At 32.1% G+C, this 288,358-nt stretch overlaps 5 protein-coding genes across 8 annotated transcripts; 2 read left to right on the top strand and 3 right to left on the bottom strand.

Annotated features, from left to right (window-relative positions):
• Positions 1 to 14,607: 14,607 nt before the first annotated feature.
• Positions 14,608 to 19,064, bottom strand: LOC143198345 (uncharacterized). Its single transcript, XM_076407502.1, has 11 exons — positions 18,948 to 19,064; positions 17,385 to 17,472; positions 17,155 to 17,331; positions 16,507 to 16,680; positions 16,298 to 16,435; positions 16,152 to 16,244; positions 16,023 to 16,097; positions 15,821 to 15,964; positions 15,641 to 15,762; positions 15,396 to 15,585; positions 14,608 to 15,334 (listed from the first exon to the last, which is right to left on the bottom strand). Exons 1-11 carry the CDS (start codon positions 18,954 to 18,956, stop codon positions 15,111 to 15,113), a joined length of 1,434 nt encoding a protein of 477 aa, XP_076263617.1. The 5' UTR covers positions 18,957 to 19,064; the 3' UTR covers positions 14,608 to 15,110.
• Positions 19,065 to 40,702: 21,638 nt separating this feature from the next.
• LOC143198343 (trypsin-1) lies at positions 40,703 to 46,215 on the bottom strand. The gene is made up of 6 exons (XM_076407500.1): positions 46,030 to 46,215; positions 45,381 to 45,561; positions 43,173 to 43,367; positions 41,844 to 41,956; positions 41,640 to 41,791; positions 40,703 to 41,033 (listed from the first exon to the last, which is right to left on the bottom strand). The coding sequence occupies exons 1-6, from the start codon at positions 46,091 to 46,093 to the stop codon at positions 40,875 to 40,877; spliced, it is 864 nt and encodes a 287-aa protein (XP_076263615.1). The 5' UTR covers positions 46,094 to 46,215; the 3' UTR covers positions 40,703 to 40,874.
• Positions 46,216 to 49,272: 3,057 nt separating this feature from the next.
• On the bottom strand, positions 49,273 to 259,111 carry sns (sticks and stones). Of its 3 annotated transcripts, none has more exons than XM_076407495.1 (19): positions 258,707 to 259,111; positions 156,879 to 157,043; positions 151,023 to 151,202; positions 70,811 to 70,963; positions 68,188 to 68,447; positions 65,119 to 65,344; positions 64,952 to 65,064; positions 62,718 to 62,904; positions 62,373 to 62,663; positions 62,017 to 62,319; positions 61,668 to 61,958; positions 61,323 to 61,610; positions 61,059 to 61,234; positions 60,669 to 60,920; positions 60,444 to 60,609; positions 56,004 to 56,174; positions 53,683 to 53,828; positions 51,701 to 51,938; positions 49,273 to 50,605 (listed from the first exon to the last, which is right to left on the bottom strand). In XM_076407495.1, exons 1-19 carry the CDS (start codon positions 258,729 to 258,731, stop codon positions 50,259 to 50,261), a joined length of 3,978 nt encoding a protein of 1,325 aa, XP_076263610.1. In that variant the 5' UTR covers positions 258,732 to 259,111; the 3' UTR covers positions 49,273 to 50,258. The 3 variants fall into 3 exon arrangements, with proteins under 3 accessions (XP_076263610.1, XP_076263612.1, XP_076263611.1); XM_076407497.1 differs by having other exon boundaries at positions 51,866 to 51,938; XM_076407496.1 differs by lacking the exon at positions 56,004 to 56,174 and adding an exon at positions 56,227 to 56,394 and having other exon boundaries at positions 50,116 to 50,605.
• Positions 78,862 to 80,471, top strand: LOC143198341 (uncharacterized). 2 transcript variants are annotated; one of them, XM_076407499.1, is made up of 3 exons: positions 78,862 to 79,151; positions 79,209 to 79,376; positions 79,466 to 80,471. In XM_076407499.1, exons 1-3 carry the CDS (start codon positions 78,962 to 78,964, stop codon positions 80,329 to 80,331), a joined length of 1,224 nt encoding a protein of 407 aa, XP_076263614.1. In that variant the 5' UTR covers positions 78,862 to 78,961; the 3' UTR covers positions 80,332 to 80,471. The 2 variants fall into 2 exon arrangements, with proteins under 2 accessions (XP_076263614.1, XP_076263613.1); XM_076407498.1 differs by having other exon boundaries at positions 78,862 to 79,376.
• On the top strand, positions 81,350 to 82,336 carry LOC143198344 (ATP-dependent DNA helicase Pif1-like). The gene is made up of 2 exons (XM_076407501.1): positions 81,350 to 81,446; positions 81,509 to 82,336. Exons 1-2 carry the CDS (start codon positions 81,434 to 81,436, stop codon positions 82,141 to 82,143), a joined length of 648 nt encoding a protein of 215 aa, XP_076263616.1. The 5' UTR covers positions 81,350 to 81,433; the 3' UTR covers positions 82,144 to 82,336.
• Positions 259,112 to 288,358: the final 29,247 nt, after the last annotated feature.

Genomic DNA, 288,358 nt, shown 5'->3' with positions numbered 1-288,358 from the left:
TTTTAATTACTAAATAATATCTCAATAATATTACTAAAAATTATAATTTGAACAATATTTGTTCAGTGTAATAGATCAATTTAACAGTTCTCGGCCTACCATAGTAAAACGCATTTTTTGGCAAAATTATTTTTTTTTATTCAACATAATTTTTCACACCTTTTCGATACCATTTTTGTAGTACGATTTGTCCTTTGCTTCAAAATAGACCTCCGTTTCGGGAATCATTTCTTCATTCGACGAAAATTTCTTCCCAGCGAGCATTATTTTGAGATCTGAGAATAAGAAAAGTCGCTGGGGGCCAGAGCTGGAGAAAACGATGGATCAGGAAGCAATTCGAAGGCAAATTCATGGATTTTTGCCATCGTTTTCACTGACTTGTGACACGGTGCGTTGTCTTGGTGAAGCAGCACTCTCTTTTTCTTCAAAGGCGGCCGTTTTTCAAATACAGACGCCATAACCTTGCCAGTCGACTGTTGTGTTTTCCCACGCTTTGTAGCAGGTTCATGGTGTGCAGACCACTCGGATGACTATCGATTAGACTTTGGAGAGAAATGATGTAGCAAAGTTTCATCTATTGTCACATATCGACGCAAAAACTCGGGTTTATTGCGCTTGATCATCTTCAAACACTGATCCGAATCATCAACTCTTCGTTATTTTTGGTCAAAAGTAAGCGAGCGCAGCACCCACTTAGCACAGAGCTTTCTCATACCCAAATATTCGTGAATGATATGATGTACACGTTCAGTTAATATCTTTATAGTATATAGAGTATCTGCTATTTTATTTAATTTCAATTTACGGTCATTCAAAATCATTTTGATTTTTTAAATGTTTTCGTCGGTATCAACCTCCACTCCGTCTTCGGTGCTCATTTCACCACGTCTGAACTTAGCATACCAATCCTTGATGGTTGATTTTCCTTGGGGCAGTGTCCGGAAACTCGGCATCAAGCCAAATTTTAGCTTCAACTGTATTTTTTCCCTTCAAAAAGCAATATTTTATCAACATGCGAAATTTCTTTTTATCCATTTTTTCACAATAACAAAACATGCTTCACTCAAAATGCTATAATTCACAAACTAATGATCCGACAGCTGTCAAATTTATACACGCATCTTTTGAGGCTTAGAGCTAATTAAAAAACATACGGATTTAATTTTAGTAGCACCATCTACGTGTCAGGCCGGGGACTTTTTAATTGACCTGTTATGATATTGTTTTATTCTAAATTATTTACAAAAAAAAACTAAATATTTTCACATCAAAATTTGTTAGGTTCTATCAATTTGTTCATACTAATATTAATGTGTTCACTAGCACTGTGCTCTGCTTTTGTACTAACACCACAATATCTCAAAAAGCTTAATCTTCTTGAATGGTTTTGTTGAGACCAGACTGCTTCAACATTGATATGGTAAACATGTTTTTGTTTATAACATTGAACAAGTTTATTATTAGTCTTGTTAGTGGTGTCCATTTTTAAGTACCAGGTCCATTTCTTGATGAGCTCTTTCAAACACCCGCGCGGCACTCTCCTGCCCCCGTAACCGTCTAAACGCTATAATACAAGGCCTCTTTAAGTGGACATTCTGCCGTATTTAGTGCAGCGCCGTATGGCGCGTTGTGATATCGGTTATCTGTACATCGGGTATCAATAGAGACATCACCGATCTAGAGCACTTAAGTTTTGAAAATAAAAAGACATGAAAACTCTAAAATCCATCTTAATAATTGTATGAAAGTTGTATTACTAGGGGTCAACTAATATTATCGTTCAGTTAGATTCTGCGTATTGTATAAATATACAGAGGCATGATGAAAATGTGTTAAAGAATAGGTATGTTTTATTAAAAATTATAAAAATATAAAAAAATTATAAATTGCATTAAATTTTGTGTAGCGCTTAGTTTTCGTCAATTGATCATTTTTGGAACTACTTAATTCCCGAAAGATATTAAGCAGAAACACTTAGTAAAACAATTGACGAATTTATCTTCATTAGTCAAATATAATAAGATATGGATAAGATAATAAGATATAATCTTCATCAGATATAATAAGTTATGGGCCACCAGAAAATAAATGCAACCGTTCAGGCAACAGTAAATTTGATCACCGAATTTTTGCTTCAGATGTTGTTCAGATAATAAATTGTGTAAAAGATAGATTTCATTTTAAAGAGCATCTGTGGTTGCATCACTTTTCTTTTCAGAATACTTTAAAGAGTATTAAGGTAAATTTCTTGAGGATAAACTCACTTTCGTATGTTCCTTTTGTCTCACACTTGATTAAGGGCTATTACAAACTGATCTGTCAGCTATTTATTCAAGAAATGATTGCAGAACATTGATTAGTGCGTTTTAGACCTCTTCTAAAATGTTTAGTAGCAAACAATCTAAGAGACATGTTGAAGGAGACTAGATAATTATTAGAAATCGTAGTAAAAACTCCCGTGGCAACATTATAAGCCGAAAGCTATTTCAACTTAATTTTAATTTAATTTAAACACTTTCCATGATATCGATTGAAAAGCAGTTTATCTCCGAAATAGACAATTTTAATGAAAACATAATTTTGTGGACAGAAACGAACGTGTGATGGGCTTAATATATATAAAAAGTAAGATTTTTTCGCAAAAATTCGCAGAATACCTTAACATTTTTTTCAGGAGCCGCCTGGGAAATTGTCCCAGAAGTAATAACACCGTCAAAACCTGACATTTTATTCACTGTATAATATTTTGCAAGCACTATTTCCATAGGCTGTTTACTAAAAAATACATATTTGAAATGTCACTAGTGTTGATTTGCTAGATGTGGATAAAAAGTTCTATGAATGTTCCAAAACGTTAATTAGTTTGATACAGTTAAAAAAAGAGTAAAATAGTTTCAATTGTTTCTGTTGTTATTTCAATTATTTATTAGCTCGAACTCTATTATGTAATATTATTTTATAGTCACTATACATCGAGTAATATGAATTATTTTTATTTTGTCTGCATTACAAGTAAATAAAAACGTTTCTTCACTCGCAACTGTAACAGATCGTGATGATGCGAAATATAAAAATAGTCTTGTCTCTTATGCCTCGATGGCCTTACGCAAACCGACGGCATCCAAATAATCATAACAAGAGTATTAACAAGATTTCCCCATTTTGTATGCCTGGTCATCGCTTTTACGAAAAGATGGTCGCCGATGATATACTTGGAGAAGGTAAAAGTCATGTTAATCGCTAACAACCTCACCGATTACGTCTTGTAACAATGTTTCCCAATTCCCCCGCGAATTTGCATACTAAACATTTTTTAGAGCAGAATATGATAGCGTAGATGTTTCTTCAGCTTTATTTATTTGGTTTTGTGCTGGACAACTGATCAACAATAAAGTTAAACGTGTAGAACTTTTTACTTGTTATATAAGTACATATGCAATATAACATATACATATATACATATAGTCTATTCAAAGTTATTTTGTACGTACATCATCTAAATTTGTGACGTCAAAACGTCGCAATGTTACCACAACTCTGAGTGTCAGTTCAGTTTGGCTTTAACATACAACAAAATTCTAATCCAAATAAAATAATTGAACAAAAATGTTATCAAATATAATTTATTTTAACATTATAGTACATCTAAAACTACAGTTAATTATACAGCCACAATAGTTTATAGGTTAGAATTATAACCACTTATCACTATTGCTTTCAAGAATTTTGCACACGTCCGACAACCGGACGACTTTGACAGGCTCATTCGTTTACCCATTCGAACTAATCAGACAGCATTATGTCTCCCTTTAATTGGAATAAAATGACAAGGAAGATATTGTCTGATTCTGAAATGAATTTACAAATTGCGGAAGGAATACATTAAATATCTTGATGACGTATGTACAAAAAATTTGAATAGATTATATATAAGTTATAATAAGTAAAAGGGTTTAGAATATAAAAACTGTTAATATCTGAAATCACCACTTTTGAATTTTTGATAGTACGCTTCACAGTATTTAAGATTAGGCCATGTTTATTATAAGTTTCACAACTTGGCCTTCTTTGATGCACGTTGAATTGAAGAAACCTACTGTTTTGATTATTTCTTGGTCTCGGTTGCTCGGCGATGGGCCCATCGTTCAAGACGGCGCAAAAATTCTTTCGAATTGACGCTGAATATTGCCAAGTAACAGGTCTATTGAAATTTCCCCGGCCTGACATATAAATGGCGCTAAGAGAATTAAATCCATATGTTTTTTAGTTAGCCCTAACCATTCAAAGATGCGTGTAATAAATTTGATAGTGTCGGATCATTAGTTTGTGAATTATAGCATTTTGAGCGAAGAAACTTATTTTGAAATTGTATTATTGTGTTATTGTGAAATTTATTGTGAAAAAATGGATAAAAAAGAATTTCGCGTGTTGATAAAATATTGTTTTTTGAAGAGAAAAAATACAATTGAATTAACTTGGCTTGATTCCGAGTTTTTGGACACTGCCTCAGGAAGGATCAAGAATTGGTTTGCTAAGTTTAGACGTGGTGAAATGAGCACCGAATACGGTGAACGCAGTGGACGCCCAAAAGAGGTTGTTACCGACGAAAACATTAAAAATATCCACAAAATGATTCTGAATGACCATAAATTGAAATTGAATGAAATAGCAGACACTCTAAGGATATCAACTGAACGTGTACATCATATCATTCACGAATATTTGGGTATGAGAAAGCTCCGTGCAAACCGCGCGAGATCACTTTTGACTAAAAACATCGACGAGTTGACGATTCGGAGTAGTGCTTCAATGATGATCAATCGTAATAAACTCGCGTTTTTGCACCGATATGTGACAATGGATGAAACATGGCTCCATCATTTCACTCCGAAGTCCAATCGACAGTTATCCGAGTGGACTGCCCGCGATGAACCCGCTCCAAAGCGTGGGAAAACGCACCGGTTGGCTGGCAAGGTTATGGCGTCTGTATTTTATGTGGTTGGTTATGAAATCTTTCTGACAAGTCTTTTATAAAGGCTTTCCTAGGCTTCAGCACAAGACAATCAATTTTGTACGAAGCTAGTGAGTTTATTTTTTTAATTAATTATTTAGTCGTAAACATTTAAATAAAAAAATCTTTAATTTATTATTACGAGAATTTAAATTCCATGTTCTGATAACCTTAACACTGACTGAAACGCTGTATTATATATAAATATACGTTTTTTTAATCATTTAACAGCATGATATATCTGAGTAAAAGCAGATACCCGATTAAGAAATTACAAAATGTTAGTAACAACTGCAATTGGAATTTAATGTCCATTCTTCAGTGCCATCAACCTTTCATCTTTGCTTAAACTGTGTTGCCCCCTGAGAACAATTAGATATATTGCATTCAGAATTGGAGTAACTACATCCATTAGCAGTCCCATTTAAACCTAAAAAAAACGCACATTGAGATTATAAAATAACAATTTTTAAGCTGGCGGATATGACGAAATTGTACGGTTCCTAAAGGTCTTGGTTTTGTTTAAAATAATTAATAGTTCCTATTCTTCGATCATACCATAATTAATCAAATCGAACTTCACCGATGACGAAATAAACACACAAACTAACCCTTTGATTCGACGATTGTTCGGATGATCTTTGTATTAACTAATTAATGCCATTCTCGATTTACAAGTGGTTCGAGAACCTAATTGAACTGTCTACTAAATAGCCGTCGATTTCGTTTACGCGTCACCCGTGGACCAATTAATGAATGGAATACGTCGGTGATAATAAATCGATTCAACCTAGTGCCGATTTCTTTTGGGTTAATTAAGAATAGGCGTGTGAAATTCCACGTAGTTATGTAATTGTATTGTACTGATTACGGTTGTTTTTTTTTATAAGATCGTTTATTTTTAAAGGTAAATGACTGAATGATTTATGGATTGATTGGTGATGTACCGATGAAATAAGTTTAGAAGTAAAGAAACATGATAAAACTCAATCGGTTGGAATATTTATCGTGCATGGAGAACGTAAAGACAATATGCTAAGCAAGGTTGGAGAGGAGAAAAATAAGAGGCCGACCTAATCGAACCTAAGATGCATGTAACAGGTCAATTGAAAATTATCCGGCCTGACACATAGATGGCGCTACTAGAATTAAATCAATATGTTTCTTAGGTTAGCCCTAACCAAAAGATGCGTGTATAAATTTGACAGCTGTCGGATCATTAATATGTGAATTATAGCAGTTTGAGTAAAGCAACTATTTTTATAAAATAATAAAATATTGCTTTTTGAAGGAAAAAATACAGTTGAAGTAAAATCTTGGCTTGATGTCGAGTTTTCGGACACCTCAGGAAAGGAAAATGAACCATCAGGCATTGGTATGCTAAGTTTAGACATAATGAAATGAGCACCGAAGACGGTGAATGCACTTGACGCCCAAAAGGGGTTGTTACCGACAAAAACGTTTAAATAATCCACAAAATGATTTTTAATGACCGTAAATTCAAATTGAATGAAATAGTAGACACATCATATCATTCACGAATATTTCTCTATGAAAATGCTCTCTGTGCCTCTGTGCAAAGTGGGGGCCCACTCGAGCGGTGCGAGCTTACTTTTGACCAAAAACAATGACGAGTAGATGATTCGGGGCAGTGTTTGAAGATGGTCAAGCGTAATAAACCCGAGTATTTACATCGATATGTGGCAATGGATGACGTGGGTCCATCATTTCACTCTAATCCATTTCAATCATTTCAGTCCAATCGACAGTCTTCCGAGTGCACGCGATGAACCCACTCCAAAGCGTGGGAAAACGCAACAGTCGACTGGCAAGGTTATGGCGTCTGTATTTTCGGATGCGCATGGAATAATTTTCATTGACTACCTTGAAAATGGAAGGACTATCAACAGCGACTATTACATAGCGTTATTGAACCGCTTGAAGGACAAAATCGCCCAAAAACGACCGCATTTGAAGAAAAAGGAAGTGCTGCTTCACCAAGACAATGCACTGTGTCACAAGTCAGTGGAAACGATGGCAAAAATCCATGAATTGGAAATTTTCGACGAATGAACAGGTGACTGCCGAAACTGGAAATCGAATGAAAAAGAACAAATCGAACTACAAAAATGGTATCGAAAAGTTGGAGGGTCGCTAAAATCAGTGTATCACCCTTGAAGGGAATTACGTTGAATAAAAGAAATTTGCAAACTAATTGTGTCAACAAAAATTGTTTTACTATGGTAGGCCGGGGATATGGATACTCTTGATCCAGTGATTTAAAAATGTTATATAGTCTATTCAAAATAGCAGTGAACCTCTGAGTTTTAGTGCATGTTGAGTTTGACATATAACAAAATTCTGATCTAAATAAAATAATGAAATAATAATGTTATCTAATATAATTTATTTTAACATTGCAGTACATCTAATGCATATATTATCGACAAACTTAAAACTACAATTAATTATACAGTCACAACATGTTATTAGAGTTGTTTTATTGTATTTACAATTAACTTTTTTCCACACTAGTATAGGTAGAGTTCTAGGCATTTTTTTTTATTTAGTGGTATCTCCCAAAGGTCTAACCTAATTAACAATTGTGTATCTGAGTAATGTATTTTACTTTTATTAGAGAGCATATTTAACTTTAATACTTAGTTCTTGTTTCCTTCGGTGTAATGTTTCCTTGTAAAGTTATTTTAGTATTACTGTATTTCTACTTAGTTTGTTCTGTTACTACTTGTTCATTAAAAAGCGCGGCGGTTTGAAATTTATTAAAACAAAGCTTTGCCGGTTTATAACCCGTAATTATAACATTTTGAAGAATTTTGTAGACGTTTGACAAACGGACGACTTTCGGACAAACGGATCTCTTTTTAACTAGAATAAAATGAAAAGGAAAATATTGTCTGACTGTAAAACGAATTTACAACTTTTGACAGGCACATATTGATGATGTGCGTCATTACTGTTTTGAATAGACTGAGCAAAGGCAGAATAAATGGACGAAATTGGTACATATAGCAAGAGAATAGACATTAAACATAACAAACCTTTACCACTATATGGTACAAAAGGCATTTTTTGATCATATCTTTATATATATTAACAAAAAGCCGATATTCGGAAGGAACAACTCTATTGGGTCTGGTAGTATATTTATGTGAAAATAATTTTAAAATACTGATTTCTTGAGTCATAAAAATCTTAAGACAGAAGAAGACATATTCGAGAGGGATTTTCAAAGAGGTTTAAAAGGATTTTGCGTATGGTTTCTGACTATATATGAGAATTGTGCCTTGAACTAAAACAAGGGGTTACAGTATAATACTTTCTACTTGAGTGCAAGTCGAATTAGTTTATAGAAATGGACCAAGATACCATTACCATCAGCTATTTTGGAGCATAAAGAGGAATTTTGTTTGTAGATTACCTTTAAATTACTAAAATAACTCAGATTATCATTATAACATTTTGGAACTATAGATTGAAACAGTTCATGAAATCATACACTAATATTTATAAATGTCTAAATAAGTGAATAAGTGTATTAAAAGAAGTGAAATAGCATATATCTCTATATTAGACTTGTTTGTTTCCATACTCATAGCTTTTTGGTTATGTACGTTGTTTCTTACGGCCAAAGCCATTCCCGAAAGTATTCTTTTCATCTCTCCATTATTTTCTCATCTTCAGTTATTGTCCTCCTATTTTTACGTGTCTATATTTATATGTGTTTTCTCTTCTTCAAGTTTTTAAAATTCTATAAAAATATGAATATAGTGTAAATACACTGCAAAATATTTTCTGCAAATTCTTTTTTTTTTAATTTCTGAATTTTTGTTTCCGAAAATGTTCATTTAATAACTTATTAAATAGACTAATAAACAATTAAGTAAAATTGAGTTTAGAATAACACTTTTTTAATAAAGTAAACAAATATTTTGATAAATTACCAGTTCTTTCGTTTAAGAACTTAATTTGAACCACTCCAGTATAATTTATAACGTTACGAATTAACTCATAATAATGACCTCAAAACAAAAAAGTGCTTCCTACAGTTGATTGATGTTAGTTCATCATCGATGCTCTAGTCTTAGGATTTATCCTTGCGAACGTATTTTGAAATAAATATTCCATTATTTAATCGAACTAATCTAGCTTAGAGACTGACGATCTTGCTTCTATTATACACGGATAATAATTATAATCTCAATGGAATTGGGTTAAATCATTTATAATGTTTTTTCTCTTTTATTGATGAGTAGCGAGTTTGATTTATATTATCTACAATAGTTTAGTCGTAAATAATAAGTTCAAATTAATTGAATGTAATGATCAATCAGCATTGTATTATACTTTTTATATGGCTTGTATATACCTTTACATTTATCATTATTTGTTTGCATAAACTAATAAATAACAAATGAGAAGATATTCTGAAATAAGTTTAATTATGTAATTTTTTTTCGATATATTTTACTTATATTTTATCTTATAACAATAGATTTGTTTGTTTGAAAGTTAATCCTGTTAACTTGGACAGTAAAAGTTAAATGAAATTATATGTATACAATTCATATATTTAACGTAATAATTAAATTACTAAATCTATATAAATAAAATTACAGTTGTTGAATTGTAAAAAATTGCTCCGAAAGCTTCACTAATAGATATGATATTTTGATCGTTGTTAGGGCAGTAGCTTATCTCAGACATTACGAGAACATTAAGAACTTTTGTATTTTGGGCTTCGTACACTCACTTTAACTTTCTTATTTTCTTTTAACTTTTTTATGTTTAAGATCTAAGTTTGATTATGTTTCAATTTTTAGTGAGTTCTTTACTTATTTTTTGAATATTGTAATTTGTAATTCGTATTTCAAACACCTGACGCTCAGGTAGTTATTTTGTTGTTTTTTGTTATTTTGTAGTTAGTATTTCAAATACTTATGGGTTCAAAATATATTTAAACATCAATATATTACTGATACTTTAGATTTTGTGTAAGTAAAATGGTGACCGCTAAATATATTATTATTTAAAAAGTAAAATTGTAGTGGCCGTAGAATAATTACCATTTGTTTCTCATGTTTTTTAAGCAGATATATTGTTACTATTAAATATAATAGAAGGTAAAAATAGCGAGATAGAGTTATATTTGTCTGGGCACTTCAAATGTGCTAGCAGACTTGAACAATTTCACCAATAATTCTCGTATTAGTAGGGTTTACTATATAGCAATTGCTAAATGTACTTTGTTATAGAATATTTGTAAGCAAAAAGCAATAAAAATCCACGAAATCTATGAAAATATATACAATGTGTTATAATATAACACATATGTGCATACTATATAACACAAGGTTGTACTAATCATGATCTGTAGAAAAATTGTTTTCTTTAGCAAGTTTTATTCGTTCACCAACACATGTCTGTTTGTCTGATAGAACTTTTAAAAATCGATTGTTCAAGAAAGGAACTTCTTCTTCTACTCATTGAGAGTAAACAACACTTGACTGTATTTCGTAATTTGTATTTTGTATTTTTATTAAAGAAAAGCATGTATTTTCCTTCTCCTTGACCACTGCGTCAACCAAGCCGTTTTGAATGAGTTCAATTTTGATGTTTGTATGAATTCAGAGCTTGGATTTAATTTTTAATCTTTGCTCAAAGGTTGCAGTAAATAAACGCCTGTGTGACATTGGAAATGTTTTGTCCTAAGATTTTGGAGAGCTATATTATCTGTTATAAAATGTATATTAAACCTGTTATACATTGAAGCATCCTTGTATGTTACATAAGTCCAATCATATAACGTAATAAATAAGAGACTGTCTACAACATTTTCCTGTTTAGATCTGGCTCATATGCCTGTTGTAAAATTTTCTCCAACTGCACAAAAATGTTTCTAATAAGTGAATGTTGTACATTTTATTGTGGTAGTTGGATGTTTGTTTTTTATTTAAAGTCCACGATAGGCAACATTTTCCTATTTTTGTCTTGTGTCATTTAAAAAGATATACATGATGTCTAATATAATCTTGATAGAACGAATAAATTCTTTAGCAATTTTTCAGCATATATCAGAATTCTGATCTTACGTTTCTTCGATATTTGTAGTTAATTTGTGAAGTATTTTTGAAAGGAAAATTGGCTATTTTAATTCTTTTTCTTTTCGTAAAATGTATATTAAGTAACATATTGCTTGAAAATATCAAAGGGATATTCATTAAGATTTTAATATAGGTAAATTCACATATATGTTTCTAATTGAATCTCATGGTATATGTAAATTGTTTTAACTTTTACTTAACAATACAATTGCGTAATAAACAAAATAAATGTTCCATTAAAAATTAATACAATGGATCGTTTGTTGAAATCTTTGCATACGTTTAGGAAATGTATACTATTTATAACATATATTCCTGCTAATTTACAACATACAAAGTTATTTATAATGTTCATTAAAATGTAAATATATTTCGTAGAGTATCATTCGAAACTAGATGATAATCATGTTCTAATTTAAGATGCTTATGCTCGTATATCCTTATTTATACAACTACAAACATTAATTGTTTATTCGCTATTGTCTGAAGCACCGACATTTATTTTATATAGTTTACTAGCGACCCGCCCCGGCTTCGCACGGGTGCAATGCTGATACTAAATTAAATACACTACAGAAAAAATATGAACGTTGTATATAAAAACATAGCGACCCGCTCCGACTTTGCACGGGCATAAAATATATATGCCTATGTCACTCAATGAAAACATGATTAAAATCGATCCAGTATTTTTGGTTCATTCATTACTGCCCTTGGCCTGCACGCATTAAATTTGTAGTAAAACAATTCCTCTTCCCCTATACTTACTATGAAGATTTCCTGCTATCTTTGGAATATCTAAATTCATACAATTTTTATTACATTACACATTTTTAAACGCAAATTTTAAATTTGTAATATCTCCGAAAATATTTGTTTAATTTACATGCTGTAAGGAACCATATTGATCTATATTAATTACACACTGTATTTAAGGTACTTAATTCGATAAGGATTAATGCCGTATTGCTTAAAATAGCTTCGTAAATAAGCCATTTTCTCACGTAAAAAGTAAACAATAAAAATGGTTAATGTGGGTTATCCCTAAAAGATAAACATATACCATCGCGGACTTTTTTGTAGATCTTTTTATGGTGTACAATACTGTAGTACATTAATTTGATCTAACTCGTAGGGTTAGGCAGCGTTTTTGCTAATTGTTAAATAAGCCTAAAATATAGGTTAATTTACGACATCACGTTAGAAACCTCTAAAATTAGCTATGTTGCCTTAGTATATTATGCATGTATTATACATATAAACCTTCCTCTTGAATCACTCTATCTATTGAAAAAAACCGCATCAAAATCCGTTGCGTAGTTTTAAAGATTTAAGCGCACATAGGGATATAGGGACAGAAAAGGCGACTTTGTTTTATACTATGTAGTGATATTTCTTTTGGGTATGCAGCGAAATCTAGTATCGAGAAACTGAATCAAATATAGTTAGAAGAATCGTTGAACGATAGATGGCGCATGAAACAATTTTTAAAAAATAATTTTTAGGAAGTTAAAACATTAAAGACAGTTTCTTGAAACTAAGTTTTGGTTAACAATTGAACATGCATCGCAGTTCAGTCATATTTCATCTGAATGACTTATGTGAATGGGGTTTTTAAGATTAGTAAGCAATAAGTAAGCATCAATGTTTTTTTATTGCCAAATCTGACAAAATATATTATCAAACTATTGGCAGTTCGAGAATGTTCAAACAGTTTATACCCCTGGGTTGTTACACAAAAAATTAATATAAAAGTCGACTTTTTGTTCTAAATACTGTGCAAAATCGCAATAATGAATGTCATTTTGTATTTTAAATGCATTATAAATATATATATATATATATATATATATATATATATATATTTTTTTTTTTTTAACATATACTTTCACATATTAAATCTCCAAATTTAAACAGCCTCTATATGATACATTTATATACTTTTACCCCACTATTAAAATTCCTGAAGATTTTAATTACACTAAAACCATCATTATTTAAACTAGAACTAGAAGGTACAACTGTTTTCAGCATTCTTATGGAAGAAGATTCTTATTAAGAAGTACTCTAGCTTTATAAATTTGACAACCAAAAATTACCAGTTTATTCTTGCAGGACCTTGGGACTACACCAATATTGCTCGAAATCATTGTTTTAGTAGAAGTTCATCTTCATCAGAGATTACGAAAATTATAAGATTTTTTTGCATTTGGGATTTTGGAAAATCACTTAAAATGGTAGGAAAATAATAGTGTCTTGAAGAAATTAGACGTATTTTGGAATGGTTACATTTGCTTTAGAGTTGTAGATATTTTACAGTGTCCTTTTTCCACCAACAAGGGTTTATCTGAACTCAACATATTCTGAACGTGGTCTTCGAATCATTCGTTTTTGCCTTTATCTTGTCTACTGACAGGCGAGTGACTAACTCAGAATCTACCACTGACAATATTATGTTGTACCCAGCCTGGTTACTGGTACGATTGGAACTATTATATTAACATAAACTATACCTACGTCCTAGTAGGATTCAAACCCACGACTATTGAAGTAGTAGGAAGTCCGTTTTGTAACCTAGATTACTGCGATTGAGTGTTTTGGAATTCACTACAGATATTTACTAATTTATTTTTGTGGAAGTTATTAAACAATTTATCAGCTACCAAGTTATTAAATAAGCGCATCTTTGAATTTTTTAAAACATATTTATTACATTGTTACTAGAGGTTACCGACTAACCAATAATTTGTCTTTACAATAACTTAAATCTTGATATATATGTGTATCTAGGAAGACCCATCGGCCCTATCTTAGCCTCTGGTGTAATAATGTTTTATGCATTTACGCTGCTGTTTTTTTTATTAAATGTACCTCACTATACTACTCTATAAAAGATCAAATGGTTTAATTATTTTGAGTCTGTATCCTATTCTGGTGTTATCCAAGAATTGTAATACTTCGGTATTGATATGATTCTCTTGATTTTCTGATTGATAGTCGTTATCTGAAGGTCTTGGTGTACGTAATAAATCTTATATTATTTGGGTGCGCCTACAATACTTCTTTGGACTTTGTTTTGGAAAACTTGTATCGTGTTTATATTACTATAGGTTTCAATACTTGTATCATAGCAATTTATTGTATTCTGATAATTGTGATTTTCTTTCAATTAACCAATACATTATCCTATATTTGAACTACAAAACTGAATTGATTATTTTTAAGAAAAATAGTTTAGTAGTCATTAGAGTTGTATGCTATTTTGAATCACTGACTACTTTTAATAAAGCGGAAATGCCTAATGTTTGATAGGAATAGTTCGGACTAATTAGTAGTCCAATAGCAATCTTTAATAGGAGCAATATTCTTTTAATATATTCATATATTAAAAGTATTAACTTTTAATACACTATGATGTATTAAATATTATTAATTAATAAAGATAATTAAGTAAAACAATACATATATTCCGAACGACATTTATTTAAAAAGTAAATACAAAATATCCATTTTTACACAGTATGTACAGCATTGAAAAACTGAACACAGTTGTGGATCATTTCCTTAACATAGCAGTCGTCGTCATCAGTCAATGTATTTATACATATATATAAAAAATGATTACATAAATGAAAATAAATACTGAAAGAAATGGTCGATAATAAAAAAGTTAAACTATAGATACATATAAAAAATGCTTGTAATATACAATAATAAGGAATTAAAGCTCGTAGATTATAACATACATTCCAGGCTAGAATTATAGGAAGTGACAACTGTTTCGGGTATTAAGGGGAGTTTTTGAACAAAAACTTGGAAGATATGTATCAAGATTTTTGTTCAAAAATAACGATGTGGGACTAGTTATTAAAAAAGAATATTAAGTTAAATAAATAGTCGTCAATTCTTATAATTTTACTGAACAAAAACCCGAATTCTTTCCAATATTCATTATGATTAGAGAAAATAAGCTACAATCAATAAGGACCCGATGGGTAACCGTTGCCGTTACTCCCGGGATAACCGTTCCCATTTCCGTTTCCGTTACCGTTACCGTTACCATTTCCATTACCATTTGGGTAAGAGTAACCATTGCCGTTACCATTACCATTACCATTTGGATAAGAGTAACCATTGCCGTTACCATTACCATTGCCATTTGGATAAGAGTAACCGTTTCCATTTCCATTACCATTTCCACCTAATGAAGAAATAATAAAAGGTATTTTTTAGGAATATAAGTTAAATGGATATTAGGTTACCTTCGTATGTTATGGTTGGTTTGTAACCTTCCAAATCGGCTTCATATTGGACAATTTGCTTCCTGCCGTCGGGTAACAAAACGTTATATTCCCCAGTCGTGAAGTCACCATCACGTTCTTCTTTATGTCCAAATTCGTTTCCGGATTCCGGATCGTTCACTTCGTATTCGAACTGGTATTTTGCTGGTTCCTGTTTGATATATCGAGATAATAATTATATTTATTTCGTGTTATTTGCCACTCACAGTGCTTTCTTCAGTGCCATAACCGTAACCGTTGCCGTTGCCGTTGCCGTTGCCGTTGCCGTTACCGTTTCCATTGCCATTACCATTGGGAGCACCGTATGTCGGAGATGGTTTGCCATTACCTGTTTATGATTAGTTTGTTGAAATATAAACTCAACATTTTGATATTTTTTATTTTACCGTTTCCATTACCGTTGCCGTAACCGTTAGTAGGTGGACCGTATATCGGTTTTATGCCATTTCCGTTACCGTTGCCGTTGCCATTGCCGTTTCCATTACCATTTCCATTACCGTTTGGTGCCCCATACACAGGTTTAGGTTTTCCTAAAATTTATATAGGATATAGAATTCCCAATTTCGCTAATTTGTTGATTACCGTTACCATTGCCATTGCCGTTGCCATTACCATTACCATTTCCATTACCGTTTGGTGCCCCATACACAGGTTTAGGCTTTCCTGAAATTTATATAGGATATACAATTTATAATTTTCCCATAATATGTTGGTTACCGTTGCCATTGCCATTGCCATTACCGTTACCATTGCCATTACCGTTACCATTACCATTACCGTTTGGTGCCCCATACACAGGTTTAGGTTTTCCTAAAATTTATATAGGATATACAATTTACAATTTTCCCTAATATGTTGATTACCGTTTCCATTGCCGTTGCCATTACCATTTCCGTTACCATATCCATTACCATTACCATTACCATTGGGAGGTAGGTATTTTCTTCCATTTCCATTACCATTACCGTTTCCGTTTCCGTTTCCATTGCCGTTACCATTACCTGCGTATTGAATGATACGGTGTATTATATAATAATAAAAATATTGATATTTTAATAATAATTGGTACTACCATTTGGTGTGCCGTAGACTGGAGATGGAGGTCCATAGACTGGGCCTGGACCCCCGTTACCGTTCCCATTTCCGTTTCCGTTTCCGTTACCATTCCCATTTCCATTTGGTGGGAGATAACTGGTACCCGGTCTTTGATCGCTATTTGGGTCGTAGCCATTACCATTTCCATTACCTATCAAACGATAAAGATAGATTATATGTAGTTTGTCTCTTGGAGCTTAAAGTGTTATGTTTAGAATAGAAATATTTTCACGTTTTTTCAATTCATCTTTTCTCAATATGTTTTCTAAAGTACTTCTATTATCTTCATTTGAAAAACTTTCTTGATTTTGATCTTAATGCTTTAAAGAGACTTGTCAGTTTGGAGGTGAAGAATTTCAAGCTCTACAGGTTCAAGACAAGAGCTTGCAATTCGGAGCCATTAATTCTTATTCCTATTCTCTATTAACCTAAACAGTAAATATTGCTATATAGCCGACTAAGTAGAATATCCACTTAGAAAATGTTTTCCTGCTTCTTTCATGGATACTTTGTTACGAACTCCTGTAAGCTCGTCACGTATCACACCCAACAACAAAAAAACGAACTCAATCAGAAAAAAACATTTACTGGATAGAGAGCTTGATAATAAATTTGTTCATATTACCATTTCCATTTCCTGGAGGTCCATAAACTGGTGCTGGGGGACCTCCATTGTAGCCATTTCCATTTCCATTGCTATGTCCGTTGCCATTACCATTACCATTACCGTTACCATTACCGTTGCCTATTGGAATACCTGGTTGATAGCCTGGTGGCCCATATCGTGAGCTGGGGCCACCATCTAAAATTGCGCCATATTAACCCAAGCTGCATCGAATAATTAATATTACTTACTTCCATTACCATTTGGTGGTAAGTATCCATTCACTGGTGGTTCCGCCCTAATGGCTGCGATACATACCAAGATAAGACAAGAAATTATCTGAAATAATTTAATTTATATAATATTATTTACCACAAAAAGTATACAATAATAAATTGGAATGTTGAGTTGTCAAGAAAGTACTTTTAGTTATTGTAGTAATATTGGACAGTGATGACTTATTTTGTTATTTTGTGTTATTAATAAGCTGTTAATTTTAGATTTATTTTTACTAGTTATTTTACTAGCCTAGATGGCAATACCTCATATCATTCCAACTTTTAGCTTACAAGTAAAAGCGAATTTAAGTTTAATATTGCTTTTGAATGGGTAAAATAACAAGCTGAAGTCATATATTGGATTCATAAGCTCTATGAATATTCTGATCCAGAAAAAATAACTTTTATTAACTGGAATGTCGAATTAAAAGTTAGTCGAAATCCCGATGATGTTGAACTCTGTTTTACTTGACAATGTGGTATATTAAATATTCTTGGAAAACCGTGAAGTGAAGTTGAGCATGCCGAAGTTGTTTTTTTGTTAGGTCGGAGCAAAAATAACAATACTTCGACAGCCTAAAGCGCGGTTTGATCAATGGGCGACAATGGATGGTATATGAATCTATAACTAAATACCTGTATTCCAAAAAACTTTATATGTGAGTGAATAGCAGTGGTTGAAAGACCATTTAAGTAATAAAAAACAAATATCTATGTAAAAAAGCTTAGAGGAGCGTTGATTTTTTGAAGGTCTGGCGCATGGATAAGTTGAACTCGCCGCTAGAGGTGGTCAAACTGGACATACTGTTCGATAATGCAAGCAACTGAATCTATTACTGAAGGAATATCAGTTCGTGAAAAAGATAATATGTTGAAAAATAAAGTCCAGTTTTTATTTAATTAAAGTAAATGACCTTTTGCACTGTAAATTATTTTCTTGTGAGATTTGATATCTAGTGTTGCTTGGTTGAATGCTATTGAATTTTCTGGGTACAAATGACATTTATTAGGTATCGTATTACCAGCGTGCATATCACATCTTAATATGAACTCGCATTTACCATCATCCACCAAGGATATTCAAATTGAGTCATAGGGGGTAGAATTGAGCAATTTTATCAATTACGTAACTGATTTTTTTTGGAGTACTGTGTAAATTAATGAATGAAATATTCTGCTTATGAATTTAAGAATTGACTTAAGTCGATAATATTTTAAAGTTATTTTATAACAGAAATAACAGACAATGACAATTTTATAACAGAAATCTTATAAAATCTATGTTTTATAAGAAAAATCAAAGAATATGCATGTATTTTAAATAGTTATTATTGTATATATCTAAAAATGTGATAAAGAAATATTTAAAATGTATTTTTATATATATCAAGAAATACATTTGAGTATAAAATAAAATTAATGAGTAGAAGAAACATTATTTTTAAACTGTTATTAGACGTTCAAAATTATTCAGTTTTTATATAAAGATTGTTAAAAGCTCGATATATTGAGATAAGTAATGCGAGTAAAACATACCTTTTCCATTTTCTCGATTTTATTTGCACTATACCAAAACTAACTTAAGAACCTTTATATCAATCAATATACACTATTCCCATACACTGTAACTGGACTACTGTGTATGTATCTGTGTAATTGTCAACTGCTGAATGAATCTGCTGAAGATGAGCTCTCCTTTTATACAAGTTCGATCGTGATTCACAATCATGTATTTAGATCAGAAGACGTTGTCGATCTTTTTTTTTGTGCAATAATTTTTGTCGTTAGTCGATTCTGCGGGGGAAAGAATTCAGCGTATCCTTTGAGAATTTCGCGTGTATGGATGGTACCTTAACGTACCTATACGGTTCCAGTGGAATCGCTTTTGCTTTCACACGCTATAGTGCGGTAAATTTACGGACCAGATATTAATCGAGTTTGACGATGAGCCATATAAATGATTTATTGATGATTATGCTTAAATGTTAATTGTTTTCATGCGAAATATATCTGACGTTTTATTTGACATGTTTGAAATTTATCTACATCGAATATTTTCGAAGGTTGTATTGGCGATTACCTATTCATTTAATAAATATGGTTATTATCATTCACTTTTTACATGCAAATCCACTATTATTAGTCGTTCAGTAAGTTTGCAAAATGCATGTATCAATATATTCGCATTCTAGAAGCTTATTTATTTCTTTTGGTTTTAGAAAATTATTTTTGATTATCGTGGAATTATTACACATTAAATCTTTTCGTTAAAGAGATCCATTTGCTATATTCGAAAGACCTCAAGCTTAAGTCTCTAGTCTTGGAGGCATGCAGAAGGATTACTAAGATAAGTGTTCGAAAATTAGTGCAAATTTTAGTCGGTGTTGTAATATTTCCCATTATCCACAGGCATCTTCTTAAAAGCTCTTACAACTTGACCGATTTATCTTCTGTACTGATCCCAAGTAATTGAATTCCTGCACTTGCTCTAGATCCCGTTAATATTTAAAATAGCAGGCGATGACGCCTGCTATATGATGGGCATATGACTCTGCAGTTCCAACTAGATCATGAAGGATACTAGAAAACTCAATATGTTTATCAGTGAATATAGTACTATCATCAGCGAACATCAGAATTTGTCAAGGAGTTTCTAGTATGATATCATGACTTGATGGCTGTTTTTAAAAATTTATATTTTTCGGTTCTATGAAAATTGCTTTCTACCAAAAGAAAAAGTGAGGTATACCCTTGAAACTATCCATAGTATAATTTACTGAATTTTAGCAATAATTTTTTGAGCTGCGTAAGTAAGTGAAGACGTAAAAGCTGACGTGAAGTATGCTAAGCTTAGCTAAACGTGACAGCTGTTATGAAGCTGTAAGTAAGTGAGTTTTGTGAATATCTTGATGCTCTAAAAACTTCTTAAACGCCTGGTATCTCATCTAGACCCAAATTCTTTCTTTGCCCTCTTTCTCTTCATACTCTCTTTTTCCAGGAAATTTATTTCTATAGCAAAAATTCAAGTCGCTTAAATTCTTTTAATGAATTTTTCTGCTTTCCTTCTTTTTGAATCACTTCTGTGACTCTTAAATATTTAAGTGTAGCCCCTAGATAATAATAACCCAATAATTTGCTCATTATTTGGTGCAAGTACAGTTTAAGTCCAATGGATGACATCACTATTGAGAAACCTAACTTGACGAGCATTACTGTACGTTACATTTTAACTTGTACTTATTTGTTGATATTAAGATACACATGTTCGATGAAAAATAGGTAAAAATGGTAAGGTCAAAGTTCTATTATACTAGAAAGAGAGGGAGATACTTAATTATTCTCGTTCAAAGGGTATAAACCTTTATCGGTATGGTAATATATGAATATGTAGCTGCTTATTATATTTTGGTGATACCCACCATACATGTCAACATTTGAATTTCATTTCAACAATAAGTTTATAAATTGATGTGCGTTTTTTTTAAACAACTGTTATTTGAAGCCAAACAGTGACTTACATTTGGTAGACCAGAAATTTTAAGAAAGTCCACAAAATTATATTGGAAAATATTATAGAGGAATCAATATCAGAAAGAAGGATCAGAAGCAATGTGTTTATAATTAAAAACGAAAAATCGAGCAAGCGTGAACTCTATTTGAGTCGGATGTCACATTTGTTCACATCTGAGTAGAAAACAGCTGTCAGCAAGCTTTAATCGATGTTTTCACTGTCAGAAAGGTGCCAAAAACAAAAAGGCGTACAACAAAACACCAAAAATATCATGTTGATGTATAAGAGATGGACAAACATTCTAAAAACTGATTTTCTTCACCGAAAAATTGATATTAAAAAGTTAAAATTATATATGAATAATAAATAAATAAAATTAAACTTGTTTTTAGTATAATTTATAACTAATATGTAGATTTTAGTTTTAATTGTAATTGGAACAAGATAGTTAATATATGATTGACATTAAATGAATAATTAATCTACTGAATGAAATATTTTTCGGTTAGGATTCATATTTTCGGAAAAGTATGTTTTCATAAACCATTTCGAGTGTAAAACACTACATTTTAGTCTAAGCTTACCGGCCTACAGCTGCAATCTAATTTTTATTCCAAGGCATCTAATAAAAATGGATCTTCTTCTTGCCGCAACTTTAGCGATATACGGCATATACGGCATTATTTCAATCGCGCTAGAAATGGTATGGTCAATGTCTATGAATGTGTCGCACTCTATTCGTTATCGAAATGTCAAAAAACGCGTTTCTTCTGTAATTGCCGTTTGATATTCTCTAATTACATAGAAATGTGTTAATTGCCCGTGGATATCAGATTGCGTACGGTCAATTACGTTTAGGAACAATCTTTAATTAAATTTATTTCTCATTATAGGTGTATTGTTTATATTTATTTTAACAGGTAATTCCTATGTAGCATGTGGACGATGTTATATTTTAAATTATGAGAATATTAATTAATATGACAATAATCCTAGTTAATTTTAGAAGACCAGAAACTCGTCATTATGATTTTGAACTAAAAAAAAAAGAAGGGTAAGATATTAAACTAGCTGACCCTGTGAACTTTGTGCCTCCTAACAATCAATGAATGTCGTGTTACCTGTTGATTATTACTCTTCAGTGAAGTTATTTGTAATATATGATATTTTTCTGTTTTGTTATCAGGCATAAGAAAATCCGCTTTAATGGTTTGTCGACATGTGTTGAACATGATACCACGTATAATTGGTCATGATAAAAATATTTATTTTCCAGGTACAGATCACAAAGACACAAGGACTGGCCTTATGAATAGTTAATCCCAATGGCGAATACAAGACAAATTGGAAATGGAATTTGCTTAAAATAAAGGGGCACATCGTTTGGGACATCAGAAACTTCGTAACCTTCGGAACGAAAACTTACTCACCTTTGAGTATCGTCGAGTGAATCATGTTAACCAATAATGTGGAATGATTGATACTAATCGATTTAGCGGTTATTGTCACCAGTTCTCTATATTTTTGTTATGTATTTTTTTGGTTTCGGGTACCTCTATTAATATTATTTTCGCTCTAAATTCTTTTTACCAAAATAATTTCTTTTTTTCCTTGATTGGATTTGTGGCTAAAATGTACAGTCAGTACAATTTCACTAGTCAGTCAGTCATGTGTAGTATGTTACTGATTTGCAGTGACAATTGCAGAAGATGGTGGGGCTTTAAAACAATTTTTTATATACATATATAGATATACATAGAAAATTATTTATATACTAGAATGAAAGGTATGAAAAAATGAAATAGAAACATTAATTGTTATATAAAACTTCCTTGTTTCATTCATCTCTGTTTGGAAACATGTAGGATGAGTTCTATATAGGGGTCATAGTTTAGAATTACAAGTTAGTTCAAGTTCAGCTACTGCAACTATTCAACTTAAATATATAGAGTTCAATTTTTCCCTATAAGTCACGTTTTATTAACGGTTTTGAAAAAAACAAAAGTCATGACTTCTTGACCGTCGATGGTCCGAAAACAATTACAAACAATCAATATTTTCATCTAATAACTAATGCTTTCAATATTCCAATGTATTACTCTAATTGTATAAGACAAGTGCGAGAGAGACAAGAGAGATAAAAAAAGAGTAGAAATGAAATAACTCAGAAGAGTCAGGCCTTAAGATTCAATCAGTGGAAGCAGAAAGGAGTTAAGACAATACGAGAAAAGAGGACGAAGAGAAGAAAAATCAAAGGTTTTAACTATCCGGCCATCAGAGTAAAAGTACGTGAATGGTGAACGAGGGAAACTGACGGGTTTGTTTTCTAATAGATAAGAACCCTCAGTGTCACTTTGTATCACCGTTCAACAAGTCGACTCTTCTTTCCATTAAATAAAATCATATTTCAATATAAGCAAATTAATAGATTTGTTTTCTAAGCTATTTCACACATTATAACTAGTACCGCAGTTGGTAGGATTCAGTGGCGATCATAAAATTATCCTCTTTTAAATTCAATTCAATTCAATTCACCGGAATCAAATTAGTTATAAAGAAATGAAGAGAGGTTGACGTTGGATTGACAATCGTTCCGCAGTTACTCGAAGCGTTTCTTGGCGTAGTTAAATGGAGCTCGGGTAAAACTATCTCAGCTGGAGCTGTAAGGTCATAAAAAGTAGATTGAAGGTGCTCAACGACCCCTAGTTATAAACTACTCTTAGTAAGAAATATTCAAGCTTTGAAAAACACTTCTATTAGTCCGGGGATTCTTGGAAAATACATCACAGTTTATGGTGTAAGGTCACCAAAGATGGGCTGAAATTGCTATGAATTAACATACTCTACTGGAATTTGGACAGTTAGGGTAAAAGGTTACCAAAGGCGGATTGCAGTAGCTCAGGGCCTGAGCCGTAGATTATTGGAATCTGGAGTCGTCAAAATTTGGAAGTCCATTCCGTAGAGGGGTACCATGGACATTTAGGTAGAAACAGTGTCATTTCGAAGAACTTCAAAGGCAAACTTTTTTTTGATAACATATTGATATGCTTAGTACAATCTTAATTATAATTAAATTAATTTATTACTGCATTTCATTTGAACTTGGTTTAATTCACAAGCAAGACGAGTGCGAGAAAATACATTAATATGTATTCCTCAATTATAAAATTGTAATAACTTAAGCTATAGTTTGCACTAAAGGTATACACTTTATACAAGTTTATATGGTTTGGTTCGCTTCAATCTTCTGATATCCTGCGCGTTGTCCAGTACTTCTATTGCTTCCACGTTAGTATGATTTAATAATCTTTTTTCGTGCTTCAAGACGAAATCTTGGATAACTTCTCAAATCCATTTGATTTTCAGGTCATCGTGCAGTTCTTCGTTGGTTACGTAGCGATAGGTATTGGTAATGAAACGAGCAATTTTGTTTTGACAGCAAGTCACAGTCTGACAATTTAGTGCGGCCCCATATTTGCACCCCAAAGGTCCAAATTGGCTTTATGATTGTATGATAAATCAATTTCTTTGATTTTAGATCAAGTTGAGAGTATCTTCAGACTAACCAGTATAGTTGTTTTATTTTGGTTCTAATGTGTTTTGGTTTTTGTCTAACATGAAGTTTCAGGGAGGAAAACTGGCGGGTGAAAATATAGGAGATACTTAAACATAATTTTACAATAACTATATCAGATGTCCAGACGGAATAACGGCCATGTGCATACTTGTGGTCGTTTCTTTAAGAGTGAAGTATTATATAATGACTCTCAGGCCATATCTGTAAAAACTACCTGAATGTCGAACAAGTGATAGGGAGGGGTCTGTTTTCTAATAGATAAGAACATTCAGTCTCGCTCTGTAAGGCCATTCAAGATTGCCTTTTATTTCCTTTAAATAAAATAATATTTTCGCATAAATTAATAGTTTTCCTTTTCCAAACCCTTTCACATATTATAGCTTTAAAAAGTTAACCTAAACAACTAAATGGTATAAAAGGGGTTTTTGATCGAATTGTTTAGTAACGTTTATCGTAACACATATAATACATATCCAAATGCGATGTCAACGTGAGAAATTATTCTTATTAAAGAAATATTTATTTCTAATTAGCTCTTTGTGGTTGACAGTAAACCCGAGCCATAAAAGGAACTTGTCCGCATAAAAAATGGTTTCTCTTTGAAAAAAATGCAGTAATTAGTGGGTCAGTGTTATCAGAGATACTCGACTGCCTAAACTTTAGCGTTTACAGGTGCACAACCTGAAATAACCATTACGAAACACCGATGACTTTACATAATAACTCCAATAATAGACCGGTAACTCATTCTGGCCGCGCTCGAAACAAACGATGTCATAGACCTTGTAAATATTACCCTTTTCAACAAAACAAAATGCCTATGATGCAAATTAATTACGAGGTGATCAGTATAAAGGACTCGGTGGAGTCATGTATTAATAATGGGAACAATTCGAATGGAATACACGTCGGTTCGTCAACGCTATGGGGAAAAAATCGTTCGGGAATGGATGGTGTTACGCACGGCTCGTGATCCTTCGCCATTCAGTCATTACTTCATCGATTTATTCGTGTTACAGTACGATGCAGTTTTTTTTTCGATGCGTTACAAAGCAAGGTCCATAGCTATCAGATCTTGTGCGATCTACTAGGTTGTTCAATCAGTTTCATCCTTTACAGAAACATAATTGAAATTACAGCGGTTGGCCAAATTATTAGTGAAAATATTGGGTTATTTAATTTTCTAGTTTAATTCGATTTCTGTAACAAATCATTAGTTGGGTGTCTCTTACATATTTTTTAAATGTATCTGTAATCTATTGGGACCATAAAAACTACAAAAACATATACAAAACAGATTTATAATCTTCGTTTTAATTATGTATTTATTTATATTTTTATTTTAATAATATTAATGATGCTACCCTTTTCAGTAATAAAAGCTTCAAAATAAAAATGTCTTGGGGCATGCTCTCAATACATGTTTTCGCAGCTTTCTGGAGTTTGGAGTTGTGACGCCATTCTCTGATAAGAGTTTGAATTAACTGTGGCTTGATGGTAATCACTCCTTTTGCTATCGCCCATTTGGCCATTTCCCGCATGTTATCAATCGGGTTCATGTCTGGTGAATTTCCAGGTAACAGGCATGATTTTTTTTCGCCAAGTATGCAGTAATACTTCTGGCTTTGTGATATGGTGCCGAATCATGGATAAATATGTAGTTGTTTCTAGTACTCGGTTCTATTGGTCTTGTTTCACTGTCCTTTCTACAATATTCGTCGCATGTCTTTGGCTGAGATAACAGACCACACCATGACACCAACTGGGTGTTTAACCTTCCCTACAAGGCAATCGGCGTGGAATTGTTCAACAGGGTAATGGAATGGATGATGTTCATGATGTCGCACGGCTCGTGATCCTTCGCCATTCAGTCAATACTTCATCGATTTATTCGTTCGTCGTAGTATGATGTTTTTTTTTTCGATGCGTTAAAGAGCAAGGTCCTTACTTATCCGATCTTATGTAATCTACTAAGTTGTTCAATAAGTTGCATCCTTTATAGAACTATAAATGAAATTATAGTGGGTAGCAAAATTATTAAGCATGTCCAGGTACTTGGATTGGACCAGTTGCTCTAATGACCTTTGCATCCCGAGCTGCTGTCTTAGTATTTCAAGCTTTTTACAATCCAGAAGAAAGTGCTTGACGCTCTGTTGTATTTACGAGCAATGGTTATTCAATTACGTGGACATCCAACTTAATAAGAAGACTCATGAGTTAGTGAAACAGAGTTAGTGCAAATCAGAGTATTATCCGGGTCATGCTACATGTTAACTTTAGTGTTACTAAATTATTGTTCTAGTAATAGGGCAAACTAATGATAAATCACCTTAGTTTAAGTGTCACATATTAACTTAAGTTAGAATAAACTTGTCCACTGATCTATACAAAAGTCAGATTATAATTGAATTTAAAGACTTGTTATAGTTGCTTTATTTAAAAATCCCTTAATTTCATTAATCATTTTATGTCTCTTTCAACCTCCTAGAGCCTTTGTTCTTCACAATTATTGATTTTAGTCCCCTACAAAACATATTTCATTCTTTAATACTTCTGAATCAACCTTAAAAGCCTACGAGGCTAATGATTTGAAAATTGTTATAAATAAATACTTTTTTCTCCTTATTTTGTTTACATGAACATTCCAACGCCACAAAACTTCTTGCAGAAAATGGTACGTATGTTATTTTATTGTTGTCGACATGAACGATCTCTCTGTTGCATCTTCGCAGTAGAGAGACATAATTGAGTAAAACGTTCTATATCCATATCATTACGATCATTTGGGTCAGGCGATGTTATGATGTCGTAAGGTTTTACCTAATTTTGTTTCGTTTTCAAAAGAAAGTCCTTCTGTCGGGTGAATCATTGTAATAGTTACGATATTCCTATCACGGTGGTTTTGCGTTATAAATATAATCGTGAACAATTTATGAGGGTCTTGATATGATAAATAAAATTTATATTGTTTTGTTGCAATTTGAAACATGTGAAAAATGCAAAATAGTAGAATCCTTTTGTCAGAATATATATATATATATATATATATATATATATATATATATATATATATATATAAATATATATATAAATATATATATAAATATATATATAAATATATATATAATATATATTTTTTTTAAAATTAATATTAATATTATCAATAATTTTAAGTCCCATTTGTTTCTTCTTTCTTCTTCTTTTTTACAACTTCGGTCAACTTACTGAATGCAAAATTATTTTTAATAATTAAAACATAGAATGAATAACAAGTGGTTGTGCATTCTAGCTTTGGAAAAGGTGATTATTTGTATCAATATTTATAATCTGGCATTGATATGTTAAATATGTATTTGCAAGGTAGATAAACATATTGATACATAGTTTGGTTTTTGTTAATGATTTTTAAGCTAAAAATATTAACATAAAATATTGGATTTTGATATTATTTTGAACTCAGCTGGTATAATCACAATACATTCTTGAAAGAATTTATTTAGAATTAAACAATCATGTTGATTGTGCGATTTATATAATTATAAACTGAGTTACAAAATAAAGAAAAAGGTATTCTATTCTGTTAGTTATGACAAGATGCTATAGTAGAAATTTATAAAATAATGAAAGTAAATCACGTTTATAAAAATAAGATATTTAATGATATACATTGGAATGATTTTGTCATTATAATGTATTGAACAGAAAAAACTGAATCATTATAAAATAATTTGCATTTTTACTACTAATCAATATGCAATACAAGTGCAGTAAGCTTGGCTCTTTTTTGGCAGTGTGACCTGGTGAATAATATATCATTAACCTCAGTTAAAAAAGATCATGACCTAACTATGATGAACCGGTGCAAACCACACGTTTTTCAAACTGCATCAAGAGAAAGGTCATATTCTTAGTTTCATTGGCTATAGAGAGGTTGTGCATTATGAACCCTCATTAAATGGGTTGGATCATTATTTTTTCGCCACATTTCTACCGTGAATGGTTTATAACGACATTGGAAGGCCCCATATATATTTTATAATTCTTGGAAGATTATTGGAATTTGGAACATCCTTCATACTTTCATAATTTGGCGCCATTTGATTACCGATTATTATTAATTTTTAAGATAATTATTCACCTTCATCATTTTTTATTTAAGAGCATACTATTAATACTAAAATTATTTTATGTACATTTAATAGAACCACTGTTGGTAATCAGATAAATTAAGTAATTTACTTCGATTGAATTGCTTTCTATTGCTTCTTTAATGCAACGCATACTTAACCATACTTATGAAATATTTATGTAGTTTCTCCTTCAATGTTTGGTTTAACCCAAAATATTGCTGGGTTGACGCAGAATTTGATATATTTAACGTGTTAAAACCAGAGGTTTTAAATATAATTCAAAGCAATAAAAGTTGGAATATTATCAGAATATAATATATCTCACTATAAACCATTACTGATTACTTTCAGTTAAACAGTGTCAGTAGTCGGTTAATTTCGGCAGTTCGCGCAGGTATCGAAGAACTTAAAAAGATAATTAATTATACAACCACAATAATTTATAGGTTAGAGCTGTTTTATCATATTTACATGGAACTATTTTCCAAACTAGTATAGGTAGAGTTTTAGGCACGTTTTTTATATGTAGTATGTAGTGGTATCCCCCGAAGGCCGAATCCACCTAATTAACAATTGTATATCTGAGTAATGTATTTTACTTTCATTAGAGAGCAAATTTACCTTTTATGCTTAGTTCTTGTTTCCTTCGATGCAACGCTTCCTTGTAAAATCATTTTGATATTACTATATTTCTCCTTAGTTTGCTCAGTTACTATCTGTATACAAATTTCTTGATAAAACTACGGTTAATGTACTACCATATCCGCAAAACAGTTAGTATTTTTTTTTTCTCATACATTTTAACCAAAAGTTCATGTATATTCTGAGCAATAACGCATATACTCATAAAGCTTTGACACTCTATAATATTATTTCCTACAGTTAAAGTATATTAATTATATACTGGCCTTTGGTTGTTTCCTCTTTCTTCACCATGTCTTGGTAATTGCAAGTATTGAATTATAAAAAAACATTCATAAAGTTTTATTCAATCACTGTAATTTTCAGAGACACTAATCAAGTAAATAATTAAGCTATTTATTTTCAATCTAAAATTCTACCATTTACATTTAGCAATTTCTTGTTCAATGCGTCTGATCGAGCTCATCCAAGCCGAAGGTATTATTGTCGACAGTGCCTTATTCCATAAATCCAGACAGTTCTGGTTTGAATATCCTCCTCGGCCTGAATGTCTATTGTAATAATTCCTTGCAATACCCCATACCTATACAAATGGATTAAATATGAAGTGATAGGGAGGAAGATTTAATATTCTATCACCATAACATTCAGTAATCTGATCTACCATATATCTTTTATCAGGCTTATTTGTAAAAAAGTAAATTACATAAAATGCAATTAAATATTTCATTTATATTTACCGAGTAACAATTTGAAATAGTCCATTCTTCTAACAAGGTTTGCTCGAAATTTATTTTATATACGTTAAGCCATTCCTTAATTGCAGCCTATGTTGTTGCATCTTCTCCATCAGCATTATGATATGGTACATTGTCCTCAACAATAACTGATGGTTTATTCAAGTTCTTTAAAAGCTGATGTTCAAACCACTGCAAAAATAAGTTATGGTTCATTTCTCCATGATAGTTATCCTTGGACTTAGAGGAAAACACTAATTCTACACCAGCAATTAAACCAGTTTCCACCATGAAGAACTATATGTCTGCAATGAATTATTATGACTAACAAAGCCTAATCTATAGTTATTCCAATATTTACCATCTTCCATCAACTTTTGTCGTCTTTACACTATATTTATTATCATCTTGCCATGAGTGACCTAATGTACCATTCTGTACCTAATATCCATGTCTCATCTAAATATACAAATTGATATAATTCATCCTGGATTTTGTTGTATGTTCTTGAAAACTGTATTATTTTAAAAGCAATGTTTGAAGGTTCCATTAAACCCCCTCATGGCTTATCTTTATACCACTTAAATTCTATATTACCCAATAGTGAATGAAGGGATGTTCTACATCCCTCAAATAGCTGCATATCTCTTGGAATTTTATGGATACTTTCCAGATTAACAATTTTCTCTGAAATAATTGTATTAGATTATGTCTCAATTGAAAAAAACTACTTACAGTTTTTATATATTTTGTATATTTGATCTCTGATACAGCTAACATCAAGCTGATCTTGATTCGTCACATGTTTCGCATAAAGACTGTTTCTTTTTGGTGAATTTAAGGTTATATTGTTTTTTATTTCTTGCGATATTTTAGACACGGTACTAATATTCAGTACAGCGCGCAAAAAATGTTTTCAATAAAATCTGCAGCGATTTGACATGTATTAAAACAAAGCGTTAAATAACGTTTGGCAGTTTATAATCCGTAATTATAAAATTATGAAGAATTTTGAAGACGTTTGACAAACGGACAACTTTTTCACATTCGATTATATGTTTAAACTTCTCAAACAGCATTCTATCTCTTTTTAAATAGAATAAAATTAGAAGGAAAATAGTGTTTGACCTTTCGACAGCCACATATAGTGACGTGCGTCGCTACCGTTTTGAATAGATTATATACTTTAGACAACACTTTTTAGTTTGTTTGTGAACATTTTATGTTAATTTGGGAATCCAAGAAAATATATTATATTCTCGAAATATACAAATAATTTACAAGAATTGGCAATGTGGCAAAATAAAATTTTAATGCTCATGTCATACCTCCTTATGAATTTACTGTTTTGTCATCTTTTGATGGCGGGTGGAACTGATCCAAAATATAATACTTCACCTGGCTGTTAGCAACTAATGCATTTGTCATTATGATTTTTGTTATTACTATATTTACTTATTATATCGTTAACAAATAATAAACTTTAAAGAAACTATGCGAAAAAAAATCACTTTATTCAAAAAATAAATGTATCTGCTATCGTATATCATTCCATTATCTCGCATAATATCTCAATGACTTCGATTTATAGCAAATAAGATTTATTTTTATGGGATGGACATTAATATCAGTGGTAAAACCGTAAACCTAGGCCGATATCATCTTTTACTTTAAGCGAAAAAGGTGTTAACTGTCAATTGGTGTAATACCAGAAGGATTTATATTGAAATACTATTTAGCGTCCCACATCAAGAAGAGAATGTTTGTTTTATAAATGATATCGACGCTAATGGGTTAGCTAAGATACACGTTAGATGTAGACACGCATTTCTAAAACGATTATATTATTCGGTTTAATTGAATATAAATTTGCAGAAATGCATAAACGACTTTACATCATCTATAATATTTCTTGAAACCGAATTACTCATATCAGTTGCAAGATTACGATAGAAAATTTGTTGTTAGTAACAAGTCCTATTAAAATATCGTCAGCTTTTAAGTAAAATATATAATTTTCAGTTGTTCTTCTTTAGTCGTCGAAACTTTTTTCATATAGTCATCAGTTTTAGTATAGTTCCAGTTTCATGCGGCGTCAAGATGGGCTAAGTTTGGTAAATATGACGACGAAATTGGCTCTTCTATGATGTTAATTCAATTCACAATCACTGGTTTATGAAATATTATCAACATTCAACTTTATTTTTCAGTGTTTGTTTGATATTGGATTGCCCTGTATTTTTTTCTCGTAAAAATTTCAGATCCATGTCTCAGTAGCAACTAAATTATCTTCTACCATTATATAATAAAAAATAATGATGTCCAAAGAGACTTCTCATTGATAAAAATATAGTTAACTAAAATTAAAAAGGAGCTAGGTTATAATTTAATAAATATGTACTATCATGACGAGTTAGTTTAACACGCGAAATTCCTTTTTATTCATTTTTTTCACAATAATAAAAGTTGCTTCACTCAAAATGTTATAATTCACAAACTAATGATCGGACAGCTTCTGCAAATTTATAAACGCATCTTTTGAGGGTTAGGTCTAACTGAAAAATACATGGATTTAATTATAGTAGCGCCATCTATGTGTCAGGCCGATGATTTTTCAATTAACCTGTTATGTCGAATTATAATAAATAATTCACGGAATGCTGGAGATTGGTTTATTAGTCAGTCATAAAGCCAATTTGGACCTATGGAGTACAAATATGGGGTTGCACTAAAACATCAATTCAACAAATTCAACGTAGCCTAACCAAAGTTCTACGATTAATTACCACTGCGAACCGTTACGGAACCAATGAAGAGCAGCACGATGACCTTGAAATCAAATGGATATACGAAGTGATCCAAGATTTTGCCTTAAAACTTTAAATAAGTTTGTTAAATTACAGAAACGTGGAAGCAATACAGCTACTGAACAACACGCAGGAAATCAAGATTGAAGCGAATCAAACCACTCGGATTTGTATAGTGTATAAGTGTATTCTTAACTTTAGCTTAAGATGTAGTAATACTAATGTAAGATGTGATTAACTAAAAACAAATCATAAGTTATTACCACTTATGGCAATAACTTCTGAATTAAGTAATAACTTATTAACAGTTTATTTACCATTGATCGGAATAAATGGTATCCGCACGGAGCAATATCTGGACAATATGGCAGGTAGGGAGAACTTCCTATTAGATGATTTCCAAATATATTTAACAGGTTTTAATGCATGCTGATAGGTATTGTCGTGCCGGCAGATAATTTTCTTCTGACTCTCGGAATATTAAGGCTATTTTTCTTGCATTAACACTCATATTGGATTTTGTACTCTCGGAAGTGTTTTAATAAATTTCAAAACTGACTGAAATGCCTTTCCTAGTAGTTTAATAGAAATAATACATTCCTTTCACTATTCTTGCTGCTCAGTTTATAAAAGAATCAATGTCCTTTGTTTATTAAGGATGTTAAATGTGAGGTTACTATTGATAGACCAACACTTAATGAGTACATTGAGAGTCGAAGATGTCACTTATCTTGAAAATCGTAAATTCAAATATGTACTTTTAAAACCCCTTTAAGATATTTAACATTATTTGGGTAAAATTTACTGTATTACTTCATTAATAAACAGATTGGCAACGTTTGAGAGCATTAGCAATATTTAAAAGCAAGTAAGCCGTACGAGTTGAAGTCAGGAGATGTCAAACGATGTCTTCTCGTGTGTAAACATCTTCAATGACAGAAAAGGAAAATACTACATGATCCGGTTCAGCAACATTAGCGTTCTTATGAAGAAATCCAAAAATGGGTCTTCAGACAAAATAGGGTCAAAGACGTGTCGTCAAAATATGTTTGTTACAACGTTTTAAACTAGGTAGCGAAATTCGTAATAATAGACTTTAGAGAATAACATGAAAATGATACGTTAGTATTACTAAAACTTGTTTTAACAATATTTTCAATATAAAATCCAAGATATATTTGATATATATCACTACTATAAATATATAACATAATTACAGTAACAAATGTCTCTATATTAAAATACAGGCAAAAAAATCTCAAGAACTACAACTCACTAACCACTTTTAAAAGGCATTTAATTAATTCTAATTTCCATTAAGTTCCAATAATCAAAAAAGTATTAATAAATTAAAAGTACTACATCACTGAACATTATAACAAAAGTATCATGAATAAGATTATTTTCAGGACTGAGCAACCTTAGAGCATCAAATATAAGTATATATGATTATTATTTAGTTTTATGTAGTACGATTTGTCCTTTGCATCAAAATAGGCCTCAGTTTCGGCAATCACTTCTTCATTCGACGAAAATTTCTTCCCAGCGAGCATTCTTTTGAGATCTGAGAACAAGAAATAGATGAGGAAGCAATTAATGGATTTTTGCCATCGTTTTCACTGACTTGTCACACGGTGCATTATTTGCTGAAACAGCACTAGCTTTTTCTTCAAATGCGACCGTTTTTCGGCGAGTCCTTCAAACGGTCCCATAACGCTATGTAATAGTCGTTATTAATGGTCCTTCCTTTTTCAAGGTAGTCAATGAAAATTATTCTATGCGCATCCCAAAATACAGACGCCATAACCATGGCAGCCAACTGTTGCGTTTTCCCACGGGTTCATCGTATGCAGTCCACTCGGATGACCGTCGATTGGACTTCGGAGTGAAATGATGGAGCTATGGTTCGTCCATTGTCACATATCGAAGCAAAAACTCGGGTTTATTACCATTGATCATCTTCAAACACTGCTCCGAATCAACAACTCGTCGTTGTTTTTGGTCAAAAGTGAGCTCGCGCGACACTCGTATCACTTTGCACAGTGGTTTCTTATACCCAAATATTCGTGAATGATGTGATGTACACGTTCAGTTGATATCCTTAGAGTGTCTGCTATTTCATTCAATTTCAATTTACGGTTATTCGAAATCATTTTGTTGATTTTTTAAATCTTTTCGTAGGTAACCTCTTTTGGGCGTCCACTGCGTTCCCCGTCTTCGGTGCTCATTTCGCCATGTCTAAACTTAGCGTATCAATCCTTGATGGTTGATTTTCCTGGGGCAGTATTCGGAAACTCGGCATCAAGCCAAATTTTTGCTCCAACTGTATTTTTCCCTTCAAAAAGCAATATTTTATCAATACGTGAAATTCCTTTTTATCCATTTTTTTCATAATAACAAACGTTGTTTCTCTCAAAATGCTATAATACACAAACTAATGATCCGACAGCTGTTAAATTTATACACGCATCTTTTGAGTGTTACGGCTAATTAAAAAATATTTGGATTTAATTCTAGTAGCGCCATCTATGTGTCAGGCCAGGGACTGTTCAATTAACCTATTATTCTGTACCGATCTGACGTTAGTCTCGTTTTGTCGGTATTCCCGTTTTCCTCAAAAAGGGAAGGCATAATTTTCACTTAGCCGATTAACATGTAGAAGAAAATAATTCATATTAATACTTTTATATAATATTTCAGATACTATAAGATGCAACAAAATCGATGAAAACCAATTAAAATATATTCCAACGGTCCACTGATTGTTTCTATTTAACTGGACGCTGTTACGGCTACCATAACCATCTTCACTATATTTAACTACATTCTGAACATACCCGATGAGAAAAAAAAAACAGTTCCAAGAAGAAAAACATAATTATATAATCCAGATTCGTAGCCACATCCTCGCAGAAGGCTGTTTAATTGAATTTTTTCGACGTTTATAGATATTAAGTAATTATTCCGAACGGACAAGAAGTACTGGGTTGATGGTTTAATCATTTAATTAACTTAACGATCGGTAGTTGACCTAAAGAAAATCAATTCGCGCTCATTTAGATAACAATTTACTTTGGATGATTCGAGATAATAACATTTTTTACTGGCGTAGTGTAGTAAAGCCATGTTTCGATTAAATGATTTATTTTGTTATATTTAATTAAATTATTGAAATTACTCAACGACATGTTGGTCGGTACGAAGAAGTGTTCTTGATCATCATTGTCGTCAAACCAGTGAGAAACTAGTCGTTATTACCTTGTGAGATGGTTTCTAGTTTGTGATAAAAAATACTGTGTTTCAGATAATTTCCAAATAAAGGGTGAAAATATAACTTACGTAAGATAATTTTGGAACTAACCGGCTATGTGAATTGTCAACTGTTTGTGCGAGTAAACATACACTGTTTCAGATTCATTCATGTAGGTTCATTCAATACAATTTTAAATAGTTTGTTGAGATAACATACAATAATTGTTTATTATTTAACAGAGAAAGTTATCCGCAAATAGATAATAATACAAAAATACGTGTGTATGATATGAATCATCAGTAAAATTATATAATACCAATTTGATGGATACCAGTAGGTCGCTAATGATATGATGTCAAATAATATTAAAATAGAACTTTTTTGAAGATGATATTAAAGGTGTCCATATTTGGGTTATATTATTAGGTTATATTATATTTATAGTAAGCTATTGTGTTATAGAACATTTTATTAATTTTTTTTATATATTTAAAAGTCTCCTGTTTACCAACGAAGGTTTATCTGGACTGGACCTACAACTTGTGTTCTGAAACACGGTCTACCGACTTGGATATCCAGTCTTACTCAGCCTGGTTACTGGCGTAACTGGGATCATTTTCCTTGTCGGCTTTTACACTTTTCCCTAGGTTCGTCACAAATATTAAACAATCACAAGCAGAAATTTACGACCATGCCAATAGTAGTCGTGGCACTACAGTAGGAACACCTGTCGTTTTAACCACTGTGCCACTTCAGTTCAATCACTGTGTGTGGACTTTGCCAGCTTTTTTAATTTTTAGTAGATACGTTATGTTAAATAAGATTTAATAGTAGAAATGGGGACCAATTTTTTTCAAAGAAGGAATCAAAGAGTGATATAAAATGTTTTTTCTAGTAAATGAAGAGTTATCAAATTATAGTACTCTAATAAAAATATTTTATAAAATTTTAAACACAAAAATGAATTAGAAATATGAGAATATAAAAAACAAACGGTTGAAAATGTAAAACACTTTTTTTATTTTTCGGAACATCCCGTAAAATATGTCGGAACATCCCGTAAAATATGTCTTAGGTGATTATATACCTTTTTTACTCAAGCAAAATAAGTTTACTATTTTTCTTCAGCTGTCTTCTTTCATACATAAAAACATTGAAGTACTACAACTAGTTCACTACAGTGGATTTAATCGAAGTTCGGAGAGACAAGTACCCTTTTGAACTTATGTAGTTACGTGGGAAAAGTAAGAGTACATCCATCAAATGCTAATTAGGTTTTTGCCATGTCAATTTTAAATTTAAAAATCATTGATTTTAATAAATCTTCTTGTCTCGTTATTATCAGAGCTACCCATACATTGTTTGAAAAAGTAAAACTACGTTATGATATGTGAGTAGTGCTAAAACACATTGGCCAATTACCCTTTATATTCTGGGGGCTTCTTTTTGTATGCAAACGTTGTACTGAGTACTAAAATTACGAGGGAATACACCGTAAGAATTGCAACTTTCAAAAGATCTCAAACCTAAAAAACTCATTTAACTCTTCCTGCACGTAGAGAGCCATGATTAAGATTATTCTTTCACCATCCTTCATGAAGAACCATACAATCGAAATTTCATTAGGAAATTTCTGAATTTTCACCCTCTATTTGATTAAGAATTTGGTTTCTTGACACTATAGACATTTAGATTTAAACAAAAGCATTCTATTTACAATTAATCACCACTTAATTTTGGTATATTTGCTGACATTTTTCAATTATTTTGAAGTACAACTGGGCCAGAGGATAAAACAAGTAACTTATGTCTTCTGATGATATCCTGAGTTCAAGTTCATCATCCTCTCATTTCGAATATTTGCATTAAGAACTTAATATGTAAAACTCTTTTAAGTGGATGTAAAATTTGTATGGATTGTATTTCAAACTATAAAAAACATTTGCGAAACGATTAATAAAACATCATTGAATCTTTTAAGGTATTGTTTGTATAATAATACCTTAGCTATATCATGCCTTTAGCTGTAAGATTTTCTGATTCATTTAAATTTATAGATGTTGACATTTTAGAACAATACAATATTTTACTACCAATTGCCTTTGTGTGGTGTATTATGTTTTTCGAATAGAAAATATATCAAGTGTGGTTTATACAGGATGAGAACATATATTATTATATGTATATAATAACGATAATACAACTATTCAAATTATTAATATATTATATACTATTTTCAATATTTTTTTAGTTTATCATCATCAATTAGATATTTTATAAAAAATTAATACTTTCGATGTGCCCTTCTAAATAATAACGCATAGTATCTTGATAATTTAAATCACCCTGTAAGTTAAGATGAATCCAAAATGGTTACGAAGCGCGACGAAGGGGTCACCACGCAAGTGACTGGTGACCAATCAACACGAATTATATTTGCAACCTTTTTGTCACGTTCTGCGAGTTAAGGAATAATGGCTTTATCGCAGATGCTGCGAAAGATCAATTTCCATGTAAAGTCGGTTACGCACTTTTGAGGTTAGACCTTTAGACATACGTAAGTGTACTGACAATTTGTTTGTGACTTATGCATGTTTTATACAACAAAGGTCCGGGTATAATGATTGTCCGACTATGGAATAATAACAGACGGAGTGTTTTATGGTATTATAATTGTTTTTCGAAAGTATTCTCTTAATATTTACTCGATAGCGGTATATTTATAACCACGTCTCCTGTTTGGTGTTGATTGAATATTTTGTAACAGCATATTAAACAAAATTTGATTATATGATTTAATTTAACCAATTATATGACATAACCTGCTGTTATAATACAATATAGTGGTGTATAAAGATACCTTAGAATATACCCCCGCAATAACAAGAAATATCGACTGTAAAGTAGAATAGTAATAAGAAGTTTATCTAATATGTTATTTTTTTGTTTAATATTAATGATTTTGGTGCGCAATGATGGGGCTGCACAAAGAAAAGTCATATGATCCAAACTTAGCATAATAAAATTCATAAAAATATAAAAAATTGAAGTACTACAACTGGATTTACACTACAGTGGTTTTACTCGAAGTTATTTTTAACTCGCAATTTTTAAATCAGACAGAAGAATATTTTCCTTCTCATTTTATTCTGGTTAAAAAGAGACAGAATGGAAGGAGAAAGAGATAAATAGTCTGATTAGTTCGAACACGCAAAGGAATGAGCCTATCAAAGTCATCCGGTTGTCAGACGTATGCTAAATTATTGAAAGCAATCGTGATAAGAGGTTATAACTCTAACTTATAAACTATTGTGGATGTATAATTATCCGTAGTAGTTTTAGATGTTTAATGTTAAAATAAATTATATTTGATAACATTTTTGTTCAATTATTTTGTTTAGATTAGAATTTTCTTGTATGTCAAAGCCAAACTGAACTAAAACTCAGAGTCGGTGCGGCAACATTGTGACGTTTTGACATCGCAAATTTAAATGACGTATATATAAAATAACTTTGAACTGTCTATACTTAAATTATGCGTGAAAAGTGGGAGTAAATCCATCAAATCTTAATCAACTTTTGGTCTAAAATCTTAGATTTTACCAAATAATTACATATAACATAATAACACAACATAATAGTACATAATAACTAGTTGTAATAACAGTGCTATGTGAATTTTAAATTTTAAAAAATCAATGATTTTAAGAAATCTTCTTTCTTGTATGTTCGTTGATACGTTAGTTTATTTTATATGAAAATAAAATCATTTTTGACAGGTTTGTACGACACGTATAAACAAGTCCGCGTATAATGAATGTCCGATTATGGAATAATAATAGACGGGGTGTGTTGTCGTATTATAATTGTTTTTCGAAAGTAATCTCTCAATATTTACTCGATAGCGGTATATTTATAAACACGTGTTTAGCTTGGAGTTGATTGATTATTTTGTAACAGCGTATTCAACAAAATTTGATTACATGATTTAATTAAAACCAATTATGTGTCATAACCTGCTGTTATAACACAATACAGAGGTACAACATATTTTAAAACCCATATTAACAAGGAATTTTGTGTTTAACTTCGAACTATATTTATCTAAAATTGTTTATTACTCTCATAATGTTCCTTTTATTTTGTTTTAACATCAAAGATCTTGGTGCAAATTCGGACATCTACAAACATCAGGGTGCTAATGTCCAGCGAAGAAATTAAAAGTCTGCGAAAATACATCAAGAGAGATTGCATAATAACAGCTCGAGTACAGTGGATTTACCCGGAAATCGAAGAGATAAATGCCCTTTGAACTTATGGTGTTAAATTCTGTGTGAAAAGTGGGGGTACATCCAGAAAATGCTAATCAAGTTTTGGTCTGAAACCTTAGACCTTACTAGATAATTGAAGGTAATAAGTAGTTGTAATATATGTGCCAAGTGCTTTTTAAGTTTAAAAAACTCAGATCTAATTTTTATGTAGAATCTGGTATATGTGGGATTATATGTTATGACTTATCTTTTCAAGATGTTTTACATGAAATGTTTCTCTATTCAACTCTTTTTTCACTTTTTCATTTATATTTCAAAAGTTTTCATAACTCTACTTTTTCCCAATTATAAAAAAAAAACATATTTTTAGTAAGCAACCTTTATCTTTATTTAATCAGAGTCAATGTGACTCAATGCAATATTTTGAAAACAAAAATGATGTGACTAGACTTTTTAAATAAATAATAATTTAAATAAATTAAATAAATTAATGGCAATAAACGACGTTGTTTCTTCTTATTTTTTGGCATATTTCTTATTGCTGTATCATTTGTCTTATCCAGGGTATATATTCAGATACTCTGGTGTAGATTCCTGGTAGGTATGGTCTTGCACAGCCAATTCCTGTGGATACAACTCCTACCACCATCATTTGGTCTCTTGATTCAATCATCAGTGGGCCTCCACTATCAGCCTGAAATGAAAACATCTGTAATGTTAGATGATACTAAGTGTTTATTACAATATGTCTTGTATTTGATTCAACAGTTATAATAATATATTCTAAATAAATATGCAGGATTTTGTACTGAATAAAGTTTTTCTGAGTTCCATGTAACTATTTTAATATTGAAATAAATTCTACCGCAAGTCATCTTATTTTGACACCCTACTGTTCTATCAAAAGTGGTTGGGAGTTACAGACCTACAAACACTATTCAAAATCGTAAAAGAGTAGAGAATAATAAACAATAAAAGATACTTTTTTTACGGAATGGTACCCAGAGAAGTTTTGTTTCAATGAACGCAGAACATATTTGTAATGTATTTGGTAGGATGAATTGGGTTTGAACAACGTAAACTGATATGAAATACCAAAACCCATTGAAATCTTTAACTGTGAATATTTAAAGTAAAACTACCAACAAACACAACATCATTCCTCATTTTTCTTTTAGAGAACTAATTACTACAACTTACTACTAATAGCTTTTCACCACCTTATCATACATAACTTATATCTGTTATGATATTTATTACCATATATCTTTGTATATATTCGTGATATAGCAATACTTACCCAACAAGCATCAATACCACCCTGTTCATGTCCAGCGCAAATTTGACTTTCCTGAATTTTCGTTTTCTTTCCTTGAGACTTGTACCAGCTCCTGCATTTTTCCGTGTCGATCACGTTCACCTTCGCTTTCTGAAGGGTTTTGGCCCGACCGCCTAGTAAATTTCCATAGTAATCAACCCTTAATGCAAACATTGTGTACTTTACCTTTTCCTCTATCTTCGCTGGTCCAACCCCATCCAGCAACCGTGGCTAAGGTGTTTTCGTATGTAGAATAACTATTTTCGTTACTATCGGCCGGTAAACAAGCTGGAGTTACACTAAAATATGAAAAATAAATAACTAATTAATACAAAAATAATAAATGTTTTATAGATTTGAGCGCAGTTTTTTATAACAGGAAATGTTAAGAAACAAAATAATAATAACACTTTACTAAGCAGGTAGTAATAAAAGATGGTTATGCTAGTTTGCTTGTTCAAAACACTTGAATACAAATGCAAAATTTACAAATTGCCAACTAAAATAATAATAAGTAATATAATCTAATTATTGTTCATATAAATTATTAATACATTTTATTTAATAATATATAATTGTTTCCGAATATTATATAAGTTTTTATAAGTTCCGAATATATTAGAGTTGTTACGTTCTTAGCAAAGATATACTATCAATATTAGGATAACATTCAAGTAAGCTGTGGGCTAATGTTGGCAGCTGTTATTTTACTGGCAAAAAGCGAATATTTTCATCACACTTTGTTTTTTATTTCCGTAAATTAAGATATATGTGAAGCTTACCATTTAAATTGGCAAAATTAGGTAAACAATTAGTACATATAATTGAAACAAAAAATGCTTCTGTCAATGGCAACCTAACAGATGCTGAATTTAAAACACTATTGTTAATAACTCTGATACACTATTGTATAATTATAATTTAACTGCCAAGTCATTTAAATATAATAAGTTCTGTAATTTATATTAAATTATTATTGTTTAAATTATTATTGTTCTGCAACAAAGTACAATATTTGTTATTAAAGTGTTGAAGCGGTTAATTTAAAAAAAATGATGGTATCAAAACAAAGTTCGTCTGATGTATAAGCATTTTTGACGAAGACGAAGAAGAAGATTCCAGATTATTGAAATAAGGTTATAGTTGAGCAAATTGTTGATGATTTAGTTGAAGGGGTATATAATATTTTAAGAATCCTTTTTAGCTTCAAATATTTTTACTTAATACAATCTACAATTAATGGCAATAAATAAATGTATTACAGCACGTTAAAGTTAATTAGTTTCAGTATTTGAATTAATTAATAGTTAATTTAGGTTTGCATTTTAGATATTAAATTTAGATATTTTAGATACTAAAAGCTCTAAATGATCGTGAATGGTCGTTTAAGATCATGTTAGGTTAAATCTGAGAATTCTTTCTAACAAGTAGTAATTTTAAATAATAATTTGAGAAATAATGGTGATCAACTATCAATAAAATGAGTCATAGGAGTAAAATATTATTGATACTCACGTTTGTGACCAGGATACTTCTTTATCCAATTCCAAGATAGCAATGTCGTTCCTGACCTTCGAGCAGAGATATCCAGGATGAACGATTATGGATCTAACGTCCCGAACGTAGGCATCACTGTTTTCTTTAGTGAGATCATGCTGTGATACCGTAACTTTCATACTAGCTGCGGACAATTGGTCGTTGCCACTACCACTAAAACAATAACAACAACAATCAAAACCCGACACAATTTTCGACAGAACGACACCATTGTACCGTCGTACTGCAACCGTCCATTGTGAAACGGTTAGTACGATGTACCATCCGCGAAGACAATGCGGGTGTGACGGCGATTGTTTATTGAAATCGTATTCCGAATTAATGGACAAGTTTAATGTCAATGTCGAATGCTAATCAGTTCGCGGTAAGACAATGAAATGCAGTTACAACGAACCGGAAGGAAGGAGGAAAAGGCTGAACTTTACTCCGAATAGTTGTAGGAAGTTCTTTTTAATATCGTTTCCTATAATTTGCATCTTTATCGGCGCAAAAAATCGCCATTATATCACCTTGGCGTGTCTCCAAGTCAATATTGTTTTATTAATAAAGCAAATATAGTTGTTTGATGGTCGTAGGTTAATGGACTTGGTCAATGCTATTGCCGGCCATTTGACATTTGTTTAAACATTTCCTATACGAGAATAGTTCGCGATATATGTTTTAGATTATGAGTCACAATGACTTCCGAGAAATATATTCTGAGACAATATGTTAAGGAAAAGTCTTGATGATTTAAATAAATGAGTTAAGTTTTACTTGGTTAATGTTAATGGTTAATATATGTCAATAGTATCTTCCGTATTGTTTTTCATATTCTCTTCATCTACCTTGCGTCGTCTACAATGCGCTGTAAGTGTCCCAACCAACCGAGTTTTCTCCTATTTATGTACTCTTGTACCAATTTAATATTAAGGTTTTTTCTTATTTTTTACTTCTCATTTTGTTCAATTTTGTTACACGCCTTTATCGCCTTTACATCTCCTTGGTACCAACCCAACCAACCATCCAATACCAACAACCCATACCAACCTCCAACCGAATTGATAGAATATTGATCTATAAATCGCTTTTTACACTTTCATTTTAGTTTTGCTTGATATTTCCTTTTTGCGAATTTATTTTAAATTCTTCTGAATTGTTTGAATGAAATTATAGCGAAGTGCCAATTTATTTTTTCTTTTCAATATTGGTATTCATTTCCTTTTCCTGTCATCCATTGTTTTGGTACATAATTTTAGTATATAGCAGATAAAAAAATAAAAATCCTTTTTGGGCAATTTGCTTGGCTTTGGTATTTAAAAAAGTAAAATTAAAGTACTGCTAAAGTTATGGACTAAAATGTGAAATACACATTTAAATTTTATATTATAAATGGTTTTTCCAAGTTTGTATAATCCGTAAACTACTTACAATTTTTTTTAACATATATTCAAATTCAATTAAAATATTTCAATGTGTTTGTTATTCACGAAAAAGCACTATTTTAACATTTCTCAATCTCATTTAGCATTGTCAATATTAGAAATTTTGGTATTGTTATTTTGTTACTTTATATTAAATTTAATATAGAAGTAAAATCTCATTAGACGTACAAATAAATTTTCGCCATTCAAATAAATAGAACAACACCAATAAGTTATATTGAAATTATTTGATGTAAAACATCATAGAATCGTAAGATTGGAAATCTATTAATAACGTTGGAGGATGGCTTTTATTTTTCATATTTAAATATAAAAATATGCAGTTGAGACTCATCTGTATGTTATATGCTATCTTATACATTGAAAAAGCAGTCGGACATTGAATTTTTTCATTATTACTTGTCTGAAATGATGATGCATGTCTGCTCAGGGAAAGGCGGGAAAATTAATGGTCAATTTGTATTTGCTCGTTGGTATAAAACTCCGTATATATAAATTAAATATAACATACTGACTTACTTGTTATTTTGGTGTTAGTCAAAAGAAGTTATTTTAGAAATATTTTAAACCAATAATATTTGACACTCCAGTAATCAATTTAGTATTCTGGTTTTACCTCATCGAATTATTGTAATTAGTTCTATTAATTAATATGCACAAGAACTATTCAAGATAGACAAGAAGTGTTGACAAAAGTATTTAGAGACTACTCACTTCTAATAATAATAAATGTCATACATACGTGCATAAACAATGACCAGCAGTCATGACGTATTTCTTGTTGATCAGCGTGCCTCCACAGAAATGATTGCCTCTTCTTGTGATTGATACAATCCATGGAAATTCAGCCTTTTCTGCATCACTCCCACCAACTACTCTAGTTTTGCGTTGATTGGCTCGTTGGCCACATGGAATATCAGCAACTAGACAAAATTACCAAAAATATAATTATATATGGGATAAATTCCTTAATTGTATTAATAGCAGGGAATATAGCACAGTTATGTGAAACTCTATTCTTATGATTCTGTAATTTATATGACATTTGTATGGCTTTATATACCACATATATTTTAGACACTAAATAACGCTAATGTGAGAAAACAAATAAATACAATAATAGTAAGTGATAATTGCTGATTATTTAATAGTTTTCTAAAACAAATCTCTTTTGGTGAATGTTTCAAAACATAATAACAATATAAAAATTGCATCTAGAAACTATTATTGTTGTATCATTAATAATTTGGTGAAAATAAATTATATAATATTATAATATGTTGAATCAATAAAATAATAATTACATAGTAACGTAAATTCATGAAAAAATACATTTTTAATTTGTAATTTGTATTAAGTGTTGTAATGAACTGAATTAAAATTTAACTTACAATTATTCATTGCAAATATTCCAGTTATAATGGGGTTCATGACAAGAAAAATGAGGAAAAACATCTTGAACGACTCTTCTTCTCTCGCTTTGTCTTGGGGTTGATTATTATTTATGCTTTGTTAATTTATTAATGATTGTATTCCTTTGATGCTGAACTTTTCCCGTAGGCCCAGTTAGTCTACTGGAAAAGCTGTGTGGAATACGAATGAAGATCCCGTAAAAATCATTAGCATTATATACAGAATGTGATCTCGGCTACGAAACGTTGTCCCTACCACGAATAGGTGCGAATTGGCACCAAGGGTGCAATATTCAAATATTTTTCAATAACCAGTAGCATTTAAAATTCAGTATTGATTTCGATGGTGGTAATGAATAAGTTTCAGCGATAACCTTGTCTCTTCCGCAAGGTTTATATTGTTTAAAGACGGAAACGCGAACCGGCAAGGCTTTATATAATTGAACTTTTAACTTTATCTTGCTCTTTTGGGTGATTTGTTGGTAGAAAGTACCGAGAAAATGACCTTATTTATTAATGTTACCTTGCTAATTTTTCACTCGATATACCTGTATGATTTTTACAGGTATCTTTGAATAATTTCGTCTGCATTGATGGTTTTATGCAGGTTTTTTTAAGCTTTTCGTCTTTTTTAAATGTTATATCTCGTATTTAGATTGACTTGGTGAGAAGTACATGTTTATATCAGGCATGTTCTACAATGTGTGAAGAAATAAAATATATGTTGTGCAGTCCCATGTAATGTTTCCACGATTGATGTCGTTAAGGTAGGTAATATTGAGATAGACTGGACTGTGGATATTTTGTTTGGTAGCAATGGTTAATACGGAGTAGTGGGGAGAGGTGGCAAATTTACGGTGAGATTTAGTTAATGAAGATACAAGGTATTCTCTATGCAAATATTCAGAAATTTTTTATTTCAATCCATACAAAATTCAGGGAGTGCATACTCTAAAGGAACATTATCATGTTTGAAGAAAAAACTGTGTTAAAAGAAGGTTATGTAAACAGCGGGTATTGGTTCGAAAATAAACCAAAAGAGAGACCAATATTTTTACACAGCCTATAGGTAACTGTTTGGTCTGATCCACGTGTTTATTCTTTATGATCAGGGTTGAGCAGTATTTAAATTACTGTAATACGTAAATAAAATACAAATAAATATTTGGTATTTGTTCAATTACTTCCTAAAAATTCAATTAAGTATTTCAAATACTTATGGCCTCTAAATAAATTTGAACATAAATTCAGTCCAAGTTGGTTTAAGTTGTTGTGTTGTTTAAGTAAGTATATCCCGCAAGATGGAACTCTATTTAAACCGACTTCGAAAAAGGAGAAGGTTCTATGTTTGGCTGTATATATATATTTTTTTTATGTATGTTCGCCGATTTCTCTGTCGATTGTGGGCCGATTTTCAAAATACTTTTTTATTCGAAAGAGTGTACTTCCGAGGTGGTCCCATTGAATCCCAATCAGGGTCTATTGGGAGGGAAAAGGGAAATTGAGATAAACGCTCAATTTCCAAGTTCACGTACAAAATTTTCACATATCTTTTATTTAAAATAATCAGATATTTGTGTATAATGTTACTGCTGAGCTGTATATGATAAATCAATATATTTAATCTTAGGTAAATTATGTAAAATTTTCCAAACTCACCAGTACAGTTTTTGCAGTATTTTTTTTCTATCATAACAGTTTCAATTTAATCTACCATCAAATTAGATACCGAGGTATTTCACTGATTTTGTTTGACGATTTGGGTGATATAATTAGGTTTCAGCCTTTTGACGGTGGCGCAAAATTGACATGGAGAGGTTTCGAACTGACCTAACATACTCCAGTCCATTTTTTATTGACCGTTGTTTGTAGTTTTTCTACAATTCTGTGCATACGTAACTTCTGCTTTATTGACATGTATCCAGAATGCTACAAATTTTCAAAAAAAAATCATCAACATTATTGGTCAGTTTTAGTCATCAATTATTATTCTGTATATATACCGAAACATAACATAAAGAAAACAACAGATTATTAGTAGCATGTAATTCGTATAATTAACAATATACAATATGGAGATAAACATACATACAAGTTTTGTTTATTGACTGGACATTTTAACATTTTTTTACAATGAGCACTCATTCATTATTCATTATGTAGTAATAACAATTAAAATTCGAGATTCTAAAACGGAGACTATACCGACAGCGGCTTCAGATCCAGTAACATCGTCAATAATAAACATTTTAAATACATAACATAGAATCCGTTTCAAAACTCATCATCAGAAACGGAAATAGGTTCGTCCGATTCGGTTCGTATCGTCGAGCAAATAAACTTACCTCCGTTTCTTGATTGTTTCGTTTATTATTAATAGACACCATATTATATTAAGTATTTTATTTGAATATGTACATATCTCAAAAACAACTGAAGTGGTATCGAAATCATCAGAAGGTTTTTCGGTTTCGTTCATCGATTGGACCGAGGATACAAGACGACTTTACCAATAGTTAATGCTTTGATTCTTTTCCTTTGAGATTAGTAGTTTAGTCAGTCTTATTTCCACTTTACAAAAAAATTAATGCACTTTATTCGGATTAGTGATAAACGTTGATGAGTATCACTAATCTATTTTGAATTACGGTATTGTAAGTTAACGCTAAGGTTGTATGAGTGTAAAAGACGAATAATGATGAAACAAATCGAGTTTTCTTTAGGAACCACATCGACAGAAATGTTTGATTTTCAATAAACTTTGATTGATCATTTTGCTTTCAAGTTTCCTATGTTGATCTACGTCAAATATAGAGTCCACAACATCACTATCTACGCATATGTTGGCAGATTTTTCAAAAATTTAAAGGCACTTTTTACATTTATTAATATCAAATTATTAGATTTGGCAAACATGGAAGGTTTTGTTTCACATACTGTTGCGAGTGCGAGAATCGGTTCTCGATATCATAAAACACTCACTATAATTGAGTATAGATATAGAGTACAAATTCCCTATTATAATACATATATTTACAAAGTTGTAGCATGTTTTAAATAAAAACGCTATTCATTTTAATCGAGTGATTATGATTACGATTAGGAATAATTGATTAAAATCGATGGAATGAATGATATATCTATTCTACTCCTATTCAATATATTACCCTATTTGCCCGATTCGAAAAGAACAGAAACAATAAAATAAAAAAACTCGTAATTATAAAATAAAACATTTATTTTCCTATAGAATAAAAAAAATACACAAGAGCCTTACGACGAAAACGATATTAGAAAGGAAAGTAAGTGAAACGTAATTACAGAAGTGACGACAACTAAAACGAATTAGATTTATACAAAAAAAAAAGATAAACTACAAAAAAAATACAGAAAAACGTTTTTTCCGTGTCAAAATAAAAAGAACGTAATGTTTATAAACTTTGGTTGTTCCATTGGACTAGTTAAATAACAATTTATTACTTTGTAGTGTTAAAAATACTTTTTTTACTATATACATCAAACAATTGAAAAACGTATCTACACAAAATTCAGAGGAGAGGGGAGAGAGAGAGAGAAAAGAACGAAATAAAATAATTTTAAAACTAACATTATCTGCAAACAAATAACAAGTCTATTAATTTGTTTACTATCTAGGGATCACATAGATATTTTATATCTCAACAACTGATTATCAGTTAGCATTATGTATAGACAATGTCAATTTTCGAAATTGACGGTATTAAGTAATATTTTTTTAAAATAGAAGAAAACATATATGTATTCGTATTCTTTTGCTTTTGTCTCGGTGTTATTCTATCTACACGTATTCGTTCTTCAATTGATGCGAGTCTATTTATTAGCGATATTAGTACATTTTTTTTTGTTTAAATAAATAACTTAATAAAAATATATTTTCTTCTAAGACATCGGGTACTGCTGCTCTACACGTTATCCTGTGGTTATCGTCGAAGTTAAGTCGCTTTGATTGTACAAAGTTCGTTCATACTGTCGTCGAGAAGGTGCTTCAAGAGATTGCACTTATGTAGAACAGCAACCACTTACAGCACTATGACTTAACTCTGATAGTACGGTTAGCATGCAAACGTCCCAACTTACAGTTTATTTGAGCTATCTGATCGCGCACTACTCATCAAACACTCCGACACTTCTTTTTACAAAACGTACAAAATATCGAAACCGTCCTTATCTCAGACAAGATGTCCCTCCTGTTCATTCACGCCATAGCCATTACCGAAACTGCTCATCTCGCGCTTTTGGGTCAGGGTTTGCGCCTGTAAAATTTGCGCGTTCTGACTGGTGTTGTGCAAGACGTCCGGTGGTGGTACGTGACGTTGATGACGTAACAAGGATCCATTGGATGGCAGTGGCGGTGTGGCCGGAGTCACCGTGTGCGCCAAGTGGGGATGAGCGGGTACCGGAGGCGGGTTCTGGAAGTCTAATGGCGGGGGGTACGACAAGTAACGATCCGAGACGTTGTAGTAGCTGCCGTCCGCTGGTGGTGTTGGTGTAGGTGCGCTGACATATGACGATTTAGCTGCAAGTAAACAAAAGTGAGTTTTTCGATAACAACACCCTTCTGATTAAAGAAACCTATCACGTACTAAAATTTTTACAGTTTTTCTGTGAAGAAATCATTAAGAAATTCGATAGCGATGCTTTTAAAGACGTTTATAAAATCGTGACAGATAACGAATCATGGATATATTCGTATGAGCCCGAAAGTAAGCAGTAGTCGACTGTATGGGTGTTCCAAAATGAACCAAATCTAACAAAAGTTGTTTGCGCACGAAACACTTCAAAGAAAATGGTGGCCTGTTTCTTCGGGAAAACTGCTGGTCATATTGCATCAGTGCCTCTAGAGGATCGTAGAACAGTAAATTCTCATTGGTACACAACCATTTTTTGCCAGTAGTCTTCGGTGAAATAAGGAAAACAAACAAGAGACGCCAGATTGTTCTTCATCACAACAATGCGAGCTCTCACACATCAGCTCAAATAAGAGACTATTTGAGCATCAAAAACATCAAATTCATGGGTCATCCGCCGTACATCCCTAATTTGGCACCCAATGAAATCATGTTTTGAAGATACCTGTTTCGGAATGGAATAAATGCTTTGAAACTTTTAAGCGTATGCAAAAGTGTTTGTTTTTTTTCCTATTCCCGAAATATAAATAGTGAGCCTCGTATCAACTTTACCAATGGTTCACTGCAAAAATGATAAATAAATACAGATGATCATGAAAAAACTACTTTAAAGACTTACTTGTCCCGTTACTGATAAGAGAAAAAAAGAAATCAGAAAACAACAACTTTCCAATATCTAGATTGTTATGGCAAAGCTGAAACTGCTTTTAAAAATGGACTATAACTAACGAAGCAAGGCTCCAGCGGAAAGGAGCAATGTCATACATATCTAGCACGTCTCTGTTACGAGCTTATAAATATGTTCTAATAGCGGAGCATCAACTATTCTTCTGACTTAGAGGAGATTTTTTGCCGAATAAGCATTTTTAACCGTAAAATTTCACTACGTATCAATCAGTTAGTAGTTTTAATACGAACTCCACATGTTAAATGATGAAGTTAGTAAGCCTTGAGCGGGTAAATTAGTAGTTTAGTTCACACACCTGACATGCCAGTACCCGGTCCATACTGGCCCAGACTCTGATCGTCACGTGATCTGGGTCTGGTGTCGTGCATGTGATGGTGGTGATGATGGGGGTGCGGCAGGGTGTGAGTCTTATGAGCCATGGACATGGATCCCATCTGCATTTCGTACACTGGGTACGCACCTGGTGGATAGTCTACTGGCGGTGGTTGTTCGATCAGGTACGAGTTCGGCGCCTGTTTGCTACGGCTGTCATCCTATAAGAAAATATAATTTTAGTAAATGCCATTTATTAGCATTCGAATAATTACTGCTAAAACGTTTTAAATTCAGTTAAAAAGAGACATAATTCTGTCTGATACGTCAGAACATGTAACCAAATCAATCTGTAAAATTCGTGTTAGTAGTACCGGTTGACAGCGTTGTCAAATGTCTATAAAATTCTTCAAAACATTAGTGACGTCATTTAAATGTTGGTGACGTGCATTGGCTGTTTTTTTGGATAGAATATATAGTCTATTTAGAGTTTTTTGTGACGTCGAAACATTACAATGTTACCGCATCAACTCTGAGTTTTAGTTCAGTTTAGCTTTGATATACAAAAAATTCTAATCTAAATAAAATAATTGAACAAAAATGTTATCAAATATAATTTATTTTAACATTATAGTATATAGGTAAAAGTTAAAACTTCTTATCAGTATTGCTTTCAAGAATTTTGCGTACGTCTGATAGCTGGTCACCGTCCGGTTGTCAGATGTATGCTAAATTATTCAAAATATTAGTTATATATAATTGCTACAGGTTATAAACCGGTAAACATTGTTTTAGCCCTTTGTTTATTTTGATAAATTTTAAGTTGATTCGTAATATATCATATAACTTTGTTTGAAAATGCCGAAAACAATAGATATTCAGGGTCACAAATTGATTGCGGCTTTAATAGATTATTTTGAAAAGGAACCAGATAATGGAGGCCCTCTTTTGCCGGTAAATTCCGTTAGAGAGGTAATTATTGATGATATTAAATAATATAAGTCCCTATAATTCTATTGAAAATGTTTTTAGTGGGTTGCTGTCGTGCTAAATATTACTGTGAGTACTGTGGACAATACGCTTACAAAATGAAGAATAATACGTTAGATTCACCCAAGAAAACCCGTCTACATACAAAGTGGGTGACGAATCTTAACCATATTGATATTGGTTCTATTCGAGACCAAATATACAAAATGTATAAGAACAGTAAGTACACAAACTATTTTATCGATATATACAAAATTTAATAAAACTATTTTAGAGAAAATTGTCTGTTTGGAAGGTATACATAAAATAATTACGGACATGCAGTTCTTTGAGGGATGTAATTATCCTTTCATACACTCTTACAGGGTATAGGATTTAAATGGTGTAAAGATAACCCTCGGACAGGTTTAATGGAACTTACAGACATTACCTTTAAAAACATTCAAATTTTAAAGGCATAAAATAAGACCAAGGAAGATAAACTATTTGAATTTGTGTATCTTGATGAAACCTGAATATTCCAAATGGTTTATTGTGGCACTCTTGGCAAGACAGTAACAAAAAAGTGTAAAGACAACAAAAATTGATGGAAAAAGGTCAAAGTTACATTAAGTCAACTTGTGAATTCAATATAATTTATTGTATTTATATTATAATCTTTAAATATACGAATAATTTTCAACAACTGGCAACGTTACAAACTCAAATCCTTGTTAACTCTTGTTAACTTTTTGTATTTTTAGCTAATAAAAAAATAGATAGCAAAATTTTTATTATTATAGTATTATATATAAAGTAACCACTATATATATTCACGATATTTTCACGGAACAGACTGATGGAAATAAAATTTAAAAGGAAACCAACTATTCCATTTTCCGTCACTGTTCTGACTATGAACCTCGATTTAAATGAGAGGGTCTCTTCCCTTTGTCCGCGACATTTGTCCGATGGTGGTGTTTTAATTTTACTTACCACGTATTCGTTGTTGCTACCCTCGTTAGAGTACGTTTCGCTTTTTTCACTGACTGAAGATAAGGTTTCGCCCGTCATTGTGTCGTTGTAACTGCTCGGAGCGTACATCTCTATTGTTGCGGATTTGCTTGTTTGGTTGTTTTGTTCTGGGAAAAGAAAAAAATGTGCACGCTTAAGTACCATCGTCGACTATTGTTTTCCCGCAAAAGGCTAACCGCTAATTAAAAGCGGAAAAATTATTTTCAGTCGCCTAAGGAATATATTTTTCGCGTTTTTTACTTGCTAGCTTTACTATCACTATTTCTATTAAGTTAAAATGGGTCTTCAATAAGCCTCCGATCTATAAGCCTCATCTTTCGTGTAAAATTGTGAACAGGTCACCCTTTATTACCTTCAAGATGTCTGTTATCTGGCGCAACGATTGGATGGAATGTTTAAAATGCTTTTTGTATTTGTTTGACTATGTTTGTTTACCTAGAGTAGTTTTCCCAAAGCTGTAATAATAATTTCTCCGTCAAATAATAACCTTTAGTCAAGACACGACATATAAAATAATAAAGACACACTTAAAGTTGTTAAGTAATAGAATTATTTTTTACGTGCTAGATCGGATACTTATTGAGACACATATGTATTAGAATGTTAGTATATAGTAACAAGTTTAATTGAAATAGCGACTTTATTAATTAATTTAAATTAAAATGCAATCAAAAATATTATCGATAGGATACTTTTGAAATAAGAAATTCGCTGTGATGTTAAATTTTTACCAGAGTACCATACAATTTTGAAGGGAATAACCGTGAACAAAACAAACCTAGGGACAACATTTTAAAATAATGCATGTGGGTTTTAACGATTTGCCATGAACAAATATTTCTAAAAAATATTATGGCTCCTATTTCTACATATCTGAGTCATAATAATAACATTATTTCAAGGCAAATGAAACAGTTAAACTTGGACTAGTTTTAGTTTATGCAGCTTATATCCTTAGAAAAACTGTTTCAACATTTTATAATTTAATGTTATATGGTAAAACTGTATTTCATAGAATTGTATCAAATTAAAAAAAAAAAAGAAATATGGCGCACTTCCTATTATATATATGGAATTATTTTAAAAAGCATCGATAATTTTGTAAAACCGTTTCTAATAATTAAATGTTGGAAGTACAAAACATTTGATTGCTGTATTTGTTTCTGTCAACTATCGATCAAGTGCGAGTAACAGCGATTTTTATAAATGCATTCGAAGAAAAGAAATACTACCCTGCAATATTCCTGGACGCTTCACCAACTAACTGGGTAAAGCATTTGGGATTAATCTACAAAATGAACAAATTGCTACCGTGGAATTACTGTCGATTGCTGGAATCATATTTTTTTCGATAGACAATGTCTCGGATGAAAGGGCATTCTCAACGCTTAAACCAATTTCTGCTCTATACTGTTGATATCCCAACAACAAAAGAAACGGTACTTGGAACATTTGCCGATGACACAATTATCATGGCAATTTGTATCTCTATTTAAGGCTGTAGGAAAAGTACAAGTAGCGATCAACAAGATCAACAAATGGATTAGAGACTGGAAAACACAGCTCAATAGTTCCAAATCTGTTCATTAGACAAAAATCTAATTTTATCACTTGACGGATGTTCGATTCCTCAAGCAGAATCAGCTAAATACCTCGGAATACATCTCGATGGTAGGTTAAATTGGGAACATCGTGTTAGACAAAAAACAGAACAGATTAGACTCAAAGTCAATCGACTGTACTGGTTAGTGGGAAGATACTCTCAACTTGACTTAAAATCAAAGGGATTGGTTTACCAGCCAATCATAAAGCCAATTTAGACCTATGGGCTTAAAATATGTGCTTCATACCATACAAAATTGTTTAGTGTTTAAGTGTATCTTACTTTTAGCTTAAGTAGTTTAGTTTTATATATATCTTATTTTATATATATGCCTCTTGTGTAACCACTAGTTATACTGAAAGCTCCTATTGTCTTTGATTTTGATCATCATTGTTATGCGTACAGTTATTTGACTTTGAATATACTTCACTCTTCAAAATCGTTATTTCTGTGTGATTTGATAAATAATGTGACCATAAATTTCCACAATAATTTGATGGGTTTCAGTTGGATTCCTCCCTCAATGATATGATCAATGATAACAAATTGAATTAAAAAATAATAATAGTCAATGAAAAACAGTTTTACTATATCATAAAGTAATCAGTAAACAAAAAAACGTAACAAAAATTCGAAGAAATAACCTGAAAAATAATTTTAAAAAATTAACCAAACAAACCTCTGATTCTCTTCGCTCGCCTTTTCAGCATACACCCGGCAACTAAAGCGATATTGATAAATAGCAAAATAACACCAATCACGGACACGCTAATAATCACGATCCTCGGCAAATCCTGCTTCTCGAGCAAATCCTCCGGCAGGACTTTTTCTACGTGGTCGCCCTCGTAAACTGACGGGAAAGAGAACAAAAAAAAAAAGATAGAAATCTAGAAATTAATTACCTGTGGGGCGTTTTTTGGATCGACGGTGCAGACAGCAACCGATTAGCAGGACGTTCATGAGGATGAGCAGGGTGCCGACTATAGTTCCGACGATGATCAGGAAGCCGGGGAAGTTTTTCAGGTTGCGCTCGTCCAGGCTCGGACTGGAGTAGGATGGCGGTATCTTGTCTGGTTAGTCGTATTAGTTGGAGAGAGAAAGCGTGCAAAAGAGGGGGTGAGGTATTTGCGTTAGTTGGGGTGGTGTTAGTTAACATTTTATATTAATAAAATTGAACGGTCTCATAAACTACGTTCTTAAACACGCCATGTGATAATTATGGAGCGTGGAATTCATTTAGTTATATTGGTGTCTATTATTTTCAATATAATTTTAATACCAATTGTACCGAAAAGTAATTACCGGGTTTTAAAAAAATTATATAAGTTTCAAGAAAATGGCCAATGAGATGCTGGTCCTTGGAGCAAAAATTTTTCTTCGAAATTGGCGAAGTGCTTATCCGCAAGCGTGTTGCCCATTGATACGAAAAGTTGATAGTCGGGCGGGGAAAGGCCTGAAGAGTACGGCGGGTGCAATAATATGTCCCTATGTCCCATACAAATGCTTTCAACGTTTCCTTGACCGGTTTTACTTTATGAGATGGCCCGTTATCGTGGTGTAAAATTAATTTACCACGTCTTCGGGCCCATTATGGATGTTTTTCAATCAACGCATGGTTCAAATTGATCATTTGTTGTCGGTAGCGATCACTATTAAATATTTCACCAGGTTTCAATAGTTCGTAATGCACCACGCCACTCTGGTCCCATCAAATACAGAGCAACTTGACACAGATCTTACGACCAAAACAATTTGACCTTGGAGTCGATCTGCTGGTATCAGCAAGTGATAATCATAACTCTCTGCAATTAGTCCCATCGTCCATTCGAATCCCCTTCCCATTCGATGTAGAAATGATTACCGATCATACATTCGAAGCAGTATTTCACAAAAGATTTTGCGATTTTCCATTTGCTGTCTGTCATTCAATTGATGTGGCCCATCTTCCAATCTTATGGATTTTCCCCCTTTGCTCGTAATCGGCCCCTAATCGTTTCTTGGGTCACATTTAACGTTTCTGCCAATTGTTTTCGAGTTTGGGCTAGATCTTCATGCCATAACCCTTGCAGTTTCGAATCTTCAAACTTTTTCGGTCAACCAGAACGTTCTCTATCTTGCACATCGAAATAATCAATTTTTGTATTTTCGAAACCACGCCTCACGTGTTTTTAAGGCCAACTATTGCTGCTAACCGTAAGTTTCTACCAGCAAACGATGATTTTCAGTGGCTATGACGATATTACTCTTGCAACATAACCTTTGAAACTTGATGTTAATAGAATAAAAATTCAATAAATACAGCTGGACTTGTATTTAACAGCTTTATCAAGGACTCATAGTAGAACCATGGATCCAGTTATTTGTAACAGATGTTTACAGTTTGGGCTCTTTTCATATTTTAATAACCAATAATAAATAAAATAGGGCCGGAACGAAAAAGCTGTTTGAGCATCTTCATTCCATTTCCATTTTGTGTGCTGCAAACGAAAATATCCCAGGATATCAATCAGGGTTTGCGCAATATTTCCATAGATTCATTAAAATCATACGTTGTTTTTCTCTCGTCTGTGATTTAATATATTATCCCCCTGGAGTTCAGCAAAGAACTATGGAACTTATAAAAAAAGACCAAGAGTATTTTTAGAAGTCATTAATTTCATCCAAAATATTTTTCCTGTACTCCTATAGCGGTTTATTCCATTTAATATTCTTAAGAACGTCAATACGAAGTCAATATAAAAAAAATCATAAATAATTGGTAATATATGGGAGTAACTTTTTATATATACAGTAGAATTGCAGAAAGTGCAAAGCATGCTTTGATAAATTTTATTCTGAAAAAATATTTAATTAGTATTTATTTTCAGTTAGTCATAAATATGATTGTCTGTTATTTCTCTTTATTTTAAAATACGTATACTATTAAAATTTTATATTTTTTATGTATTTTATTAAATTAACGACCTACTTGTAAAAAAACTGTTTAAAGTTGTAAAAAGGTACTAAAATATTTGCGCAGAATTCCAAAAAAATTCAGACGAAATACGTATTTCTGAGGGTCTGCGTTATGTTTTAGAATTATACATTATTTTATTTAATTTACTCTAGAACAAACACTGTATTTTCTTTAATAATATGACGGCATACCTTCGCATTACTATAAAGAAAAAAACTAAATTACTCCTTGGCTTATCTAATAGAACTGCTAAATGAACAAAGAGAAGGACCGAGATGTTTGCATATTAAGGTCTCTAAAATTAAATCGTTTTTACTGGTAGCGTTGGGCTGTTTAGTCTGGTCGTTTGAATCGTCGAGAGTAGGCAGCGAACTTATTTTCATCAACAAAGCCGGCGAAACTCTTTTTTTCTTACATCTATTGTTTATTTTAAGGCCTAAATTACTGTTTTCACTGAAAACGTCTGACTTTAGTGTCGAAAAAAAAAACCAGCAGACCAGAAAGGCTTTTTGAATCCATGAGAGGGCTTTTTAGATATAAGTGGAATAAGCTGGGGTAGAAATAGAATAATAATATAATTTTTCATTGCCTTTGGGTAATCATATTTCAAGCCTTGATTAAACGTTCGTTATTATTATATATAGTCTATTCAAATTTTTTTTTTGGACATACGTCATCAAGAGGTTTAATGTATTGCCTGTCGCAATTTATAAATTCGTTTTAGAATCAGACAATATTTTCCTTATCATTTCATTCTAGTTAAACAAAGACACGATGCTGTCTGGTTAGTAGAAAGTGTAAACGAAAGAGACGTATAAGACGTATGCAAAATTATTGAAAGCAAAAGTGACAAGAGGTTAGAACTCTAACCTATAAACTATTGTGGCTGTATAATTAAATATAGTTTTTAGATGTACTATAATGTTAAAATAAATTATATTTGATAAAATGTTTGTTTAATTACTTTATTTAGATTAAAATTTTGTTGTGTGTCAAAGTCAAACTGAACTAAAACTCAGAGTTGACATTGCGACGTTTTGACGTCACAAATTTAGATGACGTATGTACATAATAACTTTAAATAGTCTATTTATTCATCATTATTAGGCCTATACATTAGTTTTAAAGGATTTTTTAAATTTGAAGCGTCTTTGGGAAACATCGATATAATATATTTTATTCAAATTATTGTCCATCAATACTTTATTTTTCAGGTATTTTACGGTTCCCATCTCCAAAGAACCATGTGTACTTTGAATGGAACGTTGTTCAGACAAGTCATAACTAAAATATCAGAATAAGTAGCAATCAGAAGGAACAAACAACACCTAGCTAATTCCACCAAATACAGAACATTAGCTTGAAGCCATGGATATTTAGATTTGATGTTGATTGACCAAGTGGTTCATCCAGCATTTCACACATGACCAAACGCCAAATGCCATTCATACTGTAAAAAATATTCTAGCTTTTACATAATTTCCATGTTCCTCAAGCGATTGGAAATGGCTTCTTGTGTTACTTCTAACAATTCTGCATATTCTTCTAGTATTTTATAGAGACCATCGACTAATTCCTTAAAATCTTCGTCTTCAATTTTTTTTTGACCATCCAGAATGCTGCTTGCCTTCGATGTCAAAATCACTACTTTTAAAACGTCGAAACCAACATTCACATATTGAAGTCGATGAAGCATGGTTGTCATAAACCTCACAAAGCTTTTGATAAGTTTAAGTAAAAAAGTAAAATTTCCTTCGAATGTGATTTACTCGGTACGAACATTTTTGTTCACACTTCAATGAAAAGATATATACTGAAAGATGAAGTCTGTCAGTGAGGCTTCAACATGAAGTTAGTTACACATGTATCCCGTGTGATTAATACCATCGGTTGGAAATTCGTTAAAATTATTGTATAGGCCCAAATATAAATATTCCTTATTAAATAATATGGGTTGGTTTTTTCCATAAGTTTCTTTCGTGTTTTTAAAAGTTTTTAAAAGTTCAAGAGTAGTTTTCAGGAAATATGAGTGAAAAAACTCTACGCAATTGAATAATCAAAGGAGAAACCCCAATATTAAAATATTCATTGCTATATAACATATTTACCGAGACCATTCAATTTTATTATTAATCTTTATATATAAACAAGTAATATTCTTACTTGAGGTCTTTGCTGACAATAAATCTGGCATGTATTTACTACTTCCCAACTTGTTCGACGCCATTATCGAAAATATGTACTGCGTATCGATGCTCAAACCTTTCACGGTGTAGGTGGTGGCATTATTACCAGTAACATCTTCATACTTGTATCCATCCTCATTTATCTAGAACATAGAGAAGTCTGTTACGTGTCTAGATCTAAAAGCATCGAGTTTTGACGTACCTGTCGGTATCTGATTCGATATGTCGGCTTCATCCCTCCGTCAAACCCTGGCGTCCAGCCTAGTGTTACTGAATCGTGAGTGGCATTCAACACGATGAGTAGAGTGGGTGTGTCAGGTGAAGACGTAACCTCCAGGCGTGGGGATATGGTGGAGAAACCTAACTCATTCCTGGCAACGCATTCGTAGCTTCCATAGTCAGCAGAGGTAACGTGCGATATGTACAAGACGGATTCTGATGTTAGTTGATCCACCTTAATACAGGACATGAAAGTTTAGATATATAAATTGATATAAGTTCAATCGAGAAAAAAGTATTGTATAGCATCAAAAGTGTCTTAGGAAAACGATATTATTTTTTTCTAGATAGAATTAAATTTTATATCTTTTACCTGTCTGTATGTGGTATAATATTTTCCTGTGGTGTTAGCACTAATTGGATTTCCATTTCTCGCCCAAGTATAACGAGCTAATGGAGAGGCTTGACTTCTACAAGTCAGCTTTCCCGTATCACCAGCATCGCTCGCAAATTTTAAGAAAGCTGGTTGTTCATCAATCTCTGGTTTATCTAGATTATATACATATATATTCAATTACAATTATTACAACTATACAATTATTAAAATACAAAACATTTGAAACATGATGATAATTACGTTTTACGATTAACATGACTTCTCTGGTTGTAATATTGCCAACGCCATTATTAGCGATACACTGAAAATGTCCCAGATCCTCTCTGGTGACTTGGGTGATTCTCAAGTACGACGTTCCATTCTTATCGTACATTACGGACGTTCTGGCGTCGAAATCCGGGAAATCGTCCCTTTTCCACGTTATCGTGTCGTCAGCTATGGGGTTACTGTCGACTGTGCATGACAACGTGGCATCTTCTTTCGGATTTACAATTACCGTCTCACTTGTTTGAGTTATAGTAGCCGAGTCTATAAGCATAAACGAGAATCATAACATTGAAAATTATGAATTATTATAAAACTTACACTGCACTGTTACGTTTACAGTAGCTAAATTGCTGCCTTGCGAGTTTAATGCTTCACAGCTATAAGTACCTGCATCGTGTCGACTTAGACGCGTTATATTCAATGTCGGACCATCAGATAAAATCCTCTCCATACCGTTGGAGGAAGAAGCCTGAGTTATAGGCAGTCCGTCCTTGGTCCAAGTGTACGCGATGTTGTTTGGATTACCATCAGCTTTTAGTGATATTATAAGCGGTTCGTTCTCGATTCCTGTGATGGAATCCTCGTTATTCTTGTCAAAAACAGGTTTGTCTGTTGAAATAATGAATAATTATAAATGAAATTCATTAAAATATCAATTAAAACCTACATAAAACTTGTAAAGTCACGGAATCGTGAGTACTTCTTTGTAAAGCCTCATTTTGTGCTTGACATGCATATTGTATTCCGTTCATGTCTTCAGACACATTCACTTTCAACTCAATGGAGGATACGGTTCCTCCATGCAGGCCAGGCTTGGAGTAGTTCTGTACACCGTGAACAGGAATACCCTCCCGCCACCAGGATAATTTCGCGGGGGGGTTGCTCGAACTTGAGTCACAAATCAAAGTAGCTTCTTCATTGGGTTTCAACTCTGGTGGTTCCTGTCGAATTCTTACCGTCTCTGGGGGAACTGAAAATATATTTTTAGTTGACAGGGAAGGGTTTTATGGGGATTCAACTTACAGTAAACACTCATGGTGATTGTTTCAAACAGTGGTATCTCTGTAGCTGAATTAGCAGCCTCACAGCGATACCGAGCTTCATTATCCGTCACGTTGGTGAGAATGGTAATTTCTGCTGTGACCGATTTGTCTGTAGTCTTCACGGTTGAGTGAATCTTTTTGTCGTTCTTGTACCAAGTGAGTGTGGCTAACGGGTTACCTCCTGACGATGTACATGATATTTTCTGTACTGTTCCGGCAGGTACATGAGTTCCTTCGACGTATCCATGAACGAACGGTTGGCTAGGTGGATCTAAAAAGACGTAGGTGATAAAATAACTCTTTTAGGTTAGACCGAAGAACTTACATAAAACATTGATGGTATGTGTCGAAACTACATTTTCGGTTAGTTGCATGTTTAGACCGTGACAAATGACTACGAGGCTTCTTCTATTGGGCTCTACCACGGCGGTTATATTAGAGGTGGTAATCCATCCACCTTCAGGAGAAACGACAGTTCTTGATGTTGCATTTCTCACTTGACGCCCAGCAACCTAAATATATATAAAAATTTGTATATTAGATTTGATGATTAGAGAAAGTTTGAGAAATATAACACAGGAAGAGTAATTTGAATCAGCTGTAAAGTATATAAAATAGATCATATAAAATCAATACAGAGGAAACAAAATTAAAATAACGGAATTGAAAACGAAATAATAAAACAGAAAAAAGGAAATAATTAAAAAAACAAATACAGGGTCACAAAACGATAATCATATTTAGAATGAAAAAGCAAGACATGGAAAAAATTAAATTACTATGAAACTAAATGTTGGAAATTGCAAAACAGATGAAAGTAATATTGGCAAAGAGTAAGATAAATATCATGAGAATGGAAAAAAAGCACGAGAGAGGAGGAAAGATCAATTGCCTTAAAAGCTAATTACAAAAGTTTGAACAAGCGAAATACTTAAAAAGTAGAAAATAATTTAAAATACGAATTCAGGAATATCTTGGCAGAAAAACTTAGTAGATCTAGAGAGAGAGACACAAATCAAAAAATAAATAAAGAAGACAAAAAAGAAGGGTCTAAAAACAAAAGTTTTAAAGAACAAGGCAGGCTAACAGCAAAACAAGATAATCTAAGACATAGTAAATAGAACAAATTTTCAAGAGAATACCAATAGTAAGGATATTAACTGAAAACCAAGTTAATTGAGCTTATTGAACTTAAAATAATGAATAGAATGACCACACAAAGAAATAATGAATGCGAAGAACAATAGAACAATACGGAAGAGAAAAACTAACAAAGGGAAATGGAAAAAATCAGTTATTGCTATAAAAAACTTTTATTGGTAAGCGTCATTTATTATAACGTATATATGTAAATCTGCAATGTTTATAACAGGTCAATTGAAAATTCCCCGGCATACGTTCATAAAACACATTTTTTGGCAAAATTAGATTTTTTTCATTCAATATAATTCCCTTCAAGTGTGATATACTGATTATAGCGACCCTCCAACTTTTCGATGCCGTTTTTGTGCTACGATTTGTCCTTTGCTTCAAAATAGGCCTCAGTTTCGGTGATCACCTCTTCATTCGTCGAAAATTTCTTCCCAGCAAGCATTTTTTTGAGATATGAGAACAGGAAATAGTCGCTGGGGGCCAGATCTGGAGAATATGGTGGATGAGGAAGCAATTCGAACTCCAATTCATGGATTTTCGACACGGTGTATTGTCTTGGTGAAGCAGCACTTCCTTTTTCTTCAAATGCGGGCGTTTTTCGGCGATTTCGTCCTTCAAACGGTCCAATAACGCTATGTAATAGTCGCTGTTGATGGTCCTTGCTTTTTCAAGGCAGTCAATAAAATTTATTCCATGCGAATCCCAGAGTACAGAAGCCATAACCTTGCCAGCCGACTGTTGCGTTTTCCCACGCTTTGGAGCGGGTGAATCACTCGGATGAGTGAGCCATGTTTCATCTATTGTCACAAATCGACGCAAAAACTCGGGTTTATTACACTTGATCATCTTCAAACACTGCTTCGAATCATCAATTCGTCGTTGTTTTTGGTCAAAAGTGAGCTCGCGCGGTACCCACTTTGCACATAGCTTTCTCATACCCAATATGTTCGTGAATGATATGATGTACACGTTCACTTGATATCGTTAGAGCGTCTTCTATTTCACTCAATTTCAATTTACGATCATTCAAAATCATTTTGTGGATTTCTTAATTATTTCGTCGGTAACAACTCCCTTTGGGCGTCCACTGCATTCACCGCCTTCGGTACTCATTTCACCATGTCTAAACTTAGCATACCAATCCTTGATGGTTGATTTTCCTAGAACAGTATCCGGAAACTTGGCATCAAGCTAAGTCTTGGTTCAAATGAATTTTTTTCTTCAAAAAACAATATTTTATCAACACGCGAATGATCCGGCAGCTGTCAAATTTATACACGCACCTTTTGAGGGTTAGGGCTAATTAAAAAACATATGAATATAATTCCAGTAGCGCCATCTATGTGTCAGGCCGGGGACTTTTCAATTGAACTTTTATTATTTTATTGATTTTATATAGATTCCTACCATCCATTTAATTTCAGCTGGTGGATTAGAATTGGCAGTGGTACAAGTTAATGGTACTGGGTCTCCGACACGTGCTTCTGTTGGTCCAGATATGGTGACATGGGATGGTGAAACTGGAAAAGAAAGAAATTAATATTTTGTTGGAAAAACGTTGAGAATTTATTTACATAGAACTGTCATGTCCAACTCAGCTTTAAGGGGACTCTTCGACATAATATTGCTGGCTTCACATTTGTATCTGGCTTTGTTGTCGCTAGCATCAGCCGTGAACGTATAGACATTCTCCGATACGCGTCCTGCCGTTCTGTACGCCATCCTTATTTGTTCCCCGTTCTTGTACCAGATAAGTTGAGCGGGAGGATTGCCGCCGCGACTTCTGCAGACCAGCTCCACCTGAAAATCATATTGAATATTAATACACAAACATCTCGTTGTTTTGTTGGGTTCCGCCGTTTCCAGACTTCACAAATTCAATTTAAAACGACAACACTGGGCGTGTCCTCACAAAAAATTATGCTAATGCGTCTCACTCCATCCCTATCCACCCCCATGCCCACTTATGGAATTCCCGCGAGGACAAAAGTTTAATTTTACCCTTCCTGCTGTTTTGCATAAGGTTAGTTAGGTCTTACGCATGCCGCCCCCTTTATCAATAATTCAAACTTCATTATTATCGAGCTAGTTTATCTTTCGGTGAACGATATTCAATGAGCTGCCTGAAGAATATTCAACGTTTGAATGTAGATAGCAGATCTGTTCGGCATGGGTTGGTTTGAAAGGGTGAAAGAGCGACAGGTCCGTTTTGTTTCTCTTTTACGTTGTAGGCCCGTGTTGCTACATAATACGTAGTAGTTAGATAAGGAATAAATTGCGATGAAATATATTAAAGATTTCCATCGTTGTATCTAAATCACCACCCTCTAGCGTTATTACAGTACGACGGGTTATTAAGGTTATATATTTGCATTATTATGATCTCTAATGAGAGTCTTGGGGGTATGCCGGAAGGGCTAAGGGTGTGATATTAATTGTCGTGCATTATTACGTTTATTATTTGCTTTTCAGGCTAATCTATTATAAACTTTTGACACTTGAAGATGGAATTTTACTAACACTACAAATTCATTTGGGATAGAACAAGAGTTTATTGTATCTGATATTTTTAACTAATATTCATGTCAGAACCTGAGTTTTAACTCAGGAGATTCCCGAAAATTTTAGATTTTCTATTTAATTTAATGAAAAATGACACTAAAAATCATTGATCGCTCTTAAGATCACGCCAAATGATATCGTGGCCAAGGCAAAATGTCTAAAGATGAGAAATTAGAAATTCATATCAATCGAAAGAATGGTTAATTCAAAGGATTACAAAAAATCTTCGTTATACAAGCAGAAAAGTGGTAGAGTTCTTGCATCATGATAAAGATATGAACGTGTCTTAAATAAGATGTGTACTATTCGATATTTATCCTAAACAAGACTAGATGATTTAGCTGAGAAGGCCTTACATTTTAATGAAGATATTTATTAATATTCTATTTCGGATGGTCTTTACTTTATCATTTTAACAAAATGGTAGTAAGTTATAAATAATAATATAAACTATTTTTAAAATTTAATTCAACTCTGATCTAAAAAATTATTCGAAATTAAATTTAGTTTCTATGATATTACTATGAAAGAAATAATAAGAAATACTGAATACTTGAAACATTTATAACCAAATATTACAACAAATAATCATTTGCCGTTAAAATTTTGTAGATATTATTAATATACTATAATAAGCATCATAATTAATTCGAAGAATCTCATTTATTTAATTAATTTGAATAATTCATTATCAGTTTATCTCCATTTCTATAGTTTTTAGTTAAATCTGCTCCTTCCATTTCTTATAATTGAGTGTACTGTAACTTTACATGTTATATAATAGTTATACTGGGGATAGTCAAAATAATATAAACACCATGCAATAGAGTATATCTTGTTGTATGTTGGCAATCTGTGTCAATAATTTGAAGCGTATGTACATACTCAGTCTGGTAGATTATTTTTGAGTATATTGTTCTGGCTTTGATCTATGTCGGCTAAAATAAGCAACTGGTGAATTGTGTTTCCACAAAACATGGTATAACATCATCGGCAAAGAGGAGTAGTGTTTAATTAAGTGTAATTAGTAAGTTTAATGAACAGAAGCCGACGAACATTAAGGAGGATTGAGGTCAGATAACAAAACTGCCGCGGCAAAAATGACAGAAATCAACACAGAGCTCCAAAAAAGCTATTCATGGAAGAGCTGCAATTGTAACAACTTTTATAATCTCGACATCATCAATGCTGTTATAGAGTGTAATGTTCCAAGAGAATGATTCGCCTCTATAGATAGCTAAAAAAGGTTCAGTCTTGGTTTTTGGTATAAGTACCATATATCACCAAACATCCTCCGTGAGCAGCACAATTGCCAGGCCTTAACATAATTGAAGCTATTGGCGTTTTGTTTTGATTTTGGCCCAAGAATTTGACAACATTCTATTGGAAACTATTCAGAAACTATTCGGAGAAGAATTTCAGCTGTTGGAAATGGTGCCTCATCACCTTGAAAAATTTAAAAACAACCAAAAAATCAACTTTTAATAAAAAAACCTTATAAACTTTAATAAACAAATGTTGTCAATATAATAATTGCAAAACTTTACTACATTTGTTCTCCCTGATAATTTAAAAGAGACTATTAATTCTTTATTATACTGTTCATGTTTATGTTCATGATATTGTATAATATGTTAATATATGATAACCATTTTGTTGTTATTAACAAAAAATACTTTGGCGTGTGATAAAAATTAAAATATCAGTATCCAGCTTTAGCCGGATTACTACTGTTAAATGCTATTGGATTTGGTTAATGTTTTGGATCAAGAATAGGTCAACCGTTGGAGACTGGTTTTGAAAGAAAATAAGCCCGTCAATATCTTATTAATAAATAAATATTGTGTATATGTCATGGGTTCATATTATTTTGTCCATCTCCTGTATATTCATAATAAACTTTGTGAAGTTTGTAATTTTACTATAAATATTTGTTTTCTTGATAATTAGAAGATATTACTAACATTTTATTATATTGTTCATATTCTTGATATTGCATAATGTGTTAATACACGATAACCATTTTCTCTTTTTCTTAAAGAAAAATTGCGTTGGCGTGCGATAAACTTAAAATATCTTACCGTCTGTCCCCTCTTGATCGTCTCGCCCTCAGTGTACCCTTCGATGTAGGGAAGACCTGGCGGATAGAGCACACTGAGCTGAACTGTTGCTCTCATTGGAATATCAGGCGATAAAGCTTCATGACGGGCTTCGCACGTGTACTCCGCGTAATCGTCTTCTGCGGTGGGTTTGAGCGAAATCCGCGAATGCGTGTCGTAGCGTGTGACTCGCTTGTCTCCGTTCTTCCCCGGAATTTCAATGGTCTGATCCTCCCTGCTGGCTGCGGATAGACATGCGAAAAAAAAAAAACAAACGATAAATTTTGAAATATGGCTCCCGTACACGAATAAAATGGAAACTACTCAAGAAGTCTCCATCCATTCGGCGACGGTAAAGGTGAAAAGCGTAAAATAAAAAATCCCATCACGTTTCCAAGCTCGGAGATCCGTTTTCGACGCGGTACCGTGGGCGAATTGCCATGCAAATAATTGTAAATGCTTCCTTATTTACCATATTTTGTGTTTGAATGGCTGAGACTTCTAATAAAACTCGTAAAAGTTGCTAGTTTGCGGTTAGAATTTCAAAACGGTCTCGGCTTCGGGAGAACGTTTACCTCTGCGAGGACAGCATCGGTTCGAATTGCCTTTGTGGTGGAACGTTGCTTCGTGTCATTGAAGCCGTTCAAACTCCGCTATAGCGGCAAGTGTGGACTTTAAGCAAGTTGGACTGTCGTACGTTAAAACGCACAAATTACAACTTCAGAGGCTAATTAACCGTTATGTCAGATTACGGTAATGAATAGAAATAGGAAGTAATTTGTGGAAGCTTTTAATGGATTGTTAAATGGGCAGTATCTTTTCTACTACTATAGATAAAAAAACAAAAAAAAAGGTCAAATTCAATGAGCTTATTTGTTGGTGCAACATTATCAATGATACGACTATAATAACATTTTCATTAATAATAAGCGGTAGGATTTTATTCATAGCTTAGGTAGCTGAGTGCTAAATATTAAGCATCAATTTCAGTAAATTTTTATTGCACTTAAGAAAGAATGTTAAAAAACTATTGCTCGATGGTCTCTAGATGTTCCTCTCTCTGACTACAACTTACTTTAATCAAAAACATATTTTATCCAAAATAAGGGTTTATCCAAAATAACAGTGAACTCATGTCATCAAAAAATAGCAAGAATTTCCTATCGCAATATGTAAATTCGTTTTAATATCAGGCAGTAGTTTCCTTCTTATTTCATTCTATTTAAAAAGAGGCATAATGATGTCTCATGCGCCCGAACATGTAACCGAATAAAGCTATAAAGTTCGGCTAGTAGAATGCGTCTACATACCTTGATGTTCTACTCGACATGAATTAATGAACCCTTACTATCCAAATATGCAGGTTTTTTGAAGGATATAAGTCATCCCACCACACATTGTTAAGAAATATAGGATTTAAATAGAGAAAAGATAACCCATGAAGACGTTTGTTAGAATTTCTAGACACTGCTTTTAAAGAAAATAATTTTTAGAAGCATATACTAAAATTAAGTAAGATTTAATAAAAGAGTATAAAGAGTAAGATAAAGATAACAAAAATGGACGGAAAAGAGTTAAAATATTGAATAAAAATATGAAAGTAATAAATACAAAATTATTATACAGTATGTGGTGTGGGAAAGTGGAAATTTCGAGATGCATAAGCATTTATCATCGAAAGTCCATCCAGAACAGAAGATATTAAGGAAAAATACAGTGATATCAGAATGACATGACACGGAAATATAATAACTAAAGAAAGAAGAATTTAATAAAAAAGGTAACTATGGCCTCTAATGAAACTAAAATACATTACTTGGTTTTAACTATTAATTAGTTGGACTAGATCTTCAGTATATACTGTCACAATAGTATCAAAAATGCGCCTAGAACTCTACTTCATAGGTGATGTGGAAAAAAGTTAACAGTTAACAGAGAGAAAAGAGTCTAACCTACAAACTATTGTGACTGTATAATTAACTAATAAGGTCCTTTAATAATGCTGCTTTTGTTTCATTATGTTATTTCCAATAGAATTTTGTTATAGGTCTAAGCCAAAGTAAACTAACACCGAAGTTCATGCGACGTTTTAACAACATATATTTAGATGACGTGAGTTCACTGTTTTATTGAATATACTATATGCTGGCTTTTCCAGTTTCAATTGTGCCAAATATTATTAAAATGGCTTCATCAGTGAATAAAATTATTAGCTATTTGATTTCCTGAGCTAGGTATTATCAATTTACACCAAATATCTTCATAATCCTTTAGTTTCTTCTACATCAGGTATAGAGTAAGTAACATTTAAATAAAAATGTTTTTAATGTAGCGAATGAAGTTTCGAAACCAGTGAACAACGTATGTTAATAAACACACTTTAATTTACTGTCTAATGTATCTCTGTGAGTTCGTGTTAAATGAAACCATAAACTAAAGGAGGTTTAAACTTTAGCATCATCAGGTAATGGCGGGGTTTTAATAACATTCTAATGGAGCCTACTTAGTGAGCAAAATCGGGCGAGTTGTAAATAAAATGCGAGTGAAAAGTTCATTTTACGGCAAACGTCTTCAGGCCGGTTAAGCTGTCGAGCACTAAACTTACGTATATTAATTTCGACGTTGCCTCTGTACCAGACAATCTTCGCTGCCGGCTTGGCGTTGCGGACACGACATTCCAAATGGAACTCCTGATTCTCCTTTATTTCTATTTTGGAATTATGTCGGTGGTCGAGGATTTCCACCGAGGACGGAGGAGCTGAAACAGAAAAACTCACGTCAGTCCGATTATTTTACGGATTCTTTTGGGTCGACGATCGTCAACCAAGCAACCGCATTTATTTTCACCGACCTAAAATTGTCCCGGTTTGGCCAGCAAACCCACAGGCAGATCTCCATAATATCAGACAGATATCTAATAAATAACGATGTTAATAACTTGTAGCGTTTCTTTTTTATGTCTAAATATTTAGTTATTATGACTTACATCTTCAGTATTCTTGAGAAATATTTAGTCATCGTACTAAAACGTAAGTACTAAAACGAATTATACAGTATGTTCAATGGATAAATGCAAATTTCGAAATATAATTGAATAAAGTATAATTGTAAAAATTTATTTAATTGCTAAAATTTTCCTAATCTTTGTGGATTTTATTAAGTGTTTTCTATCTTGTTGTTCTCTCAAGAAACTGTTTAAGAAATATTAAAAGAAAATATTTATCAACAATAAACTAATGGAAAAGAACTGTAGTACTCTTTAGAACTATTTAGTTATTATCAAATTGCTAAAACGAATTATACAGTGTACTTAGTGGAAAATTGCAAATTAAGAAATTATTGTAAAAAGTATTTGGTGGATTTTCTTTATGTATAAAGTTAACCTCTAAATATTTTCCATATTGCTTTTACGGACTCCAAATATCTTTAGTACTCCTTAGAACTATTTAGTTATTATTAAATTACTGTAAAGAATTTTACAGAGTGCTCGGTGGAAAAATGCAGAGTTATGTAAATTTGGGAGTATCTTTTATCTAGAACAGTTCCTTGATTTTGTGTCTGATCTGCGATGCATCTTATTTAACGTAATGTTATTTGCATTAACTGAATATATAGCAATGCTAATGGTATTCATAATTCGTTTCACAAAAAAAGAAAAAATAGTTAAAAATATAAATAGCTTGTTATTGTTAAACTCTTAAAATAAATTGGAGTATTCTAATACTAGTAGGCGTTTTAGCACACAAAAAAAGTGACAATAGCAAGGATGGATTTTATTGAGTTATAAATTTAAGACCTTTATTTAGGGATAACCCTCCCACACTTTCCAATATAAGGAAACTGTTGGAAATGATTCTTAAAAGAAAATATTTATCAACAATAAACTGATGAAAAACCTACGATTTTTTTTGCTTTATTTAGTGAGCTTGTATTTTTCTTTCGGTGTGATAAATAATTATTAATAGAGAAGACTTAAAGCCATGAATTATTAATTTTAATTTTAAGAAATAGATATAGTGAGCGTATTATAAGTATATTCGAAAAATTCCAGCAGATACAAAGAAAATGTCTGGATTTTTCAGTTAGATTAATACAATTTTTTTCAATGTGGAGACGTGGTTGGGACTGATAACTAAAATGGGTCTTTGATTTATTGATTTTAAGGGTACAAAATGAGAGGTGTGATTTAATGTTCACACATTCTTTTCCCGACTAGGTTATATTATTATTTCATTACTCTATTTCACATGTGATTCATTTCAGTCATTATATGAGCTTCTAAAGAGAATTAATGTATTTGGTCTACAGGTTTCTTTACATTAAAGAATCAAATTAAAAGTTCTTTGCAAATAAAAGTTTACTTGGCTCAAGATTCAAATGGAAAATTCAAATGTTTTTGGTGAAAATTTCGGAAAGTGTGACAATAAAAATTGTTTGTTGCTAAAATATATTTTCTTTTGGATTTGGTGAATTAATATAAAACTTGCAAATCATTTAAAAGGATTTTTATGATTCGCACATATTCTGAGTTGCAATAATATAATAATATACATTTCATTAAACAAAACAGTCAAAAATTGGACAGTAAAGGCTACGATGGTCTTGGAGAGAAATAGGAAAATCAAAGTTGAAATTCACATTAACATTTTATCAGTATGATAATTGTTGTTTTATCCTAGTGACCACTTTATTTTTTCAAATTACAAAATGTTCCATCGATGAAAGATGACAATCAGTTAGTTATTTTCTTCCTTTATTAAGTAAATTACTAATTGAAATGAAAAAATAAGTAGTTTTTACGGTTCCACCACGCCATACACAACAAATTGTATACGTTTGTTGCTGTTTTTTCTCATTATTGAGAGGCTATGGAAACGAAACGATTATTTTCAGTTGCCTTTGCGAGGTTTCCTCGATCTCAATCAAGTAAATAACAAAGGGAGAAAAAAACCGCAAACAGAATTGAAGCCGTTAAAATTTCCGACTGAAACCGTTTCCATTAACTGTAACGTTCTAGTCGAAAATTCAATTGACTTAATGAAACACACATAGCGTTAATTAAAGGCGGCAGCCCGGCCAAAAATAATAATTACATGAAACAAATATTCATTAACGTTTTCTTGGTCGTCGTCGTCGTTTGACGCGGAATTGAAATTGAAATTGGTCCGCAGGCTAATAAGAGTTTTCCGGTTTTATTAAGATCGTCGTAGATACCTTAACTAAATATTTCGACTTTACGGCGCTTTTATGGACCAAATTAATTCGGGCGAACGTGTACGGACCGGGTTTATGATTTTTGGCGGTCCTCGCGAGACGATCGCTATCACCTGACGTCTTGTTTGGTTATAAAACTCGATTGGTGTACCATAAAAACGGGCAATACGGCTTTAGACTATTCGTTTTCGTGCAATTCGTTTCACGAGATAGTATACTAGTTATATATTTGTACAAAATGTCGTAAAAATTAATATATAAATACATATTTATATCACGGACTATGTAAAACTGAATAACTGTTCGTTAGTCTCGCTAAAACTCGAGAACGGTTGGACCGTTTCGACTAATTTTGGTTTTAAAATATATGAGGGAGTCCAAGAAATGTTTATATAAACTATATGACTTTTCATCATAACAATAGTTTAATGGAAATGTTCAAAATAGCATTGGATTGGTTGCCATCTAATATCTGATTGATCTGAAGCCATAATATTGTCATCAGACCTGACAAAACAATATAATAAAAATAGTAAAACCATAAAAAATGTTCTTTCCCTCAGCTACCACGTATTTATGTCAATTTTTCACCAGTTTTCGTTATTGAGATCTGGAACGACTGGAACACTGTTTCTAAACTCACAATTTGACCTAATAACCAGAAGTCTGACGAAGCTAAATCAGGTGAATAATACGGTTTATGAATGGTATGAGTTCAATTTACTATGAAAAGGTCTAATGCAGCGTGACAAAGGTCATGTTATTGAAGAAAAACCAAGAGTTATTATTAGTAGATGGATATGTTAATAAAAACTACCTATATTATATCTGCCTTAATGCTAAAAATACTTTCGTACCAACCCACTGTATCTGTCAGATGACTTGATAAAAAAATAAAAAATAACCTAATCTCAACGAAGACAAAATAACTTACTGCGGACCTACGTCATTCCATGCGGCCAATCCCCGCCCTTTAATTACAAAACATTAAATTTGCCCCGAGAAAAAAAATCCGGCTCCGCGCGATAGACCACAAAGAGCTCCAACGAAGCGGACTTCTCTCTGCACCGCTCTATATTTACCACTAGATCTACGAAAAAGGATTTAATTCCGGAGATGAAATTTTACATTTGAACGTTTTTCTTTCCGATTTTTTCCTCCTAGCCTCCTTGTCTGGATTAAGGTTAAATAAGTGAAACGAGTGGCCGTGTTTGTTGTGCGGGCCCGGCTTCGTTACAGATTCATTTATTATGCTTTCGGAGCGTACGTGACTAAATTAAATGGTTCCGAATTACTTTGTTCCGAATTCAATATTAGATACTGTTATAACGAAGAAGATTCGCCTTTACGTATACATATTTGAAGCTTATAAGGTATAAATTCTCCTAAAATGGTGAAGGTGAACTTTGATTAAAATGGTGAATACGCCCTATTTAATATAATGATAACATATATGTAACCTCAATAAAATTGATAAATAAGAGCGTAAAATATATCGACGGAACTATCCATACCTCGATCTGCACAATTTTAGCCCCGTAGGGTAGCTGATTTGTGTCGGAACATGTAAAAGGGCCTTTAGAAAACCGCAACTGCAAAAACTGCCCTCTTAAATCTTCCAAAAACTCTTTTGTTCGCATGCAAATGATTCTAATATAGGCAATTGTGTATTCGGCCCACGTAGAAGACGCGCGGGATACGTTACACAGGATAAATATAATTCATAAGTGCCTTCGAGGGGTCTACGCACGTAAGCTTACACAGAATAAATCTGCATGTGAAAGGTTTTGTCGTATTAGAATATACGGCGTTTGCTGGACTTTGCTGCCCACTATACGAATAAACTTCATCTTACTGTTAAAGATATAATTATATGTCGTTAAAATACCCTCTTATTATATTATTAATGTAATATATTCATTAAGAATACAAATTTGTATTAAAACAGTTTTTAACGGAAATTTTTATTTTATTATTTATATTTAATAACATGATAATGCTGTACTACTAATTTTAAGGTATGCAGAATAGTCAATATTGATGTTAAAGAGGTGCATTCTATATTAGCTTAGAAGCAATTAGTGTATTTGAGAACCAGTTTAACTATTAAGAAACATATAGAATTTAAACTTTACTGTAAAATATAGTAAAATCATAATTCATAAAATAATGATGAATCATATTCTTGTATTATGAGACAAAGAAAATTAAAAACTGGTACCAAGATCCATATTATTTTTAAAACCTACACAACTATGAACTTGCGTATTTAATTATTTAATATTAACATTTTTTAGTTAACTTATAAAATGAAATAAAGTAATAATTTATAAAATAATGAAGAAATGCCAATCATATATTCTTATATTGTGAGCCACGCGAAAATAAAGAAAACTAGTAACAACGAACATACTGTCTTGAAACATAATACTAGTGTATTTAACATACTTTTCAGTAAACTTATAAAATTTAATAAAGAAATGATTAATAAAATAATGAAGAAATGCAAATCATATATTCTTGTATTATGAGAAAAAGAATTCTGGTAAGATAACATACTTTTTTTATCCCACTTAACTATGTACTGGTTATTTCACATACTTTTGACTTAATTCATAAAACGTAATAAAGTTATGAAGAAATGCAAATAATATAGTTTAGAATTATGAGACAAAAGAAAAATAAAAACTCGTACAAAAGCACGGACTGTTTTGAAACCTACTCAAATATATACTGGTGTATTTAACATATTTACTAGTTAACTTTACGAATAAACAACGTGTCCAATTGGACAAATAGAAAACAATGTAAATGGTTTTAACAAAAACGAAAAACTTAAGAAGTTCTTGCTATCGACAACTAGAGGAAAATAAAATTATAAAGTGCAAGCGAGTAGCAGTTGTAAAACTTATCTTTCTCCTTTATTTTCTTCTCCATTTCCCGGGCACTGAAACTCGATTTTATAGTTTTTTTTTTCGTTTCAGTTATAGAAAGTTTCCGGTGTCATCGCTGTAATATTAAATGCTCTCTTGGATTATTAATTACAAATTGTCTCAGGACTGGAATAATTATAGTAACATTGCGAGAAGTATTGCTGAAAAGGGGAAGAGAAGAAATAAAACAAGCAGTGTCAAAGCTTACGACTAGACAATCTATCGAAATTAATAGTTTCTTTCTATATTTTGAACATTTCAAGTGTTTGGTCTATTTTCTAAAATATAAAATCCTGAATCTCGTTTTGTATCGCCGTTCAACAAGTCGCTTCTTTCTTTTAAATACAAAAGTTTTTCAATTAAATTAATAGTTTTTTTACTATTACCTTTGCCATTTTATAATTATAAATAATAATTAATAAATTATAAAATATATTAGAATTAAATAATATTTCGATTATAATCTAACAATCTAACGGAAACATTTTAGGAGGATTCTTAAGCTCATATGCGTATTCAGGGAAAAACCTATTAAAATACATATATGATATATTACATACACAATATTGGCCTTCATCTCACATAAAATATAAGGTTTTAAGTGAAAGCTGCTCATGGAAAGTTGCGATGTCATCCGAGTCGAAATAATTAAAATTATATCACTAAGAATAGCGCGAAGTACGAGAAAAAGAAGTTCTCTAGAACTTCTGACTCGACGAGATTCCTCGTTCATTTACATTGTTGTCATTTTATATTTCGTTTCCAGAAATAACAAAACTCCTAAAGTCTAGAGAGCTATTAATCTTTTACGACGTCTCAAAAATTAAATAGGGGACTAAATATTTGGCGATTGTGAATTATGTTGAAATTGAAATTTCGACGTTATTAATCAATTTAGGGATTTGTGTTCGTTAAATACATAAAATGTCTCAACATTTTAGGAACTGAAACATAATTTACTTTGGAAAGTATTATTCTTGGGTCTAAGGTCATCCTTGTACCTCTTGTGATGTTCAGAGTAAGTTTTTTCTATTTTTTTTATTGCTTTGACTGCTAATTGATTCCGGTTTGCCATAATAAGTTTAAGATCATGAATAAATGTGAGATATTTATACTTATTCTTATGATTATAATATTACATCATAAAACTCTGGTATATTCTCATGTGATTTATTATCTTATATATAAAAATGAATCGCAAAATATGTTCCTAAGCGCATAACTCAACAACGCCTGGACCAATTTGGCCAAATCTTTTTTTAAAATGTTCGTTGAAGTTCAGGGATGGTTTTTACGGCGAGAAAAATTAGAATTATTGCTGGAAAAACCCTAAAAATAGCCCTTTTTGTTTGAATTTGTTTCGTGTATCAGTTGACAATTCATCTGTCATCTGTCAAAAGTCATCTGTAACAGACAACTTTTTTTTTTTAAATTTGATATGACTTGAACTCAAATCCTTTTAATCCGTACGAATTGTTTTATTTATTTAAAATTTTTTATTTGTTTAAAATTTAATTCAAATTTTAAATAAATAAAACAATTCGTACGGCTTAAAAGGATTTGAGTTCAAGTCATATCAAATTTAAAAAAAAAAGTTGTCTGTTACAGATGACTTTTGACAGATGACAGATGAATTGTCAAGTGATACACGAAACAAATTCGTATATCGTGTTTTGTGCAGAGTGTTTAGTTAGTTAGTGTTTGTTTAGTTCGTGATTAGTGAAAAAATAATTTATATTTGATATGCCTCCTATAAGACGAAGCAATTTAGGTAGAAGAACCAGAAATGCTATAAACCAAGCTAATTACCGATCTAATCGTACTGCACAAGAACGTGACGACGGAAATGAACGTGAAAGAATTCGGATATCACAAACGCGTGAAGCGCGAGCGCGACATTCAACTAATAATCGCGCAAGTTTGAATCCAGCTGCTTTCAGTTACGATGTGTCAATTGACTACAGTAACTACCAATGTGTTGTTATTGGTTCTATGAACTTGGTTTGCTCACACTGTAAGGCATTAAAATACAAAAACGATGCCAATGGATTGTGTTGCGCAAATGGTAAAGTGAAATTGATACAATTGGATCCACCACCAGAACCATTGTACTCATTGGTTTCAGGAATAGGAACAGATTCTATACACTTTTTGACACATATTCAACAATATAACAATTGCTTTCAAATGACTTCATTTGGGGCAACAAATGCAGTTCGGGAAAATTTTATGCCAACTTTCAAGGTATGTATTATAGCAGTTACTCATAATTATTTTAGCGAACAAAATTTTCTGTCACCAAAGTTAAGATGTGTTACTAATCTTCAATTTCTTAATCATTACGAAATATATCACTTAGTCATCATATTATATGGTGATTCAGTTTCAGTGACACTTTTATTATATTTTATATTTGATAGATATTAGTTAAAACTAAATATATACTTTTTAAGATCAAATATTATTTAAGTTTGATCATTGACAATCCATTAATTTATACCACACCATAATATTTTTTTTATTTACAGATACAAGGGCAAATATATCACAGAGCAGGTTCACTGTTACCAGTGTCAGATAGCGACAACAAATTCCTGCAAATTTATTTTATGGGCAATTCACCACAAGAAATTGATCTGCGTTGTGCACATAACAATTTAGTAAAAAGGTCTATTGTAGAACAATTACAAACTTTATTTCATCAACACAATCAATTGATTATATTGTTTAAAACTGCCCTGGATCTGATGCCATCCGATAATCACAAAATTGTAATCAGAGCTGATAAAACACCTGCAGGTCAACATACAAGACGTTTTAATGCACCAACTATTGATGAAGTTGCTATCGTTGTAGTTGGAGAAAACTTGGAATCCCGTGATATTGTTTTACATCGTCGGAATTTTCAATTACAACCTATAAAGGAAACACACCGCTCATATGATGCACTGCAATATCCCATTATATTTTGGCAAGGTGAAGATGGCTACGATTTATCAATAAAAATGATAAATCCCATTACAGGTAACTAAAATATTAGTTTAGCTATGGCGATAATATCTCAGTCACTATATTATGTATTTGAATGTTATTAAAACAAAATCTGTTTACAGGTTCTGAAACCAACAAAAAAGTCAGTTCAATGAACTATTATTCATACCGCCTAATGATTCGGGAAAATGCAGATAATCACATATTGAAATGTCGGCGATTATATCACAAATATGTTGATGACATGTATGTTAAAATTGAAACGGAGAGATTAACATTCATCAGGTTGAATCAAACCAAACTCCGATCTGAAGAGTATATTCACCTTCGAGATGCGATTAATACTGATGGAAATGCACAGAATGTCGGTCGGATGACTATTCTTCCAGCAACATACATCGGAAGCCCTCGGCATATGCACGAATATGCTCAAGATGCCATGTCGTATGTTCGTCATTATGGTACAGCAGATTTGTTCATCACATTTACATTCAATCCGCAATGGATAGAAATTAAGCAGGAGTTATTACCTGGGAAATCATCCATTGATCGTCATGATATTACAGCCAGAGTCTTTAGACAAAAGTTGAAATCTTTAATGAATTTCATCGTAAAACATAATGTGTTTGGTGAGACACGCTGCTGGATGTATTCTGTGGAGTGGCAGAAACGAGGATTGCCACATGCACACATTTTGATTTGGTTGGTTGAAAAGATAAGGCCAAATGAACTTGATGCAGTGATATCAGCTGAAATCCCTAATGTACAAGTAGATCCTGGATTGCATGAGGTAGTTATCAAAAACATGATACATGGTCCCTGTGGAACTCTTAATCAAAATTCACCGTGTATGATGGATGGTAAATGTTCAAAACGATATCCACGGACATTAATATCGGAAACAATTACTGGTAATGACGGTTATCCATTGTATCGTCGCAGATCGACAGCAGACAATGGAAAATCAACAATTGTCAAATTAAATTAACAAGATATTGAAATAGATAATCGTTGGATTGTTCCATATTCACCCATTTTATCAAAGACATTCAAAGCACACATCAACGTTGAATCTTGCCATTCAGTGAAATCGATTAAATACATTTGCAAATATGTAACCAAAGGGAGTGATATGGCTGTGATTGGAATTGGTGCAGAGAATTCTAATGATGAAGTTACCCAATACCAAATGGGCCGCTATGTCAGTAGTAATGAAGCAGTTTGGCGAATATTTTCTTTTCCTATTCATGAGAGACACCCTTCTGTTGTTCACTTAGCTGTGCATTTAGAAAATGGACAAAGAGTGTATTTTACAGCACAGAACGCAGTACAAAGAGCTGCTCAGCCACCATCTACTACATTAACCAGTTTTTTTGAGACATGCCAAAACGATGATTTCGCACAAACATTGCTATATTCTGAAATGCCAAAATATTATACCTGGAATCAATCCTCAAGGAGATTTATACGACGGAAACAAGGAAAACCAGTTCCAGGATATACAGATGTATATTCCACCGATGCGATTGGCCGGATTTATTCAGTACATCCAAGCAATGATGAATGTTTTTATTTACGACTGCTATTAGTCAATGTACGTGGCCCAACATCATTCTAATAGTTAGGAAATGTTGATGATGAATTGTGTGGATCCTACAGAGAAGCCTGTCAACGTTTGCAATTGCTTGAAAATAACGCTCATTGGGATCAAACTCTCAATGATGCTGTAATATCATCACACGCTCATCAAGTACGAACATTGTTTTCTATAATCATATCTACATGCTTCCCATCAAACCCAATTGATTTGTGGATGAAGTACAAAGATTATATGTGTGATGATATTTTGTATCAAATACGGAATAGAATGGGAAATCCAAATATACAAATCAGTGAAGAAATTTACAATGAAGCATTGATTTCAATTGAGGACATGTGCTTGATAATGTCAAACAAACTATTAATTCAATTAGGCCTGACCGCGCCCAATCGTCCAATGCATGACGCTTTTAACCAAGAGTTGCATCGAGAAAGACTGTATGATCTCAACGCTTTGAAAGAATAAATTCAAACAAATCTTCCACTGTTAAATGAACAACAGAAGTATGTATTTGAAACTCTTATGAAAGTAACAAATGATGAAACTGGAGGGATTTATTTCTTAGATGCACCTGGTGGTACAGGAAAAACTTTTTTTATTTCATTAATATTAGCAACAATTCGCTCACAAAATAAAATTGCACTTGCACTCGCTTCGTCGGGAATCGCAGCAACTTTGCTTGAAGGTGGTCGAACAGCCCATTCAGCACTAAAATTGCCATTAAATATGCAAAGCAATGAAACTCCAACCTGCAACGTTTCGAAGAACTCTGCAATGGCAAAGGTTTTGCAGCAATGTAAATTGATTGTTTGGGATGAATGCACGATGGCACATAAAAAATCTTTGGAGGCTTTAGACAGAACCTTAAAAGATCTACGTAGCAATAATAACCGATTTGGTGGTGCAATGATTTTATTAGCAGGAGATTTTCGTCAAACATTGCCAGTGATTCCACGATCAACGCCAGCTGATGAACTCAATGCATGTCTAAAGTCCTCCAATTTGTGGAAACATGTTAAAGTACTTCATTTAAGCAAGAATATGCGTGTCGAGTTGCAAAATGACCAATCTGGAAACATATTCTCTAAACAACTCATTGACATTGGTAATGGCAAATTTCCTATAGACATGTTGACGGCTTGCTTTTGCTATGACTATAAACAAGTCCCAGGGGCAATCATTAAGTGTTTGTGGTATTAATCTAGAAAACCCATGTTTCTCACATGGTCAATTGTATGTTGCCTGTTCCCGTGTTGGAAAACCATCAGATTTGTTTATCTATGCGCCAGGTAATCAAACAAAAAACATCGTATACCACAAAGCAATATAATGATAATAATAATAATAATTATGATTCACATGATTAACAATAAAGCGATTACTTACTTTTCAATCCTTATATATGTTTTATTTAATTATTTTTTATTCACAACGCCCTATCACCAGGGTGATGGTTCTGTTCAGGAGAATTTTTTAAAATACGTAGGCACAAAAACTGCCACATTACAAATCTTTTTGACAGGACGAAGTCTGTCGGGTCAGCTAGTATTATTATATAATTTCAGCGTACTTTAAAATTAACATATTATGTATTTGAAGTATGTTTCTAATCTTATGGGGTTCTAGAAATTTTAGTCAAGAAATTTGGAACCAAAAAAATTAACTCTATGAATATGTCCTTAAATTATTTTTCGAGTTCTAGTTGTTTTAGAGAAGTAGCATCTCTAAGCCAGTGTTAAGGATGTCAGAGGGATAAATGAGTAAAATTGTTAATTATGTTTATAAAATTCTAATAGTTATTTCCCAAAATAGCATTTTTATAATATCTGCATTTTTATAGCTTTATGGTGGTATTTTGAGTCTTCCTGGCAGATTTTCGTCTAGTGTTTAATCACGTTTTGTTACCGCTACCTGGTCTCTGGCTTTTTGGAATATGGAAAAACCTTCATAAATTGCCATTGGTTGGAAGACATAAAAGGGTTCTAATTCATTCAATAAATTCACAATTCTTGATTCACGGTCGAGAAGTCTAGTTAAAAAGACACAAATGAAGTATCTGGTTCAATGAAGCCTTGGTTCACTTAATTGTAATTAGCGCAAAGTAAAGTGCTTCATTAATTCCCAAGAATTTCTAGTTGTGTCAGTCAGTTGTGAGCAACCAGGGTACAAAATGAATCAACAAAAACAATCAAATAAAAGGACTCTAAAGGCAGTTTGCTACAATAACTAGCGAAGAAGTACTCCTACGACGACGAGAGAACTAGTTTTTATTAACTAACAGCCGGTTCGTAACTAACTCGATGCTCTTAAGAGAATTTTACAAAATTTAAATTACTTTCGACTATATATCAAGTTGTACTAAACATATTTATTTGAAATATAAGCTATATATTATTTATTGTATCAAAGTAAAACTATAAAGAGAGATTTCGTCATCTTTAAAATTTTTTGAAAGGTTGGAGTAGAAAAAAATGATAACTAAAATTGTCGTTTATTCGAATAACTGTAATTTGACGGAAAAAAGTTATATGACTATCAAAAATATTTCAATAAAGAAAGCATTCTTGTGTTCATAGTTTCTTCTGAAATTAGACCTGAGGCTACAGAAGATTGTTTGCAAACATTATTTACTTCGTTGTTTTGGCCATCGGAAACTTCTAAATGACATAGTTTGTCTATTAAATGTCCGTCCGGGTAATTAATTACAAATTTACGAATTATGTCTCGCCCGAAATGAGTTATTTGTCTGCGACTGTTGACAAAAAGCGAACTTCGCCCTGACAATGCCGTACCAGCATTTCGTTTTCTTTGTTTGCGACGTTTTTATCTGGGAACATCATAAATATAAGAAAACTAATAACTTTTTCGAGTTACAGAATAAATAAAAGAGTAAATATTAGTCGATGTCTCTGATTTTGATATTAAAATTTTAGTGCGCTTTAAAGTTCATTTAATTTTGAACTAGAGACAAGTTTTTACTGTTATTGACTTACGAAGTATTTCACTGTACTGGCATTTTTTGCAGCAATGAAAAAGTTAGCTGGAAAACTAGTAAAATAAAGTTAATTGAATAGCCTGGAAGAATGAAACTTTTATATTATGGAAGGAGATTCGACATTCTCATTATATTATGTGATATATTGCTGTCTTCAGTAACTTTGCAGAGTTTCATTTACTAGTCAGCAGTATATTAATCTTCAATACAATAAAATTATAAAAATGAAACATTTATGGGTATAAAAATATAAATTTGCTTATTCCCCAAATTTAACTTTAAAAATACATTTTTAGTGTAGAGAGAAATGTGGTCTTCATATTTTAAATAAATAGAACCAAACTTGAAGGATAGAAAGTAACAAAATGTGTTATATCTGATAATAAAATAAAAGTTTCGGAATAAATATAAAGAATTCGCCTATAGAACCATTTTACATTAATTTATTTCAAAATAACAATTGTGTTAATGATAAATGTCAATAAAATAGGGTAGTCAACAATATCACTTAAGAAATACCCATCAAGTTCATTAAGAATCTACCTTATATGATGGTAAGATAAGTACCAAGCATTCTAGACTATTCTAAATATGTTCTGTGACTTGCAAATATATTGTTAGGAATAATATTATAATAGCTGTAGATAAAGATACTAGAAGCTATCAATGTAACACTGATATTCAACAGTAATGGGCTTCCTTAATGGCTGAGAATATCGCCATAATTCAAAATTGTGTAGAGATAATGAAACTGCTCAAAGAATAAAAATAATGAAAAGATTATCAGAGATCATTCTGACAACACTGTAGGATTAACTAAAGTTCTGATCAATTTTCAATGCTCAATATTTTTACGGCTTTTTTATATTAAAAAAAAGAGAACACATTTCACCAGTTTTGAATCTACACCAACCTCGTTGTGAAATCTTCTTATAACCATTAACGGATTATACTCAATCTAAACTATAAACTCGAATCGCCATCTGTCCGCTTTATTGATTTTACTTGTCTTCGGAATGAGACTGTTTTTGCTGATATTAATCATCGTGTAATCCCAGATATCCGGAACAAGCAACAGCAAAAAAAAAAGACCGAGACAGGCAAATACATTATTTACCATAAAAAGCCTGGAAAGAAGGCGGAAATTAAACGGAACAAAATGAAACCTAAACCAACATTATATGGGAGGATTTTTTTCGATTAATACAAAATTGGATTTATAAAACGGGACGGTGTAATATCGCACAGAGGTTAATCGCTAGTAAAAACGATATAGTTTCAATACATTATCTTACATTGTGCTAACTTAATTCTTTTGCCTAGAAAAATGAATAAAATTTTAGAATAAAAACGTTCCTGGATGTTTTAAGATGGAACGTGAAGATGAAAAGGAAAAATAAACATGTGAAATTGACTGTCAAAGGTAATCTTGACTATCTGAATGTAATTTTGAGTTTTGATATACAATTTACTATAAACAAAAAGGTCTTCCCACACATCATTCTACTATCATTATCACAACATATCTACAGAAGTATATTTCTGACACATCTTAGAGGCCCACAGAAAACATAGGAATATATAGTCTATTCAAGTTTTTTTAGTAATGCGTCGTGGATATTTGTGACGCCGAAACATTACAATGTTGCCACATCAACTCTGAGTTTTAATTCAGTTTGGCTTTGACATACAAAAAAATTCTAATCTAAATAAAATAATTGAACAAAAATGTTACCAAATATAATTCATTTTAACATTATACTATATCTAAAAAGTACAATTAATTATACAGCCACAATAATTTACAGGTAAGAGTTAAAACCTCTTATCACTATTGCTTTCAAGAATTTTGCATACGTCTGACAGCTGGTCGCCGTCCGGTTGTCAGATGTACGCTAAATTATTCAAAATATTAGTTATAATTATTACAGGTTATAAACCGGCAAACATTATTTAGCCCTTATCATATTACTTTGTTTGAAAATGCCGAAAATAATACATACCCAAGGTCACAAATTGATTGCGGCTTTAATAGATTATTTCGAAAACGAACGAGATACGAGATAAAGAAGGCCCCCTTTTGCCGGTGAAGTCCTACAATTTTATTGAAAATGTTTTTTAGCGGGTTGTTGGCGTGCTAAATATTACTGTGGGTACTGTGAATAACATCGCTTACTAAATGAGGAATAATAATACGTTAGATTAATCCAATAAAACCCGTCTACACAAAGTGGGTGACGAATCTTGATCATATTGATATTGGCGCTCTATTCGAGACCAAATATACCAAATATATAAGAACTGTAAGTACACAAAATATTTTATCGATATAAACATAATTTAATAAAATTATTTTAGAGAAAATTGTTTCTCTGGAAAGTATACATAAAAGAACTAAGGACATGTAGCTTTTTGAGGGATGTAAGATCCTTTCATACACTCTTACAGGGCATATGGTTCAAATGGTGTAAAGATAACCCTCGGAGAGGTTTAATAGAACTTCTAGACATTACCTTAAAAACAATTCAATTAAAGGCATAAAATAATATAAGGAACTTGAATATTTCAAAATGATTCATTGTGGCACTCTTGGCAAGACAGTAACAAAAAAAGTGTAAAGACAATAAAAATTGATGGAAAAAGGTAAAAGTTATAATAGCATTCAGTTGGATTTTGTTGGTCATTATATTTATTAATTCGGTTTGGATGAACTCGATAAGACATACAAAGGAAGTAATTGATAAATGGTGAAATAGTGAACATATTTTAGACAGATTAGAAATTAACAGTTTAGTGATTGAATTGTACAGTGAAAGTGATTGAAGAAAACTTTCAGGATATGTAATAATACTGTGCAATGCTGGAAATTCCTGAGATAGAGTGATGAGAGTAGAAACAACTAAAGTTATGCACATAATTAATTGAATATAACTATAGAAAATGGTATTGTAGGGCGTCAAAGATTTGTGTGCACAGATATGATTGTAATTGTTCAAAATTAAACATAAGCATTAGGTTAGAACGTATGAGGAGAGAATGAATACTAACTGTTTTGTAGATATGGTAAATGCATTAGACAGAATTCAGTGATTAATTTTATCAAGAATGGTGTACACAGGTAGTAGCAGAAGAAATTAAAATATAGTGATACCAAGATGACTTGCCAAGTAAACACACCATCGAAGGAAACAAGAACTAAACGTAATAAGTAAATATGCTCTCGAAAGAAAGTAAAATACGTTTCTCAGATTTACAATTGTTAATTAGGTGGATTAGGCCTCTAGGGGATAACACTACATAAAATAACGCACCTAGAAACTCTACCTCATGGGTGGCGTGGAAAAGAGTTAAATGTAAACAAAACAAATCTAACCTACAAACTATTATACATGTGCCTAAGACTGAAATATTTAGTGCTGAATAAAATTATGTTGTTGTAATATTTTTAAAGCGAAAATATATATATGGTAAAATATTTAGCCAATTTATGAGCATGTATTAGAAAAATACATTAGAATAGTTAGAAATATAGTAGCTATATAAAATAGAGATAAATAACTCAAACTAAATATATTTTAATAAAATGCCTTGTTTTAGATAATTCTATAATTTAGAAGCAATAAAAATTAATGTAAAAGAAAATGCCTACATTTAGTTTCATAAGAAAATAAAAACAAAGACAAGTGTGTTGGTTTGCGTCTGATCATCAGCTAGTTGAAATGCTAAGAATGTTTTGAACAAAAATCGCTTAACATAAATTTAAATAGGGAGTTTCTTCGTTTCGTGTTGCCGCAATTTCCGAACTAACGCACTTTATTCCACCGGGGATGGATCTTTGCGCACTTAAAATTATTCACTTTCCTTTTCGGTCTAGAATTCGACTTTGCTAAGAGGATAAAGTTACTCTGAGACTGGCAGAAAGTTTTAAATTATACATGAGTTCAAATATTGACTAACCTTTAAATTTTAATACGGCATTACTTCGACCAGAACTGCTGTAAGCTTTCGAACATTTATGGTGTCAGTGGAAACGCTCCAGCCCAAGAAAATTCTGTTTCCCTTTCTCGACTATACGATAATATGTCGATGTTTTGGTTATTTTACATTGTTGATGTGTCTTTCTTTACAAAATAATTAAAATCAACATCATATAGAGGCATTTCAGGTTTTATATTAAGTTTAAAGTTCGTAAACTTATGTTTGTAATATTTTACCAACTAGGGGTTATCTGGACCACTGGAAAACCTTGACTCTGAACCACGATCTGCATTAGGCCTACATACTGGCGAGTGACCGACTTAGAAATTATTCCACAAGACATAACACACAGCCTGGTAACTGCAACTTGTCGAATTTACAGCCTTGTCTAATGGATAAACACAAATATTAATTTATAACCATGTCCCAGCGGGGCTCGAACTCGCGACTGTCGCTGTACTATAAATGAAACTGGAAATAACTAACATTGTCTTTTATTTTCAATATAAATCTACTCTACTTCTTGTATCACTCCATTGATAGAAGCATATTGAAAATAGAAGAAAATAACTCGAATAAAATAATCGAAAACCATCAGTAGTCATTATAGTTCCATACTAAGTTGCTGATGTGTAAGTGTTAGGATAAAGTATTATAATGCTATAGGAATGATTATCTAGAGCAAGGCCTTGGGGTATATAACTATCACTCAGAAAATCAAAAGGATCGCTAGGAGAAGTGAGGGAAGACTGTCAATACTGAATTTGTCGATAATACTCCAGTGAGACACGGATTCAAAAGAATAAAACACTTAGGTTTTGTCTAGTGAGCTGAAGTATGTTCAAGAGAAGAACTACTTGTTTTACTATATATCACAAGATATTCAAGTTAAAGGTAATTACAACTAATTACGGACCCAAGTCTCATTGAAATGAATAACCACATAAATACAAGAAGCAAATATTAAGCAGAAATAAACGTTTTGACGACAAATCTCAATATCGGTATAATACGTCCTTATTTGACAATTTTATATTGATGGAAGACGGTTGGAAATTTAACTGTTTGTGATTTTCGTCCTTTAAAACTATTTCCCGCACGAGTGTCACAAAAAAAGAAAAGCAATTTGCCATATAGCCGAGACAACGTTCAGGCTCATTGTTTTATTTGTCTTCGATCCCAGCCAGAAAAAGTTTGCTTCAAGGTGCACACATGATGTTTCCTTTTTTTCGGGCTTCCGCATCGCAATCGAAACTTGCCTCCTCTTCGGTAAAGTTTAAATCAAATCTCGTTTGACAGCAAATTTGTCTTATATAAAAGTCAACACTAATATTTGAACTTTGCGATCGTATTAACTCTTCGGTATATATGGCCGTACCGTATTTTTAAGCGAAGAAGAGGGTTTCGAGTGTGTCCACCATTTTCCATATTAAGGCGTTTTCGATTTTATTGTTAAACTTTTTCATACGTTCATAAAAATTGTCAGTGTCTACATAAGATTTTTAAATATATTTTGTATATCTATATTAAATATATTGTTTTATAATATATGCAATCGTTCAAAAGTTTGGAAATAATGATGTAATTAAAAAAAGATTATAACGCAGGTAAGTTATAGTCCCTTCAGTAAAACAACGAATCATGTCATCTAAATGTATGACGTGAAAACGTCACAATGTTGCGGCATCAGCCTTGATGCTTGAACCTTTTTAAAAGAATTTCACTGCTTTTATATGTAGTGGTGGCTTGTTTATTTGGTTTTAACTATATTGGCTGGGTTTGATCTAAACGATTTTGGTCTTTTTTATGATAATGTTTATTTCTATGATTCTTGGAGTTCTTGTTAATTGTTCAAGTATGTAAATTAATATAAATATGGTGTTTTTATAAAAATAGAAAGGCATATAGAAATGATTTTTATTATTTCATTTTATTCAATCATTTTTTTCATATGAATCAATGAATCAAAAAAATCTAAAATCAATCACATGCATCATAAAATGTGTTATTTCAAAAAATGTTCAATGTTTATTTCCCTCTTTATATATAGTTTCAACATTGATCAAATTTGTGTATAATCTATACATAGTATAAAACAAAGTCGCCTTTTCTGTCCCTATATCCCTATGTGCGCTTAAATCTTTAAAACTACGCAACGGATTTTGATGCGGTTTTTTTCAATAGATAGAGTGATTCAAGAGGAAGGTTTATATGTATAATACATGCATAATATACTAAGGCAACATTGCTAATTTTAGAGGTTTCTAACGTGATGTCGTAAATTAACCTATTTTTTAGGCTTATTTAGCAATTAGCAAAAACGCTGCCTAACCCTACGAGTTAGATCAAATTAATGTACTACAGTATTGTACACCATAAAAAGGTCTACAAAAAAGTCCGCGATGGTATATGTTTATCTTTTAGGGATAACCCACATTAACCATTTTTATTGTTTACTTTTTACGTGAGAAAATGGCTTATTTACGAAGCTATTTTAAGCAATACGGCATTAATCCTTATCGAATTAAGTACCTTAAATACAGTGTGCAATTAATATAGATCAATATGGTTCCTTACAGCATGTAAATTAAACAAATATTTTCGGAGATATTACAAATTTAAAATTTGCGTTTAAAAATGTGTAATGTAATAAAAATTGTATGAATTTAGATATTCCAAAGATAGCAGGAAATCTTCATAGTAAGTATAGGGGAAGAGGAATTGTTTTACTCCAAATTTAATGCGTGCAGGCCAAGGGCAGTAATGAATGAACCAAAAATACTGGATCGATTTTAATCATGTTTTCATTGAGTGACATAGGCATATATATTTTATGCTCGTGCAAAGTCGGAGCGGGCCGCTATGTTTTTATATACAACGTTCATATTTTTTCTGTAGTGTATTTAATTTAGTCGCTAGTTATTTATAAAAAAATAATGATGTGTAATATGATGTTTTTATAAAAATAGAATGGCTGGACATATATTAATTATATTTTTATTATTTCGTTTTATTCAATACTTTTTAAATAAAATATTTCCAAAATTTTACCATTTTTATTTACCTTCTGAACCCATTTACCTACGTTGATTTCCTTTCCATAGCTTTATAACAAACTTATATTCATGCTTTGTGTTAGATTTGGGATGTTCAGATATATTTCGGTCTTAATTTCTGTATCTCGTTTCCTGACACTAAACGCCCAGCATTTTTTGAAGATCTGGCAGTGAGATATTGTTTGCATTGTTAGAAAACGTGGGACATGAAATGCTTGATTTAGCTTGAAGTGCTAATTTCTCTGTGAGTCTTAACACTTCTGTCAAACCATGGGGCCCTGCGAGACTTATTTTGGAAAACTTGAACCCATCCCACCTGGTTGGGTATTACAAACTTGAAATAGAAATAGAAAAATGTTAGAACTGAGATAAAAGCGGAATGTAAAAACATCTTACATAACAGGCTTTTGATGGAGATTGGGAGTCTGCTATATATATTCTGGTATATTTGCAGAGCAGAGGAGATAGCAGCTATGCTATACCCGAACGTTTCTGGATTTGAAAAAGTGGATCCAAATTTAAAATTTTTTATTTGAAAAGAGTACACTGAGTTGTGAAAAACGCAGTGTAAAACGCTTCTTATGGAAATGATGGCCTGGGTTTTCTGAGGGTTGATTCACAAGGTATAAAAGCAATAACTAAAACCACAAATTCTATTAAATAAACAATTGGCACTGTAAAAACTTTTGTGGTCTTAAAAGACCTGTCTGTTTTCAAATAGGAGACAGATAAAAATAATAAACTATAATACTAATAAGATTTATTGCAGATTTTTTATGTAAACTAAAAATAAAGTAAAAACTGTTGAACGGCAGTGTATAACAATCCCCAATGTATGTATGTGTAAGTGTGCGTGTTTGTACTTATTCTATCTGATATATTTTTAGAGCTGAAACATCTTGGGATAGGAGGAAAATGTATTTCGAATCTCATTTGCATTTTATATGCAGACGTTATTGAAGGGAGCGAAACAGCCATCATTATAACCTATGAGCTGGCTGCCTTGCGAATCCGGGAAAACAGGAAATGAGAAAATTCATTCCCGGCAAAATCCCCCAGCTATATATTGGTCAAAAGGCTCCTTGAGTTAATCAGGACCGCTAACCTCCGGATTTACTTTGAGAGTTGGAATAAGCTATGGGGCACCGTGCAAAAGTCTTTCCATTTCCTTAAAGTTTTCCAAAATTAAATGTTTTAGGCATAAGTGATGGGAGTAGAGAGGCGTAGGAGGACCGAGAAAAGGTAATAGGGTGGTAATGATATTATTAAAAGTTGTCGGAAAGGGTTTATTGATGTTTTATGGTATATACGACGTTTCTTGTAGATTTTCAGTTTCTATTTTAATCTATATCTATATAGCAATAATTTTATGAGAAAAGCTACCTAATAAAATTTCATGTGGTTTAATTTTTGATACAGTGAATAGCACGTAATTATATTTCAGGTATTACAGCACTAAATAACACATACAGTTGAAAAAAAATTGTTGAACGTAACTTACTTAAAAACATTTTGCAATTTGAGTGGAAACACAAATTAAAACAATTCTTTTCCATTAAATGACAGTTTCTCGAAAAGAGAAGAGATATTTTTTTAAACAGTAAGAATCCAAATTTTGTTTAGTACATATATTGAAACGTTTTTATATTACTGGTCTTGCAGAACTAAATCACATACATTGGAAGCTTGGCATTGTTGAACGTCAGAAAACATGGATAAACAATTCTTTTTCTCCAAATTATGGCTTCTTGAAACTATTTTTTTTTCTAAATAGTAAGAATCCAAATTTTGTTACAGTTTTACTTTAATGTGATAGAAAAATGTATAGGGTAGACTCACACATAATTTCAATGAAATTGGTTCAGTAAAACTTCAGGTACCATGTCAACTATCTTGAGAAAATTACTTTAGGGTAAAAAGTTTCGTTTTTAGATGACGCGTCACTAAATATAGCTCTCTTCAGTTCAATTTTGAAAAATCCTATTAGGGGTATGTTTTTAAAGGATAATCCTTTGAAAATCTGAAAAAAATAAATTTTTAAAATTCCTAGGCTCTAAGGTACACATATAAATAGTAACTCTGCTCATTTTATTTAATTTTAAGCCAATAATAGCACTTGAGCTGGATAATTTCATCCAATTGCACCATCGCGCCGACAATTCTCGTCTCTCTTGCGACCATTCGCCAGACAAAACCTTTGGATAAATTTTTAATTAGTCCCGTTATTCTTTTTGATGATGATTTCAGGATGAGTTGGTTCAGGCCTAGCAGAAAATAATGCCTTTAACAAATTAAAGGAAAAAAGGCATCGCGCGTCAAAATAAGAATTTAATTAAGAACAGCCCTCATTAGCTAAAATATGGAATTTTAAAAAACAGGAACGAGTTGAATGTTCGGAAAGCTTCCGAGAAAGAAAAAAAATCTTTTCAAACAACTTTAATTAAAAACCTGTTCGTTATACTAGAGGAAAAAAAATCCAAACGAAAATATTCTGGAGGAGTATCGGAACATTTTTTTTCTGTTCGATTTGGACCGTTTAAACTTCGGTAAAATATTGCTAGATATAGCTAAACAGTTTGATTTTTGTTTTCGCCGTTTTTTTCATCGACAAAGTTCGGATCTTCGATGTTTCGTAATAAAACGTTTGTTTTTTCGTGTTACTTTGTAATATTCTTCAATAATAAGTCGATATTATTTACACATTGTTGTTTTCAAACATCGGCAGCTTTTTTTTGATAATAATATCGTGAAAATCAAAACAAAAATATTGGTGTATATGATATTACGTTTATAAATTAAGTGTGAACAAGTTTTCTTTACAATTATTAAAAGTTTTTAAAGAATATATAGTAATATAAATATAACAACTTATTTTGAAATCGTTGGTAGTGAAATGATCTCATCACGTGGCAATCAGAAGACGCTCTGCCTGATGGGCATACTGGGTGTGGCAGTCCTAGCAACAGTAGAACATTGTCATGCAAAAAGATGACTTTGTGTCTGTTACTATCTATTGCTGGTCCTTTCTACAACAGTATCTCGTTCAATTAGTTTTAATTGATATCGGCAGATATTCATTCAATAGTTTCATTTAGTTTTAGCACTAGAACAGCAATACTATATGACAATGAATAGTTCGCTCCTGTGTCGATGTGAATAGCTCTGCCGGACTCACACATGACTTTTTATGCTTGTGATTATCGCAGTAGATCAACTTTTCACCACCAGTTCCAGTACGCCACAGAAAATATTTTCTGTATATATCCCAATACACACAATTGATTCATCAACTGCTAAGCTGTCTGAAAGTTCTTTGATATTCTGACGAAGCAGCATTATCGTAATTTTCTTAAAGTGTTGATCAATATGTGAATACCGCTGATCAAAATACATGTAGTAAGCACCATCAAGTAACTGTACGAAGACTAAACTGTCAGTGAAATGAACTGGTTAAATGTTACACACAGGACACATCAATTTACCAATATATATAAATTCGTTGGGAAGTGAATTCAGCTATTGGGCTTCTCAGCAATACGCTATCCAATGCTTCGGGTTATATCCAGTAAGGTGTGTTACATTGGTGAGATTAGGACTGATGAATATGCTATGTGAGAGAGAATTTCCTCAGGGGAGTTATTTGGACGATATACAGTTAAGCATTGCTGCGGTATCTGCCCCGCAATATTCCTGGACGTATCATAAGCTTTTCACCGGACGTGGAAATTAGGATTAATCTACAAAATGGACAAACTGCTACAGCGAAATTACTGTCGACTGCTGGAATAATATCTTTTCGAAGGAAAATTTAGTCTCCTATGAAGGGGCATTCTCAACACAACTTATTTCAGCTGGAGTTCCACAGGCTAGTGCCTTGTGACAACTCCCGTATCTGAACTATACTGCTGATAAAGTTCATGGAAGAAAATGTAAGACCTGTAAGACTGTAGAAAAAGTACAAGTAGCCGTCAACAATATCTAGAAATGGACTAGATATAGTTTAATAGCTCCAAATCAATCCATATACTGGTTAGTCGGAAGATACTCTCAACTTGATCTAAAATCATGAGATCGGTTTCACAGTCAATCATAAAGCCAATTTGGACCTATATGTAAATATGGGGTTGCACTAGAACATTAAATAAACTAGTAATCCAACGCACCCAAAACAAACTTCTGCGATGACCTTGAAATCAAATGAATATAAGAAATGATCCAAGATTTCGCATGAAAACATGAAATGAGGTTGCTAAATCACAGTAATGTGGAAATAATACAGTTACTGGACAAGACACAGGAAATCAGAAGGTTGAAGCGAACCAAACCACACGAACTTGTTTAAGGTATAAGTGTATTCTTAACATTAGCTTAATACGTAAGTAGTTTAGTTTTATTTTAATTTAGCAAATACCTAATGTATTAATCCCGTACCCGATTTACATGTGTATTAATGTAAGTACAACAGAACAGTAGTAGCCGGCTTGGTTGGTAAACTCTCGTTGGTAAAAGGAGACTTTATAATATATTTAAAAAATAAGAGTAGTAATAAATTAATGTTTAAATTAAGATTGTACAAAGAATATCCAATGTAAGATCTAAGATGCAACTAAGACTTGCTGCTTGATATGCCATTAAATGGTTCTTTTGATCAAGTTATTTCATTAGTTTGTTCAATTGTTCGGTTCGTAAGGTGAACACCACCTTCATGACCCACCAGATATATAGAAGAACTTTATTTAAGTGGAATTCTATTGTTCATTGCAGAACAAATATAGTTTTATAAAAAATTACGAGAAAGAAGCTCGAATAGAAAATCTGTAAAAACTAAGTCATATCCCTAACATCATCTTCGGAAAGATCATGACGAATCGCATTCAAAACCGGAAATATTTATCCTACATAGAATTTTTTATAGTCCAAGAACGCCGCGGAAAACAAGCAAAAAAGAAGCGATCATTAGCAAGTGTCACGAGTTCAAGTCAATCTCGGCGAGTGACTGAAAGTTGCCCGACCGAACTAGCTCGGAACCTCGAAACGGCCGAGATTGATGACCGATTTTATTGAGGCCCTCGCCATCCTCTGCGGTCGGAGTGAAGGTTACAGAATTGATTAGGAATTTAAAATCCAAACGGTTATTCATGTCATTAGAGGATAGATTGTTCCACATTCCGATAAGACTCCCTCGCTCGGGCCCTTCTTAAGGAAGATCTTTTTATTTTTATTATTGATTTGTCCTTCTTTACGTCGCTCTTCCTTTGTCGTTCGAAAACGACGAATTATCGTGTAATCAAGTTTTAATTCAGTGATGGAAAACATGGAATGAAACGGTTTCGAAGTGAACAAATGAGTTAAAAATTTATTATTAGATTTTAACTATCGAATAATTTTATTTGTCATTATATATGTGTGTGTGTGTGTTTTTATGGTAACATGATATGTTCTAATACTATTTTAAAATATTATTCATAAATTTAATTGACGTAAAATAGCAAGTAGACAATGTTAAATATCTGGGAATGCAATTTGATCGTCGTTTGACATGGAAAAACATATAGTGACAAAACGCAAATGTACAATGGTACGCAAATGGCTTACAGGGCGTATATCTAAATTATCATTAGATAACAAGGTTTTGCTGTATAAGTTAATACTTAAGCTCATTTAGGCTTATGGTATTGAACTAGCAAATCTAACATAAGGGTCCTCCAGAGGTTCCAGAACAAAGTGTTGCGAGTCATCGTCGATGTCCCATATTACGTCTCCAATAAACTGATTCAGCGCGTTATCCCCTTGGAACCCATGACGAGTGTAATTCGAAGTGTTAGTGCAAAGTACTCTGAAAAATTTATTAGTGCATCCCAATGGACCCGCCAAACTGTTAAATGTTCGCGATGACACTGAAGTGCGTAGGCTCAAACGCAAACTACCATACGAACTGATTAATAGACATATAGTGAGATTTAATCGTCTCTAGAATAAATTAGAATAGTCTGTAGAAAAGTCAGGGTAGACTTGGATAAGATTTGGATTATAAGTTGTACGTTGTTGTGTATAAAATAATTAAACCATATAATTTTTAAAACTATAATACTACATGGAATATTGTACTTCTTGGATTCAGTTTTGAGAAATATGGAATGAAAATGATTATTTTATTTACCATTAGATTTTAACTATCGAATCTGATAATAATTATTTATTAATTAAATTAAGTTATATAATTATTAAAACTATATTCTATTAATATTACATAGAATATTGTACCTGTTAGATTCAATTTTGAGAAATATGAAACAAAAAGGATTATTTTATTTACTATTAGATTTAAACTATCGAATCTTTCAATAATTATCCTTTAATTAAATTACGTAACATATTTTTTTTAATTAAGATTTATCATTAATACAATCGTAATTTCCAAATATTGTTAAAGTACTACCAAAAATTGTAGTATTATTATTTTGTATTTTCTAAAGAATCTTAATTGATCCCTTTAGTAATGAGCTTTAAGTAAATCAGTCTCTGGCCAATTTTTATTTTATTTGTTGAAACATTTTCCTGCAAGCTGACTATTCATATTTATAAGAAATTATTATTAATTTGAACTTGGTTTCCTGCTCTCACTTTTTCAATTATCACACTGATCCTGCCATTATATTTGTAATGTCCTACTCATTTTACTTTCTACTATATTTTATCGTTATGTCTATTTACATCTGATGGTTTTATTCAATATTCTTTTGCTTTCTGCTACTGTTGTTGATTTAGGTTTTTTTTCATTGTCATTGCCTTATACTAGTGTTGTGTTCTGTATCTTAGATATATTTGTATCAATTCCCAATCCTTTGCTTACTTTTTCTGCTATATAGTTGACATCACTTGCCCAATACCTCAATGGTCAGATATATAAATTGGTGTAAAACCTCTTATATATCCTCTAATTCTTGGTTTATAATTTTTCATTAGCTCTCATTTTGTATTCGTTTCCAATTACCATTATTTTAAACTTTTCCTTGTTCATTTCCAGTCGCAGTTTTTATTTTTCTCCTATTAAAACTTCTATCACGAATTTTTAAGTTCTTCCTTGCTCCAGTATATAATCAAAAATGTGACCATGTGATCATCTCACTATTTTAATCATTTTTTATTGAATATTATGAAGAAACAAAATAAATTTAAAAAAATAAATAAAATAACTGCGTTTTAACTCAAAATACTCAGTACATCATTACTTTTTTATCAGAGTGGTGTAACAAGGTTTTATTAATTAATTATCTTATTTCTATAACTATATCAGTTCATCCAATTAGAATATCAAGATCATGTCAAAAATGATGAAACAAACATTGACTATTTAAAGCAAACTTTATCACACCGAATATTATTGGTATGACTACCTATTGGTTAATACAGCTATTAAAACAGTAAAACGAATAGAAAGAAAACCCTCAAGTTTGGAGTCTATTTATTTCTGAATTATCCGCAGACAAAGAGCTTTTCAATTTTAATTAGTTCAGATATTCTTTTCAGGAGATTTTCCGAGTTAGTTCCATTCAAACGCGACAGAAAAACAAACTGAAGGGGAAATTAAAACGCCTAGCTAAATAAGAAACCAGAATGGTTCTTTATTAATTAAAAATATGGAATATTTGCGTATGGTAGCGAATGAAGCAGTCGACGAGCTCTAATAGGGAAATATCCCTCCCAAGCTTTTTATTAATTAAAAATCTTTTCGATGTATTTAAAGTTCATGTTACGAACTATGATCTGTAATAATTTTAGCAGTGAATTTTTGAAATACGTTTATATGACGTCAGGTCTACAAACAACGTTCAATTTTCATTATAACTTCATTAGCAGCAACATATTGAGGGTATTCGTTTGATGTAACAGAATTGGACCATTCGTCCTGCGCGTGCCTTAGTGCCAGATCGTGTCATTTTGATAATTAACACTTCTTTTTTTTTTCTTTCTTTCCAGTAGCGATAACAGTATGATATCAAAATGGCAATTATCTAATTGTGTTTCGTGTCAGACAGCGTCTTATTCTCTTGCTTTTTCTCGCTCTATGCCACTATAAAAGGTTTTTCGACATAACTGGGTAAAAGAAGAAGATAGAAAGGGACAAGTAATTTAGTAGCGGCATTTCGAAATTGAGGAAATAATATGAGAATATATTTTCTGAATAGTAATAACTATATTTAAATATTTTTTTAATGTATTAATATAATTTCGAAATGTTTGTGAGTGTTTTTAATTGAAAGAAATTATTAAAACCGATAAATCATTTTAAGATTTCTTCTTAAATTAAAATGAGCCTTTTGCAGCCTCATTTTTAACCGACTTCAAAAAGGAGCAGGTTCTATGTTCGGCTGTATATATATATATATATATATATTAAATGTATGGTCGCCGATTTCTCCGTCAATTATGAACCGATTTTCAAAATTTCTTCTTAATTCGAAAGAGTCCATTGGAACCAAGTCAGAATCTGTTGGGGTCAAAGGGGAGAAATTGTGGGAATCCCTCAAATTCAAGGCACGTATAATGTTTTTACATATTTATTATGTGAAATGATAAAATATTTGTATATAATGTTATTTCTGAACTGATGTGACGGAAATTCGGAAGTAGTTCAGTGTAAAAGCCATTCAGTTTGTTTTTTACAAGCAACTGCTTCTTTAATGTAATGGTTAGAGCGATCAGCTCTTACGCGGATGTCAAGGGTTTGATTCTCGACGGGGGCAACAACTTTTTGTTGTTATTATTTGGTTAGAATATTTGTCAAATTAACTAAGCTAGGTAGCGGGCCCAGGGGCCTGAAGCGGCCCTTATTTTCAATAAATGTTTCTTTGTTCCTATATTTCCTCATACGGATTAGACCTTTACGTAAAAATTGGTTGAAGTCGGTGCCGAGCCCAAACAATACAAAAATAATAATATAATTTTGTGACATATAAACAAAATTAAATTACGAACTAAAGAAATCTAATTTGTTACCGTCGGCACCGACTTCAAGTGATCTCTTGGTGGTAGTTAAAATAATATTACAAATAGATAAGTAGGTATAGGTAGGTATTAAGCTAAAATATGTGTATATAGTAGAATATAAAATACGTGTAGTAGATAGATTAAATAAGTTTTTGTTTAGTTATTACAACGATTATTAGGTACATATTTTATATCAAAACGTTCTTTTTCATGTTAAAAATCTAATTTTCATTATTTTTTACTTTTTGGTAAGTTTCTTATTTATTTTTTAAAGTCGGTCCAACATTTTTATAAAGAATAAAAATATAATATATAGAATAAAGAAATAATGATTGAAAATAAGAAACGTTTCAAGCCCTGGGGTCCGCTATCTACTCTAGGTGATTGGACAAATTCTTCAATCAAACTAGAACCAAAAAAATGAAATCATAGAAACAGTTGCCCTTTGCGGTACCGACTTTAAGTGATCTGTTGGCAGTAGTTAAAATAATATTACAAATAGATAAGTAGGTATAGGTAGGTATTAAGCTAAATTATGTGTATATAGTAGAATATAAAATACGTGTAGTAGATAGGTTAAATACGGTTTTTATTTAGTTTTATTTAATTATTATAACGATTATTATGTACTACTATTATGTAATTTTGATTATATTTGTACTTTCTAGTGACTTCTTCATTTATTTTTTGAAGTCCGTTGATTATTTTGTTAAAAATATTTTATGTTGTAACCAAGTACAAAATAAATATCGATCGCCAAGCTTTAATATTATGATGTTATATTTATAGATAAAGTTAAACTATTTATAAATATTAATCAGGCCCGAGTACAGGAGTTGTATAACTTAGATGACTCTATACCCGGGATATAAATGGGATTATTTCCGTACATGTTGTCTCGCTTGGTTTCATACTTGGATAGTAAATCCACAGATTCGTGCGTCAGCTAAATCTCATCTGATAGAATCGAACAAAATAATAATAGATCGCAACAGAGAGAGAGACAGAGGAAGATAGAGGCGGAGGAAAAAAACTAAAACACTGAATTGTCAGTTTTCGGGCAAACTTTGGAACGTTTAAAATGGCCATAAATTCGTCAGATCTAATAGAAAAAGAAATATGTCTACGTGTCACTTGTAAATTGTTTGCGCAATATATTTTTGTTGGCACAGCTCGAGCCAACGAGATAGCGGCGCGATATTAAACGTCTTCCATCTTTGTTTTTCAGCTTTTTAAAACTTTTTCCCAGCTGAGATTAAATCAAATAAATTGCCGTTAAATTATTTGTAAAATGGATAATACAATGATTACACAACTATTCACGGTTTTGTACTTTAGCATACAAAAACCCTTTATAAGGTACCAATTAGATAAAATATTTTCTTTCGATTCACGTGCGGATTAAACAATTTCTGCGAATAAATACATATTATGTATTGCACTTTAATACAATTCTATTACAGTTAGAAATTTAAATTTTGGTTAATCAAAGCACTTCCAATTTGGCTCTAGAGCCACCTATATTTACGTAAAACCCCATAAAAGATTCGCATACGTTTATTATTGTTTTAGAAACAATTTCTATTTGATCTCTTATATTTAAACTAACTATTTTTACCTTAAATGTTATATTGATATTATATAACATATATTATTTATACTTATAAAAATATATAATTTTAAACGTATTTGTTTAAAATTATGAAGAAAAATAATATTTCAGACCAAAGCCCAGGACCAAACAAAGTATATCTGTCATTTGTTCTTGTTTGTACATGTTCGGCTGTCCGATGACCACGATATACAGCAAGAGTATGTTTTCGATTTAATTTAATTCCCCATTCAATATCTCGTTTTAATGCCAGATAATATTTTCCTTTTCATTTTATTCTAGTTAAAAAAAGACAATGACGTGTGAAGCGTTCGAACATGTAACCGAAACAACTTATAAGATTCGTCTAGTTGTTAAATGTCTACAAAATTCTTTAAAACATTAGTAATATGAAATATAAGTGGTTATAAACTGTTTGAATTTGAATTTGCTTATTGACTTGAATAATGGCTTAAATTTAATGATAATTAGGGAGAATGCAGTAATTAAATATAATTTTATGAAAAAAATTGTATATAGATAGTAACAGAAGAAAGTAAGGAGGAATAGAGTAATATCAAAATGACTTTACAAGGAAATATTGCATCGAAGGAAACAAGAACTAAACAAAAAAATGTAAATAAGCCCTAAAATAAAAGTAAAATATAATAGTTGGATTGTTATCTGGGTAGCTTAGGCTTCGAGGGAATACTACAGGTGGTTTGAAAGAGTTCAATGAAAATATAATAAAACAATCCTAACCTACACAGTATTGTGATTGTTTAATTCATTTAGTTTAAGTCTTTCGATAATCTATATATTAAATGTACTATAATGTTAAAATAAATTATATTTTATAACATTTTTGATTATTATTGTATTATATCAAAACCAAAATAAACTAAAAACCAAAGTTAACAGCATTGCGACGTTTTCATGTCATTAATTTAGATGATGAGTTGACTTTTTTATAGGATGTACTATATAGATAATATATGTGACCTAATTAAAGAACTTATAATTATATCTTCAAATAAATCCCAATATAGCAACAACATTCAGTTCTGCGTATTGTTGATTAGGTCGTTTTTCGCGACGGTACATCATCAAGACCTTAGATTACAGCTTCACCCCCTTGAAGATGACATTACACTTGACAATACGACGCGGCCACAATAAAAACATTATTTAGGAGCTTGTTTTTCAGCGGAAACTAGCGCAATATCAGCGTCCTATTTCAAATCCCGAATAAAAATAATAATAAGCAATAAAGGAAAGGAAAAATAACCTTGTTCCACAACAAGGCGATGGTCCTCTCACGTCTCGGGCCCGATCCTTTTCAGGAACGAAAACTTTATTAAATTTTACTTTTACGAGCACGTTTTGTTCTGGTTTGTGTTACGTTTTTCCCAGTTTTCCACGGCTAATGAAAGTGTTACCGGCTCCATTTATTTCTCCCGAGCCATTCTTGCACGGGAATGTCGTAATTTTTATGGATAATTTGTTTTGAGGGTCGAAGCGAATTATAACGAATATTTTACGGTCCCGACGTAAGAAAAAATTGTTTCGTTTCCGACCACCGAACACATTTTCATAATTTTTCTTCGTTTAATTGTAGGCGAAGGTCCTCAGACTCTATGTTTTATATCTTTCGATGATATATTTGATGCTAACAATATTTTGTTTCCGTTTTATCTCCTTAAAATGTTTCCTTAATACAATTTGTTTAATGAAAAACACTTTTTTAGTGTTAGGTCTTCGATAACACATTACCACTTTTTGGATGTTTCCAGTGATTATAGCTCCATTTTTTCAACTCTTCAACAAAATCATGTGCTGGGGAAACATATCGATATTTTTGGTCTATGTATGACATTTTTCTTGATCAAATTTACAAAAATATTCACATATTTTCAAATTTTTAAAAAATATCGACATTTTCTTGGACCGACATAATATTTTTGTTTTCCGATATTTTTTTATTTTATAAGATATTTTAAGGCAAACCAGCTGACTGATGACAAAGAAAATTTATATATTTAAAAAGAAATAACAATATTTTTTAAAGAATATTGTCATGCCAAAGCATTATTTTGCATCTGTTACTCACTAGTACCTATCTTTTTTACAACATGTTCAATTTCTTCAACTGACGTCGGTAGATCTATGGTAGCAGTTTCGTTCGATGTTATAAGCTTTTAATACACCATCCCTTGTTGATCCCCGCCTATGCATAGCCATGATTTATGGCCACAAATATTCCTCTTCAATGTTGATGGGGATAGCTCTCCTGAACAATCCATAATTTTTTGCATTTGGGATAATCTCATACAAGCTTCTATAAAAATTAATTCTCTGACAGTTTGTCTTTTCTACTGTTTTGGTATTCCAGGCCGTTCTTTGTCACCGGCATCGTTATCAATTTTAAATAGATAATTGGGATATCAGGAAGTAGCATCACTATAAGTTTCTAAAAGAGCTCGTTGGGCTTCAGCAGCAAATATCTCTAAGACAAATAACAAATTCCGTAAATAACGTAATGCCAAAAATACAAATGTCAAAACTATGAATTGAACGGTGATAGAACCCAACTGATAGAGTGTTGTAGCAAATGCCGTCTCTATTTGTGTGTTCTTAATAGAAGACCAATACTTCTTCTGTTACAAAGGCCTGTGGGTTTCATCAAGAAGATCAGCCTATATTCTAAGATAAATTTTTATCTATATTTAGATACCCTCTTTTTGTACTTTAACTTGGATCATATATTCGTCATATATCTCTTTGTATTACATCTCATTGCAAATAATGGTTTTCTCATCCTCTACAACTCACCTGATGATCGTTTCAGATGATAATATCTTCAAAAATATGTTAATCCGTTTGATTGAATATAAACTAGATATAAACCAATCATCCAATTAGAGATTCCGAAGAAATATCATTACGTCGATTTTTTTTATATAAAAAAAGATATTTCCTAAACATTTTAAAAACCTTTTAATCATTTTTAACAAATCTTTATTAGAAATATCGGTACTTTTTAAAATGTTTGGAGAATACTGATATTTTTTGGCCTAATGTATTAATATTTTTAATTTTTCTTTTCTTTTAATTTTTTAATTTTTAAAACAATTTCGATATTTTTTCTCCGATATATCGATATATTGATATTTTTTAAAATACATATTAAAATATCCATTAAGATATATTTGAAAATATTAATTGTTACCTTTATAATTTAGGTTCATATCCAATTTTATTTAAATATGGTAAAAAAAACAAACCGAAATATATAAAATCCACACAAAAAATAAAACGAAGAACATCCTATATAAACCGGAATACGGAATATTTAAATACAGCCACGAGTGATCCGACGAGCTTTCGTGGAGAAAAATCCCTTCAAACAGCTTTAATTAAAAATCTTTTCGCTTTTTTTTCATCGAAGAACCAATAAAAAAACACATTTCTGGAATTGGGAGTCCCTAATTTGGACTCCGATCCTATTCAACAATTCTTTTCAAAATATTTATGTATTAGGCGGAATTTTTAAATACAATTTTCAAAGTTCTTTCTCTCTTTTGTTTTTACGTGATTAAAATACCTAAAAAAATGAGAAAAGAACGAGTAATATATGGATTACACTTGGACAAAACTTTAAACTTAGACAAAACGTCAAAATGAACATCCTTATACCAGTCAGTGGAAACAACTAAAGGTGAGTATATCATTAATCTAGAGTAATTGTAGAAGGTCGTACTGTAGAGTGGGAAATATTTATATGCATATATATGTGAGTAATTTAGTTAAAATGTTGACTATGAAAAATGAATACTAACACTTTTGCTGATATAGCAAATATATTAAGGAGGATGCAGTGATTAAATCTATTTTTATCATAAATATGTATGGAAGAATGATTTAAACTTGAAATAAACTTAAAATACCTAAAAAAATGAGAAAAGAACGAGTAACATATAGATTACACTTTGACAAAACTTTAAAGTTAGACAAAACGTCAAAATGAACATCCTTATACCAGTCAGTGGAAACAACTAAAGGTGAGTATATCATTAATCTAGAGTAATTGTAGAAGGTCGTACTGTAGAGTGGGAAATATTTATATGCATATATATGTGAGTAATTTAGTTAAAATGTTGACTATGAAAAATGAATACTAACTCTTTTGCTGATATAGCAAATATATTAAGGAGGATGCAGTGATTAAATCTATTTTTATCATAAATATGTATGGAAGAATGATTTAAACTTGAGATAATATATTCAGTTGTTAATTAGATGGATTAGGCCTCCCCCAGAAGATAATATAGGTGGTTTAAAAAAGAGTTGAATGTAAATATAATAAAATATCTGTAACCTACAAACTACTGTAGCTGTATAATTAACTGAGGTTCCTTTGATGATAAATGCATTAGATGTAGTATAATGTTAAAATAAATTATATTTGATAGCATTATGTTGCTTTCTAATGAAAATAAATTTTATTTAGTTTAGAATTTTGTTATACATTAAAACCAAAATGAACTAAAACTTAAAGTTTATGTCAACGTTTTGACGTCATAAATTTAGATGATGTGAGTTCAATGTAGTATTGGATAGAGTGCATGTTATCCTGATCGAAATCGGTCTTCAACACAATTAGTTGATCCAAAAGGTTACACTAATAATCTGAGATCGCGGGTTTAGTTCTTCATCTTCTGGCTTGTTTGTATCACAAAAATGAAGAAATTTGATTCAACTCTAAAAAAATTAAATTATTTATCAAACGAGAAGGAAACGTAGGGAATTTTCGCGAATTTTGTGACAAGATCTTCGCCGTCCCGTTTTAATCTCTATTTAAATGAACGATCCAATATAATAAACGCCAATTTTTAACTACAGACAGCGTTCCGCTCCACTTCCCCCATCTCCAGACACTTTTGCTCCGGCTCCATAGTCCCCATTCCGTGCCAGTGCGTCTTATAAATTATAGAATGCGTGCCATTTCTTGATTCATAAAACTTTAAAACATCGCCCTGTGACGCTCTTTTTATTATTCAGCACCAAATTTTTAGATAGGTTTAGCGCCCCCTGGTAGTCAAATGTTAAATATAAAAGTTGCGAACTGGATACCCTCCCTTTCGAAAGCTTCGACCCGCCAGTCTGAGGAGGAGCTCGCCACGACTACGTCTTGAATAATTCTACGAAATTACCGTAAACTAATGTCCGATTTGTATACTGTCAAAATGTTTGTCTTCGCGAAGTTCGTATTGATACTATTGTCATTGAAAAAATATTCACGGGCGTTGTGGCATGAATCTTTTATCATAACATCAATATATTCGACTTAAAATTTTTCAGTAAGAAACTCTACGTATATATTTTGCAGCTATAACATGTAAGACAATTTTCTTTTTGTCTTATATATCTCGCTATGTTTACAGAGGATGTCAGATAGATATATTAGTAAAATTTCTAATCACATTTATAAAATTCTAATATTTATTTCCCAAAATACCGTTTTTTAAAATGTCTGCATTTTATATTTATATATTTTGGGTCTCACTGGCAGATTGTCGCTCTGGCTTATTTGGAACATGGAAAAAACCTTCTAATTGGCTATTGGTTAGAAGAGAAGATGATTGGCAGATACAGTATGAATTCAGAGTGGGTGCGTCCTACACGCCACCTTAAATAGGGTGAACCAAAGTAGTTCTGATTTATTCACAATTCGCATTCACATTTATATTCACAATACGTATATTCACGCCAAGTAATTATTCAAATAAGACGGATATGAACCAAGATAGTTTGGGTATTTTATACTAGATATAGAGTTACTTTTATTTGAAGCTAAATAGTGAATAACCAAGAAACTAATTGATATAAGTTTCTTGAGTCACCGATATCCTTCAGGGTGATTCATTAATTAACCCTCCTGAACTGATGTTCGATTATTATTTAGTGAATTACACCAAGTAATTCAACATGACCCTTCGAACTATATATACGGGTTATGACTTTGAAAAATTGTCGGTTCAGTGTTTCATGTTAAATCATTATTTTCGGTGAGTTTGCTATGGATAATACAAAAGTTTGCGATTTCAAAATGATCTAGTTATCAAGTTATCCTACTTATCTAACAAGTTATCCTAGAACATCAAGAACCAATAAAAAATGGAGTTATGATTAGGTAAATAATTGTTGATACGACTCACTGGGTAGAGTTAATTATATTTTTCCATTTCATAATTACTAGACGTAACCTCGTGTGCCTTCCTCGTCTTAGGTAAGTATTAACCTAAATTGTGTGTATCTAGTAGATTATAAAATATGTGTAGTAGATAGTTGTCGTTAGTTCGACGATTATTATATACCTAGTTTATTTTAAAATGTTTTTTTCTTGTGTTAAAAATCTAAGTTTGATTTTTTAAAATTTTTAGTGAGTTCATTATTTATTTTTTGACGTCGGTTCTATTTTTTTGTTAAATATATTTTACTTTTCTCTTTTTAGTATTAGATATTTATTCAATAAATGCTGCAGTTATTTTATTTAATAATAGAATGGGTCAACCAAATAAAGATGTGTCTTTGAAATTTGAGCGTTTTCATTGTTTTTACCCTCTTACATATCCCACATATCTTACCCCAGCATATCCTAACTTCCAATGGGACCACATTGGAAGTGCATTCTTTCGAATAAAAAAAAAATTTGAAAATCGGTCCGTAATTGACGTAGAAATCGGCGAACATACATTAAAATACATAATATATATATATATATATATATAATTACTAGTATATATATACTAGTAATATTATATTAATATATAATATTACTAGCAAATAAAAAACCATGTGTTTGGAGAATAAAATCGATACAAGCTATTGATAAAAACGAAATCGCATCGAATGAAATACAATGACGGTGAGTATCAACGTACTAGAGCCTAATATCGCACATAGTAAATGCAGCCCGAATCGTTGTTACCCATTGGAAATAACCCTTTAATTATGATCCATTAACTTTCTACCCATTGCGGTATTATGTTACGTCGACGGGTAAATATGTATAACCTTTTAGCGATATCGGGTTCTCGTGAGAATTCAGGTTCCATTAATCCGTCCGATATAATATTCAAGTTTAAATGCGATATTCGGCATTTACATAAATTATAAATGGACTGGCGTTACGCCTGACGGTGTTTTGTGTGTTTTCGGCTAATTTCTCCGAATGCGATGCGGTCTTTTCGTACTTAACTGGATTAAAGACGACCGAGGCCCGATCTGGCTTATTCAGCCGGAAACAATGCCGTTTTATCTACTGATTCCCTGTGCTAGAGTCGTGATTAGGCTTTGATTCTTCAGATGAAACGTATTTTCACTTAGCATGTAGATAAAGCAGAACAATGTTGTCATCGTCGTCTATTTTATAGCCTCAAGATTAATATTTTGTTCATATTAATTTTTTTTTATTACATCCTACATTATATATGCTCGGTACAATCTTAATGTATAAATTGATTTATTACTATTGTTGTGTTATATTTGCACCAATACACAAGAAAGGCGAGTACGGGATGTATTTCATACATTAAAATTAAATTAGTACAGTGATTAAATACTAAGTAAACACTTAATAAGATTTCGTGACTGTTGCCCAGTAGCTATTTTACTTCTACGTTGCTCTGATTTAGTAATATTTCTTCATGTTTTAACGTTAATGTTTTTTAATTAATCGAAAAACTTTGTTATGGTAGTAAATAAGCCTTATAGTTCATAATATATTTAATATTAAATCGTGTTGGTGTTTCTTTAGACTCTTAGTATATATTTGCCATTTTGAGTTCGGTCTGCTCTGCTTTTTATCTAACATGCTGTTAAATGTGCGTATAAAGAGCTTTTTTATTGTTTGAATATTAGTGGCTGTTATAGCGTCGTTTGATTTAGGAAACTGTTCGTTTAATTCATTTGATCATGATGGGAGCCATCGGCCTGTGTCTAATATACATGGTATCACTTTAATGTATATGAAATAGTTCCCCACAAACGGTATTTAATGCACAAATTTTGTATGCCTTTGCAAGATGCCTTTTAGTTCAAGTTTAAAGCAACATTGATATAAGCTACTTAAATAGGGATACTAAAATCTAAACTCTCTTGTGAGTCTAAATTTATTACAATTAGCTAATTATGTGATTTAACATTTTTAATATCCACAAAATTGTTTCAAACGCCTGCCGAATTTCTTCAAAAGCTATTGTAATATTTTTGTCAATAACAAATTCATCTTTATCTTCACTTTTCACTTTCCAAATAACCAATATTAGGAAAAGATACAATATCGATAAGATAGATCCGATAGATCCGTTAGGTCTAGATGTCTATTTTAAACGTTTTATTTTAACTTGTTTTGTTAACTAGAAGTTAGAATTTAGTGGTTAATTAGTTTCTAAAACAATCATTATGTTTCTGGCAGTCAGTACGTAAGATATTTTCATCAGTAGTAATATATATCTCTTTTGATTATTTTGCCTGTTATGAGTACTATATTATGAGTATACTTTTTGATACTCACTAATACTTGACTAAAACGTTTTTTTTTTAAATTTTGAATAGCCAGCTAACGTTAATTGGTTTTAAATGAAGGTTGTTGTGAAATAATTTGAGATGAATTTTTGGTGAAAAGGTCACAAATAATCAAAGTTTTACATATAATTAAAAAACGACTCATCCACAATCATTTCGGTTACTAGAGTCGAGTAAAACAATTTATATTCCTCTTTAACAGTTTGTTCCAATGGAAGGAATACTTAATGAATAACATAACAATATTTTTTGATAACGGAGTGTCAAAATACAGCTAAAAATGTCCAAATCATAAGAACCTAATTATATCACTTGGCCGACGCTCTATAGCTCAAGCAGAATGAATTTTATATTGGAACCAACAACTTCAAAAAAGCAGAACATTCGAAACTGAAAATCAAAGAATTAATTAAACGCAAGATCACACAAATTCACTTATACTCAAAGAGGTTGCTTGAACAGTCTATTATGAAAGCTATTTGGACTTAAATGGTTGAAATATGGGGCCGTACCAAACCATCGAACCAACTAGCGATCTAATGATGCCAAAATATAATTTTTCCATTAAATTATCAACTTTTATCGCTGCGTAACCGACGAAGAATTACACAATTAAAACATGAAACAAGGTTCAAATCATAACAACGCACAAGCAATGCAACTAATGGAATGCAGGATATCAAAAGATTGGAGTGAACCAAACTACATGAACTTGAATAGAGTTTTTGTTTGATTTTAGCTTTAGCTTAAGTAGTCTAATTAATTTTAATTTGGGAAATATATAGTGATGCATTGGTGTCACACTCATCTTGCTTGTATAAGTGTAACAGAACAATAATATGTATATCAATTTTGTAAATTAAGATTATACTAAACATAAATAGTATATACTCTGCTCTATTATGTCCCAGATTTTTATTAGAAATGGCGCTTAAGGAGAGATTAGGCTAAAATAGAACTTGTGACGTTTGACTGTGTTATAAAAACAGCTTATTTAGTGTATAAGAACAAACAATAAATTACTTGAATTAAATTGTTGCCCGTCACGTTTTTCATGCTTAATTACGTTAACGACTAAGCCCAATACGGTGCCTAACTTTCATTAAACCAGAATGCAAGACGTACAGAGCAACAACCGGGCATAAAGAGCGCAAACTTCCAATAAAATTAAAGTCAATTTGCGTTAGCGAAGGTTCCTCTCCTTTTAAATGGGCGGACGAGGAGAGAGGATTCTACGCGCGCTACTGTATTTAATAAAAGGCGTCGTTTCCAAGGGCCCAAAAGTTTGACATTAAATATCTTTGCTCTCACATATTTTACTCTATTTTCCTCATATTACATGGATTTTAAATACAAAGTTTCGCGAACAGAATACAAAATTATTTTATAAATGAGGCAAATTTAACTTGGTTCCGATGCAGACGTTGCCGCGCGAAATTCGATAGCAGGTTAGTTTCCTATTCAAGGGAGATTCCTCGGATTCATTCCCATAGGCAATTAGTCAAGTAAAAACCACCTCGTTTTAGTTTTGAAAATCTATTGATAATATTTTCTACCCAGCAAATTAAAAAGGTTTGCTCTTCAATATTATTAGCAATATAATAATATAAATTTTCATTAACGATACATATTCTCAAGATTTATTTCAGAATTGTAGCAAAGTTTTCGGATCTTACTATTTGTATCACCCTTGAAGGGAATTATGCTGAATAAAAACCAATTTTACCAAAAAAAAGTGTTTTATTATGGTAGGCCGGGGACTTTTCAATTGACCTGTTGAGTACTATGGGAATTCTGCACAATCAGCTTCTTTGGTTAATCAGTGATTTACTGAGTTTCGTTATAGTCGTACTAACATAAACGAAGCCTAGGATCGCTCAGAAATGGTTATCATGCCAGAAATCATAGGTAAAATCCATGAATTACATACACATTTGACTATATCATAAGCGGAACCATGAGGTCTACTTTAAACCTTTAATCACTTTAAAGCAGTGCTTGATGATGTTCACTGGCAATTCGAAAGAGTTTTTGCACCCTTTCGCAAAATGGATAAATCACAAAACGGCAAATGCCGAAACACTGTCCTTCTCTGGGTGAACGTGTACCAAAGAAGCACAAGTTGTGTCTGTCTGTCAGTTTTTCGGATGCAAGCGATGTCATACCTATCGATTATCTTGAAACGATTACGGCGAATATTGTTCAAAGCTTTTGGAGATATTTGGTATTGATTTCTAGCAAAAAACAACCTCATTTGGCGAAGAAAAAAGTGTGTTTCATTAAAACAATATTCAGCTGCACACGTGTGCAAAAAAACGACGACAAAAATCCATAAATTTACCTACAAACTGCTATCCCATACAGCATATTGTCCAGATTTATCACCTTGGGCGCTGAAAAATTTAAGTCGAATTAACACTGTAAATTTAACAATTATTTAGAAAGGATAAAAATATTGGAAAAGAACCGGAATAAATGTGTTGAGTTAAAAGGGATAACGTCGAGTAATAAGACATGTTTAGGCGATAATATATCTTTCATTTGAAAAGTAACTGACCTATCAAACTACTATTGCAGTGCAGATATTCAGCATTTAATCAAGCAGCAAAGCAAAACGTTTGACTTTCAACCCGGTGAAGCATTAAAATCTTGAAATAAGAAAATATATGAAATTCTCTATAAATAAATAAATATATCTTTAAAACTAAACTCTCCTTTTTGAACTTTCCGTATCATGTATGATGAAAGATATTGGATTTACTTAACAATGATGGGAAAATGTGTTAACAGATGAAGAGTGAAATAACTTGAAGCATATATAAATATATTTCACTTGATTTTGAATGTATACGAATACATGTTTTTCGGTAAGGCTTTGTGTGATTAAATGCATTTTTGCATCGCACATTAGTCTTAAAAGATCGTTCATAGAGTTCATAGAATGGTAATAAATGTGAATGAAGAAGCACGAAGCTACAGAACATCGAAAAAAGTTTAAAAAACACGAAAATTTCAAAAAAAATACCAGAGTAAAATCTTCTTAATTTAATAAGACGAATCAGTAACCAATTGATAAATCGACACTAACAAAATAATCATCATGATATGGAGTGTCATAGAACACATAATGATTAACTACTAACTGCAAATGGTTGTATAGATTTTATTAAAAAAATATAATAAAACAAACATACATTTTTCAGTCTTAATTTAAAAATGTATTTATTACTGCCGTTCTGTTACAGATACATATTGCATTAATAGATTAGTAAGGCGAGATTAATACATCAGTATGTATTTCCCAAATGGTATCTAAATGGTATCAAAATAAATTATTTTTATTGCAAACCAAAAAATTTTGAATTTGGCGATGCGAACCAAATATAAACTAATAGTAGTATAATATAACTATATTTTTGGAATGATAAAGCAATGCTATGCTTATATTTACTGATGTTTTCAGCAATATCTTCGACTAAACAATGAAAAACGAACAATTTTTCTGATTAGTTTATCTGAGATACCTGACGTAAACAAAACATGAAAATTAAATATAATTTCATGCTATTTCAGCCATTATTAGTTCTCCTTCTACAGAATAGCGAGTAGTAATAACAGCAACATACAATATATAATAACAGTCACACATTATATCTGTTATTAACATTTACTATTATGGATAGTCGTAAAAATTTCAATTTCAATTTCGTCCACACACAAAGTCCCATTCGCTCGCGATTGTTTCTTAAATCGTTGACACACACACACATAAACACGAACCGTGCACACGACCTATTTCTATTGATATTTTCTGTAAAATTACCACTCCAGTTTGAACCATTAAACCCCCATACAAAATCGCCGTTTGACAGGGGTCGTAGTACAAAACATTTTCGTTGCGGAGGACCTCTTGAGACGTTACCACGAGTGGTTTTGCTCGTAAATCCGTTCCTATATCGCTCCGTACTAAATTACGGACCCATTTTTCAGAGGAGTTAAATTGAGATCCTAATCTGGACGACGCGTAGATTTAAAATTGTAGCGAATTGAGGCATGTCGAATTTTACATCGTGGAATAACGGTCTACAAAATACCCAGAAATATAATCCCAGATGTTGAACACGGGCGGGGTGCCAATTGGAACCCGACACCGAATAGCTGGCGGCAACCCCGAGACGTTTATCTGGGATATTATTGAAGGGTATTTCGGTCATTCAGTGCTCAACCCTCGTTCGGTTAAGACGTGCCACCATCGACTGCCCAAGCCTCGTCTTCAGGTAACTCCGCTGCCATTCGTTTTATTTATTTGTATTTTCACATTTTTTATTTTGCCAATAAATAACGGTCACATTATGTAAACACCACTGTTTCATTTCGATTTACCTCCATTCACCGAGCCACATCATTTTACCCTAAAGTGGTGACCCCGACGTGATCTTTCGGAAAATTGGGTTTGGACTCGTGAATGGAGGGTATGTGGAACATGGTGTTTGGTATGTATTTTACGTGGCCGTTATATTTTTTTTTGTTTCAAAATTTTAAATATTTTTAATTCGATTCCTTTTCAATTTTACCTTCTAGATTCATTTTCATTTTATTCCGATTAATTTCATTATTTCCAATTCATTTTTTTAAATTTTTTTTGTCAAAATTTTATTTCACAATCTTTTGGAATATTTTTACGTCACTGCTTAATCATCAGCGTCTCGGCTAAACATTTCTTTCGGCGCTATGTTTAAATCATAATGTCTTCCTTCGCTCGCCGTCTCCGTCATAATGGCAGATATTTTGATTTAAAAGGCTTTGGGCAGCTTCGGTCGGATACCGTCGTTATTTGTTTTTTATGAATTAACCTAACGTATGTGACTACGGATTAGTCACAGAGCAGCTCCAGAAGCTAGGTACCGATTGCAGTCACCGTAGACTCGTCATGTCTTCGCCGAAGTACCAGAATTGCTAACGTCTCGTCGTCGAAGAAAATAAGCTACCACGTCGTCGAACAGTCGATCCTCCCACAGCGTCGATTACGGGAGCCCTGTCTGAAGAATAGCTTGTTTTCAACGTCGTCAATGGACCACATTCAAGTGCCAAAGCGACGATGATGCAACGGTATCTGTAGGACCGGAAGATATCAACAGCCGTACCATATCACAACCGTTTCGAACTATCATATTTTTTCAAAGCCCAGTTTACACAGCACATTTTGTTTGGTATATGTTTTTTTTTTTTTTTTGTATTTGATATTTTTTGCAAACATTTTTGTATTTTTGTTGAAGTAATTTTATGTAAAATTCTGGCAGGGGAGTATTGTAGCGAATTGAGGCATGTCGAATTTTACATCGTGGAATAACGGTCTACAAAATACCCAGAAATATAATCCCAGATGTTGAACACGGGCGGGGTGCCAATTGGAACCCGACACCGAATAGCTGGCGGCAACCCCGAGACGTTTATCTGGGATATTATTGAAGGGTATTTCGGTCATTCAGTGCTCAACCCTCGTTCGGTTAAGACGTGCCACCATCGACTGCCCAAGCCTCGTCTTCAGGTAACTCCGCTGCCATTCGTTTTATCTATTTGTATTTTCACATTTTTTATTTTGCCAATAAATAACGGTCACATTATGTAAACACCACTGTTTCATTTCGATTTACCTCCATTCACCGAGCCACATCATTTTACCCTAAAAAATCATTAAAAGATCACTGAAAATGAATTCGGGTTTTGTAGCAATTTGTCATAATTATGCCACTGCTATTGTCTTTCGATTTTGTTTATTTATCGGTTTGTTTGAATTGCTAGGCTGGGACCCGTGTGAAGGTATTTGGTTGGTTCATTTCATATCTAGGATGAGTTTTTGTTTGTTTGTTTGTTTTGGGCATGATTTTTTGTGTGTACGACATAAAGAAAAATCCGTTTAACATTTTTCGACGGTTTTACGACTAAATTACAATAAACGGAGCAAAGAAACAAAGAACACTATTTGCCCTTCAAGAAGTTTTTGGCTCTATTTTAAAATATGGGCAGAACATGTGATAAATCTAAATTTTTGTCTATATATATATATATATATATATATATATATATATATATATATATATATATATATATATATATATATGTATATATATATATTATTGAAGCATTATTACTTATTGAAGGAATTAATCTTTTTTTTCATTAAATATCATTTTATTTACCAAATACCCTCGATAATATGTAAAATTGACGAACCCCACTAATCAATAGATATGACTCGACGAGAAGAAATTCGATTTCTCCTTGAGAGTTCAACGTATTTTTAAGGGTACCACAAGTTTTTTTTTGCTGGATATTAAATTATTCTAAAGCGAGGCAGAAAGCATAAATTCGTTTTTTTTTTGGAAAGAGGTGGTGGGTTGGGGTGTACGGATGGAAACCAAATAAAAAGGCGTGGAAATTTTTGGACGCTCTGACCGAACCCGGGGAATATTAAGAAACTCGAAATTTATTCATTTCTGATTCCTTTTAAATGCAAAAATGAAACCGGTTAATATCAACCTTTATTTGAATCGCAAAATGGCCGACGATTCTTTTCAGGCTCCGCGAGTCTGACAGTCATTGAGAGAACGTTATTGAATAGGAGATGGAGGTGGATGTTCGCGAAGCTTCTCCGTATTCAGGACTAATGTTTATACAAGTAGTGCATTGTTCAATATACATCAATGCGTTAGTTAAGTATTGTATATATATTTGCATAGTTAAATGTTTGTTAATCGCTAATTATTATATTTTGTCCATTTTTTAGTAATATTAGGTCTAGTAAAAGTAAATTTATTGTTTTTTCGATAGATAGGTTTTAATAAATGTTATTCCAGGCTGAAAAAATCCAACAAGTTTACACTACATTACACTAAAAAACTGACATTTTGTATTAAGTAACATATTTGACAATTTTGTGGATGGGTAATCCAATTTTGGTTTCTCGTTTGTTCCATTACCTATATGTGTAAATATGGGGTCGCCCTAAAAATTCAAATCAATTGGTCATTCAACGCTGTCAAAACAAAATTCTTCGATTAATTACCAACGCATATCGCTACGTAATCAACCAAGAACTGTACGATGACCTGGAAATCAAATGGATTTGCGAAGTTATCCAATATTTTGCCTTAAAACACGAAATATTACTAAATCATACTAACGTGGAAGCAATACAACTACTGGACAATGGGCAGGAAATCAGAAGATTGAAGCGAACCAAACCATATTAACTTATATAAAGTGTCTACCCTTAGTATAAACTATAGCTTCAGTTATTGTTATTTTATAATTGGGGAATATATATTGATGTATTTATCTGGCACTCGTCTTGCTTGTGAATTAATCCAAGTACATAGGAAAAGTAGTAGTAAATTAAGATTGTACTAAGCCTATCTAATAAAGATGTTGTCCGAAAAAAAAAAATGTTTATTGCTATAGCAAATTTTATATTTTGTAGGCTCCAAAACTATCAAATGATGAGAATAGAAAAAATTGTAACTAATCATTCTCTCAACTTTCCGATGCTCTATTTCGATAACAAGATTATACTGGTCTAAATAATCTTCACAGCAGCCATGTCGGTGTCGAAAACCTTATTTTATCCCTATATTAATATAACTAGTGCAGTCGGTAATATTAACATTAAAGTAAGAAATACTCAAGCTCCGAAAAACAACCTTAGCCTGAGGATTCTCGAGGACCCTAGTCTTGCAGTTCAGGGTAAACGGTCATCAAAAACTCTGTCAAAAAAAAGTTCTGTTTTTCAGCAGTAGGTTATTGGAATCTTCAGTAACGAAAACTTGGAAAACCATTACATACAGAGACCATGGAAATTCGGGTTGAAACAGTGCCATTTCAAATATTTTTCAAAGACAAACTACAGAGTGAAGGTACAATTGATACTTAAACATAATCACTATATAGTATAAAACAAAGTCGCCTTTTCTGTCCCTATATCCCTATGTGCGCTTAAATCTTTAAAACTACGCAACGGATTTTGATGCGGTTTTTTTCAGTAGATAGAGTGATTCAAGAGGAAGGCTTATATGTATAATACATGCATAATATACTAAGGCAACATTGCTAATTTTAGAGTTTTCTAACGTGATGTCGTAAATTAACCTACTTTTTTAGGCTTATTTAGCAATTAGCAAAAAGGCTGCCTAACCCTACGAGTTAGACCAAATTAATGTACTAGAGTATTGTACACCATAAAAAAGTCTACAAAAAAGTCCGCGATGGTATATGTTTATCTTTTAGGGATAAATAACCCACATTAACCATTTTTATTGTTTAATTTTTACGTGAGAAAATGGCTTATTTCCGAAGCTATTTTAAGCAATACGGCATTAATCCTTATCGAATTAAGTACCTTAAATACAGTGTGCAATTAATATAGATCAATATGGTTCCTTACAGCATGTAAATTAAACAAATATTTTCGGAGATACTACAAATTTAAAATTTGCGTTTAAAAATGTGTAATGCAATAAAAATTATATGAATTTAGATATTCCAAAGATAGCAGGAAATCTTCATAGTAAGTATAGGGAAAGAGGAATTGTTTTACTCCAAATTTAATGCGTGCAGGCCAAGGGCAGTAATGAACGAACCAAAAATATTGGATCGATTTTAATCATGTTTTCATTGAGTGACATAGGCATATATATTTTATGCCCGTGCAAAGTCGGAGCGGGCCGCTATGTTTTTATATACAACGTTCATATTTTTTCTGTAGTGTATTTAATTTAGTATCAGCATTGCACCCGTGCGAAGCCGGGGCGGGTCGCTAGTTTTACTATAACTATAAGCTGCCCAGATAAAATAACATCGGGAAAATTTTTACGTGTTTTTCCATTTTAATCAAAACCATTTCAAATTTTGTAACTTAGTTACATAGCAGACTTAAATAAAGGACTTAAACAAGAAATCGATGCCGGGACCCTCTGTGCACGAAACACGGAGGACATATAATACCATCCAGAACTAGACATCTGCTTTAATCGAGAACCTAGCCGAAAAATGTCGAGATCTTCTCCGAATCAGCATCCCAGGAATTTCTTAACAATTAGCCGAGGCATGCGCCCACCTCCGAGACGAATTAAGTGGAATTACTGCGGAGAAATGTATACATTTTACACTAAGCCTACAGAATACACATTGTCAGGGGAATCTAATAGTATTTACCATGATATCTTGGGGTTGCGCTCGCAGAAGGACGTGGCACGCAACGGGGAGGGTTTGTTTCGTCGTCATACCGACTAACATTTCTGCAAACGCAAAGCGAAATAGTTGTAACATAATAAGATTGTGTAGGCGACGAAATTATTTGCTATTTCGGGGCGTCAAATGACGGATTCATATATTACGGCATTGAACATCTGGCTCGTATCTCATGACAGCACAAAGCGTTTTATATATTATTCAAATAAAATGTAACATACGTTTTTCATGTTTTTTATTTTCAAAAATAAAAAGCATAGACATGTTTATATATATATATATATATATATATAAATACTATATGCTATATATATGTTATACATCAGTTTGGGTTTATTAACAAACAATTAACAAGGTACATAGAATAACAGAGGTAATTGAAAGAGCTTATGAACGTAAGAATATACCTTATCCAATGATCCATTGTTCATAAACTACATAAAATGTTACTAAGAGAATACACTGAACTATCAATATCTTACATTACAGCCAGAATATTCAGAGTGAAACAAGAGGAAGCCTACTCCACAATAAAGAAAGCTAAAGCAGGTGTACCACAAGGAAGTGTATTGGGGTTAACTCTTTACCCACTCTATATATGTGATATACCAAAAATGGAAAATATCACGTTGACTACATTGTCGATAATACTGCGATTCTTGATGTCGGAGACTACAGCGAAAAATCCATACGAAAATTATAACGGGCAACAATATAAATAATTAGACCCAAATCTGAAATATAAAAAGTCAACGAAAGTAAATTCACGTATAATCAGCAGTTCACGTATAATCAGAGCGCACAACCATCAATAACAAAAATAATATATAATTTCAAATAGCAACAACGCTAACTATCTCGGAATGAACTTTGATGCAAAACTTCATGCGAATCTATTTTTTTTCAGTATATCTTGACCGCATAAACAACTTACAGAAATTAATCCATTACTGACCACATAAAATGTCCCAATCAGATATTTCCTAAAGCTTATAAAGTTCATAAGTTCTTCTAAACTTCTTTCATATCTTTCTGATATTATTTAACAGTCTTAATTATGTATTACTAGCGACCCGCCCGGGCTTCGCACGGGTGCAATGCTGATACTAAATTAAACACACTACAGAAAAAATATGAACGTTGTATATAAAAACATAGCGGCCCGCTCCGACTTTGCACGGTCATAAAATATATATGCCTATGTCACTCAATGAAAACATGATTAAAATCGATCCAGTATTTTTGGTTCATTCATTACTGCCCTTGGCCTGCACGCGTTAAATTTGGAGTAAAACAATTCCTCTTCCCCTATACTTACTACGAATATTTCCTGCTATCTTTGGAATATCTAAATTGATACAATTTTTACACATTTTTAAACGCAAATTTTAAATTTGTAATATCTCCGAAAATATTTTTTAATTTACATGCTGTAAGGAACCATATTAATCTATATTAATTGCACACTGTATTTAAGGTACTTAATTCCATAAGGATTAATGCCGTATTGCTTAAAATAGCTTCGTAAATAAGCCATTTTCTCACGTAAAAAGTAAACAATAAAAATGGTTAATGTGGGTTATCCCTAAAAGATAAACATATACCATCGCGGACTTTTTTGTAGACCTTTTTATGGTGTACAATACTGTAGTACATTAATTTGATCTAACTCGTAGGGTTAGGCAGCGTTTTTGTTAATTGCTAAATAAGCCTAAAAAAATAGGTTAATTTACGACATCACGTTAGAAACCTCTAAAATTAGCAATGTTGCCTTAGTATATTATGCATGTATTATACATATAAACCTCCCTCTTGAATCACTCTATCTACTGAAAAAAACCGCATCAAAATCCGTTGCGTAGTTTTAAAGATTTAAGCGCACATAGGGATATAGGGACAGAAAAGGCGACTTTGTTTTATACTATGTAGTGATAACAAACATTTCATATCAATATACTACAAGGCAAAGAATACAATCTAAAATCCCATCAATAAAAAAAATTCGGATTAAAAAATACATAGTGTATGGAAATGTAAAATTAACGTTAAATTATATACGTTGTCTTATTATTTTTTAATATACGGTTACTTGTCTTTAACCATAAAATGCTAATTGCTTTGTAGTAGACCGGCTATTGTCACTTTCGGCGAACTTCATATAATAGAGAAGTCTTTTAGGTAATAAATCACAAGTCTATTATATTTATCTTCGAAGACTTATAATGCACACAGTGTAATAGCTCGTAATATTCTGCATCGTACATTTTTATAAAAGACTCAAAATGATTGATTAGAGTGCACTAAAAGAAGTAAAATGTATTTGACATTACGTAATATATATTATAAGCGGTTAAGTTAAATTACTTACCACCAGCGCGGATACGAGATAATTTATTAAGGAAGAAAAATGGGTGTCCTAAGTTTAGAGGCAACGTCTTTTTCTGTAAAACTAGCTAACAATGTTTACCAAGTATCAGCTGGAATATCTTGTAAATATTGGTGTTTAATGGATAGCGATATTAAAGTTTTGAGTCGTTCAATAACTTCAAAGAGTTATTCGTCAACACCAAATCTAAAATTTGTAACATAACTAAATTAAGAACATAACTAAATAAACATTTTTTAATTTAAAAATTGATTTTCATTGTGCAGTTTCATAAATGTATTGAATTTTCTAAAATATTCACCACTTACAGTAAGCCTAACATTTTATATTGTTGAAAGAACTATATGCTTGGTGAAATTTGAAGATTTAACTTATTTTAACATTATAAATTTAAAGAAGAATGTAAGAGTGTAAGTTAAATATGGATAACTATTCAGAATAAATAATTTTGGAACTGATTCAAAATATTTAGTGAAAATAAATACCAGTTGATCAATAGAATTATCGAAATTTTTTAGTGATTTGTGGAAACTCACAAAATAGAAAGGGAAGGTTTATCTTGATAATCCTAAAAATAAAAAGTCCATAAAGATAGAAGCAAGATAAAGTACTACCATCATGGCTATTCCTTAATATAAACAATACTTAATTACGTTACATTACTCATAATCAAACATTAACATGCAAAAATAGATTAGTAAAAAGAAATAGGATATAATTTAAAATAGAAATGACATTAGACAGAATATACAAGAAATGTAACGGAGTAATATAGTAGATTCGATAGTTAACAATAGATTCACGATATCTATTGATTCATAGTAATGTTCTTCCTAACAACAAATGAACACTTTGTAATAAGTATAAATATAGGGCCAGCAAAATTGCTAACCTTCCTATTGCCAAGACAAGCGTTCGAAAGAGAATATTTTTATTAAAACCAATCTCACTTGTCTAATAATAAAACATATATTAGACCAAATTTAAACAATATTAAGTAATAAATCATAAAGATTGCTATATACCCTTATGGGAAAGTCTCGACGCCATGCATATAACGTAATAGTTCTTTCACTTTACTACGTGTATATATTCATAATGGACTGAAAATGATTGATTAGGGAGAACTAATTCTTTCAGGAATGAACCATCGCAGTTTTGATGGAGCACATCACGGTAAAAAGTCGAAGGCTCTCTCTAGCCCGGCTAACTAGCTTTAAACGAACGGAAAAAATTACGCCCTTTGTAATTTAAAAATGAAACAATTTATTACGTCGGCTACATTAAAGCCTTCGAAGAAGAAAACAATTTTTGCCCTAAATGGGCTATAAATTAGCAGAAAAACGGTTCCTTACGATATGCAAAAGCCTCGGAATCGAAAGAAAGAAAAGGGGTGGTTGGCGTCGAACAATTAGGCGCGGGTTACGGCCGAGCCGATATGTTTTTGGGCCTCGGGACTTCTTGTCGTTGAATTTATACGATTCTGTGATCAATTTGAAACTAAATTTATGTAGGGATCGCGTCTACCGCCGTGGAATGGAGGAATAAGAAATAAATGGGGGGAGACTCCAGAGTAAGAACGCTAGCAGTTAATTTGAATTACATCAAGTGATTTTTCGAGTATTAAAATCAAAACCTGGCTGGCTTCGTGCCAGCACATCTCAATAAATAACATCACTTGGTAAGAAGTACTTTTAAATATAGGTTTTTTAATATTTCGATTTATGTACAGAAAGGGAAGCTCTTATTCTCATATTTAGCTTAATACAATGATGTGATAAACAGTTTTTATTTTTTAGTGAAATAAAATTCTGCTACTTATAAATTATAAATATTGCCCATATTAGAATACATATGACATGTTTGTTTATTTATTATAGTTGCTTCAACACTTTTGTATTAATTACCGAAATTAAACGTGTATTTACTTACTTAGCACTCTGAATGAATGATAAAATAGAATAAATATAACAAAAAAATATACGATAAAAACCCAAATTATATAAAAACAATAAATATTATGAATTTATTGGAAAAATACAAAAATATAGACAGAATATAAAAAATTAACATAAAACCAGATATAAAATAATGAAAATGTAAAGAATATAGTTCATAATACGTAATATACGAATATATTCAGGCAAAACCAGTGGATAAAGGTAATAATACTGCATTTTCTGGATATGTTATGTTTATCTTGAATAGAACTTAGAGCTTCACGTGGCAGTAAAACATGTCGAATCATATTTACCAGTCGACAATGATCACACAAGCGAGGAACATCGCCAGTTATAAGATTGGAATATGAGAACCGACAATATCTGATCATTAACATCAATCTATTTAACAGGACCTGTTTATATCATTTAGTAGACAATGTTAAAGAAGCAAAACAATCTTGCTTAAAGAGTCAAAATTTATTATCACCCTCCAGTAAGTCCTATTCCAGTTGAACAAGATTATTTATATTAGATGTAATAAAGGAAGATGGATCCACATAATGTGGAAAACTAGAGATATCTCTGTCACTTAGAATGGCCTCTCTAAATGTGGAGTCTCCTTTATCATTACCTTTTATAGCCACATGACAGGAAGTATGATATTTTCAACAATTGTGTTCACTCTCACGTCGTTGAAGACGAATTGATTTACAAAATCTAGCAGTAATTAAATAGCAGAAAAATTAAAATACTGTACCAGTTCGACTGGTACTGGTCACAAGATACTCCTAATTACACATGACATTGATTGATTGGTTGATTTACCAGTAAATAATATATACAATTTGGATTTGTAATAAGATGTAACCGACTAGTAATTCAACGTTTTTAAAACAAGATTCTTCGATTAGTTACTAATACTTATCGCAATGTAACCAACAAAGAACTGTACATTGGCGTTGAAATCAAATGGATCTACGAAGTTTTACAAGATTTCGTCGTAAAAAATAGAATAAGGTTACTAAATCACAAGCTATATAGATACTGTTGAGAAATTGAGGTGAATCAAACCAGATAAACTAGTACTGCCTGTGAATTGATGCAAGTACAAAAGAAGAATTGATGTGAGTGAATAGTATTAATATAATTTTCACTAGAGCACCTCCACTGTTGAACATCATGTGTCCATAAGTAGTAATATAAAGGGAAACTAGTAATATATTAATAATTTTTAGCAGTATTTTTGACGTACAACCTTTTGCTTTAACTGTAATACTTAGACATAATTGGAAACCAAAAAAATTTTTTATCTGGGTAAAAAAACTGTTTAAATATTCACTGGGCCAGAAAATGAGAATTTTAACCGAAAACATATTTGAAAATGATGGCCTTAAATAATGTAAAATTCGCTAAAACGTTTAAAAGTACAGAGGCAGCAGCGCCTAATCCGTAAAAGGGAAAAATATTCTTTTAAGTCTTCGGAACTGGGAGCCGGAGTTTTGATATAAACATGGAAAACGGTTCCTTTGTAAAACCAGTAAACTAGAAACATTTTGGGTGAATAGATCTACAAGTGATCGTTTTCAGAGATGAAATTTAAGCTTATTACAAATATTGCCAGGGTAGTGGAAAAATGTACTCTTAAATAAGACCCGATGCACAGATGACGGTCCAGGAAAACATTATTTCTATTGGAAACTTGTTCTAGACTCCTTATAGAGATCTTAGAATATCTTATACTATTTTTGCTTAAATTGAATTCAGTTTATATTTGTTTTGTGTCTTTATTAATTTAAAATGCGACAAACAGTGTACGGTTGAGGAATAAGTTCAGAGTCGTAGGCTACAATGAGGACTACTGAATGGATAATTCTCTCAGAATTTATCAATAGTCAATGAATACCGAAATAAATAAATTCCAATAAAAAGAATTGCGAGAAAATCAAGCAACCAAGGATAGCCAAGAATAGGAGTGACAAAATATATAAACGTATGTAAATGTGTGGCTGCCACTGCAATTATTTTTCACTACTATTTTTGAAGAAACATTGTTTTTGATCAAATCCTTGAAGAAGGCTATTTAAAAAGTGGGCCAAGCGTAGTCAACTCGGCATGACTGACTTGACTTGACGCTCAAACGCCCACTAAAATGGACGCAGGGGGGCTGCGACACGATCCGCGTCCCAATTTTTGACGCATTAAAAGCCCCATCGTCGTTGCACGTCACTCAGTCGGCCGGCCCTCGGGCCTAATTACGTTTATAGACCGTCTAGAAAGGGAGCTGTAATTTTTCTGCGCTTTGTCCTTTCGCCTGGACACGGCCGCACAAATTAAAATAGCCATCAGCGTCCGGCCGCTGCCGGTTAATTAAGACGGGTCACCAGCATTACCATATAAAACCTGGTCGACTGTAATGCGACTATAATTGATCGAATTAACGCCGCGTCGGAATATGTAGAAACCCTCAAAAACCCCGGACGTAATTGCGAACGGCGAAAGTCATTCGGTCGCGCTTTTGCGGAACCGTGACGCCGATTTTGGCACTGGTCATTTTTCACCTCGTTTGCTGATCGTTAATTTCCTCGATCATCATTTAGTGTTTATAGACTATACGGCAAACTTAATAGGATGACCTTTAAAAATCATTAAAACCAAATCAATTACAAAACTATATTTATCAAAATTTTATTGTGTAAAATCGGTACAATGTGTCTTATTCAAACCTTTGTCTATCAATAGCTGTTACTTACTCCAATTTTTCAAGCAATTTATGTATTCTATCTCGAAAGGATGATGGATACTTTGAGGTTGTCCATGAATCGACACATTTTTTGGTATCTCCATAAGAACTGAAGTACTGCTCAGACAGGTCAGGACTCATATGTCTCAACAAATAGTAATAAGAAGGAGCCAAGCCATTTTAATGTTTCCAAGTATGTTTTCATCGGTTTTGCAACATGTGGTCGAGCATTGTCATGCTGAAAAATAATATTGTTGTGTCTTTGATTTCATTTTGGTCGATTTTCGCACAGTGTTCGGTTCAAACGCATCAATTGCAGTCGATAGTGATCCCCATTAATAGTTTATTTACGTTTTAACAGCTCATAGTATACCACACCAAGCTGATTCCACTAAATATAGAGCATTAACTTGGAGCCATGGATATTCAGCGTTGATGTTGATGATAATGCATGACCAGGTGGTCCACATGACTTCTCTGGCTTAGAATTATCGTAATGTATCAACTCTTCGTCATTAGTAACAATAAATTATTTAATACAAATTCAGACATTTTCAACGCACTAAAAATTCTTGTTTGGTTACTGAAGCTTTAACGTGAAGTTGTTTACAAATGTAGCCGATGAGATTTAATATACTGTTGTAAATCCTTTAACATTACTGTAAATACTATAATATATGAATAAGATACGAATACGTAAGTGCAAATAAGACTATAGCCTCAATAATTCATATAATTAATAACAAAAAGAGGATGATGTATTAAAACAAGCTATTTTGATTGACTGTATGAGTTGTTTAAAGAAATCACAGAACGTATGGGAATACCTATTAGAGACCTAGTTGATATTAACAATTTATCTTCTAGGAATGTTCGTCTACTCTCTACTGTTTTGTAGAAAGAATTCGCATGGGAACTGAAAACACTGGCTGATTAAAAACTTGTTTATTTCGATGTGAAATGATACATGTTGTCAAATGGAGAATGGACAGGATATTCGGTTAGGTGAAGGAAGTACGAAAGCGCTATGGAAGTATAGTGTTAGATGGGGGATAGAGAAAAGAGACAACATCAATCCACCAGCGTTACCAACCTTTGAACTTGATATAGGTGAATACATGGTGGCCTAAAAGGTTGCTACAACCTTTTAGGTTAATAAAATTGTAATTTTTTTCGTTTGGTTTCAAAAACACCCAATTTGCTGGTAAAATTGCTAATTATTAGAACGTTACTAAGAGAAACTGCCTCATTCAACCGATTGTTATAGTAGAGATGAGGTGAGATCAAAGAAACTACAAATCTGATATTCCAAAGAGGGTGAATGGCTCTCCTGGATAATTCATGACTTTTGCGCGTGTTATTGTCATTAGATATTCACTTTTCATCGCCAGTTGTTAAAATGGGTCACACAAAACTCTTATGTTTTATCTGTAAATCAACTAAACAGTGATGTACGAATGAATTTTAAGTTAATTGATATGGTGACCATTTTTCTTCCTTTTAAGTCTTTACCATCGCATGTAAACGTCTGGAATCAATTGACTTATCAACTGCTAAGCTACCTGAAAACTTTTTGATATTGTAAGCTGGATTTTTGTCAAATAAATCTTGCAATGCACTATCTATATGGAGTGAAATCTAAGTAAATACCTTAGTAAAGCAGCTGTAACTGTGATAATAATTTGAATTTTCTTAATTGTCTAAACTTTAAAAACATAGCAAATATAAAATCGAAATTTGCAGATCTCTAAACCCCTAATTTGACATTATTTGTCTTTATGTTCCGTAAAATGTCCAGTGCAAACTACGGTCTATTATAATTAATGCCTCCATCTCCAGATACTTCTAGACAGAGAATACTTCAAGATAAAATCGGAAGGCTTATGTGAAATTCATTCGGGTCATGTTTGTCTCTTTATTTTTCTGGCACAAAACACCATCCGAAGCATAGGTCGAATCATTCGAAGCGGGTGATTTATATTCGAATATGTATATGTATGTAAATCGACTAATGGAAACGGATTCCGATCAGAAATAATTGCCTTCGATATTTATAAAAGTGAGACAAAGGATCTCGGCGTCCGACCTTTTACGAGATATTTTCGATGTAGCGTCGACGATAAGGTTGCGCTTTTGTTTTGCGGATCGCGATCGAGCGCCGTATTTTCCCCGTTTCCCGATCCCCGATTTGTTTTCCCTTTTTCAGCCATAAATCCGTACGGCACGACTCATCTCTCGTCCCTTATTCTCCCACCTCCGCCCCGATCCCTCGTCTAATGTCCGAAAAATATGATTAAAAACTGTTATCTGTAATCGGAGAGCTGGTTCTCGCCTGTGCATCGAACCCAAACTTGCAGATCGTGCAAGAAAATTCGTCCTGCCGCCTCTGCCTCGAACAAGAGACGATCGATCCTGATCCCGTTATCCTGTCGAAAGTTATTCTTTTGTTTTTTTAGGTTTCTTTCTAGATGGGAAGGAATTGATAATTATCCGGAATAAATATCTAGCGTTTTTAAAGTCCGTCAACGATGCAACTGTTTCATCCACATTAATAGTGGTGTAGTGTTTTTATAATATCATCTAAAGTATTTATCAACTGTAAAAATATAAAAAACTGTTAAATTGCGGTTTTGACATTTGTCTACATAAAAAAACATTTGACATTCACCACTTTTGTCTTGTAATTTCTAAGAAAAGAAAGAAATCTACTGTCACAGGCCATCAAACCCTTTAGAAACGTATGGTGATGTTGCTCCATCACATCCCTATTATCAGTTTGGGGTTCTACATTTTGGTGAAGTGGTGATTTTGATGTCAATTCTAAAGAACAACCTAAGGTGATGAATTTAAGGACTTTTCCTTCTATTTCCTTTTGATGGGATAGAGCCAAATGAAAGAAAAGGGACTTCTAGATGAGTTGTCTGAAAATTCTATCTCGAATCGTTTCTGTTGGACAATAGAGAGTTTTCTATGGTGTATTGTAATCGGTTATGAAAAGTGGCTATACAACGATAATCTCAAATACAAAGACGTCTTCAGTACAGCCATCAACATCAACATCGAAGCGTAATAACCTTGGCCATAAAATCCTGCTGTGAATATGGTTGAATTAGCAAGGTGTAGTATATTATGTGTTGTTAAAGCTGATTAAAACTGTTTAAACAGTGTTTCAAGATGTTTGAAGAATATAATGTTGCCGCTAAAATGAAGAGTTCTGCCATATCCACCACCACTTGTTCAGACCTGTGCAACATAGCTTAGCTGGCACACTCGTGTTAGATAACTGCTTCGACTCGGCTTTGACATGTTTCCAAAGTGAGTGGAAAAGGTGTAAATTAAATTAAATATTTTTGTTAATATATATTGTATAATTTCTTCCCAATAAAAGTCCTTTAAATGTGAAAATATAATATAATGATCAAAATACCTAATATTTATTATTTTGGTAAGTATATTAGTTAAGGTAATTTTTTTACTGTAGTTTAGTTTTTCCATGGTAAATTCTTAAAAATGGATTGTAAAAAATAATGAATTGATTGGTCGATAAGGAATTTTGAAAAATTATATATTAAAATTGCATTATTTTATTAGATCTACATCCAATGTCAAGGATATTTCATTATAATTTATGGCAAGGAAACAGATTATTCGCGAAAGTCGCCAAATAACTAAAACGACCATGTCTGTATAATCCACATATGAGAGACCTACGTGGAAATAGGAACAACTTTAAACCAAGCGAAAGTGATAATATAATAAGTATAATTTACCGGGTGTATAATATGAAAATTCGACGAATTAGAATCAATTAGTTACGCCAAAAGAATTAACCAAGGTTGTTAAAGTTAACATTAATCCAAAGAAATCGTTTGACAAATCAATTGCTGCAAAAACTATCAAGAAAGAAACTTATAAAACTCGTCAACATGATCAATGCAGCAAATAGATTAAAACGTGTTTCAGACATTTGGAAGATGGCTGAAATCATCAAGATCCCAAAAGCGCCGAAATCACCAAATGTCTATAGGACTATCTCTCTGTGATTCACTGACTATAGAGATAAAAAACATTATACCTACATACCAGTTTGGTTTTATTAACAAACATTCAACAATTGACTAGATGCATAGAATAATAGATGTAACTGAAAAATCCTATGAGGGTATAAAAGTATCTTAGGTTATATTCTTAGATGTAGCATAAGCCTCTGATAAAGTCTGGCACATAAGACTTAGTTCATAAGCTACAGAAAATCAGACCGTATAGGCACCAATAATAATAGATAATACTAACATTCCCCATATAGCAACAACGCCCTAAGAAGTATTGTAAGTGCACCCAGATATTAAAGACTCCATTTTCATGTCAATATCGAAGTCTTACACCTCTTGAAGAATACTAGAATAAGATACAAACACAAGAGATCAAACGATTGGATCTTGTGTAGTGAGGTGCATTTCATAGATAAATAAGAGTGCCAATATATAAACATTATTAAAAGAGACTAAAATAGAGTCAATGGCACGTATATATATATATATATATATATATATATATATATATATATATATACACGAAGATTTAAGATATAGTAAAGGCAAATTGTAGATTAGACGGCAACGACTAGCAGTATAATAAATAAATATAAAAAAATACGACTTTCTTGTATTTACGGTTTTGAACGCTCTATTAGACAGATGAATAAATTAGAACGGCCAAGGACGAGGAAGATGATGAGCCTGCACGTTCTCGACTTCGGCCCTTTCGGTCGTTTTGATTGTTTATAAATTCAGCGGGTTTTCCGCCGGAAATAGAATATGGTCCGAAAGGAAACCGCGACCATTTCGAGTCACATTCAGGCCGTTGTTATGGCTAATAAAGTGAACGGAGTGACATTGCAGATGGTTTGGAACGTGACTAAAGTTAATACCCGAAGTGTCCGGGGGGGATATGGTCAGAGGACACCCCCGGAAACGTTCCGGTACGAAAATGTCCTGTCCGAAGGGCGACTCGTTTTCGGTTTGATGTTACATTAATTTTGGTTTGGACACGGACGAGACTAATTCGATGGAAAATGTTTAATGTCGCGTCCGTATCAATATTAAAATTAGTAAGGTAGATGCCTATGTAGTCTATTCAGTATTATTTTGTTCATACGTCATCTAAATCCGTGACGTCAAAACGTCGCAATGTTGCCGCATCAACTATGAGTTTTAGTTCAGTTCAGTTTTAATCACAATCACATTATTCATTCAATCACAAAATTCTAATCTAAATAAAATAATTGAACAAAAATGTTAACAAATATATTTTATTTTAACTAGTGTTGGGAACTATCGACTGAAATCGACTATCGACTGTTTAGTAATTGACTCCTTTTTACTAACGACTGTTTTCAGTCGCTATTTTCGGTCCGAATGATTTTGTTACTATTTACTATTGACTGTTTCAGTCGTGTACTTCGGACCTACTAGTTTCATTCGACTGATTTTTAACGTTCTGTATGGGCACATGGTCATGGCTTCTTCATTAAAAAATATATTGAGTGTCAGTATTAATTATGTTCACAGTTCTCCTAAATTAGTCATTAATGAAATCGGTTATCAATGAAATAATTTATCAATCATTGAAGATAATTGTATACAATGGAAGATACATTTCTTTATTGGGATCAACAGAACAAAAATGTTGATGCCGTTCGTTCTCTTCTTGCTTGTTTTTCCTGTTTAATAGGTATTTGTGATAGAAATTGCTAAATTTACCTTGAAAACATTCAGCTTAATAGTGATTATTTCAACAATTATCTCAATTGTGTCTGGAAACCATAAAAATGCACCAACATGCAGTGGTAGAAAGGAGAAACTATTTTCATTCCCGTAAGACTTGGCTGGGGAAAAGCGTTGGCTTTTCATTAAAACTACTGAAACGTACTAATAATGGGTCAACACATAAAATTGCAAGCAAGAACACACCAACTATTAAACGCTTTAAACTAAAGGCAGGAAAAACGCGGGCGAACGGCTGGCGCTGCTGCACCGAGGCCGTATGTACGGCAAGCACGTCGCCCATAGCAATTCGGCAAATTTAATTTAAGGAAGAAAATTGCGAAATAAAATTAAGGCTATTGCAGACAGGAATCGGTAAAAAATCCGCGAACGTCCCGAACGAAGAAACGGGAAACGCCCGCAGGCTTATTACGTTCCACTTCAATTTTTTGCCTTCCACCTTATTTCTTTTCAGTTTTTCAACTTGTCCCGTTAACAAGAAGAAAAGCGACCAAAAAAATCAAGAGTTAACTATTTCGCCAGACAATGCGGTTCGGGCCAAGGAACTAGTCTGAACATTCTGTTTCCCGTGCTTGAAATGAACGGACGCTGTGCTAAGAGAACAAAAAACAAATTTGTTTTTAAAGTTTGGAAGAAAATATATTCTCTGGGAAATAAGTATTTCTTAAATTTTACACCAAAACATAGTGAAGGCGTAACTAGACATGACAACAGTTTTTTAACAATATATTTGTATAAAAATGAATTGATGTTCGTTAGTCTCGATTAAACTCGAGAACAGCTGAACCGATTTGGCAAATTTTTATTTGGAAATATTTGTAAAGGTTCAGGGAATGTTAAATGAATATAATGAGAAAATATGGACCAATTGTGAAGAAAATGGTAAAAAAACAACAATTTTTCTTCCCAAAGTATCACAGTTACTGCCACAAAGATTTATATTGTTGTTGGTTGTTAAGTATTTATGGGCCGTGGGTTTAGTATTAATATTTACTTATTTCATCTTGTGCTAGATGCTACGTATTTTGCGAGACTAACTATACAAGAACTGCAATTTCTATATTACGTGAATATTGTTGACTAGTTTCGCTAAAACTCGACAACGGCTAGAGCGATTTGACTAACTTTGGTTTTGAAATATATGTAGGAGTCCAAGAAAGGTCTATATGGTGAGAAAATATGGACTAATTTCAAAAAAGGTAAAAACAGCAATTTTGTCGTCTCAAACAAAGTGTCACAGTCACTGTCACAAAGGATGCATATCGTTGTTCGTTTTTAAGTATTTATGGGTACGTTCGGAAATTTATTGTGACTAATAATGTTGAGTACTGATTAAAACTAACGGCCACTGTTATTAAACTGCCAATAGAATATATAATGTATTAAAGATTGAAGATAATTTCTCGGAACTGATTGTACTTGATCACAATTTACATATTATACAAATATAGGGATTTTTTGATAAGTACGTCGATTCAATATCGTGAGAATCAGATGAAAAATAATGACATTTATATCAAATGTGATATAGCTGTGCTAACGTTCATTTCGAATCATATTTTAAATAAAATCATATTTAATTGCGGTCGAGTAAATATTCATCAAGAAAATACTTCTTAAATGTATTTCATATCTGTCATTATTTAGTCACAAATTTAGCGAACGAGAATTTTCTTTGATTCTGTTATTAACAATATCAAGGAGAAGATGACCTAGCCTAGGTCGTTGAAGTTGCGGAGAGTTACCTCATCTTCTAACCACAAGCATAACCAGTGAGAGACAGAAAATGATAATAGACGTGTTGGTATATCACAATTGCGTGAGTGACTGGACATTCTTTTATTAGTCTCCTAGAACGTCAACAATCTGCCCGTGGGAAATAATTATTATTTGATTTCAGTTATATAATATAACCATCTTTAGATGTAGAAGATCACTTCAGTAAGTGATCTACTGTACAACTTATAATCTAAATCTTATTCTAGATACTATTCTAACTTATTTTAAAGTCTATCCTAACTTATTATAAAAACTATACTAGCTTATTCTAGATATTAATAAATCTCACTCTATGGGTCTATTAATCAGTTCGTATGGCAGTTTGTGTTTGAGCCTGCGCGGTACACTGTCATCGCGCACATTTAAATGTTTAGTGAGTGCATTGGGATGTCAATATTGTGCAATAGTCTTTCAGAGTACTTCGGACTAAAACTCCGATTCACACTTGTTATGGTTTCTCTGGGGATATCACGCTGAATCAGTTTGTTGGACACGTAATATGGGGCATCGACAATGTCTCGCAACACTGTATTCTGAAACCTCAGGAGGATATTTATGTTAGATTTGCTAGTAGTAGCCCACAGTTCAATACCATAGGTCCAAATGAGATTAAGTATTGACTTATACAGCAAAATCTTATTATTTAATGATAATTTAGATTTACGTCCGATTAGCCAATACATTTGGTTTAGTTTAAGCCCAACCTGTTTGTGTTTTGTAACTATATGTTTTTCCATGTCAAACGTCGATAGAAACGCATTCCCAGATATTTAACGTTGTCTGCTTGCGGAAGCTTATGGTTATTCAATTTTGCTGAGAAGTGAATCTATCTTCTACAAAGGGTAAGTGTCACATGGGTAGATTTTGTCTCATTTGCTTTGATACGCCACGTTTTCAATCACAATTCGACTTTGTTAAGATGAAATGATTGGAAATGTCCGTGACCATCAAACAGAAGAACAGCGATTATGACACAATAAAATTGAGTGATTCCGCAGATCTAGCGCTCCTGCAATCCCGGAACGAGCAGCCACAAAACGGTTACAATTGGGAAAATGACAATTATTTCTCAACATTGAATGTCATTAAAATACATCATTAAATTACTGGGTAATGTTACACAGATGGAATAGTACAATTGTCTCAATTGATTCTACCACCATATCCATTACGCTCATTAGTTACTGGGGTAGGATTATTCTAAACACTTCTTGTAGTAAATATGAAGAAGTACAAATTCAGTTAAGCATTGAAATAAACGAAAATTCACTAAAAGTGTTTTTAATAAAATTATTCTTTGTTACATTTTTCATATTAATATAATAACTTTCAAGTTACATTCCAAGATTTCTTTTCCAGAAGCTAATTTAACTTTGTTATATTGATACATGACTAAATAAAAAATCACAGGTGTAAAGAGCAGCTGCTTTGTACTAGATATACGCAGTAATTTGGATAAGAAACAAACGTCTTGATTCCTATGAAAGAGTATTATGGGCTAATGTACCGAGAAGGCTTCAATAACAAAGTTTATACTTGAATCTCTATAATAAATTATACAATTTTAATAATTAGATCCAATAACTTCCTCATGACATCCACCACGACACATACCATGTTTCTCTTGCAGTAATTTGTAGGAAAGAAAAAATTAAAACTGCCGCATAGGCCTTCGAAATTGCATCGTTCGCGATACGAGTGAAGTAAAACAAAAACATAAATTTCCAACGCCAGATCTGCGGCAGCAAAGTCGATTAAAAAACTAGTTTAAAATGTATGGTACGATGAAAATTATATGTTAAAACATGTACGGGGAAAATACAATTTTCTAGCTTGCAGCGAGTGCTGAATCTTCTGCCTGCGTTTAAACTTTTAAATCCTCTATTTGGTGGTAAATTGCACGTGTTCGCTTTTATTAGTCTTTACGCGGTAAAACGAAATTAGTAGTGATACATGGATCTGGTTTTTTTAAATACTTCCCTAATAACTAGATTTAATATAAAAAAAGTGTTTGTTTGGACCTTTAACTATTCACTTGACTTTTCAATTCAGTTCATCACTTAATCTTTCATTTTTTAATTATTTCTATTTACATTTTAAAGATAACGGTGATTTCAAACTGTAGTTCTCCCAAGAGGACAATGTTTCTACTGCTTCTTGCCATCAATCTTACAATTTCTTACCATCTAAATTGGAACTGTCATGACTGCATATGTTACGATAATTTTTCATTTTCAAACGGCCTTAAATGAGAAAAAATTGTTTAATATTTTAAAACAGTTTCCCACCTGTTTCTGACAACATGGCTATACCATGTTGAAAGCATGGTCTTGGTTTGGCAAGGACTCAGTCATCTATCGCATTTCGAAACCGCGTGCTCTCCAATCTATGCCAGAACATGTTATGTTATGTTTTCAAATGATTTTAGCATCAGTTGTTGGTAGACATATGTAATAGCACTTTCATTCCATTTTAACAACTCGTAATACACTGCATCTAGCTGATTCCACCATATTCCACCTTTGTGGGCTTAGGGGGGCTATCAAAAATCGTATTGTAGAGAAAAAAATATTTGTATGCATAGATATGTGTGTTATTGTTCAGAATTATATATGAACATTAAGTCAGAATGTATCAGATGATGAATACTAACTGATTTGTAGATATGGCAATGAATTAGGAAGAATGCTATGGTTAAGTTTAATTTTAACAAGAAAAAAATACATAGGTAGTAATAGAAAAAACCAAGGAGAAATACAATGATATGGAAAGGACTTAACAAAGAAACAGATCACCGAAGAAAACAAGGACTAAACGTAAAAAGGTAAATATAGTCTCTAATGAAAATAAAATGCATTACTTGGATATAAGATTGTTAATTAGTTGGATTAGGCATCCAGAGAATACCATTACATAAAAAGTCGCCTAGAACTCTATCTCATAGATGATATGGAGAAGAATTCAATATAAATATAATAAAACAACTCTAATATTAAAACTATTTTTATCTAATTATTTTATTTACATCAGAATTCTGTTAAAGCCAAAATAAACTAAAACTCGAATATCATGCGGCAACATTGCGACTTTTTGAAGCTATAAATGACGTGAGTGCACTGTTTTATTGGATAGACTATATATAAAAGGTTTTCAGAGGCAAATATTTCGTTTTCGATTGATTTAATACGAGGAAATAAAATTACGCCCAAGTTTAGTTCGTGATTGATTTATTAAAACGAAATATTCTAATCAGCCGTCCCGCCAAATGAAACTTTAACATTGATTGACGCGAATCATTTATATAAATAATGGCGGCTGATTCGGTTCTTACGAGCAAAATCGACGTAAAGCCTGTATTTCATTATAAAGGAATTATTAATTAGCAATTATTATTGCCGCTTGGGATGTTTCAGTGTCTCCTGATCGCTCATCTTCTTCGTTTTAAACGGCTCTCATCCTAATTACCAACCAGGCAAGTAGCCATTTGTTATGATGAAAGGGCTTTTTGTCTTCCACATCTCGTTGTGGGGGGAAAGAGACCGGCTCCGGAGTAGCTTAAATATGTTTTGTTTCTCGGAGAGGAATTTTAAAATTAAGAACGTATTTCATTTCAAAGGAGGGACCGTCAGATTTTTGTTGTTCGGCACGTAATTAGGTCTTTATACGTTTCATTTCGGTCGCGACGTACTGATTGGTTCCTTCGAACAACCGGGAATTAACATAATCAATATTACTCGGATGTCTTCGGAGACCTCTTTCTCAGCGACAGTCTAATGGCTTGATATTCAATTATTTAGTTATTTGGTACGAAGGCAAACTGTTAAGTCTGTGACATTTTTAGTTTCTTGATCAGGAACATTTAATGCATCACTCTTTCCCTCGAACCGAAACCAATAAAAGTTTTGATAGGTGCTATATTTCCGATAGTAAATACTATATACTGTGATTTATCTAGGACAGTAAATTCAATAATATTTACTCTTTAATGTGATTCTAATTGGATTCCATAATGATACAAAGTCATATCAGGGAGCCATGTTATAATAGAACGACTATACCAAAACATACTGTTGATATGCATATATGACAGAAAAAGTCTACCAAACTATTTAGAAACTTAGAATTTTATATGAAAACTTAGCTAGGTATATCATTAGTTCAGTAGACAGTAGCTGCTGAAAATCGTGAAGCCGACTACTAGTTGGATTTTGAGTAAATCGTGTCATTTAGTCTGTGTTTGACAGCCACTGACAACAGATTACCACTCGAATTGTAATAAAAATGGAAAATGTGATCACAGAAACCATGGAAAGGCTTTTATATATATTATGGGGACTCTACACCATTAGTTTTAATATTCTTCTCATATTCATTCATTTTAGTCAAGTTCAAGTCGTCTAAAAGTTGTGGTCATGCCAGAAATCGTCGACAAAATCATGTGAGGTGGTTGTAACCTATAAACAGCTCAAGTGAGTGAGTACATCACATTTTATATAAATATGGCGATGTTCAAGCGCAATTCTAAACTGGTTTATGCCGTTCAGAAACATTGATATATCGTGCAAAGTACCAGAGACCGAAGAACAATCAACAGTGGGTTTCTTCGGAAGAATTCGCACCACAGAAGACCAAGTTCTGTCTGTCAGTCAACTACAGTTTTTTGGGATATACAAAGTGCCATTCATATCCATTATCTTGAAGAAAGTAAAACAACGACTAGCGAATCTTATTTACAGCTTTTTGACACATTTGACATCCATTTGAAGCAAAAAACGAAAGCACTTGGCGAGGAACAGTTTTCCATCAGGGATTACACGGATGTGATCAGCATGACAAAAATATTCTCATTCTATATAAAAAATATTCTATTCCGTTCATATGCTGAATCTGTAGATTTATCCCCCTGCGACTATTGCTGTTTCTAAAATTTAATAAATGTTTGGGTGGAAAGAGATCAGGAGATTATCTTTCATTTCGACGTTGACTACTCGCCACTTAGTATGTTTGATAAATTGACAAAATATTATTATTAGTAGTCGCTGTTGACTAACTTATATTAATCTCTACAGTGATTCAAAATAATTTAGGTACTTATCTAAAATACCCATTGACCCTTACTCTCTAATATTGTAAAATAAAAGTTAGTAGTACTTTTCAGGGTTTGCACAATTTATTGCACTTTATGCACAAGATCACACGCTATGGTGCCCTTGAGTATGTGTTAGTTGAGTATCAGCCAAGAGTTGCAGTACTTCGCTGTTTCTCTTTTTTTGTTCTGAACTTTAACTTTATTCTGAAATACTTGTATTATATCAGTATTACTATTAATTATATATATTTCATATTAATACTTTCAAATAAAGCTCCATTTATATGTATTTTAATTCGAGTTTTTTTCCTTTTCTTTTCGGTATTCTCCATCAAGGTACTGTATGGGTTGTTGCTGTATGGGTATTATTTGTAGATGAATGAGTTGTAGGTTAATTTAATATGCACTTATATACTCTTGTTGACATCTTCTCTCCATGCCTAAGTTCATTTATTTATATGATTACTTGTGTGTTCTTCGCTATTGTCTCCAATAGCAAGTATCATCAGCAAAATGTAGTCATACTAACATTTCTTATTTCTGATATGTCACATGCAGAAAGTAAGTAAAGAAGATAATCCAGAACAATTCCTTAATTCTTTAATTGTTAAGTGACCTTCTTCTTGTTTAAGAGTTCAACGAATTACCTTGATGACTTTTTATGGTGGTTATATAGACACCCTTATGGCAGACTTTACCGAAACCTTGCCTAACGCCCAAAAATATAGCTGAGAAACCAAAATATAACTGCTATTTATCTGCTCAACTATTAAATGTTTGCTCATATAATAAAATTGCTGATTATTTTCTATAGAATTTGTATAACTAAATAAAATAAATTAAACTCACTTTCAGGACGATAAAATATTAGCAAACAAATAAAAATCTAGTGTCTTAACTTTACAGCTTACTTAACAAGCCATAGACCGAACATGGTTACCAAAATGAATCCTTATATAGCGTTTTCCTTTCAATTCGGTCCTCTTTGTTATGGCATTCTCTCAAAATTGGACAAAAGTCACACCGAACTAACGAGGATTTACGCTCAACTACACGGTTCTCAATTCCTCCAATCGCCGTATTTTATTGTGCCTCCCTTAAAAAAGAGAAAGAAACTCTACAACAAAACTTTTTTAATTCGACAAAATTAGCTCGAATTTTTCCCGTATTAATTGAAGAGAACAAAAGGAAAAAGGATCGTTGCTTATTTTAAATTATTCCCGTTTCTTTTTCGGGCTACTGTTTCATCGGAATTTTCTCTGCTTTATAGGAAATTAGAAACAGAATAGAGGAAGGAGCTGCTCAGCCGCAATTGGTTGTTACTTTGATTCACGTGACCAAAATAATTTTCTTCAGTCTAGCTTTTTAAATTTATAATATAAATATAAATTAAATTGTTCTTAGATATCTTAAGACATAAGGAATGAATATATTTTCGGTTTTTTTTTATAATAAATGGATTAAAGCTGCATATCTCTAGTAATACTTCACTACATAGTATAAAACAAAGTCGCCTTTTCTGTCCCTATATCCCTATGTGCGCTTAAATCTTTAAAACTACGCAACGGATTTTGATGCGGTTTTTTTCAATAGATAGAGGGATTCAAGAGGAAGGTTTGTATGTATAATACATGCATAATATACTAAGGCAACATTGCTAATTTTAGAGGTTTCTAACGTGATGTCGTAAATTAACCTATTTTTTTAGGCTTATTTAGCAATTAGCAAAAACGCTGCCTAACCCTACGAGTTAGATCAAATAAATGTACTACAGTATTGTACACCATAAAAAGGTCTACAAAAAAGTCCGCGATGGTATATGTTTATCTTTTAGGGATAACCCACATTAACCATTTTTATTGTTTACTTTTTACGTGAGAAAATGGCTTATTTACGAAGCTATTTTAAGCAATACGGCATTAATCCTTATCGAATTAAGTACCTTAAATACAGTGTGCAATTAATATAGATCAATATGGTTCCTTACAGCATGTAAATTAAACAAATATTTTCGGAGATATTACAAATTTAAAATTTGCGTTTAAAAATGTGTAATGTAATAAAAATTGTATGAATTTAGATATTCCAAAGATAGCAGGAAATCTTCATAGTAAGTATAGGGGAAGAGGAATTGTTTTACTCCAAATTTAATGCGTGCAGGCCAAGGGCAGTAATGAATGAACCAAAAATACTGGATCGACAGTCATTATTTTACTCAATCTGCAGTCATTACATTTTCATAATTGAGATTCTATAAGGTTGTTTTTGTCATATTTTGATTTTTACGTCCGAAAAGAAATAAATCGAGTTTCCATTTTAGGATCGCCTTTGTAGAAGCTCTAAACATCTTCACAAATGTTTGTTTTTTACATTTTAAACTGGAGGGCTATAGACTCAAATGTCGAAAAGCCTTGCTAACAAAAATGCAGTTCCTAATTGCAATTTCATTAGTAAATATTTGATGAAAGCTGTTGTATATAATTTATATAAAATACATGTGTTAGTTCGTAAATCATATATCTACAATGTACTCAGACAGAAACCAACAACAAATTCAATGTTGGATTGGCTAGAAGTTGTCTTGTCTGCATCAGAATATCCAAAAAAATAGAAGTATAAATTTAATATTTTTAAGAACCTAAATTGGGAAGTTTGAACTTTGAAATTTATGGCATACGTTTCTGAATATATTATTTCGAAATAGAGGAGTCTGTTCAATTCAAGCAGGTAGAACGCTAGCAATACATGACCTAAAAAAAGTAACAAGTGTATTTGTGGTAATAGTCTATGCAAGAATTGTTATGTATATTTATACTTTAATACTAGTTACATATCTCTTTATTATTGAGCTATTTTTTGCATTCCTTCTCTTATAAATTCCAGATATCGAATATTATCTACATTCAATCATTATCGCCAAATAATATTAATGCCAAATCAAGCAAACTTTTTAAAGTATTATTTTTAACGTAGCACAAAACTTGGTTACAACTTTATGGAAGATATTCCATTTTTTTATTTTATGACGACAGCTTCTAAGTCGGTGATGAATTCTGATGTCCCTGATTCCTTTTTTGTTAACATAAAAATGTTTACACAACTTATACACAAAAATATGACCCTGTTCACCAAACCTAATGATTAGTGCCTGTTCTAAACACATTAGTCTTTCAAATGGACCTATTAACAATTCCAGATAGTCGTATATAAAATACCGACGCCGTTTTTTGTACAAATAAAACAGTTAAATATAACCCCCAACAAGCGTAACCCCTTGATAATCTCTGCCATCAGCAAAAAAAATGTAAAAATCCAGACAATTTATTAGATTATCTGAAACGTAACAACGTAGCAGGCACCGACACCCTGTTTTTCGCTTTTATTTTTTCTTTTTTTTTTTAATATTCTGTTTCGACGACGCGAGCATGTTCGGTATGTTTGCCGATCGATTTCATAAATCATCCTGATAAATACCGACCATTTAGAGCAGAAAAAATGAAATACGCGGTCACAGGCCTATCTGGTCGTCACATGCAGATCGGTGAATGGAAGTGGGATGGATAACCGCACACAAATGATATAAGATCGTTAGGAGTATTGGGCGTTGGTGGTGGTTTCTGTATAATGTAAACTGTGTTAAGCTCGATAATGGTTCTTGAATTACCGTTTAGTATAATAGATCTAAAATTAAATTAGAATAATGCCAACGAGTTACTGTTAGTTGTATGTATTCTCGTCCTTGTTTCACTTCAACAAGGCATTTATTGAGAAAAATCGGTACAATATACATTAATAAGAGTATTTTCTATCATTTTCTGCAACTTCTTTCCATCTTCCTGACAGAATAGCGATAAGGCGTCCAAAGAATGATTTTGGTTTCGCAGCGATCCTATTACAGGTCAATTTTTACACTTCTTCATCATTTTGGAACCGTGTGACGGCCAAGCCATGCTGCATCTGTCTGATCAGTGGTAACCAGAAGACTATGTTTGGTGCATATGCTGAGTGCAGAAATTCCCATTCGATTCGAACAGGATGACTTTGCAATTTTTTTGCAATAAAACGTTAAAATTTTTAAAATGACGTCAACAGAGATCTGTAGTAACAATTTCAATAAGTTTTAACATATTGTTATACACTACAACTAGCTGATTCCATCCTATGTACACCAAGACCTTATGGTCATGAATATTCTGCTTAGTGTCGATGTGGATGGCTTTATTCGACTGACCTTTTACTTCTTGCGTTTGTGGTTGTTATAACAACTTTGCATTATCAAACGATCTCTTTTTTTTTTTCGTACAAGCACCTAATATAACAGTAAAAAAATTATATATCATATCACCACATAAAGTAGAAGAGAGATAAGATATATAGTTCAGAAGCATCGAATTTTGAACATAATTTCTAGTTCAATTATTATTAGTTCATGTGAATTCAAGACATTTTAATATGTTTATTACTTTTCATCGCCAGTCACAATACACTAGAGAAATTTCTTCTTTCTTTGACAAGCAATGAAACCGTAAGAATGATAATGTTCGAAATAATATTTCCGTCAATTGATGTAATATTCATGTTTTATGTTTTGCGTTTCATCAACTGCTCAGATATTTGAAAGATTTTTTACGAGTGTCACCTTTTATCAGGTCTAATATTAACATTACAATTACTACTTTTAAAAAGTTTCTTCTAGTATTTGATGATGTTCTTCGGTAGAATATTTCTTCAAATCACACAAAAAATATAATGAATGTCGAAAATGTTATATTGAGTTTTCCGTTTTTTTGTGCCCTGAATAAGTCAATTATGTTATGGAAAACTATAATTTTATGTAAATAAATGTTAAAAAGATCCAATTTAATAGCTAGGTCAGGTTGCTTAACAGTTGTTTACATTGCTATTTAGCACTTTCACTAATAAAAATATTAATTTGATTACAATATATGGGAGCAGCTAATATATTAATTTAATTATTTTATTTAGGCACATGTAATATTATTATTTTATAACAGTTTTGGTCTTCAGTTCATGTGTTTAAAAGAGTTACTTAAGAATCGAGAATATAGTTATTATGTTAGGTATCAGAAAATTATCTTATTAATAAGATTTTCAACAATATGATATCAGAGCCCACTATTTGTAATTATCATTTATGTATAATATGCTGTTTTGATACTGAAAACTTACGTCTTTTACAAAACCAACAGTAAAATTCTTTATTTTAACAAATCCTTAAATTCAAATATTTTGATTTTATTCATTTTCCATCCGTGGCGCCATCTTATGGTGAATAACACGTGGAATTGTCCTACGATAGGCAACTGCACATTCATTGAGCAGTGGAACCAGTAGCGAATGTATTGTTATTCAATTGATTTGACGGTCAATATTCAACGTTATCGTTGAATTTTACGCGGGAGCAGAAATACTAGCTCCATCTTATTTATTTATTTGATATTAAGTCTCATATGATCGACAAGAAGATGGACAGGAAAAAAACAAACAAAAAATTACCTGAAGTCCATATTATATAAATTGTTCGTAGTGATAAGGTGCCCAGGAAGTAACAAAAATTCAGAACATTAAATATTGCAGATAGTAATTGTAATCTAGTCATGGAAAAACATATATTATCTAAAAATTTAAAAAACATGTATTATAATCATTATAATTATAACACATGGCCTGAAAAGGCCCGGGCGTAACAAAAAACGCGAATGTTTTTGTTCAAAATTGGCTTCATTCATCAAAGTAATCTTCGTAAAGAGCCACACAGTCATTTCTGCGTCGCTTTAACATTTCAATACACTTTTGCAAAATTAATATTTTGCCTTAAAATAGGCCTTCCAGCAGTTGCTGGTCCCTCAGATGATGATCGTTTTGATTCCGGCGTGAACTGATGGATGCTTCATCGATTATCCCATACGGATGCAAAAATTCCAGTTTATTACGTTTAAACATGACCAAACACTGCTAAGAATCATCAACACGTTTTTGTTTTTGGTCAACATTGACCAAACACGGCACCCACTTTGAACAGAGTTTTTTCATAGTCAAATACTCATGCAATATAAAACCAATCCGTTCTTTTCATATCTTAGATGTTATCTAAATCACGTAGCTTCGCTTTTCGATCATTCTAGGCGACTTTGTGGATTTTTCTCTTTTTTTCGTTTTCTGATGTTACCACTTCATTTGGACGTCCACTGTGTTCTGCATCATCGGTGTCTCTACGACGACGTTTGAAGTTAGCGAACGTTTTATTGTTGTTTCTGATAGAGCGCAGTCCTTATAATACATTTCGAGCCTTTCGCTTGACTAGTATTTTTCCCTATCAAGAAATAGTGTAAAATTGAAACAGGAAATTGTTTTTGACCCATTGTTTTGAAAATAATAAAAGTAGTGTAACTCTTAGCACAATAACTCGCAAACCTATGAGTAGAATATTAAGAAATTTTGGTAGCTTTCTTTTAAAGGTTAGTACTAATTGAAAAAGCCAGTGAAGAAAGTGGATGCAATAAAATTAGCGCCATTCATGTGTTAGACCCGGGACTTTTCAGTCCATGTTTTATTAGGAGATACAACGTCAGTTAATGTTTCGAGTAAATTGTTCATTTTTTAATACATAGAATGAGGGAGAAAATGGAGCACACATGAAACATATAAAAAAAATTCAAATATGAACTTAATAACTACTATACAACCCCATTAAAACTACATTAGTGACTAAACTAATCTTAAAGCGAACATACAAATTATAGACGTTCTAGAAACGTTAAGGGTAAACAGTGGCCCCTGCCCCCAGATATACCCAGTTGATAACACCTTACAAAAAAATTATTCTACTTCAAAGTATACAATAATCCCCAACTATTAATATCAATGAATAATTATGTTTATTTATGGGACTAAAATACTGTTCAAAATATTTGTAGCTAATAAGGAGACTGGCATTTACTATTAATTCGGGAAACGTTGACAACAAGGCGGTGGAATTTAATCAGTAAATTTTGCACCATTTAATATAATAATAATCATTAATCTCGAACAATATCTCCCTTTAACTCCCCAATGCCTTTCAGTTAATTTCGCACAGTTTTGCTCATTAACTCGAAATCATTTCCTCCTTGTTTATCGCCATAACATCAATTTACTCCTCGCTGCCCAAAGAAAGATAAAACCTCAACACCTCCGTTTTGGAGATAATTTTCGTCGAAATATCCCAAACGATATATTTTTCTTCGGGTTATAAACGACACGGAATATCGGTCGAGTGTGGACATATGAAAAAAGAACCGGCCGACACTTTAGAATATATCGCGTGAGAGATTCGGATTTCACTTCGTTCGTGCATTTAAACGTTTCGAAGGCTATGATTTAGTCGTTCCCTCGTCGAACGTAAAAATAAGGCTATTTTAACCGTAAGAAATTACTTTTAGTGCCATTATTAAGCCATAAAAAAACTAATAATTCTTTGACCGGAATTATAAAAAAATATATTACATTCCAGGATTTTTTTTGGGAGGTTTTACGTTGTATTTAATACATTACGAATACGGAGACAAACCAGGAGGACTGTAAATTAGATTTAAATTAGATGTAGCATAACAATTAATTCATTTTATAAGAAATTGCGCAAATATTATTTGATTTAGTAAGTTGAAGCTTGTGCAATCGCTTTCAAGCATTTTGCGACATTGCCATACCATTTCTAGTATCACAGACTTGGTTATATTGCATATACAGGTTTATTTATATTCTTTAGTTTAAGTATTCTGTATCGTATATATTACAAAATGACATTTGTACCAATAGACTTGAATTTGAATTTTAATGTAAAAAAGATATTTTGATTAATTTCTGAATCCAAGAAAAATAAATTCTATGTATATATCTGTACATTGCCGAAATATACATATATTTTACGAAATCTGGCAACGTGGCTAAATTAAATTTTAGCGTGCAGGAGTCCCTATGAGTAGACCCTTGTGTGCTGTCAAATGTCATCGGATAGCCATGTAGCCATTTCAAAGTGATACGTGCGTTTTAAGAGTGGAGACTTCTGTATGAAGTCTGGTCTGAAGTCTGGACAGGTCCCGTGTCAAACACTTCAAGAATTATCTGCTTTCGAATAAAACATAAAATTCAGTAGCAGTTAGCTTAGTAAGAGTTGGGCAATGTATAAAGGCTCTGGGAATGTATAAAAAACCAAAATATTTAAAAAATTTAAATTGGAAGAACATCAAATACATCATTGTATTTATATTAAAGCTTTGCCACTTCATTTTGTTGTTTATATATTATTTTAAAAGTGAAATATTTTCTTTCGGATTCGGAGATGTTCTTTAAAGAGAGTAAACTTAAAAGTAAAAGACTATCTTGCAGTATCTTGCACTTGGCACTTGCACTATGTATGAGTAGTGGTTTGTAGAATTGATATACACCGTGTTTTAGAGGTATATAAATTGTTGTCAATACTGTTATCTATTAACGAGATTACTTTTTAGTATTACGATTATATTAAATAATTAAAGTCTTTTACAGAGTTACCGTACAGTGTCTAAAGAAAAAATTAAGCGGTGAAGAATAAATCCAGCAATGGGTCTGAAACAAAATTACTTTGATAACGAGTTTCATAAGAAAACGTTGATTACCACGAAGATTTTTTGGTTAAATGTTTGCGTTAACTATCAAATATATCATATTTAGAGTGATGATAGTCTTCATCTTAATATTAAGACACTATTACATCCACAAAGTTGGATGTTTGGTGAGTCTCATCCGGAAAAAGTTACCGATGCTAATGGTAACCACTAAATTTTGAATATGGCGGAGCTGTGATTAAACAAAATAAAGCAACATAAAGCCACAATAGATTTATTGAATGAGACACTTGCATAATGCATACTTCACGTTTTGGATCATGCGTGATTTCCAGCGTGTTTTACATTATTTTGCTTCCTTTTTGCTGTGATTTAGTAGACTTCTTCCAGAATAGAATAGATTCATTTGCTTTCGAGGTCATCGTACAATTCTTTGTTAGTATCAGAAATTAATCGTAAAAGCTTTGTTCTGACACCGTTAGATTATTAGTTGGTTGGATGTCTCAGCACAAGCCTTAAGTCTAAATAAGTTTTACGATTAACTGATGGAACAATCTTTTTAATCTTAGGTCAAGCTGGGAGTGTTTTTCTACTAACCAGTAAATGAGTTTGGTTAGGAATCTAATCTACCCAGTGTTTGATCCAACCAATATTTCCAATTTAATCTACTATCGATAGTAGTTAAGGGTACACCAATTAGAATAAAATAACAACAGATTAGAACTGTTAATAAAGCTAGCTAAAGCACAAATATCGCTTTTGTACTGCAATATATATTATATATATATATATATATATATATATATATATATATATATATATAATATATATATAGAGGAAAGAAAGTAATTGGATATACAATACAGGAAATCTGCAATTCTAAAAATAATGAGGTGCTTAAAAATGAAATCGATCCGTCTAATTAAAATGATACCGAGCTTCCTCTTTCCATCTCCATCCCGTCCAATAAAGTTGTTAATACTCTTCGGTACAGGTTTTATAGCGAAACTAATTATCCTTTCATTTGGATCTAATAGATTCATATTTCTAAGCATCGGCTTTAGGGATGTTTGCCGTCTAATCTATTGCCAACCTGTACGTGTAGGTATAACATGTGTAATCTTCTTGGCAACGGCATCAGATTCCCGAATCGGTTGGGGAATTAATTATTATAGGAAAACGTGGTTGCCGACCGTTATTAAAGCTTGTTCTTATAATGCGCGGGTATCTAAGCAGAGGGTGTGCAGGTTAAGGCTCGTACGGTATAACATTAGGGTGTATTTTAAATTATAGTCACGGAAAACGTTTATAAAAACGTTAATTTCCATACATATATTTTTTAAATACTAAAAAAATGGTTCATATTGTGGGATTCCCAGTTTAAGAAAAGGATTCCAGTAAATTACGAGTGAGACGAGCTAGTCTGTCTTCTAATAGATCCTCAGTGTCCCCCAAAAATAGATTTTTTGTTTCATACCCTCTCAAAAATATATTTGTATATAAACGTCATGTTATAAAATTTGTTCATATTGTCAAGGTACTCAGGAAATAACAAAAATTCAGAATAATAAATGTTGCACTACTACCCAAAGTTGTGTAGTAAATCTTATTTTTATAATGCTTATAATATATAATAATACATATACAGTATCAATTAATATGAGTATGAAGAGTATATTATAATATATTAATATATAATATAATATATTAATATATAATATAATATATTAATATATAATATAATATATTAATATATAATATATTATATTAAATATAATATATAATATATAAAGGTATTTAATCGAAATGTTGTATCGTAAATAATAGAAAAATAAATATTTATTTAAGATTTGAAGTAATTATGACACTTATTTAGTTAAATTTTATACAATATAGATTTGGGAAGGAGGTTCTTGTTTGGTTTGCCAGGATATTCATCGTATACTATCCAAATTATAGACGCGCTATTTTATTTTTTGGGATTAAGAGTAACCTTGCCTAGAAATGACCCGATCGACAAAATAAAATCACCAAATAACAGTTTAATTGAAAGGTCCCGGGTTTGAAACATAGATGGCGCTACTAGAATTAAATCCAAATGTTTTTTAGTTCGCCCTAACCCTCAATATATGCGTGTATAAATTTGATGAACTGAAGATATACATCATATCATTCACAAATATTTGGTGATGAGAAAGCTCTCTGCAAAGTGGGTGCCGCGCGCGCTCACTTTTGACCCAAACAACGACGAGTTGATGATTCGGAGCAGTGTTTGAAGATGATTAAGCGTAATAAACCCAAGTTCTTGCGTCCATATCTGACAATGGATGAAACATGGCTCCATTATTTCACTCCGAAATCCAATCGACAGTCATCCGAGTGGACTGCACACGATGAACACGCTTCAAAGCGTGGGAAAACGCAACAGTCGGTTGACGAGGTTATGGCGTCTGTATTTTGGGATGCGCCTGGAATAATTTTCATTGACTAGCTTGGAAAAGGAAGGACTAGTAACAGCGACTTTCACAGAGCGTTATTGGATCGTTTAAAGGACTAAATCGCCGAAAAATGGCTGCATTTGAATAAAAGGAAAGTGCTGCTTCACCAAGAAAATGCACTTGGGCTTCGAATTGCTTTCTCATCCACCGTATTCTCCAGATCTGACACCCAGAGACTATTTCCTGTTCTCATATCTCAAAAGACTGCTCGCTGGGAAGAAATTTTCGTCGAATGAAGAGGTGATCGCCGAAACTGAGGCCTATTTTGAAGCAAACGACAAATCGTACTACAAAAATGGTATCGAAAAATTGGAGGGTCGCTATAATCAGAGTATCACCCTTGAAGGGAATTATGTTGAATTAAAAAAAAACTAATTTTGCCAAAAAAAAGTGTTTTACTACGGTAGGCCGGGGACTTTTCAATTGACCTGTTAATAATTACGATTGAGAAAAATTGGTTCTCGCGCATTTTCCCATGTTATTTTAATTTTTTTATTTCTGCGAAATTTTTTTTAAAGACAAATATTGAAAATACTACATATGGCCGTCGCAAAATCAATTTCCATGCATTCCAAACTAGATTCGAGCGCCGCGTCAATGCGGGCACATTAAATGAAAAAATAAAAAAGTTCAGATTCGCCCACAACAAACCGATTTCCCACCGGTAAAACAAATTATAAAGTTGGAATCGTTGGAAAAAATTGAAACCTCCACCTCCTCTCCTTTCGCCGCCCCTCATAAAGGGGCTGACGTGTCCCCGACACTTACCCCCCCCCCCACCTGAAAAAAAGTCAGCGTCTACTTACATGTAACGTTCAGCCTGGCGTTGGCCCGTATGGCCTTGTTGAGCTTGGCGGGACCCACTTGGCACTGATACTCGGCATCATCCTCCAGGGACGCGTTGCTTATCCGCAAGTTGTAGACCCCGTGCCTCCTGTCGCCAATAACCGAGTATCTGGGGAAACCGGGGATGACCGACGAGAAACCTGGAAAAAATCGAATGGGAAGGCTTAGCTTGCGCGGTGACTCGATGATGGAGGATTGATACTGGAAACAGGGTTATTGGTGGATCTTTTCTTTTATCCTTTATTCGTTTTTCTTTGCATGTTATCACTATTATATCTACGCTATTATTTCTAGCATCGATTATTGTAGAACAAAGAAAATATGTCATAAGAATGGTGCTATTACATTTGCTGTTTTGTTTTTTAAAAATGTGGTAGTAAATTTGTTTATAAATACGTGTAATTTATTACCTAGATCTATCAATTTTCAAATATACATAGTGATTCAAAAATGTATGTAATTACGATTAAAATTATTAAACATCTTTTCTTCTGGAGTAATAAAATTCTTATTTTTGGGTTATATTAACAATTTTGAATATGTATTCATCTACACATGTCGCTAAATTTCAATGTAGTGACCATTGTACCACTTTTGATACTGGAAACAATATTATTGGATGCTCTATCCATTTATCCTTTGTTAGTTTCTCTTTACATCATATCATTACCATATCCATGTAAGTTTTTATTTACAGCTTCGATTGTTGTAAAATAACGAAAATATCTAATAAGAATGGCGCTATTAGGTTTGTCGTTTTAGTTTTCAAACAGTGCTACTACTTTCTACGAGACTTTATATGTATATAGCCTAATAATGAAAAGAACAATACATTATGTTATTTTAACGGATATGTGATAGCTTGCATTGCCATGATGAAGATTAATAAATGATTGTGTATCATTCGGTCGGCACATGCCAAATTAATTTTATTAATTCAAAAATCGAAAATTATAGAAAAAGAAATTATCATTAGAAAGTAAAGTGATAACATTTTTATCAAAAATTCCACAATCTTCAAGCCGAACAATGACAAATATAGCATATATGATAAAATAGAACGAATACAAAGCACTGCTAAACCTGATTATTAGTTAAATACAGTTATATTCTGTGGGACCTTCAATTGAACTTAACTTGCATTATCTAAATATATTCTTGTAAAACTTAGCTTAACTTGATTGTTGTTATTGACCTGTATCAGATTAATTATTGGAATAAATAATGGAATAAAATGTAAAAATAGTCCTATCAGTTTTACAAGCGTATATATTATCTATAAATACTAATTAATATAAACAGATGTCTTAAGAACTAAGTAATATCAACTAGTAACTTCCAATCCGAAAACATAAAATTTTGTAGTACAAAATATATATTTTAACACTCACTATATAATAATTTTTAAATCACCGAAACTGCAAATGATGGAGTTAATGAAGAACTGATATAATGAGAGACGTAGTATTATTCTTGTGTTGGTATAGTCATGATTAAGATGCTCAAGAATATTTCCACAAATAAGGAACCGGTAAAAATTATAGCATCATAGTACGGAATCAGCCGCCTTACTATTGTTATCTGTGCTCTAACTTCAAAAAATCAGTAAAAAGAAAAACGTTTTAGATGTTTGAATTGTGATTGAATAAGCTTGATGAAGCCTGTAGAGCGAGCATTGAAAATATGTCATGAATACATACAACCATATTCACGTCAAAACTTTATGGTCATAAAGATTCTACTTGGATGTCAATGTAGATGATTTTCCTGGGCTCATGATCTAAAGTACTTTTAATACTATTGAAATGTTGTAGGATGTCCACTTTCAATTGCCATACGTCATTGTCAATGACTGATGCTGATTATTGATGTTAAAAGCAACTTTTCATCGCATATAAACATCTGGAAACAGTTGATTCATCAATCGACAAACTTCCCGAGAGTTCTTTGAGAGTTTCATGTGGATTTTCATCGAGTAAGTCTTGCAGTTCATTGTGTTCGAATATGTTGGTTTTCTTGGTCGTTATTTGTCTCCAGTCAGTTGGGATTCTATGAACTAGCATTATCATAATAAGCCTCTAAAAGTATTTGATGGGCTTCGGTAGCAGATTTCTTCATATGAAGCAATAAAAGTAACCAACATCCAAAATATCTCAACAATACTAAATAAAAAACTTATTTTGATGTAAATAGATGTAAAGGCCATCACATTTAAGAGGAATGTAACGTTGTTTAACAGTTGTTTATATTGATACCTTACATTTGCATCAATAGATATTGTTGATCAAAATACATCCAAGCATAACCTCAATGTGTAATTAGTGAGCGAATTTGGTTGGTTCCCCTATGCTAAAAATGGTAAGTTTCATTGGAACTAAATTATTTACGATCTTATTCGAAGATATTAAAAACAACACTTTGTATTCTTATTATTACTATGAAACTAACCCTCGTAAAGATTCGATACGAATTAAGGCGATGGAGGAAAAGAAAACAGTAAACGTTTTTCATGCGAGAAAATAAAATATGAAACTTGCTCAGCGACCAAGTCAATATTTCTAAACCTGTGATAGAAAAATTTATTGAATCCATATAAAAAAAAGTTCCCGATAAATTTCTGCCTCTATACATTTGTGTTTTTCTTTAAATATTATGGCGGAAAGTTTCTATATTATTTGCGGGAGGTGAAAATAAAGTGACACATTTACAACTTGTGACATTCCCCACTAACATATCTAATGGTTTCAATTTTTTCTTTATTTGTGTCATGGAGAAATTGAGTTGACTTTAGCCGTGTTTACATTTAGAAAGATATACATCAGTTTGTTTGAGTAAACTCTGTGGTTGGTTATAGAAATGTATTCGGGAAAATAACGTAGTCATAAAAATCGATACATCAGGTTTAATACAGTGATATAAATCAGGTTGACAAAATAAGTCGGTTTATGATTTTCAATTCTTGTCATTTGTATTCGTATTATATATTGATTAAATTGCCAAAAACTGAAGTTATCTCTACAATTTATCAAATATAAGTTGGAAATATTGTTATTTTTCTTTGTATTTGGGAATTATCATAATAATCATCAATATGAAAGGAATGTAAATAGGATTGTTAGTTATAGTTAATTGAATTAAATGAAATAGAGACATCATTGCAGTTAAAACTGCAATGGATGCTATGTTAGATGAAATCAGAGATAACTTAGGCAGCAGCAATTCGGAAAAATTAGACTTGTTGACTCGTAAAGATATTAGCAAGCAAATTGTTTAAATTTCACAAGGACGAGGCATGAAAGAGACACTACAAGTGTTGAGGCATGGGTAAATGATGACAAAACGAAAACAGAAATGAGAATTTTGGTGTGAAAGATTTAGATTTTATTTATTCGTTTAAAAACTACATAACTATACTTCAATATAATTTTATTCTGCATATATTAAAAACGGACTACATATGTAGAAATTATAATTAACTTCATAAGTTATAATGATAGAATATCAACAAATTAGCTGATGACTTAAACGCGATTGAGTCACTTGAGCGCTAAACCTATCTCGTCCTCGCCGCAAATAAATCATCCTCCGTGAAAACTTCACCAAACGTCTGGCGATAGCAGAATAATTAACGACTGCTATCAATAAGCCCCAGTGTGCGAAATGGTCAATCTTAGAAGTCAAGTGCAATGAGGCAAGTTGGACGATTCACTCTAGGTAATCCACTAAAAGCTCCTTTATTAGTTCAGTAATGATTATTGCCGCTTCTACTTTAGCCTACCCCGGCACCGTTGTCAAGTTTAAGCTTATTTCCCAATTTGTCTTTCTTTCGCCGATAAATTAATTCCGGACATCAATAAATCCAGTCCCATGTTTAACCAAATACTCCAAATTGATTCCAACAGTTCGTATTTTTTGAACGTTAATCAGGAAAATATTAAAATAAAATGTGTTAGCAGTGTATGGTGCATTGTTTTGTTTACAAATATATGTTCAGAACATATTCAGAATATATGTTATATCCCTAATCTATGGAATCTTGTTTCAATGGAAAAAAGCTAAACATTTCTATGATAACGCTCAATAGAAGCATCTACAGAGTATTTCTAGTCCCTTGTGGGCATTAAAATGTTACATTAAAACATTTTCATCAAATATTAGATATATAATAATAAAACAGCATATACTTAAACAGGAATGTGAAAAACATTGATTGAAATATACCAAAATGAAAAAAATATGTTAATACCTATTGATGATGAGTGATATGTAAGTATACAATCAAATACTAAATACTCAAGCCTTATTTATAGTTGGTTTAGAAAAGGTTCGTAGCCTTTTTTTGCAACAGATTTTATATGAAACACATATTATGTTGTATACTGTATAAATATAGTATGTAAAGTGATAAATGTGGTAACAGTGTCAATATTGGCGCGAAACTAGACATCGACTGCACCATTAGTTATAATTTCTATATATGTAGTCAATTTATAATCTATAAAGGAAAAAAATTAAATAAGTTATTAAATATTACGTAATTCAATATTTATTTGAATTAGACCACTTAAGAACATTCACAATGAACAAAAACTATAAGAATAATAGGAAATTAAACCGAGAGAGAACTACTAAAAATCGTATAAAGCTTAAACTGAAATATAAAATAAGATATAAGTATAATATGATATATATTATTTTTTGGATAATATAATTAAACACATTATGACTCGAAAGCTACAGAATTACACATGATAATATGAAAATCTGTTCGTTTGAAATTACAAAGTAGTGAAAACTATCCAAAATCAGCTGTTATGCTCGAATATTTGATTCGCATAAAATTAATCATTAATTTAAACAAATCAATAATAATTGCTATGGCAGTGTTTGAAAAATATTTATAACGTATCACTCGATAAGTTCCGAGATTGATATATAGGTGACGTAACATTCTAAACTTCCTAAATCTGGTATTATTAATTTTCAAATAGCACATGTGAAAATTTCTTAACAATCTGGCCTTTTGTTGAAAATTTACAGTGGTTTTAATGAATCATATATTACAAATCGATGAGAACGTTGGTCAAAATGAAGGAATTATCCTATGACTTGTTTTGCCACCCACCATATAGTCCAGATATGTTTCCCAGTGATTACGGGTAGTTTATAAAAGAAAACTGCTTTAACAAATAGTTCAGATGCAAAAAAATACTGAAAAACAACGTTAATACCGTTTTAGGCATAATTTATTAGTATATAAACGTGAACCTCAGGTTCTAATGAAACCGAATTACCTGAACCCGTTAATAACGTAACTGCCATCGTAACTGATGGGCTATTTTAAAGTTATTCAACCTGAATTAAGCAACACTCAGCTCGCTATCCATTTAATCAAATCCGAATTCCATTAGTGCGTCTACAATTGAAAACTTTCCTGTATCTGCAGAACTTTCGCCCAAATTACACCTATTTCGCGGTTTCGGATACAATTATGGAGTCGGTATTAGTTGCTCTTAATAGGACGTTCAAATGATTTTGATAATAAAACAGATTGGGCGGGGAATAACCGCATAATCGGGATTGACTGCGACAGTTTATTTGTGCCGGTTGTTGGCTGAGACCAAACTGCAGTAAAACGATTAAAGGATTTGTGCTCTCTGACTGGTTACATTTCATTTATAGTGAAAGAAAATATAATTTCGCAAAATATTCTAATAGCATTAATTAAATATAAAAGGTATCTTAACTATTGTTTTGAAATTAATGTTTTAGTTCATATTTTAAACCTAGATTGAACAAACAGTAATTATATTTACCTAAAGCGAATCCATCTTTCGTCCACTGTACTTGTCCAACCAAATTGGCCACTTCACATTCTAACATAGCCTCGCCGCCTTCTTGCACTTTAACATCGTGTGGTTGTACTCTGAAGTATTGTTGTTGAGCAGCAGAAGCTCCAAGAAACAGGGAAATGAGCAGAACTGAAAACGAAAAAAAAACCAATTAATATTCCACGAAATATTTAATTTAACCAAATATGTAAAACATCATTGAATGTATAAAATTAAATGATGTAAAAATAAGTTCTATGACGTTTTATACTCAGTCTATATGTGTATAAGTATATTAAAAGAAAAAAGTTCATACAATTAGGAAAGTATGATGGATGAGAAGCCTCACTTACTTTCAATATGATTATACGCTCGAAACATAATACGTAATACGGAAGACTTACCTTAATAGACCACAAGTACGTAACCAATGACTCTTTATTGAATTATTGAAACCTAAGATTAATCTTCTATACTTTAAAATTTGTTTTCACTTGGTGTAATATAGCAGAAGTAAACATTAATATATGGTTTTAAAATAAAAAAAAGATATATTAAGGTACAAATTAGTTATGAATTATATTTATATAAGAAGCTTTATTTTCATTTTTATTTGATACTGTTCTTAGTTAGTTGAAATGTTGATGGTTTATAAAACAAAGATAATTTTATGTACTAGGAGAACATATTGATACATTATGTATCATGTACAATAAGAAGATACATTCTGATAAAGAAGTAGCTATAATTGGTCAATAAAACACCAAATGTATGTCATTTATACCAACAGAAAAAACGTATCAAGAATTGGTGGTAATTTGTTATATAAAATTGAAGATTCAGTGACTTCAGTAAACAAACAAAATAACGGATGATGTTGAAATTCTGCGTCAGTTTAGAGGAGAGTTGTGCGATAAAAGTAAGACCATTCATTGTATTGAATCAAAATAGTCAGTATTAAAAATTGAAAATCTTAAGACTTCTAAATTAATGCCATAAATTATTTTGTAAGTTGTTATTTTTCAATGACTGTAATTATAATACTATAATTATCAATAATTTCGTAGGTTTAATTGGAGGCAAAATCCATATGTTCATGTCTTTTTTGTAAAATTACCTGCTAAACAGCAGGATGCTCCGTATATTAGATTTTCGTTAACAGACCACAGATGAGTATATGCAAGTAACAGGTATGTTTATCATCTCAACTATCTATATATATTCAACAACTTCTTGTTAAATTATCGAAACATATTGAAAAAATGGTAATGAGCACTATATATTATTATTGAATCATTGACAGAAAATTATCATTAATATAAATATTAACCATACCAATAACATATTTCATTGTTTTTTTAAAACAGCAATACAATGTTGTATATTTTAATTTAATTTCATCACTACATAGTATAAAACAAAGTCGCCTTTTCTGTCCCTATATCCCTATGTGCGCTTAAATCTTTAAAACTACGCAACGGATTTTGATGCGGTTTTTTTCAATAGATAGAGTGAGTCAAGAGGAAGGTTTATATGTATAATACATGCATAATATACTAAGGCAACATTGCTAATTTTAGAGGTTTCTAACGTGATGTCGTAAATTAACCTATTTTTTTTAGGCTTATTTAGCAATTAGCAAAAACGCTGCCTAACCCTACGAGTTAGATCAAATTAATGTACTACAGTATTGTACACCATAAAAAGGTCTACAAAAAAGTCCGCGATGGTATATGTTTATCTTTTAGGGATAACCCACATTAACCATTTTTATTGTTTACTTTTTACGTGAGAAAATGGCTTATTTACGAAGCTATTTTAAGCAATACGGCATTAATCCTTATCGAATTAAGTACCTTAAATACAGTGTGCAATTAATATAGATCAATATGGTTCCTTACAGCATGTAAATTAAACAAATATTTTCGGAGATATTACAAATTTAAAATTTGCGTTTAAAAATGTGTAATGTAATAAAAATTGTATGAATTTAGATATTCCAAAGATAGCAGGAAATCTTCATAGTAAGTATAGGGGAAGAGGAATTGTTTTACTCCAAATTTAATGCGTGCAGGCCAAGGGCAGTAATGAATGAACCAAAAATACTGGATCGATTTTAATCATGTTTTCATTGAGTGACATAGGCATATATATTTTATGCCCGTGCAAAGTCGGAGCGGGCCGCTATGTTTTTATATACAACGTTCATATTTTTTCTGTAGTGTATTTAATTTAGTATCAGCATTGCACCCGTGCGAAGCCGGGGCGGGTCGCTAGTTTCTAATAAATACTTATATACAGTTCTGTATAGACTATAGAACAACTGTAACGATTATGTTATGCCGCAGATAATAATAAATAACCCTTGAGAACACCTTAGATTATTTCATCATCTGGTAAGTAACGATCCTGGTAAGTTTTGACATTCGTGTGCTTTTTGTGTTGTTGATGCATCATTCCTGAAGACATGCCATCTTACCCAACCTGGTTACTGGCAAGATTAGCATTTTTCTTGTCATATTTTCAAAAAATTACAAAAATTAATTGTAAACTCTAGAAGTTTATGTGGTTTGATTCGCTTCAATCTTTTGATTTCTGTTTAATAGCAGTATTAATTTTATGTTGCTGAGATCTAGTAACTTTATTTCATGTTTTTAGGCGAAATATTGGAGGAACTATATCAAATATAAATTGACTTGATTTCGCACAATGGTCTATGTAGTTCTTCGTTGGTGACGTAGAGATAAGCATTGGTAATTAATTGAAGAACTTCGTTTAGGCATCGTTGGATATCCAGTTGGTTTGGAATTTTTGCGTTAAGGATATTGGAAAGATAAATGAGTAAAATTGTTAATTATTTTTGTAAAATTCCAATAGTTGTTTCCCAAAATACCGCTTTTATAATATATGTATTTTTATAGCTTTATGCTGGTATTTTCCACAAAATTACTTTTTATTAATTTTTTTTTTAAATCCGCCAAATTATTTTCAAATGACAGTAAATTGAAATTAAATGAAATCGCAGATACTCTAAAAATATCAACTGAACGTATACATCATATCATTCACGAATATTTGGGTATGAGAAAGCTCTGTGACAAGCGGGTACCGTGCGATCCCACTTTTGGCCAAAAACAACTAGTTGATGATTCGGAGCAGTGACTAAAGATGTAAAAGCGTAATAAACCCGAGTTTTGCGTCGATATGTGACAATGGATGAAACATGGCTACATCATTTCACTCCGAAGTCCAATCGACAATCATCTGAGTGGACTGTACATGATGAATCCGCTCCAAAGCGTGGTAAAACACAACAGTCGGCTGGCAAGGTTAAGGCGTCTGTATTTTAGGATGCGAATGGAATAATTTTCATTAGGTACCTCGAAAAAGGAAGGACCATCAACAGCGACTATTGCATAGCATTTTTGGACTCTTTGAAGGACGAAATCTCCGAAAAACCACCGCATTTGAAGAAAAAGAAAATGCCGATTCACCAAGACAATGCACCGTGTCACAAGTCAGTGAAAAGGATGGCAAAATCCATTAATTGGGATTGGAATTGCTTCCGAATTCTCCAGATCTGACCCCCAGCGACTATTTCCTGTTCTCGATCTCAAAAGAATGCTCACTGGGAAGAAATTTTCGTCGTATGAAGAGGTGATCGCCTAAACTGAGGCCTATTTTGAAGCAAAGGACAAATCGTACTACCAAAATGGTATCGAAAAGTTGGAGGATCGCTATAATCAGTGTATCACCCTTGAAGGGAATTATATTGAATAAAAAAAATTTAATTTTGCGAAAAAAAATGTGTTTTACTATGGTAGGCCGAGGACATTTCAATTGACCTGTTAGTGACACAGTACGTTAGTTGATTAACCAAAATCCTTATGCAAATGGCATTATATATAGTATATTAATGAACTAACCATATGTTATTCGCGAAATTTTGATATATATACGAGTGCGCTTATTAAATATAACCTACCGTCTGATCTGTTATAATAGTTATAATAGTTTTTGATTTCAAGTACTGAAATATAAATATAATATATAATTTTATATTTATATAAATATAAATGTTAACCCTCGTAAACTACATATTATATCATCACGTAATTCATTGGCATCAAAGCAATTATTAGGAGGCTTTGATATTTAGAACTCAGCGGGTTTTGAGCTTAACAGTTATTGTATAAAACATGAGACCCCGCCTAATGAGGGTTATTTCAATATCCCCGACATTTCAGCGAAGATCAAATACCTCATATTCTCATAATCTTTGAACAATAGTTGACGCGACGACAATGACACATGATGGTAAAGCGACAATTCGAATATTCGGTCCAGTTTTCGCTTTGACAGTCTCGCGAGGCGAAACAAAAGTAACGGCGAGGATTTAAAAAAAAACAAACTGGCAACTCAAGTACGCTAACGAGGCTTCTAGGCAAACACAATAGAAAACCTCGCGGAAAGGTAATTTATTTGGTTGCCGGCAAATAAATAAAAAGGGCTCTTCATCCGAAAACAAACAAGGGTCGGTCGAAATTCGTATGATAAAGTGTTTTATTTTTTTTATGAAGATAATAATTAAATTTTGCCCGTTTCCGCTTTTTTCCCGGGGGGAGGTGGGGCGGGGGCGACGACGACGAGGGGGGAGGGGGGGTAGATGGCGCTGTAATATTCTCTCGGTTCTGGTGTTTAGGCGTGGTCACGTAGCTGGAAAAATTACTTGTTTATTCGTCTCGTATCAGACGGCGTTCAGGAAACGTTACGCGCCAAATCAAAAGTTACGAATGTTAATTAGTTAGTTTTGGCATACGCAGGCGACCCAGCCCGAAACTCGGTTCTACTTTCCGTTCCAGGAACGATACTTTCGATATTTACGAGGATTTCTGGCGAAAATATTAATCTCGTAACTGAATTTGATGTTTAGAACACGTTTTATAGGTAATATACAAGATGGATCGCTAGAAAGTTCACTTTAAAAATTAAAAAACACTATGGGCTGGATAAAATAATATGAACACCTGGCATATACGCAATATTTGTTTATCAATAAAGTGTTGAGTCACCATTTGTCTTTAAAAGGGCTGCAAATTTTGGCGGAATAATGTGGAATAATGCCTGAATAGTTTACAATGGAATCTTATCTCATTCTTGTATCAAAACAACCGCCAATTGCTTCAAAGATGTTGGAGTAAAACTCTCCATAACCTTTCAGTTATATTGGGGTCTGGGGATTGTGCTGCCTAGGGAAGATCTTTGATAATAATCTGATATAATCCTCAAATCAAACCTGATCCTTTTTGGCTATGTGTATGGACGATTCAGCAGCAATATGCTAGTTGTAGAAAGAACTTTATCAACAAAGATATCGAAATATTAATTCGGCCAGTGATGTGAATGGGAGGACCAACTGAATACAACAATATTGTAGGAGGTAGACAGCTCGGATCGTAGGATTCCTTTAGGGTTCCCCATACAATAATGTAAACGATGATTCATCAGGTCATACCACATTCTTCCAGTTATCAAGTGTCCATATTTTTTATGATCGCAATCATTATATTTAACGTAATGTATTATTTGAAAGGAAGTAGCGTTGCCATCATGCAATAGGAAGTATGATACCTACTGTTGAGGGATTTTCATATTATTTTGTCTATACACTGCCAAACTTATATATTTTGAAAATTATATCGTTATCTGTCCTCTAAAGTCATCGAAAACATTAGCCAAGCGACCTCCATTATATAGTTGGACTTATGACAAGTGGCTTTACTCTAATCAAACCACATCATTGGGTTATTCATTAAGGTCCTAGCATTCGAATAAAACGATTCTAATTAAAGGGAACATAACAAATACTATATGCCCCAAACCTTCTTTCAGAGTTTTCAGCACAATGTAACTTATATAATGAGTTTTTAGGGAATATGTTTTCTATGGAATTCTGTTTGGAGTAAAATTCGAGAGACTAAGCAGTTACAAAATATCATTTTTAGGTATTAGTTCTGAGTTATAAGTTATACTTCTTTTTAGTTTTCGGAACCTAGAATATCATCATTGTCCTCTCTATCTCCTGTATATTCCACTGCAATTGTAGTTACAAGTTCTTTTGGAGCATCAAAAAACGTATTATGCACTGTGAATAACATTAAAAGGTAAAAAAGCTTAGAAATATATTTTTGCTGAAGTGGACTTTAAGAACCTAACAATTTCGTTAAGCCATTTTCATTTCGTACGGTCTGGTGTATCCAAATCTTACACAATAGCGGATGTTATGCATTAAATTCCGGTTTAATAACTTTTTGGCATGTAATCGATCCGACACAAAGTTAAGTTTTTATGATAAAAACTTTATGATCCAGAATGAAAAACGAAGGTCAATCACGCACGGTCCTTATACGACACCGGTAGCAAATATTTCAATTAATTTCTTCCTCCGTTATGATGAACAGAAAAACAACTAAAGTTCAGTTAGTCATTTGCTTTACGTAGCAGCGCTTTTTGTTCGTTAGCGCATTAATTGCAATAATAGGACTAATGGTGGACTTTTGCAACAGTGGCATTCTTGGATGAAAAAAAAATCTCACTCAAAGCGCATTTCGCTGTAATGGGAAACGGAAAGATTGTAAAAGTAAAAGGCAGCTGAAGTTGTTTATGACTTGTTGTAGTGCTGGCCGTTGTGATTAACCCTTTTGTTATGTTGTTGCGCCATCTAATGAGGTCCGTGTTGCTTACCATTGTTTAATGCAAAAGACTGAAAAAAAATGTAATCCGTGTAATACTGTGTACTAATTAGATTGTATATCATTATAAAGTCAATTTATTCAAGAGCATGTATGACTAAAGGTCATTTCATATAACATGTGTTTATATATACAAATGATTACATTTTTTAATTGCTGTTGGAAAATACTTTACATGAATTAAAAATAATACAGAATTTGTTCAATATAGAGAAGTTTTTTAATTCTTTGATAAAATACAGAATTTATGATTATTTCGGAAAAAAAACAGTGACAACTAAGGTATTAACATTTTATTACAGGTCACTTAACACAAACAACGTTTTGAGTCATATTTTATCATAATTGTGGATCTATAATAAAAATTAATCGAATAGTATGTTAATCTATGAATTCAGTAGCGATTTTAAATGGTCCATTCTTGAGGTAGCGAGAATAACGAGTTAATTTAGCGATTTATCCTCTCGTTTATCATGAATCAAACCAATAAGTAAGGAGTAAGGAATAAATGTTTGGCAGATGTTAGTCTCCTACACACTTTGACCAACTTTCATTGGCACGCCCATAGGGTCACTTTACTAAATATTTTTAAACCATTAACGCTAAGCAAATTGTAATATGGCTGTAAAATTTATGGTAATAGTGGCATTTAAAAAATTGAACCTAATCCACAATTCAGCTCTTAGAATCGCCCAGGTGGCCTTCCAAACTAGCCCAGTAGAGAGCTTGCTCTTCGAAGTAGAAGCTCCTTCACTAGAAACCAGACGTGAATTGGTTTTGATTAAATATGCGAGCTCCTTAAGATTTAAATAAAAAATGTCTCATTACAGACATTTTTTTCATCAAACACCAAAGTCAACCCCTCTAGAGAGCAACACTGGGGCTCTTGCCATAGATTTCATGCAGTTTGTGGTCACTTATCGCTAACTTCACAAAATTTATGAGCTCCTTAAAGTGCCTCCAACCTTTACATCCTCTAGCAGCTAGGGGCGGCAAAACTATTACCTTTATGTGGCTCCCTTCTCACTCTGGGATCATTGAAAATGAAAGAGCGGATAACTTAGCCAAGAAGAGGGAGGGATCACTTGCTAAAAATTTCCTCTTCTGGAGTAGATATATGAAGCAATACTCTACTAGAATCTTTAGACATCTGATGGGACCAACTCGGACGGGATATAACAGAAAACAACAAGTTTTGGGAGGTGAAAAAAGAGTATTATCAGGACATTAATACCACTAACATCAACAGGCACAACTGAAGCTTATTCTCGCGTCCCAGAATAGGTCACTGCAAACTGATCCATGAGTTTCTCATTAAAGGAGGAAGTGCTCCACTAGTCGTCGAATACGGTTCCTCATTGTCAACCAAACACATACTAATCGAATGCCGAAGATATAACTCGCAACGACTGTTGGTCAACCTAGAAGAGACGACGAACCAGTGCCTTAGGCTGGAGAACCTGAACAATCTGATTAATTTTCTAATATCATGCCTGTTCATTTAAATTTTTTGTATCTTGTATCCCTATCACTGTCATGGATTATGCGACCATTATACTGTAGCATTCATGTATCCATATGCTTTTACTTGTTTTGCTTGTCATCTGGCAACATACTTGAATTAACATAATATTCTTTGACTGATACCGTAAATGTGTTGTATATTGTATATCTGTAAACAGACCCTAAGTAGTCCCGGAGGCTGATGGGTCTATAATATACAAATAAATAAAAACCAATTTGAGTTTTTAAACAGAATTTTCACTGAAATACTCTTCATAAATTGAGTCAATAGGTTTTAAGAAGCATGTTGATGCATGATGATCGGATATTATTTAGGATTCGTTATGAGTTTTATAGAAGTTACATTTCTGAAAATGTTTTCTTTCTTCCTGCTTTATTTCCCTAACCAATCTCCAGGTCTTCAACCTATGTCTTTGTATTGTATGGTTTATGTAGCCGAAAATTGATGAGATCATCTTTTATAAACATTATTATTATCCGGAACAAATATCTAAAATACTTCTATTAGAATCAATTGTTCAGAAGATATTAGCAAATTTGGTTTAATGACTTGAAACTAACTCGAAGCTTACAGACTTACAATAACAATTTGCAAACTGGCAAGAAAGGAAGAAATGAGTAATATTAGACTTAATGTAGCCCCATAAAATAAAATGTAAAACTATAATTTTTAATTAATGATAATTATAATATATAGAAATATATAATGTATTTTGGAAAGCAAATCTTAATGCTTGTGTTACGATGACGCTACTTACGGAGTGGTTTACTAATTGTTTTGTGCCTAGTGTTAAACAGTATTTAGCCCCAAAGTCACATCTTAAATGAGCCGGGAGACCTTAAATTTAATCGACTCCAACATTAAAATACAGTGTTTACCTACCAACACAACTTCACTTCTGCAACCATTAGATCAGTGTATAATAGCAGCATTAAACGATATTTATCTAAGGGGCAATTTTAATCGCATCTTACAATGTATGGAAGCAGATCCTTCTTTGACGGTTACCGGAAGTTGGAAAGAGTTTAATATTGACTTAAGACCATCCACTGTAATGTAAAAAATGATAAAATGTAAAATGCTGAAAAAACCTAGTGCTGGAAGTTGTTATCGATATCTCAGCATCGTCGGACAACACTTTACAAGTTATGCGTCAAATACATGGAGGTTTTGGAGATCTTCAGTCATCAGCTATTAAAGTTTTAGCCGCTAATGACAATGAACTCATAGAAGAAAAACTTGTTGAAATTTCAGAAAGCAATACAAATTATGAATCAAATGATGATGATGATGATACTTCGGGTTAAACTTTAGACAAAATAAATAAGATTTTGTCATCTGCTCATGAACTGTAGGATTTGGTTTTGGACTTGGATCCTTCAATGGAACGAAGTATGAAGTTTACTAATGGTCTAGAGTTTTTATTACAACCGTATCAATAAGCACCGATAGACATTTAGAAAATAACGAACCAGCCAACAATCCTTTAATTTTTTGTTTATATAACCTTTGTTTTGTTATATTTGTATTTTTTTAAGCTCATATAATTTTATGACTTGCGTACTATAAGTGTTTTTTATTATTTTATATTTTTATCAGCTACTAAAATATAAGTAAAAATAAATTTTATATAATAGACAAATAATTTTCAACAATAGCCACTCTTTACAATCATTATAAAGTATTTCTAATCTAATAAAAATTAATCTACTTCTACAGCGACGTAAATATTTTCAGCCGCATATCCATGAAAAGATAAACATTTTAAACACTTACAACTAGTGTATGTTGCAGCATATTATAATCCTTATCTTCCATAAAAGGCCTTGTGCAGCATAATGGGAACTAATGGTTATTGGATGGGATCCAACAAGCTGGCCAGATCGAATTCATAGATAATTCGGACATGTATTTCACTAATAAACTCCCCGTGTGAAAGGTGTGCATAGTTTCGACATTATCAGTGTGTTATTCGAGAGAAAATAGATAATTTGGTTCAGCAAATTATACGTAAATAATTTATTGAAGACCTGATACTCATACCGTTTATTTAAAAACGGAAAATAATACTCCAATAATGCTTTGAATTTAATTTATTCAAGGAAAGGGGCGCAATTTATACTTATAATGTGTAAGATATGATCGGATGTCGCCCAAAGCACCCAATTTAGAACCCATTTGATATAATAGCAGCCACATACAATGGACAAAACTAATTGCCATGTATTACACTGTAGCGTTGCAGTAATTGTCAGACCTACATAATTTATAACGAAAAAGCTCCTTCGTAATTCCTTTTTTTTTTGTTCTGTTACCCCGATTGCTGCGATCGTTCGTCTCTTTCTTCATTAATCAATCGATCTTACTTAATATGACCGTAGTGGCGATAAAATCGGGTTTCTTCCTTGATGGTTTGGTCTGGCAAGGGATGTTTTAAGGCTACGACATTAAGAAACTGGTTCGGTATAATTGAAAATTAAAGATAAATAATTATTTGGTGTTCAAAAATTTACACAATAGCAGCTATATTGATGGACGTCAAAAATTCTATCTTATGTCTTTCAAGAAGGGTATTAAAAGGACTGTTTTTTGCCATCATTTCCATTTAAAAAATCGAAGGTTAATGAAAATAAAATAAAATATAAATACATTACATCGTTCACTTTCTAAGTTATTCAATGAAAACTGTATTTTCAAAATATTAGTGAATTTCTGTTTATACGTGATTATGAGATACGTGACGTATCTCATAAATTATCAATTTCAATGCAATTTAACATATGTTTCAATTTTCTTCACCTCACAATGCATATAAATTGAGATTTTAGTCTTTAACTAAAGGAACTTCTTCCATGTATGCTGTGAAAATAATAATATATTATAATTTTTATACCCAACGTACATTTTTTAATATATTTGATGGAAAGTATAATTTGAAATAAAAATGAATTTTGTTTGCGACACACACTGAAAAGTATCAATTTTAAAGCAATTTAGAATGGTTTTTAAAAATATATTTTATATAATCTCAAGTATATAGTCTCCTTTTCACCAACGAGGGTTTATGTTATCGGAACTAGACCTACTGTTTGACCACTGTACCAACTGGCCAGTGAACAACTTAGAGAGGCCACTCCAGAAAACATCTGGTGTTACCCAAACATGTTATATATATTGGTCGCAAAAATTTACAATTGTTTGCAAGTTAATTAAAATTGCAGGTAATATAAAGAAATGCGCCCTGGATAGAATGGTACTCTAATTCATTTTTATAACCTTAATTTTTTTAATTATTCAATGAAAGTTCTAAGTTTTTGGAAAAATAGTGGATGTGTGGATCACACCTCTTAAAATTATTGATGTAAAAGCATTTTTTGTGTGCATTTTTTGATGTGCATTTTTTTTCTTTCGAAATCTGTAAACTTTTACAAGTAAAAATACACATATAGTAGAAGAAAATAAGCAGAAATACAATTATATTAAAATAACTTCACAAGGAAACCTAAGATGGAAACCTAAAGAAAAAAGAAACGAAGGAAACAACAAGAAATGTATGTGTATAGATATGTTGTAATTGTTAAGAATATACATAAGCGTTTGGTTAGAATGTATGAGGAGATAATTAATATTAACTATTGTACAGATATGGCAAATCAATTAGCAAATGCATTGATTAAATGTAATTTTATCAAGAAAAAGGTAGCCAGGTAGTAACAGAAGCAAAGCAACTAAGCAGAAATACCTTGATATTAAAATTACTTCATAAGGAAACACTAAAAAAAAGAAAACACTAAGACAAAGAAAACAACTAAATTTAGAAAGGTGTCATAGATGGTGTGGAAAATGATTCGATAGAAATATAATAAAACATCCCTAACCTAAAAACTATTTTGGCTGTATAATTAACTGTAGTTTAAGTCCTTCGATAATATAATATTTTCGATAATATTTGATAACATTATTTTAGTTTGGTTATTTTAGTTACATTAGCATTTTCTTATTTCAAAGTCAAATAAACAAAATCTCAAATTACGACGTTCTAGTGACATACATATGATGACTCGCATTGGCTGTTTTACTGAAGCATTACTTGAACGAAGCATCGAGAGCAAATGTATATCGACTATACAAGACTGTAAAATATGCAAGAAAAAAACTGGTACTACATTTTTAAGCATTCGCTTTAATAGTTTTTTTTTTGTAATGACTCTAGTATCGATAAAATTATTTCTTCTTCGATTCGCCGCATCAAGTTTTATCAACACGCCATTAACCCAGCTGGCCCGATTTAGTTGCAAATTACAAATAAATCATTTTAGTCCAGCGTACGCGGGCATTTTTTCCTCGACATTTGCATTTTAATAAGCTATTACATAATTTATATCGAATGGATACGGTCAATGTGGAATAGTTTCGAATCTCCAAACAGTGGGAATATATAATTATGATGCCGCCGCGCATTCGCATAATTAACTTATTAAAAAGCTAATGGCATTTGGCCGAAAATAAATTTCGGCTTTGTCTTCGATTCGGTCACGAAATTACAGAAACTCCATATTCCGAATATAATGTATTATTATCAGTTTTATATGAAAATTATGTTTCCCTGTTGTTTCGGTCGTACGTCGATACCAAGTTTTACGGTTTACCCTGGGCAAAATCACTTTTGATCCCCGCACATTGTGGTATATTATATCGTCGATGTACATTAGCTAAATTTAGAAACATCGATATAGTCGAAAGGTTTTCTCTCATTAATACAAACATAGAAAGCTCGTTGTAATTTAGACCCATAAACTGTTACACAAAAAATGTTTATTTCTTTCAACGGAGCGATAGTAAAATAGTAATATATTCCTCAATAAACGGTTGTTTTTCTCTGTTTTTATTATTTCGAGCTTTTATTGAATTTAATTAATATCGAAATAGGTAAATAGCATTTATTAAACAAATATTTATTGATGAAATAGTGCGAGAATAATATAGTATTGTAATAAATATGTTATGAACATGATTTTAAATTATTTGTTGATAAACTTATTATATTTTATAGGTCAATATAAATATAATTTTTAGCAAATTGTTATTAACACATAGTACTAGTTGGGGATAAAATAGTTTGTCTCTTACGATATATTGTTGTAATATATATTTTATCTCGGGAAAATAAAAAAAGTCACCTGAAACTAAGTTAGGTGAACCAGGCCGAATTTCTGTTTCTTTGTCCTTTGCGTATAGTGGACATTTTTACTAAATATTTATCATGTTAACTTAATACATTAAATAAAATAATTTTTCTCAACCAGCTATTGATAATTACATCTCGAATGGCTTTTTGGCCAGAACCGAACTTAAGACTAAAATATATAGGAAAAGGAGAAGCAGTAGTTGAAGCCAATCGGTTTCGTTGTTTTATAATAAACTGAAGTAAATTTAACTTGAAAAAATAAAAGGCACAACATGTGTATTTTATCTGTGTTATGTTTTGTTAAAAACAGGAAAAATATATGAGTACGTTTTTTATATACGAAAATTTGGGTCAAGGAAAATGAATCACTATAAAACGAAATATTAGAAATTGTCAAACAAATGGGAAAAAATATGATACAGAGCGACGAGAATAAGAGAACAAGGACAAATACTGAATAACAAAAGAAGGTTCAGAGAGAAAGTGGTTATTAATGAATAGATATTAGAAAGCTTAGAAATAGATAAATTGAAAAAATTGGGAAGAACAGAAATAAAATAAACAAGATATACAGAAGGAAAGAAGGACTAAAGAACATAGGAAAATTAGAAAGAAAAAAACAGTGAACAGACAAAAGTGAAAAAAAAAAACAAAGAAAATAGTGGTTACAGGGAACCAAAACACAATGATGCGGTAGAATATAATTAACAGTAGATAACCACGAAAAATGAGAAGAATAAATTGTCATTACGATTAGTTCAGATCGATGCAGTATGGCTTGGATGGCACACGATTTCGAAATGCTGAAGAAAAGTGAAAATCATTAATTCATTAGTTACGGTATCAACATAGTACAACAAAAATATAGAAAAAAGTTGTAGAAAATGGTATTTACTATTTTATGAAGATGAAGTGGATTACACAATATCGATGCTAATGGCGCACTGTTAAGTTATAAGTATAATTAAGATACGGCCTCTACATATATTGTATTAATTTTTCTCAATATATGCCGATCACAATAAATGTAAGCACTTGCGAGGACCTGTCCAAACTACTAGTAGTACCTCTAGAAGCTGTTATACCCCTTCATGTAACGTTAAGCTTACTTGATAAAATGTATTGTAAAAAATCAAGTACAGTGTGTTTTATTACTTTCTTCATCTATAGTTGCTACTTTTTCCCATTTTTCAGGCAGTTTGAGGTTCTATTTCGAAAAAAAATATATCTTTTCGAATCGGCCTATTTGTTGGTATCTTCATAAGAAGTGAAGCACTGCTCAGACAGTTCACGACTCATAGGTCGGAACAAGGTCAGTAGTCAGAAGGAATACGGTCTGGAGAATACGGTGTGCAGGTACAGGAAGTTTCCAAGTACTTTTTTCACTGGTTCTGGACTCGAACATGTTGCAGAACGACACTGTTATGTCTTTGCTCGTATTGTAGCCGATATCTATACTCATTGATGGTTTCGTTGAGTAATGTGTTCAAATGTTTATTATTACAATTTCTATTGCCAGTCTAGAAAGCTCTTTGTCGGCGGTCTCAATCAAATTTAAATAAAATTAAAACTCAGAAGCACCAATTCAGACCTTTTCAGGGCATTGAAAAATAAATATATTCACACTTCCCGGTCGGTGAGGCTTTAACATGAAGTTGGTTACAAATGTACGCAATGTGTCTTAATGTACAGTAACACCATTTGTTGTAAATTATTTTGGAATTGATTATTAGGCTTTAGTACGCAAATTAGTAATAAAAATTACTGAAAAATGAAGGAATACGGTCTGGAGAATACGGTGTGCAGGTTCAGGAAGTTTCCAAGTACTTTTTTCAATGGTTCTGCAACATGGACTAGAACGTTTACATGTTGCAGAACGACACTGTTGTGTCTTTGCTCGTATTGTAGCCGATAGGTATACTCATTGACGGTTTCATTGAGTAATGTGTTCAAATGATCATTATTACAATTTTTTATTGCCGGTCCAGAAAGCTCTTTGTCGGCGGTCTCAATCAAATTTAAATAAAAATTAAAACTCAGAAGCACAAATTCAGACCTTTTCAGCGCATTGAAAAATAAATATATTCACACTTCCCGGTCGGTGAGGCTTTAACATGAAGTTGGTTACAAATGTACCCGATGAGTCTTAATGCACAATATCACCATTTGTTGTAAATTGTTTTGAAATTGATTATTAGGCTTTAGTACGCAAATTAGTAGTAAAAATGACTGAAAAATGACCGAGGAACAACGTTTACCAATGACAAATTAATATAAATGCATTTTACTCATCGATACTAATGGAAACAAATAAACCGGCATAGAAATCGAGACCGAAACTTAACATTATCAGATTATCAGATAATTTTCTAACGGTACATCTGCCTACGACTACGCCCAACCAACGCTAATGAACCGAAACCGTATGGCCGACCGTGTTTGATTAACCTTATTTACAGTTTACCGGTTCCGAAACGTTTAATTTACAACGTACTAATTATCAATTAATATCGAGTTTAAATTTGACCAAGCTGCATCGGTGACCGATGCGTACGTTCGTTCGTTCGTCTTCCTTCCTCTGATGTGGACCGCGCGGACGGTCATCTCGTCGGACTTGATTTCCCATCGATCGGACCAAAAAGTGCGACCGTCGAATTTAATGATTAAAATGTGCCCCTGTCGCCCATTGTCAAACATGATCGGTCTCCGATTAGAGCGTAATTAAATCGCGATATAATAAAAGTTTCAGGGAGTTTCGACAACAGATCCGCCGTATTAGAACGCAAAGTTATTTAATATTTAAATTTCAATTAAACCTGTTCAATATGTTTGCGGGGTACCATCTATTCGATATCATTAGAACTAAAATTCGACGGGTTTTTAATATTTCACCTTTTGATCATCACCATCATAAAGTTTCGACCAATATGATGCTGTTGGTGCCGCAGAACTTGGAGTACTCTTCACCAAATCTTGACACTTGTCACCTATTTGGTTCTCTATTTTTTTATTTGCTACCCAATTGGTTTTCTGTGACTTTGATTTATTTTTTGAGTACATTCATCATGTTGCTTTTTGGAGTACCCTACCACAGGGGTTAGTCCTCCTGTTTCGGATATACTAGAGATATAGAACAGCTTTATTAAGTAGTCTTCTGATTATCTGATTTGTCTTTTGATTATTTCCGATTTTTGGGGGTTAAGAATAGAGAGATCATTTAAAAAGCTACCAAAGTGATAGATTATACACATACACATATACGAAAAATTTAATTAGGAACAAAACAAATCTAATTTAATATAATTATTTGGGTTCGGCTCCGACTACAAAGTGGTCAGTTAGTAGTAGTTAAAATAATATTGTAAATAAATAAATAGGTTTAGGTAGGTATTAAGCTAAATTGTGTGTATATAGTAGAATATAAATACGTATAGTAGATAGGGTAAATAAGGTTCTTGTTTATTTTTATTCGGTTATAACGATAAGTATGTACATATTTTATTTTAAATCTTTTTATTGTGTTAAAAATCTAAATTTGATTATTTTATACTTTTTAGTGAGTTCTTTATTTATTTTCTGTCGGTTCAATTTTTTATTTAAATATTTTATTTTGCCCTTTTTAGTAATAGATATTTACGCAATAAATTGCGCAGTTATTTTATTAAGTATTAGAATGGGTAGGTCAAGTAAAGGTGCAGCTCGTATGAGAAAAATGGGAATAGAGAAATAATGATTGAGAATAAAGAACCATCAGAGGTGATTTGACAAATGTTCCAACTAAACTAGAACAACAAAAAGTTGTTGCCCCCGCCGGGAATCGAATCCGCGACCTCCGCGTGTGAACTGAACGCTCTAACAACTACACGATAGAGCCAGTTGCCTGCAATATTTCTACGGCTTCTCATGCACTGAACGATTTTGGTAAGCAAAAGTAAACAAATATCTAACACCTATCCGTGTGTCTTCCGTCACATCAGCTCGACAATAACATTGTACACAAATACCTGACTATTTTTGATAAAAATATATGTGAAAACATTGACGTGTCTTTAAAATTTGAGGGTTTTCATCGTTTTCGCCGGATCCCACCATCAGATTCTCACTCAGACTTCATTCCATCAAACATGCCAACGGGATCACCTCGGAAGTGCACTTTTTTGAATTATATATATATATATATATATATATATATATACATATATATATATATGATGAGTCGGACATATGAAAGTGATTTTAATTAAATGTAACTTTGAGCCAAAAAAAAAATCATTTAAGTCTTATCTAGCTACAAACAATGTAAAGAAAAGTGTCCAAAATTCTTTTAATTTACCGACTAAAATGGTGAGTTCTCTATTGTTGAGCTCGACCGATTTATTAATGTCCTTGATTTGATTAAGCGTTCCCTCAATTCACTGCGTAATTAAATTGCGTGATGCCTAAATGCTTCAAAGAGATTTCGACAACAGATTAATTAAATTATCGGGTCGGTGGATCTTTTTTTCTCTTTCCGCTTTAAACGAATGTCGTTTTTGATGCAACTATCGATGTTTTGGACGTCGATTTCCTTTTTTTTATCGAATGCTCACAATTTATTCATTGTTAAAAAAAGGTTCTTCTAATATACACATAACAAGTCACTTAATAAGCATCTGGTCATTAACATATTCTCTGCTTCAAGACGATGTGTTAATTTATTTCAACACTTGTTTTGAAATAAAATGGGATTTGGGTTGCTTCCATTTTTGACCCACCATGTACCCTAGTGAACCTATTATTTTATTAATTATGATATAGCAACATGAGAAATACTTCTCCTAAACAGTTCCAAAAAGCATTTTGAATCATTCACGTTAAACTTATGCTCTAATTTACATGAAAAACACTGAACAAACACAAGTTCTATAAAAGCACGTTAAAAGGAAATGAGGAACTTTGTATGAGGCTAAGAAAGGTTGGGTGAGAATTCCTTGGACGACAATCTGAATTATCGCTTTGCTACAAATTGTTGTTATATAAACATGTGTAAGTCAGTGAAGACAATGGTGAAGACTATAGTGTACAACTAAGGTGTTGCACAAATAATTCCAATATCAATATTATCCAAATTTATGAAAAAAAAGATCTTTCAAGTAGTATAGTTAAGCTACACGTATATGTGTATATTGTGCAGTAGTCCTAACCCTCAAAAGATGCGTGTATAAATTTGACAGCTGTCGGATTATTACTTTGTGAATTATAGCATTTTGAGTGAACTTTTATTATAGTGAAAAAAATGGATAAAAAAGAATTTCGCGTGTTTATAAAATATTGCTTTTTGAAGGGAAAAACTACAGTTGAAGCAAAAACTTGGCTTGATGCCGAGTTTCAGGATACTGCCCGAGGAAAATCAACCATCAATGATTGGTATGCTAAGTTTAGACGTGATGAAATGAGCACCCAATACGGTAAAAGCAGTGGACGCCCAAAAGAGGTTGTTACTGACTAAAACTTTTAAAAAATTCACAAAATGATTTTGAATGACCGTAAATCGAAAGTGAATCAAATGGCACACACTCTATATCAACTGAACATGTACATCATATCGATAGTCATCAGTGTGGTCTACACACGATGAACCCGCTCCAAAGTGTGGGAAAACGCAAGTTGGCTAGCAAGGTTATGACGTCTGTATTTTGGGATGCGCATGGATTAATTTTCGTTGGCTACCTTGAAAAAGGAAGCACCATCAAAAGCGACTATCACATAGCGTTATTGGATCATTTGAAGGACTAAATCGCCAAAAAACGGCCTCATTTGAATAAAAAGAAAGTGCTGCTTCACCAAGACGATGCACCTTGTCACAAGTCGGTGAAAACAATAGCAAAAATCCATGAATTGGGCTTTGAATTGCTTCCTCATCCACCGTATTCTTCAGATCAGCCCCCAGTGACTATTTCCTGTTCTTAGATCTAAAAAGAATACTCGCTGGGAAGACATTTTTGTTCGATGAAGAGGTGATGATGGCCGAAAATGATGCCTATTTTGAAGCAAAGGACAAATAGTACTACAAAAATGGCATCGAAAAGTTGCAGCGTCGCTATAATCAGTGTATCGCCCTTGAAGGGAATTATGTTGGAAAGGAAAAAAAAACTAATTTTGCCAAAAAAATGTGTTTTGCTATGGTAGGTCGGGGATTGATCTTTGATTCAGTTGGAGCAACTATAGGACTTCAAGAACTTGTGATAAGACAGTGCAAGCTGCAGTTTCTTATTTATAATGTTGAATTGTTTTATACTATTGTAGATAAAAACAATTTCTATTTTACTCTCGAATATAAATTTTACACTATAATAGTTTTTCTTAAATAAATGGGGTTTACTGGTAATAAGCAAACGCGCAAACAAAGATTACAGTAGCATAATAAGCTGACATTAGAGGTATAGGAATTCCGAGCCAACAATTCGACGTGAATACAACTTGACTTGACTCAAAGCACATAACGATTTTCTGTTCGCCAACGAAGCTATAACAAAATTGCTGTTCCGACTACAGAACGAGGTCAGTAATTTCGCTGCAGCTTCGTTAGGGAAACCATTGTGTTCCCGACAGAGCAGGACCCTCCCCGCAAAAAAGCGAACCTCAAAAAAGCTGTCCGAGCAACAGTAAACACGTTACAAATTAATTAGATGTGTGCTCGCGAGGCTACGACCGAAGCCATCCGGCAATCCACAGAAAATATGGCGCATTAAAGTAAATAGGAGCGATATTTCTCCGAAGGATAAACAGCGAGAAAATGGACGTGTAACGGAATTGGCTGGTCGATTTATTCTTAATAATGTAGGAACAGAGCCGGGCTGGTTGCTGACGAGAGCTTTTATAAAATTTACGAATGAAACTGGGAGGTAAGTGTAAATTAGACGTGTCTTGGGTAAGTGGAGATAGATTGGAACTAAATAGGTCTATCTCGTGCAATGAATATTGCTTTAGTGTTTTTAAAATAACTGGCATATATTTTGATTCATGATATCATGCTTAAACATCGAAAGCTCGCAACAAAAGTATCTATATATTTCTGATTATTAACTGACTGAAACCTACCGAGTTGTGTTGTCGGCAAAGATGACGATTTCCTGGATTTAAAAGGAGCCTTTCATCGAAATTATTTAAATTAATTTCCTAATATTACTTTTTAATATTAATAATAATATTTTTAGAAGCTCAACAACACTAATTAATTACGTCTTACATTGGATATGCTTAGTACAATCTTAATTTGTAAATTAATTTAATTTTCCTGTTCTGCTGTACTTGCATAAATACACAAGCAAAACAAGTACGAGATTAATATATCACTATACATTTCCAAAATTAAAATAAAACTAAACTACTTTAGCTAAAATTAAGAGTTATTTATATTTATACACTATACAAGTTCGTGTTGATTGGTTTGCTTCAATCTTCTGATTTCCTGCGTGGCGTCCAGTAGCTGTATTGCTTCCACGTTGCTGTGATTTAGCAACCTTATTTCGTGTTTTAAGGCGAAATCTTGGATTATTTGGTAAATCCATTGGACTTTTAAGTCATCGTGCAGCTCTTCATTGGTTACGTAGCGATAAACATTGGTAATTTGTTGGATTACTAGTTCGTTTGATGATTTAGTGCAACTCCATATTTGCACCCCATAAGTCCAAACTGGCTTTGAGATTGACTGATAAACCAATCTCATTGATTTTAGATCAAGTTGAGACTATCTTCCAACTAATCAATACAGTATCTTGAGTTTGAATCTAATCTGCTCTGCTTTTTGTCCAACATGATGTTTCCAATTTAAATTTCCAATTCCGATGGTTAGAATCACTTCATTAAGCGATTTCTTGAAAATTTTTTTCTAAATGGTACTATAAAGTCTATATATGCCTATTCATTAGTTTGGATAGCTCCACTATCATGTTTCACATTTAGCGGAGTGGCAAGCATATTGGGATCACAAACTCTCTGAATTACACTTGTATGATAGGTCCTAAAGGGATATCACTTCATTAGAGACATAGTATGGAACATCAGCAATGACGCGCAACACTTTATTTTTGTATCGTTGAATGATTGTTACAATGGACTTGACTAGTTTGATTCTGAATGACCAAATGGGTCTAAGTATTGCTTCGTACGGCAATACCTTGTTATCTAATGATAATTTGGATTCAACACGCTTGATATAATTTAAATCCAAGTCGTTTTCGTTTTGCAAGTATGTGACATTTTCTATTTGAGTGGATTTAACAATTATAGAAATTCACTGGTGGACACGATCTACGGGGGTAGATTTTATTTTATTTGCTTCCATTCGTCATATTTTCGATCATAGTTGTAATATTAAGTTGTGTTTGGAGGTTAGAGATCAGCTGTATATAGGAGATACAATATAAGACCCAGTACACTGATTTTGTGGTACTCCTGATTATATTGGATATAGTTCAGCATGTTAATTGTCTTAATTTATGGTAAAATTTCCACTTGTGACATAAAATTTTCGTAACTTCAAAAGTGAGGATGAAGGAAAAATGTATTTGATTTAACCTGCAACCATGATGTCACACTTTATTAAACACCAGATATGTGTTAAGGACGGCTGTCGAATAATATCTTTAGGCATTTAACTGTAAGTTTATTAAAAAATGTATTAGATTTTTTTATATAAAAATAATATAAATCTATATTTATACTCCTTAACATTGTTAATTTCATTTAGATCAGAAGTATTATATTGTTATATAAGCCACATCATTATATTATTTCCTGAAGTTTATTTTATATAGGCGATTGAAGCATAATTGACACATGATACAACATATATCAATAATTATAAATAAGTTTCCGGGCCTGTGGAAACACTACCAGTGATGTTGGTTGAGAAATAAAAATTCTATATAAGCAATATTTATGTATTTTGATCATTTTTTCACTGTAAAAAGCATTAATTAATACAAATTGGTACAATATTAGGCCTATAAATTATATAAACAGATTTACAATGCATAGTGTATAAAATCGCATCGAATACATTTGTAACCTACTTCATGTTGACCCGCACATGCACGGATTTACTTTCGTTAATTTTTATTTTCGAAGCTTGTGTCCAATTATTTATATTATCACTGGTCTGTTGTAATTTTCGTGTGGCTTCTTCACTATTGTCTCCAACAGCTATAATCGCAGTATCATGAGCAAATATAACCATCGTAATATTCTCCATTTGTGCTATATCAAGTGTAGAGTATATAAAGTATTGGCCCCAGTACACTTCGTTGTGGTACATCTGCTTTAGCTCCTTTTATTGTAGAGTAGGCTTCTTCTTGTTTAACTCTAAACATTCTGGCTGTAATAATGTGTGTTGTTTTGGTAAAATTTTCTGTAGTTTATAAACAATGCTTTCATGCTAAACCTTATCGAAAGGTTGTGCTACATCTAGGAATATGGCTGAGCATACTTTTTTACTTTCGTACGCTTTTACAATAACACCTGTTATTCTGAGTACCTGGTCAATTGTTGAATGCTTGTTGATAAACTCAAACTAGTATGCTGGTGTTAAGTTTTTTCTCTGTATGATATTTCTTCAAATAAAGCAACAAAAATAAGGACCTTAGTTTACACATTAATCATCAATGATATAATTACAATTTTATGAAATATTTTCTGATTTATGTCACGTTAATGTGACAGCATCGGTGCTAGTTTTGAGATATTATTCATCGCATGAATTAATCCTGCACAAACGCTATATCGTCGAGACAATAAGAAGGAATAAACGGGATAACAGCCATAATATGTTACGGTTACTGCTCGAGCCATATATCTTTCGAATGATCATTAAGCCGGCGCACGATAATCTTCCAGGGGGCGTTTGAATTTTTGTCCCTACGGTCGTGAATTATATCGAATTCATATCTGCAGCCTTCTGTTAACGAATGTGTTTGTGTTTACCTCATGTTAAATTTATGACGGGTCTCTATATGAAGCTGCTCGGTTGCACCACACGAACGATGATCAATAAATTGGTTCGGTACGGGTATTTATTTTATCTGCGGATTAATGAAATATTCATATTCGCCGAGGCCCGAGCCGGATTTTTCGCGTTTTACTGCGTCTTCGCTCTGCCCTCCGCGTCCTCGTTTTCCGGCGACATGGATGTCGATTTTACGCTGATGTTTCCGAACCGATATACGGCAAAAATACACCCAAAAAATTTGATTAAAAGTATATATACGGTACTGCGTAGGTTAATGAATGTTATACATGGGTTAATGTTAATTTAAAATTAAACCACCTTAAGCGTTTACCCTCACGTGGAATAGATTTATAATAAATTCAAAAATAACGTTCAAAATTAATTTTGGAAGCAACATATCCGGTTTAGGGATGTCGAAAAATATCGATATTTTTTCGAGGAAATCGATGGTTTTTCAAAAATAGTTTAGAAAAAAAGGGTATCGAACTTTGAATTTGTTTTTTTTAATATCGGTTATAAAACCTAGGGTTCGTATAATATCGAAATTTGCCATTGAAATTTTTCTCCATTGAAAATTAGTACCAACGCGGAAGAAGATTTGTAATGGCGGTATATGAACATTGCGTCGAAAACTAGGGTTGGAGCGAAGAAATATGAATAATGATAAAAAGAAGTGTAGGAATGTTCATCTTGTCGGTCTGAATGTGTGGCCGTCGACACGGTCGTTTATCGGAACACTCACTACTATTTTTGTGGAAGCAATTCGCACGGGAACAGAAAACACCGGCTGAATAAAAACTTGTTTATTTCGATCTTAATGATACATGTGTTCGACGGAAGAATGGACAGGATATTAGGTTAGGTAAAGGAAGTACGAAAGCGCTATGGAAGTGGTACTGTTACAAGGGAGAGAGAGAAAGAGAGAAAGTCGTCGTCGTGGTGGTCTTTTTTAGTCGGAAACCGCATGGAACCATTCCACCAGCCTTGCCAATCTTTGAAATTGATGTAGGTGAATACGTGGTGGCCTAAAGGATTTTATGAGTCGTCTAAAACACGCCAAATCCGATAAAAGTGATTACCAATAGAGAAAATTTAACAAATCGTAGCCAGACCCTTCAGAATAACAGAATATTAGTAATTGTGACGTTAGAGCAACACAGAAAGCTTCTGAATGTTAAACAACCACTTGTTGGCAATCAAAAAAGTGCTTCGTGAATTACGAAAAAAGAAGCGTTGACGAAGGAACATTCTTCATCGTGACATCCCAAGCTCTCACACAATGGCTAGAATAACCACCTTTTTCAGTGGCAAAAAGGTCGACAGCCCGTCGTACAGCTCTGATTTGGCACCCAATTAAACCGTCCATAAAATCAAACAGCATCCACCAGCAAAAAAAGCAAATCAAACTGGTTCATAAATGTTCAGAATGTTATAGAGGGGAGGAAAACTGTAATATATATATAACATTATCTTATAACGACACAAATAATGTAAAATATGAGAATATTTTGTATTAGAATAATAAATAAGGACATTACTTCTCAGATATGCAAAAACTTACCCGGGACAATCTATCGAATCGTCCGTTCTTGTCCCCAACAATAGCTCATCATCCATTTAACTCAGTCTTCGCCCTGCGACCAGTCCTGAATGTAACATTGTTATGCATCCGTTACCGTAATTTACGTCAAGCGAAATAAATTCGAAGCGCCAAAATGGACTGGGGTTGTGCAAGTGCTCGGCTACCTTCATATATATTGCATTTACTATCTCGGGATGGATAATATTAATAATGCTTTGGGAAGAATATAAAGTATCGTTAGGACAGTTTATCATCTATAATGGACATCGTTCATATATAGAGTTTTATCAAAGAGATGCAGTATAATTATGTAACAATAATTTAAGTTGACAGGCAAGTATTTAAAGATTCCACCAGTTATATAGTAAATGTTGCAACTGTACAGCAAAATACAGAAAATATACTGATTAGTGATTAGAAAATTGTATTATTATATTTCTATATTTTTTCTTTGTATATTTTAAAGTCTCCTTTAACCAACGAGGGTTTATCTGGACTGGGCCGACAGTTTAACGTGGGCTCCGAACCACGGTCCTCGGCGTTACACCTACCGACTGGCGAGTGACCAACTTAGAACTGTTACTGGTGTGATTGGGATCATTTTCCTTGTAGGATTTTGCACTCTGTACTAATTTTTGCACTTTGTATTAATATACAATTTGGTAGTTTTCTTCTAGGAAAATAAATATATATCAAGTCGAAGTAGTTATTTCAGAAAACCATTTAATGAAAATGTAACTCCACAGATGAGGTCATTAGGTCCAGTTTGATTGATTTTCGGTGGATATAGTCAAAAATGATGTTTTCGGAAAGTAGAGGCGACTTGTTGAACGGCGATTCAAAGCAAAACTGAGGGTTTTTATCTATTAGAAAACAGACAGATAGATAGCCACGATAGTTAAGACACTATTACATAACACTTTCCCTAAAGAAACGTGTAAAAGGATGTACGTGGTCGTTATTCGTCTGGACAGCTTATAGTTGTTTTTGAGTTTCTATTGTACCTTTGGCCGCCATTTTGCGTTTGAAGGTCTTCGAAATGGCACTGGTTCTATCTAAATTTCCATGGTATCCCTCTATGGAATGGTTTTCCAAATTTTGGTGACTCCAGATTCCAATAGTCAAGGGCTAAGAAACTAAGCTACTGCAATTTACTTTTGGTGACCTTTGATGCTGAACTGCTAGCTTCTGTTCAAATTCCAGTAGACTACGTTAATTTACAGCAACTTCAGTCCGCTTTTGGTGGCCTTACATCTTGGAGTGTGAGTGTGCCGAGAATCCACTGACTAGGGGTGTTCTTCAAAGCTTGAATATTTCTTACTTGAAATGGTTTACCTTATAGCTTCAGCAGCGATACTTTTGCCCGAACTACACTTAACTATATAAAGAAACGCTTCTAGTAAATGCGGAGCGATTGTCAATCGAGGCTAATTCCGACTAATTCAATGAATTCAAAAGAATTTTAAAACTATACAAGACAAAAACTATTAATTTACATTAAAAAACTGTTTTATTTTATGGAAAGTAAAGACGAGTTGTAAAACGGCGCGGTAAAACGACACTGAGGATTCTTATCTATTAGAAAATAGACGTACATGCTCCTATATTCAAGATTTAATCTTACTTACATTTAACCCATTTTATTTAATATATCAACATGTTAATATAAGGTAAATAATTTGTCTTCTTCTGTTCATCCATTTCAATTAGTTCCACTAAATTGCTTTCATTTATTCGGATCCAGCAAAATCTGTGGAAAATATTGTATCATATACGTCTATGAAGATTATCTGGGTATAAAAACCGAAAGTAATGGAAGAGAGAAGTTGCGAGTGATTGCCAGAGTTGGAAAAACAACATTGTATTCGCCATAAATAACAAATTCATCAATAAAAATTAAAATGCAAGTGTACAAAGCAATTTGCCAACACTTAGTTACAAGCAGATATAAAGATCAAGACACACAAGCAGCAGAAATTAAATATTCTAGCAGAATCTATAAGGATGTAAAAAAAGATAGACAGGATGGACAGAGAAATAAGAAGGGACCTCAATATTGAATCTGAAAAGTGGCATAGAAAGGAGACAATTCAGTTGGTGGAAACCCTTACAGCATATAGCAAGAACGGAAATGAGAAAAATCAGAAAGCGACCTAAACAAACTTGAGATGAATTTATCACAGAAATACTAAGAGAGAAAAACCTCCGACTGCAACAAGATGACTGGACAAAGACAGAAAAGAATTGAAGAAACATTACACAATGTGGTACAAACAAAATATGTTTTTTTGATTATATAATAAATAAATATTACTTTAAAGAAGACTAAGTAAATTTGGAAAAATAAATAACCAGTTCATTATGTTGGGTCTAATATTTTCAACCACCCCAGAATGATAAAGTTGCCTTTAAACAACATAGATTACAGATTCATAATGGACAAGCATCAAACCTCATTCAATAGAGTAAATTACATAATATTACGCTCGGCATTAATTAGCAGATTATATTATCTTTGCCCATAGTAGGGTCAAATTTCAGTTATTTTACAACGTTTTGCTTCAACGCTAATTATCTGGCAAAATTAAATGTTGTTGATCGACATCAAACGAAAATCCCTCCCTAATTTACGGACATGAAATTAATTAAAATTGTCAGCCTCACTATAAACGCAACGTTTAAAATTTTAACAGACAAGGGCACGCTTCTAAGACAGAAATTCCACCCTTTTCCTCTTTGTAAATATAATGGTTTTGGTTTGGGGTTTGTGCGGCTCGGATAAATGAGATTCAACCGAATGGTTTACGTTCTACCGAACTCGACTATTTTGAAGTTATTCCAGAATGTGCAAGCACTTGGTGGCTGCGGCTTCCGCCAGCGAAAAACCGGCCATGCAGTATTCCTAATGCTAAAATTACTCTAGCCCCTATATTTACTACTTCGTGTGTCGTTATTTCGAATATCGAAAACGGAATGGTTCGTAAAATCGATAAAAATATACATTTTAAAATAGACATTTTAAATGTTGTGGACATTTTAATACCTTTAAAGCTTTATTTAGAGAAAACGATAAAAAATTACAGATATTATTAAAAATTACAATCTGAACAATTTTTAACGAATATGTAGTCTAAAATTACCACAAAAAATTAAAGGCTTTCGAATTAAAATCTCTTAGGTCCTTAGGTTCAGTAGACTAGCAGTGTGCTCTGCTTCAACACAAACATCTTGAGCAATAAGTCATCTTGTCTGATCGTCGCTGTCTAGAAGCTGAACTGCTTCAATATTGCCATGGTGAAGAAGAATCTGTCCATGACTCTGTGCAGGTTAAGTATAGTTAATAGGGTATTAGCATGTTAGCAACCTATTGGCTTCTTAACACTTTGTTTTGAAACCGCTGAATTATATTCAGATTTATCTTCTTGGAACAACATCTAGGCTTAAGAGTTTGGTTACACATTAGTTCTTTAACATGCAAGTTTGCAAGATTTAATAGCTAAAATATATTCTTCCAGTTTTAATATCAACTCTTTCTACTTCTTTACATGATATTTTCAGCGAAAATTCGCATAGGGGTGTACTAATTTCTTTAATATCTGCAACTGACATAGACCGATTTAGTCTCATTCAAGCCAATTCTCCATTCCTTTGTCCCATTGTTAGTTGAATTTACAGACATTTACAACTTTATTTCTGCTTCCTCCTGGTCTTTACCTAGACCTATTATAGCAATATTGTCAGCAATTGTGCTACATTGTAAGTCGCTAACAAACTCTTCTTTATTCCTTCATATGACCAATTATGTCTATTGCTACTATATGTTTACTATACTGGTTTTAATCTTTTAAATAAAATTACTGTAAATAAAGACATTGGTCTGAAAGATACAATTATTAAATTCAAAACACGAAAAACTTTAGAAATAATAATGTAGGTTTAAAAGGTTTCATTAAAAAATGTCTTGATATCACCTTTCTGAATTATTATAAAAAGCAATAAGGCTAATATAATAATTCTTTTAAAATATATATAAAATAAGTATTTTGCTGACTACAGAGTATTATATTGTTTTATTTTTAGTATCGCCCCTAAATCGACGGTCTTTTGTTCTCGTTAAAATAGCACGAACGTTCTTTCGTTTCGTACGGCAGAGGACATTGAAGAAAATAAGTATTTGTGTTTATCCCGGAAACAAAAACAAATACATTAATCAGTTTCACGTTTGGTTCCATGTTTACTCGATACTTTGGTTATATAAAAACAATATTTTATCATTTTCCTAATTTTACTTCGTACGCACACAAAAACAAACAAAACGTGTAACTTTTTCTAATAGTGCTACTAATGTCCTATAGTCAATCTAAAATAGCAGTGAACTAGTGTCATCACAACATGGAATTTGTGGCTTATGTATATTGAAAATGCGTCAGTCTGTAAAATTCGTCTGGTTGTCGAAAATTCTCGAAGAATAGTGTTAATGATTAGAGGTTATAAACGGTTTTGGAGCTTTGCTTCATGTAATTAATTACAAATCGCTGTTTAATATTGTAATTACTCTTATTATAAAAGTCAAAGATAAAAAATTGTCAGAATTAGAAACAGATTTTTAGAAATAGGCCCGAAAAAAATACGCAGTATATTAGATATCTAAACAACAGATATTATGATACAACAGATAGTATGGTAAAGAATTACGACAATAGACATGCAAGTTGAGAAGGATATACAATCAATAATTGATTGGACAACTGGAAAGAAGCATTGTCTACACCTTTGGACTGTATGAACTCCATCAGACACACAGAAGAAGAAATCGACGAATCATGAACAAGTTCTTGATAAATTGGGAATTAGCAATTTAGTGGTTGACTCTAACAGTAACTGCCTGGACGCAGAGTGTAGACGATAGACTTTTTTAATTAACACTATACAAGGATTGATATTCATTTCGTTCTTTTTTATTAATAGTATTAATTATCATAAACAAATTCCAATAAATACATGTAGTATTATTTGAACATGATACTGTATTCATAAATATGTATAAAAATATAGGAATAGGTTTGTAATATTTATATTAAAGGTTGAAATATTAGTATCATAACAAGGAATCCCTCATCCGAACTATCAATTACTAAAATCGTATCTCACTGATAGACATTTTATAGTAAATCAAGGCGATGAACGTACCCAATTAAATCTCATATATTCAGGAGTTCAGCAAGGTAGTGTACTTGGTCCAGTACTGTATCTTCTGTATCTGCCCACAACAAAAATAACTACTGTAGCAACATACGCAGACGACACAACAATTTTAGCATCTCATGAAGAGCTAGTCACAGCTTCAATATACCTACAAACCCATCTGGAGCAAATACAATTATGGTTGAAGACATGGCGCATTAAAGCCAATGAAACACAATCCACCCATGTAACGTTTACCCTGCGTAGAACAACATGTCCACCGGTGAATATCAATCATCGTCAACTCCTCCAAGCAGAGCATGTTAAATATCTTGGTATGCACTTAGATCGACGCCTAACCTGGAAGAAGCACATACTCTCTAAACGAAAACAACTTGGTCTTAAATTATATCAAATGTATTGGCTCATCGGACGCAAACCCAAGTTATCATTAAATAACAAGGTATTGCTGTATGAGTCTATATTCAAGCCTATTTGGTCATATGGAATCCAACTATGGGGAACCGCTAACAAATCTAACATATACATCATACAACGATTCGAAAATAAAGTGTTGCATGCCATTGTTGATGCTCCGTACTATACTTCAAATAAAGTGATACAACGCGATATTCCTCTGGAAGCTATAACGAGTGTTATTCAACGTGTTCGCGTGAAGTACTTCGAAAGAGTGTCAGTGCATCCCAACATACTCCCTAACCAGGTAAATATGCGACGTGATAGTGAAGTGCGTAGACTAAAACCTTTAACGCCACCTGATCTGATTACTGGACATATGTAGACTTTAGAATAAGACTAATTATTTAAGATAATATTTTATAAAGGAGATCGCTTAATAAAGTTATTTTCTACATGCCATGTAGATATAATATGGATATAAGAAATACTTATTGCCAATAGGACAGATTGTGGAAATAAATAACAAGGAAGAAATATGTAATGAATGTGAGAGCAAATTAATGGATAATTAATTCCCGAAATTACTTTCAGCAATAAACATGATTTGATTAAATCGATAATTACCCGGAAATATAAACAATTTCCAGTTCAACGGCCTCTCCATTTTTACACAATATTTTAAGTATAATATTTAATTAAAATTCTGTTTTAACCGATATAACGAATAAACCGTGAAGCAAACATAAAATTAATTAAACGCTGGTTGTTTTTGTTTTTCCAACGAAACAAACAGACAAATTCATATTTCTTCGGATCGTTACTTTCTCCGGATCGAGGCGGTGGGAGAGCTGGAGGAAAAAAGGGACAAAATATCCGTAAAAATAAACACAGGTGGATTGTACGAGAGGAGGATGTGCTCGTCGAGAAAGGAGATGTTATTTCACGCTTCCTATTTCGCGAATGCGTGTTAATTTAATAATTGGCAACATTTCCTGATTCCCGGCGAGGGATCATTTCTAAGGATGAGGATAATTCCTTGACGTTACAAGGAGCGCGAAGCGTAAAAATCAGCTCGGATCTTAATTAATTTAGACCATGCGAGATATAAATTTTGCGCGGGATATGTTCATCCTTTCAGAAATTACAAAGGCGTCAAATTAATTCTCCTTGTACTTTGGTATCAGATAATTTGATTTAGATTATAAATTTACTACTTTTTTGGTACTTATTATAGTTGTTGCATAATTAATTCACCAGAAGACTTTTTATTTCCACTAATTGTACGTTATTGTTCCCGCTCTTATCAATGTCAATATCAATTTTATATCATTTTAACTATTTAATTTTCTGAAATTTAATAATTCATAAAATAATAACTTCATCTGTTTGCTCAGAGCTACGCAAAAAATCCTGTATTTTATAGCATATTAATATTCACCAAATCTATTCACATTTTGCTATTATAGTTGTGATAGGGATGCTTTTCTTATTATACAAAGAACCAATCAACATGAATGTGTTTACACACTAAACCTTTAGTATTATTCACACGACACTGGCAATTATATATGTTTAATCATACCTTTCACCCTAAGTACCCTACTGACTAGTACCCTAGTCGCCAGTCCTTCTTATTGCTCAGTGTTTTCATATTATTTAATATAAATAAACTTTTGTTGCTCTAAATCCACAAAATTCCTGTTACTAAACTCTAAATTACTCAGTTAAGTAATAAATAATTATATAAACTAATCTGGCAATAATGTAACTATAAAATTAACAAAAATATACCACCTAACCACTACTACTATAAATAACAACGTGTGGGCACTAAGCACTGAAATGATACGCAGGAATACAGGATATTGGGAAATCTTTCACAATGCAAGAGTATGAAATTGGTGTATATTACTGTGTGCTACAAAATACATACTTTACTTTAATTAATATAAAAATACCAAAACACTATATCGCAGGTATATAAAATACAAAATATAATATTTGAGCTATTCATATTTAAAATTCAGAATACAAAATACAGTGACTAATAGACTGGGTGGGTTAGTTGTATTTTATTTACATAACCTAATATTTTGTAAATAAAGTAGAACTAATGCAGCCCGTCTATTAATCAATAAAAGAAGAATTGCCTCTCATGAACACTAGATTTTTTTAATGAATTATCAGACAAACAGCCTCTTGTTGGGCCATGAAAAAGATCTTAAAAAATAGCCTCTTTATAGGCCATAATGAACACAAATTAGTGTTATATTGTATGAACACATTTTGTATATTTGGAAAGGGTTCAAGGATGGCAAGCACTTTACTTTTAACGATTAGAAACCAGTATAACTCTCTCAATCCGTCTGTGGCTGATAGCTCTCTGGGTCTACAAAAACACTAACATCATCATGTTCTTTATTAATACTGCTCCTTCCGTTAGTCACAGGCATTATTTAATGTTTTTCGTAATTTGCCTTTAAGGTATGAATGCAAGATTTTGTATTCCTTGCTGTTGAAAAACTTTATGGCAATCAAGGCATTTTGCAATTAGAGTAAGCAGAAGTTTGCCATAGTAACAAATATTGACGTAAATGTAGTCTAAAGCTGGTATAGTTAGTCTCAATACTTCAATGAATTCGTTAATATTTTTGCAGAAGGAAAGGTACCTAAATGTGGTTTTCTTTCTGAGATAGAGACCTGTGCTAGTAAATAAAAATGTTAACTTCTTACTATATTCAAACACACCCCAATTAACATTCTTATAGCATACCTATTTTTATATGTGACACCTATTTTATATGTGAGTGTGTATTTGAATAGAGTTCGAATTAAGCCAATATTCAATAATTTCCCACAAGTGGAGCTTAAGTATGGAGGTAAAAAAATATATTGAGTTCGAGGTTAACAAGTTAATTTCCTACAAGTCCTTTTTTGTAATTTACTAATTAGATCGTAAATATAACTATATAGCTAATAGATTATACCCTTAAACTCTTAAACAATGAAGAAAACATGACATTTAGCAAACAATAAACACACTATTTGGTTTACGAAAGCTGTTGAGTGTTAATTTCACTAGAAAACATTCATTAATAAAGCCGCTAAATGTATATATATATTCAACTATCTTTTTGAAGCTATAAGTATTCGAAATACTAATTACAAAATACATTAGCGTCAGGTTTTTGATATACCGATTAAAAATTATTTTTTAAAGAAATAATTACAATACAAATACAAAATATGTATCAACTCTGTTTTAAGGAACGTTACGATGTTATATAAAATGGACGAGACTAAAAATAACAGAAGGAAGTGTATTTACAATTTTACATGAAAGTAGTAATTCGTCAATTCAGAGCGGTGTTTTGAACTCTAAACAGAATAAAAAGGATTTCTTCAAATGATCTTTCAAAAAATCTTCAACTGAGAGGAACAGCCCGTGAAAATCATTGAAAGCAATCACAAACCAATAGTACAAAAAATACATCAAAAAGTTGATCAATGACAAGTCAGAAATGCTTTTGTTATACTGGAGACTTCATTGATTATTGTATAAATTAGAAATAGCCATGTTTCTCTCTTGAGATCGCATCAGAATTTAAGTAATTCGTTTAAACTGCGACAATAAGTGCATAGTTGAGGAAGAAATGTTGATTGGAAGAAAAGACGCAGCGAACAGCTTCGAAAAAGTATTCCCGATCAAGATCATAGAACGCGATGATCAGTTATACTCGAAGTTCTGCAGCACGAACAGCAGTGTATTGGTTGATAAGTAGACACTATACTCAAGCACAGTCTGTAGATTAATGATGATGAAAACCAGCTACTTGTTGCTTTAGAAAAACACGAAATCATATTTGTACATTTAATGTTTTTTTAAATTGAACAAAACATACCTCTTTTCATGTCGTTTTTAGTCGAATGTTATGCGAAACGCAAACAGGATGACGCAGTGTTTAATTAAAGTTTCATAAAAGAAATTTGTCGAACAAACAATGGGAGAAACCTCCGACCTAACCGACCCATTATTGTTATTGTTATTTCAATTAATTAAACAAACAAATAAGTATTTCTTCGGTTCGTCATGCCACCTCCGCATAATCCTGCGAAAACACCAAATGGATACTAACGAAAATAAACATACGCAGATTTAAAATATTTTCCTTTTCGAGGAGGAAGAATGTTTTTTTTCGGAAGGCGCGCGAGCTCTCTGCCCCCCTTTCCGTAAATAAACATTAATTTAATAATTAGTCAAGCCTCCGCGCCTCTGGCAAAGACTGCCGTGGGGGCGGGGGATTGTCTTTTCGGAGGAAAGATGAAGCGCTGAGGATAATTCTCGGGTGCTACGGAAAGCGTGAAGCGTTAAAAATCTGTTGGGAAGGCAGGAAATTAATTAATATGGATGGCGTAAGATTTACTGCACAATATACGGTGCACAATGAAACGCGCGATGAAATAATTAACATGAATGAGTGAAACGTATGATGTGTGAGGCATTTAGTCGATAAAATCTTACATATGGTAGTCAAATGTTAAGTTTAAACAACATATATAGTTATATACCATAAGTAATATTGTCTTTCTATCTTCTATCAAGTGAATTTAAAGCATGACAACATTAGAAAATAGGGAATAGACATAGGGAATCAGTAAACGTCTATCTAAATCTATTGAAATGTTTCAATAGCTCACCCGTTATATTTTTCTAATATTGATCCACCTGATTCTTGCTTGTTTCGTGAAAGAGAACATGAACTGTCTTAGTAACATTTCACATGGAATTTAGCGAACTATGATCACGAAGCTGAGACTTCATCATCAAAAGTAAGTTGATTGATACACCTTTGTCTCGATACTCAAGGTGAAAAGTCATTGCTCGAAAATGTTCGAGGGTTAACTCATCTTTTCACCGAGATAAATTGACAAACAACTTGGGCCCAAATGACAAAACGTTTTGAAAAATGGTATAGTAACAAAGGTCAATTTTCCAAATGGAAACGTCAGATGGAGGTTAATAGCACTTAGTATTACCGAGGATCAAAATAAAAATAATATCTCCCGCATGAAGATATATAAAGTTGCTATTCACCACATGCATCGGAACCCTTCCGAGTATTACATATAATGTACATAATGTTTACAGAACATAACATCAATTAATATCATACAAAACATGCAGTGAATATCCCTCTTGTTATATAATAGTAATTAAATAATTTAAAAAACCGTATTGGGTTTATTATATCGATATTGATAGAATAATAGCAAACAAAATGTGGATATAGTATGTTTGATATATTTATGACCAGAATTTTAATGTTAATACTTAAAAATGTATATAAATATAGAACACACATATAGTATTTACTATAAATGTGTATGAAACTCCTATATATTGTTGTTTATATTATCGTTAATGCCATAGAGTTCATTGATCAACGATCGCATTGCACTAGTAACCCAGAAAGCCGGCTTGGTTGGCGCAATGGTAAAGGCGACAGAACGGTCCATCTGCTGTTGCGATAGGCGCGGGTTCGAATCCTGCTGTGACATAGTCGTAAACTTATCTTCCTGACTGTTTAATATGTGTGATTGTCTTAGGCAAGAGTACAAAATCCGACAATGAATAATCGCCAGTAAACAGGCTGGGTAAGACCGGATGTCTTCTGAGATGATTTCTAAGTTGGTCGCTGGTCAGACGATCGTGGTTCGGAGCCCACGATAAACTGTGGGTCCAGTCCAGATAAACCCCGAGTTGGTAAAGGATACTTTAAAATATAGAAAAAAAGTAACTCAACAAAAGATAAACAACAGGGTATTAGAGGTTTTAGTTTCAATAGTTTGAAATAAAACCTGTCGACCGTAATCACTAGTCATATACCTATTACTGCATTCCTAATAAATAAATATATATATATATATATATACATACATATATATATATATATATATACATATATAAGGGATATGAATATTAGAGCTATCATCCCCATTTGCAATTTAAATCAGTTCCTGTACTCACCCAAAGTGGTAGAAATATTGGGTACAGCTACTGCAACATACTCAGATATGGTTAAAGGTAACTTCTATTGCAGAAACTTACTTTTCAATTCTAGTTGGATATTCCCTTGCACTTACGGGGTAGGCCAGAAATAGCTGGGAAGAAGTTTTAGAAAAGAAATGCCATATGCCTTATTGTTATTTATTATTGAGGGTATTCCATAGAAAAATCCATGAAGCATTCATTCATCGGTGTCGGTTGATTAACTCTAGTTTTTGTTCAATATTCTACGACATATGAATCATAACTTGAATGAATATTGTGATGGAAACGATATGAAGAATAGTTAATAGTTAATCTAGATATGAAATATCCTGTAGATCCATAAATCTTTGGCAGTTATTTCTCAATATATTTTGTCAGGTTTAGACCACTTATAGACAGATTACCAGTTTAGGAACAACAGAGTTGGGGATTCTCACGTTAACTTCAGTTCCTATGTTACTGTCGCTTGAATTATTGCTTCAATTTATTCATACATATTGGTAAAATTGCTAATTTCTTGTCAGCACAAATTAATATATCAAGTTAAAACAAGTTATAATAATAATAATTACGGTTAAAATTACACTTGATCGTAAATAATGCTTTAAAATAATTAATGATACATAAATTAGGATGACGTCTTAAAGATCACCGCTTGATTAATAATCAATAAATAACGAAGAACCGCTTATTCCCAGAATAAATCATTCTTGTTAATTACGTGTGTTTTTGTGTGTGTGGAAGTCTCGACCGGAAGCCATTAAAATAATTTATTTCTTTCAAATATCGAAATCTAGTTCTAATTTGCATAGAGACCTAGAAGATAATTGAAGATATATCGCTCTTGAGACGGTTAATGTTCTATAATGAGCTTGAAACGGTTAGAAGACAACAAATTGATTCCGTCTGCTTATCTGAAAATTATATGTCGCTCTTATCAGCAGGATTGGGATTGGGTCCCGCTTTTTCTAAGGTCTAACGAATTCGAAGTACGAAGATTCCAACAAAGATCGATTCGGTTTATTGTAAATCATTTTTTATCATATTCGGATCTGAAAGCTTTTCGGAATGCGGACGGTATAGAAGTTTGAGAGTATCTGATAATAGTTTGTCGCATTTTATCAACGAGAATTCTTTAATTAATAACTAACGATGGTTTTGTTTCAACGGATAATTTTATTTTTAGAGAAAAAAATGGGACCAGCGTTCGTAAATATATTTCGACCATTGTTTACGTCATTATTATTTATCACGCATTAAAATCCGTATCGGAATTCCATTTCGCAGCATTTACTATATCGTTTTTGTTTCGAAAGTAAAAAAGTAGCAGTTATTGTCGAACAATATGGTATATCTGATCGTTGATATTGGAAAACAAATTGTCAGGAAGTACATAAAAACACATTATCTCTATCACAGTACGGTTCATCATTAGTTATTGCTGTAATAGTTTGATTTTCGATAAAAAACTTGTTTTTGCACACAACAGAAAAGCAGTTTATGTCTGTTTTAATCAATTATTTATATGGCTTTTTTAAATACACCATTTCTGTAAAATTTTGAATTTAAATCTAACATTGCTTTTAACATGATTAAAGATATATAGAAAAAAAAAACGATTTTTCGTATTATTGTATTCATAGAATAACTTTTGAAAATCAGTAACTATTAAATGTATTTCGATTATTAATGAAAATGCGAAGTATAAATTTAAACCACCTAGCTAACTATTAAATTGTTGATATTTCTCTACATAAATTCACAATTCTTATTTAATATTATTGATTTATTCGGTATAAACAGACGCAGAATAATGAAACATGAAACGCATTTTCGACAAATATTACTTTTGTTGTTTAAAGCCCATCAAATATATTTAGAAAATTTTGATTATGTTTATCCGACATATATGAATTGGCGGATTTAGTTTCAGAAATTGAAAATTGGTACTTGTGAAGACAGTGACAAAGAAAGGTTAACAGGGCTAAAAATGTTCGAAAATACTGTATTGCAATACTTATCGAAGGACAACCAAGCTTAAACTCTCATAGAACATTCACACATATTACCAGTTGAAGAATCAAATGTTTTCAGACTTTTACAAGTTATTAAATGAATGGAAAATAATCAAATGGACGGAAAATTGTTACTATACGAACCGACTGAAAATCGGTTTGAATGAACTCTATCAGACACTCGGAAGAAGAAATGTGTGAAATGATACTGAACAAGAATGAACAAGTGTTTGCTAAATTAACTGAATTCTGATAGTGAAACTGTCATTCACTGCAAGATTTGTTTGGATATATGTGTGTCTAATTATTCAAATTGATAGTAATTCTTTTATACATTTGGCAAATGCATTAGAGAGAATGCAGTTATTTAATCTAGAAAATATAGAGGAAATCGATACAATTTTCACAGAGAAATATAAACCGGTAGTAGTAGAAGAAAATAAGGAGAAATATACTTAGATCAAAATGACTTGACTAGGAAACATGAGACGGAAACAACAATATCCAATGACTTCAAAAGATAAATCAGGAACTCACTAAAAAGTAAAAAATAATCAAACTTAGATTTTTAACACAGAAAAAACGTTTTAAAATAAAATATGTGCATAATAATGGCTGTAATAACTAAATAAAAATAAACAAAAAATCTTATTTAATCTATCTAGTACACCTATTTTATATTCTATTATATACAACTCATTTGAGCTTAATACCTACCTAAACCTATTCTGCTATTTACAATATTATTTTAACAATACATATATATATATATATATATATATATTTAGAGGTGGTGTTGTAAATAGTTAAATGTAAATATAATAAAACAACCATAACCTATAATGTGTTATGGCTATATAATTAACTGTTATCGATAATATATGCATTAGGTGTACTATAATATTAAAATAAATTATTTTTGTTTCCTTATTTAAGTTACATTAGAATTTAGTTACATGTCAGCTGTGACTTGTGCCTATTATTTTGAAAGGACTATATGGATTTATAAAAAAAAGGTGTTTAAGACAACTGGGCAAGAAACTAAGGCATAAAAAATTGTGGGAACAGATGTCAATGGAAAAGGTTAACGCTAGCTCGACAGTATTATTTCCGGCAAAGAAAACAACCCTTATCTGAAGGTAATTTTGTGTTATTACCTTTATATACACCCCATCTCCCACCTCCGTTTCCCGTAATGTAAATTAAACGGGCACTTTGGTCTGGGTTTTTATTGTGTTTTCGTCAGAAAATTTACCGAAAGGACACGGTAAGGATCGTATACGCCACCCGAACTCCTATTCCGCCCTTAAAGTGGAGAACCTTTTACAGTTCCAGTACAGCTGTTCTCGCCAGTTGAATCGCCAATGGATTTTTCTCGACGATGGTAAATAAGGACAATTATTGAGTCGGAAACCATATCGGGTTATGGAAAGGGAGAGACGGTGGGAGACCCTGGATGAATTAAGGCGGGGGCGTATTTTCGGCCGGGGGAAACCGCTGGAAACGCTCGGGAATTGAATAATATTTAAAAAACGAAAAAAGGTTTTTCAATGGCGTCGAAAAGAATACGAGAGAGCGCTTTGTTTGAAATGGAAAAAATTTTCTTTAAAGATATTTTATTGAAATTCAGCATTAAGTATAACCTTATTCCGTTTTTATTACCTTTCCAACGAAAAATACATTAAATTATCTGTTGAGTACTAAGACCATAAGATAATTAATTTGTTTGTTTTAGCCCCAAACATAAAAAAAATTAAAAATTTTATGTATAAGACAGCTGATTTGGTAGCTTTGTAGTTACTGAAGCCATTGTAGAATATTTAGAAAATTACTTTTTGTATATATATATATATATTACTGTATTATTAAATTTATTTACCATCATATTTTATTTAATCTTATTATTTTATTTAACGTTAATTATTTTCCACGTAAACTATCTCAAATAAACACAACATATTTTAACAAAAGCTACAACACCCAAGTACTAATATAAACAAGTGGACTAAGGAGTCATTAAAAGTGAACGATAGTAATAATGTTCATAATGAATTGAGCTATAACCAAACTGTTCATAAATCAATAAATATGAATCTATACAGTGACATAGTCCCTTGGGATGAATATTGAGGCAAAACTTCTTGAAGCTGCACGGTTTTTTTCTTTGATACTTGGAATCCGTGTAAGGAAGCTCTCAGTGTAAGTAATGGTTCCTATAGTATCTACTTCTCAGTACTTTATTCTGATATACTTGTATTATATTCTCGCAAAACATCCCTTTGACGGTGTTCCTTCCCATTCCAATTCTTTAATTACAATTCTCTTCTTTTCGGAAAATAAGAGAATTGGAATTAAAATACAAAAAATGTATGAGTTATTCAGGAAAAATCTAAATTAACATTACTTAAGAAGTTGCTGCTATACAAGCAGATACTAAAACCTATATAGACTTACGGAACACCGTCAAAGGGATATATATATATATATATATATATATATACATATATACATATATATATACATATATACATATATACATATATATATATATATATATATATATATATATATATATATATATCATATATTCATATTATATCAAAAATATTATATTATCAAAGAAAAATTACTCAGACATGCCATACTCTGTTAAATGCGGAGGATGCTAAAAAAGTGGCAGAATCAGAAACAAATAATATTACAGAAAAAATATTATGTTCAATTTTACAATTACGCCTACCATACAATGTTATTGAGTACCGTAATTAAATTAATCTGAAAATGTATCGTATATTCAGGCGAAATTGACATAATATGTGGGAGTAATAACATATTAATAAGTGTGAAATATAATATGGCACTAAAAGCATATACATGACCTTCATGTTTCATTTTCATGCATATTATCAATTTTTTAAAAATAACACGGCTAATACACAACATATATCATCAATATTGATATCGTATTCGTATTTATAGTGACACCAAATATCCTGGTATAGTCATTTGTTTCTAAAGCCAATTTTCTATCGGTCACGTCCACATTGTTCTATAAAAAGCCGTAATTTGATTATAAATTATTTAAAATATATTATAATTAAAATAGCCTTCATCGGATGACTTAAAAAAAGTATAGTTAACATTTTGAAGCGTTTACATTTACGGACAGATACCATCTTAAACGGAAACGCAAAAATTAATAAATGTATATATTCTTATAACAAACTAAACAAATATTTCAACAACGATTATTATTTTTTGGTTAGATCAATAACTAATAGAAATAATCTGCCATTGCAGTATATCGCAAATGGCTTTTAACGTCGTTTCCCATGCTTGTGCACGTAATTTACGAAGAATATCTAAATCCAATATCTATCTAAAATAAATAAGTGTATGCACTATCTCATTATCTGCTATACCTTCTATATTTATCTATATCCAGGAAAGCACTGACAAGGATATCTACATTCGATCGCAATAGTTCCCTAGTTAAACTTAAGAAAACATCGTATATTCATTATTGGTGTATAAGAAACGTGAACAATTTCTCGATTAAGAATATTCCAGATCACATATAAATTTAAAACAACTCTTCGTAGTGTCACCTGTTTCAAAGCCTTAGATATGTGTAAAACAGATTAACGTAAAAGCTATCGGTAGTATAGTTTGGATTATCATGTTCCAATCCGTCGGTTGGAGTAATGGAGTTACGTTTTGAGGCAGATACATGGTAGAAACTGACCAATTCTTGAACCACCACTGCTGCTCTGAAGGCTTGTTATCTAATAATAACAATGTTCTTATTGAAAAGTCCTGTACTGTTGAAAATATGTTACGTACAAATTAAATGCATGTCTTATCTTTAAATTTAACGTGTAATTTTATGCAGTATCGTAAATTTGGCAGCGCTGTACCGCAAAATTTCGACAGAGAAATTTTAACTGCAGGTCATAAATATATGAATTTCTGCATCAAGAGTTAAAATAAATGTTGTATAGAATTGTAAATCCTCATTTCCTAAACATCATTGTGACAAATTAAATGTATTCATTTTAGTATTATTATTACTATATGATATTCCAGAATATCACATAAAACAATAGGTTGAAATATTTTAGGTGAAATATATGGATAAAAGATAAAAATTATGTGAACATATAATGCAATGCATATAAAGTATTGAGATATTTAATGATTAATGCAATAAAATATGTAACTATATGATGATGATGATATAGTTACATATGTATGATATATGATATGATGCTTATTATTTGAATCTTTATCACTTATATTAATTATTTATTTTATAAACTTAAGTTTTCAAACGTCAATAGTTCATTTATTGATTATAAATACCTTATTATAATATAATTTCTATATTATAAACTGCCTAATTGTGTTTATTATTGTTTTAGTTAATATACAATATGTATTACTTCATTTAATATTTCATGTTTATGTTTATAAATAATTTAAAAATCATAGGTTTCTTTTTGTTTAAAATTGGCTTTATTCATCAACGTAATCTCCACAAAGAGCCACACAGTCATTCCAGCGCCGATGTAACATTTCAATAAAATGTTTACAGAACGATTTGACTTTTGCCTCAAAATGGGCCTGCCACCAGTTGCTGCCCACTCATGGATCCATGTTTCATCCACTGTTACATATTGGCGCAAAAATTCCGCTTTGTTGCTTTTAAACATGCCCAAACATTACTCAGAGTCACCAACACTTTCTTGTTTTTGGCCAACAAAGGTTTTGGTTTCTTATAGTCAAATGCTCGTGCAATATAAAATCAACACGTCCTTATCATGTCTTTACGATGTTGGCTAACTCACGCAACTTCACTTTTCGATCATTCAAAACGATTTTGTGGATTTTCTACATGTTTTCTGGTGTTACCACCTCACTAGGACATTCACTGCGTTTGTAGTCAGCAAACCAACGTTTTATTAATGTTTCTGATGGAGCGGAGTCCTTATAACACTACTCAAGCCATTGTTTCCTCTGAACAGTGTTTTTCCCATCAAGAAGCAATGTAAAATTAAAACACGAAATGTTTTTGATTCCTTGTTTTTAAAATAACAAAAGTAGTGTCACTCTTAGCACAAGAATTCACAAACTTATGAGTAGAATATCATGAAATTTTAACAGATTTCTTTTGAAGGTTATTACTGTACAATTGGTGAATATAATAAAACTAGTGCCATATATGTGGTAAGCCCGGCAACAGATTACGGAAACTTATAGAAATTATACTTAATGAAATGTCACTTAAAAAGTTTAGTGCGGGTTAGTTTTTGATATAGCAATATGTTTTAATTTACAGTCATTTGTTACTTTAATTATCAAATATCATATCAATATTATATATCAAATATATATTGTGATCTTATATTGATATTCTGAAAACAAGTTTTAGTAATATTGACAAATTATGAGAGCGAGATTATGAGAGAAACAGCAAATTTCTTTAATTCCAACATTTTTTTTGAGACCTTGAATATCAATGCGCTATTTTTCCATTAAAAACGAACCATCCCCGTAATTCTTTCCCCGCAGTTCTAAAAACCACTTTCCCGCTTAATATCATCGAACTGTGGAAAGTCCTAACGGCTTTCCTCAATTGAAAACTCTCCACCGTCTTAATTCTTTCACCGCTTTCTCCTCCCCACCCCATCGTTCCACCGGCTCGACACTGCGGCTTTCTGCTCAATAATCATCCACCAACTCCCCTCCGGTTTTTTTTCCACTGACGCCGTGAAAAATCCATCGGAAAATCAACTGCCGGGAACAATTGTAAACCGCCATCCCTCCAGCCCCGCGTCCCGCCACCGCCCGGATGTTTTTTACCGGTGGGCAACCGCCGATTTCGGACCGGGACGCTTCCGTAAAACTCCTGACGGAAACACAATAAGGCCTCCAGACGAACAGAGGGCCGTTTAATTTACATGATGGAGAACGAGGCCTGACGAGAACGCGTATATAAAGGTAATAAGCGAAATTACGTTGCGTCAAGGGTTGTTTTCTTGGCGGAAAATAATACTACCGGGTGGGCATTAACGTTCGTCCCGACATCTTATGACGACGAGCCTTATTTATGGTGTTGCGGCCCCCAGTCATTACTGCAAACCTCACGTCTTTTAGTATCGCCGTTATGAAACATGAGATGGTATCGCATTGTTCTATTAGATGAGGTCTTGAAGCGTCAAATCAAGTCTACACAAAACACTAATAAAATAATATAAATAATTTGTAATCTAAGTACCTAGCCCTGCCATCTAACAGGTCAATTGAAAAGTCCCCGGCCTGACACCTAGATGGCGCTACTAGAATTAAATCCATATGATTTTTAGTTAGTCCTAAAAAATAGTAAGCACATGGTGGAATGAAATAGAAATAAACCAATCACTTTTATGTCATTGTTACTTTCCGAACATTAAAATAAGTTTAAATATATTTGGGATCATTATTCCATTCCTTTTCGCACACTGTTACTTGCCAATTTAAAATTATTTAAAATTAACTGGCCTCGTACAGCACAGATATTTAAAAAATTATCTCCATCCTTTCCTCACTCAAACTTCGCATAGGAAGGAATTCGTATACCGCCGTCTGTTATCACGAATAGAAAATTGTCGAAGCCTCCATTTGGCTGAAATAGTAATTCTGGTTTTCAGTCGCTACTTTTTTTTGCTATCGACTAGTTCTATTGTCTTGCGACTATCGGCTGTTTCGACTATTTTCAGACGATAGTTCCCAACGCTAATAATATTCATTCATATGTTTGTGAAATAATTCAAAACATTAATGATTTGGTTTGTTATTTAACTAGTACATTGTTACTAGTGATTTTCGACTAACCGAAAATTTGTTTTATGATGACTATGTTGTAGGTACATGTCATTGTTGTATTTTTTATTATATGCATTTAACTAACAACAACACCACACAAGATCAGATGGTTGAGAGTTTGTGTCCTATTCTGGTGGTATCCAAAAGCTGCAATACTTCAATATTCTCATGAGAATGGAATCTTTCCTCATGCCCCCTTGCATTTCTCTTGATTTCTTGACTTACTATGGGTATCTGAACTTTGTTCTGAAAAATTTATGTTTTATTTATGTTACTCTTTGCAGAACATCCCCATAATTGAACTCCGTATGTCTATATAGGTTTCAGTATTTGTTTATATAATAGCAATTTATTATGTACTGATAATTATGATTTTCTTCCAATTAGCCAGTAAATTTTCTTATATTTCAATTCCAATTCGTTTCTTTCCTTCTTTATATGTTCCTTCCAGCGAAATTTTGCATCAAGATTCATTTCGAGATATTTAGCGTTGTTGCTATACGGAATGATAGTATTATTTAATGTCATAGGTGCTTGTACGGTCTGATTTTAGGTAAACTACACATGCACAGATTTACTTTCGTTAATGCATTAATGGCAATACTCAGAGGTTATAAACCAGCAAGCGTTTTTTGGCACTTGTTTTGATAAATTTTTAACTTATTAAAAATATTAAAGCCATTAAATAGTCGGAGAAATTAATTGATTGTCTCTTTAATCAGTTACTTCGGACACAGCAACGAAGGAAACAATAACTTAACATAAAATGGTAATTATGTTGTTGTAATTATGCCCTCTAATGAAAGTAAAATGAGTTTCTTGGATATACAATTGTTAATTATGTTGATTAGGCTTCCAGGAAATACCACTACATAAAAAACTGCTGCCTAAAATCCTACCTCATAGGTAGTATGGAGAGAGAAAACAATGTAAATATAATGAAACAGCTCTAACCTACAAACTATTATGGCTGCTTAATTAACTCTAGTATAAGTCCTCCGGAAATATAAGTCCTAAATGCAGTAAAAGGTTAAAATAAATTATATTGGTTAATGTTATTTGTTTTTCATTATTTTATTTACATTAATAATTTGTTATCTCAGAGTCAAAATAAACTAAAACTTAAATTTGTTGCCGCAACGTTGCATTATAAATTTTGATGACGTGCATTGGCTGTTTTATTGAAAAGACTATACGCTACATACGCTCAAATTCGTGCCACCGAAGGAGATACCACTTTAACTTGTGCGCGACAACATACAAATAGCATTAGGACGTCTCGTTTAGTTTTAAATGACGTTCCCAGAATGTAGTATAAAGCCTAATTAGAAGAAACTTAAATAGTTCCGCGAGCAGCGTAGGAACGCTCCGAGGACGACGTACAGGTGTGTCTTGTCTCGAATATGTTTTCCATTCTCCTTTTAGCAACGTTTTCTTTTCTGGAAATACCGTCGAGTTTAAGAATATTTGCATTTCGTCGCCATTTTGCTGGCGAAGGAGGTCGCCGTTTATTGTGTGTATTATGTGCCTTAAGTAAATTTGCTTTACGCTTGGTTCAGCATTGTTTTATGAAATTCGAGGTATAATTGTTATCAATTAAATAGTGCAAGACTTGTGTGGTTTTTTCTAATTCTTCAAGTTGTCTGAGGTTGCTGAAATATTACATTTGTTATATAAATATATTAAGCAAAAAAAAGAACGGACTGTAAAACATAAATAAGGAACTCACTAAAAAGTAAAAAAATTATCAAACTTAGATTCAGTTCAACAATTCAATTGTTGAATGACGTCCTTCCACGAAGACTTATCACGGGAAGTGGCAATTTAGCACGGCCAACCAAATCTTAAAACATCTTAAAGACAATATTCGTCACGAAATTGAAGAAATTCGGTCATGAAAAGTGCCTTAAAAAGAGGCGAAAGTTGCATAGCGAATCGCGGTCACCATTTGGCCGATATAAATTTTCAATCATAAAGAAAAAAAAATGTAAAGACCAAATTAACTTTTTATGAAAACCAAACTTACTTATCTTTTTTTGAGCAAAGTTAGAGGCTATCAAAATAGTAGCGGGATTTTTGCCCAACGTTGTATAAGGAACAATCCAGTAAAAATGTAAGAAATGTGTATTTGGAATTGGAAGGAATAATAACTAAAGAACAAATGAGTACGAAATAACAAAATTAGTGAGTGAAGACACAAAACAAAGGAACATGATATATATCAAATATTAATTAATTATTAAAAGTCATATACTTTCTATATTTAATCTGCTTTGTCTCTAAATCCTGTTATTACAATATAAAGGAAGCAGCAAAAAAATCAATACAATCCACTTAGCCGAAAATCAAAAATATTTTCTAATTTCTTCGAAGCAAAAAATATACGTAAATTGATATAAAACATACTTTAAAAGGTCGTATTTAAATTGATTCTATCTCAAAGCCCGTTACGTTCGGATACAGAGAAAAAAAGACCCGTGAAAGACACTTCAATAAAAAGTAGATTTTCAAAGGTATTTTCCATTTATTTTGGGCATTCTCGCTGAATGTGTTTGATCGCTTCAGCTCCTCCGGTATTTTCGGGATTTCGAATCGTTACCGGCCAGTTTAAATCTCTTTCCCCCGTTATTTTTTTTATATCGTGAAAATATCAAATATTTATCCGGATTTTCATTAAGTCTTTTTTACGGTAATGTAGTCCATTACAAAATTATGTACATATTTATATTCAGATCTTTTAAAAATGTAAAATTATGTAATACTAGTAAATTATGACCTGGTGAACTACATCGTATCGCCTATATTTCTCGAAATTATTCCATATTTTCTCACTATAAACCTTCCGAGAACCAAAAATGTTCGAAGATGAAAACTAACAGATCGATTAAAAAGTTCCCGAGCGTTACTAGAATTAAATCCATATGGTTTTTAGTTAGCCCTAACCGCCAAAAAATGCGTGTATAAATTTGACAGCTGTCGGATCATTAGTTTGTTATTGTAAAATAAAAGGATTTTCGCGTGTTGATAAAATATTGCTTTTAGAAGGAAAAAGATAGAGTTGAAGCAAAAACTTGGCTAGATACCGAGTTTCCTGACACAATCCCAGGAAAATCGACCATCAACGATTGGTATGCTAAATTTAGACGTGGTGAAATAAGCAAAGACGGTGAACGCAGTGAACGCCCCAAAAGGGGTTGTTACCGAAAACATTTAAAAAATCCACATAATGATTTTGAATGACCGTAAATTGGAATTGAATGAAATAGCAGACACTCAAAGATATCAACTGAACAAAATCTGTGCCGAGCGAGCTCACTTTTGACCAAAAACAACGACGAATTGATGATTCGGAACAGTGTTTGAATATGCGTAATAATATAAACATGGCTCCATAATTTCACTCCAGTTCAATTGACGGTCATCCGAGTGGACTGCACACGATGAACCCGCTCCAAAGCGTGGGAGAACGCAACAGTTGGCTGGAGAGTTCATGGCGTCTGTATTTTGAGATGCGCATGGAATAAACTTCATTGACTACCTTGAAAAAGGAAGGACCATCAACAGCGACTATTATATAGCATTATTGGACCGTTTAAAAAATGAAAACGCCGAAAAACTGCCGCATTTGAAGAAAAAGAAAATGCTGCTTCACCAAGACAATGCGCCGTGTCACAAGTCAGTGAGAATGATGGAAAAAATCCATGAATTGGGCTTCGAATTGCTTCCTCATCCACCGCATTCTCCAGATCTGGCCCCCAGCTACTATTTCCTGTTCTGAGACCTGAAAAGAATGCTCAATGGGAAGAAATTTTTGTCGAATGAAGAGGTGATCGTCGAAACTGAGGCTTATTTTGAACCAAAGACAAAAGAAATCGTAATACAAAAATGGTATAAGTTGGAGGGTCGCTATAATCAGAATATTACCCTTGAAGGGAATTATGTTGAATTAAAAAAAATAATTTTTCCAAAAAAATTATTTTACTATGATAGACTGAGGACTATTCAATTGACCTGTTAGCCAAATCGGCCCAGCTGTTTTCGAGTTTTAGCGAACGAATATCAATTCATTCTTATATATTTAGATAATAGTTAAAATGACTTTATATAATGCAGTACTTTTATGGATGGATGGATGAGGATTTTTTAAAAATAAAGATGAGTCTTGTTTCTAATTTGAACAGTAACATATGGATAACGTTACGAGTATATTTTTACATCTAACTGAGCAACTATACAAGTATTTCCGTACAATAATAAAAAATATATTTTGGTAGCGGAAATGAATCAGGCATTCTGCAGTTGATATTTATTTTATCCATCTGCTTTGTTTCCATCTCCGATGAAATGATGATGTTTTCATCACGCATGAGGATACTTGATATGATCTTAAATTGTATAGGTTGCCAAAAATATGCTTTTCTGAAAATATGAAGCAAATTTCGGAATATTTTTATATTTTATGTAACGTGGTTCATATAAAAATTGAACTATTATTTCCATTCGAAATATATTATTAAACTTAAAAATAATTCTCACTTGGTCTTGATATTCTGAGTACAGGTTGACATTGGAATCTATCTACATACGAAGTTGAAGATGCCCTAGGAATTTACATCTGAGTATATATATATATATATATATATATATATATATATATATATATATATAAATTGAAATTAATTCAGTTTAAGATATAGAAATCTCTTTTACTATTGCTTAGTAGGTCTGTCACATCATATTGGCTGTTTGTTACCACCTTAATTATTTTGATGTTGTAAACCAAAGTGATGAGGAAATTTCATTATAGATCATTAACATCACTGAATGTTGAAAAAATTCAAAGGAAATATAGCTTTTAAGCGAAAGTATAGGAAGAACTAGTAATTTAATAACAAAAAAGAAAACGTTGAATTAGAATTAAAATGAAATTAAACAATTAATGATGTTTGAAAGTTTTAGTTTAATTAAATTTGAAAAACTGGCTCATTGATTGATTTATTTTTATTTGAAACTCCTTAAGGATCTAAATTAAATAAAAAATATATAGAACTTCCAATTATCAATACCCTCTCCATTATTATAATGTATACTTGATATAAAGTTACTTAATATCGTAACAACAATAGTTTAAATGTATTTCAACAACGAGCTATTACAGCGATACAAAATAATATAGAGCGAAATATCTATTAAATAAAATCAATGGTTATTTTGGTCATTTGTCGGAAATCATTTTATTTTATTTATTTTTCGTTTTGAACCTTGATATTTCGTATTAGGGCCAATATTAACTCAATATTTAGAATATTATTTTTTGTTCATATACAGTACATTCTATTCATTTTTAATGTACAAATATATTAACCAACATATGGTAATATTTTCGAATGTAGCCATTGTCAATGTTATTCCCAAGGTATTTAGTTTTTGTTAGGTTTACTACTATCATTAGCATACTATTAAATTGGTTTTTTGTTATCAATATCTGATGCTGATGGAACATTTATGCAAATATATTTTATAGGAGAAACAAATAAGTACATCTATACATGAAACCTATGAAACTGTGGCATGTTTGGGGAGGTTTTTCTAAAATCATAATCAATTACTCCAGTTGTTCAACAACGGTTCCAATAGATTAGAAAACAACCTCTACGTTATTATCATTAATCCTGATAGAGTACCATATGGAGAAGGAACATAGAAAGATACTTACTTAAACGTCGAAATTTACGTATACAATGTAGAGATAATACGGCGAGAATGATCCAAGACAATCTTACGATGCTTAATAGACATTAGTATTTTGGAAAGGAGAAGATGGATGGCATTTAAACATCAAACAAATAATTTATCTCTTATTCGTCTGCTAGTTAAGTTAAAACATGTGTAACAGTGATTCAACAACTGCAGATAAATATTTTTCTTTGATATTTAGACATATATTTGAATTTGACGTTAAATATTTATGTTTAAGTTGAATTAGCGAGATACTGGAGCACGAAATTTACTCTGACTCTAAGCAGTAACAGTTGGAGTTGAACTATAAACTGACAACGAAGTGGATAGGTCGTAATACGGTAAAATATCTCTTATTATACCTCCCCGTCGAAAGATCCATAAAATAAGGTCGTAATTAATTAGACCGTAAGAGAAACGAAGGCACACATTTAAAGCGGAAGGTCTTCTCGGTCAGGACCGAGCGCGAATAACTCAACAAATATTTGCATGGCCAGAGACCGAGGCCACGACTACAGAATGTTATTCCTGCTAAATATTTTACGGTGTCGGTTTAATTTAAAGAAGTGGGCTGTTGCAGTTGCTAAGTAAATATGCAGCAGCAATTCTGCATGTTAGCGTTCGCAGAGGCGACTCTAGATTCTCCGGGCCAAGAAATAAATTCGAGTTGATGTTTTAATTTGCGGTTAACGCGCTCTCACCGCTGCTGTTCGAGATGCTCTCCGCTGGTTCCGGTGGTACGGGGGGTGGATTAAGAACGGGAGGCGGGTTTGTACAAAGGGTAAAAACCGTAAAATGCAAATATGAAGTTTTTGTTCAAAGTTGTCGCAAATGTTTTTAACTTTATACTATACTAGCGACCCGCCCCGGCTTCGCACGGGTGCAATGCTGATACTAAATTAAATATACTACAGAAAAAATATGAACGTTGTATATAAAAACATAGCGGCCCGCTCCGACTTTGCATGGGCATAAAATATATATGCCTATGTCACTCAATGAAAACATGATTAAAATCGATCCAATATTTTTCATTTTTCATACATTTTCATTCATTACTGCCCTTGGCCTGCACGCATTAAATTTGGAGTAAAACAATTCCTCTTCCCCTATACTTACTATGAAGATTTCCTGCTATCTTTGGAATATCTAAATTCATACAATTTTTATTACATTACACATTTTTAAACGCAAATTTTAAATTTGTAATATCACCGAAAATATTTGTTTAATTTACATGCTGTAAGGAACCATATTGATCTATATTAATTGCACACTGTATTTAAGGTACCTAATTCGATAAGGATTAATGCCGTATTGCTTAAAATAGCTTCGTAAATAAGCCATTTTCTCACGTAAAAAGGAAACAATAAAAATGGTTAATGTGGGTTATCCCTAAAAGATAAACATATACCATCGCGGACTTTTTTGTAGACCTTTTTATGGTGTACAATACTGTAGTACATTAATTTGATCTAACTTGTAGGGTTAGGCAGCTAAATAAGCCTAAAAAATAGGTTAATTTACGACATCACGTTAGAAACCTCTAAAATTAGCAATGTTGCCTTAGTATATTATGCATGTATTATACATATAAACCTTCCTCTTGAATCACTCTATCTATTGAAAAAAACCGCATCAAAATCCGTTGCGCAGTTTTAAAGATTTAAGCGCACATGGGGATATAGGGACAGAAAAGGCGACTTTGTTTTATACTATGTAGTGATTATCAATAAAAAGGCGTTTCAAGTTTTATGTACAGTTCACGTATAATCAAACCACACAAGGACTAATAACAACAAATAATACTTATCATTCTATATAACAACATGCATAAGATGGATAGGACTTAGTTTGAAAATGGTTATAGGATAATAGCACTGAGCTATAGAACAATTAGGAGCAACTGTAAGAATCATAATAAAAATATAAAATAAAATCAAAAATTAACATATTGCATTATTAACGCAAATTTAAACAAAATTGGTCATAGTCATTTTAGTTTTATTTTGCTCTTTGTCATCTTTCTTTGTTTATATAATTGAAAACAGAACTGATATTATTAAGCGCGTTATTGTTATAAATATTTTTAAAATAATCCAAAATTAAATAAGAATAATGTAGCGACCGCTTCAACCCTTTAGGCCACCACGTATTCACCTACATCAAGTTTAAAGGTCGGCAACGCTGGTGCACTGATACCATGCGGTTCCCGGCTATAAAAGACCACCACCACGACGTCTCGCTCTCTTTCCTGTTTCCTCTACCCCTTGTAACAGTACCACTTCCACAGCGTTACTGTACTTCCTTCACCTTATCTAATATCCTGTCCATTCTCCCGTAGACCACATGTATTATTTAACATCGAAATAAACAAATTTTTATTCAACCAGTGCTTTCAGTTCCCGTACGAATTCCTTCCACAAAATAGTAGTGAGTGCTCGGACAAACAATCGCATCGGCAGCCACAAATTCCGACCGAGCAGACGAACATTCCTACAATAGTAAAATAAATTTTCGTTTAATAAATTCGCATTCTGTTACACGTATGTTAGTAAAATATGATTGTTAACAAAATGATGCTGTATTAACAAAACTTGGACGCTGTATTATCAAATTTTTACATTTTTATTTGAATCAATATATTTGATTTCTATGGAGAAATGTTCGAAACCAGTGAAACTTGTAATATTTCAATTCCATCCAGATATTTCCAGTTCCAGAAACAGTGACGACGCCGTTTCACGGGTCCGATACAGTTCTAAATGGAAAAATCCTCGGAGAGCTCGTCATATATAGGACTATATCATCAAACGACATCGTCGTTTAACAATATCTCGTGTTTGCACTTTAATCTCCACCATCTCTCGGGAGAATGAGGAGCGGAGAGTCGAAAACCGAAACCCTTCCTTTGTACGGTTGCCGGTGAAAATCAAGCGACGCAGTCGACAGCAGAAGCAGCAGCCCGCCCGCCTCTTATTTTATCTTGCCTCGCGGAAATTAAAGGCGAATCATTAAAAAACCTCATAAATTGTTTAGTTGCAATTAAGCTCTTCTTTTATAGGCTGTTTCGATTAATGCGAGCCTTGGCCGGCGCCACTTCCACCACTTATTAGTTTCTTCCAGACGAATTAGTTTACTTTACGCTACAGTTACATCATTTTATGCGAATATTTTCATCCACCAAACATGGATATATAAAATTAACTATCTGTACATAATACCACGTATTTTTCATAAATACTCCATACATTATTTACGAACTCATAAAAGAAACATTTCGTATAGATTTATACCTTTGCATAGTAAAATGTAATATACAAATTTAGAGTAACATGATGAGTTATGGAATAATTATCATAAAAGAACTGATCACCGAACTCAGAACAAAATTAAGCAATATCCAAGCTCTACCGATAAAAAAAACAAAGAGCATTTCGATGGTGGTGAGTTTGGCGCTTAGTCCTTTCCAAGACATATACGAAATTATGTTATTTTCTATACCTAGAAGAAAAATAAACGTTAACAGCAATCATCCAAAATAAAATGTTCACAAAAATACATAATAATACTTCTTGGACTTCTCATGGTATCTAAATAAGTTGAAATTTCCAGTGATATTTATTACTCAGAGCCTTTATTAACAAAACAACCCTGTAATAATCTTTTTTAAACGACAAAATTTATGTATATTCAAGACCTGTCAAAATATTGTTGGAAAAACGAGTATAACTCCTCATACATCTCAAGCTATAGCTATTTCATGTCCTTTATCAACCTCACAGTATTTTCCGACTTAGTTTATTTAATTCTGCAAATGCAGAAGTATAAGAACGAAACGAGCTCTTGTATTACACACTCAATTTAAATATATATTTTTTATGAATTAATATATTTCTCTTTTATTTAAAGCTTTCGTGCACATTTTTTCAAGCATCAAATGTTCATTTAAATTTTTTTCATCTTTGTGTAGTACGTTCTCGCCTGAACCCTTAATTTTAGATAATCATTTAGACAACTCGGAGGTTTAATTAATGAGTGATAATATATCAATATAATCATCTTAATACCACATCCGTTTATGCTTGATTGTAGACAATTTTCTGATACATGAACCTTAAACATGAACACAAATAATCTTTGCTAGATAGTCAACTAAAGAATAAATATTTGAAAAGCCCATAAAATGGTTCTACATAATTAAAAACAGAAACTGCAAAAGATAGCTGACTGGAAACTTTTCAACTGATAAATCACGTTAATGGACAGAACCAAATTTTAAAAAAAATCCTACTCGTATATTTTTCGTATTTCTGCTAAATCCCTGTTAGTAAAGCGTAGATTTAAAAAATAAAAGAGAATCCTTATCATATATTCTTTTTTCAAATTATAAGAAGATAAGTCTAGAGATTTCCATAAATTGCAAACGAAATAACGTATAAGTATTATAAAAATTATTCGCAAATTTGATAAAATACGAGTAAATAAGTAAGTATAAAAAGACAAGAATTCATATTTTATATTTTCATGATAACTCGTAATTTCTTCATACTTTATAAAAAAAACATCAAAACTCGATATTTTTCAATTTAAACGACATAATGAAAATGTATAAATTCATTATTTTCCCCTTTTATACATTTCTGCGAAAACCCATCCTAACAGGAGGCAATCCGAGACATATTTTTATATTTATAAGAGGTTATATTATCGTTATTCTCTGAATGTTAAAAATAATAACGTAAACAAAACCCAGTCGTAAGCAATACCCCATTATTTCTTCTTAGGCTTAGCGTTAAAACTATGTAATGGCCTATATAAACGAAAAACATTTCCTCTAAAATCTAATCAGAGAGCTTCGAACTCACTAACAATTCAATAATGATTATAAATATATTATTTATTTTCTGTATGTTACATATCCCATAAAACATTAATAGTTATAATACATTTTAAAATATATAGAAATAAATAAAGAAAATATCGAGTATTTCTTATTCTTCTTCTCACAATAACAATTATTATACGGGCCATAAAAGAAAATTATTAGATTTAAAGTGACTCCGCCATTAACGGCACCGTAATTTTCTAAATATTTATATAGCAGAATTATATTATCGCAGAAGCGGTATTAGATAAATTAGTAATTAAATGAAAGATACAGGTTTTCAACCACAAATAGTTCTTTTGTGGTCGAATAAGTAATCAAGCTGATTAGACAAAGAATAATGCATTTGATACATGATTTTCAATAAAGTGTTAATAAAAAGATTATCTTTGAATAATTCGTCATCAATAGTGAGGTTTACATAATAAAATATTGATGATAAACAAGGTTCTTGCGAATGTAAAGGGTTATAGGTGAAGCATTGCCAATTTTGGTTTCTTCGATGTGGTGCTTAAGGTAATGAGCTCGTAATATCCTCAGTGATGAAATAATAATCAAAATGAATTCAAAATTAAGATCATAATGAAAATTTTATTTGCCAATTTTATTCGCGACATTAGCTTATATCAATTTAGGTAAGTTTCCACAAAATAGGAAACAAATAATGACATATTTTGATGATATTCTGCTTCGGTGTCGATGTTGATGGTTCTCCTTGACTAACCCATCACTTTTAGGACATCTGATTTTTGTAGTAGATTCACTTTTCATTGTCAGTCACAATATGTTACAGAAAGCTCTGCTTTTTTTACCTGACAAGAAATTAAATGAAAATATTTAATATGACAGGGAATTCGTGTTAAAGCCATTTTTGACAAGAAGTACATTGCTGAACACAGTAGATTTAACAATTGTTAAGCTGTCTGAAAGTTGTTTGAGATTTTGAGCTTTGTTTTAGTCCAATAAGTGTTCCAAATCATTATTTTCGATTTTTTTTTTCTCCAGACCGTTTTCTTGCCATTGGCATCAAAGCCATCACTTTTAAATTGTTAAAACCAAAACCAACAATTAGGATACGATGGAGCAACATCACTATAAATGTTTTCGAAGATAAGAATTTTGAAGGTACTATGATAAGCATCTGCTATTATGTAGAGAAATGTTAAAACCATCGAAACTATCAGAATGTTGAGCTGAAAAAGAAACATACTGAAAGTCTGAAGACAAGATGTATCGAACTTTTGAACACCAGATCTGTAATTGTGGATCATCAAATGTGGGACTATATTATAAGTGTTATCTTCAACCCATTGACACCCACAGTTTTTGTAGTTTTGAACAATTGATTTAGCTTAAAAATTACAGTAACCGAATCGAACGAATAATTTAATCCCGATAATAACATTACATAATTCAGTCCCCTAATTCAACTTATAGGTCGTAACACCGGGGTCAAATAATGCTGTATCTATATAATAAACTCTTTTTATTAGCCAATCCAATTTTGACTGGAACCCACCCTATTTGTTAGGGAAGTTATCGGTTTAACGACCTTTCTCCAGTATTTCCTTTCAAGCCGCCAATGCCAAAACAAAACTGGAACAAAGGAGGAATAACAGAGAGACACACACATACACACACACATTCAAACGCCAATTTTTTCTGTTGCTGGGGCGGGGGGGAAGGACATATATTTCTCGAAACAAACTAATTTAAAAGTTCACCGTTAAAATTCTCTTATCGAGATAAATTTCCCGAGGAATTTTATATACCTTTTTCCGGGATAAGCGTAATTTAAACAGGATAAGTTAACTACAAGCAAGCAAAGGAGGAACTCTGTAGACTTTACAATGTTTATGGCGTGGAAGAAAGTAATATTAGAGTTGAGAGAGAGAGAGAGAGCAAGCCCGAATTTAAAGTATTCCGGGATGTGAGAGTCATTTCATAATATTACTACATGTCAAGGGTCATAGGTTTGCGAGGATTTATTTGATGTATGTTCCGCTTCCGGTTCCGGGATAATTCAATTTCATTTCGTAAACGGTTCAGTTCTTATCTTATTAATTGTCCTCGTTCGGATCGGAGCTTCACCGAAAACGGTTTAATTGACATTCGTTATTATCAACATAGTCAAGCCGTTAGATATAATTGATTGTTTCTCATTTACAGAAAATATAAGTAATATTTTATTCATTACAAATGAATGCGGAGTTCTAAATAAATCATTATCAAAGTTTTGGATTAGAAAAATGTCTGAAATAACTCTCTACAAGTCCCGGATCATGTTTAAAAAATCTGCCCTAATTTCTAAATTATTAACTCAGATTATCATGAAATTTTTTAAGGTTAGGGTTAGGGCTGTCGAAAAATATCGATATACCGCAGTAATATCGAAAATTGTGACAGTATCGAACTTTTAGGTGAAAAGTAAAATATATGAAAAACCTGGGGTTTTCGAAGGAGAGTATCATATGTCGGAACAAGTAGGTCAGTAATTCTGAAGAAGCAAGATCAGGAGAATACGGTGGGTGGAGTAGCACTTCCCATTTTAATGTTTCTCAGGACGTTTTCAAAAATTGTTGTTTCTGCTCGTATTCTGGTCAATTTTTTCGGACAGTGGTCGGTTCAAACGCTTCAATTATAGTCGATAGCAATCGCCATTGATAGTTTCATAGAGTAATGCTTTCAAAATCACCACTTTTAAACGCCGAAACCAATAGTTACATATTGGCCGATGGATCATGGTTCCCATAAAGAAATTGCAATACAAATAAAAGTAAACTGTAAAACTAAAAACGCTCCTGTATTGGATTTGACTGCAGGAGAGATTATAAAACTTACAAATTTACGTAATGATTATTTTAGATTAAAACATGCACCTAAGATATGGACAATAGCGCAAGTGATATGATACATGAATCCAGAAACTACAAAATGAAATTTCATCTCATAGGCCAATCTCTTAACTTCCTTAAATTCCTAAAATAATTATTCTTGAAACACTGAAATCACTAATAGCGCATCGATTTGGTTGTAGGGAAGCTATATGTGAGCAAAGTTTTCAAGGATTTCAATCTTCCTTACTATTATAGTAAGAAAACAGTGTTGTGGCGTTTTCCATGTTGTAGCGCAGACTAAATCAAGTAAGATATCCTCCAGATAGTCGGCAGAATATATTAACACAGCAAAATATTTAGCAGTGATAATGACACGAAGCTTAGGTTTATTCAAGGGAGAGGAAAGAAGAACTGAATATTAAAATTGGAAGAATGTATTAACTATTGGAAAAAAGTGTTGCCGTATAAACCAACTCTCAAGCCTATACGGACATTAACTAGAGAAATCTGGACATAATTCAGCGGTTTTGGAACAAAATACTAGAGTGCTATTAATGACCCGTGATACATCAGATATAGCGATCTCCGTAGATACTATTAATTATATATAATTTTTTGAATAATTAAGAAACTTGGCCGGAGTATTTTTATCTAGGAATAAATTTTGATGCAAAACTTACGAAGAAATATCTAAAAATGAAAAGCAAAGAACAAGTGTTCAAATATGGGAAAATGTATTGGTTTATTGGAAAAAAATATTATAAGTAAATAATAAATTGTTAACATACAAGGAAGTATTGAGACCTATATGGACATACGAAATTCAATTACGAGACTATTTCACAAAAAGTAACATAAATACAATGAATTTTTTTCAGAAGAAAGTCCTGAGAAGTGTTGTAGGTGTATCCAGATACTACAGGACTGATTACTTACACCGAAACCTTCAGATACCTACTCTCATTCAGGAAATCAAGAGAATCGCAAGGAGACATGAGGATATGCTCTATTCTCATGTCAATATCGAAGTATTACAACTCTTGGATAGCACCAGTATAGGTTATAAACTCAAAAGAATCAAACCATTCGATCTTGTGTATTGTGATGAGGCACAGTTAACATAAAACAGCAGAGCGATCCTCCTAGATATATATTTAAATTTAAGTTATTGTAAAGACAAATTCTAGGTTACTCGGCAACGACTAGTAACAGTATAATAAACTTTTAAAAAATAATGTAAACAAGTTGAGACATTTTTTTTCTGTTGGTAGTATAAGTAAATAACACAACTAAAAATACAGTATTTTCATTTCAGAAGAAGAAAAAAGAGCTTTGTTGTACTATACTGAACAAAACAGCAAAAACGAGAATCAACGCTGAACAGCATATGTGTTACATTTTCGGTGAAGTACAACGCGATAAATAACAGAAAAAAAATAATTTTTCACGTTAGTATATATTTTTACATCTTCAAAAACACCTTCGCCAATTTGTCAGGCGCATAACCATTCTCCCGCTCATATGAATTTAACATTCTTTTTATGGCCCATCCCGCTTGGCACCCCTTTTATTCTAATTATGCTGTCAACATTTTTTTCCGCCGGTCCGGGCCCCCGGAACGTAATCAAGAAAAAGTAGTAAAATTTACAAGGCCCATAAAAAAGGTCCAGAAAAGGTGAAGTATGAAATATCGGCGGGGGCCGTTGTAAATAAAAGAAAAAAAATACCAGTAAAACAGACGTTTAGCAATAGGACGGCGGTCCGAAAAAACGGCCATTTTTTTTGCTGTCGGAATTCGGGAGGGTGCGTTAATTGATTTTAAAATTCCAACGTTAATTTCGCGATTTATCTCGGCGCCATGTCAGTGAAAAATTGAGAGATTCATCGCGCCCCGGCTAATTTATATTCCACCGTATACAGTGGGATGTATAATTTTTTTTTATTACGTTTATACCCGGTCGGTATATATTAAGCAGGATTCTTTATAACTCCGGGAAAGAATTTTAATTGTATTGTATGCTTTCCTCATAATCCGGATTTAGAATTAATTGCTAATTATCAAAAATTTCAGTTCTTTCGTTCTTTATCCTAAAGTTTATCTTTGATTTTCTGCTTAGTTATGAACAAAAACGAAAAGAAAGAAAATATTTATTATATATATATATATATATATATATATATATATATATATATATTTTAAAGTCTCAAACATAAATTTACACATAATCACAAACATAAATTTACGACCATGCCCCAGAAGCATTCGAAACCGCGGCTATCGCAACAGTAGGAGGACCGTCCTTTACCACATCACCACTAAGTCGTCTGCTAATTTATATTCCACCGTATACGGTATATAATTATGAAAAATTTAAGTTCTTTCGTAACAGTAACACTAACAACGTTCCTGTATTGGATTTGACTGCAGGAGATACTATAAAACATGTACCTAAGATATGGACAATAGTGCAAGTTACTTGGTAATAGTTCACTTCAGTAAATTAACTCCTGTGCAAAATATCTTATTATAAATCTTCCCCTAATAGGTCTACATCTGCCCAATAATCAGATTATGTAGTAGTAAAGGTTACGTGTTAATGCACTTCATTGTTATCACGCAAATTTAGCTGGTTGGCAAGTATAGGGTGGGGCAAAAGTCTCCCTACCATTGGCGCAGTTTCCGCTGAGTGGCAATAATGGAACGATTATTTTCGGTAAATATTGGCACCATTTCTAGTCTACAGAACACAATGGTTAAAGCGAAACCGAGCTAAACGTCACATAACATAGATGGCGCGCAATCAAAATGGTACCGGGACTTTTGCCCCACCCTACACATTAGGGCGGAGGGGTAGTTAATTTAACACTGAATTATACTCGCAATGGGTTCTAGAAGAACTGTTTATGTATTATGGCTATATTAGATTTGCTAGAGGTGCCCTATAGTTGGATTCCGTGAGTATATCTTATTATGATATCTTATGACAGGCCAATATACATAGTCATTTCCGCTAATGGTAATTGCCAATTGTTAATACTTACTCAATATTCTAAGTACGCAAAAAAAATTACATGGATAGATTTCGCTTAATTAGTTTCAAAATTCCACTTGGTTGCTCCGAGTTTTCAACCGAATTATGATGAGCCAACTAGAGATCTAGGGATCAACGTGTTAATTGAATGACAAAATTTGTACACCGAAAAAGTTTGTAGCGTGAAAAATTTTCTGCAGTATAATTTCTTCCGCAAAATATTATTCAGTTATTGTAGATCCATAGCATTTCCAACAATTTTTATTATTTCCTTTCATCATTTCATGTATTTGCAAAAAGCTGTTAAACTACCTAACCTAGCTGTTAAATTAAAAAAAAAATAAAATTCTCTACATAATACCATTTTCTATTTAGTATTATGAAGTTATTCAGTGTATACTGACACTAATCATGGAACGTTCAAAATTTAATTTAATTGTATTACTTGTGCTGTTCGATAGCAAAAAAAATCTGCTACCAAAGCCCATCAAACATTTTAAAAATTTATTGTGACGCTGCTCGGTCATTTCACAATTGCCGATTTATATTACTTATTGGATGAAACCCTAGCTCAAAATGCAAACAAAAATTCAGACTACTTAGCAATGGCGCCTACATGCGATGGAAATGAAAAGGAAGAAAAATAACTTCCCAAACATTGACTGAAAATGTAATTTCAAGCCATATCAACATCGCATTGCAATAATGCTTACCAGACAAAAAAGAAGAGTTTTCGCCACTCGATACAAGAGTTGTGTCATATGTCAAACGTCATATTTTTTTTTTTTTTTTTTTTTTTATTACTCTTCGTGAGTCCACAATCTGCCCTATTGGCAATAAGTATTTCTTATGTCTATATTATATATACATGGCACGTAGAAAATCACTTCATTAAGCAATCTTCTGTATAAAATATTATCTTAATTAATTAGTCTTATTCTAATGCTTATTCTAAACTCTACATATGTCCAGTAATCAGATCAGGTGGTGTTAAACGTTTTAGTCTACGCACTTCACTATCACGTCGCATATTTAGCTGGTTAGCGAGTACATAGGGATGTACTGACACTCTTTCGAAGTACTTCACACAAACACGTTGGATTACACTCGTTATAGGTTCTAGAGGAATATCGCGTTGTATCACTTTATTTGAAATATAGTACGGAGCATCAACAATGGCACGCAACACCTTATTTTGGAACCGTTGAATGATGGATATATTAGATTTGCTGGCGGTACCCCATAGTTGAATTCCATATGTCCAAATGGGCTTGAGTATAGACTCATACAGCAATACCTTGTTATCTAATGATAACTTGGATTTGCGCCCAATGAGCCAATACATTTGATATAATTTTAGTCCTAGTTGTTTCCGTTTAGAGAGTATGTGCTTCTTCCAGGTTAGGCGTCGATCTAAATGTATACCAAGATATTTAACATGCTCTGCTTGGGGGAGTTGACGATGATTGATATTTACTGGTGGACATGTTCTTCTACGCAGGGTAAACGTTATATGCGTGGATTTTGATTCATTGGCTTTAATGCGCCATGTCTTCAACCATAATTGTATTTGCTCCAGGTGGGTTTGTAGGTTTATTGATGCTGTGACTGGATCTTCATGGGATGCTAAGATTGCTGTATCGTCTGCATATGTTGCCACAGTAGTTATTTTTGTGGTGGGCAGATCAGCCGTATACAGAAGATACAGTACTGGACCCAGTACACTACCTTGCGGAACTCCTGAATATATGGGATTTAATTCGGTATGTTCATCGCCTTGATTTACAAAAAAATGTCTGTCAGTGAGATACGATTTTAGTAGCTGATAGTCCGGATGAGGGAGAAGTTTCTTTAGTTTAACCTGCAAGCCCGTATGCCAAACTTTGTCAAAAGCCTGAGATATGTCTAGGAAAGCAGCCGAACAATATCTTTTGGCATTTAGGTCAGCGTTTATTTGGTTTACAAGTCTATGCACTTGTTCTATAGACCCATGCTTATTGCGAAAGCCAAACTGATGTTCTGGAATAATTTTTCTTTTTTCTATTATATAGTTTAGTTTTTTTATGTATAATTTCTCGAAAACTTTCGAGATTATTGGTAATAAACTTATAGGTCGGTAGGAGGTCACATCTTCTGGAATTTTTCCTGGTTTAAGTATCATTAATATTTTAGCTACTTTCCAGATACTAGGGAAGTAATTAATTCGTAGCATAGCATTGAATATATATGTTAATAGTTTTATAGCCTTTTCTGATAGTTCTTTTAAAATTTTGCCAGTAATTAAGTCATAACCAGGAGCTTTTTTAATATGAATCTCTCTCATTATTGTATGTTTAACTTTTTTGACCGTTAATTTCTCATGCGGTAAATCCATTTGAAATGGCGAATCTAGAAAGCTAGTAATTTTATTTTCGTCATCTTTATGTAGCTGAGACTGGAAAGGTTTAAAAACATTTTTTAGGTGTTTTGAGAAAATGTCGGCCTTCTCTTTATTGCTTCTCGCCCAATTATTTTCGCTTGTTTTAATAGGTGGATTATGCTGCTGGGATCTCCTAAGCTTTTTTGTTGCTTTCCACAACGAATAGTCTGTAGCCTCAGTTGATGTCAAGTTTTCTAGGTATTCTTGACTGCCTTTGTTCTGTTCGATTTGGATTAGATCTCTCAGCTCTTTTATGGCCCTATTAAATTTTCTTTTATTCTCTTCAGTCCTTTGCTGTTGCCAATTTCGTCGTAACTTTCTTTTTTCTGCTATCTTTTTCTGTATTGTACATGATATCTGTGTATTTTTTCTTGGAAATGTTTCACTGTTGGGAGTCGCGGAATATGCTGCCTCCTGTATATTTTTTGTAAGATTTATTGCTGCTATTTCTATATCCATTTCAGTTTGTAACGGTAAATTTAGAGAGATATTTTGGTCTAAGTTTTCTCTAAATGAGGGCCAGTTAGTTCTATTATTGCACAGAGAAGGGGGTTTATCTTTGATGGTAATTTTTGAAGAAATTGTTACTATTATTGGTGAATGATCAGAAGACAGGTCGAAGCATGATTCTGCCTGACACTTTTTTGGATCAATATTTTTTGTAATACAGAAATCTATTGTATCTGGTTTTTTATTTCTGTCTGAAGGCCAATATGTTGGTTCACCAGTAGAGATATGTTGTAAGTTATCTTTCCTTATGGCTTTGAGCAGTTCTCTACCTTTTGAGGTTATTATTCTTGAACCCCACATTAAATGTTTTGCATTATAATCTCCTCCTGCTATAAATCTATTACCTAGCGTACTGAAGAATTCTTGAAATTGTTCTGCCTTGTTGTTATGCTTGGGTGGGCAATAAATCGCAGAAATTGTTAATGGTCCATGGGCTTCCTCTATGGTTATACTGGTGGCTTGCAGGTAGTCTTTGCGGAATTTTTCTTTTTCGAAATGCTTTATATCATCTCGAATTATTATGGCTGTACCTCCATGTGCTTTATCATCAGGGTGATTTGTATGATAAATCTTATATTTAGGAACTTTCAGATAATTCTTGTCCGTAAAGTGTGTTTCGGAAACCATCATAACGTCAATATTTTTTTCATTTACGAACATTTTTAGTTCCCTGGCGTGTTGTTGGAGCCCATTGGCATTCCAGACGGCGATTTTGTAGCTATTGGTTTCAGGCATTAGGCAAGTTTGCTTACGACGGTTGTAAGTAGACCAAGCATCGTACTCATTTGATCCATTAGTTTGGCCATCATATTTTCTAATCTTGAGATGTTGCTAGTTCCAGTAGGTTGAAATATTGTCTCTCGTTTTTGTGCTGAACCATTTTCAACTATTTGGGCATAAGTTATGTCTGGTTGACTTGTTCTGGTGGGTAGTGGTAGATTGGTAGTAGTGGATTGTTTTTGTTGATGCCTTTTTTCCCTTAAGGCAGGATAGAGTTTCTGCTGTAGTTGCTTGTGAACTGCGCAACCCTTGTAGTTCGCTGGATGATTTCCATTACAGTTAACACATTTCACTTTTTCATCGCGAACTTTACGAGTACAATCTCCTGTCTTATGTTCTCCTGCACATTTTACGCATCTATATGATTTGCGACAGTAAGTCTTTGTGTGCCCGTGCGCTTGACACCTTGTGCATTGTGGTATAATTCTCTTTATATGTGGTGGTTCGCATTTAATAATATTATTTTCCAATTTGGTGATTTCATACACCGCCTTATTATTTCCATTAGGTTTTATGTCTATATAAAACATAGGCAGAGGTTTTTTTGTCGTGTGATGTAGTATATTGTGAATATTTACGACCTCGTGGCCTTTTTCAGCTAGTGCTACCTTGATGGTGTTAAAGTCCGTCCCGTGATGTAATCCTTTTAATACGAATTTAAATGTTCTCTCGGATTTTGGCCTGAATGTATGGTATTGGATGTTTCTTTCATCTAATTCTTTTATAAGAACTTTAAAGTGATCCGCTTCGAACAATTGGATTTTAATTGTTTCATAGCTCACTGTTTTAATTGTGTAGTTCGTAGTAATGGTTTTCAATAAGTCATGGATGTTTCTTATTATTCCTACCTTATAGACTGTTATTGGTGGTGGTTTGGGAACAACTTTTTCAGGGCTTGGTTGTATGTTCTCTTCAATTTCTTCCGACAGGTTGCTAAAACTGTTTTTTGTCTCTATCGGTTTCTGCAACCAATAGTCACTGATTCTTGTTTGTTTCCTCGCGATTTCTTCTTCTGGACTTCTCAATCGTTTTTTGTTAACGACTGTAGTCCATTCTGATGGTGGAGTTTGCGTTATTGCTGTTTGTTCTAATCTTATATCAAAGTGTGCAGGTGATTTGGTTGAATCGCTATGGTTTGCCATTTTTTAATTTTTAATATTTTATTTAATTTACTTCCACAGGATAAAAAAATAAAATAAATACATTGTTTATTTCACGCACTTCATTTTTCACTTACGTTATTTTAGCACTAGTTTTTTACTATAAATACTATAAATGAATTTCAAAAGGACTGTTGTAAAATAAGATGAAATAATTTTAAACACTAATAAAAATGAGATGCAGTCCTTTTGTCTGGTCACGTAAACACGTATTCACTACACTTTAGGTCCACTGAGAGACGGATAGCCGCGTCTGTTATGCGTTTTTAACACTCAATTAAATAACCGTAATAAAATACTGGGTTTTTTTTAAAGAAAGGTACCTTTTTATAGCTTGGACCGTATTGAAAATACGTCTTCACCCTACGAAGGTTGGAACTGAACTCAAACGTCATATGATGTTGCAGATATAATTAAAAGTATTGTATGAGTAGTATTGTAGGAAATATGGGAACAAGCTATATAAAATTACGGAAAAAATGTTTTTGTATTAATTTTTCTTAATAAATGTTTTTTAAAGTGAAAAAATGATCGACATACATTCAAGCACCTAATATGACAAAAATACCTCCAAATTCAAATAGTGCAAGATTCGCAACAAGAAGTCGTAAAGAAAAAGTTGAGGTAAAAAACAGCACCGCAAAATCTCGACTCATTTGCTAAATAAGAACGTAAGCATTGAGGCTGATCCTTCAATATAATGTCCTTTGATAAAAATATAATACAAAAAGTACATTAAAAGTAGGACCTTTAATTTAATACTATAAATAGTAAACCTGTGAAAGATAAAACTCGTTAGTTAGTAACGAAAAATACCATCGATCGACGCCACTGGTAATTTTATCCTGTTTACTCAACGCCCACCAACAACAGATACATTATAATTTTACGTTGATGCCAGCTAACAAGCCAAGAAGAAATATAAGCCGGATTTTCTAATGCATGAGCTTTTTCCTGGTCGATTATTTAGATCTATACACGGATAATATAGTATCGTATGTATATTGTTTCTTTATTTATGTACAAGTAATACTGCTCAAGTCAATGTTACCATTAATGATACAGGGGTTTTAAGACGAATTATTCTATTACAAAAAAATACCGATGTATTGATAAAACAAGATATATCTGTGGGGTATGTTTTAACTAGTGTTGGGAACTATCGACTGAAATTGACTATCGACTGTTTAGTAATTGACTACTTTTTACTATTAACTGTTTCAGTCGCTATTTTTAGTTCGAATGATTTTACTCATTTTTATCAGGGACTGGTTTAGTCGACTGCTTCAATCGTACTTTTAGTTACTATTTGTGGTTCTTCTAGTTTCATTCGACTGATTTTTAATGTTCTGGCTCTGCCGTAATAACCGGGACCTTGACAAAAATGTACCCAATTTATGCTTACATAGAATTATATGTAATATATGTAGTTTTATGATTTTGTTGGTAATTTGCTTGTAAATAACAATATATTGTATATTAATATAATAGCATTTTGGTACGATATTTTTTTACGATTACGTTGATTGTTAATGTAATAGGATAAAAAGATTAAAAATAGGTAATGATAAATAGGAAAATGTTTTTACTGTTTTTATGGCAATAATAGGTAATATTTCCATTACTCTCTCGATTTTTGTTAAAAATTATTTCCGTTCATTATTGCCATAGAAACAGTCAAAAGTATTTTACTATTTATCATTCATAATTTTATTCTTTTTGCCCTATTACATTAACAATCTAGAAAAATATAGTTCCAAAATGCTGCCATATTAATATACAATATATTGGTATTTACAAGAAAACTACCGAAAAAATCGTAAAACTACATATATTAAATATAAATCTATGTAAGCATAAACTGGGTACATTTTTGTCAAGATCAAGGGTAAGACGACAATACCAGAGCGTTAAAAATCAGTCGAATGAAATAAATAGAATCAAAAATAGTAACTAAACGTACGACTGAAACAGTCGATAGTAAATAGTAACAAAATCAATGGGACCGAAAATAGTGACTGAAAACAGTCGACTGAAACAGTCACTGGTAAAAAGTATTAAAATCAGTCGAACCAAAAATAGCGACTGAAACAGTCGTTAGTAAAAAGTAGTCAATTATTAAACAGTCGATAGTCAATTTCAGTCGCTATTTCCCAAGACTAATAAAAAGCATGTGATATTTTATTTAGTTTTAATTGAATCCGAAAAGGAGGAAGTATAATACCGCATCATCAAAAAATTATGGTACCATCGAACCATTATTATGTATAATCTCGAGAGGAAACAGAAAATTACTAACTGATTTATGTTCAGACCTGGCATACTTTCTCCTCACCCGTCTCCACCATCTAATCGTAGATCGTTCGAGATTCTCACATTCGGACGTTACAGAACAAACAGGATACAGAACCAGTTCTCGGTTTATAAAAACTATTTCCGTTCGTCGTACCGTTTTTTGTGTATGGTACTCCTGTCCCTTCTGTTCGTCTTCTTCTATCGTCTGTCCAGGCAACGCAGCACGTCGCATCGCACGAAACAACCTCTCAAACGTGTCGTTAACGACCATTATTACCTACTGCATCATTTTTTATACACTTTACGGGCCCAGATATCTAATTACCGTTCGGTATTTCTCGTTTTTAATCTGCCATGTTTTAATTAAGTTATCAAGTGGGTCCTCTCTAAAATAAGTGAGAAAAATTGTTATGGCCGAGTTCAGGTCGTAAAAGGGTCTGTTGGAGGTGAGATATGAAATATGACCTCGGGCGGGGGTGGCGGCAGGGGACCGGGTCTGATACGCCCCGATCCTTTACAGGAATTGTATGTAAAGCTAGTATAAGTAACGGGTATGGAAATAGGGTAAAGCAGGAAAGGGATTTCCCTAAGTTGATTCAATATGCACAGACTAAAAATGTTATTTAATATATATATATATATATATATATATATATATATACATATACTAGATATATACATATACATCTAGCTTTTAATAACAAGTCAATTGAAAAGTCCCCGGCTTCATACATAGATGGCCCTACTAGAATTAAATCCATATGTTTTTTTGTTAGCCCTAACCCTCAACTGTTGTAGATGAAAAATTGTTGATAATGATCGTTAGTTTGTGAATTATAGCATTATGAGTAAAGGAACTTTTGTTATTGTAAAAAAGTGGATAAAAAGGAATTTCACGTTTTGATAAAATATTGCTTCTTGAAGGGAAACAATTCAATTGGAGCAAAAACTTGGCTTGATGCTGAATTTCCGGACACTGCCCCAGGAAAATCAACCATCAAGGATTGGTATGTTCAGTTTAAACGTGGTGAAATGAGCACCGAAGACGGTAAACGCAGTGGACGCCCAAAAGAGGTTGTTGTTGAACTGAACGTGCACATCATATCATTCACGAATATTTGGGTATGAGAAAGCTCTGTGCAAATTGGGTGCCGCGCAAGCTCACTTTTGGCCGAAAACAATGAGTTGATGTTTCGGAGCAGTGTTTGAAGATGATCAAGGGCAATAAACCCGAGTTTTTGCGTCGATATGTGACAATGACGGAGGCCTATTTTGAAGCAAAGGACAAATCGTACTACCGCACCGTATACCAACTATCGTACAAAAGTTGGAGGGTCGCTATAATCAGTATATCACCCTTGAAGGGAATTGTGTTGAATAAAAAAAATTAATTTTGCCAAAAAATGTGTTTTACTATGGTGGACTGGGGACTTTTCATTTCACCTGTAATGCATTTTTTAATAGACGGGCTCCTAAGACAGAGCTGGAGTAATGATAAAAGCATATTGTTAGCATAAAAGACTCCAGTTCACCTAACAGACCGAGAATAACTCCAAGATTCCTTTTTCAGGCGTTTTAGTTCTATGACTACGAGGATAATAGGTTAACAGAGAACCTACACATACAGACAAATACCTTCAGGCTATGTTACCCAAACAGTTTATAAAATCTCCTCTATGATGAGAAGTCTGACTTATAAGTTCCAAAGAGTTGGAGGCATGTTATATTTTATACTGAGAAGTATGAAGAAAAAATTCAATGAATTTTTAATTCAAAACAGAGTTATTCAATTAATTACCAATGCTTATTAATACGTAACCAACAAAGGACTGCAGGATGGCCTCGAAATCAAATGGATCTACGAAATAATCCAAGATTTCGCCTTAAAACATGAAGTAAGGTTACGAAATCACAATGCAAATCACAAAACAGCAATGTAGAAGCAATACAGCTACTGAACAACACGCAGACAATCAGAAGATTGAAGCGAACCAAATCACACGAACTTGTATAGTACATAAGAGATATTCTTAAGTTTAGCTTAAGTATTCAAATTTAATTTTAACAACAACTACTGTATTGATTCAAGTATAATAAAACAATGTCAAATTAAAATTGTACTAAGCATATTTAAGGTAGAACGCAAAACAAGTGCAAGCCACAAATCATTTGAAGAATTGATGAATAATAGTACCTGAAGCCAAAAGGATTCAGTTGATCTTCTGTTATTAATATTTTAATTGTAAATTGCTGAGGAAAGACCAAATACACTTATAAACCAGACAAAGACAATTTATATAAGACAATCGCCATTTAAAAACAAAAGGAAGCTAACGACCAGTTGAAAAACCACAAGCCATCGTTCAGTTAGATCAAACAATGAATTAAAGAAAGGCCCCCGCCTCTTCCAGAAGTAATAAAGCTCGTAACAACTTAATTCTTTAGCAAATTAAATTTTTGTAACGACTACTTTCTCTTTATCTGTGTTTTTATAATTGGCAATTAAGCGAAGACCGTTTGCCGTTAGGTGCTTTTTCCTTTACGACGAAAGAATTATTGATATCACAAATTAGCTCGAAATAAAATGTCCTCGCAATAAAAAAAAAACAACCGAAGCTGTACCTATTGAAAGGACTTAATAATCTCAACTTAATTACTAATACTGTTTCGTTTTTTTTTGGAAGGAGTTAGTTTTGCGACGATTTTAGTTGAAATTTTCTCGCGCTAGGAGTGCTCGACATTCTGCGAGATGATTACTTCGATATGGAAAGACTAAATTGGTATTTCCTGTGCAATAGGCCGGCTTCAAGGTGGGGACAAAGAAAAAATGCTATTATGTTCATTAATCTCAATTAGTGTGTTCTTAATTTCGTTTAAATAATAACAAATTTTAAGGTGGTTTTTTGGTGCTATTTGTTTAATTCAATTTGCGGATATAATGAAGATGTTACTTCTGTATAAGTTTTGACTCGATTATTAACACATAATTATGTTTTAAGATTAAATTATATGATATTTTATGAAAATTTTAGATCTGTTTTCTGATTATTCAATACTTCGTTGTATGCTATTTAAATTATTTAGAACTTGCTTTAACACAAGCCTGAAATTCTCTAGAACTTATAAGTCTAGGTATATATATATATATATATATATATATATATATATATATATATATATATATATATATATATATAAAAGTTTTATATATATAAGAGTTTTAAACATTTGGAGATATGCTAAATCAAAACGGTTGTGGTTGGTACGATTGTGATCTCTTTCGGTCCTACAGATACCGTTGCTTCATCGTCGCTTTGGCTTGAATGTGGTCCATCGACGACGTTGAAAACAAGCTATTTTTCGGACAGGGCTCCCATAATCGACGCTGAGGGAGGATCGATTGTTCGACAACATGGTAGCTTATTTTCTTCGACGACGAGACGTTGGCAATTCTGGTACCTCGGCGAAGACATGACGAGCCTACGGTGAATGCAATCGGTACCTAACTTCTGGAGCTGCTCTGTGACTAATCTGTAGTCACATACGTTACGGTAATTCAGAAAAAACAAATAACGACGGTATCCAACCGAAGCTGCCCAAAGCCTTTCAAATCAAAATATCTGCCAATATGACGGAGACGGCGAGCGAAGGAAGACATTATGATTTAAACATAGTGCCGATAGAAATGTTCAGTCGAGACGCTAATAATTAAATAGTTATGTCAAAATCTTTAAGAGTTCAAAAGATTGTGAAAGAAATAAAATTTGGACAAAAGTTTAAAAAAAAGGAATGCAAATAATGAAATGGAATTTAAGGTTCATTGTTCCAGCACTAAAATAAAATTTAATGAGGAACAAATGTTTGAATGAATGTAATGTTGAACGAACAAAAGTAAAATCGAAGAAGAATCGTATTAAAAATTTTGAAAATGTTGAAACAAAAAATATAACGGCCACGTAAAATACACCATGTTGTACGTACCGTCCATTTACGAGTCCAAACCCAATTATGCGAAAGATCACGTTGGGGTCACCACTTTAGGGTTTCGGTGAATGGAGGTAAAACGAAATGAAACAGTGGTGTTTACATTATGTGACCGTTATTTATTGGTAATATAAAAACATGTAGAAAATACAAAATAGATAAAACGGATGGCAGTGGTGTTACCTGGAGACGAGGCTTGGGCAATCGATGGTGGCACGTCTAAACCAAACGATGGTCGGTTACCGAATGATCGAAATACCCTTCAATAACATCCCAGATAAACGTCTAGGGATTGACAGCTATTCTTTATCGTGTTCTAGTTGCCACTTCTGGTACCCCGTCCGTGTTCAACATCTGGGATTATATTTCTGGGTACTTTGTTGACCGCTATTCCACGATGTAAAATTCGACATGCCTCAAGGTCGCTACAATGGTAAATGATTATATTTCTATGACTTCAATATGGTTATGTAAAGAAAGATTTTTTATAGTTTAGCCTATTACTGTTAGAAATAATTTTTTGAGTGCCGATTTTCAATTACTTACTTTTTATAATCCTCTTGGGTATCTTCTTTGTGGTTAAATGGTAAAAACCAGTTAAGAAATAGAGAAAATTGATGATTAAAGTGAATCCAATTCGAAAATCCTTAAAATACAGTCAGATTTGTGCATTAGCCATGCAAATGCCATGAGTATGACATTTGAATTTAAATCTTGAATCAACCAAGAAAATTGAAAACATTACATGCGCTATTTCGTCGCTATGAATGAAATTTATGTCTACTTTATTTATGTCAATCAAAACTCTTGAGCTTTGATGTAAGTTTGTTTCCGGAATGCAGCCAGGAGAGTGTTTTTTGAGATGAACAAATTAATTTTGTTCGTGAATTACTTCCAAACTAGTAAAATAATAAACTCTTATTGCAATGGTATATTTATATGAACTAAAAATTAGTGAAACAAGACATAGATTATAGAAAAAAATCATCCGAATAGATACGTCGACTCACACATAACAATATATTATAGTTGAAATAATTTAAAAATTCTTCATCAGAACGTGGATGATATTTTCATCAAATAAAAGTAGTTTCCACCGTAATAATGATTGGCTTTCATAAAATGGAGGGTAGTTGGAGATATAAAGGTATTGTAGTGCACAGAGTTATACTAAAATATCATTCATCAAAAAGCTTCATTTAGAAACTTGTATCCAAGCAAAATACCTCAACGTTAAACTACTAAAAAGAAGCGACGTACTTTAGTTATTCCTAGAGGTGAGATGGGATATTTTAAGAGGCTTTTACTACCGGTCCACCATATAACGAACGGCCTCATAAATAGTCCTGCTAAAGTAAAAATATAATAAACGGTTGTACGGTACCGGAGTGATAACAATCTTAAACAAATGCGCTAGAATTAGCGTGCAAATTAACTGTTTATGAATATTATACGGTATTTGGAGTCGCACTCTTATATTTATCCCTGCAAACGGTCAGAATATGCGGCTACTGCACAATTGCTATGATTTACATAACGGCTTGAATTGTAATTGCCGCGTGTGCGGTTATCTTAGGAAATTTAAATTTCACCGGTTCCGACTCACGTTTCGTCGTATTTACGGTCGCGATGCAGCGAAGCACTTAACATTTCAAAATAAGGACGGTCTTAAAAAGATACGTGCTCTTTTCCCCAGACAACTAATCAACGTTGTACAATCACCGGTGCAATCCAATTATTATCAAGGGAATTAATACGAGTCTGCATCTTTAAATTATCATCCAGTTGGGAGATTGTAAAAGGAAAGGATATACTTCATAGAAAACGAAGATTAATAAATACATTGAGCGATAATGACCATTAAAATTATTTAATATCGACAAAATTATTTTCCTACTCAGTATAACACATGGGTTGAAAAGTCCCGTGCCTAATACATAGATGGCGCCCATTTTATTGCAATCACCGTTTTTTAGTTAGTACTATTAGACATTCATAAATTTGTGTGTTATTGTGCTAAGAGCGACACTACTTTTCTTATTTTCAAAGCAATGGATTAAAAACAATTTCGTGTTTTAATTTTACACTGATTCTTGCTGGGATAAAATACCGTTCATGCGAAGTAATAGCTTGAAAAGTGTTATAAAGAGTCAGCTCCATCAGAAAGAACAATCAAAAGTGGGTTTGCTCGCTTCAAACGTGGTCGTAGAGTAGAAACGTCTAAATGAGGTGCTAATACCAGAAAACATCAAAAAAATCCACAAAATCTTTTAAATGATCGATGAGTTAAATAACATCGTAAATATATCAAAATAACGTGTTGGTTTTATGATGCATGAGCATTTGACGATGAGAAAGCTCTGTTCAAAGTGGATGCCACATTTTCTCACTGTTGACCATGTGTTATATTGTAGGTCTATCAGACTGAGCACGAAAAGGATATACTTCATAAAAAATTAAATTTAATGAATATATTAAATAGTATTCAGTATATATTGTAGGTTTATTATTTTATATAGATTTTCTCCTCAGCATATATATTTTAGGCTTATCAGACTGAAGACAAGCAAAATATCAGAATGGCCGAATGTTGGCAATGTTATTTTTATTATTTAATATATTACTGTAAATTATCACACACTATAAACCAAAAAGGGGCAGTAGTGTTATGGGAATTAAGTTTAATTTTATGTTAATCTGTGAAGACGAAGCACGTCTTATTCCTAATATATCTATAAATTTAATATTTAATTATATTTTGCTTATACAATGACTGACTTAGCGAGAGAACACATGCAGGATAAGGTACCGTGCTAATGCTGATATAAAATCCATGAATAACCATCTTATTCGACATACATAGTCCCCCTTAATCTCGGCCATACTTACAACCTAAAATAATTTTTCGTAGAAGCCGCTGATGCTGATTTATTTTTACATTTTATTTTCATGAACTTATCGAACTAATTAAAATAGAATGAAGTAGAAATAGTTACCTATATTAATGATAATAAAAGGGCTATTAATATTATTATTGAAACACAAAAGCCAAAAGGAACATGTTTTTGAGGCCTGTTATGATTATTATCATCATTTTGTCCCTATACAAAGTACCCGAACTTGTATATTGTTATTCTTAAGTTGTACTTTAATTTAATTTTAATCTACAGAATAATAGTAAAAAGTTAATTTGTAAATTAAGATTGTACTAAGCGTGTCTGACGTAAGATGTAATAATAATTATCTATTGAATGTGACAATTTTTCGATTTATCCAGTTAAGAGATTAAGATTGAATAAATAATATTTAAAAACACAAATTAACACACAATAATAAACTTAGTAGTCAATCAATACGATGTAAGATATAGACTATACGAAAACCTTGAAGTAAATTCAGAGGATGTACACAAATTTATTCAAATTATACTTTAAATCAAATTTCATGATACATCAAAGTTCCATTTAAAGGCTTTTATAGCTTAGGATAAGATCAGAAGTGCGTGAGAAAACTGCAGTGTACCCAAAGTTCTGTAGAAATGTTGTACATATTTGATGAAACTGAGGTCTGTAGATAGTACTAGCTAATCTATTTTTTGGGTACTAATTTAGTTGTAATATATCCATTTTTAACATAGATATTACCTATATATCTATTACATTTATGGAAAACTTAATAAACTATCGTTTGATTGATATTAAATTTAAAAAAAAATGGAAGTTATTGTAGAACAAAAGAAAAATCTACATACACGATAAAACTGTAGCACCAACATCTGTTCAATATCGGAAACAGTTTAATTCTGGTTTAATGCACGTGTCAAATTAAAAGGAGAATATTCCCCACGTAATGAGACGCACTGGTGGTCGAGTGTTTACCCACCATGGGGCATCAAAGTTCAAGTATTAGCCTCAAGCGTATACGTATGTTTGTGGGGGTTTTGAAACCAGCCTAGAACAAAGGATCCCTTAATGGTTAGGGTCAAAAACAATAGATACTCGCTCGAAAGTTATAATACAGGCTGAATAACCGCTCACTGGATAAAAGAAGTATATTGTTTTTGAATCTTTTATTTTATGTTCGGGACGACCATTACGTCTTTCCTGCCTGCGGTAGATTTCGTCCAGATAATTTCGGACTCCTTCTCGGTATATATTTGGTTTTAATTTGTTTCGGGAAAACGTGGGAAGGAAGTTTTAATGCATAGTTTTCGATTTGCGGTAGGTTTAGTAGTGTTAATATGGTTGTAATAGTAGTCGTAGCAAGAGTTAGGTGCTTGCGTGCGACTTGATAACTTTTTACTTTAAAAAGTGAAAAAGTCTTACTATTATAGTAATATTTTGTGCAAGATATGTAAACTAACTTATGTTCCGTCACTTTCTACATTTTCTTCCCATCTTTTCGTCAATATTGATTGACTTTTGATACAGTGTCGATATAGAATGGCTTAGAAGTGTCGTAGTAGATCTACTTCTGAACGTTTCGTTCGTTTTTTGTTCCACGAGCTATGAAACTGCAATTTGAAACGGTTTCGCCACTCACCCTCCTATCCCATCAGCTGTAAAACTGTTTGGAAGCTCTCTGAACATTTTTTTGCTGAGTTTTCTCCCGATAAATATTGAAATTTATTGTCTTCGCAATAAATAACTTGATACTGCATTGATATAACACATTTTCATCAATAGAATTTGACTTAATATAATACTAAGCAATTATGTCCAAAAAACTATTATTCATCATTATATGTCAAAAATAACATGGTTTGATATACTGCAGAAATAATGTAATATAATAACATATCTGCTGTTATGCTAAATTGGATATTAGAAAGCCATCACGGGATATTTTTATTAACAGTAATCTTTCTACAATAGAGGCATTACAAAATGGTCTTGAAATATGTTATATATCTTGTGAAAACTTGTCTGAAAGTGTTTAAAAAAAAACTAAAATAGATTTTTTAAGATATACTCACATATAACTTCTTCGACATGATAAAATGTAGTAGTATAAATACGTTATATATCTTGTGAAAACTTGTCTGAAAGTGTTTAAAAAAAAACTAAAATAGATTTTTTAAGATATACTCACATATAACTTCTTCGACATGATAAAATGTAGTGGTTAGCAATATTTTTTCTCTTACATGCTGTAATAAAGGGAATCCATATATTCTGGTTATTCTTAATATTTAAAGCAAGCAAATGAAGGAAAATGAGATCACTAGACAACCTATTTACATAGGATTTTCTAGGATAAAGCACGAATTTTCAGGGAAATAAATATCTACGCATCAGCTTGGGTTTGAATGCCAAGCTTGATGAGTTGCTTGGCCAAGTGAATAGAATAACAGATGTGATTGAAGAAGCCTATGGAGTTAAAAAAAGCATATTCAGCTATATTCTTCGATGCAGTACAAACCTTCGATAAAGTATGGCATGATGGTCTTGTTCTTAGCTACAGAAAATGTTAAACTAGTAATTACATATTTTTCAATTCATCTATTTTTTTTATATAGAACATTAAGCAACCTTATCTTTCATCACATTTACGCTTGTCCAATAACGTTACACCTTAAATGTGAAATAGTTTTTTTACAAGCAGCGTTACGCAAACGATAACGTTTTTTTTTATCACAATACTTATTTGCCTCTGGCCTTAATGTTAGCCCATCGTCCGAAACGTAGGTGTCGACAAATCTGTAGCAATATTTCGGTTGGTTCCTTGTCATTGATATATCGATCTGTGACGTCGGCCGTATCGTTTCCTTCTTCTCTTGTTGTGTGGGCAAATGATTTAATGTTAATTAGTCCGTTAAATTAATTAGCAGGTGAAATATTACGGCAATTTTCAAGTAAAGGGCCATTAAATAAACAATTTTCGCCGTTTTCTAATTAGAACCCGCTAAAATAAACTTGGTAGATATTTTTTTCGGTAATAAAACGCTCTCCATTCGCAACATAATATCAGGTGTTCGAAATGACGACCACGCATTGTCTTTTAATGTTTAGAGCTGAAAAAATATGATCATATTTAGACCAAAGCACTCTACAAAGTTAAAATATATCAAAACCTTAAAAATATCTAGTTTTATTAGCATACATGTGTTATCATGTGTTCGTTCTGAGTTTATCCAAGAACAAACAAAAACGTATGGCCACTTCATATGATTGCAGGAAAATTGTCGAATTTCGTCATCCCAGTCACTACAGGCGCTGATATCAACACATTATAAATATTTCAAATATCCTCGGCATTACTTCAGAGTTCTTTGATTCTTTGATCTCTCGTTAACTTAGGTCATCGAATTTCATAGTTTATGAGTTTCTTCGAAAAAAAAGAAAAGGTTTGGATGACCCCTCTGCTTTCTTGCTATTCTGCTTTTAAACGTTACCATTTTTATCGAGTTTTGTTTTTCATATGTTACGAATTATATAAAAAACCAGAGACTCTAAAATATATAAAAACTTTAGGTCGTGATGTTGTAAAATATTTTTTCTTAATTTAAAGTTATGCACCATTTTATTTACTAATACAGCAGGAATTATAGGAGATATGAGAGTTATTTGAGTTTTTTATGAGAAATATCCAGAATTACGATATAAAGTAAAGCTTTTCGACAGAGAAAATAATTTAAATATTATAGATTACACTAGTGAATGAAAAGACACATTATAAACAGTCCATAAAGATTCCTGGGTATGAAAAGCTTTTTCAGAAAGCAGAAGAAAAAAAAAAAAGGAGTCAAAATAGGTTTTATAATTGAATTTGGTTTATAATATACTCCATTTTAGGTTAAATTGAGAGTATCTTCTGACTAACTAGTACATTTCTTCGTTTTCGGGCCTAACCTGTTCGTATTCTTATCTAAGATGATATAATTAAAAGAATACCCTTTAAAAAGAGTTACATTACGAGTAATAATTCGATAGTTAACCACTTGTTGAAGGCATAATTTCTAGTATATCTGAATCAACCATGGGCAAGTGGAAAAAATCAATAATCAAGTGTTTGTTGATTAATTCAAATTGGTAATACGAGATTAACTTTTTTTCTTCAACGATAAAATTCGTGTTTATCGAATGAAATTATATATAAGAAATTGGAAACATATATGGAATATATTCGAAAGCACAAAGCAAATAGAATTAAAATTCTCTATATACAAAATAACCTCCTTTTCTACCTGTTTAAACTCGACACGTTCAATCCATATATAAGCATCGTAAAGAAAAGAGGAATTTAATATCGGCCGCTTATAAATTTTCGTCGGCATATTTCTTCAAGTTTCGCATGAACGAAATGAAAAAAACTGTTTCGAAAATCGTAAACAATACAGCAAATTCAATTTCGCATCCGTTCCGAACGGCAACGGATGTGGAAAGGAAAAACACGAACGTAAAAAACAACGAAATAATAAACCCACTCTAGGTAGAGACAGCTTTAAACCGTGACTGATATCCCTTAGAAAGAATCGAAACCCCTTAGAAGTGCAGCAGGTGAAACAAAAAACGGCCGGATGCGTGAAAGCCCCCGCTTTTGAAAAAAAAAACGGTCTTCTTCAGGTTAACGAGGCGGTTTTAGGCTTTATTAAAGACGAAACTCATAACAGGCCGAGCTTGTTTCCTGGAAATATTAGGAATATTTGTGAGTCGATTAAATGGATTAGGGGCGCTTGATAACAATCTACCGGAATTCTTAATTAGAAATGTACATTTTAAGAGTTCCTCGAGTACTAATAATTAATAAGACTTATTAATCATTTTTTATATGTTTTTTATTACACTTAGAGGTTCCACGTTCTGCCCAATAGGCTTATTTTTTAATTGTATTGTAATGTATTGCTTTTGAAATACTTTTATAAGATATATATATATATATATATATATATATATATATATATATATATATATATATATATATATATACATGGCATGTAGAAAATCACTTCATTAAGTGATCTGATGTATAAAATACGATCTTTATAAATTAGTCTTATTCTAAAGTATATATCTGCCCCATAATCAGATCAGATGTTAAACGTTTTAGTTTTAAGCACTTCACTATCACGTCGCATATTCATCTGATTAGCGGTACATTGGGATGCACTGACACTCTTTCGAAGTATTTCACACAAACACGTTGAATTCCACTCATTACAGGTTCTAGAGGAATATCGCGTTGTATCACATCGTTTGAAAGATAGTACGGAACATCGACAATCGTACGCAACACTCTATTTTGGAGCCGTTCAATGATGGATATATTAGATTTGCTAGCGGCACCTCATAGTTGGATTCCATATGACCAAATAGGCTTGAGTGTAGACTCATACATCAATACCTTGTTATCTAATGATAACTTATATTTGCGCCCGATGAGCCAATACATTTGATATAATTTAAGCCAAGTTGTTTTCGTTTAGCGAGTATGTGCTTCTTCCAGGTTAGGCGTTGATCTAAATGCATACCAGGATATTTAACATCCTCTGCTTGGGGGAGTTGACAATGATTTATATTCACTGGTGGACATTTTCTTCTACGGAGGGTAAAAGTTATATAGATGGATTTCTTTATATATAAAAGCATACATTATCTTATATAAAAAAGGTTCAACTAGTTTTTAAAGTGCCATATATGTTATGATATACACTACCGTTCAAAAATATATAAAAATGTTTTACAAAATTACTAGTTTCTTATCAATTTCTCCTTATTAAAAAAAAAGACATACGTGTTTTATAGCCACAAAGATTCTACACCACCAATTGTTGATTTCTTAAAATTTGTAGTTTTAGTTATTATTTTTATATTATATATAGATTAATCTTTTAAATATGGCTTTATGAGTCACGAAGGATATTTTATGCGCCAAATTGTCGAATAAAATCAGACATTATACTCTTACCATAGAACAATACCTAGATAATTAACTTAACATTATTTTTATCAGGTATGTATACAGTTATTTATATAAAGCATTTGTGTTCATATATACGTATATTGGTTTTAACAGACCCAACAGAAGAAATCGAATCAACATGAAACAACAGAAGAAATCAATACATAAAACAGACATAAAAAGTCACTTCACAAACTACATAAAAAGAGACAATATATAAGTATATTCAGTATAGTCCAAATAGTCTTTATAGTCTTTTAAAAACCTGTGTATGAATTATCATCAACTAAAAACTTAATTATTTTGAAGGTATTCATTTGATCAAAAGTATTCATGTTTCACAAGTATGTTTAACACTAACACAGAATGTTCTTTTTGTATAAATTTAATTATAGAACAATAAAATATAAAATAATACAATTCGTAGACCAACAAGATGAGACCGATTTTATTATATTTATTATATTATGTATTATATAGAGTACAGTAGTAGTTTAACATAAACATTTTAATGTTTTGTTGCGGTTCTTTAAAATATTACTATTTGATACATTTCCTCCATATTGACATATATAATTTGGGCCGAATTAATTCTCAAATACGCAACTTTCACAATAATCTTTTACTGAAACACAATAAAGTTAAACATAAAAACAGGTATCGACTTAGTCGTCTTTTAGTATAAGGGAACCAAAATACAGGAATTTTCATATATTTTATTTAAATTGATAGCACTATAGATATAAGGAAAAGGGTAAAGTTTAATATATTCAATAACTTTTATTTATATATACTTATATAATTTTTATTTATATTAAATTTTGCATGTTAACATCTATATATATGTATGTTTTATACTTTGTATATTTAAATGATCTTGTTTTAGCACATAACTATAAGTAATAATTTCCTATTGAATACATAAATTCCATTATTTGAAACCTAGAGAGGACAAATTACTTGATATGATCTTTTTAAAACGCGTAATATATAATACTAATTGTCAACAATAACGTTGAGAGATCATGAAAATTATTTTTCGGATCGAGTTACCTATTTCTATTCTTAATTGATTTTTTATTTTCATAATGCAGTGGTAGCTAACATCGAGGCTGTTCACACATGATACTCGAAGAAAACAAACATAAATGCAGATGTGTTAAAGACGTTTGACAAGTATTTGGGAGTCCCAATATTGTATTAAATTATTAACACCAGCCTTGCTATGCCGAAGAATATCGATATTTTACTTGAGGTTAAATGCAACGGGCCATGATGCTTTACCCATAATTTATTATTACCCAACTGTCTTGCCAAAAAGCAAAAAAAGGTTGTTTTATTATAAATTTTAGTCGTCTTTTCAATAGTTTGGATAACAAAACTAATTAAAAAATCCTCAGAGCAGAAATTTACCTGTAACTATATAATTTTAAAAAATTCAAGATTCAGAGCCAACAGGTTAAGCAGCAGAGTTTGATTTGTAAAAAGGAGACTTTAAAATATAAAATTAATCATACGAATAACAAATAACATAAATAAATGAAAAATAATTGCTTGTAGTGTTATATCACGTTTTAGAATACACATATTATATGACACTGGTAATCACAATAAAATTCAATTTTTTTATGCATAAAGATATGAAACGCTTTTGTCATAATTTTTTTAAACAATGGACCTACCTATACGTAGAATTTGTTGAATTCCTATTCCCAATAGTTCCCATGTATTATTTATATTGGATTTTGAGAATGTAAGTTGTCTAATGGATATACCAACTAAAAAAGTCATCTAGACAAACCGAAAAAGGTATTCAAAAGTTAATTAGCGCAGATAGAACTGGATATACCTACTATGGATCATCAAATGGGGAGGTATCTTTGTCATTTACAAATAAAAACTAAGAGCTAGTTAGGGTTAAAGTATTAAATCATTATAAAAATATTATTTAAGTATAAAATAAGAGTGGAGAAGATATATTTTTCAAAATATCTCAGCCGTGAAAAAAATAAAACGAAAGCAGCAATATTGAAATATCGACATCCAAGATATCAGTTAAGGCTTGAACCTGATTCTACCTAGCAGTCAGTTTGTTTTCTGTCATTTCCTTTATGTCCTCTTCGTCGCGGAATGAGTACGAAATTCAATTTTGCGTATTGTTTACGATTCCGAAAATGGTTCCTTCTGATGTTCTTATATTTCCAATTTTTCCCCTGGATGAATTTATATGATTTTTTTTTGTTTCCATTTATTTGCGAACGTAGTACAAATCATTTCCATAGCCAGCGAAGGCGCTCCAATTTTTGCCACTGTTAGAAATTAAGTTTTATTAAAATATAAGGAATTATCATGTCTTAACTTATAGAAAGAATATACCATATGATTTTAAAATTACTCAGAACTAGAATACTATAAAGAAATGTGAAACATATACATATATAAATGGTTATGAGCATGACTGGGATGGTTATGCCTTGTGGAATTTTCCACTGTTGCATATACGCATATGCAAGACATTTCCAATTACAATCACAACCATAAAATACATCCATTACCCAGCAAAATTCGAACCCGCGACTAACGCAAACAATATGAGGACTATCCTGTCGCCTTAACCACTGCACCTCCAAGCCGGGAAATTTCATACATATTATTGATATTAGTGAATATATGAACATATTTTAATAATTCAATCTCCTTTTAACCAACTATAAACAGTTTTGTCATCTTGACCACTGAGCCAACCAAGCCAATTAAATTAATTTTAGGTGAAAACTCATATCAAAGAAAACAAAACAATCATTGCAGTTTATAGGTTTGAAGCAGGTACTGAACCCTTGACTCTATATGACAAAATCTATGGAAAATAGTTTGGACCTTTTAATTGTGAAGTTTTAAAACTGTTATATAGACTTTCAGTTATCATTTATTAAAATCGCAACAGAATGAAATGAAGAACATTTTTACAAAAATGTTCCGAGTTAAAAACGATATGTAATTCAATATAATATCAAAAAAAAAGCAGAGGTAAAACTGTAGACATCGCTGTAATCATTATATTGAACTTTACGTTAAAATAAGATTAAACTACAACATATACTGGCAATTTTTTTTTCTGGCTTCTGGAACAATGACAATAAATATTCTAATACACGTATTTTATATTCTACTATATACACACAATTTGGCTTAATACCTACCTAAACCTATTTATCTATTTACAATATTATTTTAACTACTACCAACTTATGGCTTTGAAGACGGTGACAAGCCCAAAAAAATTAAAAATAATTGAATAATTTTGTAACATACAAAAAATTAAATTACCAACAAACAAATCTAAATTCACATAACTAAAATAATAGTATAACTAAGATAGTATCTAAATAGTTTGTTGGTAGTAGTTAAAATAACTAAATAGATAAATAGGTTTAGGTAGGTATTAAGCTAAATTGTGTGTATATAGTCGAATACAAAATACCTGTAGTGGATAGGTTAAATAAGATTTCAGTTTATTTTGATTTAATTATTACAACGATTATTATGTACATATTTTATTTTAAAAGGTTTTGTGTTAAAAATTTAAGTTTGATTATTTTTAAAATTTTACTGTGTTCCTTATTTACTTTTTGAAGTTGGTTCAATTATGTTGTTAAACATATTTTATAGATATATTATATAGATATATTTGATATAAATATCTGTTTTGAGAATACCCAGTTTTGTGCTTAATATTTAAAAAAACCAAAAAAACCGCTGATAACCATCGCTTGCCTGCTATGCTGAGCATGCCCTAACCATAAGAACATGTTCGACAATTAAAATGTGGTGATTTCAGCGTCCAAAACAAATTACGTCCTAGCCAGAAAACGTTTAAAGATGTAAAATTGTAGGAGTTATTAGATGAAAACCTAACACAAATTCAAAGCCAGTTGGCAGAGAAGTTGTTGCTTCAAAGGTATGAAAAGAAGTATTTTTGCAAAAGCAAAATAATCATCGCAAAATGACCAGAATACGCAGAATCAAACTGAAAATATTTGATATCATCCATGGTGCACGCACCTTCAAATCAGCACTTGGTTGATTTCGGAAAAGTTAAAAAATGGTTGGATAAATGGTTTAGCTCAAAAGAGAAACTGTTCTTTTGGAATGGCATCAATAAGTTACCTGGGGGATGAGCAAAATGTATAGAATCAAATGGCTAATACTTTGAATAACTACATTTCAACTATCTAATGTAAACAATGTATTTTCTGTAGCGATACACCTGGTAAACTAACTAGAAATAATCTATTAAATATAAAATCAAAAACTATAAGTTTTTCCTGTAGCGAATTTTCGTAAATCTATAGATATCCCAGCTTCGTGCGTAGATATTTTAAATTAATATTTAAACGGAAATTGAAAGACGAAAACTCCGAATGGCTTTCTGAAAGGTCGGCAAAAAGTTTCCTGCAAGCGTCGGTGGTCCATAGGGCAAAAGTTCCGACTTATTTCCATAAAACTTCCCGTCGAAACTAAAACTCCACTGGTACTGACAAACCCCCCGGCCCAAACCAACCCCCCAGGCCCTCTCGCCACTCGCCATTATGACGGAACGTCAACTTTTTAGCTGCGAAAAAGCCACCCCAAGGCCTATTAGTTGAGTTTTAATCGAAATGACCTCTGTTTGGTGACTTCGGTTCAGTTTTTCGTCGGACTACAAGCGAACGCTATTTAAAAGGGTTGATCCGGGACGAGGGACTAAAGTACGGTCCTGTTTAAACATAAATATAAAATAAAATTAACAATCCTAAGGGTCGCCTAATCGGTCAGTGTTTTAAGAAGCCATTATTGAAGCTGTAGAATTATTTATACAAGATTCCCGGTTCGATGTTAACGTCAGGAAAGTTCTTAAGCAAATTTTAAGCAAAGTTTGAACTTCGTTAAGCGTTTCTTTTTGAATTTGGAAGTTAATATTAAGTAGTTTTTTATAGTGATGAAATGAGTTTATTGAACCGGCTGGTACTATTATGTACTTTTTATAATATTAATACAGACTGATAGTATTAATTAGTGTTGGGAACTATCAACTGAAATTGACTATCGACTCATGACTATGACTGATTACATTTTACTATTTACTGTTTCACTCGATTGTTTTTCCACTTTTTACCAGTGACTGTTTCAATCGACTGTTTTCAGCCGCTATTTTCGGTCCGACTGATTTTGTTACTACTTACTATCGACTGTTTCAGTCGTACTTTTATTTACTATTTTTGGTTCTACTTGTTTCATTCGACTGATTTTTGACGTTCTGGCTCTGTCGTCCTAACAGCGACCTAGACAAAAATGTACCCAATTTATGCTTATATATATTTATATGTAATATGTTTAATTTTATGATTTTTTTTGGTAGCTTGCTTGTAAATAACAATATATTGTATATTAATATTATAGCATTTTGTTACAATATTTTTCAAGATTGTTAATGTAATAAGGTAAAAAGACTAAAATTGCGAATGATAAATAGTAAAATACTTTTGAGTGCTTTATGACAATAATATATATTATTTGGATTACTCTCTCGATTTTTGTTAAAAAATATTTCCGTTCAATAATAAATAATGCATTTATATCATTTCGGACTGAAACATGATATGACATGAGACTAGTAATTACTTAATTAATTAATAGTAATTACTATTTTCAGTCGCTAGTTTTTAACTCTCGATTGTTTTCAGGTATGAAGATAAAAATGTATGTTCAACTATATTTTTGATGTAGTACAAGTCCTCAATAAGTATCGTATGACAGACTTGTTCATAAGCTACAGAAAATGTAACCGAAATAATACAATGAACTATTAAAATTTTACATTACAGCCATAATATTTAGAGTCAAACAAGAGGAAGACTATTTTACCATAAAATAAGTTAAAGGAAATGTACCACAAAGAAATGGATTGGGGCTAATTCATTATCTCTACATCTGTGATATACCACAAATGGAATATATCACGATAGCTATATTTACTGATGATACTTCGATTCTTGTTATCGGAGACTATAGCGAAGAAGCCACATGAACATTATAATAGGTAAGTGAGAATAGAATTAACTGGACCCAAACTTCAAAAATACAAACTTACTGTAATGTACTGTAACAGTAAATAATACTGTCATTAAATATAGCAACAACGCTGAGTATCTTGGAATGAATCTTGATGTAAAAATTCGCCCGAAGGAGCATGTAAAAAAGGACAAAACTGGAGTCCAAATATAGGAAAATGTATTGGTTAATTGGAAAAAAATCACAGTTATCTGTACATAATAAATTACTGTTATGCAATGAAATACTGACACCTATATGGACATACAGAATTCACTTATGGAAATTTTCCGCAAAAAGTAATGTAAATACAATACAAGTTGTTCAGAACAAAGTCCTGAGAAGTATTGTAGGTGTACCCAGATACTGCAGGATTGATTACTTACGTTGGGACATTCAGATACTCACAGTCAGTCAAGAAATCAATGGAATTGCAAGGGGGCATGATGATGAGGACTACATTTTCATGTCAATATCGAAGTATTACAACTCTTGGATAATACCAGAATGTGACACAGATTCTAAATAATCTAATTATTTGATCTTGAGTAACCTAGTGCAGTGAGGTGCATTTAATAGAAAAACAACGGTGTTAATATATAAACACTATTACGCCAGAAACTAATATAGGGCCGATGGTCCTCTTAGATATATACCTATATTTAAGTTATTGTAAAGACAAATTGTAGGTTAGTTGGTAAAGACTAGTACCTATGTAATAAATAAATAGTAAAAGAAACAAGAAAGTTTACGATCTAATTGCACAATAGTATAAGTTTTACCTTTATTACAAATTTTAGAATTCGATCTAATTAATTCTAAATGTTGGAGACAGAAACAATGTTACAACTGTTACATTTTCTTCTCTTATTTTTTTCGAATCTTTTTTAATTTTAATTAAATTAAATATTATCTAAAAACAAATTAAAAATCAATAAGAAACTCAGGTCTATATTAACCAATACGTCAACTTGTTATTTTTAAAATATCTGTGATACGTCAACATCAATTACCGAACTGCTAGGCGTCTTAAGGAAGAATTTTTGAGTTAATAATTTTACGTTTAAATATTAGAACTAACGACCTCCGAAAATATACATCGATACACTAATTCAATATTAAAGTTATGAAGTATATCGAAGTTTTTCGCGTAACAGACGTCGGATTAAGAGCCGGAGGAGTACACGAAATGCCATTAAACAAACCTTAAGTTAATTTCTTTTTATGGGCGACTTTTATTAATTTTTAAAAGTTAATTTTTGCCGCTGTTTCGCTCCACGAGGATCGCGGCGAAAGTTTCATTTATCATTTACTAAAATCGCAACAGAATGATATGAAGAACATTTTTACAAAAATGTTCCGAGTTAAAAACGATATCTAATTCAATATAATATTAAAAAAAGTAGAGATAAAACTGTAAACATCGCTGTAATCATTATATTGAACTTTACGTTAAAATAAGATTGAACTACAACATATACTGGCAATTATTTTCTGGCATCTGGAACACATTTCAATGACAATAAATATTCTAATACACGTATTTTATATTCTACTATAATATAGCAATCTTTTTTAATTTTAATTAAAATTAAATATTATCTAAAAGCAAATTAAAAATCAATAAGAAACTCAGGTCTATATTAACCAATACGTAAACTTGTTATTTTGAAAATATCTGTGATACGTCAACATCAATTACCGAACCGCTAGGCGTCTTAAAGAAGAATTTTTGAGCTAATAATGTTACGTTTAAATATTAGAACTAACGACCTCCGAAAATATACATCGATACACTAATTTAATATTAAAGTTATGAAGTATATCGAAGTTTTTCGCGTAACAGACGTCGGATTAAGAGCCAGAGGAGTACACGAAATGCCATTAAACAAACCTTAAGTTAATTTCTTTTTATGGGCGACTTTTATTAATTTTTAAAAGTTAATTTTTGCCGCTGTTTCGCTCCACGAGGATCGCGGCGAAAGTTGTTTAATGGAAATTTGATTACGGTATGCTGATAATATGGTATTTTTTACGATAACGCCCAGTAGCGCTTTTCTTTCTTCGCGAAAGAAAATAAAGGTTGTCGAATTAATGTCGAAAGGTTCTTCGTCAAAAATTAAGTTTTTAGTGAACTTTAATATATAAATGCCCATAAAACCTAATTTTTTTACAACATCTTTATTAGATATGCTTAGTACGACCTTAATTATAAATTAATTTATTACTACATTGCATTTGTACTTGGATTAATTCACAAGCAAGACGAGTGCGAGATAAATAGATCAATATGTATTCCTCCATTATAAAATTATAACTTAAGGTATAGTTTACACTAAAGGTATATACTATATATAAGTTCGTATGGATTGGTTCGCTTCAATCTTCTGATATCCTGCGCGTGGTCCAACAGCTTCCACTTTAGTATGATTTAGTAATCTTCTTTCGTGTTTGAATGCGAAATATTGGTACTAATACACAACTTCGCAAATCTACTTGATTTCCAGGTCACCGTGCAGTTGTTGGTTACGTAGCGATGGGTATTGTTAAGTAATCGAAGAATTTTGTTTTGACAGCGTTGGATGACTATTTCAACTTTTGGTGTAACCCTATATTTGCACCCCATAGCTCCAAATTGGCTTTATGATTGTCTGAGAAAGCAATCTCTTTGATTTTAGATCAAGTTGAGAGTATCTTCCGACTAACCAGTATAGTTGTTTTATTTTGGTTCTAATGTATAGTTATTAGATATTAAGTGATTATACATAGTTATACATTACTAATATTTTTTCTGATTTTTTCCGTTTCTAACAATAAAATATACATTTGTTCAAAAATCAGTTAAAAAACAAATATTTTACACTAAACAATTTTTACATTTGTTGTAATAATAATATTTTTGGCTCATCAACACTAATTACTCAGCTCTTAGGCGTCTAAATAAAGAATTTTTGAGCTAATAATTTAACTTGTACCATAAATATTAGAACTAACCACTTCCGAAAGATTCTTCATAAAAACACAATTTTTAATGAAAACAACTACTTAAATAATGAAAAAATATTATATCAATATTGATCTGAATTTAGATAATATGTAAATGTTCATAAATAAAATTGGTGAGAAAATAATTTTCTGTAAATTTTAACTTCATACCCAATTTTTTTACTCATCAGTTTTACATGGATTTTTCCGTATTTTCCATAGTTTATGGACTAGACTGTTCAGATGACATATTGTTTAATTAACAATACACTAGTTCAATAATCAATTAAAAACTAAATTTTTAACACTAATATATATATATATATATATATATATATATATATATATATAAATCATCAAAAAATTGAATTAGCAAGAAAATAAATTTCTGTGTGAAAAGAACAAGCGGTAATTTAAATATTTCAACGTAGTTTAGATCTTGGAGCAAAAACTCGATCTCAAGAAGTTCCAGTTATTTTTTTAATGATTGTTTCTGTCGCGTATCATACCGTGTGTCGTTTTTCAGCGCTCTAATTGCATTCTGTGAAGAAAAGAAAATAATGTATTCCTGGTATCGCATGGTTTTCTAGATATAATACGATGAGGCATTTTAAAAAAGAATAGTCGAAGCATCAGCTTGATATACATGACATACACCATCCGTATAAAGTTGGAGTGGAGCCGAATTGGCGACCATCTGTGCCTTTCTAAGAATGGTAATAGGGTTAGAAATGACCATCATATTTACGACTTTTTTTTTAAATAACGTCTTCATAGTATTATCCGCTTCATTTGTTGTCAAAGCTTGACCGTGTTATAGCAATATTAACATTTTTAAAATGCATTGAAAATGTTTGATAATATAGCTTGAAGGTATATTTATGTAATACACGTGATCTTCGATGAAAAAAACATTCACATAGAATAGAGTTTAAGAATATGAATTTGAAAATACTTAGAACTTCAAAATAAAATGAACTCATAGATAACTTGCAGTATTAACGAATGATTTCTGTCTTAGTTTCTGCCTAAATTTTAGGATTTTTAGAAACTTTGTCAAAATGTGAATTTTTTAAATAGAAATATTAGGGTACTAACGTGCCTTTTTCCAATTTAATTTGACTGTAAACAGTAGGAAAGTGTTATAACTTGCTCTACAGTTTATATCTGTTCATTAATAGAACGTGATGATAGTAAAGGTTTTAGTCTACGCACTTCACTATTATCACTCATATTTAGCTGATTAACAGTATATTGGGTTCAAAATATCCATAACATCTATCTATCTTGCCGTATGTATATAATTCCTGTCGAAAATTTTTTTTATTAATTACATCTTACATTAAATATGCTTAGTTCAATCTTAATTTACAAATTAATGTTTTACTACTCTTCTGTTATACTTGCATTAATACACAAGTAAGGCGAGTGCGGGATTAATACATCAGTATGTATTTCTAAGCTGTTTTGGCTGGCGCACTAGTAAAGGCGACAGGACGGTCCTCCTACTGTTGCGATGTCGTGGGTTCGAATCCTGCTGGGGCATGGTCATGAAGTTATGTTTGTGATTATTGAACATTTGTAGAGCAAGAGTGCAAAATTCGACAAGGGAAATGATCCAAATCACGCCAGTAACCCATCTGGGTAAGACCGGAAGTCGTCTGGGATGATTTCTAAGTTGGTCGCTCGCCAGATCATGGTTCGGAGCCCACATTAAACAGTAGGTCCAGTCCAGATAAATCCTCATTTGTAAAAGGAAACTTTAAAGTATAAAAAAAGTTAAAAGGTATAAACATGTAATCATGTTTTCATCAAATATTATTTCCGTTTCACTAAATTTTTATTAAAATAAAACATTTAATTACTTAGAGTACCTTTCATAGTTTTAAAATAAAAGAAAAACCTCGCGGAATGACTTTGTTTCAGTTATGTTTATTTCCTTCAGTCAAGAAAACTTCTTGATAAAATATTTTCTCACTCTTTTGATCATAGAGTGAAATATTTGAGAAATGGACGAGAATCCTTAGGGGAAATCTACGGAGTCGCTGAGTGTTTTGCTAAACTCGCTGTACACATTTCGGTCTTTCTTCCGCGCGAAATTTATGGGCGGTAATCCATAACGATTGTCGTCTTCTATCTTGGCGGCCAGTCGAATAGCGTTATTGTATTTTGAAAGGGAAACGGGATAGAAGGAGATAATAGCGAGATTATTTTTTTGCGGGGGATTTCGTCGTTATGTCGTCAAAATGTAATTGTTGTCATCGGCCAAGGACAAAAACAAATTTAAAATTAAACGAAAATAGAACCCGAATAAGTAGGTAATAATTCGCACTAGACGTTAAGTTATTTTTTCATTGTCTCTTCAGATACTAGGTTTATAAATTAAAATTTTACTAAAACTATTTTTAAGTTTTCTTATTGAAATTTGGCACGGTTAAAGCTTATACAGAGGAAGAATTTTTAGGCATAATATTTTTGTGTATTATGTGCTACAAACAAATATATTCCAATAAAACAAAAAACGCCCAAATCAAGCCACCTGGAATAGCCGTCAGATCGGAGACACAACCGAATATTGTAGGTAATAAATACGTTAATTTGTGCATCAAGTGTTAAAATGAAGAATACATAGAATATTAACAGTTATAAGATAGTTTCGTACAATTTTAATTAGAATATATTGGGCATAAGATAAAGTAAAAAGCAATAGATTCATGTATCCAGCCATAGAAAATGAATCGAATATGAGAGATTTGCAAGGGCAAGACCGAAGAGTGATTTTGGTAAAGAAATTATTTTTATGTTATTATATTTATTGTTTCAGTAATATAGGTGAGAAATGAAGAAGAATAGAAGTGATCCTTTGTGTGGATTATATTATTCTAAATCTTGCTCGAAAGTCTCTATATGTCCAGTAATTTTTAGTCTATCCACTTCACTGTCAATACTTATATTTAGCTTATTATGAAGACCTTTATTATAAATAAGGTATGTAGTAATTGTTAAATGACGACTATATACATTTGCTGGAAACATCCCATATTTGGATTCAATAGGTATGACTAATTCAGTGTATGTAAAGTAAAGTGATAGAAAAATACACTCAGTGTAGTTACTATAAGGATTGAAACGATTTTTTAAGTCGTTTCGCCACTATTAATAAGTCTTGAGACTCAGATCATGATCCTGAATCAAAATTAGAGATTTGGAGAGAAAAAGGAAGTTTGTAATTAGAATTAGCTCCAAATGATAAAGCAATGATAACTAACGGTATTGAAACCGAGATAAATTACAGTGAAAAATAAAGTAATATTAAAATAAATAGGTATATTTTCGTATTTCGTATCTGCTTCCGGAAATTCTAGCAAACTCATTCAACGTTCATAATTGATTTTTCGCTATTTATCGAATTTATAAAGATCTATGAAGCTTTTTTACTTAAAAATCTTCATTATACGCGTGCATACAATATTGTGCAAACGGTTATTTACGACCTAAGTTTATGGATGTTGTTATGATGAGGGAAAAAGTTTGGGAACGGGGACAAAGGAAATAGAAAACATCCCATAGAAATGTATCAGAGCACATTCTATTTTTACTGTCACTAGAAAAAAATCAATAGAACGATGATAAATTCATAAAGATCGGTAAAGTTTCGGGAAAGTTTAGAGTATACTTTTTAAAGTTCGATTCAAAGATATTTTTATGTATTATTTTTATGTAATGTTCTTTGTGACATAAATTCTGTCGCCGTACCTTCGGCAATATCGAATGTATATGTTTATGGAAAAACGGGGATTTTCAAGAAAATATTTCATAAAATATATGTTTTTAGTTTAGATATATAAAATTATTAAAAATAATATTTAAATGTAAGGTATTTATAAGATAACAAAAAGTTCATTTTTATTTACTAAGTTAAGATACAAAGATAGTTGCTAGTATTATTATTATGTGTAAGATTGACCATATATTAACACCATAACCTAGAGATATTAATAATATTGTATAGAATAGAACAGGATTTAATTGAAACGACTTTTTATATGAAGAAGTCAGTAGTTGTGGAAGCGATATCATAATGCTAATTTAAATAAGATAATTTGTCAGTGTTATCAAGAGTTTTAGAACAAAATCAAAAGAAAAATTGAACATAGCGGAAGGTAAAATATCTGCATAGTTGTAAGCTTAAAGTAAAAAGAACCATTAAGATCACAACATATTGTAATTAATATATTTCAGCATTGACGACCCAAATTCCCAAAGGATGATGTCCAAAGATCCAAAGGTTTGATAGAAAGGAATAACGAAAAACCTTAATAACCTATTTTGATACTTTTAAATGTCAAAAAGGGGCTGAGGGATAATATTCTGATGAAATTTAAACAAAGATGTTTTATGTTTGAAAATGTTAAAAAAAGATAAAAGTTGTAAAGGTTCCTTAACAAAAAAAAATCAGGGAGGATCTAACAGAGATAACTGATGAAGTAGAAAGAAAATGATAGATTATAGGATTGAAATCTCGCTATATCCAGCAGAGTAGGAAGGGTAGATAGTACATATAGTACAATAATCTATATATATATATCGATCATTGGGAAATGATAACGGTAAAATAAATCTTTATCACAAGTACGTTCTTCGATTACAAACAAATCCAACTATATACAAGGAAAACAGAAACGAACACTCACTTATATGCTAGATAATGGTAGGAAGAGGAATATTGAGGGTACGATAGTGAGATGTGAGGCAGAATTAGGAACTATACTTCAGAATCAACACTTGAATAATGGCAATAAAAAAAAACAATAAAGCGTAAATCTATTACAAAAACTTATAAGCTAAAAACTGAAATTACAAGCAAAAAATATTATCTGAACTGAAAACAGAAGCACAATCATTAATCTAGAAGGACAGATGAAACAATTTCGAGTACAAACAAGCCAACAATTTTTTAATTATTTGAAAAATCCATTTTTGGCCACAGTGAAATTGATCGGTGGTATTAACAAAAGAAGATCTGACTAAAAATAAACATAGTTGTGACCAGAAGAAATAAAAATTGAAATTAAACAAAGAAGAGAGTCTGGAGAAAGTCCCCGAATAAAAAATCAACTGAAAACTGTCAAATATACAAAAAAGCAGGACAAGAGTAAAGCAAATGATACAAAAGGCAGAAAAGAAAGCATCGATACAATTTTGTATCTGAAGATAGAAAACTATATTTGCCCATAGGAAGCAATATACGAAAAATATATATACTAACAAGAAAAAATTGACATCACAGAAGAGTCATCTCCTAAAACTGAAGAACTGATGAGTGTATTATGAGGATTGAAGAAAGGAAAAGTACCTAATGAAGATAATATAGTATCGGATATTACTAGTGGAGATGTACAATAGAATATAGATGTACAATAATTATAGAATGATTACTTTGTTGTGTAAACCCAAGCAGGACTAAGATCTTAGAAGTTTGAAACCAACCCTGTTAATTACTGTGGAGCTGATAGGAGCTTTTGCAAATAATGTACCAATAACAACTGATATGTACATAAAATCTTAAACTGATGGAATATGGTACTAAAAGAATATGGAATAATAGAAGAGCCAGAAGAAGAGGTACTAAAATTTCCAAATTGATGAAGTAAAATAGAACAAGAAAATGCATCTGGGTATAGAAATCGAAAGTATTGGAATCTAGAAAAAGGAAATTTTTGCCAGAATTGGAAAAACTATAAATTTGCTATAAATAGCTATTATCAAATAAAACTAAAATAGAGGTGCTCAATAATTGAGAACTATAAAAAATATTTAAAGGTTTTGAAGAACAAAAATATAAAGTGTCATTATCTTTTATATTAATCACAAAAGAATTATGACAACATGACAGAACATATTATTTTGAATTCGATAAAGACAAAAGACCATGGTAAAGTTTAAAATAAAACAAATGACAAGGATGACCGTCTTTGCAAAATAATTAGACCATGAAACTACCGCTCTGAAAAAATCGGATTTTACACGGCGTGAACAGGTGAGATTGCAGTGTGTTTTAATTGAATTATTTTTTGCTCAATTTAATTTTCGTTCATTCATTAAAACGCAGCTTTTGCCACCGAATTCCCCGTTTATTAATCAATCGCGAAAGGTAAGATTTAAACTTTCGCCCGTCTTTTTAATCTCTTAAATTTTCATCTTGCTGCATCTATGATGGATCGTCATAATGAAATTGCGACACGTTAAAAATGAGCTGATAAATATAAATGTTTTACAATTACGAGTCAAATTGCAACTAGTTGTGCAGGTATGTTGATTGTAAAATGAAAACTCACGACTCATACCTGAGAATTTTCGCTGGGAATACCTTAAAATTGCGTTAACCTCAATCTTGGCGAGATTTAAATGTTAACGAGCTATACACTCGAAGAAAGAATGGGAAAATATTAAAAGTTCATACAATGGGATTGTCAACATATTCAGTAAATACCACGGGTAATATAATAGAGGATTTAATTTCTTACTGGCACGATATGAGCAGTGCTAAAATGGAAACAACGCCATAAAATAGGGAAAGTTTTTTTACTAACGTCCGCTGGTGATAACTGCTACAATATTATACTAGTTTAGTTCAGGATGAACTATTTGACAACCTGACAATAACTTATACAAATACAAAGAGGATTTAATTTCTTACTGGCACGATATGAGCAGTGCTAAAATGGAAACAACGCCATAAAATAGGGAAAGTTTTTTTACTAACGTCCGCTGGTGATAACTGCTACAATATTATACTAGTTTAGTTCAGGATGAACTATTTGACAACCTGACAATAACTTATACAAGAGAAATTAAGAATAATAATAACAATAAGATAATAATATCTAAAAATACACTAATTTTTTGTCGGTTAAAGAGAAACTAAGCTATTTCTGTGACAAGGGATCCATGACGAATTGATTAAATTTTACAGAACTACCTACGCTGATGTGAAAGGTCTCTTGGTTTCGATGACAACATTTGTTATTTAAAATCTCAGCTAGAAAAAAACCTATTATATAAAAACTATTCGTTAATTTTATTCAAAATAACAATACTCATTAATATCTATGGCTTGGGGAATAATATGAATTCTAATCACACGATATTATATGAGTTTACCAAAATATTTAATTCAACACAATACATAATGTAATAGAAACAATAGAATAATAAATGGAAACTGTCAGATACATTTTGGGAATATTTCGGATTTTAATCAAACACTGTAACAAAAATGTTGGGATATTTCGGTCGTAAATAGGATCAGAATTCGTATTTTAAAATTCGCTTCATAATTCCCTACAAATAATTGAATGTTCAGAAATATTCATAAAAATGTGACATTAAAAAATGATTTAAAGCTTTCTTTTCGATATACACGGAACAAACCTTTCAAACTAATTTGCAAAATGTTATTATATACTAGGCGATATATCAATATATAATGTGGTATATATAATAATATGTGGTATAATATATATAATATACTCTGAAGTACACAGTCATAAAAATATATATATGAGAATCATAGAGAGAATTTTTAATATATATACTTCCTACCTTTCATAATATTATGAAAGGTAGGAAGTATATATATATATATATAGACAACATGGAATTAAAAGGCTTCAAAACCTACGTTGAACGAAGACAAAGCGAATGTTTAAGCTCAACCTTGTTATAAATAATGCCTGATATAACAAAAAATTATATACAGAAGAGGTTTATATAAAAGGTATAAAAAAAGGAAAAATAGAAATGGCGATAGGAACTTTTGCAGATGATGTATTCGTAACTACTGAGATACATCTAAAAATATCTTAAAAATCTACCACACAGAAAATCTTACCAGATTTGGATATACCACTAGCAAATACTATAGAGATTACAGTTATTCAAACAGAACATTTAATAAACATATAAGAAAATGTATATTAAACAACATATATATAGATATGTTGATCTACAATAATTAGAGGTGATAATAACACAATGTAAAAATATTTAATTCATAACGAGTCAGATAAAAATTCACTTGTTCGCAGAAGAATTATTGTATTGAAATCGTAAAACGCCAACATGATACTATTAGATTTTCAACAGCCACCAACTCAATAGCCGGAATACATTCATTCATAATTATCAATCGATAAATCACCATTCTCAATAAACGGAACTAAGCTGAATAAATTTTACATAAAATAAAGTTGTCTTGTACCAACTTTCTAATTTACTGGATATGCTCCTTATTACTGGATTCAAAACCTCCCTAGTATAGAGATATACAGCATGATAAAGTTCGGATAGATATTAAAGAAATAAAATTATTCAGGATAACTGATAATACCTAAATTATTTGAAAATAAGCCTATAGGACTAATATTACGTTAAGTTCATTAGATGATGTTTAGAGGTTGTACTTTAAAAAAACGAGTAGTACTTTTATAAAGATTCATTTCAAAGATATTGTTTCATAATGTAAGATTCGTTATAAGAATATATTCAGTGTACATAATTTTATTGAACTAAAACATTTTAAAAGCCGTGGCAATTAATCTTTGTCTCTTATTTAAAGTCATTCAGACATGTTTTTGATAAGGCAAACCTTTTCTGTATCCGATATGTGTAATTTAACAACGTACAAGTTTGAATAATACCGTGATACTAGTGTTAACATAAGAATGTAAATAGATTCCTAACATTCACATTACTTTTTTCTATTACTATTTTCGCGCATCATTCAAAATTATTACAATTTCTCTATTCTCTTATTATTTATATTTATAATTACTGCAATCCCCATAACCTTATTTACATTTAGTTTTTTCAACATTTAAACTCAAAAAATATCGTTATTATTTTTTCAACTTAACTGTTACAACTGAACCATACATTCTTTAAACAAACTTAGTTTACAAAACAAAAAATATATTGATGAAACATTTATGAACTTATATTGAACAAGAAGCCGGTAAAAAAATAACTTGTTCAGACAGATTACTATAACGAAATTATAAACACCAACACACACCTTTGTCACCAGTCATTAATTCTCGACCAGAAGAATCACTTAAACCGCCAACTCGATAGCCTGAATACACCCAGTCACCTGTATCGATGAATAAACCCAATTATCTACCTTTCATTTCAGCGAAAACCAAACGAGAATTAAAATTATGCCGAACGATGTTTTAACTCCTTTTAATTTAAATATTGTGAAAGGTTCTAGTGATTAAAATTCAGAAAATAAAGAAACATAACACAATTAATTAATAATTTTCAGGAAGGTGATAAAAATCAGTTTCAATATGCTGTTTTTTTTTCCATCTTTTCTCATTTGCCCTTATCTTTCGTACATATCAAGTTCAATATGCTTCAGGAAGAAATTTAATATAGGAGGTTGTCATATATCAGCGGTGAGTTTCCCCGGATAATATAGTGTTGTTTCATGGGAAAGAATTTATATCCTGAAATATCTAACCTTCAGTTACAAGTTTTAATCGAAAATATTAAATTAGATATTGGTTTTGCCTATTTATAGCAATTTTTTAGATTCATTAGATAGATAGATAGATTTAGATTTTTGTTCGGAATGACACACCCTGCGTAAGTTCTTAAAAAGTAAAAAGGGTTAATGATGTATTACTTTAAAGATACGGCAAGAATGTTGCTCAACTAAAAATGTGTATGAAAAAAACATCTGGAATTCGTAAAAGATCATTTTTAATATACTTGAAATATACGTATTGAAAGTGTTTATATATTAACAAAAACCCCATATAATATAGTGTTATTTTATGGGAAATAATTTATATCACAAAATATCTAACCTTCAGTTTCGAAAATATTAAAATACATATTGTTTTTACTTATTTATATCGATTATTTAGATTTTCCTTTGAATATAAAACACGCTGTGTAAGATTTTAAAATGTAAAAAGGCTTAATGATGTATTACTTCAAGAATGTGGCAAAATATTGGTCGGTTTTATATATAAGAAGTATATAATACATCACATTTGAAAATGTCATTTTCAACAGTTCATAAAACATAATAATTAAAAGTGTTTATATATTAACAGAAGCTACTTACAGATAGATAAAGTACACATATATTATGATTATTTAATCAAGAAAAACACACTAGGGGATAGTTAACAACCAAACTGGCGATATCACTGAACTATGACAAAAATCATAACAAGTACAGATCACTGTAAAAGTAGCCAGTCTCTTCACTGAACCCGAAAAGTGTTCTAAATATTTATACCCGAGATATGAAACTTTCAGTTATGAAAATATTAAATAAGAAATTGTTTTTACTTATTTATATTGATTATTTTGATTTTCATTTGAATATAAAACACACTGTGTAAGATTGTAAAATGTAAAAAGTCTTAATGATGTATTACTTCAACAATGTGACAAAAATATTGTTCGACTTCAAATTAAGAAGTATATAAAACACCATACTCGAAAATATATATTTATAAAACGCTGGTGTTCGTTATATGTCATTTTCAACAGTCATAAAACATAATAATTAAAAGTGTTTATATATTTATGGAAGCTACTTACAGATAGATAAAGTAAACACATCCATTATGATTATTTAATCCAAAAAACACACTAGGGGATAGTTAACAACCAAACTGGCAATATCACTGAACTATGACAAAAATCATAACAAGTACTGATCACTGTAAAAGTAGCCGATATCTTCACTGTACCCGAAAAGTGCTCTAAACGCTCCGTTTTCAAAGCCTTCGGTGCCCCGTTGCGAAACTAAACTTCTCGACGGAACCACGACACATCGCGAACTCACTGGCAAAAGTCCCGATAGACGTTGGTGCAACGCACGAAGTCAGTGTCAGAAACCTCCCGATCCGATTGACAATAAAAAATATATAGTCCGGAGTCAGTCAGACCCGCCCGGAATTGTAAAGCCTCGGATCCGGCGTCGCAAAAGCTCTGCATGGGACTGATGTTCATTCACGTGCAGGCTCCAGAACGCCAGATCTCGACTACGGCCGAACGGCGTTCGGCTCGTCCTCGGTCGCCCATCACCTGTTATGCCGTTCTTGAGGCGCTGCTGGTAGAGCTGGCCCGACGTGATGGAAGACGGTGCCGTCGCCGGGCGCAATAAGGGAGGATGTGTGTGTGTGTCTTTGCGGGTAATTTTTTAAATTACCATCGCATGCGGCCGAACCGGGGCGACGGGAAGCCGCGAAAAAAATCGCTTCCGTTTTTTTACTAATTATTTTCGTTGTCGTTTATTAACAAAGTTGAAAATATAATTTTCCTCCTTAGTCTTTCATATGTAAAAGTGACTTATTGTAGCATATGTTATTATTATTTTTTTATTACTCTTCGTGAGTCCACAATCTGTCCTATTGGCAATAAGTATTTCTTCTGTTTATATTATATATACATGGCATGTAGAAAATCACTTCATTAAGCAATCTTCTGTATAAAATATTATCTTAATTAATTAGTCTTATTCTAATGCTTATTCTAAACTCTACATATGTCCAGTAATCAGATCAGGTGGTGTTAAACGTTAGTCTACGCACTTCACTATCACGTCGCATATTTAGCTGATTAACGAGTTAATTCGCATGCACTGACAGTCATTCGAAGTTCTTCACACAAACACGTTGAATTACACTCGTTATAGGTTCTAGAGGAATATCGCGTTGTATCACTTTATTTGAAATATAGTACGGAGCATCAACAATGGCACGCAACACCTTATTTTGGAACCGTTGAATGATGGATATATTAGATTTGCTAGCGGTACCCTATAGTTGAATTCCATATATCCAAATGGGCTTGAGTATAGACTCATACAGCAATACCTTGTTATCTAATGATAACTTGGATTTGTGCCCAATGAGCCAATACATTTGATATAATTTTAGCCCTAGTTGTTTCCGTTTAGAGAGTATGTGCTTCTTCCAGGTTAGGCGTCGATCTAAATGTATACCAAGATATTTAACATGCTCTGCTTGGGGGACTTGACGATGATTGATATTTACTGGTGGACATGTTCTTCTACGCAGGATAAACGTTATATGCGTGGATTTTGATTCATTGGCTTTAATGCGCCATGTCTTCAACCATAATTGTATTTGCTCCAGGTGGGTTTGTAGGTTTATTGATGCTGTGACTGGGTCTTCATGGGATGCTAAGATTGCTGTATCGTCTGCATATGTTGCCACAGTAGTTATTTTTGTGGTGGGCAGATCAGCCGTATACAGAAGATACAGTACTGGACCCAGTACACTACCTTACGAAACTCCTGAATATATGGGATTTAGTTCGGTATATTCATCGCCTTGATTTACAATAAAATGTCTGTCAGTGAGAAACGATTTTAGTAGCTGATAGTCCGGATGAGGGAGAAGTTTCTTTAGTTTAACCTGCAAGCCCGTATGCCATACTTTGTCAGAAGCCTGAGATATGTCTAGGAAAGCAGCCGAACAATATCTTTTGGCATTTAGGTCAGCGTTTATTTGGTTTACAAGTCTATGCACTTGTTCTATGGTCCCATGCTTATTGCGAAAGCCAAACTGATGTTCTGGAATAATTTTTCTTTTTTCTATTATATAGTTTAGTTTTTTTATGTATAATTTCTCGAAAACTTTCGAGATTATCGGTAATAAACTTATAGGTCGGTAGGAGGTCACATCTTCTGGTATTTTTCCTGGTTTAAGTATCATTAATATTTTAGCTACTTTCCAGATACTAGGGAAGTAATTAATTCGTAGCATAGCATTAAATATATATTTTAATAGTTTTATAGCCTTTTCTGATAGTTCTTTTAAAATTTTGCCAGTAATTAAGTCATAACCAGGAGCTTTTTTAATATTAATCTCTCTCATTATTGTATGTTTAACTTTTTTGACCGTTAATTTCTCGTGCGGTAAATCCATTTGAAATGGCGAATCTAGAAAGCTACTAATTTTATTTTCGTCATCTTTATGTAGCTGAGACTGGAAAGGTTTAAAAACATTTTTTAAGTGTTTTGAGAAAATGTCGGCCTTCTCTTTATTGCTTCTCGCCCAATTATATTCGCTTGTTTTAATAGGTGGGTTATGCTGCTGGGATCTCCTAAGCTTTTTTGTTGCTTTCCACAACGAATAGTCTGTAGCCTCGGTTGATGTCAAGTTTTCTAGGTATTCTTGAATACCTTGGTTCTGTTCGATTTGGATTAGATCTCTCAGCTCTTTTATGGCCCTATTAAATTTTCTTTTATTCTCTTCAGTCCTTTGCTGTTGCCAATTTCGTCGTAACTTTCTTTTTTCTGCTATCTTTTTCTGTATTGTACATGATATATGTGTATTTTTCTTGGAAATGTTTCACTGTTGGGAGTCGCGGAATATGCTGCCTCCTGTATGTTTTTTGTAAGATTTATTGCTGCTATTTCTATATACATTTCAGTTTGTAACGGTAAGTTTAGAGAGATATTTTGGTCTAAGTTTTCTCTAAATGAGGGCCAGTTAGTTCTATTATTGCACAGAGAAGGGGGTTTATCTTTGATGGTAATTTTTGAAGAAATTGTTACTATTATTGGTGAATGATCAGAAGACAGATCGAAACATGATTCTGCCTGACACTTTTTTGGATCAATATTTTTTGTAATACAGAAATCTATTGTATCTGGTTTTTTATTTCTGTCTGACGGCCAATATGTTGGTTCACCAGTAGAGATATGTTGTAAGTTATCTATCCTTATGGCTTTGAGCAGTTCTCTACCTTTTGAGGTTATTATTCTTGAACCCCACATTAAATGTTTTGCATTATAATCTCCTCCTGCTATAAATATATTACCTAGCGTACTGAAGAATTCTTGAAATTGTTCTGCCTTGTTGTTATGTTTGGGTGGGCAATAAATCGCAGAAATTGTTAATGGTCCATGGGCTTCCTCTATGGTTATACTGGTGGCGTAGCATATGTTATAAACCCACAATGGTTTTAATGCTTTGCTTGTTTTGATAAATTTCAAATTACTATAATTGAAAACACCGAAGCCAGATAGAACAGATCGCGTCTCTAACCTCACTTCATCTCTAACCAACAGGGACGCGATAATGGAAGCCAGTAAAATTTGTTTGAGATGTAAGTAAGAGGTTAGTAAATCGGTCTGACACATTGAAGAAGAAATTGATAAATAATGGAATCGTGAACAAATGTTAAATAGATTGAAAATTAGCAGCTTAGTTATTCATTTGAATGAAACTTACTAAATATGGGATTATGATTCAATGCGGACAGTTTCCAAGACATGGTGATGAGAGTGAAAACAGCTAATGGTGAGTATATAATTAATATCACATCTTACTGTAGAATGTGGAAGATTCACGTGCACAGATATGTGTGTAAATGTTTAGAATATACATAATTTGCTTAAAATGTGTGAGGAGAGAAATAATACTGACTGTTTTGAAGATATGACAAATGCCTTAGGAATAATGCAGTGACTAAATCTAGTTTATTCAAGACAGATGTATAGAGGTAGTAACAGAACAAATTAATGAGAAATACAGTGATATGAAACTGACCTTGCAAGAAAATATTATTCCTAAGGAAAAAAGAAATAAACATAAAAGACATAAAAGGTAAATATGCTCTCTAATGAAAGTGAAATATATTACTCTGAAATAGAGTTGTTTATTAAGTGGATTAAGCATCAGTGAATATGAGAATATGAATGAATATGAATGAATATTAATTCATAGATGATATGAAAAAGAGTTCAATTTAAATATAACAAAACACAACCGTAACCTACAAACTATTGCAACTGTATAATTAATTATATTTTTAAGCCTGTAGTATGTCAAAGCCAAAATGAACTAAAACTCAGAGTTGGTGGGTTCATTGTTTTATTGAACAGGTCAAAAATTATTGAACAGAATCGGTTATTAGAAGACGGTACGAAAATGATTCTGGCGAGCGTACGGATTGACCAGAACTGCTCATGCGCATTTATTCTAAACTGGTTTGATAGATTTCACAACCACGCGTTGTAGTTTTTTAAAATTAATATCAGTTTATGCATGAAAGAAAACACCAACCTACAAATACGGGTGTTCTTATAATAATTAAAGCACTTAGAACACCTTAAAGTAGGTATATTCGAGTTATTTATTTCAAAACAAGTCGAATCATTGTTGAACCATTTCAATATCGAGCGGGTATTTCTATAAACTCGATGTCTCCATAGAGATTTAGTTCAAAACATAAAGGAAACTATCCGGGAATTTTTCATTAAAATGTAGAATTCCGATAGAAGTGCATAACAAAAGGTGATAGAAAGTTTTGGCGCAAAAATTATATTAAACGAGCGTTATTAAGGAAGATATTACAAGCCAATAACAAGTATTTTACAGATATTGTTCTGTAAAAACTATTTTTTAATGTGCAAAGGTAATGGTTGTTTTCATTAAAATAGGTAGAAAATTGTTTCATAAATTATATTTTCTTAACGGTCGTGAATATTTTAAAGCCAATATTGCATTAATTTCATTTTCTTTACATTAATTCTAATGAATAGATCAATTTCGTGGATGAGTTTGCACTGATAGTGATAATTAATGAGATATGGTTCAAACTAAATATATCATTTTTATTTAGGTGGTAGGAATTCATCAATCTTACTTTTATAAAAACTGAAAAAACAAATTATCACTATCACTAAATATGTTAATAAAAACTACGAACAATGTATCAAAGACGTTAATTGTTGATTGAACAATGTATTAGATACTTTCATTAATATTTTCTAAATCCGTGAGAAAAACTGATTCCACCTTACAAGAAATAAAGTGATTTTGATTAGTGTACTAGTGATACACAGAAGGATCCATATCTAGGGAATATAATGTATAAGATGGAACTTTTAATTTCAAATTATGACAACTATGTTATATTAAACATTTATGAATATTTATGTTATTTTTAACCTGTTTTCCCTTATACATATATCGACTGTTTCTCTTTTAATGATTAGCTAAAAAGTATCAAATAAATACAGAAAGCCCATTATATTATGTTTTTGTTTTGTGTTCTTAACACAATTCTTATGTTATTAATGTTTTTAAACTTTATACCAAGGTTTTTCGTTAAGATATTTTAATATGTATTTTTTATGAAAATTTTATCAAAATATCAAAATTTATCAAAATATTAAACTTTTTTTGGATTACTATATATTATATATCATTAATAGAATGATTACTATTAATATTACTAGCGTACAATTTATGGACAATACAATTGCTGAATATATTAATAAAACTATGTAAAATTAATTATATAATAACAAAGAGTTGTATGGAAAGTTGAAATTGTAATAGTATGAATTAAATTGTAACTAGGTATTTATTTTGAGATATGTTTTCGAACGTTCAACGCCCTATTGTGAAAAATAGTTTATATTTGTATTTATTTCAGAATTGTTTGATCTTAATAAAAAGTACTTCAGGATCATACTAACATATGATTGATCACAACAAATAATAATTCGAAGCAGATATGTTAATTAATATAATGGGTTCAATGGATACAATAAAGCAGAGAATCTTAGTGATTCTTGTTATTTTTCAACATAATCATTTTGTAGTGTTCCTGTTTGTTTATCACTGACTAAAAGCAATTGATAAAAATTTCCCAGGATGATTTCCTTCAAGTTGAGTTGGCGTTCTTTATTTTATCCTTTCAACTACATTGAAATCAGGAGAAAAATATTGAAACCAATGAAGTGTGTTTAGTATAAGTTCGCAGTAGTATCAGATGATTTTGCTAAACTTTCCTTTTATTGAACAAAAAATTCCCTAGAATTGGTGGTTGTAGAATAATAGCTTCCTAAATAAAAGATTTAAAAGAAGAGATTCTCTGAATAACTTACTGGGAACTGATTATTTGAAAAATCCGCTGAAGGATATTGTTAAAATAATTCCTGTCGCTAAATTGGCACTGGTCTCTATAATGACAAGCTGACTGATGGTTTGGTTTGTTTACAATATTCGACTTTGTCAGTCAGTTGCCAGTTTTTTTTTCAGTTTATGTAATGGGTGAAAACACCAAATAAAGAATTTGTCTTAATTTTAACATTTTCAATGAAATTTTTTGTGTCGAGTTACTCGAAGTGTTGTAGATATCTTACAGCAAAATCATTCAAAAGCTATCGATATGTAGTAGAAGATTTTCCTTGATTGTGGCTGTATTGTGAACTTATAATTCGTACCAGAATTTTTGACATTTTTGTCATTGAAAAAGGCTCCGAATTATAGTAACGCACCATGTGAGCAGGTTGTCATTGTGGAGGGACTTTTGAGCAAAATCTCAACAAATGCTAATAAATTCTTAATAAAAAACCCTGCTTGCTTCTTTCTCTTTAGAAAACTTAAATTACCATTTCGATGCATTCATTTTCGGTTGTCCCTTGTTCCTCCTATTATGGCGATAGTCATCGGTTCGAATGCCGCGGTGGCATGGTTTTAGATTTACCTTTATGGCCAAAAGGCAAGAGTGTAAAATGCGACAAGGAAAAGTATCCCAGTCATACCAGTAACCAGATTGAATAAGACCGGAGGCCGGGCCTTCTATGATAATGTCAAAACTGGTCATCGTTGGGTCTCAAGTTAAGCAGTAAGCCCAATACAGATCAATACTAGTTGGCAAAAAATATAACAAAAAGAGAACTGAATCCGATTCCAGAAATTGTGTTTAAAAATATTTTAATAATTGTATATTTGTTCCATTTTTTTTTTAACAAGGCGCGTACTCTGATGCCACACAGTATATTTGGATGAATAATGTATTTATTGGCAGAAGTTATGTTTGTACAATACATTAGAATGAAAAAAATCTTATCTTCAAGAGGAATCAATTTATTCTTTCTTGAGAATAAGACGAAAAATTTTCGACTAACATATTTTTTGGACGAAAAAGAATTATTTTTTTTTATATTTTTATTTGACCAGCTGATTCATATACCAATTATTTCTTTGGTGCCTCTAAAAAGCTAACTTACTTTTTCCCGGTAATTCTAGTGGAGAAATAAAAAAAACTCATTAAAAACCTGCGGCCTCTGAAATTTGTTATGCACCATTGGCCAAGCCACGGGCAGCGGCCAGACTCGGATACGAAAATATTAAAAACATCTTTCCGTTTGTTAAGATACAATCAACGCGTCAAACTGTAAAAAGTGTCTTGTCCGAATCGAATAGGCGAACAATAAAAAATTAACTATATTGATAAAGTTCCGAAATTTGCATTAAATTCTCAAACACTACCGAAGAGATGGCGTTGAATGAAAAACTATAATAGTTCCGTCAAGTAAGTCCGTAAAGTAACTGTAATGATCGATGCGAAATCTTTTTATGAATATTTAATATAATTGATTTTTTTTGGAGATCTTATTTTTTGCTCATTCGTCGACAATTGTACTCGATTTTTGTTTATTTATGTTTCGATATCTATATATTATCTAACAGGTCAATTGGAAAGTCCCCGGTCTGACATATAGATGGCGCTACTAGAATTAAACCCATACTTTTGTTAGTTAGCCCTAACCCTCAAAAGATGCGTGTATAAATTTGACAGCTGTCGGAATATTAGTTTGTGAATTATAGCGTTTTGAGTGAAGCAACTTTTGTTATTGTGGAGAAAATGGATAAAAAAGAATTTCACGTGTTTATAAAATATTGCTTTTTGAAGGGAAAAAAGACAGTTGAAGCAAAAATTTGGCTTGAGGCCGAGTTTCCGGACACTACCCCAGGAAAATCAACCATCAAGGGTTGGTATGCTAAGTTTAGACGTGGTGAAATGAGCACCGAAGACGGTGAACGTAGTGGAAGTCCAAAAGAGGTTGTTACTGATGAATGACCGTAAATTGAAATTGAATGAAATAGCAGGCACTCTAAAGACATCAACTGAATATGTACATCATATCAGTTACGAATATTTGGGTATGAGAAAGCTCTGTGCAAAGTGGGTGCAGCGCGAGCTCACTTTTGACCAAAAACAACGACAAGTTGATGATTAATACGATTAAATACGTCTAAATCAAGCAACCAGGAATAGCCGTCAGATCGAATCAGACTCAAAAAACAGAGCGCCGTAATAAAGCTTACGGACTAGTTTCAAGTTTCAAGTTAGAAACGGGAGTAATTACAACTACGTGGAACGGATTCCTGGGGCGCTTTCAAGCAACTAGTACTTCGCTGCAGTTTTTGATCAAGACCTTACTTAATTCGAATCATTACATGGCTATGTTCAGGCAAGGCGATCTACATTTTTAGATACAGAGGCCAGAGCCAAAGATTTGACCGGCTGTGAAGAATATCAGCAACAGACTTCAAGACGAAGCAAGCCAAATACAAAGGACGACCGAATCAATGAAATAAATTGAAAATCAAGACCTGGAAAACGTTTTGAATTTTAGATGTTTACTGTCGTTATCGGTAACGTACTGTCTGCTTTAACTGGACATATGAAAGCATATCATAAAATTACCGGTATTTTTGCAGTATTTCCACAGCTAAAATATCTTACAACAGAAGAGATTTTGAAAGAAATTTCAAGTATTGTCATTGCTTATGCAGATGACTAGAAGAACAGTCTAGGCAACGAATTATGTTGTGCAATGCTGCTGAGCTGCTGAAAACGGATATGGCTACTGTTATTGACAACACAAAACATGAGCCATTCAGTTGTCTCTCATGACAACCAACCGCAATGGCGAATGTTTCTTTTTAATATTGGAACGTATCAAAAAAGAGTTAAGGAACGATAGGCCAAGAACGTGTTAATCATCTCACTTTGATAAATATAGAACATGATTTGCTTAAAGAAGTCAATACTGATAATATTATTTTCAAAGTTGCTCATATCCAATTTGTAGCAGTTTTGTTTCATTTAATACATTAAACTTGAGAACTTACAGCAAACCAAAACCATTTTGACAAAATTTGTTACAGGGCCCGCGCTGGCTTAATCCACCACCGGCTCTGGCCGACGTGTTGCCAGCTCCGACTCTTACGCGGCAGATTATTTGTCGTTTCTGTTGTAAGTAAATCAAGTATCGTCGCGCAATTTCTAAAATCAAAATCTGGCAACGTTAGTGCAACGCAAATGCCAAAAGTCATGTACTTTTGAGCAGTTTTATTGAAGATATTGTGTTACTTTGGGTTATTTCCGTATTGTTAGGACTATTAAAGAGTTATGGCCAGTTTAGATAAAAAATTAAGAATAGTATGATCACGTAAAATTATATTTTACATTTTTTGTAGAAAGAATAATATTTTTCTGTAAATTATGTTTGTATTAACAAGGCACTAACCGAATTTGGTAAAGAATATTAACAATTATAAAATGGCTTCATAAAGTTTTAATACCTGGTTTGTTGGTGAGTTGTTAGTTCTCATGTGGGACATAAGACAAAGTAGACATAAGTAGATAAAGGAAAGTCATAGAAGGCAACTTAAACATGACTAAAGGACTACATGACTACATAAATGAAGTAATGTATATATACAGGAGATAAAATGAAACTAACTACATAATTTACATATATGGAACACATAGAGCAAACAGAAGAAATTATGAATTATTAACACTACATTTTAACACATTTTAAAGCATTGATAAATATTAAGGTTCAATATATATGATATGTGACTATATGACATTTTATTCTTTGAACCTTGTATGAATTACTTCGATTATTTACTTTATAGACCGAAGTTTTCGAAAATCAATAGTCAATTTAATAATTGTAAAGACAAATTTAAAATAAATTTCTAAATTGTTAAAAAATAAATTACCTAAATGTCTTCGTTATAGGTTGTAACATACATGCTAAAGTCAAACTTATTCCAAACTTATGTCTACAACATAGAAGTAAATCAAGAATATGTATACTTATATTTGATGCTGTCTGAAGTTGTTACAGTTCTTTTCTTTTTGTATATTTTAAAGTCTCCTTTTACCAACTAGAGGTTTATCCGGACTGGACCTACAGTTTAACGTGGTCTCTGAACCACGGTACTCGGCATTAAGCCTACCGACTGGCGAGTGACCAACTTCGAAATCATCCCAGAAAACATCCGGTTACTGACGTGACTGGGATCATTTTCCCTGTCGGATTTTGCACTTTTGCCTAGGACAATCACAAATATTAAACAATTACAAACATTAATTGACGATCATGCACCAGCAACGTCAACCAAGCCTATTACAGTTTTGAAAGTAATCCTACTTATGATACTTCGTTATAATGTTCAGTGGCGTAGTAATTTACATTTATTAGTACTTTTTTGATTATTGAAAGTTAATGTAAATTAGATTTAATTAAATGCAATTTAAAAAAATGTTAGTGAGTGTTATTTATTGAGATAGTTTGCATATATTTTAATATTTTTCAATATATATAGGCTTTCATTATTTTAATTAATCTTATATCACTACATAGTATAAAACAAAGTCGCCTTTTCTGTCCCTATATCCCTATGTGCGCTTAAATCTTTAAAACTACGTAACGGATTTTGATGCGGTTTTTTTCAATAGATTGAGTGATTCAAGAGGAAGGTTTATATGTATAATACATGCATAATATACTAAGGCAACATTGCTAATTTTAGAGGTTTCTAACGTGATGTCGTAAATTAACCTATTTTTTAGGCTTATTTAGCAATTAGCAAAAACGCTGCCTAACCGTACGAGTTAGATCAAATTAATGTACTACAGTATTGTACACCATAAAAAGGTCTACAAAAAAGTCCGCGATGGTATATGTTTATCTTTTAGGTATAACCCACATTAACCATTTTTATTGTTTACTTTTTACGTGAGAAAATGGCTTATTTACGAAGCTATTTTAAGCAATACGGCATTAATCCTTATCGAATTAAGTACCTTAAATACAGTGTGCAATTAATATAGATCAATATGGTTCCTTACAGCATGTAAATTAAACAAATATTTTCGGAGATATTACAAATTTAAAATTTGCGTTTAAAAATGTGTAATGTAATAAAAATTGTATGAATTTAGATATTCCAAAGATAGCAGGAAATCTTCATAGTAAGTATAGGGGAAGAGGAATTGTTTTACTCCAAATTTAATGCGTGCAGGCCAAGGGCAGTAATGAATGAACCAAAAATACTGGATCGATTTTAATCATGTTTTCATTGAGTGACATAGGCATATATATTTTATGCCAGTGCAAAGTCAGAGCGAGCCGCTATGTTTTTATATACAACGTTCGTTCATATTGCGTGCGAAGCCGGGGCGGGTCGCTAGTATCAAATAAATACATCTCTAAATTTATATTGAAAATACTGTGAAAACAGGTTTTAGTAACATATTATTTTTAAATTATTCTTTTTCTTTTACTCTGTTATGAAAGAAATATTATTAACTTAATATAAATTGTGGTCGAATGAAAAACTAAGTAAGTGTAGTAAGTCCGTAAGGTAACTATAACCATGTGAAATCTTTTTATGAATATTTAACATAATTGATTTTTTTCGGAGACGTTGTTTTCCGTCATTCGTCGTCAATTGTACTCGATTTTTGTTTATTTACGTTTCGGCATAAATTTAGAATCGTTCCCTTTGATTTTGAAGTTGTTTACAAAACGATAACAAGAATCCGCCTGTTTGAAATAAGAATTTTTACACAAACAAAACCGGTTCTTTGTTAAAAAAGAATGTTACCCGAACTGTTCTAATTCCGACAGTTCTGACTCATAAGACCCATTCATCAATTACCATGTCGTGGGGGGAATATTTAAGGAAGCTTATTATAAGTTTCCTATAATAATCGATGTAAGAATTTAAGTGTTATTTACGTGTAAACATTCTTTTATGGACGCGATTGGTGAGAGACTAATTAGTATTAATAATTGATGTATTTATGTTGATGATAATAGCTTACATGAAAGCTCTGATCCAGCACATGTTAAATAACTGTTCATAAATTTTTATTTCATTTATTTTTTTACCACAATAAATAAGCGGAAATAGCGTGAAATTTTTGTTTGCTGTTTTTTCTTAGCATTTGTAGATTTCGTAATTTGCAGATGTAATTTTTCTTTATCTCTAAGATATTTACCTTATATGTTTTAATGTTGAAGTATTAACAATATCTTTATACGGTAACAAATGCTGCAATGTCTAGATATAAAATGTCTTATCAGAATATTGGGTATTTGTCAACAACATAACCTTCAAAAACCGAATATATTACGGTAGCATAAGCGAGACGGAGATGTATAAATTCCTTCACCAACTAACCTTAAAAAAGAAAAGGAAAAAATTATAATTGAATACTATAATAATAATAATACATAACATGCAATTTATAATTTAATTTTAAACGAAGTAGAATTACTTTTATATTTGAGTGTTCTATGGATCTGTAAAGAGGAATGGAATTTTTCTATGGAATGGAATAATACCCTACAACGGTTTTATTGTATTTTAGTGTGTTAATTGATATTTTTAAATAATATACTATAATAAATATACACAATAGAACTTAAACAAAACCTAAAAACTAAAAATGTACAACAACGATAAATACTATATAAAAAATAAACATATACCTAATCATTGAAAAAAGCTAATCCATGACATAATTAAAAATGATCTGAATGAAATGATATAAATGCTTTATTTATTATTGAACGGAAATATTTTTTTATCAAAAATAGAGAGAGTATTATTGATATGAAAACAGTCAAAAGTATTTTTGATTTTAATCTTTTTACCCTTTTACATCAACAATCTTGAAAAACATCATAACAAAATGCTGTAATATTATCATATAATAAATTGTTATTTACAAGGAAACTACCAAAATATCATAAAACTACATATTTTACATATAAATCTATGTAAGCATAAATTGGGTACATTTTTGTCAAGGTCGCGGTTAAGACGACAGAGCCAGAATGTTAAAAATCAGTCGAATGAAACAAGTAGAACCAAAAATAGTAACTAAAAGTACGACTGAAATAGTCGATTGTAAATAGTAACAAAATCAGTCGGACCGAAAATAGCGACTGAAACAGTCAGTGGTAAAAAGTAGCGAACCAAAAATAGCTACTGAAACAGTCGATAGTAAAAAGAAGTCAATTACTAAACAGTCGATAGTCAATTTCAGTCGATAGTTCCCAACACTAATTATAACTTATAATAATTATCTTGCACTGAGTATGACTATACATTTGAAAACTGAATACTATGAAGTATATGTTCATTATTTCCATGATAACTGCTGAATATATTTGAACTTAATATGTTGTAGGAGGTTCGAGACGCATCCGCACAAAAAATTACGGTCCTATATGAAAAAGTTTTCTTTGAGGAACGATGGAAAACATAAAAGCCGTCAATCGGTTCGTTAAATATAAAATTTAAATATCGAGATCAAAAGCACTTCTCTTTTAGTAATAAGCTCCAATTCAAGGCAAACCCTTTTATTGGCGATATAAGTAGCGATTTTGCTTTAAAGTACATTCTCGATAAGTTCTCAAAGCTCACCGGGCTTTTTATAAAATACCATATTGGAAGGTCCGTAAAAATTTTTACATGATCAGCGCGTTCTTATCGAATTTTCAATTAAATCGAACGTTCCGGCTACTTCCTCTCGTTTTCTTCCTCATTAGTAGTGTGTTCGATATTAAATCTGATAATATACAAGAAGGAAGTTAATATTTCGATGGTTAAATTTTATTTTAATACAAGTTTGTTTACATATTGTTAGAGCATTCGTTTTCTTTTCTTTTCGTTTTTTTACTACATATATGGTATCTATTACTACTTTGTCAGAAACAATGAATACTATATATTACTATACATTAGAGATATTCATTTTTTATTACATCTTACGTTAGGTTTACAGTCTTACTTTACAAATTAATTTATTGCTACTGTTCTGTTGTATGTGCACTACTACAAAATCAAGGTGAGTGAGGGATTAATATGTCAGTATGTATTTCCTAAGTTAATATAAAACTAAACTACTTAAGCTAAAGTTAAGATACACTTATACACCGAATAAGTTCTCGTGGTTTAGTTTGCTTCAATTTTCTGATTTCCTGCGTGTTGTTGTATTGCTTCCACGTTGCTCATATTTTAAGATGAAATTTTGAATTACTTCGTGTATCCATTTGATTTCGAGATCATTTCAGGGGAGTTTAGGTAATTTTTTGGTGGTTACACAAAGAGAAGCATTGGTAATTAATCGTAGAATTCTTAAAACGTTGGATTACTAGTCGGTTTGATGTACTAGTGTAACTCCATATTAACACACCCAAATTTAAATAGGCTTTATAACTGATGTAGAGAATTGACGTGATTTCGAAACCAACAAATAAGAACTATAGGCTAGACGAGGGATTTTTTATTTACTGAGTTAAAATAACACCCAATAAAACCCCTTAATTTTATGAAATTACGTATAAAGTGTGACAACTTTATTATATACTTTAACATTTAAAGTGAAGATTGAAATTGTTTCATCATTTTACTACTAAATACACTCGATATTTAAGTATCCAGTCTTTTTTCTTTAGAATTTTGTTTTATTTGCCCATTTGACACATACAAGTCTAATGGTATTTGGTAGCGTTGGGAACTATCGACTGAAAACAGTCGAAACAGTCAATAGTCAAAAAAATATCGACTGAAAATAGTGCACGGTTCGACTGTTTTGTTCAATTCATGATGTCAGACGAAGATAATTGAAATAATTGCTTGGAGCAGTTAATTTTATATGTGCTTATTTTTTTCAACGGTAGAATAAGAGAGATGGAGATGTACATATTTCCTCACGTACTAACTTTAAAATAGAAAAGGAAAAAAATTACTGAATACTATTAATATGCAATTAATAATTTCATTTTAAACGAAGTAGAACTACTTTTATATAGTGTTCTATGAATCTGTAAGTAGGAATGGAATTTTTTTATGGAATGGAATAATACCCCACAAATACTTTACCGTATTTTAATATGGTAATTGCTATTTTCAAACAATATACTATAATAGATGTAGACAGTACAATAGACCTTAAATAAAAATTAAACATATATATCCAATTATAGAAGAAAACTAATTCATGACATAATTAAAAATGATCGCCCAATAACTACTAGAACTTTCTTAAATAAAGTAAGTGCTTTATTTATTATTGAGCGGAAATATTTTGAAACAAAAATTGAGAGAGTAATCGAAATATTGCCTATTAATGCCATAAAAACAGTATAAAACAGTAAAAAGTATTTTACTATGTATCATTCACAATTTTAATCTTTTTACCCTATTACATTAACAATCTTGAAAAATATCGTTCCAAAATGCTGTTATATTAATATAGAATATATTGTAATTTACAGGCAAACTACCAAAAAATCATTAAACTATATATATATATATATATATATATATATATATATATATATATATATATATATATATATATATATATATATATATATATATATATATATATAGTTATATAAATCTGTGTAAGCATAAATTGGGTATATTTTTGTCAAGGTCGCGTAGTAAAACCAAAAATAGTAACTAAAAGTACACGACTGAAACAGCCAATAGTAAAAAGTAGTTAAATACTAAACAGTCATATAACTTTGCATGCATCCAACATTTATCAGATTATTGTGTATTCCTGCTAAAAACCTCAGATTGTCCTTGTATTTATTTGTATATGAGTTACGTTAGAAGAAAATTTTCTTTTTAATATTTGTGGGTACCTTTTTTACCAACTAGGATTTATCAGGACTGGACCTGCTGCCTGACGTGGGCTCAGACCGACGGTCATCAACATTAAATCTACCGACTGGCGAGTGACCAACTTCCAAAAGACATCCGGCTTTATCCAGCCTGGTTACCAGAATGATTGAAATAATTTTTCTTATAAGATTTTGCACACTTCTCTTATGAACAATCAAAATTATGAACAAACAGTTAGAAGACAATTAATCACTAATCCATTTATTGATAAGCTATTATTACTAACGTAGTTATCGTTCATTATAAACCTTAAATATAAATTATAGTTTATTTAAAAAACAACAATATAATTTTGTAAAATATTTTAAATATATCTGGATATAATAAAAATGAAATATAACGTTGTTAGATCACAATTTTCCTACTATGATAAACACATTAAGATATAATTTCTTAATAAGCATTGAGACGACAGAAAACCCACAAGTGTCCTGATTATATTTATGTTGTAACGTTACAATGATTCTTAGAATTAATGGAAAACATTAAAAAGTCTTTTAATTATCTTAGTTTTTTATATAACCAGGACTAACGTAACCGAATGCAGCAACGTACCCTTACATTTGCCGACTCTGTCGCAGTGACCTGCGTAATTATAAAGAAAGCGGAACTAAGAGAATTATGTAGTTTTTAGCATAGATTAGCGATATTACCATAATAAAATAATTAAAACTTTCGGGAAGATTATGTTCGGCATTATGAAATTCTTAATATAGTCTGGATGAAGTCGAAATAAAGTTAGATTTTAATTATATCTCAAGCAAGTTTTATTATATTTTTACTTTTATGTCATGCTTCAACCGTCTATTTTTTGCATCTAGTTAGATGCTCTTAAATTAAAAATAAAGCTTTTTAAATGATGTTGTTGTTATTGTTTTAATTAGTTGGGTTATGTGTAGGATGTAGGTTATTTTGTACATCCAATATATTTAGACGTTCCGCAGGACAGTGCCCTTGATTCATTTTTATATCTACTGCAACTGACTACTTAGAACTGACCTACAGACCACAAGGAATAGTACTTTTGTTACATATGCTGGTGATACAGCGGTATTATTATCACATGAGGATCTAATATCAGTGACAAGAAACCTCCAACTTCGTCTAACCAAAGTCGAATGGTAGTTCAACATGGCGTATTAAAGCAACTGGATTTCGTAATTTACGTTTTTGAGCTACCATTTCCTTCACTTTTTTTGGATAATTAATTCCTTTAGTTGTACTCTTCAAAATTTATTTGTTCAATTGTCTTAAGGGGTACATTTAGTTGAATTCGTTTGTTCAATTCTTCAGCAAATCCTTCCCAGTCTGTTCTCTTGTTTATTAATGTTGGGTTTCTTTCTTTTCTAATTATATTTTCGCTCAACGTCAGAGTCACTGGCGTATGATATGAATTTAGCTCAACATTTTCTTCGACTTTTATATAGTTGGATGTTATGTTTCTTACTATGAAGAAATCTAACAGATCTGCGGTTTTCTCTTGAACAGTCGAACTAAGCAAATGATAAGTGGTCATAGTACATTATGGTATATATTCTAATGAAACTTTAAATTAAAATATTTTAATGCTACTAAGTTGCATCCTACTTGTCTGGCCTGCAACTCTGAAAATATTTGTACGTTTATTGAATACATATTTTCCTAAAACTACTACCGCAATAAACTCGAGAATGCCATACCAAGAGAGACCTGAAAACGATCGGTCACCGATATAGGTAATTATAAAGTGAGATTATTTAGTTGTAAACTGTACCGTTACACCAGTTTACGGTCTCGAAGATTGATTTTCGCCAAAGAGGTTATTTACATTTTTATCGTCTAGTTCATAAAAGCCTCCAGACATTGCCGGTTTTCGCTTCATTATAGCACGTTTGTGTTACCGTATTGTGCCACCTGTTATATTATCTTATTTTCACACGTTGTTTTTTTCTCTGGATCTGGAAGATAGATAATCTCTTTAATGATGGACATGGCCCTTTCAATCTTCGTGTCCGTTATGTTCCAGTTTGTTTTTTAGGCAGAATAATGACTGAATATTACTACCCTTTATGCATCAATGCAATCGGTAATGAATACAACAAAAAAATTTTAAGCACTTACTACGTACTGAAAAAATTTGTGATGAAAATTTTTAATGATTGTTAATATTATTTAACGCAAATTATTTAAAAAAAAACTTTTCTTTTAACTTTAGCTAAAGTTAAGAATACACTTATACAGTAAACAATTTTGTTTGGTTTCGTTCGCTACAATCTTCTGATTTCCTACGTGTTGTCAAGTAGCTGTACTGCTACCACATTGCTGTGATTTAGCAACCTTATTTCATGTTTTAAGGCGAAATCTTGGATCACTTCGTGTATCCATTTGATTTCGGGGTCATCTTGCAGTTCTTCGTTGGTTACGTAACGATAAGAATTGGTAATTAATTGTAGAACTTTGTTTTGGGTACTTTGGGTTACTAGTTGGTCTTAGGTCTTAGTGCGGCCCCATATTTGCTGCCATATTTGCACCCCATAGGTCCCAATTGGTTTAATGATTGATAAACCAATATCTTTGATTTTTGGTCAAGTTAAGGGTATCTTCCGGCTAACCAGTACAGTTGCTTGACTTTGAGTCTAATCTGCTCTGCTTTTTCTCTAGCATGATGCTTCCAGTTTAGCCTTCTATCGAGTTATATTTCGAAGAATTTGGCTGATTGTGCTTGGGAAATCTTTTCTCTTTTTTTTTTTTAAAAGTTTTTATCATTTCCGACGCAATGAATTAACTTGGACGGATTTGGAGCTATTAAGCTGCATTTTCCAGCCTCTAGTCCATTTGCAGATCTTGTTGACCGCTACTTGTACTTTTTCTACTGTCTTACGCAGAAATACATCTTTTGCCAAGATAACTGTGTTGTCGGCAAATGTTTCAAGTACTGTTTCTTTTGTTGTTGGGATATCACAGTATAGAGCAGATATAGGAGTAGTCTCAAGGAACTATCCTGTAGAGCTCCAGCTAAAATAGGTTTAAGTGTTGATAATCCCCTTTCATGCGAGATTCGAGCAACCTTAAGATATTCCGGAACATGCTTCAGTCTCAAATAGGCATTGAATTTATTTGTCAACATGATTATTACTTGTCGTAGAAGCTCTTTTAATAACCCAGATAAAATATCATCAATTCCAGGAACCTTTTTAGAACTGAGGTTGTAGTCAATTTCTGTGGCAACTTTCATTGGAGAACCCAGATTTACAGCTACATCGAGCTGATAAACAGGATTTATATCTATTGTAGATTCAATATCATTCTGGCTGCTTCCGGGATTAATTGACATACATATTTTTCGAAGCAATTTTGTATTTTAAATAACTGATAGTAATAATTAAATATATAACTCAACAGATCTCTAGGAGTCGGGGAATCCCTTTTCTATAATAATTTATAAGTGTTGAGTAAGTTTGAAGGATATAAACTGGTTTGCTGAGGTTTCTGTCTCGATTGAGACTAGTTCTGTAACTTTTGACGGGTGAAGATCGCCTGTCTAGATCACGTGGCTATCAAGATCATTTGAAAGAAGGTTGCTCGTTACGATTCAGTCATTTTCTTTTCTTTGTTTTCTGGGCCTCTGTCAACCAATGATACCTGAAGTGAATGATGCACAAACATATTTACAAATAAAAGGACTAATAGGGAAACAAGTGTAATGCAAGTTATGCAAACAATATGTATGAAGAGCCGGCTTCATTGGCGCAGTGGTCAAGCCGACAGGACGGTCTTCCTAATCCTGCTGGGGATTGGGTGTAGTTTATGTTTGTGATTGTAATTATAAATGTCTTTTTAAACAACAGTGGAAAATCCGACAAGGAATAACTATCCCAGTCACGTCCACCACGTCCTATATTTCCATGGTATTTGGATTCTCCAGACTTCATATTATAATAGTCTACGGCTGAGAAACTGAGCTGGTATCATAATCCGCCTTTGGTGGCCGTTTACCTTGAACTGCAAGCTTCTGTCCAATTTCCGGTAGACTATATTCATTCACAGCAACAACAGTTCGCTTTTGGTGGCTTTATACCCTGAACTCTAATGCTCGTACCCAGAATCTACGGATTACGGGTTTTTATCAAAGTTTGAATGTTTCCTAATTGGTATAATTTATGGCTAGTATTGGTATATTAATGAATTTATTATTATATGGTACTGAAGATAGTCGATTTCGTACATTCGAAGTAGATTCACTCTACAATTATTGATTTTAATGTATATCCAGGAAGAAGAAATTGTTGGTAAATAATTATTATAAATATTCGTAAACTGAAGGCAAAAGTATGGTCTCACGAATATCTCCAATTATAAATCATTATTAGTTCGTGATAGATTTCGACGTTACAAAGGATTAACAGTAGTAAAACGCCGCCATTAAAGCCTTATCGTCGACCAGCTTAAGTGTCACGGGCTTCTCGACCAATGGATTGCTTTATGAAATTTTCTGGTGGTTTTGTTTATCGTTTTTTTTTTCACTCTCTTCCTTCTCCTCGAGAGGATAATTATAATACTTTTAAAAAGCGCTCTTATTTTTATGGAATTTTAATCTCGAAATGTTTTAAAAGCTTCAGTGGGTTTATGTAAGGAGGGGGAAGGCGTACCGTTTTTTTTTTCGGAGCGAGAGATTTTTTTTGTTAGTAGGAAAAGTTGTTTGGAATACAAATAAAAAGCACAACGAAATAACATTTGGAATATTTTATATTGTTTGGTGATTTTTTCCGAGGAAAAAAGCTAACAAACTTGCTGATGAAAAACATGCAGCGATTCTACCAAATAATGTTTTAATGAAAAAATACTGTTATGGTTTTAAGAAGTTTATAAGTATATATCGTATTAGATGATTGCATATACTCTCTTAATTTTTTACTTTAAAATGATATTTATTGAAGAATATTTTCAATCAAATAATTTTCTGCAATTTTCTCCCATCTTTCTGACCATATTTGTGCAATTCTTCAGCATGTCGCTGGTTTTATAATCAGCTGTTAAATAACTAAGATGCTAGGGAACACATGGAATTAAGGAATATCTTGCCAAACATGAATTAAATTTTGAAGATACCATGTTAAAGAGTGAACTGTTTCAACTTGTTACTTGGTAAATATAAACGAAATATTTAATCGTGTTTTATTTAATTTACTTTTTAAATAATAGGCCTGAAAAAAGATACACAATACTTCAGATGTCTGGACAATATGGCTAGAGAGGGTAACGACTACCTTTTTGTCGCTGCATATTAAATGAGATCGAATTGTTAAGAGATGTGATAAAGAATAACTAAAATAGACATGCAGGTCGACAAAAATATTCAAGCAGGAACTGTTTGGATGTGTGGAAAGGATTGTCTACAATAACACCCTTTGGTTTGAATGAATTCCATCAGACATCCAGAAGAAGAAATTGATAAATAGTGGAATTCTGAACTAGTGTTAGATTGGAAATTAACAGAGCAATTATTGACTTGAATAGTGGCTCCAAAAGTGATAATGACTAAGTGAAACTTTATAAAATTTGGATTATGAGTCAATGTTGACAATTAGCAAGATAGGTTGATGAGGGTGGAACAACTAAAGGATAGTATAAAATTATTCAGAATATACATGAGTATTTGGTTAAAATATATGAGAAGATGATTAATAATAATTGTTCTGCAAATATGGCAAATGCATTCAGGATAATTCAGTGATTATGGAAGAAACTAAGGAGAATTACTGTGATATTAGAATGACTTAACAAGGGAACAGAACAACGAAATAAACTAAATTAAATATAAAATGGTAAATATGCCATCTAATGAATGTAAAATAAATTAATTAGATTTACAATTATTAATTAAGTAGATTAACTCTCCAGGTGATACTACTACATAAAAAAGCACCTATCTAAATATAATAAAACAACTAATACGAACAATTGTGGCTGTTTAATTAATTTTAGTTTAAGTCCTTCGATAATTGTACTACAGTGTTAAAATACATTATATTTGATAACATTATTTTTGTTTTATTACTTTATTTACATTACAATTTTGTTTTAATATGACAAAGATAAAATAGACTCAAAGTTGGTGTGGCAATATTGCGCCGTTTTGACGTCATAAACTTTGATGACGTGGGTTCCTTGTTCTATTGGATAGATTATGTTATATTAGCTATTCCTAATAGTCATTATTTATGATTGTTAGACCATAAAATACATCAATACCAAATATTTATTTAAAAAATACTTACGGGGTATCAGAAAAATGACAGGTGTAGGTAATATATCGATTTGTATGTATAAATTAGCGAAATTTATTGACAATTCATAATCCCTGGTTGATACACTGGCGTAAACTCTACGTCATATGGTTAAAATATGGACGTATTTTAATCAAAGTCGTCTCTCAAATATTTAATCTTCAATTTATACGTAATATTATTCAAACATTTTTTTTCTCGCCTCAGATAAAAACTGCTACAGAAATTTTTATTTAAGGTGGTAGATACCGCCTGTAAAATAGCAGAAAAAAATGGTGTTTACCAATTTACACAAAATTTATTTCCGTATTTTAATTAAACTGGGCCTACGTGAGTGGGTCCCGATCGTCTTCGGTAAATTTATAAATTTTCTGCGCATTCAAAGGTTGGCGTCGTGTCAAAATTTATTTTATTACATTCAGAACTTGTTTATTTAATCTATATTACGAAAATTAAATAAAGAGGTATTTTTTTATGCTTTAGAGTCTCCTTTTAACTAACGGCGGTTTATCTGAACTGGACTTACTGTTGAACTTGGGCTCCGAACCACGGTCCTCGGCGTTGAACCGACTGGAGAATGACCAACTGACTACAAGATCATCTCAGAAGACATCCGCTCTTACGCAGCCTTGTTACTGGCGTGAGTGGGATTATTTTCCTTATTGGATTTTGCACCGTTGCCTAAAGACAATCACAAAGATAAATCTACGACTATGCCCCAACAGGATTGGAACCCGCGACTATTGCAACGGCAAGAGGACTGTCCTGTCGCCTTTACTACTCAGCCAACCAAGCCGGCAAAAAGGTAATTTATAACACTACAGTATTAACCTTCTTTGTCAGCGTAATTTTACGAAGACTTATTTGATGCTTGTTTATTTTATTATCAGCGATATGTATTAGAAAATTTGGCAAGTGTCAGTGTAAATAACTTTTAAACAACCTAACTGTTCAAGACGGTGGTTTCGACGTTCCTCTGCAAAAAATATCAGCGTTTTATTTAGTAGTATTGAGTTGTTCTACGCATACAGACGCTAATCAATTTCAAAGAAATGATTTTGGCGTCAATGATAAAGTCTTGCTCTTGTAAATCAAAAAAGTTCGAAGATAATAATTTTTAATGTTTATCAGATGAAAATCCAGCTCACGCCCTTAAAGAACTTTAAAACTGGAATTATTACGATTATCCCAAGGGCAAAAAGTCATTATTTCGTTCAAAAGAACTAGATTTAATCGACATTGAAGTAGAATATTCGTAACTATAATATATGATCCAAGTAGTAAGTCACTGTGGTATATTACAAGCTGCTAAAACTGAATGGGTATCGCCATTTTTCCATAAATATGAAAAATGATGTGGCAAATGATGAGAAATATGTCGATTAATATATTTTGTGTCTATTTTTCTCAATAAGGGCCTTGTTAAAGTGAGAATATGAACAACTATTCAACAATATTAGTGATTTATTTTCTCGAAAATTAATATTGTTCTTAAAAAATAAAATAACATATCATTTAAGCATAAAAGCATATTATAATCTACTCCTAAGTAGTCCTATACAGGCGACAGGACGGTCCACCTACTGTTGAGATAGTCGCAGGTTTGAATCCTGCTGGGGCATGGTCGTCAATTTGTATTTGTGATTGTTTAATAATTTGTTATTGTCCTAGGCAAGAGCGTAAAATCCGACAAGGAAAATGATCACAATCACGTCAGTAACCAGGCTGGGTAAGACCGGATGTAATGTTCTAAGTTGGTCACTCGCACTCAGTAGGCTTAATGCCGAGGACCGTGGTTCAGAGCCTACGTTAAACTGTTGCTACGTAAACTCTTAGATGGTAAAAGGAAATTTTTAGAAAACTAAAGGAGTCTTAGATAATAAATGAATGGCTCCATAGCTATTAATCAAAATTGTCAAATTAAGTTAAAGTAAAATAGGAATCTTATTAAAATATCTTTCTTAGAATCCTTAGCCATTGTTTAATTCCTCATTTGTTGGTGAGTTGTTAGTCCCTATTTGGGACATTAGACAAAGTAGAAATCAGTAGATAAACGAAAGAAGGTAAATTAAAGATGAGCCAACTGCAAGGTGGAACTCCAATAGTGAAATAAATAAGTTTAACTTTATTTAAAAATGTAGATAAAACATGTTTCTTTTAACCAGCGTGATGTATTTATTGATTTCGTAATATAGAGGAATATAGATGAAAGATAAAGACTATCTGAATTCATAAGTGAAAATAACTACACAATTGAAATAAATGAAACACATAGGGTAAATAGAAGAAATTATTCCTTGAATTTTGTATCAAATAATTTAAATAATTACTTTTATGTTTTTAAAGATAAATAGTTCGTTTTCTGTTTTAATACACTAATATGTATTATTTCATTTATTATTATATATATTTTGTTAATAACATGAAACTAAAGCTAGACCGTGGATGCTTATAATTGGTGCTTTGAATATGTTACAGTGAAAACAAGTTTTAATAACATATAATTTTTCAATTATTACTCAGTCCATTACTCTGTTATGAGGGAAATATTATTAACTTAACACATTGTGATCGAATTTCGAACACACGCGATCAATCACTAGTTCCATAATATGTGTTGAGATACTTTAGACATAATTATATGTAGCTAAAATAGTAAATATTTACACTACAATTGTCTTCACAGAAATGCATTACCGAAGTTCAAGCTATACATACTGCTTGTCTCATGCCTTGTAAGATGGTATTAAATATTTCGTTTTTCATTCAAATATTTGAAATTGTAGTTAATACGTTATTATTTTGTCACACAACCACAAGTATCGAATCGAACAAGTCATCGATATATTTTAAACATACTACTTGAGTCGTCTTCTGCTCTATAGTATTACTTTTACGTAAAGTAAAATAGCGTCCTAACTGAAAAAAAATACCGCAGGCTCTTTTGCCGACCGAGCGAAATCCGACTTTCCGTTCGGGCTTCAAAGAAGTCTCGGAGACGACAACGAACACGGGTAAAAAACGATCTTTCGCTATTTTTCAGGGTCCAGAAGCCTCGGGCTGTCTCCGACACGAACACATGTAAATTCCTACTTTAATGTGTAACACAATATTTCGTTAGTCTCCCGCTGCTAGTCTGAAGCCCCCAGCTTGGTATCTGGTTTATTTTTAATCTAAATAAACGAGAAGACGCGCACATACACACTGGCACGCATTCACATCACAATTTTATTATGTGCAATAATGGGGCTTTTGTTTATTGTGAACGTGCGGCACTGGCCGGTATTAAATTTGCATTTTTTTTGGGTGGAGCGTACACGTGTCGGTCGATGGGATACGAATGCCCGTTTTCCACAATTTTTTTTTTATTTCGGAGTGTGTACGTCGAGTTGCCAGCGAGAAGTAGCGAAATCTCCCGTCAGTCAGATATGCCGCCGGGAAGACGTAGCTACTTACGGGATTAATGCGTGTTTCATTTGAGGGTTGGCATTATGGACGACCTCTGAAAAGGTGGAACTTTAAATGTTCCGAACAATTAATCAATACGAACGAAGACAACATTAACTAATCTGTTTTATTACGCACGTATCCCAATAAATTGTAACCGTAAATAAAATTTATTAACCTGTATTTCTCCGATAATAATCTGCGGGAATTATATTATTTGTATTTCAGATTAATGTGGTTCGAAAAGTAATTATACATATGTTCTATATAGTATTTAAGATATGATTTTGTTTGTCAGGATTTATGAAATTTATTAAAAATTTCCTGCGCGTTGTCCAGTTGCGTTGTTGCTGTGATTTAGTAAACTTATTTCAAATTTTAAAGCGAAACTTTGGATAAATTCGTAGTTTATTTTATTTAGAACCATCGTACAATTTTTCGTTGCTAAGAAGGGGGAAATCGAGGGAAACGCTCAAATTTCAAAGGCACGTACAAAGTTTTGACCTATTTTTATCCAAAATAATCTAATATTGAGTATAATATTATTGCTGAGCTGATGTGATGGAAAATCGGAAGTCTTTCAGTGTAAAAGCCGTTCGGTTTGCTTTTTAAGCACTAACTATAACATATAAGACCTCGTAGAAACATTGTAGACAACTGCTTCTACGGTGAAATGGTTAAAACGTATAGCTCTCAAACGGAGGTCGCGGCTTCGATTCTCATTCGAGAACATTTGTCAAATCATCTAGGAGCGGACCCTCTGGTTTTTTTTAACAAAAATAAATAAGCAACTAACTAAAAATTAAAAAATAATCAAACTTAGGTTTTTAAAAGAAAAAAAACATTTTAAAATAAAATATGTACCTAATGATCGTTGCAATAACTAAATAAAAATAAACAGAAACCTTATTTAACGCCATCTATCAAGAAAAACTTATATATTAATTATTTAATGGGTTTTGCAAAAAGCAATCCTTTCCAAATGGAAAATTTTTAAAATAAAAAAAAACCATTAAGTATACTTATGTTATAAATTTGTAATTGTAACTGTAATTTTCGGAAAAATAAATTGTTTGAAAGGAAAAACATATATTTTCCTTTATTACTTTAAAAATAAAATAAATAAATTAATTAATTAATTAACTAATTAATTAATTATTCCTTTAAAATTGAGTAGATATTAATCGAACATTAATGAATATCATGGAAGACTTTTAGAAAATAGAAAATATGTGTGGTTTATAATTAAAATTAATTAATATATATTTAATTCTACAACATTAAACATATTTAGGGTTATAAGTGCGGAAAATAATAAATTAATAATTTCAAAATATATTTTGTAATATTCTGTCGCCTAGTATTTGCATTTTAACATTGGAGAATACATACAAATATTGGTGAAAATACACACACAATAAATAGTACATGAAGTAAAATGTAATCATATTCAATGAAATAGAAGCCCATTTACCTATATTATTATCTGTAAAATAACAAGTCAATTAAATAGTTCCCAGCCTACCATAGTAAAACACATTATTTTGGCAAAATTAGTTTTTTTTATTCAACACAATTCCTTTCAATGGGGACATACTGATTATAGCGACCCTCCGACATTTCGATACCATTTTTGTAGTACGATTTGTTTTTTGCTCCAAAACAGGCCTCAGTTTCGGCGATCACCTCTTCATTCGATGAAACTTTCTTCCCAGCGAGCATTCTTTTGAGATCTGAGAACAAGAAATAGTCGCTAGAGATCTGGATAATACGATGGATGAGGAAGCACTTCGAAGAACAATTCATGGATTTTTTCCATCGTTTTCAATGACTTGTGACACGGTGCATTGTCTTGGTGTAGCAGCACTTTTTCTTTTTTCAAATGCGACCGTTTCTTGGCGATTTCGTCCTTCAAAAGATCGAATAACGCTATGTAATAGTTGCTGTGGATAGTCCTTCCTTTTTCAAGGTAGCCAATGAAAATTACTCCATGCGCATCTCAAAATATAGACGCCATAACATTGCCAGCTGACTGTTGCTTTTTCCCATGCTTTGGAGCGGGTTCATCGTGTGCAGTCTACTCAGATAACTGTTGATAGGACTTCGGAGTGAAGTGATGGAGCCATGTTTCATCCGTTGTCACATATCGACGCAAAATCTCGGGTTTATTAAGAATGATCATCTTCAAAGACTGCTCCGAATCATCAACTCGTCGTTGCTTTTGGTCAAATATGAGCTCGCGTGACACGTACTTTGCCCAGAGCTTTCTCATACCCAAATATTTGTGAATAATATGAGGTACACGTTCAGTTCATATCTTTAGAGTGTTTGCTATTTCATTCGATTTCAATTTATGTTCATTCAAAATCATTTTGTTGATTTTTTAAATGTTTTCATCGGTAACAACCTCTTTTGGGCGTCTACTACGTTCACCGTCTTCGGTGCTCATTTCACCATGTCTAAATTTAGTATACCAGTCCTTGATGGTTGATTTTCTTGGGGCAGTATCCGGAAACCCGACATCAAGCCAAGTTTTTGCTTCAATTGTATTATTCCCTTCAAAAAGCAATATTCTATCAACATGCGAAAACCTGTTGATCTATTTTTTACAATAACAAAAGTTGCTTCACTCAAAATGCTATAATTCACAAACTAATGATCCGACAGCTGTCAAATTTATACACGCATCTTCTGAGTGTTAGCGCTAACTAAAAAACATATGGATTTAATTCTAGTAGCGCCATCCATGAGTCAGGCTGAGGACTTTTCAACTGACCTGTTATATAGTTAAAAATTATTAATAAAATTCTATTTATATTAAATCTAATTTACAATCCTAAAACCTACAATAACAATAAATAAAATTGCAAATTTATTTTTAAAAAAAATCTTACAGGATTTTACACTATACTTTATGGGTATATGTATATGCGTGATAATGATGGATACAACAACAGATGGTAAGACATCTGTTTTAGACCGGACTGAATTTTTTTGATAATTTGTCAGTATCACATAACGCACTCGGTGACATTTATTGAATTGTCTGGAATGGTCTTTACATTTAAACACATTAATTCAAGAAATATTGTCCATTGTTGACTATCAGTGACACTGAACTATCATTCTTTTAGTGCTGTCGAGCAGCCATGTAGGTATAAAGGACGTTAAGTGTTGAAATCATTAACCGCTGTTTAGTTTTTCTTCTCCATTCGAGAAATAATTTTTTTTAGATACATAATACATACATAAACTGTATTATCGTATTTAGTACTATTTTTAACAAAATTCTGTTAACAATAATTCTGTTATCACCACCAATAACCTCTTGGACACGAACACATTATGTTTTAATGCTGCCACATGGCTCCAGATTCTAGGAAGATCTTAAATATGATATGTTTATATGTTCGTTTCCATAAAAAATGCAAACATTTTAAATTATGGAACATAACATTAATAACCTTTCGAAAACAAATACTTTTTTTTGGGCGGTATTAAATTGCATATAAATATTAAAATTTGTTTATTTTAAGGTCTAAATTAATATCACAATTAAGTCGGCTTCAATATTTTTAATATGCAAACATTTTACGGTTATTGAAAAATATAATAAATATTAAATTGAGGAAATTTGTTTCTTTTTCATTTTTCGGAAGTTTGATATTTATTAACTTTTAATATAG

The sequence above is a fragment of the Rhynchophorus ferrugineus genome, unplaced genomic scaffold (genome assembly GCF_030347505.1).
Source record: "Rhynchophorus ferrugineus isolate W39M unplaced genomic scaffold, kcgeb_rfMv2 rfM6, whole genome shotgun sequence".
Lineage (NCBI taxonomy): Eukaryota > Metazoa > Arthropoda > Insecta > Coleoptera > Curculionidae > Rhynchophorus > Rhynchophorus ferrugineus.
This window is presented reverse-complemented; position numbering and strand designations above follow the sequence as displayed.

Coding starts and splice junctions, on each gene's coding strand:
- LOC143198345 (XM_076407502.1), bottom strand. Junction 16,436..16,506: donor AGTCTACGGCACACCAAATG/GTAGTACCAATT, acceptor TTCAATACGCAG/GTAATGGTAACGGCAATGGA. Junction 15,586..15,640: donor ATGGCACTGAAGAAAGCACT/GTGAGTGGCAAA, acceptor TATATCAAACAG/GAACCAGCAAAATACCAGTT.
- LOC143198343 (XM_076407500.1), bottom strand. CDS start 46,093: ATGTTTTTCCTCATTTTTCTTGTCATGAACCCCATTATAACTGGAATA. Junction 41,957..43,172: donor GAAGTATCCTGGTCACAAAC/GTGAGTATCAAT, acceptor TTCATATTTTAG/TGTAACTCCAGCTTGTTTAC. Junction 41,034..41,639: donor GTGGTATTGATGCTTGTTGG/GTAAGTATTGCT, acceptor TTTTCATTTCAG/GCTGATAGTGGAGGCCCACT.
- LOC143198341 (XM_076407498.1), top strand. CDS start 78,962: ATGGGCAATTCACCACAAGAAATTGATCTGCGTTGTGCACATAACAAT. Junction 79,377..79,465: donor AATGATAAATCCCATTACAG/GTAACTAAAATA, acceptor ATCTGTTTACAG/GTTCTGAAACCAACAAAAAA.
- sns (XM_076407495.1), bottom strand. CDS start 258,731: ATGGATGTGTTTACTTTATCTATCT. Junction 60,921..61,058: donor ATTATACCACATACAGACAG/GTAAAAGATATA, acceptor TCCTGTATTAAG/GTGGATCAACTAACATCAGA. Junction 51,939..53,682: donor GTAGCAACAACGAATACGTG/GTAAGTAAAATT, acceptor ATTTTCTTATAG/GATGACAGCCGTAGCAAACA.